Source organism: Nuphar pumila, chromosome 15, assembly GCF_984573655.1.
Source record: "Nuphar pumila chromosome 15, dmNupPumi1.hap1.1, whole genome shotgun sequence".
Classification (NCBI taxonomy): Eukaryota; Viridiplantae; Streptophyta; class Magnoliopsida; order Nymphaeales; family Nymphaeaceae; genus Nuphar; species Nuphar pumila.
The window spans coordinates 36,348,560-36,636,917 of NC_143263.1; the positions used below are offsets into that span (position 1 = coordinate 36,348,560).

The following is a 288,358-nucleotide window of genomic DNA, read 5'->3' on the forward strand; positions in this document are numbered from 1 at the left end:
AGGTTTTTTCACGTAAATCTGTGTTTCGTTGTGTTTTGTTTGATCATTCTTGTTTATTGTTTCCTTCGGTTGTTTCTTGCTCGCGGTTTTTGTAACACCCATTCCCGCCATTGGTATCATGAAACGAGAATTGTAGAAAAGGACAAAATTTCTTTTTTTCTGCTACGCAATTTATGAAAATCGCGTTGCGATTTGCCTTTTTTTCGCAATGTGATTTAGCGTTTTACGAACATCGCGTAGCGATTTGCAGGTTTTTTTTGCTACGCGATTTTCATAAATCGCTACTCAATTTAGTGTTTTTCTAATTTTTTTTCGCTACGTGGTTTTTGTAAATCGCTACTCGATTTAGCGATTTCCCATTTTTTTTTTCGCTACTTGATTTAGTGATTTTCCATTTTTTTTTGCTATGTGATTTTCGTAAATCGTTACTCGATTTAGCGATTTGCCATTTTTTTGCTACGCAATTTTCGTAAATCGCTACTCGATATAGCAATTTACGAAAATCGTGTAGCGATTTGCCATTTTATTTTATTTTTCGCTGTGTAATTTTCATAAATCGCTACTCAATTTAGCGATTTGCCATTTTTTTTCACTACGCGATTTTCGTAAATCGCTACTAGACATAGCGATTTACGTAAATCGCGTAGCGATTTGCCAATTTTTTTTGCTACTCGATTTAGCGATTTGTAATTTTTTTTTTGCTACGCGATTTTCATAAATCGCTACTCGATAGCAATTTGCCATTTTTTTCGCTATGTAATTTTTGTAATTCGCTACTGTGTGTAAATCGTAAATCGCGATGCCGAACTCTGCCCCCTTGAGCATGATCTTTGTCATGATCAGGCTGTAGTCGCCACTTATCTTGATGGCAGTCTTGAGGTCCATGATGGGGAAGCCAGAGAGGAACGTGTCATTCCCGACATTGGCGAGAAGGTGGGTCATGTCAGAGAGCACATCGCTGGAGGTCGAGATGAAGACCTTGTGGTGCCAGAACCCGACGAATGCCCACCATGACTTGAGGGTGTGAACACCCGTGTTGAGCAGCGTTAGGGTGTCTTGGAAGGAATAGCTCTGATCAGAAGTATTGCCAACGTAGGGGTAGATGGATTGTACTTTGAAAGACTCTGTTGTAGGTGTACTGGAGGAAAATTCTATTGTAGGTGCCCCTTGAAGGCGATGGAGGGGACGCCGCAGTCGGTTGCTCGTTGAATGAGGGCTGCATTCCGGCCACTGCTAGCAAGAAGAGGAGGATGATCGACATCGGATCACTGGCTCTTTGCCTCCGTTAATTTCTTCTTTAGAGAGAGAGAGAAAGAGTTTTATAGTGTTTTATGGAGAAGGAAGAAGAAGAAGATGATGACGGAAAGTTCAAACGGAAAAGAAAGAGAGAGTGCTTCAGGTTTGTTTCATTGTTTGGACTTTAAAGAGTTAACATCATCCTCGACTTTCTGGATGGAGGACATTTTTGTCCTTTTCTCAAACCGTCGTTTCCCTTTTTTTGAATGGAAGACATTTTTGTCATTTTCTTGAACCATCGTTTCATGCCGAGAATAGCAAGAAAGGGTACTTAAGTCTTTGGAACTGCACCAGACTCCGATGCTAAGTGATGCCGACACACACGGGAATATGAGACCACGTGCTTATATACGTGATGCTCATTCGGACCCCCAAACACGCACTGTAGCAAACAGTGCATCTTCGGGGGAGAACACACAACACCCTGTACATAAGGTTGAGCCAGCAGGGCTAGGTCTTTGTGCCTGAGGCAGTTTCTTTGAGTGAAAAAAATAAAAAGATACAAATTCCAGATGCAAGCGCATGCAAACATAAGGGCATGGCATTAAACGGCCACAACAACCAAGCTAACTCCATATACCATGCTTACATGCGAGTAAAATCTAATACATTGATAGGAAAGGCTAGGTGGGTGGGAGGGCTTGATGGTTATATGGTTTGAGATGGAGAATGGATGCAGGAGTGGGCCATCATGAGGAAGTTGGCTTGGGAAAAGTGGGAAACATTGCCCGCCACCAAGACCTCATCATCACGGCTTCCGACTTTCTTCTTTGCTGCTGCTAATCAACGAGCATGCTTAGTAACGACTGGGGCGCAATTGCTCTACGTGGCTTCCTCCTTCGCTTTACTCGTGGCAAACCAACATCCCAAAATCTTTAGTCAAGTTTCAGAGTTTTGAAAGCTGGGAGAAAGTTTTACCGGTACTTTCCATAGCACGCAACGAGAGTAAGCGTGTGTGTAGGTTCAAACCCAATGTGTATCGAACCAAGTACCCGAAAGGTCATGGAGATGTACGGGTACCTATTTTCTACCCCAACTTAATCAAAGCAGGTTATATGTCCCCCCCCGAAGATGCACTGTTTGCTACAGTGCGTGTTTGGGGGTCCCAATGAGCACCACGTATGTAAGCATGTGTGGCTCGTATCCCCATGTTTGTCAGCATCAGAGTCTGGTGCTGTTGCAAAGACTTAAGTACCCTTTCCGCCATTGGTGACATAAAACGACGATTCTAGAAAAGGAGCGGTTGCAAAGAGTTAAGTTCCCCGAAGATGGTTATTTAAGACTCAGTCCGTGCACTGCAGGATTATCCGAGAAAGGAATCCCCTCTGAAGAAGGCCATGAATATCAACCCTCTCTCTCTCTCTCCCTTCTCTTTCTGCCTCTGTGCACATCCAGCAGACGATCCTACACTGCTCCATCAAGCACCGACTGACCTGCACACTGAGTGTAGCATGGTTCAACTTGATGAATTGTGGAGCCTGATTCAGAGTTTTTGCCCTTATAGAAGGGGGGGGGGGGTCCGGGGGCTCCCCCGACGCAGGTCCCTCTTGTAACTGTCGAAAAAGAGCAATAAATTTATTCCTCTAGGCGGCCATGATTTTTTTACTCCCTCTCAAATTTGAGGGGAGGTTTTTCCACGTAAATTTGTGTGTCATTGTATTTTGTTTGATCATTCTTGTTTATTGTTTTCTTCAGTTGTTTCTTGCTCATGGTTTTTGTAACACCCTTTCCCGCCATTGGTGTCATGAAACAACGATTCTAGAAAAGGACAATTTTTTTTTGCTACGCGATTTACGAAAATTGCATTGCGATTTGCCTTTTTTTTCACAATGCGATTTAGCGATTTATGAACATCGCATAGCGATTTACGAGTTTTTTTTGCTACGCAATTTTCGTAAATCACTACTCAATTTAGCGATTTTCTGTTTTTTTTTTGCTACGCGATTTTTGTAAATATTTACTTGATTTAGCGATTTACAAAAATCATGTAGCGATTTGCCATTTTTTTGCTATGCGATTTTCATAAATTTGTACTCGATTTAGCGATTTGCTATTTTTTTTTGCTACGCAATTTTTGTAAATCGCTACTCAATTTAGCGATTTGCTATTTTTTTTTTCGCTACGTGATTTTCGTAAATCACTATTGTGTGTAAATCATAAATCATGATGTCAAACTCCGCCCCCTTAAGCACAATCTTCGTCGTGATTAGGCTGTAGTCTCCAGTCGTCCCAATGGCAGTCTTGAGGTTCGTGATGGGAAAACCGGAGAGGAACGTGCCATTTCCGACGTTGGTGGGGAGGTGGGTCCTGACAGAGAGCACGACGCCAGAGGTTGAGATGAGGACCTTGCGGTGTCAGAACCCGATGAATGCCCACCAGGACTTGAGGGTACGAACGTCCGTGTTGAGCAGCGTTAGGATGGCCTAGAAGGCATAGCCTTGATCAGAAGTATTGCTAATGTAGAGGTAGACAAATTGTACTTTGAAAGACTCCGTTGTAGGTGTATTGGAGGATGATTCCGTTATAGTTGTCCCTCAAAGGCGGCGGAGGGGCCACCGCAGTCGGTTGCCTGTTGGACGAGGGCAACATTCTGGCCACTGCTAGCAGAAAGAGGACGACGATCACCATCGGATCGTCGACTCTTTGCCTCCCTTAATTTCTTCTCTAGAGAAAGAGAGAGAGAGAGTTTTACAGTGTTTCACGGAGAAGGAAGAAGAAGAAGATGACGACGGAAAGTTCAAACAAAAAAGAAAGAGAGAGTGCTTCAGGTTCATTTCGTTGTTTGGACTTTGAAGAGTTAACATCATCCTCGATTTTCTGGATGAAAGATATTTTTGTCCTTTTCTCGAACCGTCGTTTTCCTTTTTTGAATGAAGGACATTTTTGTCATTTTCTTGAACCATCATTTAATGACGAGAATAGCAAGAAAGGGTACTTAAGTCTTTGCAACCATACCGGACTTCGATGCTAAGTGATGCCGACACACACGAGAATACGAGCCCCACATGCTTATATATGTGGTTCTCATTCGGACCCCTGAACACGACAGTGTGTCTTCAGAAGAGAACACACAACACCCTCCCGTTATAAAGGGGTAATGTTCGCTACCCTCGTAGAGGTGAGCCACGTAAGGTTGGGTGGTAGTGGGGTCCCACTCGGGGTTTTCTCTTGCTTCTGTGAGGGTTCCTCGTAAGAAAAAAAAAGATGTTCATTACCCTTGTGGGTAAGGGTAAGGAAACCCTAGTGATAAAAATGTAATATTTTCATTTTTTTCAGTTGTTTTGTACATCTGGCCTTTCAGAAGTGACTTACAAATTAAGTTTAGTAGAAACTGAACTTTGAATCACGTTTTTTTTTTTAAGTATATGCCAAATTCTATGAGTTGAAAAATCAACAGCTTTCAATATACCAAATTTTCAAACCTCAAAAAATAAAATTTTACATCGAAAAACTATGATCTAAAGGCCAATTCTTACTATTTTGATCATGCCGAACATATATCCATTAGGTCAGATTTGGTCAAAACAACTTTCCCCTATAAATTTCAACTAAGGGATTCCTTACCCATGACGGTACGGTACTGTCCGCGCTATAAATGTGTTTAGCCATTGCACTGCTTTTTGTATTATATTCCCAGCATTAATTTTCGTTGCTTTGACTTGTTTGGAACACGTCAAAGTTCAAAATGTGCACATTGCACCTGATCCTCCCTCAAGTTAAAAGGTCTTCATGGATGAAAAGCGAGTGAGTTCGAAACTTATCCAATCATTATCACTATATATATATATATATATATATATATATATATATATATATATATATATATATATATATATATATATATATATATATATATATATATATATAGAAAAACTAGTGCTTTAATATATTTATATTGGGGTAATGATGGCCTGTATTAAAATAAAATAAAATTAGATCTAGAAGGAAAAACTAATTAACCGCCCCCCCACCCCCAAAAAAAAAAATTGAAGTTGGCTTTTCCAACACAAAAACTATTTTTTTATGACGTGGAATCCTTGCGCAGAGGAAAACCACAGGTCAATAAGACTCCACGTGAAACGTTATGACACATGTTTGAGTCTATTTATCATTTTTATAATTTTGTATATTTTATTATCTATAAATATTTATATGTTAAAATTATTAAAATATGCTTTTATAAATTAAATACTTAAAAATATGTGTCATCATATCATAATATAATTTTCTTAAGGTCACGAATTCATCACTAGAATCCCTACTACATCCATGTTTGTATCTGGATCTATGTATTAAAATTAAAAAGAAAAAGTGAGTGATGGCGTATACATACCTAAACCAGTTTCAAACCAATACTACGAACCACGAAAATTTGATTTTAACATGTTAATGGATTTTGAGCATATATACCTGACCTTGTAGGGGTCAGTTCAAGATGGAGGTGATTGATGCTGTCCATTTTTCCTCTAACTCTCAATAAAATTTTGAATCTATAGAATGTGCTTACCACCTTTTCTAGCCACAAAGTGCTGGGTCTTTTTTGTTAAGCCAAGGAAAAAACCTCCAACTTCACATTTTTCAGACCCTCACTTGGTAAAACCCTTAAGTTCTTCCTGCCTCCTAGGGAGTAGACCCAGCTTCAATCTTGTGGTAAGGAATCCTCTCTGTGGGTGTCAAACTCATCGTGTGGTGATGCTCACAAATCACCCCTACTATATGGGGAATGCTCATAAGCTGACGGGCTGTACCCCAGAGATGGAGGGCAGTCAGCTGCAGCCGCACACTAAAAGTGTGCAATGTAATTGCACCTGATCCTCCCTTTTCAGATGCTTTAGTTGCCGGTTATCTAGAACAATGTTGTTAGAATTGGTATCAGGTCTGAATCAATTTTCAAAATGATTCAGATAATTGGTTGATTCACACTATGAACCGAATCTTGTTGAATTGGTCAACTTTTCACCATCAAATGGGTTCCACTCAACCCTATCTTTATACCCCTCAGGTCTGAATCAATTTTCAAAATGCTTCAGAGAATTGGTTGATTCACACTATGAACCGAATCTAGCTGAATTGGTCAACTTTTCAACATCAAATGGGTTTCATTCAACCCCAAAGTCAACCCTATCTTTATACCCCTCGGGATTTTATCAATGCAAGTTGTTTTTTATCAAATCGGACCAGATCAAACCTTTGGCTATTTTCAAAGTGGGAACACGTATCCAAACCCTCCTTTTTCTTTAAGTTTTTTTTAGATAACAAGCCAGCTCATATCCATGTCGCCGTGAACCCAAATCGGCCTTAATTAGTGGGGGAGAATCAGATGATGAAAACGCCATTTATGGAAATCCCCATTCATCTCAATCAGCGGGATGGTGAGAACTCTCTCTCTCTCTATAAAGATAGGTATGGTGTATCACGCATGAACATGATAAGGTGCGGCTATCTCAGCTGCATCCATTTTTGGGATTTATAATAAACATTAAAGTTAATACAGAAGAGATTATATGATCTCGGGTATGTCCAATTGTTGTGCAGTTTTGAGCCATTTGACAGCCATCGTATAATTTTTAAAAAAATAAAAGAATGCCGACCATTTTAAAGCTTTTGATTGTCATCTTCACATGAGAGAGAGAGAGAGAGTTCTTAGTCATGCTTTTGTCATCCAATACGTAACTAGAATGGAGGGCCCCGGCTGGTGGTTGAGAGAGAGAGAGAGAACATTCACCATTCAACATTACCAAAATACATCCAACAGAATATGAGAGAGAGAGAGTTTTGCAGCCTATAAATTGCTCCGAAAGGATGAAGGATGCATATCAGTAGCAAAACTCGAGGGCACACGGGGAGGCAGATTAGGATTAAACCTCGTGAATTCTGATACTCGAAATGATGAAGCTTTATGGTGTAGCGACCATATGCATGCTGCTGCTATTGTCGTTAGAAATTGGAGTGTCAGGGGATGTTGGCACGGCAGCGTCCTACAGTTCCCCTTACATACGTAAGTCACTCAACATTCTTCCTTCTTCTTCTACAGAACTTTCTGCATACCACACAATAGCATGTTCCAGTGATCTGTCCCGAGTACTTAGATGCCACCGAAACACATAGCAAGTTCCTTCTTCGTAATAGCAAGTTCCTTCTTCTACAGAACTTGCTGCGCATGTAGTGATTTTTTGTGTAAAAACACAGGAAATCGCTGCGTGCATTGGACAAAATTAGTGCATGTGCAGTGATTTTCTGTGTTTAAAGTACTCAGGCCCGACCACTGGGCCTGCTATGACAGCGAGCAGATTCAGTAGCCGAGTACCTTGCAAACTTACTCTGGCTTAGTGAACCCCCCGCCCCACCCCCCCCCCCCCCCCAAACTCAAGTACCTTGCAAGGTACACGATCCAACAATTGGATCTCCTCCTTAACACTTTAGACGGTGAAAGTCCAGTAACTGGAAGCATCAGTAGCTAACACTCTTGACCATCATGGTAGAGGAAGAGCAGATCAGGTCATATGATATATAACCGAGTTCTTCGTTTATATTCAATCCGCATCATCCATCTCACTTGAGGAAGATGTGCACGGACGCCACTCTTATCGTTCTCAACTGAGATGCATGGTCCCCAAGTGATGTGCGTATTGGAGTTGAATATAAACAACAACAATTAGTTATAATTCAATGCGATCTGATCTGATCTGATCTGATCTGCTCTTTGTTAAGGTGCATATGGTCCACTGTACTGTCATTGGTGCGGGAGTGAATGAACTTGTACTTGGTATTGAACAAGGTATTATATACAATATGACCTGATAAATAATGATTTTTTTTTGTGCTTTCTATGTTGGTTGGTGCAGCAACAAGGTGTTGGGGGAATGACCAATCAAAATTTCCAGCAAACAGCATGTTTGTTAGCGTGAGTGAGGTGGTGTGGGACAATGGTGCTGCATGTGGGAGGAGGTATAGGGTCAGGTGCGTTGGGGGAGGGTCCAGGCCTTGCAAGGATGGTTCCATAGACGTTGTGGTGGTTGATGCATGCCGAGTCGATCCATGCCCTTACACCCTCCTCCTTCCAAACAACGCGTTTGGTGCAATCTCCCGCTTCCCCAATGCCAGAATTAACGTCGAATACATCCAGTACTCTCTCTCTCTCTCTCTCTCTCTCAATTTCTGTTTTGCATTCTGCAGGATTTGAAGGTATATATATGGAGTTGTATCTCTGTAGCTTGGTAACCTTGATTTTTTGGATCGGAAGGCGGCAGCAGACTTGATTAGTTATAGCCATTGAGACTTCCTCTTGTACAGTTCTGAATTATTAACAACAAAAAAATATATAGATGTACCAAATAACAAAAAATGGGACTTACCATTGTAAGTAGTTGTTGGATCATTTTTCATATCACACAGTTTCCCAATCGTCATCATGATATAAAACACAAAATAAATCAAGAAATACAACAGTGTAATAACATGATTAACAGACGACCGAAACAATAACAGGGAGAAAGCATGGCATTTTCCGCATCAGACCAAAATCCAGACGACAGCATAAGATTAAACAGATGCATAGAACATAAAGAAAACAACAGGAACATGTTTAGTTTATGTAATAGGCTAAGGCGTACGAAGGTACTCCCCTTAGAGAAGATTCGCCCCCACATACTGTGCAAATCAGGGTCCGGCATCCTTCCCCCAGGATACAATAGCCACGACGAACCGAACGATGCACTCCGGCGGGTCGTCCTTCGAAAACAACCTCTTCGAACCAAAGTTGCAGAACAACCCTCTTCGGGATATCTCAGGAAAAGGAGAGAGAGAGAGTAACAGAGAGATGGGAAATCGCAGAGCTTCGGCCAGAAATCGCCTTTCTCAACCTCTTCGTAACCCCAGCCCTCACCACGCTTTTATAACCCAAGAACGGTTATGAAACGTGGAAGGACCCGTTACGGATTCTGAGGAGACGTGATCCGTTAACGGTCTTCGAAAGATCGAGACCCGTTACGGAATCCGAAGCGTCATAACAGGCACAGAATACGAGGAGTGGTGACCCGTTATCCATTCCCATAACCCGTTACCGAATCCAAAGAAACTTTGCGTAAAAAGATACTTGTCTTGATTGGATATGGCCCTAAAGGGCCAATTACCCGAACCCGAACCCGAGCCCGGCCCGGCACGACACGGCACGGCGGGCGGGCACGCGCGCGCGCGCGTGTGTGTGTGGTGGTCATCCCACTCCCTTGTTCTCAGGAACAAGTGTATGAGTTCACTAATTGCTTATAAAGCTCTCAAAAAACTCAAGCAAAAGCAATATGGGACTATTCCACCTCATCAAGACCTCTATCTTTAAACACCCCATTCCTTCTTTGAATTTCTCTCCCTTCTTTCTTACACCTAACATTCCCCCACAAGTTCAAAGAATGAAGCGGGAGGAAACCAAAGTGCTAAAAGAGACATTCTGCAACAAGACATATCATGCTTTCAACAATGGTACCTTCCGGTTTGAACCATTACCTTAGTTGACTAGCTTTACTCCCACAGGAACGAAGTGAACTGAAGTCTTGAACTTGAACCTTTGGTGTAGGAGTGTCCATCAGCAACAACATGATAAAGGTTCTGGTTGTAATCTTTAGGGGCGGCGCGTTAATGGCCATGCGCCCGAATCCTGTTTCATGAGTGACTTCAGGAATAACCCAATTCCTTGAACTGCGGCCACACAGTCACACTCACATAGGTGGGCTTCTCCAAAGATGCACTGCTAACATCTCGCCTTGAAGACTTTGAACCCATTCAGAGTTTTAACTCTTCCTTAACTTGCAGCTACAGCACCTTTCCAGAGTAAACAGGGGAACATACATAGATACAAAGTATCATCTTTAATAAGGTGCTATCCAGTTCACCCTACAGCTTGTTATTACCACATTGAACCTACTTTGTGGGATCTCCACTCAGATAGGTTGGGTTGCTACTGTAGATGAACTACTGATGGGTTTCAGTCCCATCCCCTCTCTGGATTTTAGGACTAAAGACTTATCTAGTCCTTTCGTTAATGGGTCAACTGTGTTTTCTTTGGATCCAACATAGTCCACAGCAACCACTAACTGAGACACCAGTTCCCTTACAGATTTTATTCTGACTTGGATGTGTCTCCTCTGCTTTTGGTTATATTTTATGCTTTTAATCTTTGCAATAGTGGCCATATTGTCACAATGCACAGATATCGCAGGAATTGGCTTGCACATTAAAGGAAGTTCCTCAAGAAGTCCCTTTAACCATTCAGCTTCCAATCCAGTGACATCTAAAGCACAGAGTTCAGCCTCAAAAGTAGACCGAGACAAGATGGTCTGCTTTACTGATCTCCAGGCGACTGTGCCGCCACCCAAGGTAAATACATACCCTGTCACGCCATAACTGCCAGAGTTCATGGCTATCCAGCTCGCATCACTATATCCTTCAAGAACTGCAGGGAATCTCTTGTAATGCAAACTCAAAGAAATGGTTCCTTTCAGGTATCTAAGTACCCTGTCCAATGCCTTCCAATGAGTGCGATTTGGACAACTTGTGTATCTACTTAATTTTGTCACGGAGAACGAAATATTCGGTCTTGTGCAATTTGCAAGATACATCAAACTTCCAATAATCTAGGAATACCTCAATTGAGACACAGGAACACCAGTCATATTCTTATGAAGAGGGATAGAAGGGTCATATGGAGTTGCTACAGATCTCCCTTGGTTATAACCAAATTTCATAAGTACTTTCTCGACAAAGTGAGATTGAGAAATGATTAACCCTTCAGCTGAACGAGTCAGCTTTAAGCCTAAGATCACGCTTGCAACACCCATATCCTTCATATCAAACTTACTACTAAGAAACGACTTTGTCTCATTAACAATTCCCATATTGGAACCAAACAGTAGAATATCATCTACATACAGACATAAAATAATACAACCATCACTTTTAACTTTACAATAAACACACTTATCAGATTCATTGACAACAAAGCCAAATGATAATATAATATTATCAAACTTCTCATGCCATTGTTTAGGGGCTTGTTTCAGTCCATATAATGACTTAACAAGTCTACAAACTTTATCTTCATTACCAGGAGCCACATAACCCTCAGATTGATCCATATAGATCTCTTCTTCAAGATCGCCATGCAAGAAAGCGGTCTTCACGTTCATTTGATGAACCGAGAGATCATAAATGGAAGCCAGTGCAATAAGCACCCTAATAGTGGTCATTCGGGTAACCGGAGAATAGGTATCAAAGTAATCTATTCCCTCCTTTTGTTTGAACCCCTTGGCAACCAGTCTCGCCTTGTACTTGTCAATAGATCCATCTGGTTTCAACTTCTTCTTAAAGATCCACTTGCACCCAATTGTGGAACTACCACGAGGGAGGTCAACCAGTTCCCAAGTACCATTAGAGATAATGGATTCCATTTCACTCTTGATGGCGTCTTTCCAATGCTTTGCTTCAGGTGAAGCCATTGCATCTCGGAAAGTAGGAGGATCATCTTCGATAAGGTAAGTGATAAAGTCACTTCCCAAATCCTTGGTAATCCTTGGTCGCTTGCTCCTTCTAGGTTCAACCACTTCCTCAGACTCATCGGGTCTAGGATGGGAACAAGATGGTTCTACCCCCACATCTGTCATCATTTTCACATGTTCGGGAATGGAACCAGAAGTTGAAGGTATATCTAAAGAAGACAGATTCTGAGGTACACCAACTTTCATGGGAAATACATCCTCAAAGAATGTAGCTTCTCGAAGCTCTACAATAGAGTTAACATCTATGCCAGATATCTCAGACTTAATTACTAAGAACTTGTAGGCATAACTGTTCTCTACATAACCCCAAAAGACAACATCTACTGTTTTAGGACCTAGCTTCTTCCTATTGTGTTCTGGGACAAGTACCTTAGCAAGGCACCCCCACACTTTAAGGTATTTCAAGCTAGCTTTCCTATTTCTCCAGAGTTCAAAAGGGCTACTATCCTTATGCTTCTGAGGTACTCTATTCAGAATATGGCAAGCCGTATTCAGAGCATCCCCCCACATATAGGTAGGTAATCCAGAACTCCCAAGTAGAGTATTTATCATGTCAGTTAGGGTTCTATTCTTTCTTTCTGCAATCCCATTGGATTGAGAAGAATATGGAGCAGTAAACTCATGAACTATTCCAACAGATTTGTAATATTCATCGAGTTTATTAGAGGTATATTCTCCTCCTCTATCAGACCTCAATCTCTTAAGTTTTCTACCAGTTTGTGTTTCTGCTTCATTCTTAAAGTTAAGAAACTTATCAAAAGCTTCATCTTTTGATTTTAGCAGATACACATAACAGTATTTAGTGCCATTATCTATAAAAGTGATAAAATACTTTTTTATGATTTCTAGTTAACACTCCATTAAACTCACAGATATCTGTATGCACCAGATCCAATATTTCAGAATCTCTAACAATCGTATGGAATGGTTTCCTACATTGTTTTGCTTGCACACAAATTTCACATTTTTTAGTTTTATCAATGGAATGTTCAGGAATCATTTTCAAGTTCATCATGCGTTTCACAGAGTTGAAATTCACATGACCTAATCTATTATGCCATAAGTCAGATGATTCTATGTTATAAGCAACATTAGACAATGAGTCAAAAGATACATCATTTTCTATTTTATCACTGCAAACATGTTCAACACGAATTTTAAATAAACCATCATCTAAATACCCCTTGCCAATAAAAGTTCCAGAATGTAAAATAACAACTTTATTACATTTAAAGTTAAATTCATAACCCTCTCTAACAAGACATGAACCACTAAGAATGTTCCTTCTAACTACAGGCACATGGTGCACTCTGTGTAAAGATGGAACTCGTCTTGAAGGAAACTTCAGATCCACGCGTCCAATTCCTAACACCTTTGCAGTCGTTGAATTGCCCATAGTCACGGATCTGCCTGCAGCAGCCTGGTATGAGACAAAGACAGACTTATCAGCACAGACGTGCACATTAGCCCCAGTGTCAACCAACCACTCAGTTGGCTCATAAACGTGATAGATTTGTGGGTTAACAGAAACATACCCAGTACTGATCCCAACGACCTCAGTCACCATATTGACTTGAGGCGTTCCTTCTGTGGTCCCATGAGCTTTGGCTTTCTTGGAAGGACATTCCTTAGCCCAGTGCTCAACCTGCCCACAGTTCCAGCACGGTTTGTTCTTTGCCTTTTTCTGGATTTTGGCCTTAGGTTTAAACTGGTTTTTCATTGCAGATTTCGATTTTTGTCCTTTGCCCTTAAAAGCTCCGGTCATCATGTTCACCTTAGGCGGTTCAGTTGGCATTACGATCTGTTTCTGGCTCCTATGCTCTTCTTCAATGGCAATGGCTACCATAAGATCATCTAGAGAAAATTTTCCTCTACGGTGCTTGAGAGACATACCGAAGTCTACCCAAGACTTAGGAAATTTCTCTACGATGGTCATAACCTGAAACTTCTCAAGAAGTTTCATTTCAGCCTCAGCCAAACTATGGAGCAGTAGCAGAAACTCGTGTGCCTGCTCAATGACCGACTTGCCTTCTACCATCTGATATTTCAGAAACTTGGCAACAGAGTACTTTTCAAGACCTTGGTCTTCGGTATTGTACTTCTTGTCAAGTTGATCCCATAAACCCTTAGCAGTGGTAGACGAAGAACAGTACACATCGAACAATGTGTTGGACAGAGTCAACAGTATGCAACCACGGCATATACTGTCCTTTTCTTTCCACTCTACAGCCGCAGTAACTGCAGCAGGGTCAGGGTTAGTATCAGACACCGAAGGGCAGTCGACTTCCAGAACATTCAACAACCCTATCGTAGTGAACCAGATCTTCATGGGTTGCTGCCAACGCTTGAAGTTCTGTCCGGAAAACTTTTCCGGCATACCGGACATGTCCACTTTTGGTACAAACGCAGAAGAAGACGACATGCTTAGAATCTTCTCTAAGACTGTTGGATCATTTTTCATATCACACAGTTTCCCAATCGTCATCATGATATAAAACACAAAATAAATCAAGAAATACAACAGTGTAAATAACATGATTAACAGATGACCGAAACAATAACAGGGAGCAAGCGTGGCATTTTCCGCATCAGACCAAAATCCAGACGACATCATAAGATTAAACAGATGCATAGAACATAAAGAAAACAACAGGAACATGTTTAGTTTATGTAATAGGCTAAGGCGTACGAAGGTACTCCCCTTAGAGAAGATTCGCCCCCACATACTGTGCAAATCAAGGTCCGGCGTCCTTCCTCCAGGATACAATAGCCACGACGAACCGAATGGTGCACTCCGGCGGGTCGTCCTTCGAAAACAACCTCTTCGAACCAAAGTTGCAGAACAACCCTCTTCGGGATATCTCAGGAAAAGGAGAGAGAGAGAGTAACAGAGAGATGGGAAATCGCAGAGCTTCGGCCAGAAATCGCCTTTCTCAACCTCTTCGTAACCCCAGCCCTCACCACGCTTTTATAACCCAAGAACGGTTATGAAACGTAGAAGGACCCGTTACGAATTCTGAGGAGACGTGATCCGTTAACGGTCTTCGAAAGATCGAGACCCGTTACGGAATCCGAAGCGTCATAACGGGCACAGAATACGAGGAGTCGTGACCCGTTATCCATTCCCATAACCCGTTACCGAATCCAAAGAAACTTTGGGTAAAATGATACTTGTCTTGATTGGATATGGCCCTAAAGGGCCAATTACCCGAACCTGAACCGGCCCGGCCCAACACGACACGACACGACACGACACGGCACGGCGGGCGGGCACGCGCGCGCGCGCGTGTGTGTGGTGGTCATCCCACTCCCTTGTTCTCAGGAACAAGTGTATGAGTTCACTAATTGCTTATAAAGCTCTCAGAAAACTCAAGCAAAAGCAATATGGGACTATTCCACCTCATTAAGACCTCTATCTTTAAACACCCCATTCCTTCTTTGAATTTCTCTCCCTTCTTTCTTACACCTAACAGTAGTTTCGTGTCGCCCTTATTAAAATGAATGTTGATTAAATTATGATCAAGATCTTTTTGTTATTTTTTTTTTAAATGATCAAGATCTTTCTTTTTTTTTCCTTTTTTCTTCCTTGCTTTCGGGAAGGTAGTGTTTTTTTCAGGAAAAAGAGTAATTCATTAAATCTGTGAAAGCGGAAAAGCCATTTTGCAGAAGTGATGAGATATCACTCTGCCACAGGAAGAAACAGAACAAACAGATAAAAACAGTAGAATAAAACAGCAATTGTTTCAAAGCGTTTCCAGCGAATGCCCTGTTTTTTCCAATTCAATGCAAGTCCTGGCCAGGCCATTTCTGTCGTGCTTTGTCAGCGACTTGCCATTTTAAATGGTCCAGCATACCAGTCATATCACTTTTGCAGCCTGTAAATATTGGTCGATTTCGTTCTAGCCACAATAGTCTCCATGTTGTAAGAAGTCAAACTCGCCAAATAAATTTCCATCTTGGTCCTTTTGAGAATGTATTATGAAAGGTAATGGTATTCATCTATTGTACAACTTTTAAGCAAATAAAAACAAAACGTGCATTGTAATAGAATGTGTGTGCGCCATATATATATATATATATATATATATATATATATATATATATATATATATATATATATATATATATATATATATATATATATATATATATATATATATATAGTAACCCGTATCTTCAAACAGGTAAAGTGTCCGCGATGAGAGGTGCAGTTCTTTTTTACTTTTAGCGGCTGTCTTGACCACTGCTAAAGTCCTGAATGAAAAACTGGGCTTTAGCGGCAGTCAAGAACTGCTGCCTAAGGTCCAAGCTGCGCATCCAAACCGAGTTTGACAAAAACCCGTTCAAAGATACAGGTTTCCTATATATATATATATATATATATATATATGAAAATGAAAACCTACAAAATAGGCACCATGCTAATGAATTTTCAGTATTTTTTTGAAATTCTGACCGAACAGATATGATCTATATGCTTGTTTTTATAGGAATCACTTCTTGGAGCATTTGATTCTGATGCATGAATAGGTTTTTATAAGGTTTTAAAAATCAACAGCCTACAATTTTATAATTTTTTTAAGGCTCCAAATACTATTTTTTTCATCCAAAATGCATGATCCAAGTGTCAACTTCTAATAAATCAATTATGCTGAACACATTTATGGGGTCAGAATTTCGAAAAAAAAAATCAAAAATCTATTAGCATGTCTCATTGCCCATTTTATAGGTTTTCATTTTCATATATATGCATATATACCCCATTTTTCATTAGGTCACATTAGGAACCTCTAAAAATCACAGTTGTAGTGGTTTTATGCTAAATCTAAACCATTAGATGTGTTTATCATTACTTATTTATTAAGAATCAAGCTTTGTTTTGATGTAAAAATATGAATATTTTATCATCAAAATTTCAATACAATATCAACCATTGATTTTTTTACCTCTTTAAAATAAACATTTGAGAATAAAAATGCCTAATAAAAAACATGTTTTGTATTGAATAAACAATGATAAACATACTTAATGGTTCAGATCCAACATAAAACACCTAAAACTATGATTTTTAGAGGGTCCTAGCATAATCTAACGAAAAAAAGGGCAGCACAATCCCCATATATATATATATATATATATATATATATATATATATATATATATATATATATATATATATATATATATATATATATATGTGTGTGTGTGTGTGTGTGTGTGTGAAAATTTTCAAATACCCTTCAAACATTTTAGTCTAATACATGCACACACCAAAAGATTAAGAGTTTGCAAATTTTCACCAAAGTTTTTACTTAGGTAAATCAAATATTACCAATCATAAATTAACTTGGGTTAACACAAACTCATGTTTTGAAGTTACTATTTTACACTTGTCAAGGGTGAGATATACAAAGTTACTCAAGGTCACCCCATCTTTCACGGTGTAACCACACATTAATGCAAAAGTATCTAGATACCCACATGGTACCCTAGGTCATTGCCTAACAAGCTACACAATGCAATTAATTAAGCAATATATATTTTAGTCATGCAAAAATCCTTATTGCACACATGAGATCACTCTCGTATCCCAACTTGCATCATGTCATGCATTCATCTATGCATTGCCCATCCTTGCAACACAAAACCAAATTTTTGTGCCCACATTAGCACCATAATTTCATATTACCACACTTGCAAAAACGAACCACAAACAAGCAAAACTATGCATGCTCAAACCATGTAATGCCACACTTGCACTACCGATATAACAACAACCTTTCATTAATAATACTGAAAGGAAAGTGCCTGAATACATTCATATGCATCACCCCATGCACACATACCTGCATATTCGAGCAATTCAACACAAATCAGGCCCTCTCTTGGACCACCAGACACATACCAATGCATCAAATCTAAAAATACAATAATTATAGTTCTCCCAACATGTTCCTAGGGTGATTCACTTGAATCCCAGGTTTAACAGCCCTTACCCAATCTCAAAACATCAAAAAATCATAATATGTAACACAGGAGTAGACTCTTAAGCCATACATAATTTAAACAATACATAAGAGTCGACTCTTCTGATCTAGGAGTCGAGTCTTAGGTCTAACAACACCTAAACAACTCACATGGGTCAACTTTTCTGAATTAGGAGACAACTCTTCACAAAGGAGTCGCCTCTTCTAAGTCAGGAGTTAACTTTTCTTAAAGGAGCCAACTCTTTCAAAACAAAGACTCAACACTCCAAAATAGGGGTTGACTCTTCTAAACTAGGAGTCCGCTGTCAGGGAACAAAAGCCGACTCTAAGAAAAAAAGAGTTGACCCTGACAGAACAAGATTCAACCAACTCCAACAAGAGTTGACACCCAAGAAGCAGGGTCAATCCTCGGGTCTTCTAAACATCTATAAAGCAGTAGGGGTCGACCCTCGGGTCTTCCAAATATCTGTAAAGCAATAGGGGTCAACTCCTGTGCTTTGCAGACTTAGGTAGCTCTGCCAAAACACCATTATGAACTACGAAACTCCACACAACAATAGTTCTACCCCATCAAACTCCAACACAACCTTATAGGGGTTAAAACGAACGAACCCAACATACATGATTCATAAAAAATTAAGGTATTGAATAATGCTTAGCAACCACAATCATGAATACAATTTCTAACTACCAAAGCTAAAATATATACATTTTGCAACACAAATTTCTACACTTTTCGAATTCTCACACAGATTTTATTTTCAAAACTCTACATATAAATTCTAACATGGCTTTTACTCGAAGAGCCAAAAGTCAATACAGTTTAAAGCATGTAAATTCAAGAAAACATGCACACATACTTTATTCGCATAGAATTTATTGTACATACAATTTTCAAAATACAAATCTTTAGACAATCAGATCTTAAGCATTCTTTGTAACAGAAAATAATACAGATTTGCGTGTACACGATTTACAACAATAACAAAAACACATTTTTGTTCTTAGAATTATTGTTAGCATAGAAACCAGAAAAAGAACATGGTTAAGTTTGAAAAGTTATAGAAATTGTGAGTACAATCAAAACAACAATAAACACTGGTCCAACTGACCTATGCACGACAGCTTTGGGCTGGTTCTACCAAATCACATGCTAGACAGTCCTTAATCACACAAAAATTCACTATATACATAACATAACCCACTTAGGAGTCATCTCTCCTACGTTCATGAGTCAACTCATGAGCCAAATAGAACAAAATAGCACATAAGAGTCTACTCTCTTAGTTCAAGAGTCAACCCTTGGGCTAAAAAGTACTTAAATAACATATAGGAGTCGACTTGCCTGTTTCTAGAGTAAACTCTTTTACTTCAAGAGTTGACTCATAGCCTGCAGGAGTCAACTCTCAGCTTGCAAGAGTCGACCCTCGAGTTGCCTAGAACATGAAAAGCACATAGGGGTCAACCCTTGTGATGTAGGAGTCAACCCTTGAGACACTTCCATTTAGTTTCACACTTCCAGAACACTAGAAGCTCATGGTTCGATGCATCCAACTTGAACAAAAATCAACCCCAACATTCTTAGGCCTGTCTCGAATCAATTAAACACATCATTCAACCCAAACATCACCCAAAATCAAACTTTCCAACATAAGAGAATATTTTTAGCATGCTATTTCACATAAAAATGCATCACAAACTACATGCAGTCCTACTATATATGATCACTATCTACAAAAAAGAAAACTGAACACCTACCTTGCTCGCTAAATCCGTAAAAAAGAACACCAACACATGCAACTCCCACAGATGAACTTAAGTTTGTGTTTCCTAATAGCTACACACAAATTAGGAAAGTCGTTCCTCCCAACTAAGGCCTATATGTGGGTTATGACACCTCCACAATGTTCTACTGGCTGCAACAAGGCTCCACGATGATACAGAATGGTGGTGGAGCAGGTAGGATGTCCACCAAGTGAGGAAGAAGAAAGTAAGAGTGAAGAGCGAAAGAGTTCAACCAAAAAGAGAGAAAATATGAGTTAGTGAGTATAGTAAGAAAAATGTTATATTTTTAAAATAGGTGATATTTTTTAAAATATCATATTTACAATATTATATTGGTTGCCAAAGTCATGGAAGAACATTTAGGTAAGGAAGGTCTGCCTTCACTGGAAAAGGTCAAATGAGCAAGGCATATGGACTTCAATAGTATGGACTTGTTGACTTAATCAAGCATTAATGGTTGTCATGAAGTTTGGATTTGGATCCAACCCACTTTGTTGAATCCTTTGGCAAACAAGAGATTTTGGGGCAATTACATCAAAAATTTTAGAAAAAGGGGAAAAAAGACTAGATTTTGATTCAAATGGAAATCTTGATATATCCATATAGGGTCCAGTAAGATCTAGATAGACATGGGCTCCTACTGCTGGAAAAGTCAACACAATCCATGTCAGCTAGTCAAACAGTGTTATCTTCTTTAAGTTTATCAGGTTTCCATCAAACAACATTTAATGTTTTGAAATTCAACTCATTGAAAAATCCACACAGTTGACCCCCTTGGTAAGTTGATGTTGATCTAGTGGTGAAGTCAAATGCAAAATATGAGTAGTAACCTGTGAACACCCCAATTTTTTCAAAAAATTGTAAAAATAACCTTTTTGCCCCTAACCCCATTTTCTGAGAAAATCAAAGCAATTTCAAAGCTAAATTTCAGTCATTCTTCAGATTTTCTGAATTAAATTCCATATTGATATATTCAAATTCAATTCCATATCCGAATCCAGTGTTTTAAATCCGCATTTCCTCAAAATTTGGATCCAAACGTATTTTCTAAAGAAATTTCCCCAAAAATAGCCTTGAATTTTCAAAAAAATCTCTTTTGTAAATACTTTGCGAAAATACAAAAAAAATAGTTTTTTTTATCTTTGTCTTCTCGTAAAAACTTTAGGATTTTATTCTAAAAAAAAAAAAAATTGAAAAATAACACAAGAAACCAAAAAAATTGAAAAAATTACGACAAAACAAATGAGTTTAAAAGCTTTTTAAAAAAATTAAAGTTTGCTAAAAGCCTCATGAGCCCCCTCTTTGCAAAATATCAAAAATTAGAGGGGCTCCTCTACAAAAACTCCTTTTAGAGTTTTAAAGCCCTTCGTAAGCGAAAAAGGGAGGGAGAGAAAGCTGAAACCCTCAGCTGCCTTCTCACTCTCCTTCTCTCCATTTCGGCTGGCTGGCGCCTCCTCCGCTCTCACCTCCCATCTAAGCCGCTCATCTTCAACGATCTTCCTTCCCGAACCTTCGTCCCCCTCCTTAAGAGGGGCACGATGAGGAAACCCTAATCCATAGCCTTCACCCCTCCACCCTTCTGTATATACGCATTGATCCTCTTCCATCTTCTGCGGTTTCTCCATCTTCTTCCTCTGCCTTCTTTCTTTTTCCTGCTTCTTCTCCCCTTCTTTTGTCCACAAAGTTCGATCGGGCCGATAGAGCATACAGAGGAGATCCCACTCCCTCTTGATCAACATCCGTATCCAGTGAAGGAGCTCACCAGGAAGACAAAAGGGAAGTTCCTCTAATCCCAATACAAAGCAAATCCGGTGAGCGTCCCCTCTCTCTTCTCTCTGTTGCTTTTCTTTTTATATGTATTTCTTTGAATTTTTTTAATTTTTTTTTTATGCTCCATCAACGCACCTGTTGTAGTATTGGTCTGCTTATCGCATCACCAACCTACACACTGCAATATCAATGGAGTTTTCACTCCAACATCTCCTTCCTCTTTGTTGATTCTCGATTGCTTGCCTTTTTTTTGGTTTTCGATCGGCATTTTTGATCTTCTGCTTTAATATCTGGCCATTCTTCTTGCTATTGTGTTTTATTTAACATTTTCGTAACCAAATCCGAGCCACCATCAGGTTTGATCCTGGATTTGAGTTCGATTCCTATAACTGGAGTCGATTAGGGTCATCATCGTTTGAATTTGTAATAAGCTGGGTTCACAGTTGATGCCCATAGCAACAGACCCTGATCTATGTTTAATCCCATGGTATTTTGGGGAATGGTAAGAGGCCCTTCTGGTTTCCTCTCAAGACATCGGTCATACGTTTTTTTCCTTTTCTCTTCTTATGAATCCAAAACTCCATTCACACCAGCTGGTCTTGAGTGTAGCCCTACTGGACCCATCGTGAATAAGGCTGAATCTGTGATAAATTCTGATTATGGGACAATATTGGGAGCATTACGGATCACCCAAAATTGGTTTGACCGAGGATCTCCGTATTCGGTTCCTGCAGTTTTACGTATAGCGTGTTGGCTATGGTTGTATTATCACTGCCCCCTTTGTCACATCACGCCTAGGCATTCAGAATATAGGTACATGCATTTCACAAGGATGAAAATCAGCAAATGTTATCAATATGGTGATGGGGCTCATGGATCGTTAGTAAATAACTTAATCTTGAGTTTGATATTCCTTTGGCTTGCGACTTAGCATCGTGGTCTGTGTTGTCCCAGGGATGGAGATCTGACCTTCAATTAGGATGTCTTGAACATGGGTGGTTTCATTCTGTCGAAATTGAGATATACCAATTTGTTTTTGAAATATAATTCGATCCTGTTCATTTGTATTCCGCTTTCATATAAGTATGTCTGCAATTAATAACTGTAGCATCAGATCACATCTGCATTTAGCCTCATGATCTAAAGTTTGATGAAGAATGACTGGTAGATTCCTCATTCATTTCATGGCATCATTCATAGTTTTGTTTGTTGATTCAGATTTCATCGCATCCACTTTTCAAAATCGCGATATTGTTGTCCTCATCACCCACCTAGAATGCCAGTCCTGCCTTTTGTCGCTAGTTTTAAACCTCTCCTACCTTGCCCCTTTCACCTATCACTATATCTGGTCATTTCATCCTTAATCACCCTGAAGGTTTCTGTATTATATAAGCATTGCAGAGAGGTTGAAGCGACCTTTAGCACATGGTAATGGGTGTTGTATTTGTTCTGTTATCATTTATATCAAGCATTCAACAATCAGTTTGATGGGGAATCTGGAAGAATCAGATACTTTTACTTTCATTGGAGAAGCCTTTGGCAGAGGGATAACAGTTGAATGGGGACGCAACAGTTAAAGAAGAAATTTCACATTTCACTAATCGAACTGCATTCTGGTTAAAAGGATGTACTTATCTAATGCTAACAGAGTCATTGAAACAGGTAGCTCGGGACAATTCTGATCTGTATATCTATCTCCCGTCGATGCCCACTAGCCACACATAGGCCAACTGGAGCGTTACAACTCATCAAGCATTGGATCCAGTAGCTTGTCATTACTAGGTATGTGTTACTTGTTCTGATGATATTACTACAACTCCTAAGACTGCCCACCAGTGAGTGGCTTTGTTTCGTTTAGATCAGTCTGCTGCAATGTGTAACAGGTGTTGCAACCTCAACATTTATTCTCTGTTTTATGATGTATTGTGTTGAATTTCCTCAGTTTATGCAAGGGAAAACACTTGTTTATGCTGTTTCAAGTTCGATACTCCCTTTTACAGTTCCCCGCGTCAGCTTATTTCTACTATCTGCCATTTACAAAAATGATTTTCCCAGACCCTTTTTCTGCCATTTAGCAGTATAATTCATTAGTTAGTTCATATTAATAAGTTTGTTTTCCTTTAAGTATGTCTTGCCTTGCCCATTAGCATGTTAGTCTTAGCCTAGATTTATGTTCAGCATGACATGTGCATTGTCTTAATAGAGCTCACAGTATATTGTATATGCCTTTGATGTGTTATACCAGCTATTAACCTAGCTGTTCTCATGCAATCAGTCTCATATGTCTTCAGCATCTCATATGTCTCGTTTGCCATGAATGACCTTCAATCAATCATTGAAGTGTTAAATTCATACGATTTGGTATGTGGTGACATAGCCTGTGCTATATCAATCTGTGTGGAAACAATCAGGACCGATCTATCATGCAGGAGTCACAGGTGAGTTCAACCTCTAGTGAACTGAAGTCAAACCCCAAAGGTATGGACATTCTCTATTAGTTTTAATTCTACCCTGAGCAACCACCTTATCTAATATACCGGGAGGTTTGAATGATTTCATCATGAAATACTGATGTAAGGCCTATCTTTTCATTGAATTTCCTAAATATCTTGTGTTAACCCTTGAATCTTAAAGCATCGTGTTATGTCTCATGATCATTTTGATTGCATGTGTGTCATGTTATCTGATTATGTATATTGAGTTATGAAATTAGAGGTATGCCCTATAACAGAGGGGATGTGTTGCAATTCGTTATTATAATGCTGAAGTCATTTGGTTTGGCATATGATGATATAGTAAGTGTTATAACAGTGCACCTATCAAGCATCCTGTCTGCAATATATTTACCATGCTTACTGTTACCCTCTACATTCACTACCATGCATTCACTCCCCACTGTTGTACACTCAGTAGCAGCATGGCCCCTTGTAGGTAACACCCCCCCATGTTCTCAGCTGCACCTTACAGTGGCACGAGCTTCACATCCACGACCCCCCTGCACCTCGCACTCATGTGCTTCATACTACTTCATCTCCAGCTACACTTTTGTCAATTCCCTGCACGTACATATAGCATCAATTCCCTGCACATGCATTATACCCAGTATTGCTGCAATTACAACAATATCACCATCTGTCAACTGCTGCATGAGTCCCACGATGATTCTAAGGATTTGGCCGCTTACCCTTCAATATGCCTCTATCTTATAGATGGTCATCTTCAACAAACTTTATCATAGTACATCCTGTACACACACAGGGAATCATCTTCAGCCCTTATCAGCGTTACTATTATAATATGTATGCATGTCTAGTTCCAGCATTAGGCACATCATATGCCTGTCAACTATTAGCCATCTCCTGCATCCAGTCTGATATTTTTCATCATACATTGATTATCAGCGAGCCCATCATCATTTAGTGCATATAAATATACTCTAGCTTGTGCTCTCCCACAAAGTCAAGACTTTGTACATATATTTTTAATCATTTCCTAAATCAAGTTTAAGGCATCATATCCACTTTCCCATATGTCTCTCATACATCTATCAGGAGTTTTTATTTTATGTTATTGATTATATGTTATTGATTATATGCTAACCATGCCCTTCTTTTGCAGGAAATGCATAGAAATGCTCATTTCTAATTTGAAACTCTTGTGCTCGTAAATTCAATTTCATGCATTGTAATAGTTAAGATTTTAATGAGAATTTACACTTCCTGTTTTAGACAGAATGAATGAGCATTGTAAATATCATGAATTGCTTGTTTTCATGCATTTTTTTCCTTTATTTCTCAAAATTCTCACAAATGGCAACACGAATGACACATGCACCATTTCGTAAGAGGTAATTAATCCTAAGTTGATGATTTACATCAATGGCCATAGTCAGGATGTAAACAAGACTTAGTGTTTGTATCTCTTATAAAATAACACTGGATCCACACTGGATCCCTTTTAAAAAATCATCATATTTTTTTATCAGAATTTAATTTGAAATTAATTCAATATATATACCAATGGCCATAGTCAGGGTATATTGAGAGTTAATTTCATTTTAAATTCTATAAAAGCACAAAAAAAAATGTATTTTATTCTCCACTTGAATTTAAATGTGGTTATCATATAATATATCCAATGACCATAGTCAGGGATATATTATATCTTCAACCTCATTTTTAATTCATTTAAAGAATGAAATAGCTTTTTCAAAAACCAATTTCAAATTCTTTAAATTCATTCATCATTCAGGATAGAATTACATCATATTTTCAAAATTCTTTTAAAAAACCTAAGTGATTTTGAACATCTTTTCTTCAATTTCTACTTCAAACTCATCAATTCTATCTCCTCTTCAAAGTCCAAATTTTGACTTTGAAAGCAAATTCAAAGTTCAATTTAACTTTGAAATTCTTGATTCATTTTCTAAATTCCAAATTCAAAGTCCAATTTGTCTTTGAAATGCATCCTCAAATCAATTTTGAAATTCCAAAATCCAAAGTTAGATCCTAATCTCAACTTGGATCCAGATTTCCAAGTATGAATCCAACTTCACTTTCGATCTCAGACTTCAGATCCAAAATCCATTCTTGGATCCAAATTTCCAAGTATGAATCCAACTTCACTTTGGATCTCAGACTTCAGATCCAAAATTCATTCTAGGATCCAGATCCCCATTCTACTTTGGATCTCAAATTACAGATCGAAATTCCATTTAGGATCCAGAACCCAATTCTACTTTGGATCTCAGACTTCAGATCCAAATCCATTCTAAGATCCAGAACCCAATTCTACTTTGGATCTCAGACTTTAGATCCAAATCCATTCTACAATCCAGAACCCAATTCCACTTTGAATCTCAGATCTTAGACCCAATTCCATTTAAAATTCAGAATCCAATTTCATCTTGGATTTCAGAGTTCAGATCCAATTCCATTTAGGATGTAGTATCCAATTCCATCTCAGATCTCAAATTTCAGATCAACTTCCATTTCGGATTCTAAATCCAGAAATTCAATTTTGATCTTAATTTAAAATTCAGGCTTCGAATTCAAATTCCATCTTGAATTCCAACTTTCAAATCAATTCTATTTCTCAACTCTATTTTAGATTTCCCACATTTTATTTCAAATTTCAAAAGTTAGAATTCAATTCCAATTCATCTCTATTCTGATTCAAAGTCCATTTATGACATTGAAATTTCCTTTCTTCTCCTTTTATTTCAACTTCAGAATCATTCCTTTCAAAGTCAAGATTTATTCTCAAACTCTGATTATTCCAAAAACTTAGAACTTTAAATCTCAAGTTCTAAGTTAGAAACCATTTCTTCATTCTATCATCAGATTCAAGAAACACTTGGTAAATTTTAAATCGTTTTCAAAAAGAGCATATATCTTTGCATTTCACAAGCATGATTCTTTGTGCATTTAGACTTAGAATAAATTCTTAGATAAATTTTTAGCAAAACAAAAGGCATGAATTCGACCCTTTGTTCGATTACCCCTGGTAAAGGCGCCAGAAACGGTCGAACCTCGTACCGACGAGCAGATCCCGTCTCCCAGTTTTCCCGCAAATATTTCAAAACGAAGGCGAGTTATATTTTTTAAAATACTTTTCAAATTAAGGTCAAGTGAGACCCCGCAAAAGAGTTCCTCTCTCTCTTTTTTCTCTCTTTCTTTTTGTCTTTTATTTTTCTCTCTTCAAAAATGAGGAAAATAGGGGCTGGAAAGGAAAAAAGAAGAAAGAGAGAGAATATTAAGAGAGGAAAAATTTTGCGATGATCACATAACCCAAATCTTATTTGGTCCCTGATCAATGCAATCTATCGTAGGTGATGGACAGTGCAGATGCACCTTGCACATGCACGCTAGCCACAATTGGCTGCAAACATTGTTGGGAGCTACTATGTGTGTGTGTGTGTGTGTGTATGTGTGTGTGTGTGTGTGTAACGCCCCAAAATTTTAACCCAAATTTAAGAGAATTTTTTTTTTTTACAGCAGAAACAAGAAATAATATAGGGTTAAGTATTTCGAGACATTACGGTGAAGAGAAAACCCAACACATTTATTTCATTTCAATATCAATGAAAATAATCAGAGTTAAAATCATAAAAGGAACCAAAGCGATCTCTGGAACAATAAATCGAAAAATCTCGATCCGATGCCTCATCCCGCAGCCGCTCATAAACCCTATTCTTTACCTGAAAAATAGTAAATTGATTGGAATTAGACCACCACGTCTAAGTAGGAAAACTGTAACTCTTAATGCAGGTATATCACGAAGCTCGCACGTGATGTGGGTGTCAAAGGGATTTTCAACATATATCTAAACAAGTAAGCAGATTATGCAACAAAAATCAACGATCATAAACCTGAGCATGTAAGCATATTCCATAACAATAACTAAGCAGGTGAAGCATATTACGCAACACTAATAAGCAAGTGAGGTAGGTTATGCAACAGCAACTAACAATAACCTACATAACTTTCATGTAATAGTTCAATCATCTCGTATCTACACATTTCAGGATGTCATTTCATCACAACTACTTCATATCCACACATTTCAGGATTTGAATTACATCACACGCTCAGAACATAAAGCATGCTAGAAAGAATATGAAATTGTCTCTTTAATGACTCCACTCACTGTGATACCCAACTGTTCTAAATAATGATTATTTTATCTTATCTTATACCGTGGGTACACACGGGCCAAGGCAACCATCACAGAAGAGAACGTTCGGGGGTATATTATTCAGAGTTGTTTTATTAACCCAAACATTCTAACTGTGACTGAAATCCCAAGGGAGCGGCCAGTGACCGAGAAAACCTCCCAAAGGCCAAAACCAAAACAGGATGCATCCCTAACTTCTGCAGAAGAACAAAGAGCTACCACCTAGGACATATTGGTAGTCCGGATCCCCTCAACTCCGAGGACTGGGGACCATCGAGTCACTTTAGCTCGAAACAGTTAAACACATGTCCCCGGAGTTTTGTACCACCTACCCTCTCCAAGGTAGGCCCGAAATCTGAGTGTGTTAATCTTTTCATTTAATTATGTTTCCGAAGTATGGGGCATTTCCCCAACTTCCTTCTACTATCATAGCAGTAGAATTTCCAACCTTAGTCATTTTACCAAGGTGTATAAAACAGTCCCAACCCTTTGTCACATTGATTGCATAAACCCACTCAAAGTGCTCCGGTGCCTTTAAACCAGTCAAGCACACAAGCCCCGATACCTTTAAACCAGTCAGGCCACAAAATTTAAATTTAAGTTTTTCATCAGTCTTATGGTTATTACCCACAGTGCTTCGGTACCTTTAAACCGGTAAGCACCGATGCCCCGGTACCTTTAAACCAGTCGGGCACACAACACTTAAGATTAAGTTTTTCATTTATTGCATTGCCATAGCACACAAGCTAACAGTCCAAGTACCCACATCGGGTATCCATTTAGTTATGCAGACCCAACTGATTCCTATAGGGACCATGCCATGTAATCTCAAAAGTGTTATAACTCATTTACATATATCAATTTCATATGCAGCTACATATCAACTCGACTAACAATTTAATATGCATCTAAAAAGGTACTAAGTATCAGCTTAGTAAGCAACTTCCTATGAAACAGAACATTATCATCAATTAGGCAGCTAACTAGGCAATGAGCATCAGGTTATTATGCAATTTCATATAAAACATAATAGCCTCATAATATGCAACTGAATTAATCATGGAGAAACTATTCAAAATATGCCACGATTTGAATATTACAATTTCATAATCTGTGGTATTTAAATAGAGAAATAATCGTACAAACTCTGAGTATTAACACTTTCAGAACAAGTGACAAGTATAAAATTTTAAGAAGTCAGAATAATGACATGTGTCATACCATATTAGGACCTGCACAATAGTTTTCATTCAGCCAACAGGGTCTACTATTCGTACCAATACTCAGATTATGTATATTGTAATCGGGTGCTTGACATTCTCTAACAGGGTCAGTCAAGACTGATTTTCAGAACTCAATTAAAAAAAAGGAAATCTTAATTAAGTCATAACATTGATACATCTATATATTGTCTACATTATCAAGAACCACATAGGATATAAATGCAACTATTTTCTTTGCTATTACAACATCCTGATATTGAGGGGATTGTGCCACTCCCTTTCCAGAACACACACCGCAACCGACATTTATTATAAATCTTACATGCACAACAAAGGACTTCTGACCTCTACATCTAAAACATCACTTCTTTACTAATGAGAAATTCAGAAATTCCATAGGAAAAACAGACACATAATTAATCAATGAGAACCAAGGATTTCCACTTAATCGAATGAGGAAGGAAACAATGTGAGGAGGCCATCCTATGAAATAATAGGTTTGCTAAAAACATTTAAAGAGACTGTATGGCCATTTAGCAACTAAGCCCAAGTTCTCACTCGTTATCCGAACATATTTGGTGCTTCATCAAATGCAGAAAAACTAAACATACCTAATGCCATTGAATACTTCAGATAATACCCTGTACATGTTTTTAAGTATGCAAGTTTACTGAGAATATGTATGTTAAAAATGAAGACAGACTTCTCATATTGCCAATCATTTATATAATCACCCATGAACAGAAATTGACATTATATTCAGTTAAGACCGTACCACATCTTTCTGGCTACTCACAATAATGCAGTGATTGATTTTTAACAAGAGGAACAACAACGGAATGGTAGCTGCCCTGTACCCAACAGAACAATACTTCTTGGATCTTGGAGTTCAAACAGAATTCGATTAGAATCAGTGCATACAAACTTCGTTGTCATCAAACCCCATCCATACCAGTTTCTGTCAAAATCCATACCTCCCACAATCCATGTTAATATCAAGCTAACACTGAATAAATGAATAAAAAAAATGTAATTTTTTTTTCAATGTCACTCTACAGATTCAACCTATGTGTATGAGGTAGATTTCGTACTATACGTGAGCAAGCATATCAGCAAGCCTTATGGTATGTTTTTTTTTTTTTTAGACTATTGTTCAAAACTCAGCCCACCCGAATGACTGAGTAATTTCCCATAAAGTACTTGAGAAAATCAATCTACTAAATCATGGAAACATCGACAGGAAAAATCGAGATCTCATAAAAAAACCTTTCACATCGCAATTCCGTGCATACAGAACATCCACACATGAAAAACACCAAAACCCTGTACCTAAATTCCAAGGGTTTGATTTCGGGGTTTTCCTTTTTGGTTTCCCACGCACACACCCGAGCATATGTATAGCTACAGAAAAAGCTACAGAGATCCTACCTGTTCCGGCGAGAGGGAGGAGGCTGCCACGATTGGGATGTCGTCGGTGTTCACTGCTCCACTACTGCGACACCGATCGAGAGAGAGAGAGAGAGTGAGTGAGAGTGAGATGAAAAGCTTGCCGGCGTGGGGTCTCCTCCGACGAGCCGAGGAGGTCGAGGGAGTACGAGAGGGAAGAAGGAACAACAGCATCGCTGCCGGCGGCTGCGCACCATCACTGCCTCCTCCTCTACATGATACAGCCTGCGTTAGGGTTCTGAGAGAACCCTAACGCCCCTTCTTATCGGGTAGGGCTTGTAGCAGCCCCACCCCCCTTTTAACTTAAAACCTTTTTTTTTCGTGATTTGGTTTTTAACGCACCGACGGGTGAAAGTTTGGTTCGACTGAACCCGAACCCGTGACCCGCCACAGTTGGATCCGATCGCGATTTGGATCCGTGACCCAACCATCGTTTGGGTCTGCAGGTTGGATCCATATGGATCTAACTGTGGATCCAAATATATTTTATTATTTATTATTTTATTTTATTTTATTTTCTAATACATATGTATGATATTATATATATGTACCCCCCAATTGATATGGATCCGTTTACGTTAATCAAAAATTGACATAACTTAATATGGATCCAGGATCCATTGTGCTTCGTAAATCTTTTTAATAAATTTGGATCCAGAAATCTAGAGTTTTAATTATATGATTTGGAACTATGGATCCAAATGAATTCTTATGGATCCAACTAAATATACATTGATCCTTACGGTTTTCATATAAGGATTCAGATTAATATTGAAGTTCCGACGAAGAACCAAATGAAATGTTATGGATCCGAACATCATCTAGGCTATACCAATCCCACTAAAGGGTTGTAGAACCAATATAGAAATTTTACCATTAAAATTTTGATTTAAACTTCGTTGATCCGCTTCATTCATCCTGGATCCAATATCAAATTTGATCCCGATAATGAGGATCCATTACCAGAAATCCAATCCATTTGACCGAAATCCATTATTAAATATTCAATTTAAGGTTCGTGGTCCGATATCTAAGATCCGAGTAGAATATCAGAGTTCTAAACAGGATATTTGGGATCCAACATTGAAGATCCAAATAGGTTATCCAAGATCCAATTACGAATAAATAATTAAAACAATAAAATATTCTTGTATCACCTTAATGACTTAAAATCTAAGTTTATTTATCTGATAAAAATCGCGGGTATTACATCCTTTCCCCCTAAAAAGAATTTCGTCCTCGAAATTTCATTGTAGGATTCCCGTAGAGATCGTAATCTGAGGGGATTGGTATCGACAAGGATGCACACCTGTGTGCGAGCTCCCAACGTATAAGGATCAGGACAACACACAATGAGTTACTAAGAGAAGTTTGGAGCAAAAAGTTGGTCTCGACAAAAATTCATACATGATTCCTTTGATGGCAAAATGTACTAAATCACAGAAAAGTCTTAACCTGAGACAGTTAGAGTGTATGTTCACTACTTTCTACTTGTTTAGTCAGGAATGATAGACAAGACCTGTTATTCCTTTAGCTTGTTCTAGATTATTGGATGGAATTTTCTTTATTTTATCATAAAGAAAGTCGTTTGTTGTCATCGCTATTTCTAACAAACTCTTTGTCCTGACTAACCTTCACTTATTCTTATTTCTCAAAATTTTGCATGGCTAGTTGTCACATGTCGTAACCTCGCTCAAGATGTTATTCTCAAAATGGCCTTATCTTTTCATATAAGACCCAAACCTATTCTCAAATCAAGGTCTAGAATCTCTCAAAGAGTGACTCTTCTATTCACAACAGACGTAAACATGTCGTTACATCAAGATTTAAAATCAATATTGATCCAGTTCTGCTATAACTAAAGCCAAATCTCTTGATCTCTAATAGGCTATATCAATTAATCTCAGCAAATTCTCTCAATTTGACATAACTCTTTATTAATTAAAGGTTAACAAGATCCACGTCGGATCACTTGGTCTAGAAAATGCACAACCTCACACAAAATTACCGCCCTAGATGGTATACCCGGTCTTGGACAATACACTTCCTCACAGGAATTTCCCGTCTTTGCAGCTGCCCGGTCTTAGACAATGTACTACCTCACGGAGATCTACCGCTCTAGACGGATTACCTGATCTTGGTCAAACATACCCTCACAGTTAATCCTTAATGGAAAAGGTCATCAATAGGTGCCAAAATAGTGATACTACAAATTACTGCTCTCAAGGTCGGTAGCCACCAATATTGGCACAAGCATATATATATCATCAATATGCATCATATCATTGCCACCAGGAACATGGCATTTTTCAAATCTAACCTCGAAGCATGCGTACCCAAAGCATGGGTTCTATACAATGGGATCATGTATATATCAAGAACCAACTAAACCTCAAGACACGTAACTTCTACGTAGTTCCAGTTATGCAGATAAGTTTTCAATCATATATGTATATGAGACATTCAGATCATTTCATCATATCATGCGAATTGATAATTATTATATCATATTATATTCGATTATTTCGACGTGAAATACATGCACATGTCTACTAAGAAATTTAATCAGATATCCATGACACAGACATCAATCATGTATGATAAATTCATTCAAACAATCATAATACAATCATCTACAGAGAAACTATGTAGTCGTGATAAGTAAACAACCTACAAGCTAATCATTTGTAAGCGTGAAGTATCATTCGTTAATAAGTCAAAATCAATCAATTATAGGGGTGAATTTACCTATATGGTAATATGAGAATCACCATAAAAGAACAAGTAATATAACCAATAACAAAACAAAATAAATTATATCCACAGAGCGATTGCAGGGTGTGGCACGACCGTGATCTTTGATTTATTGTTCCCAAGCTCTGATACCATTTGTAACGCCCCAAAATTTTAACCCAAATTTAAGAGGAATTTTTTTTTTATAGCAGAAACAAAAAATAATATAGGGTTAAGTATTTCGAGACATTACGGTGGAGAGAAAACCCAACACATTTATTTCATTTCAATATCAATGAAAATAATCAGAGTTAAAATCATAAAAGGAACCAAAGCGATCTCTGGAACAATAAATCCAAAAATCTCGATCCGATGCCTCATCCCGCAACCGCTCATAAACCCTATTCTTCACCTGAAAAATAGTAAATTGATTGGAATTAGACTACCATGTCTAAGTAGGAAAACTGTAACTCTTAATGCAGGTATATCATGAAGCTCGCACGTGATGTGGGTGTCAAAGGGATTTTCAACATATATCTAAACAAGTAAGCAGATTATGCAACAAAAATCAACGATCATAAACCTGAGCATGTAAGCATATTCCATAACAATAACTAAGCAGGTGAAGCATATTACGCAACACTAATAAGCAAGTGAGGTAGGTTATGCAACAGCAACTAACAATAACCTACATAACTTTCATGTAATAGTTCAATCATCTCGTATCTACACATTTCAGGATGTCATTTCATCACAACTACTTCATATCCACACATTTCAGGATTTGAATTACATCACACGCTCAGAACATAAAGCATGCTAGAAAGAATATGAAATTGTCTCTTTAATGACTCCACTCACTGTGATACCCAACTGTTCTAAATAATGATTATTTTATCTTATCTTATCCCGTGGGTACACACGGGCCAAGGCAACCATCACAGAAGAGAACGTTCGGGGGTATATTATTCAGAGTTGTTTTATTAACCCAAACATTCTAACTGTGACTGAAATCCCAAGGGAGCGGCCAGTGACCGAGAGAACCTCCCAAAGGCCAAAACCAAAACAGGATGCATCCCTAACTTCTGCAGAAGAACAAAGAGCTACCACCTAGGACATATTGGTAGTCCAGATCCCCTCAACTCCGAGGACTGGGGACCATCGAGTCACTTTAGCTCGAAACAATTAAACACATGTCCCCGGAGTTTTGTACCACCTACCCTCTCCAAGGTAGGCCCGAAATCTGAGTGGGTTAATCTTTTCATTTAATTATGTTTCTGAAGTATGGGGCATTTCCCCAACTTCCTTCTACTATCATAGCAGTAGAATTCCCAACCTTGGTCATTTTACCAAGGTGTATAAAACTGTCCCAACCCTTTGTCACATTGATTGCATAAACCCACTCAAAGTGCTCCGGTGCCTTTAAACCAGTCAAGCACACAAGCCCCGATACCTTTAAACCAGTTAGGCCACAAAATTTAAATTTAAGTTTTTCATCAGTCTTATGGTTATTACCCACAGTGCTTCGGTACCTTTAAACCGGTAAGCACCGATGCCTCAGTACCTTTAAACCAGTCGGGCACACAACACTTAAGATTAAGTTTTTCATTGATTGCATTGCCATAGCACACAAGCTAACAGTCCAAGTACCCACATCGGGTATCCATTTAGTTATGCAGACCCAACTGATTCCTATAGGGACCATGCCATGTAATCTCAAAAGTGTTATAACTCATTTACATATATCAATTTCATATGCAGCTACATATCAACTCGACTAACAATTTAATATGCATCTAAAAAGGTACTAAGTATCAGCTTAGTAAGCAACTTCCTATGAAACAGAACATTATCATCAATTAGGCAGCTAACTAGGCAATGAGCATCAGGTTATTATGCAATTTCATATAAAACATAATAGCCTCATAATATGCAACTGAATTAATCATGAAGAAACTAGTCAAAACATGCCACGATTTGAATATTACAATTTCATAATCTGTGGTATTTAAATAGAGAAATAATCGTACAAACTCTGAGTATTAACACTTTCAGAACAAGTGACAAGTATAAAATTTTAAGAAGTCGGAATAATGACCTGTGTCATACCATATTAGGACCTGCACAATAGTTTTCATTCAGCCAACGGGGTCTACTATTCGTACCAATACTCAGATTATGTATATTGTAATCGGGTGCTTGACATCCTCTAACAGGGTCAGTCAAGATTGATTTTCAGAACTCAATTAAAAAAAAGGAAATCTTAATTAAGTCATAACATTGATACATCTATATATTGTCTACATTATCAAGAACCACATAGGATATAAATGCAACTATTTTCTTTACTATTACAACATCCTGATATTGAGGGGATTGTGCCACCCCCTTTCCAGAACACGCACCGCAACCGACATTTATTATAAATCTTACATGCACAACAAAGGACTTCTGACGTGTGTGTGTGTGTGTGTGTGTGTGTGTGTGTGTGTGTGTGTGTGTGTGTGTGTGTTGGGATTGGAAACCTTGCCACTCAAGTTTCCTATGTCATTGTGAAGATCTAATTGTAGTACATGTCTATGTTCTTGTTAAGACCTAATTGGAGTAAGTGACCTTTTGTAAAGTCCTTTTCAAAGTACTTGTGTCCTTTTTTACCATTTTTTGTATTGAAAAGAGTCCTTATAGGAGAGATCCATACTTATGGGGTAAGAGAGAGTTGTAATGGAATTGATTATCTCATGTATATGAGGCTATAAAACAGAACCTCTAGTAGGGATGTGGTATCTTCTTTGGCTCTGGGTTTTGAGTGCCAAGGGTTAAAATATCTTGGTTCCTCTTATAATGACCCCAACTGACCCTCTTAAAAATAGTAGAATTTTTTTTAAACAATTGTGGAAGCTCATCCAAAGATCCAGGCATCACAAATTTAATATATCAAACCACAAACCATATTGTGCATTGAATTAACTAAAGAAACAAATCAAACTTTATTAATTTAATCAAATTGTCAAATAGTCTAAGACACAAAAATCATCTATATCCAAACATGCTATCCTGTCAGACACCAGAACATCAGTCACAACTCTCGCAGTCTCCAGCTAGTCGATCTAAGACATCACTAAGCATTTATACCTGTAAAATAATTTTAAGAAAGTGAGTAAGAACCAAAGTCCTTTATACAAAGTCCTCTAAAAATCCAAATAGTAAAAGAAATAGCATAAACCAATTCACGGATAAATTTTAGAGAAATCATAAATAATAACTTATCATAATTAATTTACCTTTCAAGTATTCAAATCGAATATCATGCATAACCAAATATTATGCAAAGCCAAATATGCAAAAATGCATGAACTAATGTTGAACAGTAAAATATGCATAATTCAATGCACATGCATGAATAACATATTAAGTTATTTATTAGAGTTGTTTTTGCATGCATGTTCCTATTAAATGCATACAAATTTAATTTTTATTTTTTCTTAAACCCACGAATACTCAAAACGAGCACAAATTTTTAAAGTTCAAGTTAGGTTCCCAGTTATAGCTTAACACACAATTTGTATTTTGTTATTGGCTTCCATGCTTGTTCCTCGACCAATATTAAGAATCAACACCATCCATCAGAACATTAAAAATCAACATCTAATGTCGAAATATCAAAAAAATCAACATCCACCAACGTCACTTTCTTGGTATATCAATAACTACAGTTGAGTCAATAACACCACCCCCAAGCAAAGTAGTTGAATCTCCCTAAATCTGTGGCCGAGAGGTAAACCACTATATTGGGTTCAGAAGAACAATCACACACGGAGTTTTAGTATCCTCACGGTCCTCCATAACTGTCATCTAAGATTCTCACACTATGGAAGAGACATCAAGGAGGAGATTAATTACACTGTTGGTCTCTTTTACCATTTCAAAATAATTTCAAGTTCTTTATGCAAGAACCGTTTTGCAAATCAACATGCAAAACCAACAAATTTTGGGCCCAGACCCTCATAATTTAATAGTGTAATTAAATTTGGAAAACCTATAATTTTTAAAAAATATTTTGCAATGCATAAATAAAATCAACAACATTTGGAGCAACACTTGCTCTTGGTCTACACTACACTGGTTCACATCTGACCACCATCACATCTTAAAAGTAATTTATGCAACTTGTAAAATTTCAATGCATATTCAAAACACAAAATATGAATGCATATTAAACCATGCACATACGCATGCGAATACAATGCTTGCATGACACACCATTCATGATCAATTCTATGCATAACAACTAAACATGCATATGATCATAGTCATGCAAACATCAAATAAATTTCAGACTCATGCGCATAATATGCACAATTTCAAATTGATCAAATCAGGATCAGGTTTATGTATTAATTCAAGAAATACATAATCGAATCACAAACATGCACTTGTATCTGCCAACATGAAACCACATACAACTAGTCCGATAATCAAGCCAATAGTTGGGGTTGATCCATGTACATGATCAAAATCATGTACATGGGTCGGCCAATGCTGAAAAATACATATTTCTAGCATGCTGGTTGATCCATGTACATGATCATAGTCATGTACATGGGTCGGCCAATGCTGAAAAATACATATTTCTAGCATGTTGGTTGATCCATGTACATGATCATAGTCATGTACATGGCTTGGCTATACCTCAACAAACATGTACCAACTCTGTTGGTTGATTTGTGTACATGTTCACGAACATGAATCGATCAGACCTGTAACACATGGGAAATATGTTGGCTGATCTATGTACATGATCGTAATCATGTACATGGGTCAGCCAGACATGTGTACTCACATGAACATCACACTGGATGTTCCATGTATATGATCACAATCATGACCATGGGTCGGCCAAACAAAAAAGAGTCATGTGCGCAACATGTACAAGATGTTGTTTGCACATATACGTGAGTACAAAGCTCAATAAAAATAAAATATACAAATATATTCAGGTGCATGAGCATGTAAACTTGATAAATCTGAATCAAGATAAAATATTCAGATGTATAAACATGCAACTTGACAGATTTGAACCAAAACAATATGTATAGTCAGATACATAAGCATGCAACCAAACATATCTGAATCAAAATGATATATGTACGTACATGACAGATTTGATCCAAATCGACATATATATACTAGATAGATCTGATCCAAATTAGCATGAGTATATATACTCGGTAGATCTGGTCTGAATCAGCATGAGTATATACTCGGCAGATCTAGTCCAAATCAGCATGTGCATATACTCGACACATCTGAACCAGATCAACATGAGCATATACTCGACAGATCTTATCCAAATTTGCATGAGCACATACTCGACAAATCAGATCCAAATCCACATGAGTATATACTTAGCAGATCTGAATCGACAAAAATGTATATATTCAAATGCAGATATATGAAACTCAACAAATCTGATTCAAGAATATATTTTCAGATGCATATTTTCAAGTGCATATGTATGCAATTTGTTAAGTCTGAAATAGTGAAACATATTCATATGCATATTTTCATATGCATGTGTATACAACTCGTTAAGTCAGAAACAATAAAACATATTCAGATGCTTGCATGCTAACTTGTTCAGTCTGATGTATATTCAGGTTTATAGAAGTCAACTAACCTGAAATATATATATATATATATATATATATATATATATATATATATATATATATATATATATATATATATATATATATATATATATATATATATCCAGGTTTGTGTGAATAAGAAAACTCATCACATTTGAATATATATATATATATATATATATATATATATATATATATATATATATATATATATATCCAGGTTTGTGTGAATAAGAAAACTCATCACATTTGAATATATATATATATATATATATATATATATATATTAAGATTTGTGTGAGCATGAGAAAATTGACAATATGAATTTAGATGTATGGTTTAAAAAAATTAATATGCATACTTTTAGCATAGAAGAACTAGAGAAATCATAAAAATACTAACTACACCTATATATATATATATTGACAACATATATACATATATAGCCTTAAAACAAATCAAAATTTTCTTTTTCTCCTTAAATTCATGCCCAAATCGGTTTATACCTATTCCTTTATGTAAGAAATTAGAGAGAAACCCGTACCTTAATTCGAAGTGCGAAGAAACTCGGAAAATCGATGGATGCTTAAGAAAAATATTTCATTCTTCTTTTTATTTTCGTCTTTTCTCTCTTTTTTTTTCTTCTCTAACCCTCACATGAGTTTTCTTGTTTTCTCACTTTTTTTTTTCTCGCTCTCACACACTACACAATTTTTTTTCTTCTTCGTTTTCTCTATCTACCACACTCTCTCTAGAACACAAATTCTAGAGAGAGAGGCTTTTATCCCTCATTTATATTTTGTTATGGGTTCTAGAATAGGGTGACGTCTCCTCTAGAATTATCTTTAGAGAGTCGAGTTCTACTTAATGTAGAACTCTACCTCTTCTAGATATTTTACTTTTTTATTTTATTAATCATATTTTTCCCTTTTTTTTAATATTCTAAAGAATATTCTAGAGGGTGTCACCCCCCTTTGGATGACTCTTTACAGGGGTAGAGTTCTACCCTAGTCATTCTATCTTTAATTTAAAAGTTGATTTTAAAGTTTTAAAATGGCCATAGATGGATTTCGAATCTAGATCTAGATTCAAGATCCAAATCCACATGGATCCTACATGAACCAGATCCTAAACTAGGTCCAAATTCATATTAACTTTGATTAAACAAAGCGGATCCAGTCTGATCCAATCTAAAAAAGTATAAAAAATAGAAGCTAGTTATTTTTTAAAAATGCATTTTTTGGGCCAAACGTAATATGATTTTGGAAAAATAGGTCACAAATGCAATCTACATTCTGAGGCAAATCTAATGGTGGTCATACTTGATTTTTGCCTTCGAATTTTGCCTGAATTTAACTGAATTTTGTTTGAATTTTGCTCGAATTTAAAGGTTAAAAATTAAAATTTTCTCAAATTATACTTAACTCAATTAGGTCTTGTCAATGGGCTTTGGGCCATGCCCAGACTCAATGGACATCACCTATAATTTAATATATTTTTACATAATTTTATCAATTTAAATATAATATATAATTTAAAATATATTTTTTTTTATTAAAAAAATATAAAAAAATACATGATATTACACCTCTTGTATTCTCTTTGACATAGTGAAGTTCTCATTGTTGTTTCCCTATGTACGTAGGCATATGTGTCAAACAACGTTAAATATCAGTGTGCTCTCTTTGTCTTGTGTGATCGATCTCGACATGTGTGTGTGTGCTTATATTCAATTCCAACATTTGGTATCAGAACCTTCGAGTTCATAAAGAGCTTCCAAGGTTTAAGATCATTGAGTTTATTGCCTATGCAAGGTGTCTTCCACCAAGTTTGAAATGTTGAAGTTCAACGAAACGAACTATGTCATGTAGAAGTTGAAGATGAATGTGGTGCTAGTGAAGGGTGATTGTGTTGTGGTAATCAAAGGTATTGAAAAGAAACCAACAAAGACGATTAATGTTCATTTTACTAAGATAAGTCAAATAGCAATGACAAATTTACTTCTTGTACTTGATGATTCGGTGTTATTCAATGTGTCCAATCAAACAAGTGATGAGGGTTTATGGGACAAATTGAGAAACATCTATGAAGAAAAGTCCATGTCCAACAAGATTTTTCTTCGTTGTCAACTCTGCAACTTGAGGGTGAAAGAGGGATCCTTGTTGCAACAACACATAAAGGACTTCAACAACTTAATTAGCCATTTGATTATTGTAGAAGTCAAGATTGAAGAAAAAAAATTTGTTGCATTATTATTGTGTTCAATGTTTGATTCATCGGATGAAATAATTATGAATCTCCAAAACACTAAAGATCTCAACATAAAGTCGATTGTCTCTACCTTGCTTGCTGAAGAAAGTCACCATAAATTAGGTATGAAATCCTCTATTGATGTGATGGTAGCGAGAGGTAGATTGATGAAACAAGAAACTAGTAAGAGAGATCAATCCATGTCGAAATCGAATTGCTACAAAATCATGAGGTGTTGAAAGTGTCAAAAGATTGGTCATGAGTAGAGATTGTAAAACATAAAAGAGAAGCCAATCAAATCAAGAAAATCTCAAACCTGAATCTAAAGAAGAAGAGTCAAGTTTGAAAGATTCTCAAAGAAACATAGCAGATGAGAATGCTTCATCTAAAGATGGAGAGGTGCTCTCTGGCATCACCAGTGATAGCCTAGAGCATGAGTGGATTATGAATTATGGTGTGTCCTTATATATGACTCCATGCAAAGACTACTTCTACATGTGTCGACCATGCAACAGAGGCACTATTTACATAAGAAATCATTACTTATGTAGAATAACTAGAATCAAAGATATCAAAATCAGGATGTTTGATGACATCATAAGGACACTTTCTAATGTGAGGCATATTCCAGATTTGCGAAAAAGTTTATTGTCTTTGGGAATGCTTAATGAAAGTGGTTTCAAATTTTTTGGAGAAAATGACCAATTGAATATTGTCAAAGGAGCACTAGTGGATGCAAAAAGAGAGTATAGGGCAAATTGTATAGGTTGATCAATGATACTTTAGTCGACGCTATTGTTGGCAACACAATGACAAATTTAGTGATGACATGCCATGGGCATTTGAATTACATGAGAGAGCAAGGACTAAAGGTACTTCTTGATCAAAATTCTGATGAAGAAATTATTATGGGTCAACTTGAAGGCTTCGTCGAAGAAAGAAGAATTTGATTTGCAAGGTAACCAAATCGATATATTGTTTGAAGCATGCACAAAGGTATTAGTATAAGTAGTTTGATTCCTTCATTATGAGCTTGGGATTTCATAGAAGTAATGCAGATCATTATGCATATTACTGGTCTTCAGGTAATAAAAGTTTTGTGATTTTGTTTCTCTATGTTGGTGATATGTTGAAAGCTTGGTTAGAGAATTTGACATGAAGGATTTGAGGGCAGCAAATCAAATACTTGAGATAATAATACTTACAAACAGAAATACCAGAGAAGTTTGGATAACTCAAAACAGTTATGTTGATAGGTTTTTAAAGCATTTTAAGATGTAGGATGCCAAACTTTTTTGTACCCCATTGTTTGTTGGTAAGTTATCTTCCAAGCAGTTCTGTAGCACAAGTATAGAAAAGGAAGACATATCTTAGGTATTGTATTCATATACAATAGGAAGCCTTATGTTTGTCTTGGTTTGCACTAGCCCAAACATTGCACAAGTAGCAGGAGTAGTCAATGATCAGGATAGGCGAAGGTTTACAACTGGTTATGTGTTTTCTTTAGCCGGTGGTATCGTTGGGTGGATGTTAAGGCTACAATCCATTGTAGCATTGTCGACTATTGAGGCAAAATACATGGCAATTACACATACTTGCAAAGAGGCAATTTGGTTAAAGCGATTGATTAAAGATCTGGGGCTACATCAAAAGGTCTTGTTGCATAAGGTTGACACCATGTTAAATCTCAGTGTATTTTCTTTGCCTTGTGTGATCGATCTCGATGTGTGTGCTCGTATTTATTACTCTTGTAGTTGTGGAACCCCCTAGTGGGAACTCATAGGGGGAGGTTGTTTACCAAATCTAACCTCATTGATGTGTTTATCATAGTAAAATAGTAAGGATCAACCATTGGATCACAGTTTTTCAACGTAATATATATTTTTTATGTTTGAAAATTTTATACATCGTAGGTCATTGATTTTCAATCCTCAAAAACTAACATATACATCAGAAAAACATGATCGGAACAGTTTCTACTAAACTTAATATGTAGATCACATTTGTACGATCATATATGGAAAATTACTGAAAAAATAAAAATATCACATTTTATCGTTAGGGGTTCCTTACCCATGAGGGTAGCAAACATTACCTCCTATATAAGTGGAATATATATAGGTAGGTGGGTGTGTTCGCATTCATCTTGTACCACCTGATTAAATGATTGGATGGTAAAAAAAACCATGCAACTGTAATCTACATGGATTTGTTTAGTAAAAAATATGCTTTGTCTCATGTCTCTAAGAAAGATGTTTAAAACTTCAAAAATCAACAACTCACAATGTACACAAATTTTATGACTCAAAAGATCATGGTTTACTTTATATATATATATATATATATATATATATATAGAGAGAGAGAGAGAGAGTAGTTGCATACACGGATCTGTGTCTACCGCTGCCTATGAGGCTTTGAAGGCTTCATTTCCATGCTTTTCTTGAATATGACCATACGTGTTGATTTAAAAAAATTGGACTCTTGCATCATTCAATTTTGATGCACAGGTAGGTTTTTATAAGGTTTGAAAATCGATGGTGTAAAATTTTTATAAATATCATAAATATTCAAGACTTAAAAAAATTATGTTTTTTATTGAAAAAACAGGATCTAAGTGTCATTTCCTAGCAAATCGACCATGTCGAATGCATCTGCATGGTCAGATTTGAGGAAAACAACTCAAAACCCCTTCTTTGCTTGTGTAGGCTATCATATTCAGCTACTCCCTTCTCATATATATATATATATATATATATATATATATATAGGTTCAATTGAGCTCATCTTAAAGCAGTAGGATAATTCATGCAAGTATGCTTATTTCAGGTGGCATCTCCTTGCAAGACTCTGATCCGGTCTTGATCCAAGTTTGTACCTATGTGAAAACTGAAGTATCATCATGTGATTTGCATCCTACTCAAGTTGGAAATAAGTACAAGTGCAATTACATTGCACCTTTTTTATATGCTATTGTACCTAACCACCCTCTATCTTTTCCATAGAGCCTGTCTGATGTGAGACCCAACAACAAATGTTAGCTATTTAAGTGGAGCGACACATGTAAATGTTGTGTTTTTTATAGAGTTAAATATATGCATGTTGGAGTTATAGAGGGTTGATTGTATGTGAATGTTGTGTTTATGTATGTGAATATTGTTGTGTTTTTTGCCGGGTTGAATGTCTATGAATCTTGTACTTATGCTTGGTTGAAGTTATGGAGGGTTAGAATTAGGTTGAATGCACATAAATGTTGTATTTTTTGCATGATTGAATATGTGAATGTTAAAGTTATGGAGGTTTAGAGTTGTGAAGGGTTGAATGTATGTAAATGTATGGGTAAATGCTATGTTTTTTGTAGGGTTAGATATATGAATGTTAGAGTTATGGAGGGTTAGAGTTATAAAAGGTTTAATGCAAGTAAATATATGTGTAAATGTTGTATTTTTTGCAGGGTTGAATATTTGAATGTTAGAGTTATAGAGGGTTGAATGAATGTGTAAATGTTGTATTTTTTACATAGTTGAATATCTGATTGTTGGAGTTAATGTTGAAGTTACGAAAGGTTGAATGTACGTGAATATTGTATTTATGCAATGTTGAATTATGTGAATGTTGTATTTTTAGTAATAGTCAAATGTACCTGAATGTTGTGCTTTTATAGGATTGCATAAATGTATGTGAATGCTATGCTTATGCAAGGTTGAATAATGTATATGATTGTCAGATTTTATAAAAGAAAAATATATTAATAAATATAATAAATATTAAAAATATAATAAGACATTTATTGGCACACTCAAGAAATGCACTGGTAAAAATAGTTTTACTAGCATTAAAATAGCAGCAATAAAAAAATTTTATTGTTGCTAAAATAATGCCAGTAAAAAGATCATTACCAGTAAAAGAAATTGCAGAGGCTTTGAAGAAAATGAAATCAAGAAGGGCAGTTGGCCCAGATGGTATACCTATCGAGGCTTGGAAATGCTTGGGGAAGAAAGGTTTAGAATGGTTGACAAATCTTTTTAACTTGATTTGGCGAACAAATAAGATGCCTAATGAGTGGAGGAAGAGTACTTTAGTGCCTTTATATAAGAATAAGGGTGATATACAAGATTGCACAAACTATCGTGGTATAAAACTCATGAGTCATACTATGAAACTTTGGGAGAGGGTGATTGAGTCTAGGTTGAGGAAGGTTGTCATGATATCGGAGAATCAATTTGGTTTTATGCCTGGAAGATCAACTATGGAAGCTATACATCTTCTTAGACAACTTATTGAAAGATATAGAGAGATGAACAAAGATTTGCATATGGTTTTTATTGATTTAGAGAAGGCATACGATAGAGTACCTAGGGACGTTCTCTGGTGAACAATGATGAAGAAAGGTGTTTCTCTCAAGTGCATTAGTATAATTAAGGATATGTATGAAGGAGTAGTAACCAATGTCCGCACTTGTGGAGGGGTGACAACCAATTTTCCGATAACGGTTGGGTTACATCAAGGATCTGCTTTAAGCCCTTTTCTATTTGTGATAGTGATGGATGAGCTTACGAGATCAATTCAAGAAAATGTACCGTGGTGTATGTTGTTTGCTGATGATATTGTTTTGATTGATGAGGCTAGAGCTGGGGTTAATGCTAAGTTAGAATTATGGAGAGAGACATTGGAAGCTAGAGGTTTTAAGTTGAGTAAGAGTAAGACTGAATATATGGAATGTCGGTTTAGTAAGCAACGAAGTAGTGATGGGAGTGTAGTGAAGCTTGGTGAGCAAGAAATACCGGTGAATGATTATTTCAAATATTTGGGATCCATCATTCAAAAGTATGGAGAAATTGATGGAGATGTAAATCATAGGATAAAGGTTGGGTGGATGAAATGGAAAAGTGCAACTGGAGTGATGTGCAATCGTAGAATGTCATTGCGGTTGAAGGGAAAGTTTTATAGGACGACTATTAGGCCTGCTTTACTATATGGTACGGAATGTTGGGCTGCCAAGAGACATCATATTCAAAAAATGAGTGTAGCTGAGATGCGGATGCTTAGATGGATGTGTGGAAATACAATAAAAGATAAGATTCAGAACGAAGAGATACGTAAGAAGGTAGGTGTTGCACCCATTGAAAATAAGATGCGAGAGAATCGTTTACGGTGGTTTGGGCATATTCGGCGAAGGCCTAATGATGCTCCAGTTAGAAGGTTGGAGAAATGGAAAAATATATTAGTTAAAAGAGGTCGGGGTAGGCCTAGGAAGACTTGGATGGAGATGATAGGAAAGGATATGAATGCTTTGAACCTCACCGAGGACATGGCATTGGATAGAAATGATTGGAGGAAAAGGATTCATGTGGAAGACCCAAAATGAATTTCTTTTTTTGGTTCATATCGCTGACCCCAATTGTTTTGGGATGAAGGCGTAGTTGTTGTTGTTGTTGTTGTTGTTGTAAAAAGATCATTACCGGTGCTAAAATAGTGCTACTAAAAAGTTTTTACTGGCACAAAAATAACACCACTAAAAACTTTTTTACCAACTAGTAAAGATCTTTAGTGGCGCATGGGCAGTTTTTACTGGCGCTAAAGTTGCACCAGTAAAAATCACATTTATTAACTCACTGCATCTGAGCCAATAAAATTTTTCATTAACGACATCTTTACTAGTGAAACTATTGGTGCTGTATGTGCGCAGTAAAGATGAGCACAAGCAGTTTTTACTGACGCTAAAAGTGTGCCAGTAAAAGTGTTTTTTTTTCTTGTAGTGAGCTCTGACAGTATATGTTGCTAAGATAAACGACACCCATCAAACAGAATAGGGCAGCTAATATTCATTTTATGCCACTCTAAATGTTGTCCATCTGGATCATGAACGACATTGGAAAAAAAGTGGGACCCATCCATGTGATGGCCATACCATTCATGGTTGTTTGAATGTTGTTCATTCCAAGGCAGCTATAGACCATACTCGGTATTGCTTCTGAGTTGATCCCGTCTCCAATTGAAATGTGCAATGTGATTGCATCTGATCTTTTTTCTTGTTTTTGATGTGATCGAATGGATATGATTTCAAATGAAGACACTGACATACAAATATATTTGTATATCGACAGAAATCTTATGCTATTAATCTCTAAAATTCTTTTAATGGACAGTTGGAACATCAATGTGCCAACCAATTTAGACCTATTCCATGTCAGGGTCAAATCGACCTTTAGGCTGCTTTTGACTCACTGGGGTGCGACTCACAGGTTCCGTCGCCTTCCTCTGAATTATTAAGCAGCATGAATAAAGCGATCCCCGCCAAATCAGCTAGTTCCCATGTTGCCCGTGTACCAAACGCAGGACTACACCTGGACGGGGACAAGTCAATCTCTCTTCTTGGTTGTGTCCCGCTTCCTTGGCTCCTCTAATTTTTTCAGTTCTCTTAGAACAGGAATCACTAGAATATGAGAACTGGAAATATGAGAACTACTTGTGAACCACTATTTTTATGGATTTTTTGTCCTTTTCTCTTGAATCTAATAGGATGTGATCTACATGCATAGATTTATAAGAACTCCCACTTGAATCATCCGATTTTGATGCATAAACATGCTTTTTTTTAAGGTTTTAAAATCAATAGCTCATAGTCTTCATAAATATTCCAGCATTCAAAAATAACAAATTTTCATCAAAAATACATGATCCAATGGTCGATTCCCAGCAAATTCACCATGCCAAGCACATCCACATGGTTGGATTTGTGAAAAAAGTATTGAAAATGCTCATATTCTTTATCACATTCTAATTACTCTTTTGAACAGTATATGTTCAAAGAGGTTTGTAAACATTTATTAAGAGAGAGAGAGAGAGAGAGAGAGAGAGGTGATCGGTTGACTCTTGACTCTTCCACATTCTTGTGACAAATAAATACAAGGAAAATTTTATTTGTAGGCCTACCTTTTGTCAGGTATTCCAAAACGAAATACTTTTTCAAATGATTCACTGGACCCAACTTTTTCCTAAAATCGTCATTTCATTTCATAGTTAAGATCCCTATAAAATATCAATTTAAACATTTGGTTTGAAATGGTGTTTTCTGTACTTTATTATGCAATTGGAGTTTTGAAATGTTCAGTCCTGACGTTTAATGCTGATCCGTGCACCTCTTGAGCAGCTCGCACCATCTTCAACTGCCCTGCAGGATCCGTCCCTCTCGTATACCTTGGGCTACCTCTTCATACCTCATTGATCAGGGCACCTTGTTAGCCTCCCAAAAGATAGAGGGGTCTTGGCATTCAAGACCTTTAAGTTGCAAACACTGCCTTTCTATCAAAACGGTAGTGGGAACTGTTCCACTCTGAATCTGAAAAGGACTAGATCACACTCATGAAAAAGTGAGAAGATAAATCAGATGGAGAAGACGATAAAATCTTATTGAGTCTTTCAGCAGAAAAAGAATCAGAAAAATATATAGGATATACAACCCCAATCATGGGCGTAGCTAGGATTCATGTGAGTGGGGGGGGGGGGGGGGGGCAAACAGGGGTGTAGAAAAAAAAAAAACTGGTTTGATAGTCGAGGGTTCGGGGGCAGCGGCCCCGAAATTTTTTTTTGAGATAAAATAAAAAAATGACTACAATTATTAATAAAAATCTATTTCGTATGGACAAATCAAACTATCTGTTGCAGTCTTTCTCAATCTCAACAGAAAGTTCTTAAACATTATCTAATGGCAATATATAACACTGGTGCGATAATTTGAAGTTCATAACAGTGCATAAATTTTATTTATGACAAAATAAATCAAAATAAGAAAGTACCAACTAAAATGGACCCCGACGGTTACCCGCAGCATAAAATTCATCTATAAGAGAATCTATAACTAAAGTCATAGTATATTCGCGTTCGATGTACAATGTCATACAGTCAACAAGAAAACCGTTGTCCATTTTGTTACGAATTTCTGTCTTCACATGCTTCATCACTGAAAATGCTCGTTTTGTAGTAGTCGTAGAAACTGGTAATGTCAATACAAGACAAAATAATCTAGTTAGCATGACATAACTTTTTGACCTTCCACTTGCAACCAACTTTTGATACAAATCAGGTAGAGTAGGTACTTGAAATCGAGGATCAAAAACCACATCAATCTGATAATGTTGTAACTCTGCTTTCAAGTAAAATATATCTTGTGGTGTAAAATCTTGAGGATAGAATTTCTCTGCAAGCTTACAAATATCAGTTATATTAAAGGATTCAAATGAGTTTCTAGGATCCAATGTCGCACTGAGAGAAAGAAGTTCGACTGATGTGTCATTAAATCTAGTATTTAACTCTACCAACAAGAAATCTATAGCTTTATTGAAAACATCAAAATGATAGTGATGCTCAACTGAGATATACTCATGACCACGGGATCAACCAACCATATATGAACCACTGAAGTCAGGTAGGCAAATATCATTTGTTGAACAAAATGATGTTACCTCTTGAAGGAATTTTTCCCAACCATCTTCTCTCAAAGCTTGAAGAACAGTCTTTGTAGTGTAGACAAATCTCATAGCAATCAAGATATCTTGATTTTTCTTCTGAAGGGTCTGACATAGAACATCAGTAACTGCAAATATTCAATTCATCAAATGCAAGACAAATAAAAATTCAAAACTTGTAATGCAAGTGTATGCACCATCAACTTCAGCCTGAGATCTAGCACTTGGAGAATTTTTAATCAGGCACTCAAATACTTTACATGTTGCAACGTACATATACATCAAGCTCTTTACAGATTCATAATAAGAACTCCAACGAGTAGCTCCAGCTCTATGCAAGTTCCCAATCTGATTAGCCCCACTTCCTGTTGACCGTTCTCCAGTTTCTAACAAATGCTCAATTTCTTTTCTATGTGCAGCTTTCAACTCACCAACACGCTTAAGCGAAGAAGTAATAATGTTAACAACATTATCCAGATGAGAAAAGAATTGTCAAATATCACGAACATCCTTAGCTGCAGACATCAATGTTGTGATTACTAAGAATATCAGAAATTTGATTTTTCAGATTCAATGAGGTAGTATCACTAACACTTTTAATTGCAAAAAAATGTTCTCTTAAAATTCCTTCTTCATTGACAAACCTCAATACAATGCACATTTGTTCTCGTTTAGATGCATCTCATGCTTCATCAACAAGGATACAATATGGTGCATCTCCAACTTCATTATGAATCATATCTTGTACTCGATTTTCCATAATGTGCAAAATCTCCCTCTGGATATCTGGAGAAGTGTATGTGGCATTTTTTGGAGCATTAGCCAAAACAACTTTACCAACATATGCATTCATTTTTCCAGAATAATCAACCAATTCAATAAAATTTCTACGATTCAATGAAGATAAAGATTCATCATAGCCCCTAAATGTGCAACCTTGGAGCGCTAACCACTGAAGAGCTAACATTGAGGTTCTTACTCTCAAACGAGCTTTCTGACATTCCTCTTGAGATACAACATTCATCACTTTGTCAATGTGATGACCCGGTCTCATCAAAATCTCTGTATTTCTTACACATACATTATGATATGAAGACGGTGAAGAACCGACATGGGTAAGAAAAACACATTTTTCTCCTTGACTAACCCTCTTCCAATTATTAAACCCAACAGTTGCCAATGCTGAGAGACTCGAAGAAGGGCTATTATCAAGAAAAAGAAAGCAATAAAAACAATATGCTTTATCTTCTGTTGGAGAATACTCTAGCCAACGAAACTTATCATACCAATTTTCTTGACATCGACGCACTTGTTTACCACATTGTCTACTTGGGTATTGTGCAAGTTTTGGTTGAAAAGGTCCTGCACTAAGATAAGTCCATCTAATTCGGTCTATTTCATTAACAGGGTGATCACACATACGCTTTCTCTTACCCGGATCTCTTTCAATATAAAAATCAGATTCGAAAGTTGGATTCGAAGATGGAATATGCTCAGGTGATGAAGGAATGGTTGGAGTAGGACTTGGAGTTTCCTCGACTTGTCCATCTAAAGAGTTGTCTAACTTCGAAAAAAATGATAACAAGTTTTTTCTTTTTTTAGTGCTCGAAGATTGTCCTCTTTCCATTTCAAATTCTACAAATAAATAAGATACTACATGAGCAATGAGTAAGTGTATGACATTTTATGACATTTAAGGAATGAATATTATTTCACACAAGAAGAAAAGACAAAGCATGACCATGGAAAAACAATGCTTCATTCTATACATGAAAAGTAGCTTGGACTTTCCCTTGCAAGTAAACATCAGGAAAAATAACTCCTAAAAAGGCCTTTCTTATTTATTCAGACAAATCCTTGTGGAGGAAGCAAAAAAAAGTGTCAACAACGATCATAAAGGCATTCAAATTGTACAAGGGGATAAAAGAAAAGTTGATACAGAACAAAGAATGACTCATGGTTACTATATATTCATTAATACAGAATGAACTAAGCATAATTTTGTTCTCTGAAAAGGCAATGCATTCAAATCATTGCTATGTATTCAGCCCGAGTACCAAAAGACATTGATTGTACAACTTGTGTGCAGTAATAGTAGTAGTAGTAGTAGCAGCAATAACAACAATAATTTTTCTTAACACAATGAGGGGGGATTAGTACTCATTTAAGTAAATTTGACCATGCAGATTTATCATGGTTCATTTATTTCAGGACATACTTCTTATTAGTAATATAAGAATATTTTTATGAAGGTTAAGAGTGAATGATCACCAAAATATAACTATCAAAAAATGGCTTTTGACATACTTCACATAAATAAAATTAAGTATCTACATACACTCTAAAGAAGGTTAAAAATGAATAATCTAGACTGCACCAAAATATAACCATAAAAGGCTTTTCACATCCAAAATGTGGATCAAAAACACATTTCTCTTTAACTAAATGAACCATGTTAAATCCATCTGTAGGGTCCGAACTACTTGGGAATGCATGAGTAGGTGAGATTCCAATGATTGATATGGTGATACATGGACATTAACAAGTTCACCCCTAATAAAATTTTAAAACAATATAGTAGTCTAATGAACTAATAGCAACTTCTGTGACAGCAATTTCAGTAATTTTAAGCAGAAAACACCTACAATTGTTTTGTGAATAAAATTATTGAAATGCCTATGACAGTACTTTGATAACTAAAGCATGTAATTCTACCTTGTTTTAAATTTAGTTATAAATTTGCAGTGAACTCATTAACATCCACACACATAAACCACCACCTCCTCCCCCTAACAAACATACCGAGAGAGAGAGAGAGAGAGAAGATCACTGACTGAGGCCTGCTGAGGAACTCTGCAACTCACCGAAAGCTGAGATTGAAGCCAACACTGAAAGGGAATAGAAGAAGCACTAGCGGCTACAACAATAGTATTAGAACAAGCAGAATAACACAAAAAAAAAGGAGAAAAATGACTCAAAAGCCCTACCGGGTTTCGGATCTGGGTCGGGTCTGACACGTGTCCGACCCGGCTTCTGAGGCAGGACTGGGCTACAGCCCAGTCCTGCCCCCCCCCCCCCCAGCTCCGCCTTTGACCCCAATAATGTTGTATCATTATCTTTTTTTTATTTAGCTCGTTCATTGATTCTAGCTAAATCAGATATAACAGTTTAGGAAAGTGGTTGGCTTTCTCGATTTACAATGATTTAACAAATATAAAAGAAAATAACAACAATATATAATAATTTTCAAGTAACTTCCAATATGCCCCCTCAAGTTGGAGCATTATAGCATGCCTAACTTGGTCTTCAACAAAGAAAATTGGTCACTGCCCAATGCCTTGGTAAATATGTTTGCACACTATGAGGCCATGAGAATAAACTTGGTATAGATCAAGCCGCTTTGGATTTTCTCGCAGATGAGGTGGCAATGTATTTCAATGTGTTTTGTGTGTTCATGATAAATCAGATTGGCGGCTATGTTCATAACTAGTTGATTGTCACAAAATAGTATAGTAGATTGAGGATGTTGAATTCTCAGATCCGCCAATAAATATTTGAACCAAATGAGCTCAGCTTATCAATGCCATCAAATGGTACTCATCCTCTACGGAGGAGCGAGATACTGTGGATTGTTTTTTTTATTTCCAAGATATTGGATTGTTCCCGATCATGATACAATATCTTGAAGTGGATCTTTAGGTCACTGGGCAAGAAGTCGGCCCAATCCAAATCACATTATCCAAAACTTCTAATTTACTAATCGACGACATGAGGACTCCTTGTCCATGAGTTCCTTTGAGATAATAGAGTATCCTTAGTGCTACCTCCATATGCAGTTGACTCAAGAATTGGCTCAAGATGTCTACAACAAATAGAATGTAAGGCCTTGCGATGGTTAGATAAATAAGTTGCCCAATTAGATGTTGGTATTTTGCTTGAATCTTCTAAAGTAACATCATCCTCATTGGCAAGTTTCAATTGTTCTTTCATAGGAAAATTGCATGGTTTGGATCCCAGATAACCCATGTCTTTCACAATGTAGAGGGCGTATTTTCTCTGAAATAAAAATATGACTTGTTTAGACTTGGCCACTTCGATTCTCAAAAAATATTTGAATTGACCAAGGTCTTTAAAATGAAACTAGTTGTTAATATTAGATTTGAGTTCTTCAATATAAGACTGATTATCCCTGACAATGATGATGTCATCAACATATACCAATATGCACATTCGATTTTGCTTCTTGATTTGAGAAAATAGGGAATAGTTTGCCTTTAATTGGATAAAACCAACTTGCTTCAAATAGGTGAAGAGTTTGGCAAACCAATTTTTTGAGGAATGCTTAAGTCCATATATAGGGAGACTTTTTTAAACTGCAAAGACGTTGTGCCCTTTTACTACAAAAATTGGGACGCATTTGCATGTAGACCTCCTCATCTAACTCTCCATGAAGAAAGGCATTGTTGATGTCAATTTGGAAGAGATGTCAATTATGTATGGCAACAATTGCAAGTAGGCAATAAACTATAACAAGTTTAGCTATGCGCACATCGGTTTCATTGTAATTGAGACCTTCAATCTAGGTATACCCCTTTGTGACCAATCACACTTTGTATCGTTTAGTTCTATATTTAATTTTGTAGAACCAATTACATCTAATTGATGGTTTCCCTTGTTAGGCTTCTTGGATAGGGTATTTGGTATTGACTGGGTTGGATCCACAATGTCCTGAATGGGATGAATAGACTACAAAATTGGGTCTTGGATGTGGGTGACGTTGTCATTCACCACAACAAAGCCGTGGATTAGCGATGACCACATTTCGTCGCTAACAGGCTTAGCGACGACTAGGCGACGGTATGCTTACGTCGCGAATTTTTCGACACTAACTGGCGATGGAATAAATTCGTTGCCAGGTCCGTCGCTAATTGCGACAGAATAATGAGCGATGTATTCTATCGCCAATCCGCCGATACTAAACGACGACCTTGGCTTGGCGACGGATTTACGTCTGTCGCTAGATTTAAATGCATAGCGACAGATGGTTCCGTCGCTAATCCGTCGCAAACACGAAAAAAAATAAAAAAAAATTATTTGAAAATTAAATACCAAGAACAGTACAATTTATATTTCTTGTATAATTTATATTTTCTGTAAATAAAAAACAAACTACACAAAAAATTTCATATAAAAGAAATCTACAACAATTAATCGTTTCACCTTAAAATTAACAAGTTCAATTAACTATAATTCAATAATTACATTTAAGAAACAAAAAAAAAAAGAACTTCAACACAGTTCTCTAATCATCGCCAAGATTTTGTGCGTCTTCTTCTTCATTGCCTTTATCTGTCCCTTCAGCTCCGCTACGCTGATTATCGCTAGTAGCCTACACAAGAAAAGAACAATCAGTATTGATAAACAAAATATAATGAAATAAATTACACACTATATTTGATTCTATCATGTGTTCTAAGGCAATAAAAAAATTTATATGTGATTCTATCATGCTCATATGTGCTCTAAGGTAGGCAAAAAAATATATATTTGATTCGATCATGCTCATATGTGTGTTAAGGCAGTCAAAAAATTGAATATGTGATTATAGCATGCTCACATGTGTTCTAAGGCAGACAAAAACTCTATATGTGATTCTATCATACTCATATGTGCTCTAAGGCAGACAAAGCAAAAAACTTTATATGTGAATATATCATGAATGATATATGTTCTAAGGTAGTCAAAAAATTCTATATGTGATTTTGGCATGCTCATATGTGTTCTTAGGCAGTCAAAAAACTGAATATGTGTTTATAGCATGCTCATATGTGTTCTAAGGCAGTCAAAAAAACTTTATATATGATTCTATCATGCTCATATATGCTCTAAGGCAGGCAAAAAACTTTATATGTGATTATAGCATGCTCATATGTGCTCTAAGGCAGGCAAAAAACTCTATATGTGATTCTATCATGCTCATATATGCTCTAAGGCAGTCAAAAAAACTTTATATGTGATTCTATCATGCTTATATGTGCTCTAAGGCAGGCAAAAAACTCTATATGTGATTTTGGCATGCTCATATGTGTTCATAGGTAGTCAAAAAATTGAATATGTGATTATAGCATGCTCATATGTGTTCTAAGGCAGTCAAAAAAACTTTATATATGATTCTATCATGCTCATATATGCTCTAAGGCAGGCAAAAAACTTTATATGTGATTATAGCATGCTCATATGTGCTCTAAGGCAGGCAAAAAACTCTATATGTGATTCTATCATGCTCATATATGCTCTAAGGCAGTCAAAAAAACTTTATATGTGATTCTATCATGCTTATATGTGCTCTAAGGCAGGCAAAAAACTTTATATATGATTATAGCATGCTCATATGTGCTCTAAGGCAGGCAAAAAACTCTAAATGTGATTCTATCATGCTCATATGTGCTCTAAGGCAGGCAAAAAGTTATATATGTGATTCGATTATGCTCATATGTGTTCTAATGCAGACAGACAAAAAACTGAATATGTGATTATATCTGAGAGGGACCTGCAATCGAAGATCCCCTATTCAGCACAAGATTGTTGATCTCATCTCGGAGAAAGGGGGCGACAGTGTCATGTAAGTAGTCATTTATTGTGTCCTTAATGATCTGGCGTACATCATCACCGGAAAGAATATGCTGCTGCTTGGAGCTTATGTCGACGGAAGAAGTCTGCGAGCCGTAACTGGAAGAAGCAATAACTGGTGAAGTGTTCAGATTACTCCCAAACTCGAACACACGACCTTTTTTGGGTTCACCTGCTGCAGTCACCCATGCTGCAGGATCAAATGATGGATGCTGAGTAGCGTCATTGCCATATCGCTCTACCATCTGTTGCTCATATGCCTCCTATAAAATAATGTTTAAAGTATGCATTAATAATTAATGATAACATTGTGATAACTTTCATATTGCAATGATTATTAATAGAATAAATACATATCGTTGTCGTTCTCGCCTTCTCTGATACGAAGACTCCCGTGGTCTTCCATTTATGTGTTTCAACAAACACATCCTTATATGGTACAGTGCCTCCTTTTTCTGTTTCCTGCGAAGTTAAAGGACAAAAGATTTAGTTCACAAGTTTGCAACAATACTTATAAAATTAATATGATATATTGACGAGTTACCGTTTTCTTCAGGTGGCTCCCAAATGTCTTAGATCCACCTGTGTGTAGATGGGCTTTGAGCATTTTCGCTCGATTTTGTGCAGCATTCACAGAGCGATTTCGAAATGCATCTCCCGCCCACTTATCGCACATTTCATCCCAATAATCTCTCCTGATAGTAATAGGGTCATGGCCCTTCCACTGTAGTGGATCATCTATTACGCCAGATGTTTTTTTTGTTGCAGTCTTCATATTGTACAACATATCTGCAAATCGATTGGCAGCCACCTTTTGCCACACCTTCCTTGCATCATTTTCTTCCACTGTAGTTGCGAAGCGATTCAAAGCCTACAAATATTTTCAGAAAGTTAGTAAACATTACTTAAATAAATTAAATATGAAACATTAACTATGAGAAACAACTGTATACCATGAATGAGGACCACAATCTGTCTAACACCTCCTTTGGGTACTCTTTCCATTGAGCCACCGGTCCTAGTAGATGTTGAAGAAGTGAATTCCTAATCTCCTGTACTACTTCTTGTGGCTCAAACCTCGTGCTGCACATGAATTGGTACATAGTAAATATCAATATAAAATTTTTATAAGATATGCAATAATTGAAAATGAAATAATTACGGTCGATTATCAATATACACTATTCGAATGAGTCTTCTTGTGCCAGACTGAGAAGACCCTGCTTCCTGTGTTGGCTCATGACTTGTGTGATCAACTGGTGTAGGTGCGTCGTGTACAAGCGAAACATCATCTGTAAAAAAATACATTAGACTTTCTCAAAATACACATTTGAACTAATCAAGCATCCAATTAGTTAAATGATATACCTATCACAGTAGCCCGTGAAGATGAAGGTTGGGCCTGGCTACTACTGGATGAGCGACCACTGTAACCTCCATGAACCATATTCTAACAAATAGCATATGTCATACAATACATTCAAATAATTCAAATCAAGTATTACAATACATTCAAGTCATTCGCATCAAGTATTACAATAATTCAAATCATTCACATCAAGTATTGCAATACATTCAAATGATTCACATCAAGTATTACAATATATTCAAATCATTCATATCAGGTACTGCAATGCATTCAAGTCATTCACATCAAGCATTGCAATGCATTCAAATCATTCGCATCAAGTATTACAATGCATTCAAATAATTCAAATCATTCACATCAAGTATTGCAATAATTCAAATCATTCATTGCATAAATTACAATACATTCAAATAATTCAAATCATTCACATCAAGTATTGCAATGCATTCAAATCATTTGTATCAAGTATTACAATACATTCAAATAATTCAAATCATTCACATCAAGTATTACAATGCATTCAAATAATTCATATCAAGTATTACAATACATTCAAATAAAAATTTTAATTATTCACATCAAGTATTGCAATACAACTCATTCATTCGCATCAAGTATTACAATACATTCAAATAATTTAAATCATTCACATCAAGTATTGCAATGCATTTAAATAGAGGTTTGTATTACAAGATTTTGCTCACTCACTAGCTTGAGAATTCTTCCTCGTCACTTGTTTGACTTTCTTCTTCTTCTTCTTCATTGTTTGCCCATCCACTTGGTACATCATTTTGATCACATTCCTCTATGAATGTTTCATCGACCAATGGAGATATGACATGCATATCATGTGCAACATCGGGACCATAAGCAAAGTCATAGACATCATCTGATTGATAGTAATCACTGTCTTCAGCTAACTCATCTTCCTGTAACTGATCATACTCAGAGTATAGTTTGAACTTCACCTTGCAAACTGCCCACCATTAATTTCTATCTGACTTTTTTATACTCGGATATAAAGTATAATAAACTTGTTGAGCTTGCAAGGCTAATATGAATGGTTCATATGTTCCAAACCTGGATTTATGATTCACCTCCACAATGCCTGAAGCTTTGTCGAGTCTTGTTGCAGTTGGATCAAACCAATGACACTTGAATAAAGTTACCCTGTTATTTATGCCTAAGTAAGTCAACTCCATTATTTTCTCTATAACACCGTAGTAATCATGTTCATTTTCACCGTAGTTGCTACCCTTGACACACACACCACTATTCATCGTTGATTTGTTTATATCGTAATCTTTTGTATGGAATCGATAATCATTTACGATGTACCCGTTGTAGCATTGCACAACTTTGGTCGGACCATTTTCTAAATCACATATTCCTTGATCTTTAACATCACCATGGCGAACCTACGCACAGACATAAACAATGATTGTGATCACGATCAATTAAGTAACTTAGTGTTGTTTATAAATACAAAATTTATGTTAGCTACTTTACCAACTGTTTCAACCACTCCACAAACTTAGTTTCACGTTCTTTTTGTACTTCTGCATTAGTGAGATATGAAACTTCTCTTTGCAACTCCAGATCAAATCGTCTGCAAACCACAAATACTTATATTACCGAGCCATGTATCCACATATAAAACATAAAAGGATTTATAATTGTGTTGCGTCTATATATACTTACTCAGTGTATGGGTCGATCGCTGAGCAATTAAAAAGAATATAGATGTGTGTTGCGTCTTGCTCTCGATCTGTCAAGAGCCTTGATCAGCAACTACCAAATGCATACCCAAGTGGTTGAAATATTGATAGCTTGTCAGCTACAGTTACATGTTCTCCATCATCGTTATGGGGCGGGCATGTGTAACGTGTTGGAATATGAGGGTCGAAGTACATAGATGAGAAATTTGAAATCTCTTCTAAAGTGTATGCCTCACAAATAGAGCCTTCTACTCTTGCTTTATTACGAACCTTTTTTTTGAGGTCGAACATGCATCTGGCAAAAATATACATTTTAAATTTTGAATATCTGTCATTAAAGAGACAAATATAAAAAAACATATACCTTTCAAATGGGTACATCCATCGATATTGCACAGGGCCACCAACCCTTAGTTCATATGAAAGATGTATGATCAAATGTTCCATAACATCGAAAAATGCTGGCGGAAATATCTTTTCTAGCAGACAAACTGTGGTGATGACAGAGTCCTCGAGATTCTTTACATCTGATACTACGACCTCTGATGCGCACAATGTTCTGAAAAATCCGTTCAATCAGACATTACCCCCTATATAGGTTTGTCTAACATATCATGGAATGCTAGGGATATCAATCGTTGCATAAAGATATGACAATCATGGCTCTTCAACCCATATAAATGTTCATCGTCAATCTTCACAGCCCGAGCAATGTTAGAGACATATCCATCTGGAAATCTCAATTGTCTCAACCATTGACATACATGTTTTATTTGATCAGGTCTAAGCATGTACTTTGCCTTTGGTTTCAGTACTTTGCCATTATACTCTTTAAGTTTCAATTCTGGTCTTTTATATATTAATTTTAAATCCATACGGGCCTTCGGATTATCCTTTGTTTTTCCTTTAACATTCATTACTGTATTGAACACATTATCAAACACATTTTTCTCCATATGCATCACATCCAAATTATGTCGTATCAATAGGGTCGGCCAATACGGTAGTTCCAAAAAAATAGATTTCTTTGTTCAATTGTGATCCTTCCCAAATCCACGAAAAGGTTTAGGACTGTGGGCATCTGTTAATACATCTGGAAAGTATCGCAATCTTCTTAGAATCTCTATGCCAGACAATCTTGAGGATGGACCTTCTGTTTCAGTTGTGCCTGCTTTAAACGCATTCTTTTGTCGTCGAAACGGATGGTCGCTGGGTAGAAATCGACGATGGCACTCAAACCAGCAAAGCTTCCTTCCATGCCTCAATCTAAAAGCTTTGGAATCCTCCATGCAGTACGGACATGCCAACCTCCCATGTGTGCTCCAACCAGATAGCATACCATATGCAGGAAAGTCACTGATTGTCCATAGAACAATGACCTTCATGTTGAAATTTTGTTTTTGGTGGGCATCATACGTGGTAACACCATCATCCCACAGTACTTTTAGTTCATTAATCAATGGCCTTAAATATACATCAAGATTTTGGCCATGTGAGGTTGGACCAGGGATCAACAGAGACAAGAAAATATTTGAATGTTTCATACACAAGCTTGGTGGAAGGTTGTATGGAGTTACAAATACTGGCCAGCATGAGTATGGAGTTGATCTACCGCCAAATGGATTAAATCCATCTGTACATAGACCGAGTTTAACATTTTGCACTTCCATTGCGAAGTTCTGATGAGTACGATCAAAGTGCTTCCAAGCTTCAGCGTCAACAGGATGCGTGATCTTGTTTTCATCGTGACGAACTTTATTTGCATGTCATCTCATGTGTTTAGCTGTCCTTGAAGACATATACAATCGCTGCAATCTAGGAGTGATAGGAAAGTAGCGGAGTGACTTCTATGAAACTTCCTTTGATCTCGTGCTACCATTGTCTCTTGTCTTTGGCTTGAACCGAGGATGCCCACATGACGGACATGATATGTTGTTTTCCTGCTCCTTGAAATACAACATGCAGTGATTTGGACAATCATCAATCTTTTTGTAACTCATACCTAGAGCGTTGACCATAACTTTCGCACGATAGAAATTTTGTGGTAATTTCTCATCTTTGGGCAACATACTCTTTACAATCATGCACAAACGGTCAAAACATGATTGACTCAAATTATACTCGCACTTCAAATTCATTAGTTGAAGAACTGCAGACAAGATAGTGTGACTCTCACAACTGTTCCAAAGTGGCTCATGAGCATCTCTAAGTAAATCATAAAATCTACTAGCTGTATCGTTTGGTGATTCTTCATCTACGACAGTTCTTATATCACTAGAACTCATAGCAGAACTCAGTTCTGTTCCTGCAGCATCAAATATCAAATCTGTATATGGATTATCGTGCACCACATTCACCCGTGCATCAAAATCGTTTCTAAATTCTTCTCCATGAAACATTTAATTCTGATAATCACTCACAAAACCCTTTCTGTATAGGTGATGTCTAACGCTATGAGGTTCTACAAATCGATTATTCTTACAAATCTTGCAGGGACACCTAATCTGACCTATGGGATTCACTGTACTGACACTTGCCGTTGCAAATTCTATAAAACTGTCAACACCATCCATATATTCATGCGATAACTCATTGTCCACTAACTTACGGTACATCCATTCACGATTTGCAATCATTTTCTTATGATGTTACAAATAATAGCCTAACGAATTAAAAGAGAATAATCAGAATGCTACGATGAAGAAAATATCAAATTTATCATGCAATATATGATGTCATGTAATAACAAGAATTTTGATGCATGCATTGATAACTTAATATTTTCATATGCAAACTATTAATGACACGATATAATCATTTGAAACATGCATTCATTATACAATTTCACATGGAAGTCATAATCAAATTGAAAGTAACTACATGCAAGCATGGATACAATTACATCAAACATTGCAATACATTGTAATCATTCATATCAAACAAATAACAAACATGTACCTGCAGCAAACACACTTCAATATCTCACTAACTACTACCATGCTTAGCATGGACTCCGTACTCCAAAAATAAGAACACTTCAATATTCATACATTAAAATCATGCTCAGCATCATCTCCAAACTCCAACAAAGCTACCTTAAATATCAACAACTAAGTGAGTGTGTGAACAATAAAGTGTTACATCTAATAAATTAAATAACATGTGATACGCTTGCATCACTTACCACGGGTATTTACCCGATTTGCATTGTTTTTGTCACTTACTTACCACAGGTGGCTGAGCACGAGCTGGTTCCGTTGAAAAATCAGCACAAAAAAACACAGTTTTAAAATGAAGTCACCACGAAAAAAAAAAGAGGTTGTTCAGGCAAGGGGTCGACTCCCCTGTTGTTCCGACAGGGGGTCGACCCCCAGCCTTTCCGCCAATGAGTCAACCCCCTGCCTGTTCCGACTGGGGGTTAAACCCATGCCGAAAAGGCAGGGGGTCGACCCCCTGCCGAAGTCGACCCCCTGCCTGTTCCGGCAGGGGGTTAACCCCCTGCTGTTTCGGCAGGGGGTGCCGGAAAGGCAGGGGATTAACCCCCTGTCGGGGTCGACCCCATGCCGCGATCGACCCCCTGCCGAAACAAGCAGGGGGTTAACCCCCTGCCGTTTCCGGTAGGGGGTTGACCCCCTCCATTTTCCGGTAGGGGGTCGACCCCCTGCCGTTTCCGGCAGGGGGTTAACCCCCACGTTTTCCGGCAGGGAGGGAGGGGGTGCCTTCTTTTACCTGTCTCCGACGAACGGTGGGAACCGGCGAACGACGAGAGTGGGACCGACGAACGACGAACGGTGGGAGCAACGAAAGAAGAAAAGGAAAAGCTATCTGGGATTAAGGTTATTCGAAAATTAGCGACGGATTCATTTCGTCGCTAAGTCAACGTAAATCAAATTTACGGAACGAGCGACGAACTATATTCCGTCACCATGTCTGTCGCTACTTAGCGACGGACTAGATTCGGTCGTCAACTTCGTCAGCAAATGGTGCAACCATACCAAAAAAACATTACGTCGCAAAATTCGTCGCTAAGTAGCGACGGACTGGGCGACAGACTATATTCTGTCGCTATTTTCGTAAACTTTATTAATTATAGCGACGGATGCTTGTCGTTCGTTAATCCGTCGCTAACTAGCGACGGAAAGATTCCATCGCTAAAGTCTGTCGCTAACAACGTATTTTTTTGTAGTGATTGACCAATACAAGTTAATGATTTTGATTTGGTTGTTCCATTTTTTGATGCTCAAGTATTGGTATAGGCAATATACTACCAACATCGTTGTCAGGAGTACTATGATCTTGAACTAGAAAAAAAAGTTTCATAGAATTTAGCATCTCTGCTAACAAAAGTTTTATGGGTTTAAAGATCATAGACTCGATAACAAACTTGACCATTGGAATATCCTAAAAAAAAATATTTTCAAGTGCAGTTGTCAAACTTGTGAGTGTGATGGATATTAAAAGCATAACAAAGACACCCAAAAATCCTAAGATGATTGCATTTGGCCTCTTTGTTGTAGAGTACCTCATATGGCGTCTGTCCCATCAAAGGTTTTAAGGAGAGGCGATTTATAAAATTTGTTGCAGTGAGAATACAATCACCCTCAAAAATTAATGGATAAGTTAGCCTGAAAAATGAAGAGCACAAGTGACATTTAATAAGTCCTTATGTTTGCTTTTGATGACCTCATGTTGTTGAGGGGTCATGACGCAACTGTTTTGGTGATTGAACCCTTTTCTTTAAGATATGATTTCATGTCATTAGAGAAAAATTAGTTACCATTATCAGATAAAATATTTAAAATATTGTTACTAAATTGGGTTTGAATCATCATAATAAAATTTTTAATAGGGTCATAAGTCTTGAACTTATATCACATAAGGTATACCCACGTGCATCAATTGTAATCATCGATTATGGTTAAGAAGTATTTTGCCCCTAACATCGATAGGGTTCAATATGCCCCATACGTCATAATGGATCAATTCAAATAACTTTAAAGATGATATAGATCTATTGAGAAATGGTAGTCTGGTTTGTTTGACCATATGGCAAATGATCATGAGATATACCATTCACTTTATTGGAATTAACAGTAATCTGAAGTCTGAAATTTGATAAATGATCAAGTCTAAAATGCCAAAGAAATTAGGGAGAAAAAATATTTAAGACACGCTTATCATTGATTTGAAGGATATAAAGGTTATCCTATAGCCTACCCGCTTCAATCTTCATCTAGTTCTAAAAAAATAATGATCTTCTTTAAATATAACATCACACTTTAAATTTTGAATCAATTTACTAAAAAAATGAGTTTGAATTGGAATTGAGAAACATATAAAATGTTAGACAATGTGATTTTTGGTGACAAGGTGATGTTGCCAACGTGTATAACATGAGTGGAAGAACCATATGGTAGGCCGATGAGATGGTATGGAACAATTACAGGAGAGGAGATATTATTTAAGGAATTTGTCATGCGATCAGTGGCTCCTGAATCAATGATCAAAACATGAGACATGGATAGACAACCAAAGGGTTTGGAGAGATTACCAACAAGGTTGGCCATGGTTGATGGGATTCAGTTACCTAAGTTGGCAATGACCATGATTTTTTCATATGACTCTTGAGTGAATTGATATACAACAGGGTTCAGGTTTAGCTTCTCTTGATCAGTTGTTGCATGGTTGGCGTTAGCTTGGCTGTCAGAACAAACATTGAAACAACTCCTTGGTCAGTTAGAAAAATCGTGAAGGTAATAACACTTCTTCATGTGACTTAATTTGCCATAGTGGTCGTAGTTTAGTCGTCTGTGGCCTTAAAATGACCTTAGTTGATCAGATTTTGTGATCTAATCGGTCATGTCCATGTCAGCAACCGTTGGTTCATGTGCAGGGGTAATACTAAGATTGCACTACATTGGCTAAGATACAATTGAAGTCCTGGGATTATCTAAATGATGGAGGAAGAATGAGTTCGTCATTGACTCTGGGTTGGACATCATATCATTAAAGATAGTATCATTGCTGCTATTGTGGAGGCCACGGATGAGGGCTTTCAGTTTAGATGCTCTGATACAATGTGAGAAGGTAAATCAGATGGAGAAGATGATAAAATCTTATTTAGTCTTCCACCATAAAAAGAATCTAGAAAATATACAGGACATACAACCCAATTCATTATCTCTTTTGATTTAGCTAGTTTCTTGATTCTAGCTAAATCAAATATGACAATTCAGGAATGTGGTTAGCTTTCCCGATTTACAATGATTTAGCAAATGTAACAAAAAATAATTTTCAACAGTAACTTTCAATAAAAAGAAATGTGATATTTCAAAAAACACATATGGCTGGTCTTCAGCTCACAATCGCGGTCGATCGTTCACTTGATTAGGGCCTTGAATCAAATTTCTTTAATTATGGTTTTTTATATTTAGTTTGATTAGGGCATTTTTTATTTTCTTTGATTTGGCTTTTTTTTATTTTCTTTGATTCAGTCTTTTTTATTCTCTTTGATTAGGACTTTGAATCAAATATCTTTAATTAGGGCTTTTGATATTTAATTTGATTAGAGTTTTTTTCTTTTGGTTTTCTTTGATTAGTACTTTGAATCAAATATCTTTAAATAGGGATTTTGATATTTAATTTGATGAGGGTTTTTTCTTTGATTTTCTTTGATTAGGGCTTTGAATCAAAATTTTTTATTTAGGGCTTTTCTTGTATTAGATTAGGGTTGTTTTTCTTTTATTTTCTTTTATTAGGATTTAATTTAGGGTTTTTTATATTTAATTTTATGGTTTAATTATGATTTCTTTGATTTTATTGGTTTATTTTTCTTGTAGTTTAAGGTTTTTTATTTTATTTATTATTTATTTTCTTGCATTTTAGGATTTTATGATTCATTTATAGATTTTGCATTTGTATATAAAAAATATAATTTCTTATTTTGTTCTCAAATTATCCTAAATTTAAACATTTTTTTGGTACTTGGATCCAATTTGAGATCAATATTCAAGGCTAAAATCCATAATTTTTTTATTAAGTTCTATAATTAAATCTAATATGACACTGATTAACGCATCTATATATCAAAAAATTATTAATTTTTATTTTTTCTTAAATTACTTAAATTCTAAATATTTTTTATATTTAAATCCAATCTAAGATCCATATCTGGGGCTAAAACCCAAAATAAACATGTTAAAACACTTATATGGTGGGGAAGATCGAGTCGTATGATCCAAAACGAAGTTATCCAACGCATTATCCATGTGTTGAAGTTGTTCACATAACATAAAAATCAAACACCAGATACAAGGAAACACAACTTCTTGTCCAGTCGAAACAAATGTTGGATGCAATTGTTACAGAATAGACAAAACATATGTTCTGTCTGTTACATTCTGTTGCTCCATTCAATATTGGACAAGCAATCAAACACACCCAAGAAAACCTTAACATGATGTGCCCTATTTTTTTCAATAACAAAGACCTATTCCTCCTCGATGCGGACCTTTCATCGGCTAACCTTGTCAATTGAGCTTCTTGTAACATCTATAATTTGATAATGCAATGCTTTCCTTACTCTCAAAAAAAAAATTTATTGTACATAACTCACTGTTAACCTGAGTTACCCCAACAGAGGTCCCTTTTTTACCGTTTTAGTGAAAAGTTGAGTTCTGATTAATCTTTTCAAAAATATGGTAAAAGGTGAGATAAATGAATATACATATAAGCCGGGAATGAGTATCCAATCCAATTGTTTCAAAAGATCAATATTCTAGATTTTGTCAATATGATTAAAGAAGTCTATTTGGCTTTATCCCTTCCAAGCATTTCCATAAAAGCAAGTGAGAATCGAATGCAGAAGAAATAGAAAAGGTTTCAAGATGCATAAAGGAAATCCAGTAACAACCAACAAACCAAGTGCTTAAAAATTAACATAAAAAATTAAGCAAAACTTGTGCCTTTACTTAAATGCAGTTTGTTAGTTATATATGTATATTTTTATAAATTTTTAGACAGATTTTTAAAAACAAGGTATATTTTTTCAAATATTAAAGTGCATTTTCAGCACCAATAATGTTGACTTTATAGTAAAAACTGACAGAGACATAGATAGCACTCACTTTTGAGACCATTCTATGTTGTGGTCGATAATGCTAAAATATGACAAACATAGGCAATTCGCGTTTGAAAATGTAATAAATCTTGAATTGTACGTGGATGAGAGACCTCCAGCGATAAAACCAGGCTCAGAGAGAGACAGAGATTTCAAAAAACACACCTAATTATTTAAAAATAATAAAAAACCTATGTTTTGTAAAATATAAAAAATATACCTAAATTAGTATTTCAGTGTACGTATTTGGTATAATTTTTAGATTTTGACATCACCTCCGTTCTTCTTTTTTTTTTTTAAGTTGGAGAAACCATCCCAGGCGCAGAGACCTAGACGCACTGGCTCGGGCGTAAAACTCCTAGGGCTTACTCCTTAACTCGCCAAGCTTTGACTTACCCTGGGGTGATGCCCATGAGATTTGAACCTCGACTGCTGTCACCTAGGGGTGGCAATCGGGTCGGGTTGGCGTGTCAGCATACCTTAACCTGAACCCGACCCGTTTATTAAACGGGTCGGCTGTGGCAAACACGAACCCGACCTGTTTAATAAACAGGTAACCCGACACGACCCGCCAACCCATTTAATAAATGGGTTGAGTCGGGTAAACGGGTTTTCAGGTTCGCGGGTCAGGTTGGCGGGTTGACGGATCAGGTTGGCAGGTTGGTGGGTCGGGTTGACAGGTCGGGTTGGCGGGTCGGGCAGACGGGTTGGCGGGTTGACCCACCCGCCTAACCCGTTTATTAAACGGGTCAGCCGGGTTGGCATACCCCCAACCTGAACCCGACCGGTTTAATAAACGGGTTATGCGGGTCGACCCATTTATTAAACGGGTTGGCTTAAGCCCAACCCGAACCCGCCTAAGAGGCGGGTTGGCGGGTCGTGTCAGAAATTGCCACCCCTACTGTCACCTGCGTTCTTGGCCTTAATCACTGCCATTATTGTATAAACTATGGGGCCCACCAATGATTTCAAATAAAATAATTAGATTTTGTTGGGTAGAGTTATTTGTGGGTCTCATGGTTTATATCAAAAGTTAAACTACTTAACCCTTAGTGTTAACCAATAATTTGCTTAATCAAATCATTTGACAATTAATCGTAACTCAGGCTTAAATTTGATAAGCACATCCAAGCTATTTGCAATAATAAGAAAAATGGTTAAGTTTAAGAAATGATAAAAAAACATATTGCCGACTTAATCGACTCTGGTTAAAAGTGCTGCCACCCAACACCCCCCCCCCCCCCCCCCCCCGACCTACAAAAATAAAAAAAAGGAAAAACACTCACCATTTGTCCAACACAAACGGATAATAATAAGTTCGCTCTAAATATGTGAAATCCCATATATATGCCATGTCACAAAGATACAGGTAGGACTCAGTAATGCAAAAATATGACAAACATAGGCAATTCGCGTTTGAAAATGTAATAAATCTTATCAATTGATTTGTTTTTCTAAATGGTTTTACCCTTTTGTCACTTGAAAAATTAAGCTCCTTGGTCAAACCACTTGTCTAAATTGTGGCCTGAAAAAAAGCAGGCAACATGATTTCCGCCAAACAAAAGAGTGAAACTGTCTAGAAAACAAGAGATTGGCCATGTTTATTATATTTTCTAGTTCGCTGTCAGTTATGGTATTGTGTTAAAAATTAGTACCATTTATTGCATTGCCCCTATAAAAAAAAATTATGTCATTGCCCGTATTAAAAGAAAAACAAGTTTTCCAGTTTTTTGAAAGTTTCTCATGTTTGAAAGCTATAGTTTCATGCTCAAAAGTGTGTTTCTTTGAAAAGCAACCATCAAGATTTTTAGTAACTAGGTGTAAAGCTCTGATTGGCAAATCAAATTGTGGTTGTGGGTTGTATACAGCTAAGCAGCTCTTTGTTGCAGTCAACCCCAGCCCGGGTCTCAAATCCACACTAGCATCATTATAAATGCGCAATTTCACATCAGGTTGCACCAAAATGGGCACTTATTAGACGGCAAGCCTCATGTCAGTGTCTAGGTCGGTGAAGTGACCTCAAGGCCGTGGCTTGTTATTGCCATGATCAACCAGCCAGAAATGTAGCTCCAAGGGGTTTGGTGCAGTGGAAGGGGTCTTACCCACTAGGGGTAGTGAGAGTTTTATTTTCATGTGCCAAACCCCTTGCATTAAAGAGGGCAAGGGATAAAAGTCAAGAGGTAAACCCTTGCTTATCATTTGCTTTGGAGGCAAGGTGTGCGCTATGAGTTTACACCGTCGTGAAAGCGACTGTAAGTATGGCAGGTTTATCCAGCGTGACTAGGTCTCTGATCCCAAGGGTGGTTTCCATATCCTTCATGAAAAAACCCAGCAAGAAATGGAATGAAATGAAAGCAACCTGATGTGCAGGTTTAGTGGATATATACTTGCTACAATTTCATTGTATTAACAAGCTAGTTGGAACCTTCGATGGGATTCATTTTAACACAATTTAACCTCATGAAATGGTGGATTTCATGGTTCGTGTTTTTTTTTTTTCAAATTTAAAGATGTGTTTTTTAGCCAACAAATTTTTGGTATATTTATACCAGGATAGAATTTACAACCCTCGTGGGTAAGAAACCCTCTATTTGGAACCCATTGGGGGAGATTTATTTGACCAAATCTGACATCATAGATGTATGGCCAAAATAGGTGGAATCTATCCTCGGATCATAGTTTTCTATATAAAAAATCTGTTTTATTTTAGGTTTGAAAACTTAGCACATTGTAAGCCATTGTTTTTTCAACCTTGTAAACTCTAACATATATGTCAGAAAAGCATTATTCAAAGCTCAGTTTCTACTAAACATGTAGATCACATCTGGAGAATCAGATGTTTAAAAAATTAAATAAAAATAAAATAAAAAGATTACATTTTTTCACCAAGGGATTCCTTACCCACGAGGGTGGCAAATATTACTCCGTTCACAGCCATCACTTTTTGCATCGCAGAAAAACCTGCAGAGCGTGTAGATCACACATATGTGGTTAAATTTACCCCAAAAAAAGGCCATGCTAGGTCGATTGTACAATTGTAGACAATATTAACCCACGTTTGATTATTTTGGTAAATCCAACCATACAACAGCGCTCAATGGCTCAGGTTTGTCTCCGATACACAATCTTATTTTTTTTTATATTTACACAGAGAAACCACCCCCAAAATCAGAGACCTAGCCACGTTGGCTGTCTGCCTTACTCACGGTCGTTGTCCTGGCAGTGTAAAACTTTGTGGGCTTACCCTTGCCTTCAAGGTCACCATGGTTCGGCTTGGGCAAGGAGTGATGCCCATGAGATTTGAACCTAGACTACCTGCCTAGCGGCCTAGGCCTCATCCCACTAGGCCAAACCCCTTTGGGGCTATGGAATCTTACTTGAACCCAGATATTCGGGTGTATGTGTAAAAAATGTCGACCAAAACGTTTTTTGGATCAACCTGAACACAACCCGAGTAAAATGTAGATTGAGTTCAGACTATAATTTTACTGGATATTCAACCCCTTTATATATTGTTTCTGTAAAATAAATATATTCTAAATACACTACATTATGTGGGTCAGGTTTGAGTGTTCATTTTTTTCAAACTAAAATAACTCAAACCCAACTGTTTTTTTTTCTCATGACGAGGAACCCTCGCAGAGAAGCAGGTCACTTAATGGGCCCACCTCCCCTGTGAGGTAAACCCCGGGTGGGGTCACCGACACCCAAGCTCTTATGAAACCCACTAGTTAAAGGCACCCGCACACCGGTGAGAGTCGAACCTGCCTTGTATTCACTTTGACAAGTCTAATACGGGACCCGTTAGCAGCCCTAATCATTATCACAAGAAAAGGTTATGACAAGTGATTACGTGATTAGAGGCAATCAACATTGATACGAACTCACAAGAAAAATAGGATCTAGCACGCACCAAAAGGTCGTGACATAAGGAGCACGTAAAGTGATACGTTGTATCTGCCACGTGTCCTACTCGTGTGAACTTCCACACGAGGAATTAAATTCAGAAATTGCTTTAAACCCTTACATAAATGCATCCACTAAGGTAGTGCAATTATCTTATCCAAGATGAAGTGAAAGTAAGATCTGTGCTCCAATGAAGAGAAACTTTGGGATCATATGTAATGATATTGGATCTTCACGAGGTTGTAATCTTTTTTTTTTTCTTATAGGCCAATGGCAATCTTCTAACGAGTGTCTTACCAATTATTAAAGGGTAAGTTGAATGGAATGATGAGCCTAAAGGAGGGGACTTTCTTGATAGCACATCAATTTCATGAGAACTACGGCAGCTGATGAGAAGAAAAACAAAGTTTGTGGCCGAGGATGATTTCCATGATCTGAGTTTGTGGTTGAGGAGCGAACTTATTGTGTGGGATAGGCCCCTTTGTTTCATGGGGTAGAAAGAAGTCTCGTTCTAATAAAAGGCACGTCCATCGAGAATAGGCATGTAAACGGTTAAGATTCAGGTCAAATATCCCATAAACTTGCTTACATTCACAAATCGCTCCTTCCAGATAAGCGGAGCCCTTGAAAACAAGAAGTTTCTTATTTAGTTTTGCACAACATGAGAGAGAGAGAGAGAGAACAAATCATCATGGAAAATTACAAATAAACTTTATCATAAACGATAACCCAACAGTAACAAGGGATGGTTAACTTAGGTACAAACTATTGATTTGAATATTGAATGAAAAATTAATATGGAAAGAGCACTCGAGGATTGAGCGAGAAATATGGATGGTGTCTAACTCCTTGGATGTATACAGGTGTCTGCATCTCTACCAACCGTGATATCTGCATTCAAATGTGGTCATCAGATTCCATTCCACTTACATAATGCCTTCTACCCAATAAAAATGCATACTTCCTACCCAATTTGGAAAAAGCAAACAAAGAACAAAATGGTAGCATCTGCAAATTTGAGGTGAATGATATAATGTCAGATTAAAAGTTTGAAAATTTACCCATCATGAGAGCAAATGAAATAGAAAATGGAAATACTACCTCAAATGTAAAACGGTACGTTTCAGTAAGCTCAGAAAAAACAAGCATGTGCAGGAAAGACACTAGCTTACCGCTCGTCGGAATGCAAACATCTCTTCTTGTCCAGATAAAAGTGATGCAATTCCCCTAGGAGCCAAGCTTCCACCTACACCCCCTTCTGCTAGCACATCCCTGCGGAGCTTTCCCCCTTCTGTCTCTGTCTCAAATTGGAAGCTGCACATAAACCAAATAATGCAAATCAATAACAGAAAGGAGCACAAATTTCTACACATCAACCAATTGCCCAACAGAAACAAAAAAGAACCGTGAACATCTAAATTTTCATTGGTTGCATGGTAAAGGACGCAATTACCAGAACATGAGAGAGAGAGAGAGTGTAAAGTATTTCATACCAGACACACGCACACAAAAGAGCTTTAATAGAGTAGAAACAACTACTTATAAAACCAATAAACACACTACAAGTACGTTTTGTGATGAAAATCAAGATTTTCTATGAATGGAAAAATCAATTTACTTACAAATAAAATGAACTCAAGATTCACGACAGATAGATAACAGGATTCATTAGGCTGTCTTACACTTTAGATCTAAAATCACAAGCACGATTGCTGCAAGGGGAGAAATTCATGGCCAAATGTGAAATGAAGATAAGGATTAAGCCTTCTAAACCATATACATGATGTAGAAAACTTACACATGATTAAGCTACCATTTTAAGAAATCATGTAGAAAAAAAAGATATAAACAGAAACCATATAGCATCTGGAAGTATCTCATAGTGTAGAAGACTATTTACGAGTTGTTTCACCATAAGCATAGTTTTAGAATGACATTTATGGGATCCGCGTAACGACCCCAACTGACCCTCAAAAATTTTGCAGAATTTTTTTTTTATAAATAAATAATTTTGAAACATTGCGAAAAATATCCCAGAGACCTGAGGCACATTACAGATTTAATATACACAACCCAACAATCATTTCAGACATTGAATAAATCAAACCATGAACTGAAATTGAATTTATTTTAATTGAATAGTCCCCATTTAAGGTTCACATATTTTTCCAAAACAAAAACTCCCTATCACAGTAAGAATTCGGGTCACCATATCATAACTCTCGCTCCCTCCAGCAAACTGGTGTCGCCATCACTGTGCCTCAGTATCTGAAAAAGATCAAAGTTCTCGTACGAGACCCTCTCGAAATCCAATAATAAGGATATTAGTATAAATCAAATCAAATATAAATTTAAGAGAGCTCAACAAACATTACATATTCATAACAGACTTTCAATATAAGCAGTTAAATTCAACATCTTATGCTAAATTAAACATTTAAGAATGCATGAATCAATGCAACATGCATAAATGACTTTTTAACTTTAATTATCAATATTGTTTTTGCAGGTATGTCTGTACTTAATGCACACAATTTAGTTCTCTCTTATATAAAACCCGCAAATACTCAAAACGGGCCAAATTCTCAAGGTTCAAGGCAATTCTCAGTTGTATCCTAACACAATTTGTATTTTATTTACTAGGTTCTCTACACTTATTCTTCGACCGACGTCAATAATCATCATCATCAATTGGAATATTAGGAATCATCACCTAATGCCGAAATGACAAGAAAATTAACATTCATTGACATTACTTTCTCGGTTACAAATAATTATAGTTGAGTCTAACAATACCACCCCTAATCAAAAGGGCAGGAGTTTTCTACAACCGTAGCTAGGAACACGAACCATACATCGGGTTCTTGAAAAAAATAATGCACATGACGTTTAGTATCCTCACGGTCTCCCATGACCGTCATCTGAGGTTTTCACCCTTTCAAAGGGATACCAAGGAAGAAAATTTATTACACTGTTTGGTCTCTTTTACCATTCTTAATTAATTAAAAGTTTTTTACACAATAACAGTTATGCAAATCATCATGCAATAACATATTTGAGCCCTTGTCTTGTCAAATCCAACAATATAATTAATTCAAAAGCAACACCAAAATAGTTTTGCAATGCTTCACAATTTACTACTGCATGAACAACGCATGCTCTTGGCCTCCAAAGGCCCAACAGTGGTCCTGTTATATAACCACTACATAATTTAATATAAATTAAATAGCATTGCAAATCTTACAGTAACAACAATCATCCACAAACGAATAAAATTTAGCATTCACAGTGCACAAGACATGACACTAAAGCATATTTACGGCTAGTGAATGAATGCAAACTTTATAAAGCACAATCAGATTTATCATATTGGCCTAGAATCCAAACTTTTTTAGACTGACCAATTTCAGCACTCATTAGGTTCATATTCAATTTAATAACTATGACCAACCAGATTTCATAGTTCCAAAAGAAATTACATTTTTAAGACAGCATAAGTAAAATTTCAGTTTTTCAAACAACCTTTTAAATCTGATTTCTAATCCATTTAACAAAGCAATTTACTCAAATTTAAAGAAGCAAGTCTCATACATAAAACCAACCTCATGTATGCAAAGTCACAACTACCATAATCAAATTTCTAAAGGCATGATTAGATTTGAAACATAGTAAGCACATAATTGAATTTGTGCATGCAACTTAGACTAAAACAGGAAATCAAGTATGGTATGCATGATCAACTCGTTGGATAAAGAATCAGATATCTTAAGATTTCATAATACATTGACAGCATCACTTGTGTAAAACCTGTAAAATTTTAAGAGAAAATAAATAAAGAAATTTCTTTATTTCGAGTTAAAAATATGTTTTTATCTTTTATTGTCAATTTTGTGTGTTTTATACACTTAATTATATCTTTCTGACAAAGAAGGGTAAAATGGTCATTTCAATCATTGTTGTAAATAAAATATTATTAAAATATTCAATTATCATGAAATTTAATCGTTTTAAAGAGTCACAAACTCATTTAAGCGTTTTTGAAGTGTTTCAAACGTAACAAGGCATATTTTGATGGTTCTCGGAATGATTTCGTAAAAAGGGTATTTTAGTAATAAAATTAGTTTCACAAATATTTTAATTTAATAGAGTATTATCTTTAAAACAAAAAAAATTGTCTAAAATAGGATTATTAGCCTCCAATTAAATTAATTATAGTGTTATTGTATTTTACTTGACCCATTTCATTATGAAAATTTCTAGTTTAATTTACAAACGATTTTTTGTGTTTTTCTTGTTTTCTTTTGTTCCTCGGGTTGGGCCCGAATCGGGTCCGATCCGGGCCCATGTTTCACCCCCGTAAATGCCCTAACACAAAGCCTCATTTCCATTTTCGTTATAACCCTTCACACGGTAAACAAACCCTAAACCCCTTCTCTCAATTCCTCTTCTCCATTTTTTCCAAAACCGTCGTTGACCCCTCTCCTCACCTTCTCTTCCCCACCGGTGCGCCGGCCAACAGCCAACCCTTTGTCGTCGTCGTGGCGCCTTCTCTCTCCTTTCCCCTTCCCTTCTTCTTCTTCTTCTTCTGGAGTTTACCGGAGGCCGACCACCATCTTTGCATCGTCGCCTGGATTCACCTATTTTTCCTCCTGGTTCGAGCACGACCCCCTGAGCTGTTACCTCTCATCCCCTCCACCTCTCTGCAACTTCCTGTTGGGTCGTCGGTGGTGGTGAGACCGTGTTCCAGCGCCGACCATCGTCTGTCATCCACCTTACACGCTGGGAGCCACACGGGCACCAGTCGCCGCCCTTCTTTTCTCTCCATCGGAGATCGACCTCATTACGACCAGCCAACGCCATTCACCGAGGTTTGTTACCTCCCCTTTTTCTACCTTAAGTGAGATAACGAGCCATGTCTTGTTCCCTTATTTCGATTGGGGAAAGCTTTTATTGTCGTGGGATGTTCGTTGTTGCTGTGCTATGGAAAAAAATTGGTAGAATGGTAGTCTGATTTGTATCTGATTAGTGATTTGGATTTTTTTTCTGTTGGAAGGTTCATTTGGGGTTTGCCGAGTTTTTCTCTGATTGATGAACTGAAATTTGAGGAGTGTTTGGTGCTCTGCACTATGTACCAAACTGGGAGCAGAATCGTATTTTTTTAAAAGAGATTTCCGTATGTTTTGAGCAAATCAAAAGTCTTGTTTATTGGGGTCGTTTGATATGCTTTGATCTATTTTTTTTGTTTTAGTTGATTTCTTTTAGTGCATCAAATTATTTTGGCAATGAGGAGAGTTTGATGTAACCTTGTTCTTAGGAAACTTACCTTTAGGCATTGTATGGGTTTAGCCCAAATGTGTCTGTCATCGTTCATTAGCCGATTCCTTTTTTCGTATTAGTTTCTTTTCCTATTTTTCTTTCTTCTGCGAAGGCATAAGTGTTCTCTATGAATTGGGTGTTTTTGCCTCAACCGAGTGACCCTAATTAGCGTCTCCTTGAAATTTTGCGTGATCTCTTGCCTAGAAATTCATGTCCAGCAGATCAGGATCGTTTTTCATGCTTAGGGGGCTGAGATACATATGGGCATCATATTCAATTTCAGTTGCTTATTATTTTTTTTTTTTAGCCGATTTTCATTTTTATTGTTGCCTCGTTTGCGTGCAGGATTCCCAAAAGAAATGGTATTTGATCTCAGCACTTGGTCGCGACGATCAACGATCTCCACAGGTCTTTCTTCGAATGTCAAGTCTCCTCGAATGTCGACATCATCGTAGTGAATGATGTGTGACGGATCGTGAACGTACTTCCTCAGCATAGACACGTGAAAAACATTATGCATTTGAGCGTACTGAGGAGGTAACGCCACACGATAAGCTGCTTCTCCAATTCGTTCCAAGATCTCGAACGGTCCAACGTATCTAGGACTTAGCTTCTCCTTTTCCCAAACCGAAATACACTCTTCGTCGAGGATACCTTAACGAAAACCATATCACCAATCACGAAGGTAAGCTCTCGGCGGCGTCTATCTACGTAGCTCTTCTGCCGACTCTGAGCGGTACAGAGTCATTCCCGAATCATTTGCACCTACTGAGTTTAGTGTTGCAGAACTATAGGTACCTCCAGCCTTCATTCACCGACCTCGTCCCAGTAGACAGGTGATTGGCAAGGCCTCCCGTACAAAGCTTTGTATGAAGTCATCTTGATGCTAGAGTGGTAATTATTGTTATATGCAAACTCCGCGAGACTGATGTGAGAATCCCATTCCCCCTTCCAGTCCATCATACAGGCTCGAATAATGTCTTCCAAGGTCTAAATCTTACGCTCAGACTGCCGTTAGTCTGAGGGTGAAATGCAGTACTAAACTTCAGCTTTGTACCCAAAGCTAGCCAAAGCTGCCCCCAAAACCTCAAAGTGAATCTCGGATCACGATCGGAGATAATCGATACCAGAACACCATGCAGTCTCACAATCTCTCTAATATAGAGATCTGCCAGACTGTCCAGTGACTGGCTGAGACGGATAGGCAGAAAGTGAGCAGATTTGGTGAGTCCATCGACGATCACCCAAATTGTGTCATGCTTCCTCTATGTCCTCGATAGACCGACTATAAAGTCCATGGTGATATCCTCCCACTTCCATAGTGGGATCTCCATCTGCTGCATGACTCCACCGAGTCTCTGGTGCTCGATCTTGATCTGCTGGCACATCAAACATTTCAAGACGTACTCAGCCACGTCTCGCTCTACCAATAACTCCATTGTAAGTCCTTGAATATCTTCGTGCTACTAGGATGAATAGTATACCTGGACTTGTGGGCTTCCGCAAGAATTTTGTCCCTCAAGACCGGGTCATCAGGAACCCAAAGGCGCTCCTTCAGCCATATACTTTCATTCTCCTTCAGACGAAAAGGTGTATCGGCCAACAGCGCTTGAGCCTTCAGCTTCTCGTAGCGTGCATCCATCTTCTGTCCACTGCTGATCCTAGCCAGTAGCTCAGGTTGAGCTACCAGATTGGATAAACCGATTGAACCTTGCGTGATCGCGAAGGGTTCCCAAGAGGCTAGGTCTTCGACCAACTTCCATTCAGCAAATAAAGCATTAATCGAAACTTCGGGTGCCTTGCGGCTGAGGGCGTCCGCCACAACATTCGCCCTTCCTAGGTGGTAGGAGAGGGTGAAATTGTAATCCTTAAGGAATTCGAGCCAACGTCGTTATCTCATGTTCAATTCTTTCAGCGAAAATAAATACTTGAGGCTCTTATGATCGATGAATGCCTCGAACTGCTCTCCATACAAGTAGTGTCGCCATATCCTCAATGCGAATACAACCGTAGCTAACTCCAAATCATGAGTCGGATAGTTCTTTTCATGAATTTTAAGTTGTCGCGAGGCTTAAACGATCACTTTCCCATTCTGCATCAGCATGGCCCCTAAGCCTAACCCAGAGGCATCGATATTGATCACGAATCCGCTTTTACTAGAAGGTAAGGCCAAAATCGGAGTAGTGGTAAGTTGCTCCTTCAGTAACTGGAAACTAGCCTCACACTTCTCGTCCTAAACAAATTTGGCTTCTTTCTTCAGCAACTTCGTCAAAGGTAACACAAACTTAGAAAAATCCTGGATAAATCTTCTTTAGTATCCAGCTAATCTGAGAAAACTCCTAATATCATGTGCGTTCTTCGGTTGCTGCCAACTGAGCACGACCTTCACCTTTGCAGGGTCCACTGACACTCCTTCCTTAGAAATAACGTGTCCCAAAAACATAACTTCTTCGAACTAGTATTCATATTTGGAGAACATGGCATACAAGCGTTCTTTTCGCAGGGTCTCCAACAGAATGATTAGGTGTTCTCGATGCTGCTCCTGGCTTTCTGAATACACCAGGACGTCGTCGATTAACACGATCACAAAGGTATCCAAAAATGGCTTGAACACCCTATTCATTAAGTTCATGAAAGCTGCTGGGGCATTTGTGAGTCCCGAAAGGCATAACTGTGAACTCATAATGCTCGTATTTGGTCCGAAAGGCCATCTTAGGAATATCATCTCCCCTAATTCTGAGTTGATGGTACCCAGACCTAAGGTCGATCTTTGAGAAAACTTTGGCCTTCTGTAACTGATCGAACAGATCCTCGATGCGCGGCAACGGGTACTTGTTCTTTATCGTGGCCTGGTTGAGCATTTGATAGTCGATGCACAATCGCAAGGACCTGTCGTTCTTCACGAATAGTACAAGAGCTCTCCAGGGAGACACTAGGGAGAATGAACCTCTGATCCATCAGCTCCTACAACTACTTTTTGAGCTCCTCGAGCTCGGTTGACGTCATTTTGTATGGCGCTTTGGAGATCGGCGTTGTACCCGATAGCAATTCAATGTTGAGTTCTACCTCACAAGGCAGCGAAAGTCCTAGTAGCTCCTTAGAAAACACGTCAGGATAGTCGGGAACCACATCCAGTTCACTGATGGGAATAGGCGTCAGATCCGATTGGATGACACTAACCAAAAAGGCAGTGCATCCCTTCTGTATGAAGTTTTGCGCCTTCAGCGTCAAGATCATCCGACTAACTTGAACAGGTCCAAGAATCCTAAATTCCACTCTTGGGAGACATAGAGGGGACAACACAATCTTGCCATCTCAACAAAAGACTTTGGCATTATACTTATGCAGTCAATCCATGCTTAGGATGACATCAAATTCCATCATATCAAGCAAGATGGCACAAGCAGGCAGGTGCCGATCTGTCACAACCACGTCCAAATCTGGTAAAAAAGTGGCGCAAACCGTGTTTTTCCCAATCGGGTTATACACATCCAAAGCATTATGAAGGGGTTTTACAATTATATGCAATTATTCTACAAACTTCATCGAAATAAACGAGTGCGTGGTACCACAATCAAAAAGTGCAAAAGTTGCTTGACCAGCCACTAGAATGGTACCTTGTACGAGATCTCCTTTTGTCAATTGCTCGACCGTGGCAGCATAAACTCGACCTGGCGCCTTCATGACACCGTTTGACTGCGCCTGCTGCTGCTGTGGTGGTGGTCGAGGGGGCTGGGGTACGTCGTCAGTTGCTTTCTTGCGGCAGTCGTGGATGTAGTGGCCCATCTTGCCACAATATAGACATCCACCAGTCTCCCGCGGACAGGGCTGCCCTCCATGGGGGCTCTCACACTTGGGGCAGCTATTTCTAGAAGGCTGTTTGGGCGATGGGTGGCCCTGCTGTCGTTGGCGCTTCGCTGGAGGAAATTGCTTCTTTCCTCCTTCGGTCTTCACAGGTAAGGGTGGCCGCTGCACTTGGTCACCGGAGTGGGCCCTCTTCTGATTACCACCTGTCGCAGGTGGCTTCTTCGCCTGAGCGCTCTTCGAACGCTCTCAATCCTCTTTCAGTAGGGTGGTTGCTGCTACAGCTGCAGAAAAAGCTGCGAGGACCCGGTGCCTGAGTCCATCCTTTAATCCAAGAATAAACTTCCCAGTCTATGTCATATGGGTGCGGGTGCGGGTGCGGGGATTCGGCACTTCCAAAAAACCCGGGTGCGGGGGTGCGGCAGGGGCAAAAATGTAATATATATATATATATATATATATATATATATATATATATATATATATATATATATATATATATATATATATATATATATATATATATATATATATATATCAAGGCGGTCTGGGGGTTGCCCCGGCGCGGGTCCATTTCATAGGGCACCCGCACTCTTCCCACATTCCCCCACCAAACAAAAATTCTTTGTCGAAGAATACTTTACTGATGCAATCTCCTCCCCACCCCTATTGCTTTACCTTACTACTATTATTATATTCTTTTTCCTTGTAATACTTTATACATAAAAGGTTAATGTTGGTCTTTCTATAACTACAGGAGAGGGCTAAGGGCTGTTTTGCATGTTTTTACGACAGTTTGCATCAAGTTGTGGAGGCGAAAGCGACCTTACAATGTGCTTGGGATGCCCGTCAATCATGAATGTGCCCTTGGGTCTCGGACCGTTCAAGTCAAATCCCTCATCCGTCCCACCTCCTCCTCGCCAACATAGAGCCCTTCACGGAAGGCCCTCGATTAAATGGTCACGTGAACATGATCGCTATTTTGAAGGGGCTTTTAGTTGCCCATGTGACTGGGGGCCCACACCTCTGCGGAAACCATTATTATAAAACTCCTTGGGGTTTCCCACGCACTTATTAGGGTGTCAGATTTATGTTGACGTATCTGCATTCGATTGAGAAGCTTGATGAAGAGTCGTCTTACGTGACGCGCATTGGTTCCGTTAAGAAAAAAAATTAAATTTCGCAGCCCATTTCACAGGGCAAAATTTAAAAAAAAATAAAAAAATAGACCAAAATCACCCTGGGTGCGTTGACCGCACCAAGGGTCGGGTTGACCGCACCGGGTGCAGCACCCGGAGCCGCACCCGCGTCGCGTCGCGTCGACGCGGGTGCGGCACATGTCTGGCCGAATCCCTGTGACATAGTTCCCAGCCCACTCGCGGTCATCCCCAAACAGGTTGAGACAATATCGCTCCAACCACTGAAATTTGGCGATGTACTCACCCAAACTCGAACTGCCCTAACATAGCTCCAGGAATTCCACCTTCTTTTCCCTCGTATGAGGGAAAAAGTTTCCTAGGAAGGCCCTCTTGAAGGACTCCCAAGGAATCACCTCGGCATCCGGGAATTGCACGTCCCGAATCGTGTCCCACCATTCGCCTGCATCGTCCTTCAGTCGGAAGGACCTAAACATGGTCTTCCTATCGTCAGGTACAAACAGAACTTGAAACACTCGCTCTACCTGTAACGACCCCAACTCCTACCTTTGAAAAATGCGGAATATATTTTTTTTTTAAGAGTCGCGGAAAACTTCCCAGAGACCTGGGGTCCCTACAGTTCCAATTTCAGTTGGATAACCACACACCACAAAGCAACTTACATTTATCAATCATAACCAATCCACTGAACTCTTTTATTAATGAATCAATAAGAGTAATATGTTCAATGTCAAAGGTGAAATATCAAATTGCAGGAAATTAGAAGAACTAAAAGAAAACACAGGTAGAGCCACTCTGTCCGTAAGTGAAGCCGTCTGAAACAAATGTGACCCTCGTATCCCTCAGATGCAAGTCGACTTCACTGATCACCTGTGCCTGGGAAAAACCAATAAAATAAGAGGGTCAGAAATCCAAAGAATTCTGCGTACAGGTTTCCCTAATGAATCAAATAAGAAAAAGAGCATAAATAAGATCCATGTAATATTTTGAGGAATACGATTATACTCAATTCCTAAGTCAATTAACCATTCATGCATAATTAAACATTTAACAGGAGAGAACACGAAATATGTAACATTGATCACAACTTAATCAATAAGGCAATTAAATGCAAAAGAGCTCAACATCATACAATGATCAACATAACCAACCAAGTGAACAGGTAAACATGCATGAACTAATGCATAGCAAGAATATGCATGATTTATGTACAATGCATGAACCATTTATTATCTTTCATTTAAGTTTTCCTCTTTCCATATACATGTCCTATTAAATGCACCCAATCCTTAAGTTCCTCTTTTTAATTTATCATTGCCCGCGGATACACCAAACGGGTACAATCCCCGAGGTCAAGTAGGGTTCCCGGGGTAGCTTCACACACAATTTGTATTTCATTACCGAGTTCCAAACTTAGCCCTCGACCGATATCAGGAAACAGCACCATCCATCGGAACCTTGGAAAACAGCATCCAAAGTCGGGGACACCATGGAAAACAACATCCACTGGCGCCACTTTCTTGGTATACCAAAACAAACTCACAGCTGTGACTAACACACCACTCCCGGGTAAAGTGGCGGATTCTCGCTAAAACCGTGGCCAGGAGAAGAACCTCAATATCGGGTTCAGGGGCAATAAAACGCACACGGAGTTTTTGTATCCTCACGGTTTCCCCTAAACCGCAATATCCAAGATTCCCACGCTAAAGCACGGACATCAAGGAGAAAGTGAATTACATTGTTCTTTATTTTCTTTTATCTGGTTATTAATTCATTTCTTTTACATTTGCGAATTTACATGCAGAATTAATAACATAATCTTGCACATCAGCATGCTAAGCTTTTCACGGGACCACAGCCCGTGACAACCTAGAACAGTGCGGTAAAACATCAATCTCACAATTGATTTGTTGCAATGCATCAAAATAACTAAAACAGAGAACGACTGGTTCTCGAGGCTCACCCAGCCCCTTATGATCCAATTGACCATCAATGCCTTCATAAGCAAAAATCATCAAAAGTATGTCACTTATGCATTCTTATCACACACTTTTCAATGCACATTCTTCTGCGACCAAAATCAATAATATTTTAATACATGAGCACGAGTTTCCACACCAACAATGCAATGCATACTTTCATTCATTGCACAATTCCTACCAAATGCATGATTTCATTAATGAATTATTTCAGTTAAAATGTACGAACACTCATGCTATTTTGATCTTGCAAAAGCACCTAAATTTCGTATATGTACCTGCACAAGTAAGCCTGCTTGCAACAACAATTTTGAATAAGTATCACACAACAAGTTCATTCACATAAGGAAAAGCACCCCTTTTGTATGCATATGATTAAGCCCAATACACTTAACATAATCTGAAATATTTGCAGGCATAGCCTAACCAATTCATTTTTCATAAACAGAGAATTTGGGTCTATCCAATACCAAACTGCATATATTATATATATATATATATATATGTATATATATATATATGTATATATATATATATGTATATATATATATATATATATATATGTTTTTTTTTTAAAAGGGAGATTGCTCCAGCACCCAGCTGACAAACAGTCGGCTGGGACTCGGCTCCAGCCCAGCTGACTCGGTCGGCTGAGCTTGGCAGTCACCATACACGCCCAGCTGGGCCAGTGAGCATCCTGCCAAGGCCTGGCAGAATGCTGCCCAGCTTACACCAGTCCAACCGGGCTGGACTAGGCCTGACAAGGCCTGGCATGCCCCAACCGACCCACTCGGCTGGGCTGCCAGGTGTCCAGCTGGTACGAAGATGGGTCTGGTTCAGCCTGACCAGCATCCATCCTATGATGTTCAAGGAAGGGATTTAAGTTAACAACGAATAAGTATGAACCATACAGAAAAAAAAATGCTATATGTCTAGGGAAATAATGCAACTTAGCCTTTAATATTAATGTACAAAACAAGTTCAAGAACAATAATGTGGCCCAACATATGTGTATGCCCAGTTTACATCCTAATCAAAATAGATCTCAGCAAAAGGAGAATGATTCTTGTAGATTCACAAACACTAGACTAAGTCCTTTGCCTATAGAATCTCATGAGAAAAATCATACAACATGCCCATTATGAAAATAATATAAATATATAATAAGACTCATCTTACAACAATTTCTAGCGTACACAAATGAGAAACGCAGTTCTTGAATCAAATACATATTTGCATCAGATTAAGCATGCTTTTGCCAGGAGAAAAGGAGTTTAAAATCTGAAATACACATGTCCCGCATATATCAATATTACATAGGTTGATTTTGGGAAACCTAAATCAAATTCGTTGTTTCCTTCTAACATATCATATAAATCAGATTTAGGCACTATTCAACATTTGAATCAAAAGAAAGAAAAACCCGTACGAGCTGAAATTCCCCTAGCTTACTGAACCCAAATCCCCCCTCAAGGAACAATGTGAAGATATGAGCATGGAAAAAAACTCACCATTTAACCCCCCCTGTGATTCGACCCACTTAAAGCCCAAAAGAGAAAAAAAACAGGAATTTCAAGATGGTTTTTTTTTCCCCCAAAAGATTACATTGAAATCCAGTTCATACCCATTTTCTCACCCGATTTCAAAAGAGAAAGAGCCTGTACCTTTTTCGCTGGTTTTTCGGCGATCTTTCCGACGATCGGAGGCTGGAGGCACGGTCGGTTGGGGCTGCTCCTTGTTGCTGCCGTGACGGGGAGATCGTTGGAGGTCGGCGATGGCTGCTAGTTGCCGCAGCTCGCCGGCGACCCCTACTTCTTCCGGCACACCGAACTCGACAGAGAGAGGGATAGAGGGAGAGAGAGAGATGAGGGAAAGGAGAAACGAGGGAGATGAGGGAAGAGGGTGAGACCCCCCTCTTCCACCTCCCATTTATTGCCGAACCCCCCCCCCCCTTCTTGCCGAGATGGGTGGGGTTTCGGTTACGCCTGTGTAAACCCCCCTCTTTCCTGATTTGCTAGGGTTTTATCGGGGCAACCCTTATCGGGTTGCCCCTTGCCTTTTTAAAAACTTACAGGGGCGCGGCTCGGGTCCGGACCCAAGGCCCGTAACCCGACCCCCAACTATATGGATCGATCAGTTGGATCCGAATGGATCCAACTGTGGATCCTCGGATAAATAAATAAATAAAAATTTAAATTTTATTTATATATTCTTCTTCTTATTATATTATTAGTTTTATTATGGATATGGATATAAAGACCATTTTATGGATCTTAGATCCACATGATGGATCCATTTGGATCCAAACACGGATCCAACCTTAAATACTTGGTTTTTCTTTTCTTTTTTTCTTTTCTTTTTTTATACTATTAATTATTTATTTAACTATTATAAGTATAGTTTTAATACCCCATGGTGGGTTATTTAGGCATTCATTTCTGGATCCGATAATGGATCCGAGGCCCAAGTTTAGAAAAGTACTCGTTATTTTCAAATGAATTTAAATAAATAAATTACAAAATTGAGGTTATTACACTACCTCCTTGCCCCAACTTTTCGCCATGTCTGGATCAACCTTGCCCGTGAAGGTTGGAGGATTGAGCTTCAGGAAGTTTTCATAAGTAGCAGTCGGTGTCCTCTCAGTAAGGGGAGTCTGGTCTCGCTGTGGGCGAACCTGGCTCCGAATCGCCTCCGCCAGGGTGTTAAGAAAATCCATCACGAATCCCCTCTGCTCGCACCATTCATTAGCCGTGTTGTTACTCGAGTTTCTCGTCATCCTTGAAAAGTAACCAAGTTTAAAGGTCACTATGCCGAAGGAACACAAGAAAAACATAAGTAGGAACACAAGAAAAACACAAGTCTTTATTAAGAAAGTCGTTCGTACAAAATCCAACAATGCTAGTACATAAGCAAAAATGTTTTATTCAGCAAAGATAAAGGAGTTCGCAGACTCCATCAAAACTTCGCAGATACTACCTCCCCTCAGGGATGGGTAGAGTACTGTATGAGATATTCTCTTTTATTGCCCGTGCGCCTGAATCTGCGCTTAAGGGTGTGGGGAGGTGACTCCTCGTAGGAGGCCTCATGCCCGTAGAGGGGCGTCGCCGGTGTATATTCTGGTGAGCCGGAACTATAACATGACGAGTCAGTTGCAGGCGTATATACAGGTGATACACTGCCCGCTAGGCCTACTGAAGGTGGTGACTGCTCGCCTGCAGGCGATATTGCGATCTCGCCATCGTACTCTGCCTTGAGGAGATAGGCATCCATGGTGTGCCTTGAGTTCCCGCAGAATACACACTTTTCTGTTACATCAGGGAGAATATGTTTTCCTGATGACTCTTGTGGTGCCTGTTGGTGAACCAGAACATGCGAAGGCGCGAATTCACATTCTCTGGCATAAACTTCAGCCCACGTTGTGGCCAAAGGTATCTGGTAGGCAGCCAGTAGTGGAAAACCCTGATCATCTGTAAAGGTGAGTAGGGGTAGACGGTTAGCCCAGTAACCAGCCCCGAACATCACATGTCCTCTCCTTTCCATGAAGGAGCCCCTACCCCTTACAGAAAGAATCCGCTCTCGGCTAAAGTCGCCCCCTTAGGAGAGGACTCAACTAGCTATTCGGGTTATTGAAAATACATAGAATAACAGACGCCTGAACTAGTCTCAGTTGTTTCTACGATTTGTCTACGCGCACCCGTAGGTCAGTAATATCAAAACATAAAGTCTGTTCACACTGGTTGATGGGTCATGAGACTTGCTTGTTGTGTGGTAGTTAATAGCTTACGATCAAATGAATCGGCATGTTGCGTTTTGACAATTGCACTGCTTTCCTGCTTTGAACTGCTTACCTGCTTTGAACTGCTTACATGTTTTGAACGACTTACATGTTTAACTGCATATCTGCTTTAAACCAGAGTTACCAGTCGAGGAAGCGGGAGCGGGAAGCGATACGAAAAGCGGGAGAGGGAAGCGAGGCACTTTCAAAAATTTAGGAAGCAGGGAAGCCTGGGACTACTTAGAAGAAAATTCTGAACCGTCTCGGAAGCGAACCGGAAGCGACCTAGGAAGCGAACCGGAAGCGAGGGGGAAGCAAAAAAATAGAAAAAATGGGGAAGCGAGGAGGAAGCATGGGGGAAGCGTGGGGGAAGCGCGCTTCCCATAAAAGGGAAGCGCGTTTCCCATAAAAGAAAAACACACTTCCCATAAAAGGGAAGCGCACTTCCCAAAAAAAGGGGGCGCTTCCCCTCACGCTTCGAAAGCGCAACGTTTCGCGCTTCCGAAGCGCGCTTCCCCTTTTACCTAGGCGCTTCCGGTAACTCTGCTTTAAACTGCTTAACAGGCTAAATTAAATGCTCTTAATTCAGTTTCTTGTAGTCTCTCTTGTGCACCTGCTAGCTTTTCGCGAAACTAACTCATTCTATGGGTACAGGTGATGATTACGTACACCACGGGCGATGGCAAGATAGCTTCAAGATTTCCTCTTACTGCTCTTAGCTCGCGTCCTGGATGTTTTTAGGTTTTGTAACGGATAATCCTTTGGATATCCAAATTTTGTACTATTTGGGAACTTCTTAAATGAAAGTGGCTTTTCCAAGTGTTTTTCAAGTATCATGTGTAGTGATTTTTTGTTCTTTTAGCTAACGTACCCAAAATTGTCAGCTTGCCTTTTTAAATTCAACAAAAGAATTATCTTCAGCTGATTTCATAAACAAACTCTGAAAGGAAAGAGATTTTCTTCTAGTCTCTTACCTGTTTTTTTAAAGTTTCGCAAGTTTGAAACTTTGGGGCATTATAGCTAGCTACATGAGTTTTAAGTTATACCAAATTGATATTAAGAGTGCATTTTTGAATGGATACATCAATGAAGAAGTTTATGTAGAACAACCACCTGGCTTTAAAGATGGGAAATATAGAAAGAGTAACCTGGTTGCTTGAGAATACTATATACTATATTAGATGATTTATATTCCAAGCCAAAAACAAAAACATGATTAAAAAGAAAAAGTATGCAAATTACTGAGGAAGATGCATGGAAACAACACTATGAATATCAAAAGTTGAAGATATAGATGAGTGACTAGAAAATAAATGTAACGCCCCGAAATTTTAACCCAAAATTTGAAGATTTTTTTTTTTTTAATTTTACTTAACGCACGGCGTGGTGCGGGGCATGGATCAACTGGATCCATGACCCGCGATCTCGCCACGGTTTGGATCTACGGCCCATCGATGGTAAGTATGCTGAGATAGTAATGCATCCATTTCTTCTTGCATAGCCCTCTTCCAGTGAGTATGAATCTCGGCCTGCTGATAGTTCCGAGGAATAACTTCAGCAGATAAAGCTGAAATAAAAGATTTCATCTGATTTCCAATTCGGGCTTCAGAGACAAAACGAGACATGGGATATAAAGTACATTGTCGTGTCCCCTTTCGTAGAGCAATCGGCCTGTTATCATCATCATGAAGATCATTATTGTTAGTAGAACTTACCTCAGGGGAAGAAGATGGAGGCACTTGAGAAGGTGGATCTCTACGCACATATACCAATGGAGGATTATGAAATCTGGAAGAAGATGAAGTGTGGTTCGGGAATGAGGGCACGGATTCCAAGGGAAAAGGGGGTATAGGTAATGGGCAAGACTTAGCTGGATCAACCTGCAGCGGGGAACCAGTATTAGAGTAATATGGAGTGGATTCCAAGAAAGACACATCCGCACTGACATACTCTCGGCGAGAAGTAGGATCATAACATCGATATCCCTTTTGATTTTTGGGATAACCTATAAATATGCACTTTGTAGCTTGAGCAGCTAATTTATCACGGTCAGGACCAAGTTTGTGTACAAAGCAAACACATCCAAACACTTTGGGAGAGAGGGAGAAAAGAGGGGTATTGGGTTTTAGGATATGAATTGGAATTTGATCACCCACGGAAGAGGAAGGCATGCGGTTGATCAGATAGCAAGCAGTTGTAATTGCATCTCCCCAGTATAACGCAGGAACATTTGATTGGATCATAATGGTCCTGGCAATATCAAGTAGGTGACGATGTTTTCGCTCATCCACCCCATTTTGTTGAGATGAATAGGCACAAGAAGTTTGGGGTTGGATGCCACTATCATGGTAAAATTGTAACAGATTTTTTGATTTAAACTCGAGAGCATTATCAGTGCGAACAATCTTGACACTCGATTCAAACTGAGTCTTTATTTCAAGAATTAAAGATTTGATAATATTTGGAACATCAGATCGTTCCTTTATTAAAAACACCCATCTTAGAGAAATCATCAACAATAACTAGATAGTATCGACATTGAGTCCTAGTAGGAATCTTACTAGGACCCCATACATCTGCATGAAGAAGTTCAAAGACTTTATTACTAGTCTGACTCTGACTCGAAGGGAATGAACTTCGATGATGCTTGCCCAGCTGACATGCTTCACACTGAAATGATGTGGTGGAGGGAATCTGAGGAAAGACCGAACGAAGCTTTGACAATGAAGGATGACCAAGACGACGATGCCACTGAACAGGACTAAATGAATGGTCCACTGCTGCATGCACAGTACCCATTGGATGATGTAAGTAGTAGATTCCATTTTCTTCATAGCCGCCACCAATCTTCTTCCCCGTCAGTAAATCCTGAACATGACAACCCATTGGATCAAATATTACTCTACAGTTTTTTTCTTTTACAAGACAACTCACAGAAAGTAAACTCTGAGGAAATTTTGGGGCATGAAGAGCATTTTTCAACTGTAATGAGGAGGATATAGAAATATTTCCCTGACCAACAACCGGGGAGGTACTCCCATCGGCTAATGAGACTCCAAGCTGAGCCTTAATATCCTTCAGATCTGAAAAAACAAGTGAATTTCCACACAAATGCCTGGATGCACCAGAATCAATAATCCACTTACTGTCAGTCGGATGAAGAAGATTTCCGGTTGAATAGGCAACACCAGCAACAGGAGAGGTAGAGCTCAAAGGACGAAGAGCTATCAGCTCATCATATTCAGCACGACTGAGGGTTATACTACTGTCACTTGCAGAAATATTGTCTTGTGCCTTTGTTGCCTCGAGAGAAGTAGTATTAGCCCTAGGAGTATATGACTTTGATGAAGATGAGGTTGGTCGGCCATGCTTATCCCAGCAACGATCTTCTAAATGTCCAGATTTTCCACAGAATGTACATTGAAGCTTTCCTCTGCCTCTCACACCTCGGCCGCGACCTCGTCCTCTGATGTTCTGAAGATTTCCACGTCCATAACCAGATGAGACAACTAAGGCAGAAGACTGAGTCACAGGCTGAGAATGTGGAAGAGATATAGCAAGTCTGCTTAGACGGTTATATGCCTCAGCAAGAGTAGGCACATCCGACCCAGTCAACATTTGGACTTTTGCAACAGAAAATTCTGAAGATAAACCTGTAAGAAACCTAGCAACCATAGTTTGTTCTTGATGATCCTTTTGTTTCGAACAACAGATAGGTCTGTGAGCATTAAGTCTTTCAAAAGCAGCTTTTACGGAGGCATAGTACTGGGCCAAGGTTTGATCTCCCTGCTGTAAATTGTATATTTCCTGTTCGACTTGTAGGATACGACTCACATTAGTTTCTTGTGAGTATGTATCTCGAAGATTGTCCCACATCTGTTTGGCGGTATTATAATAAATTAAACCATCTGCAATATGGGGTTCGACACTATTCATAATCCATGACATGACTATGTCATTATCTTCATCCCAAGTAACATATTTTCCCACCTTTTCAGTGGGTCCATCTTCCAACAAGATATGTTTTCTACGATGTCCAAATACCGACATCATAAATGTTCTGGACCACCTGGCATAGTTGGTTTCATTTAACCTCACAAACGAGCCGTACGAAAAGGGATTGGCAAATGCCTTATATTCTCCCATATGTTCCAATTTTGAATCACCTTTCGAAGTTTCAGCCATACTGCAAAAAAAAAACTGGACAGTCTCCACACTATCCAAAAAAAAACCCCCGCGTGTTACACCCACACGCCAACTGATATTCCAACCAGCAGTTGTTCACTTACGAACAACAAATAAAAAAAACCCACTACAGTAGTGAGCAGCAGCCCACAAGCAGACAAAAAATTCAGCACTTCAGTGATTCATAGCTAACACGACTTCTGCATATGCAGAAAAAACTTTCCATAACAGGGGCAGCTCCCCAGACATATACAGATTGACAATACGTCATTAATTTTTCCCGAGCAACACCACTAAGAGTTGGATTGCTGGAGAAAAAAAATAAGCAGGAAGTACCAGCACCAATCAAACTCCACACAGCCACGATATCACCAATCAAACTCCACACAGCCACGATATCAAGATACACAAAACATTTTCAGTGCAAAGAGTACCAGCACCAATCAAACTCCACACAGCCACGATACTCAAAACATTTTCAGTGCAAAGAGTACCAGCACCAATCAAACTCCACACAACCACGGTATCAAGATACACAAAACAGGCCCCCCCAACCATATGTAAAATCACCAACAGTAATCAGACTCCCAACAGGTAGCCACGAAACCGAGACAGTAGGCAGTCATGAAATGATAAAAACAAGAAGCTGCGAACTCACAGCAAGCATCCACGACAAGAAGCTGCGAACTCACAGCAAGCATCCACGACCAACTGCGTGATCAGATCTGTCAACAGATCCAGAAAAAAAAAATTTAACGCTGACCTGATTAGGTATTTTTCCTTTTACTCATTAGATCTGTTGACAGATCTGGTGGCCTCCACGATCTGATGGCCTCCACGATCGAGCCTTGATCAGACTCGATCGAGCCTTGATCAGACTCGATCACGCTCCCACGATCACGCTCGATCACGCTCCCACGATCGGTACAGCTCTGATACCATGTAGAAGATGGGCTGAACCCTAGAAATAGAGAAGAGAGAGAGAGAAGAGAGAGAGAGAGAAGAGAGAAAGAGAGAGAAGAGAGAGAGAGACGGCTGCAAAGAAAACCTCAGAACTCATAATTCGATTAGGGCCTCTCTCTATGTTAAATAGAGAGAGGCTTAAAGACTTAATTACAATACTGCCCCATTATAAAGAACTAAATTAAAAAAGCACCTTAATGAAAGATAACTCTACTTAAAACCACCTATTCTCAACAACCATGATGTCATGAAATCCAATCAGAAAAAAAATAAAATCCATTACAGCATGCCATGCAACCAAAACACAAGCTAAACACATTTTAATCTATGCAACCAAAAATGCAGATCCTAAGAAAACAAATTTTTTTTTAAACTTATGCTTGAATCGACTCATGCTCCCTTTCTAGCATATTGAATCATGTGAGGGCTCGTACCTTGACACGGTTGTTCGTAAGGAACCCAGTTCCTTATGCAGCGAAGAACCCTACCTGTTGGTTGGTCCTACCATCTCCTCCTTTCCTCATCTCTCAAAATGCAGCACTCTCTTCTCTCTCTTTCTTTCTCTAAATCACGATTGTAGAGAGAGGAGGGTTTTCAAGCCCTTTTTATAAAGGGGGTCTCACCTAGGTCGTGACTCCTAGGTGATGCCCCTCTTGGGAAGTCCTTAGGAAAAGGACTCTCAAAAAAAAAAAATTGTCCCACTTAAAAAAATCCTAATTATTATTTTTTATTTAGTAAGCTTCCTAATTAAATTTAATTTAGCTTTTAAACTAAGCAAATGTCTTAATTAGAATTAATTTCTTTAAATTTAAAACCTTTTGCCCTATGTGGACCGTGGATTTCATCCAAGGGTCCACAATCCACTTAAGGTCCAGCCCATATTCTAACCCCCTTGAACCCATTTAAAATAACATTAATTATTTTTTGAACCCATTTAAAAAAAAGTGAGGTATTATAGAGACAGACAAAAGATTTAGGTTTAACTTAAGAAAAACCTTTCGAAATATTCTCAAAATTTATGATTTTATTTATCTCAAGGCATCGTCCCATCAGCCGTAAAAACATTTGAGCAACTTGAGTTACGACATTCGGATAAGATATTACCATTTGGTGTCATATGAAATGAGGCACCTGAGTCAAGAAGCCAAAGAGTCTTACTGTGGTCAGAGATGATAAAAGAAGAGACCGCGGCTCCGGTTGATGAAACTCCTTTGAATAGAGGTTGGAGAGCTTCTACAAGTTGAGTCAAAGACGTAATCCCAATGTTGGATTCTTGTGTAGCATTGAGCTTACTTGACTCTTGTGCAACTGATGCTACCTTCTTTTCAAAGAGCCCCTTTAATTTAGGACAATATGTCTTGACATGTTCCAGTTCACGACAATAATAACAAATATTTCTTTCTTCTCAAACTCATTGCCTTATTTTCCATAGTTATCATTGTTTGGTCTCCCATAATGTGGTGGTTTGTAAGCAATGACATAGTTTATCGGTCTAGACATGGCTAGGATTGAATCATCATCTTCTTTAGATGTCTTCTTTTTTAGTCTATTTTTCTCCATACTTAGCTCTTCAATAGAGAGAACTTTTCCTCTATGAAGAAGAGCCAATTTGGTATACTCAAACTCCGGTCTTAGTCCATTAATGAATTGATAGAAATGTTCTGCATAAATTTGTCTTTGACGGAGTTCTACGTCTTCGGAACAATGCCATTGTGGCTCAAGAAGACCCAACTCATTCCAAAGGTCGGACAACTCATTAAAATATTCTCATTGAGTCACAGTGTGTACTTTGTCTTGTAAGTTGCAAATGTGAGCAATATCTTTAAGAGAATACATCCTCTTGAGATAGTCTTATGCTTTATTTACATGTTCAAACTTAGCTAGACTTGAGAACTTCTTGATATTAATACTACTAATGAGCCAAGACATAATCTTGGCATGCCCTATTCTCTATTCTTTCTATTTTTTTCTCATATATGGCTATAGCCTTGGTCTTTTCCGCCTATGTAAGAGGTACCCTTTTTCTCCTTCTATCTTAGTAAGAATGAGTTTGGGTTCTAAATCTGACATATACATTAATCCCCACAACCCTTTCCCCTATATGAAGTGCTTCATGATTGAAGCCCATGTTACAAAGTTTGTGTGTAACGCCCCAAAATTTCAAACTTGTGAACCTTTCAGAAAACAGGCAAGAGACTAGAAGAAAATCTCTTTCCTTTCAGAGTTTATTTATGTAATCAGCAGAAGACTATACTTTTGTTAAATTCAGAAAGGCAAGCTGACAACTTTGGGCACGTTAGCTAAAAGAACCAAAAAGTACAAAATTCGGATATCCAAAGGAAAACCCGTGACAAAACCCAAAAACGTCAAGGACACAAGCTAAGAGCAGGAAAAAGAAAATCTTAAAGCCATCTTGTCATCGCTCGTGGTGTACCTAATCATCACCTGTACCCATAAAATGGGTTAGTTTCGCGAAAAACTAGTAGGTGCACAAGAGAGACTACAAGAACTGAATTAAGTACATTTAATTCAGCATGCTAAGTAGTTTAAAGCAGATCAGCAGTTAAACAGGTAAGCAGTTTCAAACAAGCAATGCAACTGTCAAACGCAACATGACGATTCATTTGATCGTAAGCTATGAACTGCCATGCAACAAGCTTGTTTTCGTTCCTAGAACGGGGTCTCTGCACCATTATCAAGGCGTCGTTTGTCGCTCTCACTATTTCTAACAAACTTTTTGTCCTGAACAACCTTAATTTATTCCCATCTCTTAAGGCCTTACACGCCTAACTGTCACCTGTTATGACTCACTTAAGGCGTCATACTTTCACAGAAAAACTCACCCTTCCATAAAAGGTCCAAAACATGATCTAAAATCAATAAAGATCTGATTCTCACATCTGAGTCTTGAAAGTCAAATTTATAGATTCATAACTGGCTATCCTAATCAATCTCAGAAGATCATCACAGCTCACCATAACTTTTTATGCTAATATAAAATCACAAGTTCCACGTCGGATCGCTTGGTTTGGAAAATGTACGACCTTACAAGGAATTACCGCCCTAGATGGTATACCTGGTCTTGAATAATACACTTCCTCACAGAAGTTCACCGTCTTTGCGGCTACCCGCTCTTGGACAGTGTACCTCCTCACAGAGATTCTACCGCTCTAGCGGGATTACCAGATCTTGATCATACATACCCTCACAGAGAATCCTTTGGGAACCCGATCCTCGACAAATGCCAAATTCAATGAAAATCATTGCGATATATGCATCAATACAAATGACCGCTCTCAGGGTCGATAGCCACTATTATAATTAACAAGATCAACGTCAGATCACCTGGTCTAAGAAATGTACAACCTCACAAGGAATTACCGTCCTAGATGGTATACCTGGTCTTAGACCATACACTTCCTCACAAGAGTTCACCATCTTTGCGGCTACCCGCTCTTGGACAGTGTAGATCTTCACAGAGAATCTACCACCTTAGCCGGGTCACCTGGTCTTGATCATACACGCCCTTGCAGATAATCCTTTGGAGATCAGGTCCTCAACAGATATCATACTCAGTGATACATGCATCAATACAATCGACTGCTCTGAACAATTGATCGCTCTTGGGGTCAGTAACCACCAATATGGGCACAAGCATGAATACCAGCAATATGCATCGTATCACTTCATATGGTAAAACAAATCACAAGATCACACATTCCTCCAATAAGGTTCCATGAACCATGAACATTTATCGCATGCTTTCAACATTTCTTATCACGTGGCATTTCAATCACATTACACAGAAGCATATTATACTACACATTGTATCATTGCCACAAGAAACATTGCATTCCTCAAATAGGACCTCAAAGCATGCATACACATGAGAACACGCAGATTACATAATATGAATCAACTAAACATCAGCATAAGTAACTCCTACGTAGTTCAATAAAATCATAATTCCTATCTCAAAGCACATCGCATTCGACCTTTCTAGCGTGTAACTCATGCACATATCTTCAAGACATTTCAATCAAATTCAAGATACCTATCAATCATGTTATACAGGTATGCTATATTCATACAAGCAACCATAATGCAATTCTATGCAATAAAACTATGTAGGCGTGATGTATTATTCACCTAAATAGTCTAAATTAATCATTTGTCGGTGCGACATTTCATCCACCTATATGCTAACATAAGCATCATAATCATAAGAATCTCGGGGACACACAAAGTCATACGTAATTTCATCGATAAACTTTTACTTGACAAAAAATGTGTAGCCAAAGCACACGAAAGTCTTATGACCCATCAACCAGTGTGAACAGACTTATATTTCGATATTACTGGCCTGCGGGTACGCGCAGACAAAATGTAGAAACAACTGAGACTAGTTTGAGTGTCTGTTATTCTATATATTTTCAATAACCCAAATAGCTAGTTGAGTCTGCGCCTAAGGGGACGACGCCGAGAGAGAATTTCCCAAAGGCAGGTACTTGGCAATGGATGCATCCAACTTCTGCAGAAGTCCATGGAATCTACCACCTAGGATAATGTTTGGTAGTCCATTCTCCTAACTCCAATGACTGGGGAGGCCGGATCTTTGCCCGTGGGATGGTTGTTAACAACCTATCCATTGGAGTTTTGTACCGCTCTTTCCTCTCCCTTGACAGACAACAAGAAGCGAATGGGTGCATTAGGTGTTGCTTAACTAACGACTCATTCTATGTTGTGGTCTTTCAACCACTCGAGCATCTAGCCTATGAAAGCGATTAGTCACCATTTTATGTGATTACAGCATTGTGCATTTAGCACTATTCGAGGTCGCACGACCGTCTCATCCGATCATCGCAGTACTAGCGTGTAGTGCACGACTACAAGTACTCTACGATGAAAGGGGTGTAGTTCCTCAATAGGAACCTCAACAAAAGTGTTTCACAAAGATGTAATGTTTCTCAAACTTTACTTTTGACATTTTTTATCTTTAGAAACAACTAATTGCTTGTGCCAACATTTGTCATGTGATTTTCTAGAATCTCATCTGCTATCGAGGCCTCTACATGTCTCGCATGTCTCGATACCGACCTGGACAGACGGGATACAGGTTTCTCAACAGAACCCCAGCTAAGAAGTTCGCCCAAGCCCCAATTCGGGGTTACCCGAGATATGCCGAATAGGCGAACAGAACCAGCCAATCACATCCTTCCAAATATTTTGATTTGAGCAGTCTTCGATGCTTTTGTGCAGCTCCCTAAACTCTCAAGTCTACTATGCAGGACTGTTCACTCAAAAAGTCGGGATCCTTGTTAGGGATCTCTCTCCTTAGATGAGAATGTATCGCTAAGCTCTCGACTCAACTCTTGTCGCAAGAGGGAGAGTGGTAAATGCCCCTTGCATCCTCCACGAGGATGCCTTTATAGCATATGCAATGGGCGAAAACCTGAGCATCATCTGCAATGGCAAGGCAATAACAAAACATTTGCAAAAGCAAGAGCCTAGGCGCAAAGCGCAACGACAAAGTAAAGACATGACAGAAAGTAAAGGACAAGGATCGTGAAACCGAGTCCTTGAGTTAAATGCGTACTCGTATATATATATATATATATATTTATTTATTTATTTATTTATTTATTTATTTATTTATTTATTTATTTATTTATTTATTTAATTGTCTTTTTTTGTTAATTGAACTCAATTCAATTGTCCAAATCCTCCTTGCAATCTTCCCCTACCTTTTTGAGTTGCGAGCTTGTTGACGTCTGCAGGTGTAGGCGATTAACGGCTCGGGCCGCGGAGCGCGAGCAGGATCCGTCGTACGAGCTACAAAAGCGACGATCTTAGCAAGCTAATACCAAAAATAAAAGGTCGGGGATACTGCCCCTGACCTAACGTAAAGGAAACAGAGGCAGAGGCATCGTGCCCTTGCACACCTGCTATAAGCGCAAGAAGCAGGGGCAGGGGCTGCGAGCCCCTGCTAACCTGTTGTCAGCAAACTACGAGGAGGTAGGGGGTTGCACCCCTGCCCTCATAAAGTGAGGGCAGGCAGGGTTGCGCCCCTGCTTGACAAGGTAGAAGATAGGCAGGGGCAAAGCCCCTCTGCCTGTCAACAACGAAGGGGAGGCAGAGGTCTTCGCCCCTGTCTGCCGAAATTAGCGAAGGCAGGGGCGACACCCCTGCCTACTAGAAGGAGAAGGCGCAGGGAGGAGACTCGAACCCTCCCCTGACCAAAAGAGAGAGGAAGGGGGTCTCAGCCCCTTCCCAACGAAACACGAAAGCAGGGAGGGGGTCGACCCCCTTCCCTGCGCAACAGACAAGCAGAGAGACTGCAGGGGCTGGCCCCTGCCGACCCATCCGAACATAGGGAGGTGGCAGGGGCTCGACCCCCTGCCCACCCAACGAGAAAAAGAGAGGGAGACAGCGACAGGGCTCATCCCCTGCCGTCGTTCCCGAACTCAGGGAGGTGACAAGGGCTCGACCCTTGCCAACCTACCGAGAACCAGAAGAAAGGAGGTGGTAGGGGTTCGGCCCCTGCCGACCTGTCTGAACAAGAGGCAGACAGGGAGCCCTGCCAACCAAGGCACAAGGGTCACTTGAGAGCCCTCCCACGGGAGCCCTCTGCCAGAGAGGAGGCGATGCAGGCGGCAGCCCTGCCGCCTGCCGAGAAAGAGATTGGCGGCAGGGGCTTAGTCCCTGCCGGCTTGCTGGAGCAGGCTGACGACAGGGCCTCGCCCCTATCGTCCCTCCAAAGAGAAGACAGACCAGAAGGGGTGCTCGACACCACCCTCCTGGTAGACCCAGAGCGAGAGAGAGAGCTAGGGGAAGGCATGGCAGGGGCCACTGGCCTCCTGTCGGCCTTCCAGCGAACGCAGAGAAAGAGAGAGAGAGAGGGGCAGGGGTTGGAAACCCCTGCTAATCGAGCAAAAACAGGCGGCAAGGGGGGGTGTCGCCCCCTGCCAGCTCTCCGAAAGGTGAGAGACAGGGGCAAAAGCCCCTGCCAACCACTCGAACACAGGCGGCAGGGGGTGTCGCCCTTGCCAGCCTGCTGACTGAAAAAAAGGAGAAGAAAAGGAGAGGAGAGAAAACAGGAGAGAAGGAGCGTACCTAAAAGTCGCCGGCGTCGACGGCGGCGGAGGGAACGAAGGCAGGCGGCGGCGGCGAAGGGGGTCTACGACGAGCCGAGGAGAGAGAGTCAGGGGGAGAGAGCAGAGAGAGAGAGAGGAAAGAGCGAGAGGGGAAGAGGGGGGTTTCTATTTGAAACCCCTCCCCTGCCTCGCTGTCTTTAGAAGGCACGGGAGAGGCGGTGCCTCAGGTTGGGTCCAGGTCAGGTCCTGGTCCGGATCCGTCCCGAATCCAAGTTTTTTTTTTTGGGTTTTACATTGTGTCATTGAGTTTGATAGGTTCTAGGATGATATTATCATTGTCATCCATGTTTACAAAGGCTAAGAGAAAGAATAGAAGATAGAGAGGAGGAAGAAAGAGAAAAGATAGCAAAAGTATCACGAACACTCCACTACCAAGAGAGCACCTCCAATGAAGAACACACGAGCACTCCACCACCAAGAGAGCACCTCCAATGAAGAACACACGAGCACTCCTTTACCAAGAGAGCACAACAATACCACAAGCACTTAAATAAATTTTGCAAAAGAGTCTTCAAAATCTTGAGTGGCATACTTCCCAATGCACCAAAAAAATGAGCTTGATCTCCAAGCTCTGACACCATGAAAGAAAACAAGGTCCTCCAAAATATATTCACCAAAACAATAAAGTGGACACTCAAAGAGTTCTACCAAAGCACCAAAAGAACATTCACAAGCCACAAAATGGGCTCACACACAAAAACTCACTAAAGGGGCAAACACAAGAAATAAAAATAATATTTTATTGATTAAGACCATGCAAGAAGCATACATTGTAGAGGGGATTTGCCCCATATTTATACACAAAGAGGATCATACTCATAGAGTCGTTGGGAGACTCTCTATGTTGACTAGCTCAAAACCAAAAACCCAAAAACTAAAAAACCTAATCCTAGTTACTATCTAGTTATATTACATATGACTATATATATATATATATATGTACATTTATTTTTAAAAGGATGAACCCCGTTATCATATATATATATATATATAGAGAGAGAGAGAGAGATAACTGAAAAAACATATTTTATGTGTGTGTGCGTGTCAAAAACACATGTACTTGAGTTAGACTACTTGAAATGGGTAAGAAAGTGACCACCTTGTTTGCAGAAATGTAATTGCAATATGTACATTTATTTTTAAAAGGATGAACCCCGTTATCATATATATATATATATATAGAGAGAGAGAGAGATAACTGAAAAAACATATTTTATGTGTGTGTGCGTGTCAAAAACACATGTTGTACTTGAGTTAGACTACTTGAAATGGGTGAGAAAGTGACCACCTTGTTTGCAGAAATGTAATTGCAAACAATCATGTTTTTCCATCTTATGGAATTAACCGTTTCTAATTTTAGTCAATCAATTAATTCCAGAAGTTTCACACAAGATGTATTACTTCTAAATTCTATACTAATTGTCCAATCATAGGAATGATAGAAACATGCATAAAACAAAAGATATGGCCAATAGAAGATGTAAGTTCCAGTTAAGCCACAAAACTGAACATTCATATGATATGTGAGAAAATATGTATAACCTTTCTAAGTCAAACAGTGTTCCTTCATCAGTTCCTTGAAATAGATTATCAATTGAAGAAGCAGCAGCACAAATAAGGCAGCAATGGTGGTTGTATAGCTCATCAATGAGGGTGATAAATCTTCTTGCCTGCAGTGGAACTATAGCAGCTGAGGAGAATAATTTCAAAGATAAATAAGAAACAGAAAGTTGAAGAATATTACATAAGAGTACCACTTTTCACATAAAAAGTTGCTCATATTTTGACTAATCAGTACGTCTAGACATATCTTGCCTGGTGTATGATAGTAGCAACATGCGCTTACTCAACTCAGTTGCTATTACAACCATATGAGAAGCCAAATGATTAGCAATGAGCTTTCACAAGTCCTAGACAAGTATAATAATTCATAAACACATAAAATAAATGAATAATTGGCTGAAAGGTTAACTTAGAAAACATGGATATCATTGGATTTTAAGACAAGTTACTTTCTCAAAACTTCCACACAGCAGTGCATGGAAAGTCAAACACGCAGCATATAAATAGGATCCTGCAATAACCACTAAATTATCTACCTTGCAAACTCAAAATGTAGTGTGTGAATAACCTGAAACAAAAGGACAAAAAAAAAGAATAATGATCTAGAAGATAGACCTCATATATATAATTAAAACATAGTAGAATACACTAGGTACACTAAATACACTTTATATGTCAACAACCATTCTAAACATTAAGATGAAATGAGCTTGCTGAGAACCAAAAAGAGACAGACTGGTAGGTGTCCTTAAGAGGTTGGAAAAACACAGGCAAATTTCTAAAAAAGTAATTGCCAACAGCAATTACGCCCTTCAGGAAATATTCAATTATAGTGTAGCCTGTCTCAATATGATGTAACCTTTGATGAAAGGCACTAGTAAAAATAGATCACACCTTTATCTGTGAGATAGCCAGACAAGATCCAAAAGAAGTGACACTCAATTGATATCTTCAGAAAAAAAAGTCATCTTCCAAAATGTTTTATGTACCAATCTGAGCAACCACTAATTTCAGCAGGAAGATGCACATTTCTGGATTATGAATTAAGAATAGAATATGAATAACATATTCTACCTTTGATGCATATACTAGAGACAAGCAGCCAGGTTTTGATCTAATGGTATTTCTTCTCATGAGCAAATGATCATGCAACGTACATAAAGAAGTGACGTAATCATAGAAAATAAAAATGTCTCTGTTGACTGCAGTACCTTATCTCTGATACGCATACTCATCAAGGGAATGTCAGAGATAAAAACAGTGTGGTAGTTCTTCGCTATTGCTATGTAATCTGGTGCACCCACCTGAAATGATCATATGATGTGATATTACTTCAAAACGGTTTTATGAAGATCATGAAAGTGGAGAACTAAAACATTGCATTACAGACCACATTGAAGAAAAATGGAACATAAAAAGAGCAGCCTGAAAACACAAGGGGCTTATGCAGTTCATGTACAGGAATTTACCCATTATTGAGCAGAAATTAGACTGCAGAAAAATAGGTTCTCCAAAGCATCACAAAATTTGCTAAATACACATAAATACACGTGTATCACAATTGGAAAAAAAAAAGCAAATGTGAAGATTTTATGCCTTGGGTTATAATCTTTTCTTGTTAAAGAATGGGGCTGTATTGAAAACACAAACCACCGGACTGGCTTCCTAACTTGGAAGGTCTTTTGTAAATTTATTTTTATACAATGATATGGAGGGAGTGCAATCCTCCATCTTCCTTTCAAAAAAAATGTGATGATTTATTTGTAATAACCACCATGTGCTTGATCTTGTTGTTGATCTTGTCCAAATGAAGGATAAAGAATGTTCATAAAAGAATCAAAACTTTGATGCATGTCTAAAAACATAATTTGGCACTCATATCTAATGTGTTGAATGGCATGCAAACTACTAGTTCTTTCTTATATAACTTGGTACATCCAATTCTCTTTGGACTATTTAAGCCAACTCTACAATTGAAGCCTAAACATAAATTTTTCTTCAACATCTCCCAAATTAACTTCAGAAAAGAAGTGTCCAAATGTTGTATCATGTCGATACAGGATATGCATGCTAAGTGAAGCGTTCGTGTGACATAGCCCAAAGTAATATCTTACAAATAAAGACATAAAAAAGAACTGATAAAAGTTTCCTATTTCTACAAACTGTTAAATTGAGCTCTAAAACCAGGAGGATGTTCTAAGCGGGCTACTACAGCATTACAAAAGCCAACTATTAACATATGATTTGAACAGGAATGCAAGTTTACTACCGGCTGACCACAAAGATAGTCGAAGGTGAATCTTGCTACACCATGACAGCTCTCAGGAACAACCAAGGTTCTGCTCATAAGATAAAAGAAAAGTATTATTATATGCCTAAGCAAGAGAGTGCAATCTATCTTCCCATACCTTCCAAACATCACAGAAATTGTACAAGAGGTAGGTCTGCCTCCTACTTTGTTGATGACATCTTGCCACACTTTCTCAAATTCATTCAATGAATGACTTTCCAATGGCCAGAAATAGCGCACCTGAAGACAAACAGAACAGTTCTCAAGCAATACTTGCATTGGTAAATGTTGGAAGGTTCATACCAAAAAGGCTTCATTTCTTGTAGGATATTTTGATTCAATCAATTTCACAGGAGAGTAAATAATGTGTGAAACAAAGGAAAGGAAAGAAATCATCATGATTGGTAGACTTTGTTCATATCTATGTGGTGACTGATGGGAAACATGGTAGGTTAAGATACTAAAAATAACATACAAACTTTATAAAATTGAAATACTACAAAGAATATTATCAACCAAGTATGGCATATCCACATATGATTACAATTAAGTGTAGAATTTTATTACTTTGTTTTATGAGAAACAATCACATCTCCTTTTTAATTTCATGCATCTTTACCTGTTCTTTCATATATGATATATTGTTGTTGTATGATAATTGTTCTCTAATGCATGAATAGTTATTCGAATTATGAAATTGTTGTAGTTGTATTCCTCCAAAAATGTTACATAAATTTGATTTATATTTTTCTTGTCTAATTGAATTATTAAAGGAATTTGTATGCAGGATCTATGATTCTGACCCCGTATTCTTTATGTCTTTCACAGCCTCTGAAGCCTAGTGATGAGGCTGACTGCGATCAGGAGCCTACGAGGACTACGTGATTGCTTTGACATATTCTTTGGGACAGTGTGGCTCCATTTTTATTGACATTTATTTTATTATTGTTCTCTAACTTTAATTATTGATGATGAATAAAGTTATTTGGTTTGATTGATGGTTAATGTAAGATCCCTTGTGGCTTTGGAATGTGTTATGTATGTAAGACCTTGGATCTCGGTACAGATTAACACGTGAACATGGATTGCCCAATTTTCTGATTGGATTCTGGAATGAAACCAGACCCTGTCCCAATCAGGTTTGACGTCAGGAAGTGTTGAGAAAGAAAAAAGATTGTTCTAACCTTTGTGATGCGGAGACTCGTCTATATAAAAAAAATGAGTTTTTAATTTACGAAAACTGGTGTTCAATTTAACTAAATATGAGTTTGTCTTGCTTAACAAAACCATGCCATAAATTTAACAAATATGTGTTTTTGTTAAACATATAGGTTTGGGCTTTTCGATTTGCAAACAAAACCTCGGACCTTGTTAAAAAGAATCTGAATATTAGTGAGGCAGTTAAATCTGAGTACTCCTGATATAATTCAAATCTAGATTTGAATTTGAGACCTAATAAAAAACCTGTCTTTATTGGGATTAATTAAGAATCGACTTTAGAAAAGAAGGATCTGGGCTTTTAGTTGATTTCTAAACTCGACTTTAGCTTAAATGAAATTTTTGTTAACTCTGGTTTTGGACTAAATATAAATCGAAGTTTTATGAAATGATTTAGGTCTGACCTTATTTAAAGTAAAAAGCTAATTCCAATCTATTATAAAATGTGGCTTTCAGTCATGTTGTTAATCGGGTTTTTGGTTGGCTGATATGCCGGGATTGGAAATAACTCAAAAAAAAGATTGAATTAGGTCATTAAGGCCGATTTGATCAAAATCAAATGTTTATTGCCAAGCTCTTAACCGACCCTTGTGAGGGTCATGAGCAAGTTGCTCATGCTCAGTTTCGCCTATTGATATGACTGTCATGAAGTTGGTTGATGCTGCCATATGGGTTGGCAACTTGGCATCAGAACAACCTTTAAATTTCAATTTTTGGTCTATGTTAGTATTATGACAGAAAAGTTTATGTATGCTGCCATGATGAGACTGAATATTAATTCGTTTTCGTTGCTGCCATATAAGTTGTTACAATGTTGTTAAATATGTTTTGTTCATGATTAAATTTTATGTATGTCACCCAGCGTCCCCCTCTGGAGTGTTGTGCGATCGTAGAATGCCATTGCGGTTGAAGGGAAAGTTTTATAGGACGACTATTAGACCCGCTTTACTATATGGTACGGAATGTTGGGCTGCCAAGAGACATCATATTCAAAAAATGAGTGTAGCTGAGATGCGGATGCTTAGATGGATGTGTGGAAATACAATAAAAGATAAGATTCGGAACGAAGAGATACGTAAGAAGGTAGGTGTTGCACCCATTGAAAATAAGATGCGAGAGAATCGTTTACGGTGGTTTGGACATATTCGGCGAAGGCCTAATGATGCTCCAGTTAGAAGGTTGGAGAAATGGGAAAATATATTAGTTAAAAGAGGTCGGGGTAGGCCTAGGAAGACTTGGATGGAGATGATAGGAAAGGATATGAATGCTTTGAACCTCACCGAGGACATGGCGTTGGATAGAAATGATTGGAGGAAAAGGATTCATGTGGAAGACCCAAAATGAATTTCTTTTTTGGTTCATATCGCTGACCCCAATTGTTTTGGGATGAAGGCGTAGTTGTTGTTTGTTTGTTTTACCCAGCGTCCCCCTCTCCTCCCCCGTTGTCTCTCACCTTCCCAGAGTTTTTCCGCTACCGAGGCCCTCGTCGGCGACCTCCTATTGCTCCCTCTCCGACAGCCGCGCCAACGACCCCCGCCGGCCCTCTCAAGTACACCTCTCCCTCTCTCGCTCACCCTCATTGTCTCCTTCAACTTCTTCATTTTCTTTCTCGTTTGCGACAGAGGGGAGGGCGCCAGGCCCTCTTCCCTCTCTCGCCCAGGATATGGGTGATAGTGGATGGGGCTCGGCCTCTTCCCTGCACCCTCTGCTCGCAGAGGAGGGGCTCGGCCCCTCCTCGTTCTCCTATCTGTCAGGCGGGCGAGGCGAGGTTCCGGCCTGACCGCCATACCGCCTTTTCTTCTTCTTATTCTTCTCCTTCTTCATCTTCTCTGTCCTCTGTCTCTTCCTCTTCTTCTATCTGTCTTTCTTCCTCTTCGCATTCTCCGTCAGGCAGAGGCCTCGGTGTTAGAACATCAGTTTTCACCAAATCTGATCTGCAAAAGGAGAAAAAGTGAGAAGAAAAGATAGAAGAAAGAGAAGACGCCGAGTCGGTTTTGCTGCACACAGGCTTACATTTTTCATAAAGCATACGTGACCTGATACTTTGTATTTATGTATTAGGTTACAAGTAAACTTGATTATGGACATGACTGTCCTACAACAAAACACAATATTACAAACGTGCCCTAGGAGGCACGTCAATCACGCAATCCCAGTTTGGGTCTGGATCAGACCCAAACTGGTCCAATCCCTTTCATGATACTTAATACCTTCCCTCAAATTGTGCATGGTCTTGTACCATGGACAACTTGTTCTTCAAGAACCAAAATCTGTTGTTTGTCAAACCCTTTGTAAATAAATCTGTCACCTGGTCTTCCGTAGGTATGAAATGAGGTTCAATCTCTTTATCTTCAACCTTCTGTCGAATGAAGTGTTGATCTATCTCAATATGTTTTGTCTTACTGTGGAAAATGGGATTGAAAGATATTTTAATGGCACTTTGATTATCACACAGTAAGATAGATTTTGAGATCTGTTCCTCCAATTCATTCAGCAAGTGCCTTGTCCAAGTAGCTTCAGCAGTGGCAGCAGCCATTGATCGGTATTCAGCCTCAGTACTTGATCTAACTATTGTCTTTTGTTTTCTACTGCTCCAAGATACCAGATTTTCCCCAAGAAAGATGCAATACCCAGAAACCTGTTAAAATATACATGTAATCAATATATTTATATATATATATAAATATATATATATATAAATATATTCACCCATACCCGATAAGGGGTATTTCTGTAAAATCGCCCAATAGGGGCAGTATAGTCTTTTTCCTTTTTTTCCTTTTTCTTTTCTTTTTCCTTTTTCTCCTTTTTCCTTATTTTTTCTTTTTCTTTTTTGTGCATTAAATGCACCTTCATTGGGGGGCCCAACAAGGAGTCGTTGGGCCCCCAACGGTCCCAATGGTGCCTTTTCTTTCTTTTCTCTAAACCCTCTCTCACTCCTCTCTTGCCTATAAATAAGTGGGGTCTCCCCCTTTGTAAGGTGTGGCTTCTTCAAGCCCTTTAGTGCATTTATATGATTTTATGCTTTCTAGCCATTATTGGCTTTTGTGTATGTCCTCTTTTGGACTTGTTCTTTGATTTCTATGTGTGAATGTCCATTGTAGGACATACATTTCTTTTCCGCATATTTCATTACATGGTATCAGAGCCTTGGTTGTGCTCTTGATTCATATTGCTAGTTGTCTTGTTCTATCTCTCTTTGCTTGTCCTCCATTGTTGATTATATAATGGAAGGAGAACAAAAGATTGATCTCTCCTTCAAGCTCAATGGTACTAACTACATGATGTGGGCCACCGCCATGGAGAACAACCTCAAAGGTAAAAAGCTTTGGGGATACGTTATGGGCACCATTAGGGAACCTCAACTTCAACTTACGAAAATAGATGGTGATCAAGAAAAAGCCCTAGAAGGAAATGCTCGCATGAAGGCTATTGAAGATCACCAATCCAAGGTTGAAGATTGGGAAAGTAAGCATGCAAAAATTCTTGCATGGTTCATGAACAACGTGGAGCTAAAGATTTGCGCCAACATTGCTAAATTCCGCCTAGCAAATGAAGCATGGTTCTTTATGAAAGGTATGTATACCCAAAAAGACCTTGCTCGTCAATTCTTTATCCAAGAGAAAATTCGTACCATTAAGCAAGGTGAAATGAATGTAAGAGATTACTATAGCACTTTTGGCCCTTTGTGGGATGAGTTATCTCTTCTTGAACCTAAATGGGTATCAAGTGAAGATGTGGAAATGCGAAGAGAACAAATGGAGAAAGAACACTTTTTCCAATTTTTACATGGGCTTAGGCCCGAATATGAACAAGTGAGGTCCTCCCTCCTTCATAGATCCAAACCACTTCCTTTGGAAGATGCAATAGCCGAAATATGCCAAGAGGAAACACGTCTTGGTATGATTAAAGGAGGAGATGAAGTTCTTGCCGTAACTAAACCCGGCAATCATATGAAAACCTACAAACCTCCACACTTTGGGAGGCAAAATAACTATAATGGCAATTATAGGAAAGCCATTTGCCATCATTGCCAAGAACCGGGTCATATAAGACCTAATTGTCCAAAGATAAATGAACCTCCAAAAGGTAAATTTGCTATTATTGAAGAAATCCCGCAAAAGAAGGAGGAGCCAATGAAAGGGAAAGAGTCCTTCTCCCTTGCTCAACTATCCGAAGCACTTCAAATCCTACTCAAGTCACCATCAACTTCGGGAGCCGCCATTGCCTCTTCTTCTCCTCCAGGTATGCCTTCTTGGATTCTTGACTCTGGAGCATCTTTTCATATGACCCCTATTGAAAATGGACTATCCAATGTATGTAGCAACTCCAAAAATTCCTATGTTTCCACCGCCGATGGTACCTCTTTACAAGTTAAAAGTTTTGGAACCTTAGATTTTTCAAAAGATTTTTTTGTGCCAAATGTAAGAGTAGTACCTCAACTTAATTTAAATCTTTTATCTGTCTCTCAAATATGTGATCATGGATGTGAAATCTCCTTCTCAACCCAAGATTGCTCTATACAGGATCTCCAGTCCGGGAAGCGGATTGGGCAAGGCCATAGGAGGGGAGATCTCTACTACATGACCAATTTGAAACTTCCTACTAACTCATTTTGTAATCATGTCCAAGATAAAAATATAGAAACTTGGCATCAAAGACTTGGACATCCAAGCTTCTAAAAAATGTACTCCTTTCCTTTTGGAAAGAAATTTTGTAATGAGAAACATTTTGTTTGTAAGAGTTGTATTTTTGGAAAAATGAAATCCACCCCCTTTCCAAAGAGAACATTTGTGTCAAAAAGACCCTTTGAACTAGTTCATTCGGATGTTTGGGGTCCTTCTCCGGTCATATCAAAAGGAGGATACTCATATTATGTTACTTTCATTGATGATTTCACTCGATATGTGTGGATATATTTTCTCAATCTAAAATCCGAAGTCTTTAACTTTTTTAAAAAATTTCATATGATTGTCAAAAATCAATTTTCAACTAATATCTCCATTCTTCGATCCGATTCCGGTGGAGAATATCTATCAAATGAATTTCAAGAATATTTGGAAACCAATGGAATTTGTCATCAAAGGTCATGTCCTAGGACTCCCCAACAAAACGGTCTAGCCGAAAGAAAGCATAGACATATCTTGGAAACCTCTAGGACTCTTCTCATTTCCAAAGAAATTCCAAAATGCTATTGGGCCGAAGCCGCCTTAACCTCTACTTATTTGATAAATAGGATGATATCCTCATCTCTACAAAATATATCTCCATATGAAAAACTTTTTAAAAGAACACCCGATTTTAATAGATTAAGAATTTTTGGGTGTAAGTGTTTTGTCCTTACACATAAAAGAGATAAGTTATCTCCCAAAGCTATTGAATGTGTGTTCTTAGGATACGGAGAAAATCAAAAGGGTTTTAGGTGCTTCGATCCCAAAAGCAACAAACTATATGTATCCAAAGATGTTACCTTTTTAGAAAATGAGAACGGTTTTGAGAAAAATAAAGATATTGATGAAAGCGAATATGCTTTCTTATTTGATCTTCTCTCTCAAGAAGATGTGACTCCCCACGTTGAGGATGTTTCTAATGATTTAGAGGATACTCCTCTTAGTAATGTTGAAAGTGGAAGTAATGATGTTGAAAATAGGTCAATTCAAACCTATGCTAGGCGTGGTCAAGAAACTCCCATTAGTGCGTTAGAAAAATATTCTCAAAGTTCCAACATAGAAGAAACCTCTTTAAGGAGATCTAGCCGGATCTCCAATCCACCAAATAGGTTTGTTTCCTATGAGTCCCTAACTCCTAAATATAGGGCATGCCTAATTGCATTAGGCTCTTATCATGAACCATCACACTATAATGAAGCCAAAAACATTCCTCAATGGGTTGAAGTCATGAAACTAGAACTTAGTGCCCTTGAAAAGGCTAAAACTTGGGAAATAACTTCATTACCCACTGGAAAGAAGTCTATTGGATGTAGATGGGTCTTCAAAATTAAAACTAAAAGTGATGGGTCATTAGAACGTTATAAAGCTAGGTTGGTAGCCAAAGGGTATGCTCAAGAGTACGGAATAGATTATGAAGAAACCTTCGCTCCCGTAGCTAGAATGACTAGTGTTAGGACTCTTATTGCAGTTGCATCCGTTAAAAAATGGCCTATCTATCAATTGGATGTTAAGAACGCATTTCTTAATGGCGAATTAAGTGAAGAGGTCTATATGGATCATCCACCGGGAGTATCTATTGGTGAAAACAAAATTCTTAAACTAAAAAAGGCACTATATGGGTTAAAACAAGCTCCGAAAGCTTGGCATGACAGATTTAGCAGTGTAATGACTAGTTTGAATTTTCGTTCATGTTATACTGACACTGCGTTGTTTGTGAAAAGTGCAGGATCTTCAGTAGTGATTCTACTACTATATGTTGATGATATGATCATCACTGGAAGTGATGAACAAGGAATCCATGATATTAAGAAAGTTTTAAAAGAAAATTTTGATATGTCTGACCTTGGTTTCTTAAGATATTTTTTAGGTATTGAAGTTGCCTACTCTCCTAGAGAGTATATTCTCTCTCAGATGAAACTTGCTGCTGACATTTGTTCCAAATCTGGAATTTCCGATGATAAGAAGGCAGACACCCCTGAGGTCATCAATGCAAAGTTAAGGTTGGAAGATGGAACACTTCTCGAGAATCCTACTCCCTACCGGCAACTTGTTGGGGCCCTGACCTACTTATCCATCTCTCGGCCAGACATAGCTCATGCAGTTCACTCAGTCAGTCAGTTTCAACATGCACCTACATCTGTGCACATGAGTGCAGTCTTAAGAATAGTCAGATACATTAAAAACACCATAACTAAGGGAGTTTTTCTTTCCTCTTCATCATCTCTTGATTTAATTGCTTATACTGATGCTGATTGGGGAGGAAACCCTAATGATAGAGTCTCAACTACAGGTTTTTGTGTTTTCCTAGGTGACTCTATGATCTCTTGGAGATGCAAGAAGCAGCAAAAGGTGTCATTATCCTCAACTGAAGCGGAATATCGTGCAATGGCCACTACAACCATGGAGCTTGTATGGCTTAGAAGTCTCCTCAATGATATGGGCGTAATCATCTTCACTCCTTCGAAGATGTGTTGTGATAACAAAAGCGCCATTTACATTGCAAGCAATCACACCTTCCATGAGCGGACTAAACACATAGAGATGGACTGCCACTATGTTCGAGATGAATACTTAAAAGGAACCATAGCACTGCCCTACGTCACATCCGAGTACCAGTTGGCGGACTTCTTCACTAAAGCTCTTGCTACTCCTCGTTTCATGTTTCTTCTCAACAAGCTTTCGGTTGTATCCCCGTAAAGCTTGAGGGGGGTGTTAAAATATACATGTAATCAATATATTTATATATATATATATATATATAAATATATATATATATATAAATATATTCACCCATACCCGATAAGGGGTATTTCTGTAAAATCGCCCAATAGGGGCAGTATAGTCTTTTTCCTTTTTTTACTTTTTCTTTTCTTTTTCCTTTTTCTCCTTTTTCCTTATTTTTTCTTTTTCTTTTTTGTGCATTAAATGCACCTTCATTGGGGGCCCCAACAAGGAGTCGTTGGGCCCCCAACGGTCACAATTGTGACCGTTGGGAGCCCAACGACACCTTGTTGGGTCTCCCAATGGTGCCTTTTCTCTCTTTTCTCTAAACCCTCTCTCACTCCTCTCTTGCCTATAAATAAGTGGGGTCTCCCCCTTTGTAAGGTGTGGCTTCTTCAAGCCCTTTAGTGCATTTATATGATTTTATGCTTTCTAGCCATTATTGGCTTTTGTGTATGTCCTCTTTTGGACTTGTTCTTTGATTTCTATGTGTGAATGTCCATTGTAGGACATACATTTCTTTTCCGCACATTTCATTACAAAACCGACCTCCTTTCATCAGGATCTCCTTCCCAGTCCGCATCACTGTAGACCGTTACATCATGCATGTCCCCTCTTTTCCAACTTTTCTTATATACCAACCCATCTCCGATTGTACCTTTTAAATATCTCAACACTCTCTTGACAGCATCCATGTGTCATATTCTTGGCTCATGCAGGAACTGCGACACTTGATTGACAGAATAAACAATGTCAGGACGAGTAAATGTAAGATATTGAAGCATACCGACTACACTTCGATATCTTGTAGGATCTGGGTACAAATGTTCATCTTGTGAACTAAGCTTTTGATGTAAGGCACTCGGTGTAGACAAAGGTTCGCAATCTTGCATACCAAATTTCTTCAATAAATCTAGTGTGTATTTATGTTGTGTCAATGTCAGGCAACCATCCTTTCTCTCTACCTCGACTCCAAGGAAATAACGTAAATCTCCTAAGTCTTTCATCTTAAACCCTTGACTTAAGAGTCTCTTTATTTCTTCAATGTGGCTCATTGAGTTCCCTGTAACGATAATATCATCAACATATATCAACAACATGGTGGTGATGCCTTTACCCTTGAATATAAACAATGAGTGGTCCAAGAGAGATCGACAAAACTGAGAGAAAACGAGAGGGGTTTTTCCACAGCTCAGCCTTCACAGGAAACATAGAAAAAGAAGAGAGAGGGAGATGCACAATGGCTAGGGAGGCTGAACATTAACCCACCACTGAGCCCTAATATCTTTTTTATCAAACGACTTTACAGTGGTGACTAAAATATAAGACCACAACAAACATATTACAAAAATGCCATTAAAGAAAAGGGCGTCAACTTCATAGTTAAAAAGGATTGACGTGTGTATGGATCTGGATCCATATCCATACATGCTCTATTTTAACACCCTTCCTCAAGTTGTACATGGTTTTGGAGCATGTACAACTTGCTCTTCAATAGCCAAAATTGACGCGATGTTAACCCTTTGGTAAACAAGTCTGTCACTTGATCTTCTGTTCGAACATGACGTAGTTCTATCTCTTTCATCTCGAATGTCTGTCGTATAAAATGTTAATCAATCTCAATATGCTTTGTTTTGCTATGTTGAATAGGGTTACACGCAATGTTTATTGCGCTTTGATTGTCGCATAAAAGAAATGATCGAATAATTGTCTCTCCAAGATCACTCAATAAGTGTCTAATCCATGTAACTTCTGTCGTGCCTGCAGCCATCGACCTGTATTCAGCCTCTGTACTCGATCGTGCCACTGCCTTTTGCTTTCTACTGCTCCAAGACACTAAATTGTGTCCAATATATACACAATATCCAGAGACAGATCGTCTCTCATCTGGATTCTCTGCCCAGTCTGCGTCTGTATAAGTGATGAGTTCATGTCCTTTATGTAGGTTATCATTCTTGCAATAAACAAGCCCGTCTCCTATAGTTCCTTTTAAATAGCGTAGAATGCGCTTCACAGCTTCCATACGACCTTCTGTTGGAGCATGCATAAACTGGGATACCTGATTGACAACATAAATTATATCAGGTATGGTAAAAGTCAAATACTGCAGCATCCCTACAAGGCTTCTATACGTTGTAGGGTTGACACAACGGTGACCATCTATAGAACTCAGCCTTTGATGTAATACACTCGGAGTGTTGACTGGTTTGTAATTCGTCATCCCGGCTCTTTCTAGAAGATCAAGAGTGTATTTATGTTGCATGAGTGTCAATGTATCTTTTTGTCTGTCAACTTCCACACCAAGGAAGTACCTCAACTCCCCTAAATCTTTCATCTTGAAAGTTTTCATTAAAAACCGCTTCACGTCTTGCACATGACTATCTGAACTCCCAGTGATCACAATGTCATCAACATATATAAGAAGAAGTGTAACGATGTGTGACTTCTGGTAAATAAAGAGCGAGTGATCCAAGGAGCATCTTTTAAAACCATAGCCGTGAATTTGCATAGAGAAACTTTCAAACCAAGAACGGGACGCCTGCTTCAACCCATACAGAGATTTTCTTAGTTTGCACACCCAGGCAATAGGATTCTTCTCGGCATACCCAAGAGGTTGCTTCATATATACTTCCTCTAAAATTCCATGCAAGAATGCATTTTTAATATCCATATGGCTAAGCCTCCATCCTTGGTCGACTGCTAAGGATATAATGACACGAATTGTGCCCATTTTGACTACCGAACTAAAAGTTTCATCGTAATCTTCACCATATTGTTGTGTGAATCCCCGAGCAACAAGTCGCGCCTTATATCTGTCAATACTTCCTTTGGGCTTATACTTTGTTTTATAAACCCATTTTGAGCCAACTACATTCTTTCCTTCTGGCCGAGGTACTATTTCCCAAGTCTGGCACTCATGAAGTGCTTCCATTTCTTCATTCATAGCCTTAATCCAATGACGGGATTAAAGAGCTTGATTAAAACAAGTGGGTTCATCCTGTTTGGTGAGCTAAGACATAAACAACTGAAAATCAAGAGAAATGGTCTCATAACTCACCCATCGCTGAATAGGATGCCTAATGCGTAACGGCCTTTGAGGCAGATCATTAGAGATGTTTTTCACATTCCTCGGCCCTGTATTTTTGTTCCTTCTAGTGTATAGCTGTTTAGATAAGCGTTCAACTGGAAGTGGCTCAACTGAAGATGGCTCAACATGCATCTGTGAGTCATCCAACTCCCTATTCAAGTCGAAGGAAGGACAATTGGCCTGACATGTGTCTCCTGTATTAGCAAAAAGATCTACACTCATCCATGGATCATATACCTCTACTTCTCGAGATGGCAACTCTTCGGAGTCATTGATCTGAAAATTTTGCTCATCAAAAACAACATTCCTAGAGCTCCTAATGCGTTTTGTAGTAGGGTTATAACATCGATAGTCTTTGTATTCATCTTCATACCTAACAAATCTGTACTTAACGACCTTGTCCTGAAACTTATTTCGCAAAGATGAATCAATATGCACATAACATTCACAACCAAAAACACGCAGCTCATCATAAGAGGGATGTTGCCCAAATAAAGTATAATAAGGAGATTTTCGATGCAAAAGTGCCATAGGAAGACGATTTATGACATGAACAGATGTGTGAAAAACTTTTGTCCAGAGACTAACGGGCACATTGCTATCATGTAACATGCTCATCGCACTTTCGACAATATGCCTGTGTTTCCTCTCCGCAACTCTATTTTGTTGAGCGGTATGGGGGCAAGAAACCTACCGACTTATTCCTTTATCCCGAAGAAAGGCAATAAACTCGTTCGATGAATACTCTCCTCCACCATCACATTGTAAATGCACAATATCACAGGAAAACTTTGTTTTGAACATCGAATGGAATTGCCGAAATATTTGAAAAACTTCATGCTTATGTTTCAAGAAATATATCCAAGTATAGCGGGAATAAGAATCAATAAAGACAACATAGTAACAACTGCCAGAGAGAGAAGGAATAGGTGCGGGTCCCCAAACATCGAAACAAATAATCTCAAATGGCTCTGAAGCTCTTTTATTAATAATATAAAACGGAAGAACATGACTTTTGCAGAGTTCACAAGAGGAACATTTTTTATTCTCTAAAAATGAACATAAACTAGACTCTAGAAGAAGACCATCAGATATAAGATTTTCAACGAAACCCCGACTACAATGTCCCAAGCGACTGTGCCAGATATCTGGCTTATTACAATGAGATGAATTAAAAACTTCCAATGGAAAGAAAGACAAAGACTCTCAAGGCGAAGACACTGAAAAATGCTTACACGGCTTCAACTGAAGAATTGGGACTGAAGGCAAAGACACTGAGGGAATCTCCTTGAAAACGTACATGTTTCCTCGTCTCTCCCCCTTAGTGAATGTCTCTTTTGTTCGTAGATCCTTAACATAAACAGAGGAAGGAGTAAATTTGACTAAAGAATTCATATCGTCAACAAGTTTAGCTACAGAGATAATGTTCTTTTTAATATTAGGAGTAAGGAGGACATTGGACAAGTGAACTGAGGACTTTGACATAGAGATATGTGCATTGCCAGTATGACTAATAGAGTAATAAGTTTCATCTCCCGTAACTATACTACCTTTTTCAAAATAAGGCAATAAGTGAGATAACTTACCCGCATTACCCGTGACATGGGTGGCAACACCGGAATCAACATACCATTCGCCTTGTTCATTTTGCTTGATTGTCATCTGTGACAATGCTGATAACAAAAGTTGTTGCACATCTGTAGATGGCGCTTTCGTGTCCACAGTAGTAGCTGACTTATTCTAAATTTTGTTTATTTTTCCTCTATTCTGCAGATCAAACCAACAATCGGCTTTTACATGTCCTCTTTTGTTACATAAGAAACAAGTAGGCACTCTCCTCTGATTTCCTACATTAAAAACACCTGAAATATTAGGTGTAGGCAAGATACCATGTCCTCCCTACCCAAAACAACTTCGATCTCTGCCTCCTTGATGTCCTCCATTCCCTCGTCCAAAACCTATAGAAGTGTCCATGGCCAAAACTGAATGGGAACGAGCTGATTCATTTCCTTCTGCCCTTTGTTTTATAATTATCTCATGCTGGAGAAGTTTCGCTTGAAGGTCGTTAAAGTTAGGCAAATGAGGAAGACATGTCAAAGTTGTGGTAAACATGTCAAAATCAGGGCCCAACCCATTGAGGAGTTGTACTTTATCTTTATCTGAAATAGCACTTCCAATAACAGACAATTGGTCAGTAATACTCTTCAAGCGGCCTATGTATTCCATAACTGTCATAGAGCTTTTCTTCAAACTTTGAAACTCATTTTTCAAGTACACAACTCAAGCTTCTGATAACTGAGAGTATGTCTGAGAGAGCTTACTCCATAGATTTGTCGCACTGCAATCATCTGAAAGAGTAGCCAACACTTCTTGAGAGAGTGTTGACGTAATATAAGCAACCAAAGACTGATCCCGCTTTCTCCAAGTTGTATACTCTGGGTACTTAACAGATTTAGTAATTGCGTCACCCTTCTCATCCTTGGTTTCCTGCAAAATAAGCCGTGGTGTTACCGGAACAGAACCATCCAAATGTTCATCGAGATCCTGACTCCGTATAAACGGAAGTATTTGTCTCTTCCATGTTAAGAAATTAGAATGAGTAAGTTTTTCTGTAACGAGCTGATTTAAGAAATTTGCAGAGGGACCGGAAGACGAGTATGAATCCATATCAATGAAACAATAAATATGCGAACAAAACGGATTGAAAGAAACAAACTGATTTGAGACCACTTAATTAATCAACAGAGCTTCAATAAAACATGTACTTGTGCAACCAATAACTTGAAAGAAAATTCCTTCTTTTTTTTTTAGGTGAGAATGTGAATTGTTACCGTCTGCCTATAGACATTACTCAGAAAACACTAATTTCACTGCTAATTGAAAAAGAGGAAGAACAATAATACAAGTTTGAGAAAATCTATATAATGATGAATGCTAGACTATGACAGCAATATTTAGAACAAAATGATATGAATCGTCCAGCAATACAAGGAGTATTCACGGCACACAGACTTAGGAAAGAATCAAAATCAGAATGGAGTTTAAGAAATTGAGTGGCAGAAAGAATCAAAATCAGAATTGAAGAGTAGTTGACGTTGATGAAGATTACGAAGAAAATGCAGCCGTTGACGTCGATGGTGAAGGAGAGTCTGAGGCAGTGATGTTGATGTTGAAGAAGAAGAAAATGCAGTCGGCAGAAAGAAAACCACAGAAAGTGCAGTTGATGTTGATGAAGATTACGAAGAATATGCAGCCAAAAAATAAATGGCAGACGATGATGTTGAAGAAGAAGATGCCGAAGAACAAATGACAGACGTTGATGTTGAAGAAGAAGATGTAGTCTCTTATGGTAAAGAAGATTACGAAGAAGAAGGACCAAGGAGTCTTCACGACTGCTTCTTCAGATCTCATTGAACATGCTTCTGGCAGGGTTCCGCAACCGTAGCTCTGATACCATGAGAGAAAACGAGAGGGGTTTTTCCACAGCTCAGCCTTCACAGAAAACAGAGAAAAAGAAGAGAGAGGGAGATGCACAATGGCTAGGGCGGCTGGACATTAACCCACCACCGAGCCCTAATACTTTTTTATCAAACGACTTTACAGTGGTGACTAAAATATGAGACCACAACAAACATATTACAAAAATGCCATTAATGAAAAGGGCGTCAACTTCATAGTTAAAAAGGATTGACGTGCGTATGGATCTGGATCTGGATCCAGATCCATACGCATGCTCTATTTTAACAAGAACCCATGTTTTTTGTATTTCTAAGGAGAAACTTTCAAACCACAAGCGTGAGGCCTGCTTCAAACCATATATGGCTCTTTTTAGTCTACGTACATGTGTGCTTGGATCTCCTTCAGCATACCCTGGAAGTTGTTCCATGTAAACTTCTTTCTTCAAGTCCCCATGAAGGAAGGCATTTTTGACATCTAACTAACTTAGTGTCCATTCATGTTTGACAGCTAAAGACAATATAATTCTTATTGTCCCCATTTTGACCACAGAACTAAAGGTCTCATCATAATCCTGGCCATATTCTTGTGTAATAATTTTATAAATCCACTTGGAATCAACAACATTTTTGTTAGAAGGTCTGGAAACGATTTCCCACGTCTGGCATTCATGAAGCGCTTCCACTTCTTCATTCATTGCCTCAATCCACTTCTTTGATTTCACGGTTTGATGAAACCCTGCGGGTTCATCATGCTTATCAACCTGGGATAAAAAGAGTTGAAGATCCATAGAAAAATTGTTATAGCTGACCCATCTGATTCTATTTGAACTCCTCAGATTTCCAATAGGCACATAATCATCTGGTTCAATGTGAGGAGCAGGAGGAGCACCTTTTTCTCTTCGTGCATACACATACCCTTTAAATTTATCAATAGGATCCCGTTATGGGCCTGCCTCTTCTTCAGCATATGAAGCTCCACCAACCTGATCATCAGATTGAGGTAAGCATGCTTGCCCTGAGTCAATGTCATCTTCGACAGCCGACTGTGTTTCCTGAGAACACTAAGGTGAGCAATCATCATAAGCATGTGCAAATAATTTTGCACTCATCCATGGATGATATACCTCTTCTCTAAGAATCCTTTGACAGGTATCAAACGATACATCTTCAAGGTTATTCTCATCAAACACAATATTCCTAGAAATTTTAACACGTTTAGTCATAGGGTCATAACACCGATAACCTTTATAATCATCAGCATATCCCACGAATCTGCACTTGGAAGCCTTTGATTGAAATTTATTCCTGAGAGAATCATCAATGTGAACGTAGCAAGTGCATCCAAACACACGCAGAACATTATAATCAGGTTGAATGCCGAAAAGAGAAAAGTATGGTGAACTATTTTGTAAAACTGTCATAGGCACACAATTTATAATATAGACTGCTGAATGGAATGCTTTCGTCCACAGACTAATGAGAAGATTACTATCATGCATCATGCTCATGGCCTTTTCAACAATATGTTGATGCTTTCTCTCAGCAATCCCATTTTGTTGTGGCATATGCGGACAAGACACTCTACGCTTTATTCCATTACTTTGGAGAAAATCAGTAAAATCCTTTGATGTATACTCACCACCTCCATCACAATGAAAATGCAGAATATTGGTAGAGAAATGGTTTCGAACAAAGGCATGAAAGTTACGAAATATGTGAAAAGTTTCGGACTTATGCTTCATAAAGAATATCCAAGTATAACGAGAATAGCTGTCAATAAAAATGAGGTAATATCTGCTGCCAAAAGAAGAACAGATAGGCGCAGGGCCCCTAACATCTGAATAAACAATTTCAAAAGGTCTTGAAGTTCTTTTATTTATAGAATCAAAATGAAGTACATGACTCTTACGCATTTGACAACTGGAGCATTTTTTATTATTTTCCTCAAGAGTCAAACTTGATTTAGGGATTTATATGCTTGATACAAGTTTCTCAAGAAAAGAATAACTGCAATGACCAAGACGATCATGCCAAAGACTTAGCTTATTACATTTAGAAAAACTAAAAACAGACTCAGAACCTGACATAGATGACTCAGACTGAAAAGACTTGGACTTCAATAAGGGCTTCAGGACGGAACTAGTATGCGTAAATGGATCTTCCTTGAAGATGTACATATTTTCTTTTCGCTCCCCTTTAGCGAATGTCTCCTTCGTTTGAAGATCCTTGACATACACAGAAGAGGGAGTGAATTCAACATAAGAATGTGTATCATCAACAAGTTTGGACACAAAAATAATGTTCTTTTTTATGTTAGGAGCATGAATGGCGTTTGACAAATTAAGAGATGATCTTGACGAATGAATGATTACATTACCAATGTGAGAAATATGATGGTGAGATCCATCTCTAGTAACAATACTATTTTTGTCAAAGTAAGGAACCAAGTTCGAGAGCTTACCAACATCCCCCATAACATGGGTCGCTGCTCCTGAATCAACATACCATAATCCTTGATCATTCTGCTTCAAGTGCAACCCAGACAATGTTGTCAGCAAAAGTTGTGTCGCCTCTCCATCAGTTTTGGTAACATTATCCGCCTTCTTGCTTTCAGTGTTTGGCAACTTTCCTTTATTTTGATGATTAAACCAACAGTTTGCCTTAATATGCCCCTTTTTATTGCATAGGTAATATGTCAGGACAGCTCTTTGATTTTGGTTCTTCGCATTGTAGTTGAACGGTATATTGGGTGTGGAAAGCAAACCTGGACCTGCAAATCTACCACGACCTCTTCCTCCTCTGAAGCTATTTCCTCCACAACCACGACTGAATGAGAACCCAATAGCTAAAACATCTTGAGAATCAGATTGATCACCAGAATCTTCAGCAATGCCTTTCAACGACATTTCGTATTATATAAGTTTTGCCTGGAGGTCCTCAAATGTGAGAAGCATGGGCAAGCACAATAATGATGTCACCAAAACATGATAATCTGGGCCCAAACCATTCAATGTCTTGCACTTTTTCCTTGTCTGGCACTTCATATCCAACAATGACTAGTTGATCTGTAATAGTTTTCATCTTATTCAAATAATCCATGATAGACAAACTTCCCTTTCTGAGAAGTTGAAATTCACGCTTGAGGAACAAAACCCTGGCTTCAGATATCTGAGAGTATGTTTGTGTCAACCTGTTCCACAATTCCATCGTTGTGCAGTCGTCGAGAATAGCAACTAGTACTTCCTGAGACAAGGTAGACGTAATGTAGGCAATTAATGCCTGATCTTTTCTCATCCAAGAGACATAATCTGGGTTGCGAACAAGGTGGGTAGATGCAGCCCCATGAGTGTATGTTTCCTCCTTTGCAATGAACTTTGGTGGGACTGGAATTGATCCATCAAGATGACCAAAGAGATCTTGGCTCCTGATAAAAGGAACCATCTGTCTCTTCCAAGTCAGGAAATTGGAATTATTTAATTTTTCAGAAACAAGTTGGCTAAGGAAGTTTGATGACAAACCAGACTAGGTTGAAGAAGAATCCATGGTTATGAGATACGAGAATATAAAATGGAAAACACTCTAAGAAGGAAGCAATCGAATGACTACTTAAACTTCAAGATAGTGTGACTGTTTAAATTCAGTCCAGAAAGGAACTGGTTATAACAGAATTCGGATCTGCCTTTTTTTTTCTTTTCTAGATCACGAGAGTATTCAAATTATCAATTCAATATTTATGAATCAAGCCAAAGCACAATTAATCAATGTTGTGAGTATTCAAGTTATCGGATCACATGAATAGGTGTCAAATCACGTTGATTAATCGAGTTTTCAGATTAATCAACGATAAGTATTCAGATAAAGGAATGAGAAAACAGATTCAAGAGAAAGAAAAGAAAAGAAAGTATGAGTCTTTGCTTGAAATATAGCAGCGATTCAAGAGACGTTGATTAATCGTGTTTTCAGATTAATCAACAATCAATTTTCAGATGAAGGAATAAGAAAACAGATTCTAGAGAAAGAAGAAAGAAGAAATCACGAGTTTCAAGAAAGGATTTCAAGGAAAGTATGCAGTAGATAACAACCCTTTAAGAGGAAAAGGCGTGTTTCAGATGAAAACACGAAAGTGCTTTCAAGAAAGAATCTGGATGAGAAGAGATCGTACCTTTGAGAGTAAATACGATAACACAGATTGCGAAAGAGGGAAAGAGTATTTTTCCTGACCGAAATCAGATATTCTCTATGGTCATACCTTTTGGAATCAATACCGAGCCTTAAGTCCAACCGTGCTTTGATACCATGTTAGAACAACAGTTTTCACCAAATCTGATTTGTAAAAGGAGAAAAAGTGAGAAGAAAAGATAGAAGAAAGAGGAGACGCTGAGTCGGTTTTGCTGCACACAGGCTTACATTTTTCATAAAGCATACGTGACCTGATACTTTGTATTTATGTATTAGGTTACAAGTAAACTTGATTATGGACATGACTGTCCTACAACAAAACACGATATTACAAACGTGCCCTAGGAGGCACGTCAATCAAGCAATCCTAGTTTGGGTCTGGATCAGACCCAAACTAATCCAATCCCTTTCACGATACTTAATACTCGGCCCCTGCCGCTCGAACTTTCCGGCAGGCAGAGCGAGACCCTGCCTCCTCCTGCCTGGTAGGGGCCTCGGCCCTTGCTGCTCGGGTTTTTCGGTAGGCAGGGAGAGGCCCTGCCACCTCTCGTCGGGCAGGGGCCCCATCCCCTGCCGCCCGAGGTTTTCTACCAGGGGGCGGAGCCCCCTACCTCTGCGATCTTTGGCAGACAGGGGGGGGGGGCTCCGCCGCCTATCTCTCTCTATTTCTACGACTGACAGGGGGAGGAGCCCCTTGCCTCTGTATCTCTGGCGGACAGGGTGGGGCTCCACCTCCTGCCTCTGCGATGTTCAAGAAACAGAGGGAGGCTCCACCCCCGTCTCCTGGTTTCTGGCATGCAGGGGGCAGGGCCCCCTACCACTGCCCCTTTTTGTTCGCTTGCTCAATATAAATTGCAATTCCAACTATGTGACTCTTCGTAGTTTTTGCAACAGAGCCTACGCGTGTCCCGTGGCCCGAGACCGTCGTTACGTATGCTCGCAGGTGCACGTAGCCTTGCAACTCCCCAAGGTAGGGGAAAGTTGCGCAAGGGACAATGGATGAACTTAAATTAAGCAATTAAACCTTAAAATGAGAAAATAAAAGACTAAGGATAATATGTATACGTATATCTATATATGTACGTATTTAACTCAAGGATGCAGTTTCGCGATCCTTATCTATTTGCTTTCGCGCATTTACTTTTCTGTTGTCGCCGCGCTTTATGTGCCCAGACTTATTATTCTTTGCACTTACTTTCTGTCGCCATCGCGCTTTCACGTGCAGACTCTTTTTCGCATTTAAATTCCTGTCTTTAAATTTTTGTCATTACTTTTCTGTCTTTACTTGCTTTACTACTTTCTGTTGTCGTCACGCTTATTGTGCACAGGCTTGCTTTCACATTTACTTTTTGTATGTATTATTTTTGTCCTTACTTTGTTGTTGCACTTCGCGCATATGCTTTGCTCTTGCATGTATTGTTTCTTACTTTGTTGTCGCACTTTGTGCATATGTTTTGCTTTTGCATGTGTTGTTCTGTTCCTACTTTGTCGCTGCGCTTCGTGCACAAACTTTGCTTACGCATCTGTTTGTTAGAAACTGGTACTCTACTGTAAATCACAAGAGGGAGAGAGGGCAGAAAACCCAAATTAGGGTATGCGGTTTCTTTTCATTCAATATATACACGTACAGTATAATTAGGGTATTACATAAAGTGTGTAAATTACAACACAGGCCATTAATGAGCATGTGTTAAAATAAAACTAAACAGATGGGGTCGTGACTCGTGACATCTTTTCACCCTCCCTCAAGTTGTACATGGTTTTGAACCATGAACAACTTGCATTTTAACATCCAAAATTTGTCCTTGATAAGTCCTTTTGTAAACAAGTCAGCAAGCAGTCCCAACGTATTCTGGTTCAATTTCCTTTTCTTAGATCTTATGTCTTATAAAATGTTGATCAATTTCAATATGCTTGGCACGACTGTGGTAGATAGGATTAAATGACATGTTGATAGCACTTTGATTATCACACAAGAGAATGCTTTTAGAAATTGATTCTCCAACTTCTGTCAAGAGGTGTCTGACCCATGTTACTTCGGTTGTAGCAGCTGCCATTGATCTATATTCAACTTCTGTGCTCGACCTGGTTATGACCTTTTGTTTCCTACTGCTCCAGGAGACGAGATTTAGACCAATGAAAACACAGTATCCTGAGATTGATCTACGCTCATCTGGATCTCCTACCCAATTTGCATCTGTGTAAGTAAGAAGTTCATGCATGTGATAGCTATGCATACCCTTTCTGTATAGAAGTCCATCTCCAATAGTTCCCTTCAAATAGCGAAGAATGTGTTTAACAACTTTCATATGTCCAATATGTGGTTCATGCATGAACTGAGACACCTGATTGACCGAATAGACAATGTCAGGCCGAGTGAAGGTAAGATACTGAAGCATTCCTACTACCCTGCGATATCCTGTAGGGTTCTCATACAAATCTCCATCTTGGGAACTGAGTTTCTAATGAAGTACACTGGGTGTGCTTAGAGGCTTGCAATCTGTCATACCTGCCTTGCTAAGAACATCAACAGTATACTTATGTTGAGTGAGTGTCATGCCTTCAGGAGTCCTATCAACTTCTACTCCAAAAAAGTATCGCAGTTTACCAAGATCCTTCATCTTAAATCTACGGTTCAAAAGTTCTTTGACCTGTTCAATATGTTCATTAGAGTTACCTATAATGATAATGTCATCACATATATCAATAACAGGGTAACTTTATCTTTGCATTTGAATATGAAGAGAGAATGATCAAGAAGAGACCGATTAAAGCCATATTTTTCTACTTCAAGGGAGAAAATGTCAAACCAAGATCGAGATACCTGCTTCAGACCATATATAGCTCTCTTTAACTTGCACACGTATTCTTTGGAATTCCCTTTGGCATACCCAGTGGGTTGCTCCATGTATACTTCCTCCTTTAGAGTTCTATGGAGAAATGCATTTTTTACATCCAGTTGACTAAGAGTCCACTGGTGCTCAACAACCAATGATAATATGATGCGGATAGTGCCCATTTTCACAACTGGACTGAAGGTCTCATCATAGTCTTGTCCTTGCTCCTGTGTGAAGCCATTGGCAACCAGTCTAGCCTTGTATCGCTCGATAGTACCATCCGGCTTATACTTTATCTTATACACCCACTTTGAACCAACCACATTTTGATTGTGTGGTCTGGAAACGATATCCCAAGTGCCACACTCATGAAGAGCCTCCATTTCTTCGTTCATAGCTTCAATCCATCTTTTAGAATTTATTGCTTGATGAAACATGGTGGGTTGATCTTCCTTGCCCAAAGAGGTTAAGAAAAGTTGAAAATCCATTGTGAAGTTCTCATAACTAATCCACCTATCAATAGGATGTCAAGGTCGGGTAGACCTTATGTGAACAGATGATTGAATGGAAATAGAAGGAAAATTCGGCACTTGATTAGAGCTGGGGGATATCTTTGTCTCACGTCGAGAGTAAACAATGCCTTTATACCTTGCGGGGGCCAATGATGGCTCAAAGATCACACTTTCCTGAGCTCTTTGCGCAGCAATAGTCACGTTTCCCTCATCTCTTTGATTACAATCTGAAGAACAAACCAAGGTTTTAAAACTTGCCGAGTCAACTCGGTGACTCGGCTCGGCTCGGCCCTCCAGCGAGTCAACCCGGCAAGGCAAACTTGGTTTGCCAAGAGTCGGGCCTGACTCGGGCGAGTGCTAGGCCTTAGATCATACTGAAGAAAAAACTTCTAGTGCATATGAAAATTATCTCACATTTAGTGCATATGAAAATTATCAGATGTGTTTATTATATTTGCTAAGAAGCACACAACATTAGAATGAATAAAAAACTTCATTGGAAACATATAAGATTGAAATTCTTCTTTTTTTTAGTTTTTTACCCAAAGTTATGCTCTTAAAATCTATCAATTATATTCATAATTTCAAATTTCATCAGCCTGGTATCTATGTTAAGACAATATTCTAAAGGCTAATTCATATAGATGCAGTAAGGCTTGGCGATTTATTAGGGGCATATTCCTATAATTTCGAATGGCTGGGAAGGCATTTTTTTAGATAGATGCTAAGTGGTTAAGATGATCTAGGTCATATTTTCTGTTGTTTGATGTTTTATCCAAACATATATGATTATCCACAGATGTGATTTGCATGATATTGTGCTTTTAACAGTTAATTTTTGTGATGCTCTACTATGAGCATGCAAATTTCAGTTACCAATAATGTGGATAATGAATTTGAACATATGTGTGTATGTGCATGTGTGTTTGCATGCCTGCATGCCCGTGGCCAACACTGCATTGAAGATACCAACCATTATGATTAACAATTCCAGATACATAATGTATCATATAGATCAAAGCATTGGTCTGGAGAAGTACCTACCCATATTCGGTGGGGTGGATTTGTTTGTATGTGGTACCGACTACCAATCATCCCTAACATGTCTTTGTCTGTGTTGCAAATGTCATTTTAAGAAATAGGTTTTGGTGTTATAGGGACTTCTCGGCATTTGTTATGATCAATTAAACTAGTAATTAAGTCATTCTACAAACCTTTATATGTTTAAATGACAATTTATATATTGTTTTCTTTTAAAATCAAAAGTTAACAAAACCCGGTCCGAGTCACCGAGTTGACCCGCCGAGTCACGAGTCAATAAAAAATGAGTCGAGTCCCGAGTCACTGGGTTTCAAAACCTTGGAACAAACACCGTCAATACTAGAAAAGAGATCTGAGTTCAACCAGGGATAATAAACTTCAATTTCAGGAGGAGTGCCAACTTTATGACCAAAATTTGATTCATCAAACACAATATTTATGGATATCTTGATGCGCCTGCTCACGGGATCATAGCATCTGTATCCTTTGTAATCATCAGTATATCCCACAAATTTGCACTGTAAGGCCTTATCCTGACACTTGTGTCGCATTGAACTGTCAACATGAACATGACATACACACCCGAATACGCGCAAATCATGATAATTTGGATGCACACCATATAAAGAGAAATAGGGTGATTTGTTTTCCAATATATTCATGGGCAATCAATTTATGACATAGACTGTTGTATGAAAGGCCTCTGCCCAGAAGGTAACTGAAAGATTACTATCACGCATCATGCTCATTGCACTTTCCACAATATGGCGATGCTTCCGTTCAGCAACTCCATTTTGTTGAGATGTATAGGGACAAGACACCTGCCTACTTATTCCATTTGTCTGAAGGAAATTAATAAAGTCATTTGAAGAGAACTCACCCCCTCCATCACATTGGAAACAAGTAATATTTTCAGAGAATTTATTTTGAACAAAGGAATGAAATATCTGAAACAATTTGAAGGTTTCAGATTTACTTTTCATAAAGAAGATCCATGTATATCGAGAATAGCTATCAACAAAAATGAGATAATATCTAGTCTCAAACATGGAATGAACTGGAGCCGGACCCCAAACATCAGAACATATAATTTCAAATGGTCATGAAGCTCTTTTATTAATGGAATGAAATGGAAGAACATGACTCTTACACTGAAGACAACTAGAACATTTCTTATTATCGATGCTTAAATTCAAACTTGACTTGGGAATAAGACTGCTTGATACAAGCTTATCAATAAAACGGCTACTGCAATGACCCAGACGACCATGCCAAAGATTCGGCTCAATACAATCAGAAATATTAAGGACACTCTCATAAGGAATTGAAGATGATGATGTGAGATTCAAGATGGAATCAACTGGTTAAACACGAGAGGAAGGATTCTCTTGGAACACGTACATATTCCCTTGTCGTTTTCCTTCAACGAACATTTCTCTCGTGAGAAGGTCCTTAACATGAACAAAAAGAGTAAATTCAACTGAAGCATTAATGTCATCGACAAGCTTAGAGACTGAAATAATATTTTTCTTAATATCAGAAGCATGAATGACATTTGAAAGAGCAAGGAAAGAATTGGACATAGGAATTACAGAATTTCCAATGTGTGAAATATGGTGATGAGACCAATCTCCAGTGACAATGCTATTTCTACCAACATAAGGAACATGGTTTAGGAGCTTACCAGCATCGCTAGTGACATGAGTGGCTACACCAGAATCAACATACCAAGTACCTTGATCATTCTGTTTGATGTTCAATTCAGCCAAGGCAGATAATAACAACTCTTTGACTTCTCCAGTATTCTTCAATGTATTTGTACATTTTCTTGTCTCCAATTGTTTTCCTTTATTTTGCGGGTTATGCCAGCAATTTGCTTTTATGTGCCCCCTTTTGTTACAGAGAAAACAAGTAGGTATTGTCCTTTGCCTTTGCGGATTAGGAGACATACTGGGAGTAGGTAATATTCCACGAGCTCCTTGTCCAGTCTTCTCTTGACCTCCCCTTTTCCGAGATTCATACTTGCCACGTCCTCGATCATAACTCCTGTGGCAAGAACATTGTGTGCTTCAATGAGGAAGTGAATACCTTCGGAGAATCCCTTCAAGGTCATCTCATACTGTAAGAGCTTAGCACGTAGATCTTCAAATGTAGGTAAGTCTGGTAAACACAACAAAGAAGTAACCATCATGTAATAATCGGGTCCCAACCCACTCAAAGTCTGTTGCACCATATCTTTGTCACTGACCACGCAACCCACAATGGCCAACTGATCCGTGATAGTCTTCATTTTGTTTAAGTACTCCATGACAGTCATGAAGTCCTTCCTCAGCATTTGAAACTTTCTTTAAAAATAATATTCTAGCATGAGAAACTTGTGAATATGTCTGAACAAGACGATGCCATAACTGCATAGCTGAGCAGTCATCTGGGATTGCCACAAGCACCTGTGACAGAGTGGAAGTGATGTAGGCAACCAAAGCCTGGTCTCGCTTCATTCAGGATACATACTTTGGATTTCTAACAAAAGTAATTGAAGTTTCACCCTCCCCACTCTTGCCTTCTTGTGATATGAACTCTGGAGGAATAGGAACAAAGTCATCCAAATGTTCAGAAAGATCCTGACTCCTTATGAATGGGATGATTTGTCTCTTCCAGGTTAAAAATTTGGAATTGCTCAGTTTCTCAGACACGAGCTGACTGAGAAAGTTGGAAGAAAAACCAGATTGTGAAGAAGAGAATGAATCCATAGACAATGGGAAGCGAAAACAAGGAGAATTAAGAGACCAGAAAATAAGAATTAAGAATTTAGAACAGATAACTGAATTTCAGAAAAACTCGGCTGCCCCTTTTTTTTTTGTTTTTTTGTTTTTTTGTTTTTCTGTTTTTCTGTTTTAAATCCTACAGACCCGAGACAGAAAAAAAATAGAATACGCAGTAAAGAAGAACTACTCTAAATAAAATGAGTATTCAGTCGGCAAGAAAACACATTAATATGAAAACAACGTGTTTTCTTTAATGTGGTTTCTTTCTAAATGGAAGAAAATTCAAGGTAGAGAGGAAGATAAAGTGTTGTCAACCAATCAAGGCAGAATGCAGATTCAGTTCAGATCAGATTCAGTTCTGACCTCTTTAGGCAAGAAAGGAAGGAACAAGTTTGACGTGATTTCAATCATTGAAATCACGCAAACATGGGTTTTGATATTACGTGGGTAAATAAACAGGAGAAGAAAATAGATGCAGCAGTATGAAATAAGGAAGGAACAACAAGAAGAGAAATAAAACGGAGGAGAAGAAATGAATATTATGGATTGGCTGGGAAGAAAGGAACGATCTTCAAGGAAGAGAAAAATACCTTAGAAGAGGATGAAGGGGCTGAAACGATCTTCAAGGAAGGATCTGATGCTCTGATACCATGTTAGAAACGGGTACTCCACTGTAAATCACAAGAGGGAGAGAGGCGCTAATGGCTACAGAAAACCCAAATTAGGGTTTGTGTTTTCTTTTCATTCAATATATACACGTACAGTGTAATTAGGGTATTACATAAAGTGTATAAATTACAACACATGCCATTAATGAGCATGTGTTAAAATAAAACTAAACAGATTTGGTCTGGATCCTAAGATCCAGGCCCAGTCGTGACATCTTTTCACTGTTTAGCCGAGGTACGACTTTGTACCTCGTGCATTGCCTTATGCATTTACTTGCTTGCGTATTTACTTGGTTGAGGTACAGTTTCGTACCTCATGCACTGCTTTCGAGGTTTTGCACTCAATATGCAGTTCTTCACTTTAGAGATCAATTGCACCACTATTGGTATCGCAAGGCATGTGTGTCATGTTGATGTTGTGTTTTGTTGCTGCTACTATTTCTGACTGAGCCACCACTTCCAGAGCAAGGCCTTGCCTCAAGTGACCCTGCTATTGCAGACCTCGCAGGGTGTGCAGGTGTGCGTACCGATTCTCGCTCTTTTTGAAAGACGCAGAATCGTATACCGGCACTTCAGTTTCAAATAGGGGATTTCTTCTATGAAAAATCCCACCTTTTTGAGTTGGCTAAGCTAGTCTTTCTCTGTGCATTGCTAGATGCAGTAAGTTTTACCCTGAGTTGAGACACTTGGGAGATGCATGAGGATCCACGAAGATCCTAAGCTTTGTATGATTCTATTGTGCATTCTAAGCATGTAATAAATTACTCTGGCAAATGATGAGTTGGGTTATCCTTTGAGATACACTTGCCTATGTTAAAACATATGTAATAATACCATAATACCTAATAGGGGTATTATGGTCATTTCACAAAGTACCCCATAGGGGTACTTATTTTGTTTCTCGTATTTCACTATTTTTTATTTTTATTTTTACTTTTAATTTTGTATTTTTTGGATACCGAAAAGGGGCCCCACAATGGAGTCGTTGGGGCCCCCAACAGTCACATATGTGACCGTTGGGGGCTCCCAACGACTCTAATGGAGCCCCTTTGGTCTCCTTTTCTTATAAATAGGGGGAACCCCCCATGTATGTGGTATTGCTCTTGAGAGCTCCTCTTCAATAATAGTGATATTATTTTTCATGTGTGTAGCCTTTTTATAAGGCCCTTTGTATATCCCTTAGTGGATTTCCTCTCCTGTGCTTGTTGCAATTGTCCGTGTGGGACATAGTGAATGCTTTAGCATTCTTGGTTTCTTCCGCTTATTTCATCACATGGTATCAAAGCCATAAGATCTACTAAAGGTAAAATCTTGTCTCTCTCTACTTCCTTTCTTTCTCACATCTTCATTGTGTAGCAATGGAAGTCAAGATCGATCTATCATTCAAACTCAATGGAAAAAATTACATGATGTGGGCATCCGCAATGGAAAATAATCTCAAAGGCAAGAAGCTTTGGGGTTATGTAATGGGAACCGTTCCGGAACCCCAACTTAAGCACACAAAGATGGAAGGAGATCAAGAGAAAGCACTTGAAGGCGATGCTCGTCTCAAGGCCATTGAAGATTATAATCATCAAATGGAAGATTGGGAGAGCAACCATGCAAAAATCCTAGCATGGTTTATGAATAATGTCGAACTTAAGGTATGTGCAAATATTGCTAAATTCCGTCGGGCAAATGAAGCTTGGTTTTTTATGAAGGGTATGTTTACCCAAAAGGATCTTGCAAGAGCTTATTTCTTGCAAGAAAAAGTAAGAACCACAAAACAAGGAGACATGAGCATACAAGATTACTATAGTGCTCTAAATCCTTTGTGGGATGAATTGGCTCTTTTAGAGCCTAAATGGGTATCTATGGAGGATGTGGTTCTAAGACAAAAACAAATGGAACAAGATAGATTGTTTCAATTTTTATTTGGGCTTCGTCCCGAATTTGAACAAGTGAGATCCTCACTTCTCCATAGATCCACGTTTCCTCCCTTAGAAGAAGCTATTGCCGAGATTACTCAAGAAGAGACAAGGCATAGCATGGGTAAAAGCATAGAGGAAGTTCTTGCCGTATCTAAACCCGGCAATCATGTTAAAACATACAAACCACCTCATTTTGGTAAGCAAGGGATCGGTGGAAGAAAAATGATTATATGTCACCATTGTTATGAGCCGGGACATATTAAACCCGTTTGCCCAAAGCTAAATGGGGCATTCAAGCCAAAGGTGGCTTCTGTTGAAGAATCCACCACCAAAGAAGATGACGGCAAGAACGGGGATCTCAAAGACACTCTTGGACAAATCTCCTTGGCTCTTCAACAAATTTTAAAGGTCACTTCTTCCACCTCCGGTGCCGCCATTGCATCACCTCCCGGTACGTACTCTTGGATTTTAGATTCCGGAGCTTCTTTTCACATGACCCCTCATGAAAATGCATTAACCAATGTGCACACCAATTCAAAAATGTCTTGTGTCTCTACTGCCGATGGAACTTTTCTCAAAATAAATGGTGTTGGAACTCTTGATTCTAAAAATGTTCAAAATTTCCTTGTTCCAAAAGTTAGAATAGTTCCAAAATTAAATCTTAACCTCTTTTCCGTTTCTCAAATAGCCGACCATGGATGTGAAATATCTTTCTCATCCCAAGGGTGCTTTGTGCAGGATCTCCGGTCCGGGAAGCGGATTGGGCAAGGCCATAGGAAGGGAGACCTTTATTTTATGGATAATTTAATGCTTCCAAATACCTCATTTTGTACTTATGTCCAAGACAAAAATATTGAAACTTGGCATAAAAGGCTTGGACATCCAAGTTACTCTAAAATGTATCTTTTTCCTTTTGGACACAAATTTTGTAAAGAAAAAGATCTCAATTGCGAAGATTGCATTTTTGGCAAAATGAAGTCTACTCCTTTTCCTATTAGATCCTTTGTGACAACAAGACCTTTTGAATTGGTGCATTCCGATGTTTGGGGGCCATCTCCGGTTCTATCTAAAGGTGGTTATTCATATTATGTTACTTTTATTGATGATTATACTGTAATGAAATAAGCGGAAGAAACCAAGAATGCTAAAGCATTCACTATGTCCCACACGGACAATTGCAACAAGCACAAGAGAGGAAATCCACTAAGGGATATACAAAGGGCCTTATAAAAAGGCTACACACGTGAAAAATAATATCACTATTATTGAAGAGGAGCTCTCAAGAGCAATACCACATACATGGGGGGTTCCCCCTATTTATAAGAAAAGGAGACCAAAGGGGCTCCCAATAGAGTCGTTGGGAGCCCCCAACGGTCACATATGTGACCGTTGGGGGCCCCAACGACTCCATTGTGGGGCCCCTTTTCGGTATCCAAAAAATACAAAAATAAAATTAAAAAGAAAAATAAAAAATAGTGAAATACGAGAAACAAAATAAGTACCCCTATGGGGTACTTTGTGAAATGACCATAATACCCCTATCGGGTATTATGGTATTATTACATATGTTTTAACACCACCCCTCAAACTTTACGGGGGAATGACCAAAAGTTTGCCAAGGAGGAACAAGAAGTGAGGAGCAGGCAGGGCTTTGGTGAAGAAATCGGCAAGTTGATATTCTGAAGTGACATATGGCAGTGTTACTGTCCCACAAAGATATTCATCACGTACATAATGACAGTCCATTTCAATATGTTTCGTCCTCTCATGGAAAGTGTGGTTGCTGGCAATGTAGATAGCACTTTTGTTGTCGCAACAAAGCTTCGAAGCCCCGGTAATTTCGACTCCCATATCTTGAAGAAGACTTCGAAGCCACACCAGCTCCATTGTAGTGGTTGCCATAGCCCTGTATTCTGCTTCAGTAGAAGACAATGAGACTTTCTGTTGTTTTTTGCACCTCCAAGCAATTAGCGAATCTCCTAGGAACACACAAAAGCCAGTAGTTGAGATTCGATCATTTGGGTTTCCTCCCCAGTCAGCATCAGTATAAGCTAGTAAATCTAAGGAAGAGATTGAGGATAGGAATAGCCCTTTAGTCAAAGTATTTTTAATATAACGTATGATCCGGAGCACAGCACTCATATGCACAGATGTAGGAGCATGTTGAAATTGGCTTGCAGAGTGCACAGCATGAGCAATATCGGGCCTGGTGATAGTCAGATAGGTGAGGGAGCCTATGAGTTGCCTGTAGGGCGTAGGATCGTCCAGCAGAACTCCATCCTCCAGTCGTAGTTTAGCATTGATAACCTCGGGAGTCTCCACCTTTTTATCATCTGAAATCCCAGATTTGGAACATATGTCTGCAGCAAGCTTCATCTGTGACAGTATATACCCTCGAGGAGAGTATGCAACTTCTATACCAAGAAAGTACCTGAGGAAACCCAGATCAGACATATCAAAATTATGTTTTAACATATTTTTAACTTTAAGAATACCACTTTCATCATTGCCAGTGATGATCATATCATCAACATAAAGCAGAAGGATGATGATACTATTACCTGCATTTTTAACAAAAAGAGTAGTGTCAGTATAACATGAGCGAAATCCCAATTGTAACATGATAGCACTAAATCTATCATACCAAGCCTTAGGGGCTTGTTTAAGACCATATAAGGCTTTTAATAACCGAAGGGTTTGACCTTGGTTAACACTGATTCCCGGCGGAGGGTCCATATATACTTCTTCATTCAACTGACCATTAAGAAAGGCATTTTTAACATCTAATTGGAATATAGGCCATTTCTTAGATGATGCTACCGCAATTAAAGTTCTAACGTTTGTCATGCGAGCCACGGGAGCAAAAGTCTCCTCATAATCGATGCCATATTCTTGTGAGTATCCCTTAGCAACTAATCTAGCTTTATAGCGCTCTAGGGAACCATCACTTTTTGTTTTGACTTTGTAGACCCATCGACATCCTATAGCTTTCTTATTTGGAGGAATGTGAACTATTTCCCAAGTTTTAGCTTTATTTAGAGCATCTAGTTCAACTTTCATTGCTTCAACCCAATGAGGTATACTTTTTGCTTGATTATAATGAGAGGGTTCATAGTAAGAATGCAAGGCTATTAGACAAGCTCTATATTTAGGTGAAAGAGTTTCATATGAGACAAACCTATTAGGTGGAATTGATTCTCTAGAAGAACGCCTAAGGGAGGTTTCTTCTACGGGTTCATTAAGCCGCAAGAATTTTTCTAAAGCACTAATAGGTTGGGCTTCCTCACGCCGAGTGTATACTTGGAGATTGTTACCATTAGTTGGTGATACATCATTATCATGAGAATCATGAGTATTTTCTAAAACTTCCGGATGACTCAAAGAGTCATCATTTGAATCTTCTAAAAGATCATTGATAAACATATAATCAATTTGATTTGATTTTTCCAATATGTCAAATCCATTTTCATCTTCTAAAAAGGTTACATCTTTGGGGACAAATAACTTATTGTTTTTATGATCAAAGCATCTATAGCCTTTTTGATTTTCACCATATCCTAAAAATACACATTCTATTGCTTTAGGTGACAATTTATCTCTTTTATGTAAAAGAACAAAGCATTTACACCCAAAAATCCGAAGACGATTGTAGTCGGGTGTCATATTAAAAAGTTTTTCATAAGGAGAGATATTATTCAATTTTGAAGATGGCATCCTATTGATTAAATAGGTGGAGGCTAACACGGCTTCGGCCCAAAAATTTTTAGGAATATTTTTAGAAATAAGTAAGGATCTAGTGGTTTCTAAAATATGCCTATGTTTTCTTTCCGCTAGACCGTTTTGTTGAGGAGTTCTTAGGCAAGATTTTTTATGACAAATGCCATGTTGTTTTAGATATGCTTGAAAATCATTTGATAAGTACTCTCCACCCGAATCGGATCTAAGAATGGATATTTGACTTTGAAATTGACTTTGAATTTTTGCATGGAATTTTTTAAAGAAGTTAAAAACTTCCGATTTAAAGTTAAGAAAATAAATCCTTACATATCTAGTATAATCATCAATAAAAGTAACATAATATGAATAACCACCTTTAGATAGAACCGGAGATGGCCCCCAAACATCGGAATGCACCAATTCAAAAGGTCTTGTTGTCACAAAGGATCTAATAGGAAAAGGAGTAGACTTCATTTTGCCAAAAATGCAATCTTTGCAATTGATATCTTTTTCTTTACAAAACTTGTGTCCAAAAGGAAAAAGATACATTTTAGAGTAACTTGGATGTCCAAGCCTTTTATGCCAAGTTTCAATATTTTTGTCTTGGACATAAGTACAAAATGAGGTATTTGGAAGCATTAAATTATCCATAAAATAAAGGTCTCCCTTCCTATGGCCTTGCCCAATCCGCTTCCCGGACCGGAGATCCTGCACAAAGCACCCGTGGGATGAGAAAGATATTTCACATCCATGGTCGGCTATTTGAGAAACGGAAAAGAGGTTAAGATTTAATTTTGGAACTATTCTAACTTTTGGAACAAGAAAATTTTGAACATTTTTAGAATCAAGAGTTCCAACACCATTTATTTTGAGAAAAGTTCCATCGGCCGTAGAGACACAAGACATTTTTTAATTGGTGTGCACATTGGTTAATGCATTTTCATGAGGGGTCATGTGAAAAGAAGCTCCGGAATCTAAAATCCAAGAGTACGTACCGGGAGGTGATGATGAGGCAATGGCGGCACCGGAGGTGGAAGAAGTGACCTTTAAGATTTGTTGAAGAGCCAAGGAGATTTGTCCAAGAGTGTCTTTGAGATCCCCGTTCTTGCCGTCATCTTCTTTGGTGGTGGATTCTTCAACGGAAGCCACCTTTGGCTTGAATGCCCCATTTAGCTTTGGGCAAACGGGTTTAATATGTCCCGGCTCATAACAATGGTGACATATAATCATTTTTCTTCCACCACTCCCTTGCTTACCAAAATGAGGTGGTTTGTATGTTTTAACATGATTGCCGGGTTTAGATACGGCAAGAACTTCCTCTATGCTTTTACCCATGCTATGCCTAGTCTATTCTTGAGTAATCTCGGCAATAGCTTCTTCTAAGGGAGGAAACGTGGATCTATGGAGAAGTGAGGATCTCACTTGTTCAAATTCGGGACGAAGCCCAAATAAAAATTGAAACAATCTATCTTGTTCCATTTGTTTTTGTCTTAAAACCACATCCTCCATAGATACCCATTTAGGCTCTAAAAGAGTCAATTCATCCCACAAAGGATTTAGAGCACTATAGTAATCTTGTATGCTCATGTCACCTTGTTTTGTGGTTCTTACTTTTTCTTGCAAGAAATAAGCTCTTGCAAGATCCTTTTGGGTAAACATACCCTTCATAAAAAACCAAGCTTCATTTGCCCGGCGGAATTTGGCAATATTTGCACATACCTTAAGTTCGACATTATTCATAAACCATGCTAGGATTTTTGCATGGTTGCTCTCCCAATCTTCCATTTGATGATTATAATCTTCAATGGCCTTGAGACGAGCATCGCCTTCAAGTGCTTTCTCTTAATCTCCTTCAATCTTTGTGAGCTTAAGTTGAGGTTCCGGAACGGTTCCCATTACATAACCCCAAAGCTTCTTGCCTTTGAGATTATTCTCCATTGCGGATGCCCACATCATGTAATTTTTTCCATTGAGTTTGAATGATAGATCGATCTTGACTTCCATTGCTACACAATGAAGATGTGAGAAAGAAAGGAAGTAGAGAGAGACAAGATTTTACCTTTAGAAGATCTTATGGCTCTGATACCATGTAATGAAATAAGCGGAAGAAACCAAGAATGCTAAAGCATTCACTATGTCCCACACGGACAAGTGCAACAAGCACAAGAGAGAAAATCCACTAAGGGATATACAAAGGGCCTTATAAAAAGGCTACACACATGAAAAATAATATCACTATTATTGAAGAGGAGCTCTCAAGAGCAATACAACATACATGGGGGGTTCCCCCTATTTATAAGAAGAGGAGACCAAAAGGGCTCCCAATAGAGTCGTTGGGAGCCCCCAACGGTCACATATGTGACCGTTGGGGGCCCCAACGACTCCATTGTGGGGCCCCTTTTCGGTATCCAAAAAATAGAAAAATAAAATTAAAAAGAAAAATAAAAAATAGTGAAATACGAGAAATAAAATAAGAACCCCTATGGGGTACTTTGTGAAATGACCATAATACCCCTATCAGGTATTATGGTATTATTACATATGTTTTAACATATACTAGATATGTATGGATTTATTTTCTTAACTTTAAATCGAAAGTTTTTAACTTCTTTAAAGAATTCCATGCAAAAATTCAAAATCAATTTCAAAGTCAAATATCCATTCTTAGATCCGATTCGGGTGGAGAGTACTTATCAAATGATTTTCAATCATATCTAAAACAACATGGCATTTGTCATCAAAAATCTTGCCCAAGAACTCCTCAACAAAACGGTCTAGCGGAAAGAAAACATAGGCATATTTTAGAAACCACTAGATCCTTACTCATTTCTAAAAATATTCCTAAAAATTTTTGGGCCGAAGCCGTGTTAGCCTCCACCTATTTAATCAATAGGATGCCATCTTCAAAATTGAATAATATCTCTCCTTATGAAAAACTTTTTAATATGACACCCGACTACAATCGTCTTCGGATTTTTGGGTGTAAATGCTTTGTTCTTTTACATAAAAGAGATAAATTGTCACCTAAAGCAATAGAATGTGTATTTTTAGGATATGGTGAAAATCAAAAAGGCTATAGATGCTTTGATCATAAAAACAATAAGTTATTTGTCCCCAAAGATGTAACCTTTTTAGAAGATGAAAATGGATTTGACATATTGGAAAAATCAAATCAAATTGATTATATGTTTATCAATGATCTTTTAGAAGATTCAAATGATGACTCTTTGAGTCATCCGGAAGTTTTAGAAAATACTCATGATTCTCATGATAATGATGTATCACCAACTAATGGTAACAATCTCCAAGTATACACTCGGCGTGAGGAAGCCCAACCTATTAGTGCTTTAGAAAAATTCTTGCGGCTTAATGAACCCCTAGAAGAAACCTCCCTTAGGCGTTCTTCTAGAGAATCAATTCCACCTAATAGGTTTGTCTCATATGAAACTCTTTCACCTAAATATAGAGCTTGTCTAATAGCCTTGCATTCTTACTATGAACCCTCTCATTATAATCAAGCAAAAAGTATACCTCATTGGGTTGAAGCAATGAAAGTTGAACTAGATGCTCTAAATAAAGCTAAAACTTGGGAAATAGTTCACATTCCTCCAAATAAGAAAGCTATAGGATGTCGATGGGTCTACAAAGTCAAAACAAAAAGTGATGGTTCCCTAGAGCGCTATAAAGCTAGATTAGTTGCTAAGGGATACTCACAAGAATATGGCATCGATTATGAGGAGACTTTTGCTCCCGTGGCTCGCATGACAAACGTTAGAACTTTAATTGCGGTAGCATCATCTAAGAAATGGCCTATATTCCAATTAGATGTTAAAAATGCCTTTCTTAATGGTCAGTTGAATGAAGAAGTATATATGGACCCTCCGCCGGGAATCAGTGTTAACCAAGGTCAAACCCTTCGGTTATTAAAAGCCTTATATGGTCTTAAACAAGCCCCTAAGGCTTGGTATGATAGATTTAGTGCTATCATGTTACAATTGGGATTTCGCTCATGTTATACTGACACTACTCTTTTTGTTAAAAATGCAGGTAATAGTATCATCATCCTTCTGCTTTATGTTGATGATATGATCATCACTGGCAATGATGAAAGTGGTATTCTTAAAGTTAAAAATATGTTAAAACATAATTTTGATATGTCTGATCTGGGTTTCCTCAGGTACTTTCTTGGTATAGAAGTTGCATACTCTCCTCGAGGGTATATACTGTCACAGATGAAGCTTGCTGCAGACATATGTTCCAAATCTGGGATTTCAGATGATAAAAAGGTGGAGACTCCCGAGGTTATCAATGCTAAACTACGACTGGAGGATGGAGTTCTGCTGGACGATCCTACGCCCTACAGGCAACTCATAGGCTCCCTCACCTATCTGACTATCACCAGGCCCGATATTGCTCATGTTGTGCACTCTGCAAGCCAATTTCAACATGCTCCTACATCTGTGCATATGAGTGCTGTGCTCCGGATCATTCGTTATATTAAAAATACTTTGACTAAAGGGTTATTCCTATCCTCAATCTCTTCCTTAGATTTACTAGCTTATATTGATGCTGACTGGGGAGGAAACCCAAATGATCGAATCTCAACTACTGGCTTTTGTGTGTTCCTAGGAGATTCGCTAATTGCTTGGAGGTGCAAAAAACAACAGAAAGTCTCATTGTCTTCTACTGAAGCAGAATACAGGGCTATGGCAACCACTACAATGGAGCTTGTGTGGCTTCGAAGTCTTCTTCAAGATATGGGAGTCGAAATTACCGGTGCTTCGAAGCTTTGTTGCGACAACGAAAGTGCTATCTACATTGCCAGCAACCACACTTTCCATGAGAGGACGAAACATATTGAAATGGACTGTCATTATGTACGTGATGAATATCTTTGTGGGACAGTAACACTGCCATATGTCACTTCAGAATATCAACTTGCCGATTTCTTCACCAAAGCCCTGCCTGCTCCTCACTTCTTGTTCCTCCTTGGCAAACTTTTGGTCATTCCCCCGTAAAGTTTGAGGGGTGGTGTTAAAACATATGTAATAATACCATAATACCCGATAGGGGTATTATGGTCATTTCACAAAGTACCCCATAGGGGTACTTATTTTGTTTCTCGTATTTCACTATTTTTTATTTTTCTTTTTAATTTTATTTTTGTATTTTTTGGATACCGAAAAGGGGCCCCACAATGGAGTCGTTGGGGCCCCCAACGGTCACATATGTGACCGTTGGGGGCTCCCAACGACTCTATTGGGAGCCCCTTTGGTCTCCTTTTCTTATAAATAGGGGGAACCCCCCATGTATGTGGTATTGCTCTTGAGAGCTCCTCTTCAATAATAGTGATATTATTTTTCACGTGTGTAGCCTTTTTATAAGGCCCTTTGTATATCCCTTAGTGGATTTCCTCTCTTGTGCTTGTTGCAATTGTCCGTGTGGGACATAGTGAATGCTTTAGCATTCTTGGTTTCTTCCGCTTATTTCATTACAGCCTACTATCGTAGTCGTGCCTTTAGAGAATGATGGAATATTGCATTACGATGGGTAGTACGAGAGGTCAATGAAACCTCGAATCGTGCAATGAGCACATTTTTCTGGAACCACATAAAATGTGATGATGCGCCTTCACAGGCTAGATGCTCATGTGGGTCTAACAGACCAGAGCATATAGAATGAGGCGGTGGTTAAGAAACCCCCGTCGTGCTCATTCGTCTCTCACGGTTCATTAAGAGAGATGATGGATGGTACAATACTCTAATGGACAGGTCGTTAACGATTACCCCAAGGGCAAAAGACCCAGCTTCCCCAGTTATCAGAGTTAGGGGAAATGGGCTACAAAAGGTAGCTTACTGGCACTTCTGCATAAGTTTGATGCATCTATAGGCCACACATGCCTTTAGGGACTTTCTCTCTCGGCCACTGGCCGTGCACTTAGGAGTGGACTCAATCAACTATCCGGGTTATCATAAAACACATAGCAAAATAAACCCCCGAACCGGTCTCGGTTATTTCTATGTTTCGTGCCATGTGCGTACCCGCATGGCCAGTTAATATCGAAACTAAAAATAACTTGCTCACACTTCAAGTTAGTTGTAGACTTTTGAGGGATTGACTGTTACTGTACATGGTCACTCTGTGTATTTAGTTACTTGTCTGAATTTATTGATAATTGCATGCATTGTGAGCTCTACTATGAATGCTTAACTTATTCAGTTACTCTGCTTAGTATGATGGACTGCTTTGTTGAGTTAGTTTATGTATTTAGTTACTCTCTACCTGTAGAGTCAGTGGGATTGCTATAGTTGCTTATCCTATTTTGCTTTAGCACTTTGTTCTTTACTGTCTTTCTTTGCACGCCTAATAGTTTTTAGTGAAACTGACCCATTTTATGGGCAGGTGACGAGTAGGTGCCTCTGTCAGCCGATGACGCAATTTAGGATGGCTCGAGATCTCACCTCTTTCTGCGTACATCCTGGTTACCTGCTTTTGTTTGCCTTTTTGTACTTTTGCTCACGGGTGGGGGGGGGGGGTAAACCCCCAAAGTTGTACAAACTAAATTTTGACATATATATATACACACACATTTTTGGTCCTCCAACTTTCAAAGGAAAATATGCTTTCGCTGACTTTCAAAACCAAAACTCTGAATTTTGAAAGGTTTTCTAAATATCTTTCAAAAGTTAACAAGTCAAGATTTTGGGGTGTTACATATTGCACCTTTTTGTGCAGCATTGACTGCTGCCCAACATTGTTTGGCTGCATGTTCATGAATGAGAAACATGCTGCCAATAGTATCATAATGTTGTCCCGTGAATGGGGGGCATCATAGCTTGGGCTCGGTACTTATGTTTTGTAACCCGAGCATGCCTGAATTGGTAAAGATGTTTATTGGTTATGTATGCTCGAGAAATTGAATATCATGTTAGCATAGATGTGCATATCATGAACACGTGAATTTTGAAGTTAGTTCAATGTTGCATCAACATGATCATGTGCATGTTTGAATGATATACATGAGATGAATCATGAAAGCAAAATGTATATTGCAAGCATGTGTTTATATGTATATGTAAATGGTTTTATATGTACATTCGTATTGTGCGTAAATGAATGTGCATTTGTGGACATGTTTGGATAATTGTGTGGTTATATGTTCACAGAGGATTTTAGCATAAGATGTATCGGTGGTCAGATGTGAACGACTGTAGGCATGTGGGCCAGGATCCTTTGTTGCTCCAAGGTTTGTTTTATGCATTGCAAAATCCATTATGAAATTATTGGCTTTTTAAACTAATTGCACCATTAAATATTGTAACAGGCCAAGGTCCCATGTTGTGTTTTGCATGTTGATTTACAAAACGATTATTTTGGTAAAGAATTTGCTTATTGTTAAAAAGATAAAAGAGATAAATAATGTAATTAATGTTTTTCTTCTTGGATGTCCCTTCCACAGTGTGGGAATCCTGGATGGCGGTTTTGGAGAAAACGTGAGGATATTAAAACTCCATGTGAATTGTGCCCCTTAACCTAATATGGTGGTTCGCCTCCTAGCCACAGTTTTAGGGAGTTTTCAGCCACTTTACCTGGGAGTGGTGTTGTAGATACAACTGTTGTTATTGATATACCAAGAAACTGGCATCAGTGGATGTTGATTTCCCTAGTGTCCCGACATTAGATGTTGATTTCTAATGTTTCAATGGATAGTGTTGATTCCTGATATCGGTCGATGAACAAGTGTGGAACCCAGTAATAAAATACAATTTGTGTATTAAGCTACAACTGGAAACCTATCTTGAACTTCGGGAATTTGTTGTGCCCGTTTTGAGTATCCATGGGTTTTAATGAAAAGTAGAACTAAACTTGTGTACATTTAATAGGAACACGCATGCAAAAGAGAACTCTGATAATAACTTAATAAGTCGTTCATGCATATGCATTGAAATCATGCATATTTACTGTTTTGCATTAGTTCATGCATTTTTACTTGTTTCGTTTCATGTGAGATATTATTTATACATGATAATTACTTTTAAATGCTTGAATGGTAATTGAAGTATATGATTATTGTAGTTATATTTCCTCTGAAAACTTGCATGAATCTGATTTATGTTCTTTCTTGCTTATTTGGATTTTTAGAGGAATTCGTACAAGAATCTTTGATTCTTATCAAGTACTATTTATGTTTTTAACAGAATCCGATTCTCAGTGATGAGGACGTCTGCCATATGGAGCCTACAAGACTGCGTGACTATTTCTGATATTATTTTTTGGGCAGTGTGGCTTTATGATTTTAGACATGAATTTAATTATGTTCTTAAACTTTGATTATTGATTAATAAAGTTAGTTACTTTATTGTTGGTTCAATGTAAGATCCCTTGTAGTTTTGAATGTGTTAAGGATGTGAGGCCCCAGATCATTGGGTGTTGGTTTCCGCAATTGTTTAAAAAAAATCACTTTTCAACGGGGATGAGTTGGGGTTGTTACACTACCTCCTCTTTAAATTTGATTGCATATACTAGTTATGATTGGGGGGTTATCCAAATAACCATCGTTCAACCACTGGTTTTTGTGTCTTTGTAGGTGGCTCCTCAGTTTCATGGAAGTGTAAAAAAACAATAAAAGATGTCCCTATCATCAATAGAAGCAAAATATTGTTCTATGGCTTCTACCACTTCGAAGCTCGTGTGGTTGAGACAACGATTGGAGGACATGGGAGTCCATTTGATGGAACCTTCCAAGTTGTGCTATGACAACAAGAGCGCAATCTATATTGCGTGAAATCATATATTTCATGAAAGAACAAAACATATAGAGATGAATTGTCATTATGTACATGAAGAGTTCTTGAAGAAGACTCTTTCTCTAATGTATGTGAATTCGAAGCATCAATTGGTGGACTTCTTCAACAAAGTTCTTCCTTCTCCTAGATTTCATTTTATCCTTAGCAAACTTTTGCTAGTGACACTGAAAGTTTGAGGGAGAATATTAAAGTGTGTGTGTGTGTATATATATATATATATATATGTATGTATATATATATATGTATGTATATATATATGTATGTATATGTATGTATATATATATATATGTATGTATGTATATATATATATATGTATGTATTTTGTTAGTAGCCTACATTGAGGATTTAATGTATTTTTTCTCATTCTTTGTTTTTCTGATTTGTGTATCTTTTGTTTTTGGATCAGCTAGGCTGAACTAGCCATTAGAATAGTCTAACAGCTAGTCAAACTAGCCATTAGACTAGTCTAACAGCTAGTCTTAGGCTCACTGTATATATAATGGGATCTCCCCATTCTCAATTGTATGCATTCTTATTGATGCATTTCAAGTTAATAAAATAATTATTTTTTAAGTGCTCCCTCTCTCTTTTGTGTGATTCTTGTGAGTGCTTTGTTGCAATTGTATTCTCGCCCATAAGAGGCATTTGAGCTCCTCTCTTTGTATACCATTTCATTACATAAAGTAAATATCACACATAACAAAAGAGGAAAAAAGGAAACCATCACGTTAAGGATTCAAACAATTTTCATGAACAATAAACAAAAGAGAACACAAGCAGCCAATTAATTCATATTCCAATTCTCCAACCTGATTGTCAGTTTCTTTTGCAAGAAGAACATAACGATAATCAATCTCGCTGCCAACCAAGATGTTTTGGCAATGTTCCTCCATCTTGGATATAAACTTTGAGAAAATCTCTTTCTGCATGCCATCCTACATTGCAAAATATCATTTTTTTAGAGAGAGAAATTTTGATAAAACAATGTATATAAATGCTAACAACAATGCAATTGTTTCCTTAAAATGAGCCATTTTGCATGGTCTGTTGTCCAATATATATAGAAATTGGTAGGTCTGCATCAGTTCTTGGTTTGCCCCTATGTGCACCCATCTTAGACCTTTCAATCAAATGATGGAGACTGTCCAAAGAGCCCAATAGATATGGTCTACATGATTTCGTAGTTATAAAAAAAAACAATTTCGATCATGTGATGAAAATGTGTAATAAGGATTTTTAAGGGCTACAAAAATCAATTTACCAAAATTTCACAATTTAAAAATTATGATTTTACTTCAAAAAATAGGATCCAAAGTGTGACACTTAGCAAACAAACTATGCTGAAAACATCTATGGTGTCCAATTGAGTGATAGAGAGGTTATATATTTTTCACAAAATTGGACACTATATATATTGAAAACAAATCTGTGTGTATATAACCTCTCTATCACTCAATTGGACACTATATATATTTTTCACTCAATTGGAAACATCTACGGTCAGATATAAGGATAACATGGAAATCCCCTTCAAAAACTCGGTAGGATGGCTGTAGGCCAGAAATGTGGTAGGCAGCTACCACTTTTATATATATTTGATATTGCTGATATTTTGAAAATATTGCGATATTATTGGCTATTTCAAGGTAGCCGATAATATCTGGAATATATCGTGATATTTTCAAAATACCATCAGAAACAAAATATCGTGATAATAGCGCAATATTTTTTGAGAAAATTCCTTTTTTATTTTAAGTATGCATTTCCTATTTTTTATTTCTTTTATATTTTAAAAGATTTAAAACATGTTTATTTATATTTTTGAAAGAAAAATAATGCAAAACTTATTATTTTCTTAGCTTTTTGTTGCTATTTATATTTTTTCAATTTTTTAAACTCTCGAGATATTCCTAAGATTTATCAACTTTTGAAAATCTCTCCCAGAAATACCCTCACCGAGAAATTACCTTTAACGATACAGGTGACTATGCTATATATATAGGGTAACAGAAATATGTTTACCAACCAAATATGTTTACTGGCATGAACCAAGATTTTTATAGGTTTTTTTTTACTTTTCAAAAATTTCACCATATGGATGTGATCTAGACGCTTGGTTTTATAAAAATAGACTGTATGGATGTGATATAGAAGCTTGGTTTTATAAAAACAGACTTTTGGATCATCCAATTACGATGTATAAAGAAGGATCTTTTAAGCATTCAAAATCAATGGCTTAGAATTTTCATAAATATTCAAGCATAAAAAAATGCATTTCTTGATCCGATTATGATGATCCAACAGTCAATTCCTAGCAAATGGACCACGCCGAATGTATCGGCAGGGTTAGATTTGCAAAAAAAAAACTATGAAAATCCCGATTCATACCAGCAAACATATTTGGTTAGTAAACATATTCCAGTTTCCCTATATATATATATATATATATATATATATATATATATATATATATATATATATATATATATCCAACAGGTGTGAAACAATGTTTTACATATGATAAGCATGTTTACCTGGTTTAGATCCTTTGGTGCTCTATTACTAGTGGCAACAAGAATAGTTCCAGTACTTAGCAATCTGCTCATAATTCCAGATAAAGCCACAATAGCGAATACATCAACTGTCTGAAGAAAAAAATATTATTTAACCCAGACAAGTAGAAATTGACATTGAAAAAATTTAAGAGAATGGTACAAAATCAGCTTGTATCTCCAATTATGCACAAGATATCTAACAGTTCCTGATAATGAAGATCTTAAGGATATAAAAGAATGTGACACAAAGTATCCATGCAAGTCTATACACACTAAGAAACTTCCTGTTCAATAGGTTAGAAAACCAATTTCCTGTTCATATCTAGAATAATTTCAACAGGTTTTCTTAAGAAATTAACATTGTAGCTATTTTCGTCTGGAACTTAGAATGTATAGCTATGTATAAGAACGGACAGAAAGGGAAAAAAATTTATTAACAGAAGCTGGTAGACAATAAATTCCAGAAGACCATAAGACATAACAAAGCTTGTAAAGCAATCAATGTGTTCCAGGGAGAGGGAGGCATGATAAGGGAAAGCAAGGACCATGACAATGAAAAATTCTCACACACGAAATGCAAAATGCTACTGCTGAGACATCAGCCAATTCCACATGTAAGATCAGAGAAAGCTACGTGCCAGAAAGAAACAAATCAAGAGATCATGAGGCAGGAAATTCATATCTTATATTACATCTTTGGACCCTGAGCAACCCATGTTTTTCCAATACAACAAACAACAAAAACAACTACGCCTTCATCCCAAAACAATTGGGGTCAGCGATATGAACCAAAAAAAAGAAATTCATTTTGGGTCTTCCACATGAATCCTTTTCCTCCAATCATTTCTATCCAATGCCATGTCCTCGGTGAGGTTCAAAGCATTCATATCATTTCCTATCATCTCCATCCAAGTCTTCCTAGGCCTACCCCGACCTCTTTTAACTAATATATTTTCCCATTTCTCCAACCTTCTAATTGGAGCATCATTAGGCCTTCACCGAATATGCCCAAACCACCGTAAACGATTCTCTCGCATCTTATTTTCAATGGGTGCAACACCTACCTTCTTACGTATCTCTTCGTTCCGAATCTTATCTTTTATTGTATTTCCACACATCCATCTAAGCATCCGCATCTCAGCTACACTCATTTTTTGAATATGATGTCTCTTGGCAGCCCAACATTCCATACCATATAGTAAAGCGGGCCTAATAGTCGTCCTATAAAACTTTTCCTTCAACCGCAATGGCATTCTACGATCGCACAGCACTCCAGTTGCACTTTTCCATTTCATCCACCCAACCTTTATCCTATGATTTACATCTCCATCAATTTCTCTATACTTTTGAATGATGGATCCCAAATATTTGAAATAATCATTCACCGGTATTTCTTGCTCACCAAGCTTCACTACACTCCCATCACTACTTCGTTGTTTACTAAACCGACATTCCATATATTCAGTCTTACTCTTACTCAACTTAAAACCTCTAGCTTCCAATGTCTGTCTCCATAATTCTAACTTAGCATTAACCCCAGCTCTAGACTCATCAATCAAAACAATATCATCAGCAAACAACATACACCACGGCACATTTTCTTGAATTGATCTCGTAAGCTCATCCATCACTATCGCAAATAGAAAAGGGCTTAAAGCAGATCCTTGATGTAACCCAACCGTTATCGGAAAATTGGTTGTCACCCCTCCACAAGTGCAGACATTGGTTACTACTCCTTCATACATATCTTTAATTATACTAATGTACTTGAGAGAAACACCTTTCTTCATCATTGTCCACCAGAGAACGTCCCTAGGTACTCTATCGTATGCCTTCTCTAAATCAATAAAAACCATATGCAAATCTTTGTTCCTCACTCTATATCTTTCAATAAGTTGTCTAAGAAGATGTATAGCTTCCATAGTTGATCTTCCAGGCATAAAACCAAATTGATTCTCCAATATCATGACAACCTTCCTCAGCCTAGACTCAATCACCCTCTCCCAAAGTTTCATAGTATGACTAATGAGTTTTATACCACGATAGTTTGTGCAATCTTGTATATCACCCTTATTCTTATATAAAGGCACCAAAGTACTCTTCCTCCACTCATTAGGCATCTTATTTGTTCGCCAAATCAAGTTAAAAAGATTTGTCAACCATTTTAAACCTTTCTCTCCCAAGCATTTCCAAGCCTCGATAGGTATACCATCTGGGCCAACTGCCCTTCTTGATTTCATTTTCTTCAAAGCCTCTGCAATTTCTTTCTTTTGAATCTTGCGCATGAAGTCACGATTTATCTCATGAAAAGGAATGGAGAAGTCTCCAAGATCTTGAGCATGACTATCATTAAATAGCTTATCAAAATAATCTTTTCATCTCTCCTTAATCTCCTCATCTTTGACTAAAACCCTTTGCGTTTCATCTTTGATACATCTAACCATACCCAAATCCCTCGATTTCCTATCTCTCATCTTTGGAAGCCTATAAATATCCTTCTCGCCTTCTTTGGTATCCAACTTGTCATAAACCTCCTTATATACCTTAGCCCTCGCGTTTCGAACTACTTTTTTTAGCTTCCTTCTTTGCTATCATATACTTCTCCAAATTCTCATTATCACGACTCTTACTTAGATTTCTATAACACTCTCTTTTAACCTTAATAGCTAATTTGACATCCTCGTTCCACCATGATGTATACTTACCTAGTGGTGCACCGCCTTTAGACTCACCCAATACCTCCTTAGCCACTTTTCTCATGCCACCCGCTATCTTATTCCACATTGATTATGAATCCTCCTCGAGACACCAATCAACTTCCTTAACTACCTGCTCTACAAACATTCCTTGTTTAGCTCCTTTCAGTGCCCACCACTTAATTCTAGGATCTATCCTATGTCTATCCCTTTTGCGGCATTGTCTAATTCTAAGATCTAAAATTAAGACTCTATGTTGTGTAGCTACACTTTCTCCCGGTATAACCTTACAATCGATGCAACAACCCCTATCTCTCTTTCTAAGTAGGAAAAAATCTATCTGACTCGTATTAACCCCACTTTTAAATGTTACTAGGTGAGACTCCCTCTTCCTAAACCAAGTGTTTGCTAAGATCATATCATAGGACAAACAAAAATCTAAAATCCTTTCTCCACTTTCATTTCTTTCTCCTATACCATAGCCTCCATGGATACTCTCAAATCCATCCCTACTAATGCCTACATGTCCATTAAGGTCACCGCCGATGAAAAGCTTTTCTCTATAAGATATCCCTTGTACTACTCCATCTAAATCTTCCCAAAATTCATGCTTAATGGAATCATCTAAACCTACTTGAGGTGCATAAACACTAATAATATTAATAATATCCGTACCAAATACTAATTTAATAAGTAAAATTCTATCACCCTGCCTACGGACCTCAACTACATTATCTATAAACTGACGACTCATAACAATCCCTACTCCATTCCTATTCCTATTTATTCCTGTATACCAAATCTTATATCCCCAAGGTTCTATCACTTTTGCTTTCTCACCTACCCATTTGGTCTCTTGTAGACATAAAATATCAATCTTTCTCCTACACATAACATCTACTAACTCTACCAACTTACCAGTTAAAGACCCTATGTTCCAAGTGGCTAACCTAATTTTATGGTCTTGGACTAACTACTTTACCCCCACCCGTCCAACAAAGTGAGGGAACCCTTGCCTATTTGACACCACACCCGGGCGCCGGTGTGACGCGTCGCTTCTGGGCGACGACCTAGCAACCCTTGCCCATTTATCACTGCCTCCGGGCCTAGAGAGTGCAGCGCGTCGCTCAGTAGGGAACGCCCCAACGAAATTCTCATATTGGTTCATTTTCATAGGGTATGACTAAGTTTTTATGCTGGCTGTCACAGGCCTACCGCAACCCTCCTCCTTTATCCGGGCTTGGGACCGGCAGTGTTTTTCCAATGATATCTAAAATCTAAGCACATGGATACAAGTTACAAGTCAAACTTTATACTGATAATAAATGAAGTACTGAAGAAACCATTTCATCTCTATGGTATTCCTAAATGCCGAATATTAAATGTCAAGTTCCTCTTTTTTAATCCACTAAGAGCATGAACCGTTTATTTTTCCATTCTTATCTGGATTTGACTTTTTCATATTGTTGATACTAAGAAGCTAAGCAATTTTTTCTTTCAAAGTCAACTAATGTATGAAGTAGATCTCAAATTAATTTTCTGTTAGAAATTATTTATTGGATTTAAGTTTTATTTTCTGTTATGAGAAGCCTGAACATGTTATGTCTGCAAGGAACAAAAAGAAATGTGGGATTATTAAATGCAGAGTGATAACAAGATGGCTATGTGTTTCTTGGGCAAAACAATGACACCAGGTGTCACAAAGATCCGTTTTTGCCCACTAGAAGAATGAAGAAAAAGATAAGTTATTTAATCATAGGTAGCATCAGTTCTTGAAATCGTAATCTCCAGTATGCACTTTTTATAGGGGCACTGAGAAAATGCAGTTGACTGAAATATAGAAATCGTTATTATTATTGTCGGTTTTATTTTGAAACCTATTATCAATCATTTATTTATAATACTCATAACAAAAATCATATATTTATTACCTAAATAAATTAATTGGATATGTGTGTTTACAGTAAAAGCTATTCAAGAAATATGGACAGACAAAGAGAAGAATATAAAGAGAATAGGAGGTTTCCAACGGGAGAAGTTCGCTACAATACGCTACCTTTGAGAGTTGCAAGCTTGCTGGCGTCTGCGAGTGTAAGCGATGGATGGCTCGGGTCGCAGAGCGCGAGCAGGATCCGTCGTACGAGCTGCAAAAGTGACGATCTTAGCAAGCTAGCACCAAAATAGAAGGTCAGGGGCATCGTCGTCGTCCTGACGTAAGGGAAACAGAGGCAGGGGCATCGTGCCCTTGCGCACCTGCCATAAGCGCAAGAAGCAGGGGCAGGGGTAGCGAGCCCCTGCTGACCTGCTGTCAGCGGACTACGAGGAGGCAGGGGGTCACGCCCTTGCCCGAAGAAGACAACGAGGGAGGCTTCGCCCTGCCTGCCAAGAGAGCAAGGAGGCGAGGCCCTTCCCTGCAAGCCACTAAGGGGGAGGCAGGAGGCCGCACCCTGCCTGCCGAATATGCAAAGAGGGCTAGGGGACTCTGTCCTCTGCCATCTCTGCAAAAGGACAGTGGCGACGACCCTGTTCTGTCCTGCAAAAAGAAACAAAGATAGGGGATGAGCCCCTGTTTGCCAAGCAGAAACAAAACACAGGGAGGGCTCGGCCCCCCCCTGAACAATAAAGGGAGGAAGGGGGTCTCGGCCCCTTCCCAGTGAAACACGGAAACAGAGAGGGGATTGACCCCTTCCCTACGCAATAAACAAGCAGGTAGGGGCTCGACCCCTCCCCCTGTATAAAAGACAAGCAGGGAGGGGCTCGACCCCTCCCCTAACATCAAGGGACCGAGGAGGGGGCTCGACCCCTCCTCCTGCATATTACGAAAGCAGGGGGATGAACCCTCCCTTGCATAACACGTAGGCAGGGAGGGCTCGAACCCTTCCCCGTAACAAACAGAGGCAGGGAGGGTCGAACCCTCCCCTGCACGACAAAAGGAGACAGGGAGGGGTCTCGGCCCTCCCTGTGAACACAAATGGGCAGGCAGAGGCCCCGAAACCCCCTGCCAGAACCCTTCTCATAGGTGGCAGGGGTTTTACCCCTGCCGACCTGTCGGCTAAGTGGCAAGGGCTCGGCCCCTGCCGACTTACCTGAATAAGAGGCAGGTAGGGGAGGCGGGGCTTGCCACCCTGCCGTCCAAGGCACGAGCAGCCCCTCCCCTGAAGCCCTATACCCAAAAGAAGAGGCGATGCAGGCGGCAGCCCTGCCGCTTGCCGAAAAGAAGAGGGGGAAAAATGAAGGGAGCCTGGTAGACCCAGAGCGAGAGGAAAGGGGAGAGTCCCCCTGCCGACGAGTGGCGACGACAGGGGGCTCAGCCCCCCTGTCGGTCGATCCCAAAAAGGAGAAGCAGGGGGGAAGTCCCCCTGCCGACAACAGGCGATGACAGGGGGCTCAGCCCCCCTGTCGGTCGATCCTGAGAAAGAGAGAAATTGTAACACTCGTGAAAAAAAAATCGTGTCGGACACGAGTCAGGGTCTGAACCCCTGTGTCGGGCCCGGATCCGGGCTGAACCCGAGCTGGACCCGAGCCCGAGCCGCGCCCCAGCTTCTCGAATTCTCGAGAAGTCGGTGTCCTTAAAAGGACACAGCGTCTCGGGCGAGGGGCAGAACCCCTCGCCCCTTCTGTCTCAGCTGCTCCGTCCCTCACGCTGCCGCCGGCGATTGGAGAAGCCGGCGAGCGATTCCGTCTGAACGCCTCCACCTTGTTGTCTCTTGTGTCTCGTGACGCCGGCGACTCAGCCGCCGACCAACGTTTCTCCCCCCTTCTGCTGCCGACCTCCCTGTCGTCGGTGGCCTCTGCCGACAGCGGCCTTCGAGCATCGCCGACTCTCCTGTCGACGACCATCTTCACCCCTCTGCCTCCCCGTCGCTAGCGATCGCGATCGTCGAACCTTCCCCCTTCATTAGAGGCTGCGCCAGGGACCCCGAGCACCGACGACTCGCTGTCAGCCACGCCCTCCGTCCTAGGTGCTGCAACCGCCGGCGATAGTCGCCACCACCATCGCTGCTCATCTCCTCTCTTCTCCGGCTCCCTCTGCTTGTCCGAGGACGCGCGCCGGTGACCCCGAGAACCTCCTTTCCTTCCTTCGTCCCCTTTTTGCTTGACGAAGGAGGTCTTGATGTTGTCGCCATCATCTTCCTCGATCTCCTTGGAGCCTGTGCCGACGACCTTCCAACCCCTTCGACTTCCCCGTGGTTGTGGTCTCTGCGGTATAACCCTCCCCTCTCCTCCTTTGTGCAGGGTAGGTCGACAGGGGGGCTGAGCCCCCTGTCACCTCTTGTCGGCAGGGGGTCAACCCCCTGCCTTTTTGCAGTGGGTCGACAGAGGGACTGGGCCCCCTTGTTGTTTTTTCGGCAGGGGTTTCACCCCTACCTCTTGGGGTCGTTTGTCAGAGGGCTCTGCCCCCTACCTCCATTCTGTGTGCGGTAGGGGACTAGGCCCCTACCTTCTTTTTGGTTTCCCGGCAGGGGGCAAGGCCCCCCTGTCGTTGCTCTTGTTTTTCAGCAAGGGGTTTCGCCCCCTGCCTTATGTTGTTGTCTCGGCAGGGGGCGGAGCCCCCCTGCTCACTTGTTGTTTCTTGGTAGGGGGAGGGGTCCCCCTGCCTTTGTGTTGCTTCTCGGCAATGGGCTTCGCCCCCGTGCCTTCTGTTGTTTCCCCTGCAGGGGGCGGAGCCCCCCTGCACCCTCTGTTGTTCCTCAGCAGGGGGTTCTGCGCCCTGTTTCCTACGTTTTGCCTGCAGGGGCTTGCACCCTGCACCCCGATTGTTCTCCGGCAAGGGGCTTTGCCCCCTTGCCTTGTTCTTGCTGCCGGCAGGGGGTTGTGCCCCTGTCTCGTGTTCTGACAGGGGGTGCCCCCACCTTTGCCTTGTTTTTGTTGCCGGCAGGGGTAGAGCCCCTGCCTGTTTCGTTCCCAGCAGGGGGCTGCGCCCGTGTCTCGTGTTCTGACAGGGGGTGTTCCCCCCTGCCTTGTTGTGGCAGGTTTGGTAGGGAGCTCCTGCTCCCTCTCCTGCCTTTCTTTGTGCTAGCAGACAGGGAGCTCCTGCTCCCTGCCTCTGTTGTTGTTGCCAAGCAAGGCTAAGGCCCCTGCCTCTGGCACCCTTGTCTACAAGATGCAGAGTTCCTGCATCTGCCTCCTGCAGGCAGGAGGCCTTGATATGTTTGTTGCTTGTTTATTTTATGGCATATACTAATGATCTAAGCTCTCAAGGTTGAATGGTGGATCTAGCTCGCCCTCTGTGGCTCGAGCTCTTGCTTGCCTACGCTGCGTGCGTACGAGGACCCGTAACCCCTTAAGGTAGGGGATTCTTGCGTGAAAGGACAATGAACTGATAAATGCTAAAATAAGAAAGATAACTAAAAGAGAATGATATATGTATACATATACTATATATACGTATGTCTTTACCTTCAAGGACGCGGTTTCGCGATCCTTGTCCTCTTTACTTTCTCGCACTTTCCTTTCTGTCGCCGCCGCGCTATATGTGCCTAGGCTTTTCATTCCTGTCTTTATATTTCCTGTCTTTTAACTCAAGGACGCGGTTTCGCGATCCTTGTCCTCTTTACTTTCTCGCACTTTACTTTCCTGTTGCCCCACGCTTTGCGCCCTCGCGTTTACTTGTACATGTCTGTCTTTTACTCCAGGACATCCTGGTCCTTTATGTTCATGCACTTTACCTTCTTGCATTTACTTGTTGCCCCGCGCTTTATGCGCCATGGCCTTGTTTCTTGCTTTACTCTTCGTACTTTGCTTTCTGTGCTGTCGTGCTTGCTCTTGTACTTATCTTTTGTATGTGTTCGTCTTTACCTTGTTGCCGCACTTCGTGCATATGCCTTGCTCATCCATGTATTCTATCTTTGTCGTATGCTTCTTTACTTGTTTACGCTTATCGTTTAATCGAGGTGCAACCCCATGCCTCGTGAGTCGTCCTTTACACTTGCGTAGTCAGTATAGGATCTCATACCTCACGAGTTGCTTGCGTAGTTGCCTGCTTGTGTGTTACGATGATCGAGGTATGATCTCATACCTCGTGTGGAGCTTTAGCGTTCTACCCTCGCGATGTGGCTTCGCCCATCGAGTCTTGCCCCTCGATTTGCCTTTGTATTAGTTTGTACACGGGTTTGCCCCTTGTCAGCTTGCACTCCCTGAATGCAGCTTCGAGTGTATAGTGTATATCGTTTCACTTGTCTTACAGGTCACGACACACACTTATGCACTTCGGTTCTCCAAAGACATCGTCTTAGGTGCAAACCTATTTTCAGGATGTATAGCTATGTAAAGCAGTGATAGCGGCCGGATCTCCCAAATAGATGTATTTGGGAAAGGCGTGTTACAACCTCAGCTCTCCTATCTGATACAACTCAGATAACCTTGTTTAGGAGCTTGTGCATGAGTAGGGCGGGAATCCTTTCGAGGTACTTGGGTCATCGCTAGATCAGCGTTGCATCACTTCTGATGCAAGACCTAGTTCTAGTCTTTCTGGCCAAACCCAGATGGTAGCGCCTTCCTTCCTTTGCGAAGGTATTGTTGGATCTCTTACGAGGGATCCATGTTCCTCCTCTTGTAGTTGTACCCTTAGTCACGTACGATATATTTGAACTACGAAGAGCAGGATGAAAGGTCTGTAGTAACCTCTAAGCGTGTATTGACACATTAAGCTAATCCTGTTATGTTGATTTCGCCTAATAGGCAGATTGCTTGGGATTGTCTAAAGGACCCGAGCACGATCAGTTGGAACTGGAATGAGTTCACTGTAGGCTTCTGTAAAGTAGAAGCATTGGGATTTCCTGCGAGAGATCCGTACCCCTCTCATCGTGGTTATACTTTTGAACAGGTACGTTGCGTACTACGATGAGTAGGATGAGAGGTCTATGTCTGCCTCGAACATGCAATGGCATTGTTTGAGATCACAAGAGTGATGTTTCTACCCTCACTATGGATTGACCACTTTCATCGTGGTTGTGCATTTGAATAGGTATGATGCGTACTGCGGTGAGTAGGATGTGAATTGTATGGTTGCCTCGAACTCGCAATGGCGCGTATAACTCACCTAAATAATAATCATGCGCCTTCACAGGCAAGATGCTCGATTGGGTTGAAAGACCAGAGCATGTAGAATGGGACGGCGGTTAAGAAACCCTCCGTCATGCTCATTCGGGACGATTCATCAAGAGAGAGAATGGATGGTACAAAACTCTGATGGACAGTCATTAATGGCAATCTCGAGCAAAGATCCGACCTTCCCCAATCATCGGAGGTTAGGGGAAATCCTTTAGGCCACTTCTGCAGAAGTTCAGATGCGCATCCATTAGGCCTTTGTTTGCCTTTGGGGATTTACTCTCTTGGTCACTGGCCGTCCCCTTAGGAAGCGGACTCAGTCAGTCATTCGGGGTATAATAAAATACATAGCATAATGGACTCCCGAATCGATCTCGGCTGTTTCTACGTTTTGCCTTTTGCGTACCCACAACGGCCTGCTCAATATTGAGACAAGATATAACTTATTCACATGATCATGAGATACGCATGTTGTGACGTGCATTGCTTGCTTGCTTGTTAGCTCGGTAGTTCGGTATGCTACTCGTTGAGCTATGTACGCCTGTCGAGGCGTTACCCTTGTTGGTTAAACTGCTTACGCAGTTCCTTGCTTGGAAATAACTAGCTTCTCATACTAGTTGATTGCTTATCCTATGTAGCTTATGTATTGCTTGTGATACAATAGCATGGGCCTTACGATTAATGTCGTTACTTGCCGATGGACTGAGCCATCCAATGGTACTTATATATGTATTACGAGTGTTGTTATGAATACTTGTCTTATGCAATTGCTTTGCTTGGCTGGTGGATAGAATTAGTTACTCTTCACCTATTATATCCGTGGGATTGCTATAGTTGTTTGTTTAACACTGTAATCCTTATTGCTCTTGTACGTAGTTGTTTGCCTTACTAGAGCCTTGCTTACTCTACAACACATTTGGTTAGATTTGCTAGTCTTGCTTGTTACGACTTGAGCTAGCGTTTATCTTGCTTATTGCAGCCTTTGTTCTTTCTTGTCCTTTGCACTCCTACTAGTCTGTTTTGAGACTGACCCATTTTCATGGGCAGGTGAACAGGTTGAGACAGCTTGTGATGGCAGGATAATGCGATGCATTCAAGGCAATGCCCTTTCCTGACGTTGCGCTCCTGGGGACTCTTTTGATAGATGTGGTACAAGGTTTCTTTGAAAGCATCTCTTTTGATTAGAACTCTGCATTTCTAAAACTGTATTACCAAAACGTGGTTCTTCTTTTCATTTCAATAAAATATCTACTTGAATTGCAAATCGGTTTATAAAGGACGTCTGCATTTGGTTGTAATGCGCCCAAGGTCTAGGGACTTGCTGTTTTGAACCTGATCTTCCGCTGAACTTCTGTTTTAAACTCTGATAAATGATTGATTTCAAAGCTTTCAACCTTTTCCATAAAAGGTGTCAAGTCCACGATGTTGGGGACTTACAGAAACAGGGGCGGCGGAAGGAAAAGAAAAGAAGAAGGGAGGTGGGTGCGTACCTGGGGGTCGCCGGAGCGAAAGGCGGTGGCAGTGGGTCGTCGGCGCTTCGCTGCAGAGAGAAGAAAGGAGGTGGCCGGCAACTAGGCGAGATTGAGGGTGTCGGCCAAGAGGCCATCGACGAGCCCTCGAGAACATGGGCGGCAAAGGTTGGCGAGGCGCAGCCGACAGCGAGTCTGGGGGGTCGTCGGGTAGAGAGGCATCGCCGGCGAGGTCGCAGAGGGGAGGCTATCGCCGACGAGGGTGGGCCCCCAACGGTCACACATTTGTGACCGTTGGGGTTCCAACGACTCTTAGTTGGGACCCAATGCAATGCATTTAATGCATTTACAATCAAGAAAAAGAAAAAGGAAAATAAGAAAAGAAAAAAGAAAAAGAAAAATAAAGGAAAAGTAAAAAGACTAAAATGCCCCCTATTGGGCAGAATTACAGAAATACCCTTTATCGGGTATGATGTGATATATATATATATATATATATATATATATATATATATATATATATATATATATACATGATTACATATATTTTAACATGTCCATGTGTACTTCATGTAAAATTGTCCTTGAAGAGACAATACTCATACAATCACAAATATTCAAAAAAGAAGTGCATGAAAGCACTCTCACAACACTTGAACAAAATATGCAAAAAGCATATAAATAATAAACATACAATAATGCATGTATTTCATAAATAAAAGCAAATGCTTAAGACTCTCAAGCTTAAAGAATTACAAGGGAGAACACCCCTATTTATACAAGAAATGAGAGGTGCAAGGGGGCTCCCCAACGACTCTATTGGGGAGACCCCCAAGGCACCTTTTTGTAATTACAAAAAGGAAAAATATAAAAATAAAAGAAATTAAAAAATAAAGAAAAAGGTACAACATATTCCGAATGGAATATGCGCAAAAGTGTAAAAAGACTAAAATACCCTTTTCGGGTAAAAAGGGAAAAATGTATAAATATATATACTTATATATAGAGATACGTATACATATAACATATGTATACGTATCTCTATGTATATAAGTATATATATTTATACTTACAATAATGTTTTTTAGTGTACATTTTAACACCCCCCCTCAAACTTACGGTGTGATAACCGCAAGTTTGTCAAGAAGGAAATGAAATCTAGGCGAACAAAGTGCTTTTGTGAAGAAGTCCGCAAGTTGATACTCAGACGTCACGTATGGTAGATCAATGACCTTCTTCAAGTATTCTTCCCTGACATAATGGCAGTCCATCTCTATATGCTTTGTTCGCTCGTGAAATGTGTGGTTCTTGGCAATGTAGATTGCACTTTTATTGTCACAGCAAAGCTTTGTTGGTTCTTTGACAACTACTCCCATATCTTCCAAAAGACGTCTAATCCATACTATTTCCATGGTGGTAGATGTCATGGCTCTGTATTCGGCTTCAGTGGATGATAAGGAGACCTTCTGTTGTTTTTTACATCGCCATAAGATCAAAGATTCTCCTAAGAAAATACAAAAACCAGTGGTGAGTGACGGTTACTAAGGTCACCTCCCCAATCTGAGTCAGTATAAGCAAGCAATTTTAATTCAAAAGAAGAGGATAGGAATACTCCCTTATTTACCGTTCCCTTCAAATATCTGATGATGCGAAGCACAGCACCCATATGAACGGTTGTAGGAGCATGCTGAAACTGGCTGGCTATGTGTATAGCATGTGACAAATAGGGCCGAGTAATGCTGAGATACATTAAAGAACCTACCAACTGTCTGTAAGGAGTAGGATCGATTAGAGGAACACCGTCGTCAATCTTCATTTTTGCTCCCACGACTTCAGGGGTTTCGCATACTTTGTCATCAGAGATTCCTGATCTGTCAATAATCTCACAAGCAAGCTTAGACTGAGATAAAAAATAACCACGTTGCGAATAGGCAACCGCAATTCCAAGAAAATATGTCAGAAAACCCAAGTCTGACATCTCAAATTTTGAAGTCAAGACGGACTTAATACCCTTGACTCCTTGAACATCATCACCTGTAATTAATATGTCATCAACATATAGTAATAATATCACAATCCCTGCCTTAGATTTTCTAGTAAATAGAGCAGTGTCAGTATAACAGGAGGAGAAAGTTAGAAACCATTTTCCAGCATTACACTGGTAAATCTGTCATACCAGGCTTTGGGGGCCTGTTTCAAACCATAAAGGGCCTTTCGAAGACAAAGGACTTTATCTTTAGGGATCTCCATGCCAGGTGGAGCATCCATATACACTTCTTCATTAAGATCACCATTTAAAAAAGCATTTTTCACATCCATTTGAAAGATATTCCAATTTTTAATAGATGCAATAGTGATAAGACATCTAACTGTAACCATTCGGGCTACAGGAGCAAAAGTTTCTTCATAATCAATCCCATACTCTTGCCCATACCCTTTTGCAACTAAGCGAGCCTTATACCTTTCAAGGGATCCGTCACTCTTAGTTTTAACCTTAAAAACCCATCGACAACCTATAGTTTTCTTTCCTATAGGTAGAGTTTGAAAATCCCAAGTTTCAGCCCTTTTAAGAGCATTAAGTTCATTTTGCATAGCTTCTTGTCATTCTATACATTTCTTTGCTTCTTCAAAGTTTCTTGGTTCAAAATAAGAATGAATGGCACTAAGACAAGCCCTATATCGGGGTGAAAAGGAATCAAAGGAGACAAAACGAGTGGGAGGTCTCCTATTCCTTTCAGACCTTCGGTGATCGAGAACAGGAACAAGTTCACTATATTGGTCAATAGCACTTCTAAAGGTGTCTTGGTTTCTACGAGAGTATGTTATAGGATCATTTGAAATCCTGCCTTCTTGTTGGTTATGCTCTTCGACATTATTCTCAATGTTCTCATCATGGTTTGATGATATATCATCATCACTAGATGTATCATCATTACTAGACAATAAGTCAAAAAGGAAGGAATAATCAAAGTTTTCTTGTTGAGAAACATTTTTTTCAAATCCACTTTCATTTTCCAAAAAAGTTACATTTCTAGAAACATATAATTTATCTTCTCGAATATCATAGCATCGAAATCCCTTTTGAGTTTCGGAATATCCAAGAAAAGCACAGGGGATAGCCTTGGGAGAGAGTTTGTCATTCTTATCCGTAAATATGAAACACTTACACCCGAAGACTCGTAACCTATTATAATTCGGTTTGGTTTTATACAAAATCTCAAAAGGGGATATTTTTCCTAATATTCTAGAAGGCAAACGATTTATCAGATAAACAGAAGCAAGAGCTGCTTCAGCCCAAAAAAATTTTGGGATGTTTTGGGAAATAAGAAGGGTTCTAGTGGTCTCAATGATATGTTTATGTTTTCTTTCGGCCAACCCATTCTGTTGAGGGGTTTTGAGACAAGATCTTTGGTGAATGATTCCTTTATCTTCAAGATATATTTTAAATTGGTTGGAGAGATATTCTCCTCCAGAATCACTTCTAAAAATCTTTATGTTACTATTAAATTGATTCTTGATCATTGAATGGAAGGTTCTAAAGCACGAAAAAACTTCATGTTTGAATTTAAGAAAAAGATCCATGAATATCTAGAGAAATCATCCACAAAAATAACATAATAAGAGAAGCCTCCTTTTGAGACAACAGGTGCCGGTCCCCAAACATCGGAATGAACAATTTCAAAGGTTTTTGATGAGAACATAGTTCTTTGCTCAAAAGGTAAACTTTGCATTTTTCCGAGAATACAGTCATTACAAGAAAAAGAACTTTTACATAGGTCTTTTGCAAAATGTAAGTAAGATAACTTGGTGATATTAGGATGACCAAGTCTTTTGTGCCACATGTTTATATCTTTGTTTCGGGCAACATTACAAAAAGATTTTGGAACTTGAAGAGATTTCATGTAGTATAAATCGCCTTTTCTAAAGCCTTCCCCAATCAATTTCCCGGACAGGCGATCCTGTATTAAACATTTATCACATGAAAATTTAATATCACAACCATGATCCGTGGGAGAGGGTGATTGAGTCATACTATCGTGGTATAAAACTCATGAGTCATACTATGAAACTTTGGGAGAGGGTGATTGAGTCTAGGTTGAGGAAGGTTGTCATGATATCGGAGAATCAATTTGGTTTTATGCCTAGAAGATCAACTATGGAAGCTATACATCTTCTTAGACAACTTATTGAAAGATATAGAGAGAGGAACAAAGATTTGCATATGGTTTTTATTGATTTAGAGAAGGCATACGATAGAGTACCTAGGTACGTTCTCTGGTGGACAATGATGAAGAAAGGTGTTTCTCTCAAGTACATTAGTATAATTAAAGATATGTATGAAGGAGTAGTAACCAATGTCCGCACTTGTGGAGGGGTGACAACCAATTTTCCGATAACGGTTGGGTTACATCAAGGATCTGCTTTAAGCCCTTTCCTATTTGCGATAGTGATGGATGAGCTTACGAGATCAATTCAAGAAAATGTACCGTGGTGTATGTTGTTTGCTGATGATATTGTTTTGATTGATGAGTCTAGAGCTGGGGTTAATGCTAAGTTAGAATTATGGAGACAGACATTGGAAGCTAGAGGTTTTAAGTTGAGTAAGAGTAAGACTGAATATATGGAATGTCGGTTTAGTAAGCAACAAAGTAGTGATGGGAGTGTAGTGAAGCTTGGTGAGTAAGATATACCGGTGAATGATTATTTCAAATATTTGGGATCCATCATTCAAAAGTATGGAGAAATTGATGGAGATGTAAATCATAGGATAAAGGTTGGGTGGATGAAATGGAAAAGTGCTACTGGAGTGTTGTGCAATCGTAGAATGCCATTGCGGTTGAAGGGAAAGTTTTATAGGACGACTATTAGACCCGCTTTACTATATGGTACGGAATGTTGAGCTGCCAAGAGACATCATATTCAAAAAATGAGTGTAGCTGAGATGCGGATGCTTAGATGGATATGTGGAAATACAATAAAAGATAAGATTCGGAACGAAGAGATACGTAAGAAGGTAGGTGTTGCACCCATTGAAAATAAGATGCGAGAGAATCGTTTACGGTGGTTTGGACATATTCGGCGAAGGCCTAATGATGCTCCAGTTAGAAGGTTGGAGAAATGGGAAAATATATTAGTTAAAAGAGGTCGGGGTAGGCCTAGGAAGACTTGGATGGAGATGATAGGAAAGGATATGAATGCTTTGAACCTCACCGAGGACATGGCGTTTGATAGAAATGATTGGAGGAAAAGGATTCATGTGGAAGACCCAAAATGAATTTCTTTTTTGGTTCATATCGCTGACCCCAATTGTTTTGGGATGAAGGCGTAGTTGTTGTTGTTGTTGTTGTTGTTGTTGTAACCATGATCCGAGAGTTGAGAAACAGAGAGAAGATTTAAGTTAAGTTTAGGTATAAATCTAATTTTAGGTAAAAAAAAAAATCTGAGTTTCAAAATTGCCTATTCCTTTAATTTCAAGAGAGGTTCCATCCGCAGTGGAAACAAAGGATGGAGAAGCATTTTTTGAATAATCGGAAAGTGAAAACATGTTTGGGGACATGTGAAAAGATGCACCTGAGTCCAAAAGCCAAGAGACTTTACCTGGAATGGAAGAAGTAGATACGGCGGCACCGGATGTAGCTCCCTTGAGAAGAGGTTGAAGGGCTTCCATTATTTGGTTCAACGAGAGTGATCCACTTGATGATGCCTCTTCCTTTTGTGGTGCACCGGTGGTGGCCATAGCGAGAAGCTTCTTCTATTTGGGACATACGGGCTTGATATGTCCTGGTTCTTTACAAAAATGACATATAGTCTTGCTATAGTCCCTCTTTCCTCTTTGTCCACTATCTCCTCCTTGATTTTGGAATTTAAAATGAGGGGGACGATAGGTCTTTACATTATTTCTGGGTCTTGATACGGCATTAACCTCATTGTTTTCTTCATGATTACAAGGAACCATAAGAACACTTGGTCCTTGTTTGCATAAACTCATACGAGTCTCCTCACCACTTAATTTGGTGAGAACATCTTCAAGAGAGGGAGGAGAAAATGAGGATAGAAGTGATGACCTTATTTGCTCAAATTCCGGTCTCAACCCATTCAAAAAATTGAAGAAACGATCTTCTTCAAGTTGCTTGTGGCGAAGTTCAATTGCCTCTCCACTCCATTTTGGTTCGAGCATAGAGAGCTCATCCCAAATAGAGGAAAGGTCGGCAAAATATTCCCTAATCGACATTTCACCTTGAGTAAGGGAGAGGGCCTTCTTTTGAAGGTAATACTTGTGAGATAGATCTCTTGATGTATACATCTTCTCGAGATAATGCCAAGCTTCCGATGCTCTTTTGAATTTGATAATGTTGGCATTTATCTTTGTTTCGACGGATGCGAAGAACCAAGAAAGAATCTTGAAGTTCTTCATTTCCCATTCGTCGTGTTTCTTGGAGTATTCCTCAAGAGCTTTGATTCTTTCCTCTCCCTCAAGAACCTTGATTTCGCTTCCGTTCATTACGGTTATCTTGGGTTCCGGTTCCGGAATCGTTCCTTGCACATAACCCCACAATCCTTTTCCTTTTATGTGGGCCTCTATATTCCCGGCCCAAATATGATAGTTGGACCCATTCAACTTGAAGCCAAGGGCAAAGTGAGACTCTTTCTCACCCATTAAGGCGTAAATAGAAGGAGAAAAAGAACGTACCAATACAATGTTTCAACTTCTACTTTGCACAAGATCCTTCTAAAATATTTGAGAAGCAAGATCCACCACTTCAATCTCTAAAGATCCGAAGGCACGGTTTTTGAGGCACTCGAACAAAAGAGGATCCCACGATCTTCAATCACCAACCGAGCTCTGATACCATGTAAAATTGTCCTTGAAGAGACAATACTCATACAATCACAAATATTCAAAAAAGAAGTGCACGAAAGCACTCTCACAACACTTGAACAAAATATGCAAAAAGCATATAAATAATAAACATGCAATAATGCATGTATTTCATAAATAAAAGCAAATGCTTGAGACTCTCAAGCTTAAATAATTACAAGGGGGAACACCCCTATTTATACAAGAAATGAGAGGTGCAAGGGGGCTCCCCAAAGGAGTCGTTGGGGAGCTCCCAACGGTCACAATTGTGACCGTTGGGGGCTCCCCAACGACTCTATTGGGGAGACCCCCAAGGCACCTTTTTGTAATTACAAAAAGGAAAAATATAAAAATAAAAGAAATTAAAAAATAAAGAAAAAGGTACAACATATTCCAAATGGAATATGCGCAAAAGTGTAAAAAGACTAAAATACCCTTTTCGGGTAAAAAGGGAAAAATGTATAAATATATATACTTATATATAGAGATACGTATACATATAACATATGTATACGTATCTCTATGTATATAAGTATATATATTTATACTTACAATAATGTTTTTGAGTGTACATTTTAACACTTCATACACATTGCTTGTACTTCTTTATTTATTACATCTATCCACCTTTGTTCTTTTACTGTTTCCTTATATTAAGGGTTCTCTGATTTAAGAAATTTCATGGAAGAAAACTCAACAGTTATGGTTGAAGGCTTCATAAGACACAAATCTTTCAACTGGATGTTTTTCTATTGTAGACCTTCTCATTTGCATTTGTTTAGAAGCATGAGATAAAATGGTACACGTTTGTTTTTGCTCCCTCAAAAAGACACATTTAGGTTAAGTTCGGCTGCTCCTTTCAGAAAACATGATTCAGAATCACTTTCTAATTTGCTTCGGATTCAGAATCACATGGGGTCTCATGTGATTTTGAATCGCGAGCAAATTAGAAAGTGAATCTCATTTGCGCAAATTAGAAAGTGACTCTCATTTGCAAAGGCAAATGAGATTCACTTTCTCACAGCTTAACTTCTTATGTTTGGCTGCTTATACAAATCAGATTCACTTTCTCATTCAAATGAGAAAGTAAATCAGAATGATCCAACCGAACGTGCCCTTAATTTCAAGTCACTCCATTATATGATTTGCAGCATTCTTATCTTCTTTGAATTTATCACCACCATGTAAACTTTTCAAAGGAAGCTCATCAATAATTGGTGCATTAGTTGCTTCATCTTTAGAAGATTGTTCAATTGATTCTGAATGTTATTGTAATCTCCATCACTTTCATAAAACTGCACAAAATTTTCTCTATGGTGAGCTCAGATTATGTGCCCTTCATCTTGATTCTTAGATGCACTTGTACTTGACTGACTTTCAATGAAAAAGTATCCATGGCATTCAGATTCCTCCACCACTTGCATGCAGTATTTTGTGCACAATGGCCACTATTGCAGAATGGCACATATTCTGCCCATCAAAAGTTATTGTGTCTTGAGATATCTTGCAAGTCACTGGATAATAACATCTATTGTCAGTCCAAATAATAAACAAACAATAACATCTTGTCGCTAATATTAGCACATTGCAACTCAGAATCAAGAGATAATAGAGCAGCCATACAAATTGCCTTGGATCAAAATAACTAAATTAAAAACACTCAGTCTGACTCGTGCTTCTAAATAGAAAACTAATTTTTCAAGCAAAAACCATCATCTAATCGTTATCAATTGCACTGCCTACTTGAAAGAAATGGATCGGAGAGAATGGTTTCATAACCGCGCAGAGAGAGAATCATTAAATGAGGAAGAGAGAGAAAAGCAAAAAAAAAACAAAATAGGAGAGGGAAATATGTGTTTAGGGAGAGAAGATGACTTAGCGATAGTGGAGTTGTGACATTTGTGATTATTGCTTTTATTAAACTTTATAATTGCATTAATGCTCAGAAACTGTTGAACTATGTTAACTATGATTCATGCAAAAATAAGTTTATAATCGAACATGTAATTTGAGTGGACCATAGTGATGACTTGTGAACATGGGTTATGCCCTTATATGTAAACATATGTCATGGTTGATGCTGGCACATGAGTTGCAAAACCAGAGAATTGAGGGTTCTGCATTGGCCCTTTGAGTTTATAAAAGTTAATGCACGAAAAAATTTAAATATTATATTTTTGCCTGATTGGTTTAAAGATATCGGGGCATTTGTGCTCGCCCGGTTTGAAGGTATCGGAGCACATTGAGTGGGATTGAATAAATAACTTAATAATTGGCAACCTACCTACTTAAGGTAGAAACCTCTGGGCTTATGATACCACGATGGTATGATTCATCTGTGTGAGTACCTGTGATATTAAATTTTTGGGTTCAAATCAAGAGAAACCCTGAAAAGTCAGGTAACAAAAATAATAAGTTAAGCAAACCACTCAGACTCGGGCTTACTTTGGAGAGGGTAGGTGGTACACCACTCCGGGGACATATGCTATTTAGATTCGAGCGGCAATGGCCCATTAGTCCCCAGTCCTCGGAGTTAGGGAACCTGGACTACCAAATCGTCCTAGGTGGTGATGAGTTGTGGAGCCTGATTCAGAGTTTTTGCCCTTACAGGAGGGGGTACGGAGGGTTCCCCCCCCCGGCGCGGCTCCCTTATGATTGTAGTTTCAATTAGACGTTCAGGTTAATAAAACACTAAGCATAATAAACTCCCGAATGTTCTCTTCTGTTACGGTTGTCTTGGCCAGCGAGTACCCACGGGATAATTAAGGAGAAACTTAATTAAGCATTGTATGTTCCTCATTTATGTGAAAATTTATGAGATTTTGTGCTTAAACCTATTATTATTTATTTATGTTTATTGACGTAATCAGAAATAAGATATGCAATTAAAAGATCCTCTAATATTCATTTAATTATTCCATGTTATATAATAGCTTCACTTTTCATTGAATATTCAATCACATTGCACATTCTTGTTACAATGTACATCTGCATAATTATAGTATCCTACTGTTCAAACCGGTTGTAGTCTGATCCAATTACTTTATCAGTTTCAGGTGAAGAATAGAGGAACCAGAGAAGCGGGATGATGTTGCAAAAGTATCTTTAACAAGATACTATAGTCGATGGAACGGTATAAATGTGTGAACATACACACACCAAGAACACTTGGAACACTTGTGCACAAAAAGCACAAAACATGAAATCACAAATGTGCAAATGCACTCATAAGTTTCATAAATAATAAAAAGGTTGGGCAATAAACCCCAACACCCTTTAGAGAAATACAAGAGGGAGTGCCCATCTTTATAGGGCTTTAGGAGACCTTGGAGGGGGCTCCACATAGTCGTTGGAGCCCCTCCAACGGTCACAAATGTGACCGTTGGAGGGGTCCAACGACTAGTGTGTTGGGCCCCTCCCAATGTGAGTACAATGCATTAAATTAAAAGAAAAAGAAAAATACAAAACATATTCTTGAAAAAGAATGTGTAAAATGCCTAAACTACCCCTAATAGGAATATATATATTTTATATATATAATTGGTAAATACATATACATATATTATATATATGTATATGTATTACCTTATATATATAAAATATATACGAAATTACAAGTTTGATTACATAATTTAACACCCCTCCTCAAACTTAGGGCAAGATGACCGATAGTTTGCCAAGAAGAAAGTTGAACAGCGGAGCGCACAAGGCTTTAGTAAAGAAATCTGCCAACTGATATTCGGACGTGACATAAGGGAGATCAATAACTCCTCGGAGATATGCTTCACGAACATAGTAACAGTCCATTTCGATGTGTTTAGTCCGCTCATGAAAGGTGTGATTCTTTGCAATGTAGATTGCACTCTTGTTGTCGCAGCATAGCTTGGTGGGTCCTTCAATTTTGATCTCCATGTCTTCTAGCAGTTGGTGAATCCAAACAATCTCCATGGTAGTAGTTGTCATGGCCCGGTATTCAGCTTCAGTTGAGGAGAGCGACACCTTTTGTTGTTTCTTGCATCTCCACGAGATTAGTGAGTCTCCTAAGAACACACAAAAACCAGTGGTGGAGTGACGGTTATTTGGGTCACCTCCCCAATCAGAGTCAGTATAAGCAATCAATTTTAAATCGGATGAAGAGGACAGAAAAACTCCCTTATTTAGAGTACCCTTTATGTATCTTACGACTCGCAAGATGGCACTCATGTGAACTGATGTAGGCGCATGCTGAAACTGACTTGCAGTATGGACTGCATGGGATATATCTGGTCTGGTAATACTCAGATTCATTAAAGATCCTACAAGCTGTCTGTAGGGTGTAGGATCCGAAAGAAGAACCCCATCATCAATTTTCATTTTTGCCCCTACTACTGCAGGAGTTTCGCAAAGCTTCTCATCTGTAATACCTACTGCAGGAGTTTCGCAAAGCTTCCCATCTGTAATACCTGACCTGTCAATGATCTCAGAAGCAAGCTTAGTTTGAGATAAGAAGTAACCTCTAGGAGAGTATGCTACTTCAATCCCCAAAAAGTAAGTTAGAAAACCCAAATCAGACATTTCAAATTTATCTTTCAAGATAGATTTTATATTTTTAACCCCGTTAGAATCACTCCCAGTGATGAGCATGTCATCAACATATAATAATAAAATCACAATCCCTGCATTGGATTTTCTAACAAATAGAGCAGTGTCTGTAAAGCAAGAAACAAATCCATTTTTTATCATTACAGAGTTAAACCTATCATACCAGGCATTGGGAGCTTGTTTTAGGCCATAAAGTGCTTTTTGAAGACGAAGCACTTTTCCATTGAGAGTCTTCATCCCAGGTGGAGCATCCATATAAACTTCTTCGTTTAAATCACCATTTAAAAAAGCATTTTTAACATCCATTTGATAGATGTTCCATTTGTTGATAGAAGCAACAGTTATAAGACATCGGATAGTGACCATACGAGCTACAGGAGCAAAAGTTTCTTCATAGTCAATACCATACTCTTGACTATATTCTTTTGCAACCAAACGAGCTTTATATCTTTCAAGGGATCCGTCATTTTTAGTCTTTACCCTGAAGACCCATCTGCACCCGATTGTTTTCTTACCTTTAGGATGATTTTGAAACTCCCAAGTTTTAGCTTTTCTCAGAGCTTCAAGTTCATTGTTCATTGCACTAATTCATTCAGGATACTTTTGTGCTTCTTTAAAATTTCTAGGTTTTATATAAGAATGAATGGCACTAAGACATGCTCTATATTTAGGTGAAAAAGAGTCATAGGAAATAAACCTAGAAGGAGTCTTTCTACTTCTTTCGGTTCTACAAGGAATTACTTCGTTCTGAGAAGCACTTGGACCAGTATCATCATATCTTTCAAGAGCACTTCTAAAGTCATTTCGATCTCTATGAGTATAAGTGATAGGGTCTCTAGGTAACCCTTCATCAGTATGTTGATGTGATGAAGGGAGCAAAGGGACGTTTTCCTCAGTTTCAAATTCATTTAAGTTACCTTGATCTGACTCATCATCACTAGAGTCATCATCTTTATTCAGTAAATCAAATAGAAAAGAATAGTCCATATTCTCATTATGAGATTCACCACGTTCGAATCCACTAAGATTTTTCAAAAAACTCACATTTCTGGAAACATATAGTTTATCACTTTTGACATCATAACAACGAAAACCCTTTTGGGTTTCAGAATAGCCAAGAAAGGCACAAGCAATGTCCTTAGGAAAAAGTTTGTCATTTTTATCAGTAAGAACAAAACATTTACATCCAAAGACCCTCAACCTGCTATAATCAGGTTCCTTCTCGTACAATTTAACAAGGAAAAATTTTGCCTAAATTTTTTGATAGAAGTTTGTTTATCAGATAGACAGAGGTAAGGGTTGGCTCAGCCCAAAGGTTCTTTGGAATGTTTTGTGAAATTAGTAAAGTCCTAGTTGTTTCAATGATGTGCCTATGCTTTCGTTCGGCTAACCCATTTTGTTGGAGGGTTTTCGGACAAGATTTTTGGTGAAGAAAAACAAAATTTTCAAGATAACTTTTGAATTCATTTGAGAGGTATTCTCCTCCAGAGTCGGACCTAAGGATTTTTAGGGATCCATTGAATTGATTTAGAATCATCATATGAAAGTTTTTAAAAGTTGAGAAAACTTCATGTTTATGTTTAAGAAAATAAATCCAACAAAACCTAGTATAGTCATCCACAAAAATCACATAGTATGAAAATCCTCCTTTTGACATTACAGGAGTCGGACCCCATACATGAGAATGAACAATTTCAAAAGGTTTTGTCGTAAACATGGATCTTTGAGAAAAAGGCAAACACTTCATTTTCCCAAGAATACATTCATTACACAAAAAATCACTTTTACAAAGATGTTTAACAAAAGGCAAATAGAAGATTTTAACTATATTGGGATGACCCAATCTCTTATGCCATACATGAATATCTTTGTTTTGGACGACGTTGCAAAATTGACTCTTGGGAACTTGAAGAAAATCAACGTAGTAGAGGTCTCCTCTTCTAGAGCCTTCCCCAATCAATCTCCCGGACTGGCGATCCTGTATCCAACACTTATTAGAAGAAAATTTTATATCGCAACCATGGTCCGAGAGTTGGGAAACGGAAAGAAGATTTAGGTTAAGGTTTGGGATAAAACGAATTTTTGGAACAAAGAAGTCTTGTTTTTCAAAATTACTTATTCCTTTAATCTCAAGAGATGTTCCGTCCGCGGTTGATACAAAGGATGGAAAAGAGTTTTTAGAAAAGTTTGAAAGAGAGCAAGTACTTGGGGTCATGTGAAAGGATGCCCGGGAATCTAAAAGCCAAGATGTCTTACCGGGGGAAGAAGATGACATAGTGGCTCCAGAAATGCCTCCCTTGAGAAGAGGTTGCAAAGCATCTACGATTTGTTGAAGAGAAAGAGGCTCACTTGATGAAGGTCGTTCTTCCGTTTGGGATGCCATAGCCGTTGCAATAAATTTCTTTCATTTAGGACATATAGGTTTGATATGTCCCGGTTCTTTACAAAAGTGGCAAGTCAACTTGCTATAGTCCCTCTTGCCATATCGATCATTTCCTCCTTGGTTCTTGAAATGAGGAGGTCTATAGGTCTTCACATTATTCCCCGGTCTTGACACGGCATTAACCAATTCACCATCTTCTTGAGTGGAAGAGGTAACAAGAATGCTAGGATTATTCTTGCTAATCCCCATACTGGTTTCTTCACCATTTAGCTTGGTGATAACATCTTCAAGGGAGGGAGATGCAAAAGCGGAGAGAAGAGAGGACCGAACTTGTTCAAATTCGGGTCTAAGGCCGTTTAGAAAATTGAAGAATCGGTCTTCCTCAAGTTGTTTGTGCCTTAACTCGATAGCTTCTCCACTCCATTTTGGTTCAAGGATGGCAAGCTCGTCCCAAATAGAGGATAATTCGGCAAAGTACTCCCGAATGGTCATATCATTTTGTTGGAGGGTTAAAGCCCTCTTTTGGAGAAAGTACTTGTGAGATAAGTCTCTTGAAGTGTACATTTTCTCAAGATACAACCAAGCTTCGGAAGCTTTTTTAAATTTGATGATATTGGCGTTAATCTTGGTCTCAACGGATGAAAAAAACCAAGATAAGATCTTGAAGTTCTTCATTTTCCAATCATCATGCTTTTTTGAATATTCTTCAAGAGCCTTTAGTCTCTCATCCCCTTCAAGGATCTTAATATCCCCTCCTTCAATGATGGTGATTTTGGGTTCCGGTTCCGGTATTGAACCATGAATGTAACCCGAAAGCCCATTTCCTTTAATATGGGCTTCCATATTACCGGCCCAAATATGATAGTTTGAGCCATTAAGCTTAAACCCAAGAGAGAAATGGGAGTCTTTTTCGCCCATTAGAGAGGAAAGAAGACAAGAAATAATACGTACCTTAAGTATTTTTCGCGTCTTTCTTGATAAAAGAGGCTTCTAAAATATTGCCCAAAGAAGATGATCCACTTCAATCTCAAAAAGCTTGAGGGCACGCTTTTCAAGATACTCAAATGGAGGAAAATCGCAATTACTTCTTCTTCAACGAGGCTCTGATACCATGTAAAAGTATCTTTAACAAGATACTATAGTCGATGGAACGATATAAATGTGTGAACATACACACACCAAGAACACTTGGAACACTTGTGCACAAAACACGAAATCACAAATGTGCAAATGCACTCATAATTTTCATAAACAATAAAAAGGTTGGGCAATAAACCCCAACACCCTTTAGAGAAATACAAGAGGGAGTGCCCATCTTTATAGGGCTTTAGGAGACCTTGGAGGGGGCTCCACATAGTCGTTGGAGCCCCTCCAACGGTCACAAATGTGACCGTTGGAGGGGTCCAACGACTAGTGTGTTGGGCACCTCCCAAGGTGAGTACAATGCATTAAATTAAAAGAAAAAGAAATAAAGAAAAAGGAAAATATAAAACATATTCTTGAAAAAGAATATGTGTAAAATGCCTAAACTACCCCTAATAGGAATATATATATTTTATATGTATAATTGGTAAATACATATACATATATTATATATATGTATATGTATTACATATATATATATATATATAATATATACGAAATTACAAGTTTGATTACATAATTTAACAGATGTACGGGCCGTGATGCATGATTTCTTGATGTTCACGGGATATTTAGAAATAGATTAGTTATTTTCATTTTTGTTATTATAATGTTCAAAATATTTGGTTTATTATTAAATTTCATTAGAAATGGAATGAATTGTGTTGCTTTGGTTTCCCTGTGACACGCCCGAGATGCTTATAAAAAAAAAATCCTCGAAATTCGGGTTAAATTTCGGGTCGTTACAGTCAAACCCATGATTATATGAAATATGGTTCCAATCAAAGGTCAGGTTTGTCTATGGAATTACCAGCAGAATTTTACTTGACCTGAATTGGGCCAGGCTGGACTTTTGTACTGACAAGCAAAGTCAACCCAGGACGATCTTAATCAATGTGATCCATTGAACTTGACATAGGGCCTAACTAGGTTTAATCTGAGTCCAAGGTATTGAACCATGATTAATATTATGTTATTACAAATGATTGAAGTCCTGAAAGCTTTAACACAAAAATTCAAAAAGGCCAATGTACCAAATCTGATTTATGAGCAAGTTGTTCTTTACCTGTATTTCATCAAAGCAAAGAATACTCGCACCTCCTTGGCCAGCTTCCCTATCTACAAGAAATTTGTCTGCTACAGCTGGAAGAATACTCTGCAGTTGCAATTCTTTTCGATATCTTTCTTCAGCAGCCAACCATTCTTTTACTCCAGCGTCAAAGGGCAAATTTTTTATCCAACTGGAAAAACCAGACCACATTGAACCCTCTTGTTCTTTCTTTTTCCAAACTTTGTGCATTTGTTGATGTATTTCAAGCATGGCCTACAAAAAAAGTGATGCAGAAGCTGGCATTAGTGCAACTAAGAGATTAAAGTGTATTAAGAGTGTAACTGATAAATAATCCACTTTAAACCAACCTAAAAACCTAATTAAATGCAGTCATCACTTGTGAGAAAAATATCTTGAAGGCATCATTCCATTACTATACATTTCCGCCAAGCACCAGCTTTCGGATTTCTTCGCTAAGTTATTATCAACTGAGAACAAACTTTTGGATCATAAGTTTGACAGGGAGTGTAGTTGTATGCGTGAATATTTGAGTAATTATACATAGACAGCTTATGACACATAAGGCATTTCTTGTTTTCTTTTTGAATTTTTGTAACCTGTTCCACAGAAGGCAATTCAATCTTTTGTATTATACTTATTATTGATGTAATATTGGTCTATCCACATGCTCTATGGTCAAAGGATAGTGTATGAATAAAATACCTTCTATCGTATTTTTCAGAAACTTAATCCTTTGGTGATATTTTTGAGCTAAGATGCTTCAAACCCTACTAAAACCATTAGTGGTACAAGTTTGATTTAAGACACAAACAGCAATATGCATTTATAACAATACATCCATCAAATACATCCCACCAAACATTTCTAAAAAGTAAAACTACTAGACAAGTTGTCTAACCTCCAAATGTAATAAAAGCAACTGTGAAACCATATAAATTTGAAATAAATCAGATACACTTGGATATAATCTGCCATTCAATTTCCTCACGTGTAATATTCCAGAACTGCTTTGAAAACCACTTTGTGCTACCTATGAATTTTATCATGCTCAATTAGCTTGGACCCTAAATGAGGTGAAATATTGAATGGTAACCTCCAGAAATAAAAGGTTGCTGGATTTCCCCATGGGATTGAGTAATTATTTTATTTTTTTACCCATATATCTTGCATTGATCTAGGCCATAATTACCACAAGCTTCTTAGTATACAAGGTGTGTTTCGGAAGTAAGAAACTTCTCACTTCCTCAAAAAGAAAAGGAAGCTTGTGAAAGTTCTTTTGGTGTTTTGGTGGAACTCTTTGAGTGTTCACCATGTTGTTTTGTTGAATACAATTTGGAGGATCTTGTTTTTTTTACACATACTACATAACACTCGCTTCCCTGCTTCTGCTGCACACATCACTTGTCATATCCATTTTGTTTTCTGGTAACTATGATCCAGACCATTTCCCAGGCAGACATCCACAAAAAAAAACAGATAAAAAATTAACTAGGGAAGCTAGGATCCCCAAAACCAACTGCTCGTAAATGAATAAAAGGGGAAAAGAAGAAACAAGAGGTAGAGACAGAGCCATTTTTGCTCCCAAGAAAGGTGCAGAGTAAGAATCAAATCAGTTAAAAACATTAAGCAATTAACTCCCATTTGTCATGAAGAAAATTGTACTATACACAAAAACTTACACTGCATGCCTAAGATTGTCAACAGATATTCAAATCAAGAATGAATATGAGAAAACACATTTTTAATGGAATCCAAGCACTATTTTATGTACTGCCACTAAAAGTCATTAAAGTGGCGTCAACTAAACACATGATTAATCTGATTAAATTTGGTCCATAAAACAGGCTTATGTTTAAGCTGAAACCAATTAGGAAGCTTTTAATAAAACCAAAATAATATGCAATGGATCCCTGTGCTTAACAAAAAATATGCAGCTAATATATTTGGTTGGTGCAATTTGAGTCAACCTGCCAGACACCTCCAGTCTAAGAGTAGATTGGAGCCTGGATCAGGTCACTTTTTACCTAATGCAATAATTAGACAGAACATATAAAGGAAAACATAGTCAAAATCCTGCAACCAAATGGTTTTCAGAAATATAAACAATAATAATACTAGAGTACAATGAGGAACCGCAGATTTCCTAAAACTTCATTTGATAGAGCTTCCACCTATTGACTCAATGGCTAGTCTAGCATACAATGCTATAAGCAGGCAGGCCGTATGTAATACCTGAAAATTTCAATGTTTAATAAATTCTGAAAATTCAAGTAATGATGAATTTTGAACCAGTTTGGATATGAGTTAAAGTCTAAAAACCCTGATTTCTGAGTAATTGTTGAATCAAAACAAAGATCTAAACTTATATTTGAAACCTTTATGGATTCAAACAAAGAATTGCTCAAAAACTGGAATTTGGGGACATTTTCATAATTAATTAAATTGCCAAGAGCAAAATGGTAATTCACCAATCCAGTGGCATCTTTCGATAAAATCTCCAACTATATAAGGGTAAAAAGATAATTTTTCTTCTACAAATATTTTCATAAAATTAATAAATTTGTTAGCAGCAAAACGGTAATTTGCCACCCCCGATGGCAAGTCGAGCAGTTTTCTGAACTATCCAAGGGTAAAAGAGTAACTTCTTAATTCCCTATGGCATCTTTGAAAGATGGATTTTGATCAGCGGCAAACCTGGTATAAAAAATAGAAATTAAAATATAATATAATATAATATTAAAATTTTATATTATTTTAATAAAAAAATCATGGTTTTGAGAAAACCACTGACCCAAAACCATGGGCACTAGGTGTCACCCCACAGATAAGAGGTGACACCAAGCTCACCTCTCTTTTTGACAAGTGTTAGAAAAAGGGATGAGTCAGCATATTTTTTCAGAAAACTGACATTTGTCAGCTTGTGGAGCCCAGAGGGGGGCAACACCTCCTCTCTCCCCTATAAATACCCCCTCTCTCTCTTCCCAATTCCAACTCAAGCCCTTCTCTCTCTCATGTTTCTCTCTCTAGAATTCTAACCCAGACCTCTGATAAAACCAAAACTTTTTTCGACAAACCCCTTCTAGTCTCTTCCCTCTTTCTATTAGCGATCTTTGTTCCTTCGTAAGAGCTCTCACAGACGAGGATCAGCCTCTGAAGCGCTGCCAGCATGAATTTTGCCCAAAGTAGTAGAAATTGTAAAAGTATCTTTAGCAAGATACTATGATTAAGACCTTAATATTCTTGATGATAAACACGTGCACACATACACAATAAGAACTCTTAGAGCACTTGTGCACAAAAACACAACCCACTAAATCTCACAAAAGCACAAAGGCATAAAAAGAATAAAAAAACACTTTATTAATCACTTGGGCTTTGACCCAAAGCATACACCAATATAATAGAGGGAGGCCCTTTATATAAGACAAGGGAAGGCCCTTGGAGGGGCTCCCACATAGTCGTTGGAGCCCCTCCAACGATCACAAATGTGACCGTTGGAGGGGCCCAACGACTAGTGGTGGGCCCCCAAGGTATTTGCGTACATTGAAAAGAAAAAAAGAAAAATGGGAAAAATAAAGAAAAAAAAAGGAGATTACAAAAAGCATATTCAAGAATTGAATATGCGTAAAATGTGTGAAAAGATTGAACTACCCCTACGGATAATAATAAATATATATTTTATATATATATAATAGGTAGATACATATCCATATATTATATATATGTATATGTATTACCTTATATATATAATATATATTGGATTACAAGATTCAATTAAATAATTTAACACCCCCCCTCAAACTTAGAGCAAGATGCCGAAAGTTTGCCAAGCAGAAAATTGAACCGCGGAGCACACAAAGCTTTGGTGAAGAAATCTGCCAACTGATATTCTGAAGTTACATATGGAAGATCTATAACTCCTTTCAGATACGCTTTCCGAACATAGTGACAGTTCATCTCAATGTGTTTAGTCCGCTCATAAAAAGTATGATTTTTGGCAATGTATATTGCACTCTTGTTATCACAGCATAGTTTGGTGAGCCCTTCTATTGTGATCCCCATGTTTTCTAATAGTTGATGAATCCATACAATTTTCATGGTAGTAGTCGTCATGGTACGATATTCAGCTTTTGTTGAGAATAGAGACACTTTTTGTTGCTTTTTACATCTCCATGAGATCAGCGAGTCTCCTAAAAACACACAAAAAACAGTGGTGGAGTAACGGTTATTTGGGTCACCTCTCCGGTCAGAGTCAGTATAAGCAATTAATTTTAATTTAGAAGAAGAGGATAAGAATACTCCCTTGTTTAGTGTACCATTTATGTATCTCACAATCCACAAGATGACACTCATGTGAACTGATGTTGGTGCATGATGGAACTGACTTGCAGTATGAACTGCATAAGAAATATCTGGTCTAGTAATACTCAGATACATTAATGATCCCACAAGCTGCCTGTAGGGGGGGATCGGAGAGAGGAATGCCATCATCAATCTTCGTTTTAGCTCCTACTATAGCAGAAGTTTCACAAACTTTATCATCCGTAACACCTGACCTGTCAATAACCTCAGATGCAAGCTTAGTTTGAGACAAAAAATACCCTCTATGAGAGTATGTCACTTCAATACCCAAAAAATAAGTTAGGAATTTCAAATCAGACATTTTGAATCTATCCTTTAAAATTGATTTTATGCTTTTAACTCCTTTAGTATCACTTTCGGTTATTAGCATATCATCTACGTACAAAAGCAGAATGACAATCCCTGCATTGATTTTTCTAACGAACAAAGCAGTGTCAGTGAAACAGTTAAACCTATCATACCAAGCCTTGGGGGCTTGTTTTAAACCATAAAGGGTTTTTCGATGGCGAAGCACTTTCACTTTGGGAGTCTCCATTCCTGGTGGAACATCCATATATACCTCTTCATTTAAATCGCCATTTAGGAAGGTATAACATTCATTTGATAGATGTTTCATTTGTTAATTGAAGCAACGGTGATGAGGCATCAGACAGTGATCATTAGGGCTACAGGGGCAAACGTTTGTTCATAGTCAATCATGTATTCTTAACTATATCCATTTGCAAGTAACCGAGCTTTATATCTCTCAAGAGATCCATCGTTCTTAGTCTTTACCTTAAATACCCATATGCACCCTATTGCTTTCTTACCCTTAGGAAGAACTTGAAATTCCCAAGTTTTTGCCCTGTTGAGAGCTGAAAGCTCCACTCATCATTCCTTTTGGCTTCTTCAAAATTCCTAGGTTCTACATAGGAATGAATGGCGCTAAGACAGGCTCTATGTTTAGGAGTAAAGGAACCATATGAGATGAACCTAGAAGGTATCATTCTATTTCTCTCAGTTCTTCATAGATTTTCATCATTTGTTGGATTGGAACCACTAGGTTCACTGTATTTTTCAATCGCACTCCTAAAACTATTTCTGTCTCTATGGGTATATGTTATAGAGTCTCTCGATGCCCCTTCGTCACTATGTTAGGAGATAGGAGGGTGAAAGGGAATATCTTCTTCGTCTTCTTTATCATTGGCCTCATTGGGAGTGAGTTCATCATCACTATCATCATCATAAGCTAATAATTCAAATAAAAAGGAGTAATCCATGTTTTATTTAAAAGGTTCATTTCTTTCAAAACCATTAACATTTTCCAGAAAACTCATATTTCTAGAAACGTATAATTTATCATTCTTAATATCATAACAACGAAACCCATTTTAGGTTTCGAAATATTCAAGAAAGGCGTAGGCAATGGCTTTCGGTGAAAGCTGTGAAAGTATCTTCAACAAGATACTTTAGTCGATAACGCAATAACCTTAAGAATAAATGTGTGAACATACACACCCAAGAACACTTGTGCACAACAAACACAACACACCGAATCACAAATGTGCACTTGCACCCATAAGTTTCATAAACAACTAAAGAGGTTGGGCTATAATCCCAAATCCCTTGAGAGAATACAAGAGGAGCTGCCCATATATATAGGGCTTTGAGGAAGCCTTGGGAGGGGCTCCACATAGTCGTTGGAGCCCCTCCAACGGTCACAAATGTGACCGTTGGAGGGGTCCAACGACTAGTGGGTTGGTGGGCCCCTCCCAATGCAAGTACAAGCATTAAATGCAAAAAAGAAAAAGAAATAAAGAAAAAGAAAAGGAAAATAAATACAAAAACATATTCTCGAAAAAGAATGTGTAAAATTCCTAAACTACCCTTACTAGGAATATATATATTTTATATATATAATTGGTAAATACATATACATATATTATATATATGTATATGTATTACCTTATATATATAAAATATATATGCGAAATTACAAGTTTGATTACATAATTTAACACACCCCCCTCAAACTTAGGGCAAGATGACCGAAAGTTTGCCAAGAAGGAAGTTGAACCGTGGGGCGCACAGGGCTTTAGTAAAGAAATCTGCCAACTGATATTCGGATGTGACATAAGGGAGATCAATAACTCCTCGGAGATATGCTTCACGAACATAGTGACAGTCCATTTCAATGTGTTTAGTCCGCTCATGAAAGGTGTGATTCTTTGCAATGTAGATTGCACTCTTGTTGTCGCAGCATAGCTTGGTGGGTCCTTCAATTTTGATCTCCATGTCTTCTAGCAGTTGGTGAATCCAAACAATCTCCATGGTAGTAGTTGTCATGGCCCGGTATTCAGCTTCAGTTGAGGAGAGCGACACCTTTTGTTGTTTCTTGCATCTCCACGAGATTAGTGAGTCTCCTAAGAACACACAAAAACCAGTGGTGGAGTGACGGTTATTTGGGTCACCTCCCCAATCTGAGTCAGTATAAGCAATCAATTTTAAGTCAGAAGAAGAGGACAGAAAAACTCCCTTATTTATAGTACCCTTTATGTATCTTACGACCCGTAAGATGGCACTCATGTGAACGGATGTAGGCGTATGCTAGAACTGACTTGCAGTATGGACTGCATGGGATATATCTGGTCGGGTAATACTCAGATACATCAGAGATCCTACAAGCTGTCTGTAGGGTGTCGGATCCAAAAGGGGAACCCCATCATCAATTTTCATCTTTGCTCCTACAACCGCAGGAGTTTTACAAAGCTTTTCATCTGTAATACCTGTCCTGTCAATGATCTCAGAAGCAAGCTTAGTTTGAGATAAGAAATATCCTCTAAGAGAGTACGCTACTTCAATTCCCAAAAAATAAGTTAGAAAACCAAAGTCAGACATTTCAAATTTATCTTTTAAAATAGATTTTATACTCTTAACCCCGTTAGAATCACTCCCAGTGATGAGCATGTCATCAACATACAGAAGTAAAATTACAATCCCTGCATTGGATTTTCTAACAAATAGAGTAGTGTCAGTAAAGCAAGAGGAAAAACCATTTTCAATCATAACAGAGTTAAATCTATCATACCAAGCCTTGGGGGCTTGTTTTAGGCCATAGAGTGCTTTCTGAAGACGAAGCACCTTTCCCTTAGGAGTCTCCATTCCAGGAGGAGCATCCATGTAAACTTCTTCGCTTAAGTCGCCATTTAAAAAGACATTTTTCACATCCATTTGATAGATGTTCCATTTGTTGATAGAGGCAACGGTTATAAGACATCGAACAGTGACCATACGAGCTACGAGAGCAAAAGTTTCTTCATAGTCAATACCATATTCTTGACTATATCCTTTTGCAACCAAGCGAGCTTTATACCTTTCAAGGGATCCATCACTTTTAGTTTTTACTTTGAAAACACATCGGCACCCTATTGTTTTCTTGCCTTCAGGAAGATTTTGAAATTCCCAGGTTTTGGCTCTTCTTAGGGCCTCAAGTTCATTGTCCATGGCATTAATCCATTCAGGGGACTTTCGTGCTTCTTCAAAATTTCTAGGTTTTGTATAAGAGTGGATGGCACTAAGGCAGGCTCTATATCTTGGTGAAAAAGAGTCATAGAAAATGAACCTAGAAGGAGGCCTTCTACTTCTCTCAGTTCTACGAGGAATCACTTCATTCTGAGAGGTACTGGAATTGGCATCATTATATCTGTCAAGAGCACTCCTAAAGTTGTTTTGATCTCTATGAGAGTAGGTGATAGGGTCTCTAGGTAATTCAATAGGTTGATGTGACGAAGGTGGTAAGGAGATGTTTTCCTCGGTTTCAAATTCATTTGGGTTACTTTGATCTGACTCATTATCACTAGTGTCATCGTCCTTGTTTAGTAAATCAAATAAAAAAGAATAATCCATATTTTCATTATGGGGGTCACAACGTTCAAATCCACTAATATTTTCCAAAAAACTCACGTTTCTGGAAACATACAATTTATCACTTTTGATATCATAACAACGAAACCCTTTTTGGGTTTCAGAATAGCCAAGAAAGGCACAAGGAATGGCTTTAGGAGAAAGTTTGTCATTCTTATCAGTGAGAACAAAACATTTACACCCAAAGACCCTTAACCTGCTATAATCAGGTTCCTTATCATACAGTTTTTCAAAAGGGGAAATTTTGTTTAAATTTTTCGATGGGAGTCGGTTTATGAGATAGACAGAAGTAAGGGTTGCCTCAGCCCAAAGATTTTTTGGAATGTTTTGAGAAATGAGCAAAGTCCTAGTTGTTTCAATGATGTGCCTGTTCTTTCGTTCGGCTAACCCATTTTGTTGAGGGGTTTTCGGACAAGATTTTTGGTGAAGAATACCAAAATTTTCAAGATAACTCTTGAATTCATTTGAGAGGTATTCTCCTCCAGAGTCAGACCTAAAGATTTTTAAACATCCATTGAATTGATTTGAAATCATCATGTGAAAACTTTTAAAGGTTGAAAAAACTTCATGTTTATGTTTAAGAAAATAGATCCAACAAAACCTAGTATAGTCATCCACAAAGATCACATAATATGAAAATCCTCCTTTTGACATTACCGGAGCCGGTCCCCATACATCGGAAAGGACAATTTCAAATGGTTTTGTCGTAAACATGGATCTTTGAGGAAAAGGCAAACATTTCATTTTCCCAAGAATACATTCATTACACAAAAAATCACTTTTACAAAGATGTTTAACAAAAGGCAAATAGGAGATTTTAACTATATTGGGATGACCCAATCTCTTATGCCATACATGAATATCTTTGTTTTGGACGACGTTGCAAAATTGACTCTTGGGAACTTGAAGAAAATCAACGTAGTAGAGGTCTCCTCTTCTAGAGCCTTCCCCAATCAATCTCCCGGACTGGCGATCCTGTATCCAACACTTATTAGAAGAAAATTTTATATCGCAACCATGGTCCGAGAGTTGGGAAACGGAAAGAAGATTTAGGTTAAGGTTTGGGATAAAACGAATTTTTGGAACAAAGAAGTCTTGTTTTTCAAAATTACTTATTCCTTTAATCTCAAGAGATGTTCCGTCCGCGGTTGATACAAAGGATGGAAAAGAGTTTTTAGAAAAGTTTGAAAGAGAGCAATAGCTAGGGGTCATGTGAAAGGATGCCCCGGAATCTAAAAGCCAAGATGACTTACCGGGGGAAGGGGATGACATAGCGGCTCCGGAAGTGCCTCCCTTGAGAAGAGGTTGTAGAGCTTCTACGATTTGTTGAAGAGAAAAAGACTCACTTGATGAAGAAGGTCGTTCTTCAACTTGAGATGCCATAGCCGTTGCAATCAATTTCTTTCATTTAGGACACAAAGGTTTTGATATGTCCGGGTTCTTTACAATGATAGCAAGTCACTTTGCTATAGTCTCTTTTACCATACCGATCATTTCCTCCTTGACCTTGATTCTTGAAATGAGGAGGTCTATAGGTCCTCATGTTATTTCCCGGTCTTGACACGGCATTAGCCATTTCACCATCTTCTTGAGTAGAGGAAGTAACAAGAATGCTAGGATTATTTTTGCCAATCCCCATACGGGTTTCTTCACCACTTAGCTTGGTGATAACATCTTCAAGTGAGGGGGATGTGAAGGCGGAGAGAAGAGAGGACCGAACTTGTTCAAATTCGGGTCTAAGGCCATTTAAAAAATTAAAGAACCGGTCTTCTTCAAGTTGTTTGTGCCTTAATTCGATTGCCTCACCACTCCATTTAGGTTCAAGGATTGCAAGCTCGTCCTAGATAGAGGATAATTCGGCAAAGTACTCCCGAATGGTCATGTCATTTTGTTGGAGAGTCAAAGCCCACTTTTGGAGAAAGTACTTGTGGGATAGATCTCTTGAGGTGTACATTTTCTCAAGATATATCCAAGCTTCGGAGGCCCTTTTAAATTTGATGATATTGGCGTTTATCTTGGTCTCAACGGATGAAAACATCCAAGATAAGATCTTGAAGTTCTTCATTTCCCAATCATCATGTTTCTTAGAATACTCTCCAAGAGCCTTTTGTCTTTCATCCCCTTCAAGGATCTTAATATCCGCTCCTTCAATAATGGTAATTTTGGGTTCCGGTTCCGGTTCTGGTTCTGGTTCCGGTTCCGGTATGGATCCATGAACGTAACCCCGAAGCCCCTTTCCTTTAATATGGGCTTCCATATTACCGGCCCAAACATGATAGTTTGAGTCATTAAGCTTAAACCCAAGGGAGAAATGGGAGTCTTTTTCGCCCATTAGAGAGGAAAGAATGCAAGGGATAGTACGTACCTTAATTACTTTTTGCGTCTTTCTTGACAAGAGAGGCTCCTAAAATATTGCTCGAAGAAGGTGATCCCCTTTGATTTCAAAAAACTTGAAGGCACGCTTTTCGAGGAATGCAAGAGGAGGCGAATCGCAATTCTTCTTCTTCAACGAGGCTCTGATACCATGTGAAAGTATCTTCAACAAGATACTTTAGTCGATAACACAATAACCTTAAGAATAAATGTGTGAACATACACACCCAAGAACACTTATGCACAACAAACACAACACACCGAATCACAAATGTGCACTTGCACCCATAAGTTTCATAAACAACTGAAGAGGTTGGGCTATAATCCCAAATCCCTTGAGAGAATACAAGAGGAGCTGCCCATATATATAGGGCTTTGAGGAAGCCTTGGGAGGGGCTCCACATAGTCGTTGGAGCCCCTCCAACGGTCACAAATGTGACCGTTGGAGGGGTCCAACGACTAGTGGGTTGGGCCCCTCCCAATGCAAGTACAAGCATTAAATGCAAAAAAGAAAAAGAAATAAAGAAAAAGAAAAGGAAAATAAATACAAAAACATATTCTCGAATAAAATTCCTAAACTACCCTTACTAGGAATATATATATTTTATATATATAATTGGTAAATACATATACATATATTATATATATGTATATGTATTACCTTATATATATAAAATATATATGCGAAATTACAAGTTTGATTACATAATTTAACAAAAGCTTGTAGTTCTTGTCCGTAAGAACAAAGCATTTGCAACCGAAAATTCTCAATCGACTATAGTCGGGTTCTTTGGTATACAATATTTCAAAAGGCGAGATATTGTTCAAGTTTTTCGAAAGTAGTTGATTTATTAGATAGACAGACGCTAAAGCAACTTCAGCCCAAAAACCTTTTGGAATTTTTTGAGAAATAAGTAGAGTTTGAGTTGTCTCTATTATGTGTCTATGCTTTCTTTCGGCTAATCCATTTTGTTGAGGGGTTTTCGGACAAGATCTTTGGTGAAGAATACCATGACTTTCAAGATAATTTTTGAATTCACCTGAAAGGTATTCTCCACCAGAGTCAGTTCTAAAAATTTTTAGATCCCCATTGAATTGATTTTTAATTATCATATGATAGGTTTTAAAAGTCGAAAAAACTTCATATTTGTGTTTAAGAAAATAAATCCAACAATATCTCGTGTAGTCGTCAACAAAAATGACAATATGCAAAACCTCCTTTTGACAAAACAGGTGTCGGTCCCCATACATCCGGATGGACAATTTCAAAAGGTCTTGTTGTAAACATAGATCTTTGACAAAAAGGTCATTTTTTCATTTTCCCAAGTATACAATCGTTACAATTGAAATCACTTTTACATAGACTTTTAACAAAAGGTAAATGAACATTTTTTACAATATTTGGATGTCCATGTCTCTTGTGCCACACATTAATATCTTTTTGTTAGACAACATTATAAAATGGGTTCTTTGGAATTTGAAGAGAATCGACGTAGTAAAGATCCCCCTTCCTAGAGTCGTCCCCAATTAACTTCCCGGACCGGCGATCCTGTATCCAATATTTGTTAGATGAAAATTTTATATCACACCCATGATCCGAGAGTTGAGAATCCGAAAGTAAATTTAAGTTTAATTTAGGTATAAATCTAATTTTTGGAATAAAAAACCCTTGTTTTTCAAATTTTTCAATTCCTTTTACTTCAAGAGATGTTTCATCCGCGGTTGAAACAAATGATGGAGAGCGATTATTTGAGTAATCGGAAAAAGAAGTCATACTTGGGGTCATGTGAAATGAAGCACCCGAATCTAAAAGCCACGATTGTCTTACCAGGAGAAGAGGTTGACATGGCGGCTCCGGAAATAGCCCCTTTGAGAAAAGGTTGAATAGCATCCACAATGTGTTGCAATGAGAGCTTCATTTGAAGATGATGAGCACTCTTCCTTTTGGGGTTGGGATGTGGTAGCCATGGCTAGCAACTTCTTCCATTTTGAACATATTGGCTTGATGTGCCCTGGTTTCTTACAAAAGTGGCACAAGAGCTTACTATAATCCCTCTTTCTTCCTTGACTGCTTGAACTTTGGTTTTGATTCTTGAAATGAGGAGCCTTGTAGGTCCTTAAATTACTCTCTGGTCTTGAAACGACATTAACACCTTCATTTTCTTCATTATTGGAAGGTGTTGCTAGAACACTTGGGTTATTCTTACTTATACCCATACGTGTCTCTTCCCCACTTAGTTTAGTAATTATATCTTCAAGAGAGGGGGAAGTGAAGGCGGATTGGAGAGATGATCGGATTTGTTCAAATTTGAGCCTAAGCCCATTCAAAAAATTTTAAAAACGATCTTCTAATTGCTTGTGCCTAAGCTCAAAAGCCTCTCCGCTCCATTTGGGTTCAAGCATGGCAAGCTCATCCCAAATGGAAGACAACTCTGCAAAATACTCTCTAATAGTCATTTCGTTTTGTTGAAGGGTCAAGGTCCTTTTTTGAAGATAGTATTTGTGGGTCAAATCCCTTGAAGTGTGCATTTTTTCAAGGTATTCCCACGCTTGAGAAGCTTTCTTGAACTTAATAATGTTGGCATTGATGCTTGTCTCCACAAACGAGAAAATCTATGAGAGGATTTTGAAGTTCCTCATCTCTCATTCTTCATGTTTTTTGCTATAATCTTCAAGAGCCTTGGCTTTTTCTTTTCCTTCAAGAATTTTTATTTATCCTCTCTCCATCAAGGTGATCTTGGGCTCCAGTTCGAGAATCGAGTCTTGGACATAGCGCCAAAGCCCTTTTCCTTTAATATGTGCTTCCATATTTCCGGCCCAAACGTGATAATTGGAGTAAGTTTAAAACCGAGAGAGAAATGAGAGTCTTTTTCGCCTATTGGAGAGGAGAAATGAGGAAAAAATATAAGTACTTCAAGAGATTTTTAGATCTTTCTTGGTGGAAGAATCTTCTAAAGTATTGGATGAACGAAAGGATCCACCCCAATCACCAAATATTTGAGGGCACGTTTTTCGAGGCGCCGGAAAAATATGAGAATCCACATGATCTTTCTTTCTCCAACCTCGCTTTGATACCATGTAAAAGTATCTTTAACAAGATACTATGATCAAGACCTTAATATTCTTGATGATAAACACGTGCACACATGCACAAAAAGAACTCTTAGAGCACTTGTGCACAAAAGCACAACCCACTAAATCCCACAAATGCACAAAGGCATAAAAAGAATAAAAAAACACTTTATTAATCACTTGGGCTTTGACCCAAAGCATACACCAATATAATAGAGGGAGGTCCTTTGTATAAGGCAAGGGAAGACCCTTGGAGGGTCTCCCACATAGTCGTAGGAGCCAAATGTAACCGTTATAGGTGTTAAAATACAGTTTGCATATGGATCTGGATCCAGATCCATACGCATGTTAAATGAAACACATGCTCATATAACCTCATTAATGGCATATTTGCAATATCATTGTATACCTTTTACTTTATAATGTTTAGGGTTTTGGAGGTCGTGTGATTGAGTGTTGCCCCAGCCATTGTGCATTTCTCTCTCTCTCTCTCTCTCTCTCTCTCTCTCTCTCTCTCTCTCTCTCTCTCTCTCTCTCTCTCTCTCTCTCCTTGTTTCCTGTGTAAGCTGAACCAGATTCATATGAAAGCAAATCTGATATGGTATCAGAGCTACTGCGTGAACAGCCTCTTGCGTGAACAGCGTGAACAGCCCCTGATCAGCGTGCCTTCCTTTTTATCTTCTGAAGGTCCCAGCGTGGACAGATCATCGAGAACAGCAACCTTCCTTCAGCGTGAACAGCAGATCTGAACAGCCCCGGCGTGAACAGCGTGCCTTGCGTGAACAGCGTGAAACCCCTGATCAGCGTAACAACAGCCTTCTGAAATCTTCTCATCTGAAATCTCATCTTCAGCGTAAAGCTACTGCGTGAACAGCCCCTGCGTGAACAGCGTGCCTTGCGTGAACAGCGTGAAACCCCTGATCAGCATAACAGCAGCCTTCTGAAATCTTCTCATTTGAAATCTCATCTTCTGAAATCTCATCTTCTGAAAGTTGGTACCTTTCTCTTATCCTTTCAGCGTGCTCATCGATCATTTCTTTTCTGTTACTCATTTTTTGTTGTTCTCGTTCATTGGTATCTGTTTATCTTCTTCATTCCATCGTCTGTCTTGGTTCCATCTTTTCCTAAACATCAACGACTGCATCCTTTAAACCAGCTTTTTGATTCCACTAGTTTTTTTTTTCTTTCCTTTATTGCTGCTTTAGTGTTCTTTGTGCAACACTTTTGGTAGTACAAGTATATGCCTTATTAAAGTTTTACTGATTGATTAAGTGATCTCAAATCTGTTTCTTTCTTTTCATTCATCTTGTTTGCTTATTCATTGTTCCACTGATATGGACTACTCTTCATCATCCGGTCCCTCTGCCAATTTCTTGAGTCAGCTCGTTACAGAAAAACTTACTCATTCTAATTTTTTGACCTGGAAGAGGCAAATCCTTTCTTTTATACGGAGTCAGGATCTCGATGAACATTTGGATGGTTTAGTTCCTATACCACCACGGCTTATTTTGCAGGAAACCAAGGATGAGAAGGGTGACACAATTACCATTTCTATTAAGAATCCAGAGTATACAGCTTGGAGGAAGCTGTTAGAAAGTGACTTGGAATACATTGGGTTCAATAATGAACCCATACTTATGCACGTGGAGTGCAAATATACCCATTAAAGGGAAACAACATAAGCACATAATGTGCTAACACATAAAACCCATAAAAAGGGAAAAATATGACATAAAGTCATAAGTTGCATATCATTGAAGAATAATGGAGAAGGGGTAAAAACCCCATTACAATGGAGCATAAGCTCCCTCAAGGATTAAGAAATACAAAGGGGAGAGCCCCTATTTATAACAACAAAAAGGAGCCTTGGAGGGGCTCGACTCATAGACGTTGGAGCCCCTCCAACGGTCACAAATGTGACCGTTGGAAGGGGCCCAACGTCTATTTGAGTGGGCCCCCCAAGGTACCTTTTGGTACTTGAGAAAAAAGAAATAAAAAATAAAAGAAAAATAAAAATAAAATAAATTACAATCACATTCATAAAGTGAATGTGCGTAAAACAGAGGAAAAGACTAAAATACCCCTACGGCTAAACAAAAGGAAAATATATATTTTATATATATAAATAGGAGGATACATATACATATATACCATATATGTATATGTATCATCTTTTATATATATAAAATATGTCTAATTACAACAATTGATGGGTACATTTTAACACCCCCCCTCAAGCTTTGCAGGGAAACGAAAAGATTGAAAAAAAAGGGCAAAACTCCACGAGGCTTCGGCGACTCCAAGAGGCTTCGGCAAGGATGCAATGAAACTTGAAATAGCCTTCCTCCAATTGTCTTCAAATGATGAACCCATTTCCCGAACCATCCAGGGTACTTCCCTTTGTCCTATCTCCAAGATCCTGAGAAAAGAAAACAACAAAGAACAAGTAAACAATATCTTTGCACTTTACTAAAAAATGAACATTCCTAACAAGGTGCAAAATTTATGCATAATATGATAGTTACTTTAGTATGAAACAAAAATTTTAGAAAACCAAAGTTTCTAAATCATACATTATATTAAAACAAAATGAGCGGAAGCAAATTATGCAAAAATTGCAAGAATGCATAATGCATTCATAAGGTCCACCACTGGACAAATATAACCCCATAATGGGGAATAACAAAATGATCCACTAAGGGATACCACAAGAAGCCTACGAAGAGGCATAACATACATATGCTTTATTGAATGAGAGCCCAAAAAAGGCCATAAAGAGCATATGCATATACGAATCATAATATGAATTGATACTCAAAGAACTAAAACATGCTTCAAACATGTAGTGAAGTTCTAAAAAAGAGAAACGAAGTCTCCAAGCATACTTTAGGCAAAATAAACCCAAGAGTTCACAAGGTTTTTAAAAACATTTATGAAAGTCACACTTATAAAAAAAAACATTTTACATATAAGGGTGGCAAAAACCATAAGCACTTAATATATAGATTAAATGCTAAGAAATCAATCAAAAAGATGATTTACTTGAAAAACACAAGTCATAAATGAAATTTTGCCAATTTCAACAATAGTTTATCCATTACAAACATCTTCCTCATTAGTCCTCCAAAACCCATAAATCAAGTGTATAAGCTACTAGATCAAGAATATAAAGTCATTAAAGGCCAAGGACACACACAAAGGTGTGTAAAAGAACCTCTTGTCTACATATAATAATACTTGAAATAAGTGCATCTACGACAAGAACAAGAGAATACATGCCAACATGGACTAAAATGTATCTCTTGTCTACGTAAAAAATACACTTAAAACCAAGTATGTTCAGCTACTAGAACAAGAGTAATAAGCCAACCATGGGTTAAAACATAATACATCTCTTGTCTACATATGATAGCACTTGAAATGAATGAAATAAGCCAACCATGGGCATACATCTTAAGCGACTAAAACAAGGACACAAACGCCAACATAGGCTAAAAATCACACACCATGGTGTGAATCAACGTGCCTTGTCTACATATAAAAACACTCAAGACAAGTGTGTTCAGCTACTAGACCAAGAGAGCAAAAGCCAACAAAGGGCTAAAAACACACGAAGGTGTAATAAAATTCTTGTCTACATATGATGACACTTAGATAATGGGCATAAAAGGAAAGGACTTTTGAGGCAATAAAGCTTGTAATGACAACATATAAATAAAACCTCGAATGAAACAATACTCCTTTTAAAATGAATTCTCATAACAATAACATGCATGTAAAAGATATCTTCAACAAGATACTATAATCGATAAAATAAAATTCTTGAGAACAAATGTGTGAACATACACACACCAAGAACACTTAGAATACTTGTGCAAAATCACAAGAACACATGTGCACAACGAACACAACATACGGAATCACAAATGTGCAAATGCACTCATAAGATTCATAAACAAATAAAAGGTTGGGCTATAATCCCAAAACATCTTGATTTTAAATGTACCTTAAAACATTTAAGGTTTCAAATACCATATGTCCATCACATTTACTTAGAAGCATCCATAATATCAATGGCACAAGAACAAACTAGTGACACACTCATATATCAAATCATTCTAGAGTCCCAAGGTGCCCATAACTCACCTCAACCACCATCTATAATATGGTAAGTGGACAATCTAAAAAGACATAACAACGAGTGTCACACTCATAATTAGAGATCATATACCAAATCATTCTAGAGTCCCAAGGTGCCCATAACTCACCTCAACCACCATCTATAATATGGCAATTTGGACAATCTAAAATGATATAACACGAGGTGCCCATAACTCACCTCAACAAACATCTCTAATAAAACAATAATAAGGCCAAAACAATGATGCATTAAATAACATGTGATGGACAAACATAAATGCCACAAAAGGGCAATAAACACAAGGAATCATTTTCCAAATAAAAAAATTTTACAAAGAGGACCGATTAACAAATTGAATCAAAGGTCCAATATAATCCATCAAAATAATTTTGCATAACCACGAATTATGCTTAATCTTCAAAAGAAGTCTTGTACACCAAAAAAGGCTTACTATGCAACATAACATGAAATATTAAGCAACATCATGTGTATGAACCGATTTGGAACAAACAAGCCTTAACTATGAAAGACATAAGGTGCAATTAAACGGTGAAGTTGGTGAAGTTCAAAAATAACAAACTTAGGCCAATATAGGCATTCATAAAGATGGTGAATTTCGAAAAACTTATGAAATCTACTATTTCAACTTAAAAATGATAAACAATCATGAAATCTTCATAAAAGAGTATATACTCACAAGAAGATTATAAGGACCGAAAGGCTCCTTAAGGAGAGTTTGAACAAACAAACATATACAACTCCCAAAGAAGGATAGAACTCCATTAAAGTGGAAGAAATCCCAACAAAATAGATTCATTAACAAAACCTTATGATAAATAAGATTGTACTATGGCTTAAATAAAAAGTAAACATTTATTGAGGAAAAATTTAACACTCTTAAGTTTTATCGAAAAACATGACTTAATAGATTATTACCTACTCCTAATGAAATAAGTACACAATAAACATTAGTGAAGACCATAACTTTTGTAATGAAATATGCGGAAAAGCAAAAGAGTGCATTAAGCACTTACAACATTCACTAATGAACAAACAAAAGGGCAAACACCAAAACCCACAAGAGACAATCACAACATAAAAATATAAATGTCTCTTATTGAAAAGAGAGAGAACTCTCTAAATGTTGAAAACATCCTTAAGAGTGTAAAGATGGAAAGAAAATCACCATATTCCATAAGATCATTTTAAAACTTAATTCAACCGGTATTAAAAAAAAAACTTTCTTAATTAAATGTTGCTCATATAAAACGGACACATAATATGGAATTTTTCATGTATGCCAAACATTTTTCAAAAAACCATATTTCACAAGCATTTTAATCTTAACATACCTTTCTTTAAAGACTAAACATTCATATAAAGGTATTTTCATAAACAAGGTTAGGTTTAAAATGTAAATTCAAAGTTCCAACGGTCATAAATTTTTACCGACCCATTAAAGCAAGTTTTGAGCAATCATATATCTAATTTTTCGCCAAACAAGTTATCATTTAAAGTTTTTCAAAGAAAAACATACGAAAACGATTCAATGGAGTAGCAAGAAACTCAAAAAAAACATAATGACAAAAATCACACATAAAGAAAAGAACATATTTCATTCTTCATACAATACTCAAAGAAATAGAATGCATACCGAATAACTATAAGAAAGACAATAGAGAGAAATGAATACTTCACCATTTTTCTTTAACAAATTCTTGAATACAACGCTTCTCGATGCACCAAAGAGCAACTCGATCTCAACCTTGCTCTGATACCATGTTAGAAAGTGACTTGGAATACATTGGGTTCAATAATGAACCCATACTTATGCACGTGGAGTGCAAATATACCCATTAAAGGGAAACAACATAAGCACATAATGTGCTAACACATAAAACCCATAAAAAGGGAAAAATATGACATAAAGTCATAAGTTGCATATCATTGAAGAATAATGGAGAAGGGGTAAAAACCCCATTACAATGGAGCATAAGCTCCCTCAAGGATTAAGAAATACAAAGGGGAGAGCCCCTATTTATAACAACAAAAAGGAGCCTTGGAGGGGCTCGACTCATAGACGCTGGAGCCCCTCCAACGGTCACAAATGTGACCGTTGGAAGGGGCCCAACGTCTATTTGAGTGGGCCCCCCAAGGTACCTTTTGGTACTTGAGAAAAAAGAAATAAAAAATAAAAGAAAAAGAAAAATAAAATAAATTACAATCACATTCATAAAGTGAATGTGCGTAAAACAGAGGAAAAGACTAAAATACCCCTACGGCTAAACAAAAGGAAAATATATATTTTATATATATAAATAAGAGGATACATATACATATATACCATATATGTATATGTATCATCTTTTATATATATAAAATATGTCTAATTACAACAATTGATGGGTACATTTTAACAGAAGCGGGATCAGTCTTTGGTTGCTTATATTACGTCAACACTTTCTCAAGAAGTGTTGGTTGCCAACTTGAATCTAGAACAGAGTGATGATGGAATATGGTATGTTGACTCTGGGGCAGCCGCTCATGTCACTGGCAATGCAGGTAAGTTCTCTACCTTGACTCCTTATCTTGGTAAATCTAATATTGTAACTAGAGATGGGACTCACCACCCTATTTCAAACATTGACAATGTCCTCATTCCTTTGTCTGAGTCATCTATTTCTTTATCTGATGTTGTTCATGCGCCAAATATAAAGAAAAATATTATCTCTGTTTCTAAGCTTGTTGACTCTGCCAATTCATCTGTGGAATTTACTCCTACTTCTGTCTTTGCCAAGGATCTTCAAACGAAGGAGATGTTCGCTAAAGGAGAGCGACGTGAAAACATGTATGTCTTCAATGAAGATTCAACCTCCAGTGTCCTGAAGCCCAAGTCTGATCATGTCTCCAAAAGCGTCTTAAGTATATCCAAATGTAATAAGCCAGATCTCTGGCATTCTCGTCTTGGTCATTGTAGTCAAGTCTATTGAAAAGTTAGTGTCCAATGGTTTTCTGTCAGAGTATGTTTCATCTTCATTGAAGGATAAAATGTGTCCCAGTTGTCAGGTCTGCAAAAAGTCATGTACTTCCTTTTCATCAAATAAATAAAAGAGCCTCCATGCCCTTTGAAATAATATGTTCTGATGTTTGGGGCCCAGCCCCCAATCCTTCCTCTTCTGGAAGCAAATATTATGTATCTTTTATTGATAGTTTCTCTCGTTTTACCTGGATATTCTTTATGAAACACAAATCAGAGGTTTTTTCCATCTTCCGTCATTTTCATGCCTATGTTAAAACTCAATTCTCCCAAAACATTCAAATTCTCCAATGTGATGGAGGTGGTGAGTATTCCTCCAAAGAATTTTTAGATTTTCTCCAAGATAATGGGATACATTGTAGAGTTTCTTGCCCGTACACTCCACAACAAAATGGAATTGCTGAACGTAAACATAGACATATTGTGGAAAGTGCAATGAGTATGATGCATGATTGTAACTTGCCCATTAGTCTTTGGACAGAAGCTTTTCACATCGTCACTCATGTGATAAATCGTCTTCCTCTGTCTATCCTTGAAAATCAGTCTCCCTATTACGTTCTCTTTGGTGCACATCCTGATTATGATGAGTTACGAGTTTTTGGATGCACATGTTATGTACACATTGATAAATCCATGAGAACTAAATTTCAGGACAAAGCCTCCATATGTCTATTTGTTGGTTATGCAGATGAACATAAGGGCTACAGGTGTTATGACCCTGCCAATAAGAAGGTTAGGATTTCCAGAAATGTTGTTTTTAATGAAAATAGTTTTCTGAAAAGTAAAGCAAATCACAATCGAGAACACGGTGACGCAACTGGAAATTGGTATGATCCATGGCTTAATGTTGAACTTATTTCACATACTGCCGAACATAATATTTTGATCCCTGAAGACATACATGGTGAGACAGTTTCAGATGATGCATCACAAACAGCATGTCTGAGATACAAAGGTAATGTGTATACCAGGAGACCCAAAGAGCAAACAAATGTACCTGCTGAAGAACACGTTGCTTTGCCTGATAACAAAGAAGCACTAAGAAGATCAGGTAGGATAAGACATCCTATTGAAAAATGGGTTAGTTATGACAACTTTTCTATGGACTTTCAAATTTTTCTATCCAAGATTGAGAAACATGATGAACCACTTGGTTTTCATCAAGCTGTCCAATCCAACAAATGGATTGAAGCGATGAATGAGGAGATCGAGGCACTTCATGAGTGTCAAACATGAGAGATAGTTGGGCGTCCTCTAGATAAGAATGTTGTTGGTTCCAAATGGGTATATAAAATTAAATATAAACCGGATGGTAGCATTGAACGGTACAAGGCACGTCTCGTAGCCAAGGGTTTCACTCAAGAATATGGTCAGGATTACGATAAGACATTCAGCCAAGTGGTGAAAATGGGAACTATTCGCATCATACTTGGCTTGGCCATTGAACATGGTTGGATCCTTAGTCAACTTGATGTTAAAAATGCATTTCTTCATGGAAATTTAAAGGAAGAGGTCTACATGGAGCAGCCTCAAGGTTATACAGAGGGAGACCCAAAAGAGTATGCATGCAAGTTAACCAGAGCCTTGTATGGTTTGAAGCAAGCTTCCAGGTCATGGTTCGAAAGCTTCTCCTTAGAAATTCAGAAACATGGTTTCTTTCGTTCCCAACTAGATCATTCTCTGTTCATATACAAGAATGATACCACCCTGGTTTTCTTACTCATATATGTTGATGACATTGTGATCATTAGTAATGCTCCAGACCACATTCAACGAATTAAAGTTTTATTGAGTATGCAGTTCAAAATGAAAGACCTTGGGGAACTGAGATACTTTCTTGGTGTAGAGGTGGACAGACAAGATAACAAAATGTCATTAACTCATCACAAATACACTCTTGATCTTCTGGCTAAAGCAGGAAAGACAGATTGTAAACCTCTGCCTACACCCATTGTTGTCAACCAAAAGCTCAGTATTTGTGATGGTGAGTTATATCCTGATGCAGTCAAGTATCGCAGTTTAGTGGGTATGTTGCAATATCTTACCTTTACTAGACCAGACATTGTATATTCTGTTAATCAAGTATCTCAGTTCATGCATAAACCAAAGACTGGTCACATGGATGCTGTCAAACGCATCCATCGCTATCTAAAAGGAACAGTAGGCGATGGACTTACGTATATTCAATCTTCATGGAAGTCCCCAAAACATAACATACTGTCCTATACAGATGCAGACTGGGCAGGGGATCCACATGAGAGGAGGTCTGTTTCAGGATATTGTGTTTTCATTGGAAGAAATCTTGTCTCATGGAGTAGCAGAAAACAGAAAGTTGTGGCAAGGTCTAGCACAGAGGCAGAGTATAGATCTATGGCAGCCACCACTGCAGAAGTGACCTGGATTAGGCATCTACTTACAGAAATGGGGGAGGATATTTCAAATTCGACACTTATGTGTGATAATAAAAGTGCTATACAAATTGCATTCAATCTCATTCATCACAGCCGAACTAAGCATATTGAGATTGATCAACATTTCATCAGACAAAAGATAGCAGACAAAGAGATTGAACCAGTTTATGTGCCTTCAGAAGACCAAATTGCTGATATGTTTACCAAAGGTCTTACAAGTCAACGTTTCTGGTATCTGAAGAACAAGTTGCACATGGTTCACTCCCATGCACAACTTGAGGGAGGGTATTAGAATATGGGCTGGATATGGATCCATTTAATAAATGATCCATATCCATTCTCAGGCTTTGTATTTTAATGTAATGAGTTACTAATACAAGGGCATTTTTGTCCACGTGTGAATTATTGTAACCCTATTAAGCTAATGACTGGTAAAGGAAACAGGCTGCCGATTCTCAACAACAATATCAGAGCTCTCTCTCTCTCTCTCTCTCTCTCTCTCTCTCTCTCTCTCTCTCCTTGTTTCCTCTGTAAGCTGAACCAGATTCATATGAAAGCAAATCTGATAATAGGGGCCCAACGACTAGTGGTGGGCCCCCCAAGGTACTTGAGTACATTGAAAAGAAAAATGGGAAAAGTAAAGAAAATAAAAAGGAGATTACAAAAAGCATATTCAAGAATTGAATATGCGTAAAATGTGTGAAAAGATAGAACTACCCCTATGGCTAATAATAAATAAATATATATTTTATATATATAATAGGTAGATATATATACATATATTATATATATGTATATGTATTACCTTATATATATATATATATATAATATATATTGGATTACAAGATTCGATTATATAATTTAACACAAATTTCAAAGTAGGATCGCAGAAGCGCTGCCCAAAGTCTCTAAACAAGGTTAGTACTCACATCTCTCCTTTAGAACCAAATCTAGGCTTGTAGGACCTCCTATTCTTCCTCTGAACCCTTAGGACTTCTCTCTGAATTTAAATTTTGGCAATTTTGCAAAAATTTAATCCAACCCTTCATCTACGCAAGAGAGGTTCTGTTAAAATTTTTATAAATATTTTTAAGTATTCAGAATTACTATATCAGGTTGTAACGACCCCAACTCATACCCGTTAAAAAGTGGATTTTAAAAAAAAAATATTTGCGAAAACATTTCCAGAGACCCAAGGCCTTTACCGTCATAACCAATCCACAACCACAAGGGATCTTACATTACCATCAACGAAAATAAATCAACTTCATTAATAAAATCATAGAGTCCAAGAACAATGTGCAAATGAAAATAAATAGACCAAAAATGTGGAGTCACTCTATCCCTAAGTAAAACTGTTGAGCAGTCATGTAGCCCTCATAGCTTCTCGTTGTAAGATTAAGTATCACCACCAAATAAGACTACAAATAGTCTTAAAAAGATTACACAAAAACAACCACAAAAGTTCAACTCCAATACCCGAAAAAGGCTATGCAATAAGGAAGAAAAATTATATTAAATAGTTGGGAAAACCCCACACTTGAATAATACATTGTAAGGCGAACTTGCCCCATATTTATACATGAAATAAGAGCTAAGGGGAGGGAGTCGTTGGGCTCCCAACGGCTCTAAATAGAGCAGTTGGGAGTTTAACGTCTCTCTACTTTTTTGACTTAAGTCAAAAGTTGACTTAGTTAAAAAGGTTTACAAGTGTCAAAAATGAAAAATAAAAAGTAGAAAAAGTTATCCTAACTAAAATAAAAGAAAGACTAATTCCTAGTTAGTCTCGGAGATTAACACTCATAGTCGCAGATCCTCTCACTGGGCTTCAGAGGCTATGAAAACATAAAAATAAAAGTATCATAATTATAGATCTTGTGTACAAGTCCTTCTAATGAATCAAATAAGTAATAAGAACCTAAATAAGATTCATGCAACATTTCAGAGAGATACAATTACAACAAAAATCATTATTCAAGTAATCACTCATGCAATAGAAAACAATTATAAAACAATAGAGAACAACTATTAAGCAGTAGGAAACATTTATCATACATTAGGGAGCAATTATCATGCAACTATTAATATAACACAAATAAGGGAACAAGAAAATATGCATGATCCAATACGTAACAAGAATATGCATGATATCAATGCACATGCATAACTAACTTATTATCTTTTATCAAAGTTTTATTTTATATGCATATCTTTATTAAATGCACACAAATCTAGTTCTTTTTATTATCATAACCCGCGGATACTCAAAACGAGTACAACAATTTCTGAGGTCAAGTTAGGTTCTCAGTTGTAGCTTAGCACATAATTTGTCTTTTATTACTGAGTTTCACACTTAGCCCTCGATCAATATCTAGGTTCCACACTTAGCCCTTGACCAATATCAGGAATCAACACCATCCATCGGAACATTAAAAATCAACATTTAATGACGGGACATTAGGGAAATCAACATCCACTAATGTCACTTTCTTGGTATACCAATAACAACAGTTGTGTCTAAACACCACTCCCAGGTAAAGTGATAGAATCTCCCTAAAACCGTGGCAAAGAGATAAAGCACCTAATTGACTTCAGGGGCACAAATGCACACGAAGTTTCAGTATCATCACGATTCCCCAAAATCGCAGTCCAGGATTCCCACACTAAAGAAGGGACATCCAGAAAAAACGTAAATTGCATTGTTCTCTTCTTTTTATCTTTTTTTATTATTAAAAGAATAATTTATTTCAATCCTTTACTTTGCAAATCAACATGAAAAACACCACAACATGCATTTCGCAAATCAACATGTGAAACTCATCACGGGACCACAGCTCGTGGCACATGAAACAGTATAATTAATTCAAGGATCATTACGTTGATTTTTGCGATGCATAAGAAAACTAAACATGGAGCAACAACTGCTCAAGGACCACACGGCCTATGATGATTCACTTTTGACCACCGATGCATCTAAATGCAAAAACCATTATGAGCATGACACTTATGCATTTATTTAACATGCTTTTAAATGCACATTCCTACGTACTAAACATGAATGAACATGAATAACAAATTGCACATGCATGTATTCACATGATTGTACCAAAAATACATGTTTCTTTACATGAATCATCTCATGCTCAATATGTAAACATCATGCAAATATGCATATGTAGAACAATATAAATTTCAGGATTTGCATGTGCCCACTACATGCATATGTAAGTAACATTGCCTTAAAAATATTATTACCATGCATCATCAATAATTCTTTTTAGCATCTTCGGCGCGTCGGGGTACAATTCCCATATCCACCGAGTCTAACCTATGCTGCCCGCATGTAGGACAACATTGGTAGGCGCTGAAACAAACTTAATTAATTCTATGAAAGCATGTCTAACAGTCCAAAAATAACCATGCACATTCTGTATAAGTGCAGTCATGAAAATCTGCATTCAACGCATGTATAATTTCATTTTTCTGCATGCATAAAACCCAAACTTTTAACATGTACAAATCTGGAATTAACATGGGCATTTTACATGTGAAAAAATCTGCCATAACTAGTGTATTTGTCATGCTAAATCTGATTCCACTCAAATCATTCAACACTTGTGATTTTAGTCTAAATCATGGCAATCAATATGCAATGTTCTTGAGCAAGTTAATCTGAAAGTAAATGTAAATCCATACATGTGATCAAAACTGGGCATAGACGTAAATCTGCAAATATCACATACTTACATATATCTATATATTACTTTTTTATAGCAATCTGGCCAACTAGACCCAGCTGACCCAGTCAGCTGGGGCTCAGGCCCTGTCGGGTCTGATCCACTGCCTAGCCAATCCAGAGAGTTGGCTGGGCCCAGTAAAATATTTATTTTTAAATATATTATTGTTCTTTCTTTTCTTTTTTTTTGCAGACACCTGGGTCTGTGCACTACAGAACCACACCTAGCCGACTGGGTCGGCTGGGGGCCAAACCGAGCCACCTGCCCAGCCGAACCAGGGGCTCGACAGGGCCGACTGACAGCAAAATAAAATAATTATTTTATTTATTCTTTTTGTTGTATATATATGATTTTTTTTTCTTTTATCAGGGACCCAATCCCAGCCTGAACAGTCGGCTGGTACTGGACAACTGTCCGTCCTGTCCAGGACAGCTATCGCGTCAAGTCTGATTTTTTTTCCTTATATATATATATATATATATATATATATTGTGATGGTTCAGATTTCGATTCCAAGAATCACGGTCCCTTGCTAACCTGTCTGGATCCGTCCACTAGTCCAGTGGACAAATCTGTCCAGAACGGACAGAACAAACAAGGGTGCGGATCTGTCCAGATCTGCCCATCATCACGATGATCAGATTTGTCCAGATCTGTCTGCTCAATTCATGGGACAAATCTATCCAAATATATAACTATATACATATGTTCTACAAATGCATATACATATATATAAATATACATAAATATATGCATGTAACTAGCGTAGGAATTAAAGATACCTATTCTAAGCATGCATACATCAATTTCCATGGATCAAAGCATGTAAATCTGAAATAAATCCATGGTTTTTCCAAAAAATATTGCCTAAAGCTTATTTAGGCTCTTTTTCTTATCCAGATAAAAAGAAAACACCCGTACCCTATGTCACACGGACTCGGCTAGGGAGGTGCCGCACCCGAGTCGACACGCCCCGACACGGGTGCGGACACGGGTGCGGCCTCGGACACGGCCTGGACTCGGTCAACGCCGAGTCGGACTCGGTCAACGAGTCCAGGCCGAGTCCGTCTTAATTTTGGACTCGGTCAACGTTGACCGAGTCCAAAAATGTCCATTTTTAGTACAAAAAAAATAAAAAAAAAAAGATCTTTTTATATATTTTTTAAATATATATATATATATATAGCATGAGTCTTAAACATTAGGCCCAGAAAAAAAATTATTCTTAAATATTATCATTTAATTCTCTCTCTCAATCTTAAAAGCTAATAAATTCTCATCCACGAGTACCAACACTTTTCATCCACCAAGTTCTCTCTCTTATAAAAGCTAATAAATTCTCATCCACGAGTAGCAACACTTTCTCATCCACCGAGATCTCTCTCTCTCTCTCTCTTTTTCAAATCTAGCTTTGAAAAATTAAAAGCTTTTAATGCTTTTAATTAATGTTATGAATTTTAGCAAAAGATATTTAATGCATTTACCAGAACATGCTTTTAGTTAATGCTTTTAATTAATACCTTGATGATGTTTTATTCCCATGGTAGCTAAGACTCGGCTGAGTCAATGATAAACTCAGCCTAGCTTGGTTCTAACACAGTTATACTACTATTTTAACTCAGTTAGTTCAGGATCTGAGACAACTTGGAAGAGTCACGAGCCGAGTCCAAAATTTATATAGACATATGCACACACTGGATATATATATATATATATTTTTTTTTAAAATATATATATATATATAGCCGAGTCCCCGTGTCCAAAATTTTTAAAATTGCGCCGCACCCGTGTCGCACCCGCACCCGCACCCGCACCCATGTGACATAGCCCGTACCTTGTTTGGAGTTTGAAAAATGACCGGAAGAATCAACGGATGATTAGAAAGTAAGAGGATTTCCTCTTCTTCCTTCTTCTTTTCCTTCTTCCTTTTTCTCTTTTTCTCTCTTTCTCTTTCTTTCTTCTCTTTCTTTTTTTTTTTTTGAGCTTATATAGATGGGATAGGGGGTGATGCCTCCCGTTCTTTCCCAGCATCTTCTAATAGTGACTGGAGATTGGACTTCCCATGTGGGAGTCCATCTCCAACCTTACTTTCCAAATTCCATAAAACTCTAACTTTTTCAAACCTTTCCTTTTTCCAATTTTTTTGTTACTCCTCTTTATTTATTCTTGTCTTTTGGCAAGTGTGGACTCCTCTAGAGTCCCACCATTAGCAACTTTTGAAATTCGGAATTAATTATAATTTAATAATTAATTATTTATTTATTAATTATTTATTACTAATTAAATACACAAAAGCTTCCAGAGGGTACCTTATCCCTCTAAGAATCTTTTTAACTTTAAATAACTTCAATTTAAACCTATCTATTGAATTTAAAGTTATATTTTCATTGGGTATGAATTTTGGATATGGATCCAGATCCAATATCCAAATCCATATTTAAAATCCATTTGGATCCTAAGCTGGATCAATTCATAATTAAAATGGATCCTGAACAGAATCCAGATCCAAATTAATTGGGATTATATGCACTGGATCCAATACGATCCAAATCTAGACCTGGCCCGTCGAAGCGATCCTTTCTTGAAAAAATATGATTTTCGGGTCAACCCTAGCCCGAATTCAGAAAAGTAAAATACTGTTGAACTCAGATTTTTGAAGCGCATCTAACGGTATATAATTCGAATTTTGCCTCAGAAATTTGCCCGAATTTATCCCGAATTTCGCTTGAATTTAAAGGTCAAAAATGAAACTTTTTATTACCTTTTTTGTTGGCTCATTTAGACCTTGTCGATGAGACCTAAGTCAGGCCGAGACTCCAATATCATATCCCTAATATCGAAGGTTTATCGATTTTTCCTCAACACTTAGACAAATTTTCAGAAGTTCTAAATTCGAGCAAGTATAAAAATGCATGATATTACAGCAGTAGTTCTGGCAAAAAATTTCTAAGAATTTTTGAAAAATAAAGTTATTATAGTAGAGGTTCTAGCAAAATTTTTCTAAGAATTTTTGAAGAGTAGAGCTATTACAGCAGAAGCTCTGCCAAAATTCTTCTACAGTTTTTTGAAAAATAGAATTAGTATAGCAGTACTTCTAGCCAAATTTCTTTAAATAATTTTTAAAATTTTGAATTATTTTAATCAAAACCTTGGCAAAGTTTCTAGACATTTCATAAATTTTGAATTTTATTTAATAGAAATTATGTCAAAAATCTTATAAGTATTTTAGAAAAAAACGATTTTTATAAAGGGGATTCTGTCAAAAAATTTCAAACCCCTTTTTAAATACCTGAGTCAAATTTTTTGAAAAAACTCTATAAAAATATTTGTGACGCAAAGTCATGTCAGAATTTTCACAACTCGAATTTAAGTCTGAACCTTTTTTCGAATATTTGAGTTATTACAGAGGAAACTCTGTGAAATTTTCTATAAAAATTTTTAAGATTATTTTTAAATAATTTTTAGATTTTTAATAATTCCTTAAAAAGGACTTCCTTTAGTTTTACAGGGTTGATACTGCTCGAAATTCGGTAGAAAAATATAATCTAATATAATAATATTTTTACCAGAATAAATCAAGGTACCAGTGATCTATTATGTTCTACTCAAAAATTTTCAGAAATCAAGGTAAGTTATTATACCAAAAACTTGTGCTTTAAAATGTTAAATATATTTTGGATACCTGCATTAGAATTGTAAATGCAAATTATGTAAGTCTTTGCATACCCTAATCCATGTTCACATACTTTGAACTATGTTTATATACATTAAATCCTGTTTGCATGCATTAATTCAGGTTAGTATGCTTTGAATGCCTGTTATAAAGATTTTGTTTCAATAATGAGATTAGGGTTTTGTAATATCGCGTATTTTCACAGGGAGCGAGAGGGAAAACTCACCTGAGGTGGGTTGACTGGAGGTCGCCGGCGATGGGTGGCCGAAAAAAGAGAAGGGAGGAGCGGGGGTAGAGCAAGAGAGATTATCGGGGAGAGAGAAGAGTGCGGGGGGGGGGGGGGGGGGGAGGGATCCTCTTTTGCGTAAAAGGAACCCCCCATCCTGGCATGCTTATTTATAAGCACCCGAGGGGGGGACTGATTTTTTTTTACGACCAGGTTTTACATTAGTGGCCTGTGTGTACCCACAGGATTAATAAATATAGAAACAAAAACTCTAATAATGAATAACTACTTTCAAAACAGTGGATAATATCATTATTTGCTTTAAATACATGAATTGTTATTTGTTTTAAATGAATGAGTAGTTACTTGCTTGATACTGAATACATTTGTGCTTATTTTATTTATGATCAAAATTTGAATTGCATAATTAGAGTTAAATCATGATTCCTGAATATAATTTGATATTTTAAAGTTACCTGTAACTGGTATTTACTTACCAAGCTATCATAAGTCTGACCCTATTTTATTGAGAATACAGGTTCAGGTATGGAGTAGATTACAAAACAGTAGATGTTGGACAGGAGAGGCATTGGAGAATCCAGATTTCCAAGATCCCGAGATTAATTGAGGATTTGTTTTAGATTTTAATCATAAATGTTTTAATTGTTTGTACCTTGTGTAAAGGACTGTGTAAATTATGCTTGTTTAAATTTAATTATGTTTTTCCTTACATTGTGGTTTATAAAGTGTAACCTGCCTGAGGTTTTAAACCGAAAGCTAAAAATCGTTTCCGATGTTTATTTTAAAAGAAAAAGAAAGTTTTTAATTTTTATACATTTTTAAAGGTTTTTAAATCTCGAGGTTACAATTGGTATCAGAGCGGAGTTTTGAAAATCTGATTTGAGATCTATCGTGCTTCCAACATCACACTGTAAGTATTTATTCTTTATACTTTCATTTTGTAGAATTATTAAACTATTTCTTTCCTTATAGATGACTCTAGAAAAGATGGCTAGGACTATTGAAGAATTAAATACAACTATCTTAGCACAACATGGAATGATAGAGAATATGGGGATGCAGACCCAATGGCTCATAGCAAACCAAAAACTAGAAGAATGTTTATTTTGTGGGGAAATCGGACATATGGTCCGAGAATGTCAAATAAGGCAAGGAAGTATCAAGAGACAACTAGTGGCACAAAATTGTAATGAAGTGCCAAATGAGTGGGGTGATATCTATAAGAGCAAGTACGAAAGTACGCACATACACAAGAAGCCACTAATGGGCAAGATTGCAACAAACCACAAAAAGTGGTAAAACACACAAAATAAGGTGAAAAAATATATTTCACTCACATAAGGCTTCACAAGAAGCTTGAAGAATACATAGGGCCAAGCCCCTTATTTATACACACCAAGGGACCCAAGGAGGGGCTCCCATAGAGTCGTTGGATATTTTAACACCCCCCTCACACTGAGAGTTTGCTACGGAAAAAGTAGAAACGAGGCGATGGCAAAGCTTTGGTGAAGAACTCCGTCAACTGATACTCGGTAGGAACATATGGCAGTTGAATGGTGCCTCGTAAGAACTCATCACGAACATAATGACAGTCCATCTCGATGTGCTTTGTTCGTTCATGAAAGGTGTGATTGCTGGAAATGTAGATAAAACTCTTGTTGTCGCAGCACAACTTCGAAGGAGTTGAGAATAAGACGCCCATATCTTTAAGCAAACTTTTTAACTATACAATGTCAATGGTGGTAGTGGTAATGGTCATCGCACGATACTCTGCTTTTGTAGAAGAGAGAGAAACTTTTTGTTGCTTCTTACACCTTCATGAAATAAGTGACTCTCCAAGAAACACACAATAACATGAAATAAGTCATCGGGGTTACCCCCCAATCAGAGTCAGTATAGACAAGTAAAGTAAGAGATGAAGAAGAGGGTAAGAATAATTATTTAGTTATGGTGTTTTTAAATATCTGATAATCCTCATGACTACGGTCATATAAATGGTAGAAGGAGAAGTCTGAAATTGGCTTGCACTATGAACCGCATGAGAAATATCGAGCCTGGTGATAGATAAATATGTTAGTGACTCAATCAATTGACGATAAGGCGTGGGATCTGCTAAAGGAGTGTCATCACTGGCTCTCACCTTGGCGTTGATCACTTCTGGAGTCTCCACCTTCTTGTCATCTGTCAGCCCAGATCGGGCAATGATGTCGGAGGCAAGCTTCATCTGAGAGAGAACATACCCCTTAGGGGAGTATGCAACTTCAATTCCTAAAAAATACCTTAGAAAACCAATGTCAGACATATCAAAATTATCTTTGAGAATATTTTTAATAAGGTCAATACCCTTTTTATCATTACCTGTAATAATCAGGTCATCAACATACAACAAACAACAACAACTACGCCTTCCTCCCAAAACAATTGGGGTCGGCGATATGAACCAAAAAAAAAATCATTCTGGGTCTTTCACATGAATCCTTCTCCTCCAATCATTTCTATCCAATGCCATGTCCTCGGTGAGCTTCAAAGCATTCATATCCTTTCCTATCACCTCCATCCATGTCTTCCTAGGCCTACCCCGACCTCTTTTAACTAATATATTTTCCCATTTCTCCATCCTTCTAACTGAAGCATCATTAGGCCTTCGCCGAATATGTCCAAACCACCGTAAACGATTCTCTCTCATCTTATTTTCAATGGGTGCAACGCCTACCTTCTTACGTATCTCCTCGTTCTGAATCTTATCTTTTATTGTATTTCCACACATCCATCTCGGCATACGCATCTCAGCTACACTCATTTTTTGAATATGATATCTCTTGGCAGCCCAACATTCCGTACCATATAGTAAAGTGGGCCTAATAGTCGTCCTATAAAACTTTCCCTTCAACCGCAATGGCATTCTACGATTGCACAATACTCCAGTTGCACTTTTCCATTTCATCCACCCAACCTTTATCCTATGATTTACATCTCCATCAATTTCTCCATACTTTTGAATGATAGATCCCAAATATTTGAAACAATCATCCACCGGTATTTCTTGCTCACCAAGCTTCACTACACTCCCATCACTACTTCGTTGCTTACTAAACCGACATTCCATATATTCTGTCTTACTCTTACTCGGCTTAAAACCTCTTGCTTCTAATGTCTGTCTCCATAATTCTAACTTAGCATTAACCCCGACTCTAGACTCATCAATCAAAACAATATCATCAGCAAACAACATACACCATGGCACATTTTCTTGAATTGATCTCGTAAGCTCATCCATCACTATAGCAAATAGGAAATGGCTTAAAGCAGATCCTTGATGTAACCCAATTGTTATAGGAAAATTGGTTGTCACCCCTCCACAAGTGCGGACATTGGTTACTACTCCTTCATACATATCTTTAATTATACTAATGTACTTAGAGAGAAACACCTTTCTTCATCATTGTCCACCAGAGAACATCCCTATGTACTTTATCGTATGCCTTCTCCAAATGAATAAAAACCATATGCAAATCTTTGTTCCTCTCTCTATTTCTCTCAATAAGTTGTCTAAGAAGATGTATAGCTTCCATAGTTGATCTTCCAGGCATAAAACCAAATTGATTCTCCGATATCATGACAACCTTTCTCAACCTAGACTCAATCACCCTCTCTCAAAGTTTCATAGTATGACTCATGAGTTTTATATCATGATAGTTTGTGCAATCTTGTATATCACCCTTATTCTTATATAGAGGCACCAAAGTACTCTTCCTTCACTCATTAGGCATCTTATTTGTCCGCCAAATCTTGTTAAAAAGATTTGTCAACCATTCTAAACCTTTCTCTCTCAAGCATTTCCAAGCCTCGATAGGTATACCATCTGGGCCAACTGCCCTTCTTGATTTTATTTTCTTCAAAGCCTCTACAATTTCTTTCTTTTGAATCTTGCGCATGAAGTCACGATTCATCTCATGAAAAGGAATGGAGAAGTCTCCAAGATCTTGAGCATGACTTTCATTAAATAGCTTATCAAAATAATCTTTTCATCTCTCCTTAATCTCCTCATCTTTGACTAAAACCCTTTGCATTTCATCTTTGATACATCTAACCATACCGAGATCCCTCGATTTCCTATCTCTCATGTGATAATCATGTCATCAACATATAGCAACAAAATTGTTATGTATTTAATAGAAGTTTTAACAAACAAAGCAGTATCTGTATAACATGAGGAAAAACCATTATCAAGAACTACTTTGCTAAAAAGATCATACCAAGCTTTTGGTGCTTGTTTAAGACCATAGAGAGCTTTATTTAACTTTAGAATATTTTCTTCAATTTCAAGACCTAGCGAAGGATCCATAAGAACTTCTTCACATAGAGTTCCATTTAAAAACACATTTTTAACATCAAATTGATATATCGGCCATTGCTTAATGGAAGCTAAGGCAATTAATGTTTGCACACTAGTCATTCTAGCTATTGGAGCAAAGGTTTCTTCATAATCAATCTTATATTCTTGGGTGTAGCCTTTTGCAACCAAACGAGCTTTGTATCTTTCTAGGGATCCATCACATTTGGTTTTAACTTTATATACCCATCTACACCCAATTACCTTTTTTCCTAATGGTTGACGAATAATGCTCCAAGTTTGGGCTTTGTTAAGAGCCTCTAATTAAATTTTCATGGCTTTAATCTAATATGGATGATCTTTAGCTTCTTTAAACGAAGTAAGCTCATAATATGAATGTACCAACATGAGATAAGTCCTATAATTAGGTGAAAAAGATTCAGAAGACACAAATTTTTGTGGTGGCCTACTATTACGAGAAGATCTCCTAGGTTGATTGTCATCAATAGGTTCTTTTAAAGAGAAGACTTGAGAATATCTTTCAAGGGCAGGTTGATGTTCATTTCCTAACTGTCGAGCATATACATTTATATCATTAAGGTTCTCATTTTGAGAAACATTACCATGTTGTGGTATATCATTATGATGTGAAATGCCATCACAAGTATTATCGCAAATAATTGCATTTGGGGACTCAATTCTAGGAGCTAAGTCAAATAAGAAGGAATAATCAATGTCTTCTCTAGATGTGTGGATATCAAAACCATTTTGTTCTTCATGAAAGTTTATATTTCTTGACACATAGAGTTTATTGTTTCGAATATCATAGCATCTATAGCCTTTTTTATTTTCACCACAGCCAATGAACACATTCAAGAGCTTTGGGTGATAATTTATCTTGTCCTTGAACAAGCACAAAGCATTTACATCCAAAGATCCTTAGTCTATTGAAATCTGGAGTAATTTTAAATAATTTTTCAAAAGGTGATACATTTTTTAAAGAAGAAGAGGGCATGCGATTGATAAGATATGTTGTGGTAAGTAGAGCTTCGGCCCAAAAGTTTTTAGGAACATTTTTAGAGACAAGAAGTGTTCTTGTAGTTTCAATTAAATGTCTATGTTTCCTTTCCACAAGACCATTTTGTTGTGGAGTTTTAGGACAAGATCGTTGGTGCAAAATTCCATTTATTTTAAAATAATTTTGAAAATCTTTAGACATGTACTCACCTCCAGAATCGGATCTAAATATAGCTATATTGTTTTGAAATTGGTTTTGAATAAGAACATGAAATTCTTTAAAGTTAGTGAAGACATCGGATTTGTTTTTAATAATGTATACCCATGTATATCTAGTAAAGTCATCAATAAAACTAACATAGTAGGAATATCCTTCTTTGGACATAACGGGTGTCGGCCCCCATACATCAGAATGCATAAGTTCAAAAGGTCTTTTTGACATAAAATTACCATGCAAATATGGAAGCGAATGAATTTTTCCAAGAATACAATCATTGCATGTAAATGTACTTGTATTACAATTTTTTTCCAAAAAAGGAAAGAGATACAACTTGGAAATACTAGGATGTCCAAGCCTCTTATGCCAAGTCTCAATATCTTTGGATTGAACATGATTAAAAAATGATTTGAATGGCAAAGACAAAAAATCCATATAATAAAGATCCCCTCTTTTATGGCCTTGCCCAATCCGCTTCCCGGACAGAAGATCCTACACATAGCAATGGGTAGGTGAAAAAGTGATATCACATGCAAAATCAGTAATTTGAGAAACAGAAAAAAGATTTAAATTAAGTTTTGGAATAATTCAGATTTTGGAAACAAAAAAATCTTTGTTTTGGTCATAAGTTTTCTCAAGGTTTTCAATGCATTCAACATCCAAGGATGTTCCATCGGCGGTGGAAACATATGATTTGAATTTATTGAGACTTGGTTTTGACAAAAGTGATGCATTTAGAGTCATATGAAAGAAGGCACCCGAGTCAAAAATCCAAGAGGTCATACCTGGAAAAGAGGAGATAGCGGCACCGGAAGTGGAGGGTGAGGAGGAGGATGCAGAGGAATTCATCTTTATAAATTGTTCAAGAGTTTCAGTAAGATGAGCAATGGACTCCTTTATGTCTTCATTCTTCTTTAAATCTTCATTAGGAGTTGGAGGAATTTCACCAACGGAAGCCACCTTCTTCTTGAATTTGGGGCAATCCGGACGAATATGGACTGGTTCATTACAATTATGACAAATAATTTTTCTTCCTCCACCACCATCATTCTTTCAAAAATGGAGTGGTTTATATGATCTTACATTGTTGGCGGGTCTAGACACGACATGAACTTTGTCAACATCTCTTTTCAAGGCCAAACGAGTTTCTTCTTGACATAAGTCGGCCAAAATGTTACTTAGAGGAGTAAAAGCCCTATGAAGAAGGGATCCTCTAAGTTGCTCAAATTCGGGACGAAGACCATGAATAAATTGAAAAAACCTCTTTTTTTTCCATTTGCTCTTGCCTTATGCCAATAGCATTATCTTCCCATTGAGGTTCGAGAAGAACAAGTTTATCTCATAAAGAAGATAGGGCACTATAATAGTCCTTAATACTCATATCACCTTGCTTGGTAGCTCTTACTGTTTCTTGTAGAAAGAAATGCCTAGCAAGGTCTCTTTTAGTGTACATGCTTTTCATAAAGAACCAAGTTTCATTAGCCTTCTTGAACTTTGCAAGATTTGCACAAATCTTTAATTCGACATTATTCATGAACCATGCTAGAATTTTAGTATGCTCACTTTCCCAATCTTCCATTTTTTAAGAGAAGTCAAGAATAGTCTTCTCTTTTTTTTTCTTTGTTTAAAGCTTTTTCCTCATTTCCTTCAAACTTAGTTAACTTCAATTGTGGTTCCGGAATGGTTCCACACACATAACCCCAAAGTTTTTTACCTTTGAGGTTATTTTCCATAGCGGCCGCCCACATTCGGTAATTGGTCCCATCCAATTTGAATGAGAGATCGATTTTTGCATCCTTGTTGGCCATTTAGAGAAAAAGAGTTTGAAAGCAAGAAAGAGGAGTGATATTACTTGTCAAAAGAGGATCCGATGAAGCTTTCTCAACCAAGGCTCTGATACCATGTAATGAAGTGCCAAATGAGTGGGGTGATATCTCCAAGAGCAAGCACGAAAGCACGCACATACACAAGAAGCCACTAATGGGCAAGATTGCAACAAACCACAAAAAGTGGTAAAACACACAAAATAAGGTGAAAAAATATAATTTACTCACATAAAGCTTCACAAGAAGCTTGAAGAATACATGGGGCCAAGCCCCTTATTTATACACACCCAGGGACCCAAGGAGGGGCTCCCATAGAGTCGTTGGAGCGGTCCAACGACTCTATGTGGACCCCTCTCAACCAATAAAGAAAGAAAAGAAAAAAGGAAAAAGAGAAAAAGGAGCATATCTTTTAGGATATGTGTGTACAATGTGAAAAGACTAATTTGCCCTTATTGGGTATTTACAAAAGAAATATATATTTACATATGTAGATAGACACATAGACATATATATGTAATATATATATATATATATATATATATGTATAACATATTTTAACAAAAACATCCCAAATCAACAATCATACGAAAGAAATCATCTTTCTAAAATTACTCTAATAATCATTTTAGCATATTCATCTAACCCAAATACAATTGTAATCTATGTTCAGGGACTCCTATTGGAAAAGTTTGTCCTTAAGAGCATGACAATCCAAAGACTTTTCACCGACCAAGGAGGACTGGAAATAAGAAAGAATACCTACGTCAATTCCTCAAACTTCCATAGGAGCTCTTTTTGTTAGTCACTTATGGATACATAAATTTTGTATATATAGACCTTACTGTATATTTGTGTATATGAATAAATGTTATTTTTATCATAATTCTAGTATGATTACTTTTATTTATTTAATGATTGATTAAAAGATGTCTCATCAAATACAAAAGAAGCGATCAAACGAGAAGAATGATCAACAAAAGTTTGTTATGAAAACTCTTAATAATTTAGTAACCACCATAAGAGACGAGACCCAGAACAGGCAAGTTTCAGCCATACCTTCGAAAGCTTGCCATAATCATAATGAAGTCTCATACGAGAAATTTCTTCAACTGAATCCACCCACATTCTCAGAGAAGATGGATTCAGAAGCTGCGGAAGTTTGGATCAGAGAAATAGAAAAGATTTTTCGTATTTTGGCAGTGCCCGAGAATCATAAAGTTGATTTTGGAGCATACTGATTGAAAGAGGATGCTGAAAGATGGTGGGCATCCACCTTAGAAATTAAATTTAATAATGAACTTATTGCTTGGGAGCAGTTTGTTGAAGTCTTCTGCCTATTTCCCCAAGCATGAAAGAAGTCGAAAGATGAAAGAATTCCTTAAATTACAACATGGAGGACTCCCCTTACCGGAATATATTACTAAATTTAGAAGCTTTAAAAAATACTGCCCACACGTCTATGATACTGAAGACGAGAGAGCAATGAAATTTATCAGAGGATTGAAGCCAACTTTACGAACCAAGATTCTTATAAGTAGGCTAGAAACTTTGGATAAGGCGGTGGAAGTAGCTACATTACTATAAGAGGATTGGGAGGAAATAAAAAAATATCAGTCGAACAAAGTACCACATTCCAGAGGCCATAAGAGTTGGCCAAACAACAAGTTTAAAAAAGAGAGGCTTGACCTATAGGCCAAGAAGCAGAAGATACCAAAAGAAGCCTTGCCCCAACAATCAAATACAAGATGTCAACGATGTAACCATTTTCACAATGGTCAGTCATGCCCTTGCAACACTGGAGGATGTTTAAATTGTGGTAAAATGGGACAATATGCTAAGTATTGTCGCAAAAAGATGGCAGATTGGTAGAGGCAGAATGCTGAAAGATATCAACAATAGAAATAGCGGCTTGAGGGGGATTGTAGACTATACTAAATTTTTGAACTCAATGTAAATTACTTTGATCATTAACATGAGCTTGTCAAATTTGAACTGTATATGTATGATCTGTGTTGATGTTACCCCAACAAAACCAATAGATGATAACAAGTGGGTACAAGATACATGTTTATTTTTTTTATTTGGAAGTATATTGATTAGATTTTATGATATCAGTGATTAATGACAAGGAATTTAGAGGATACCTAGTTAGTCTTAGGTTAAAGATTGTGATATCTTTGTCTGATAAATGAAGAACTGAATTGAGATATGTGTGAATAAGATGAAATCATACAACAAAGTATTAACAATACATAATGGATTATTAACATTGATGAACATGATCGACTCGCATATGATCTATAGTACCGGTCAGGTATTTTTGAGTTAACTCTTGTGTTGACTATCGTCGTGTGTATCATATTTTGCCCCAAACCCAAGTACTGGTATGATACTTGGTTGCCCATACTTATAAGTACGTGGACGTGATGTGATTGTGACGCATACCTAAGGGGTATTGGAGTTTTGGCCGTAAGAGCTAGTACCGAGAGGGTACAATGTATGATATTGTATGCCATGTATTTTGTGACGGTGGTTGTGTCTTGGCCAAAATAATGGTACGATACGTGAAACATTAACTTGCGGTACCTTGACCATGAAATAATGCATGTTGTAAACCTGTGTCAATTGATTTACATCATCGGATACAATGAACCCTTATAAATTTATTTTCTCTTAAATTGGGATGAATTTTTACTCACCTTTATGATCTAAATTCAAATTGAGACAATCTTGGAGTTAGCAGAATCAAAGTGGCGCAGTGGAAGAGTGATTATTGTTTTGAAAATTTTGGCGCCATGGTGAGAATTTGAGGTCTCCTCTGATAATAAGAATTTCAAATTTATATTTTCTCAAAGGGAATTAAGATTGAGACAAAAAATATAGTGAAATTTTTAAAGGATTATGATACAAAAAATACAGAAAAGAATACCCCTATCTTTTAGATTGAGTATATAACTAAATTTCGAGGACGAAATTTTCTTTAAGGGGGATAGAATGTAATACCTGAAAATTTCAATGTTTAACAAATTCTAAAAAATCAAGTCTTAATGAATTCTGAACCAGTTTGGATATGAGTTAGAGTATAAAAACCTTGATTTCTGAGTAATTGTTGAATCCAAACAAAGATCTAAACTTATATTTGAAACCTTTATGGATTCGAACAGAGAATTTCCCAAAAATCGGAATTCAAGGACATTTTCATAATTAATTAAATTGTCAAGGGCAAAATGGTAATTCACCAATCCAATGGCATCCTTCGATAAAATCCCCAACTATATAGGGGTAAAAAGGTATTTTTTTCTTCTGGTGGATATTTTTAGAAAATTAATAAATTTGTTAGGGGAAAAACGGTAATTTTCCACCCCCAATGGCAAGTCTAGCAGTTTTCTAAACTATCCAAGGGTAAAAGAGTAACTTCTTAATTCCCTATGGCATCTTTGAAAGATGGATTTTGATCAAGGGAAAACCTGGTATAAAAAGTAGAAATTAAAATATAATATAATATTGAAATTTTATATTATTTTAATCAGAAATCCATGGTTTTGGGAAAACCACTGGCCCAAAACCATGGGCAGCTATGTTTTTCTAAAACCATGGGTGCTAGGTGTCATCCCACAGAGAGGAGGTGACACCAAGCTCACCTCTCTTTCTGACAAGTGTCAGAAAAAGGGGTGAGTCAGCATATTTTTTCAGAAAACTGACATTTGTCAGCTTATGGGGCCCACAGGGGGGCGACACCCCTTCTCTCCCCTATAAATACCCCCTCTCTCTCCCTAGTTCTAGCTCAAGCCCTTCTCTCTATGATCTCTCTCTCTTGTTTCTCGCTCTAACCCCAAGCCTTCTCTCAATAGAATTTTAACTCAGCCCTCCGACAAAACCAAAATTTTTTTTGACAAACCCCTTTTAGTCTCTTCCCTCTTTCTATGAGTGATCTTCGTTCTTTCGTAGGAGCTCTGACGGACGAGGATCAGCCTCTAAAGCGCTGCTAGCAGGAGTTCTGTTCAAAGTAGCAGAAATTTTGAAGTAGGATCGCGGAAGAGCTGCCCGAAGTCTCTAAATGAGTTTAGTACTCACATATGTCCTTTAGAACCAAATCTGGGCTTGTAGGACCTCCTATTCTTCTTCTAAACCCCTAGGACGTTTCTCTGAATTTAAATTTTGATAATATTGTCAAAATTTAATCCAGCCCAACCTCTACGTAAGGGAGGTTCTGTTAAATTTTTTATAAATATTTGTAAGTATTCAGAACTACTATAGTAGTAGTTCTGGCAAATTTTTTAAAGAATTTTTGAAAAATAAAGTTATTATAATAGAGGTTCTAGAAAAATATTTCTAAGAATTTTTAAAGAGTAGAGCTATTACAACAGAAGCTCTGCCAAAATTCTTTTACAAATTTTTGAAAAATAGAATTAGTATAGCAGTAGTTCTGGCCAAATTTCTTTAAATAATTTTTAAACCTTTGAATTATTTTAATCAGAACCTTGGCAAACTTTTTAGACATTTCAAAATTTTCAAATTTTATTTAATAGAAATTATGTCAAAAATCTCATAAGTATTTCAAAAAAATCAATTTTTATAAAGGGGATTCTGTCAAAAAAATTTAAAACCCTTTCTAAATACCTGAGTCAATTTTTTTGAAAAACCTCTATAAAAATATTTGTGACGCAAAGTCATGTCAGAATTTTCACAACTCAAATTTAAGTCTAAACCCTTTTTTCGAATATTTGAGTTATTATAGAGGAAACTCTGTAAAAATTTCTATAAAAAAATTTATGATTATTTTTATATAATTTTTAGATTTTTAATATTTTCTTAAAAAGGACTTCTTTTAGTTGTACATGACAGATACTGCTTGAAATTCAGTAGAAAAATATAATCTCATATAATAAAAAATTTACCAAAATAAATCAAAGTACCAGTGATCTATTCCGTTCTACCCCAAATTTCCAGAAATCAAGGTAAGTTATTATACCAAAAACTTGTACTTTAAAATGTTAAATATATTCTAGATACTTGCATCAGAATTGTAAATGTAAATTATGTCAGTCTTTGCATACCCTAATCTATGTTCACATGCTTTGAACTATGTTTATATACATTAAATCCTGTTTGTATACATTAATTCAGGCTAGTATGCTTTGAATGCCTGGTATAAAGATTTTGTTTCAATAATGAGATTAGGGTTTAATGAACCCTACAGGCCTTAAATTAAAATGACTGAAGTTGTTGTTTATGAAATGAATTATTTTGGCTAGGCTATGGCCAAGGTTCAAGTAACATTTATTGCCATAGAACGTGTTAATGAATCATGATTACACATAAACTTAAAGTGATTTTCTGCCTTCATAGGCAAAATGCTTGGATATACAAAGTAACATTGAATGAGTTGAAAACCTAATGGAAAAATATAACATAATACAGTTCAGGCTTACCTTAGAGAGAGTAGGTGGTACAAGCCTCGAGTGACATGTGAATTTGTTTTTGGGAGCAATAGATTCTCATGGGTCTCCCGTCACTCGCAGGTTTTTAGAGACCGAGGTAAGTGACTGCCCCAACTTCTGCAGAAGCTTCAGAATACATCCGTAGCAAAGTGTTCAGTGGCCAGTTGTCCTTGGGATCCGTACACTAGTCATCTGAGGTAATAAAAATACGAATTGGCATAATAAACCCGCAGATGGTCTCGGTTGTACAACGATTAGTGACCTGTGCGTACTTACAAGATTAATAAATATCGAAACAAAAACTCTAATAATGAATAACTATTTCCAAAACAATGGATACTGTCATTATTTGCTTTAAATAGATGAATTGTTATTTGTTTTAAATGCATGAGTGGTTACTTGCTTGATACCGAATACATTTGTGCTTATTTTTATGATCAAAATTTGAATTGCATAATTAGAATTAAATCACGATTCCTGAATATGATTTGATATTTTAAAGTTACCTGCAATTGGTATTTACTTACGAGGCTGTCATAAGTCTGACCCCGTTTTATGGGGAATAAAGGTTCAGGTATGGAGTGGATTACAAAGCAGTGGATGTTGAACAGGAGCGGTATCGAAGAATCCAGATTTCCAAGATTTCGCGATTAATTTAGGATTTGTTTTAGATTTTAATCCTAAATGTTTTAATTGTCTCGACCTTGTGTAAAGGACTGCGTAAATTATCCTTGTTTAAATTTAATTATGTCTTTTCTTACATTGTGGTTTGTGAAGTGTAACCCGCCCGAGGTTTTAAACCGAAAGCTAAAAATTGTTTCTGTTGTTTATTTTAAAAGAAAAAGAAAGTTTTTAATTTTTACACATTTTTAAAGGTTTTTAAATCTTGGGGTGTTACACCGTATAAAGCTAAACACGATCAAATCCTGCAAACAAATGTTTTCTAGGAATATAAATGTAAAAATTCTAGAATACAATAAGGAACCGCAGATTTCCTAAAAGTTGGTTTAATGGACCTTCCTCATGTTGTCTCAATGGCTTTGCTAGACATATACAGTGTCCATGGTGCACAATAGTCATTATGCTATAGGGTTCATTTCTGATAACCAACAAGCAAGAATCCAGGTCCCATATTCTAAAACTTGTGAACCTCATATTGATTAAGATGTAGATGTAATATCTCGCAATTTTTCTTCTATTTTTAGAGTTAATAAATATAATTTTTTAAAAAAAAAATTATATTTTCGATGTCTGAATTAATATAATATATATATATATATATTGTAATATATAGTGGTTGACATTAAAGTGGATCCCGATATGGATTTTGGACCCGTTGCTAAGACCCATGATCCATTTATGAAGAGAAAAATTAAAAATTTTAAAACTAAATTATATTAGTGATAAAATAATAACAAGATAATATATGTATATATATAATACATACATATATATAAGAGTTGGGTTTAGGAGAGACTTTTATTTCCATAAGGAAATGGAAGACTATTTCTAAAACGAAAAGGGACGTCCTTCCATAAGGAGTCCCAGTTTTTGTTTTTAAATAGGCGTGAGCCTCTCTCTCTATCACGACTTTGAGAGAGAGGGGGCTGAAGAGAGAAGGTTGTATAGAGGAGACAGAACCAAGAGAGAAAGAGTGAGAGCAACGAGTGGGAGGGAATAAGCTGCAGTCCGGCGTGCTCTTCTCCCTTCTTCAACGTCTCCTATATTTTTTTTTCGTGAATCTGTAGCAAGGTACGGGACTTTTCCTCTTGGGATTCGATAGGAAGGGATTTAGTTTAGGTTGAATCAAGCATAGGTTAAAGAGAGATCAAATGTTTTCATGCAAAGATTTTTTTATTTTCTAAATCTTGATCTCTTGGTTGTGTCAAATATCGATCTGGATTAGACTTTTGATGGGCTCAAACGGTCAAATCTATGGTCATTTTAATATTAAATAGGTTGTTGCATGTCTTGATCTATCAAACTTTGATTTCTTGACTGTCTTGATCATCTATCTTGATTGGGTTTGATGAATCTAAAAAGATTTAATTGCTATTGTTGTGATTAAATCTGTTTAGAATTTAAATTGGGTATACATATATGTGTTGGCCTGCGTGTTTCTTGGACTGAGTTCCCGTTGGATTTATAGAATATAATCTATGTCTTCTTCCTTGAATAAAGTTCACGCAGAGTGAAGCCTGGTCTGTTGGATCGATGCTTTTGTTCATAAAACAGATTTTGTTAATCAATACATATTTTGTGGTTAAAATTGTGTTTTTCATTAATCTGAATTCATGATATGTATTTTACTTTGAAAATCCTGTATCTGATGTTCCATCAGGGACAAATATACCTATTGCTTGGATTATGTTGATTCAGAATTTTTGTACTAATTTTTGTTGTCATGTTTTTACCCTCTTATTCGATCATGATCGGATCGTAGTGTTCAATCTGGAAATTTTTCTGTGTTTGTGAATCAGTTTGCTTAACCAAATCAGTTTGACATTGATCTGATCATAGACAGAATGCTTTTCCTGTGCTTAGATTAGCATATACACCTTGAGTTATCACATGTTTTGAACCTTTTCCAATTTCAGTCTATCATGTGGTCAGAAAACTAAGTTTAGCATGTGTTGTTCTGAGAAATAAGTAGAGATGCATAGGTTGACCATGTACAAATTTAGTTTTTCCTGAAATCTGTCTTCTTTACTTGGATTCAGATTAAACCCTATATGACTAAACATTACACATACTGTACCATGCTTTGAGGTCATGGGGGCTGACACTGAACCATGCTGGTCAACATATCATATCTTGGTTATATATATATATATATATATATATATATATATATATATATATATATATATCGGCGTACACTGTTAAAATCATTAAATCTGGTTTGTTAAAGGTATTAAAAATCTGGTTTGGAAATTGAATTGGAATCTGAATTTTTCTTAAGTTGCCTAAAAACTCTAATTTCCATTAAAAAAGGGTTTAATGCTGATCTGTTTTGAATATTTAGTCAAATTTGAAATCTATAGAGGCTAAATTTGGTCGGTTAGAATAAAATTTGATTTTTTTTTGCTATTATGATAAATCTAAATTGTGTCTTACAATATGCAGTGGTTCATGTGTTGTGTTCTGATTACGTGTTGATGTGATATCGTGAACACAAATTTGAATATTTATGTATAATTGTTGTTCACTGAAAATTTTGCAATGCTATTAAATTATAAAGTGGTTATGTATGAACCACAGATAGGCCAGGTGCATATATTGATCATAAAATAGCAAGCTCTAAATGCATTGTAAAATTGTTTTATACTGCTTTTGAAGTAATTACACTGTTAAAATTAATAGGGCAAAGACCCGAATTTGTTAATACATACTGATTTACATAATTGTTCTTATGTAAAGAACCCTCAAATGAATTCAAAATGGTAAAAGAGACCAAACATTGTAATAAATTTTCTTCCTTTGTGACCCTCTGAAAGGGTGAGAACCTGAGATGGTGATCGTGGGGGACTGTGAGGATGTTAAACGTCGTGTGCACTGTCTTCCTCAAGAACCCGATGTGTGGTTCATGTTCTTGGCCACGGTTGTAAGGAACTCCCTCAACTTTGCCTAGGAGTGGTGTTGTTAGACTCAGCTGCAATTATTGATAGGCGTCAATGAATGTTGATTTTCTTGCCATCCCGACATTAGGTGTTGATTCCTAATATTTCAATTAATGGTATTGATTTCTGATGTTGATCGAAGAATATATGTAGGATCCATTTAGTAAAATACAAATTGTATGATTAAGATACAAACTGAGAACTGCCTTAGATGTCAAAAATTTGGCCCATTTTGAGCATCTGCGGGTTTTATACAAGTGAAAACTTAATTGGGTGCATTAGGTAGGGACATGCATTAAAAAGCAATAATGATAATTAAAGTTAAAAAAATCATTAATGCATCCCTAAATGTTAAATTTAGCATGAGATGATTGATTCTTTTTAATTGAACTGCTTATATTGCAAGCATGTTCTGAATAATGTGATGTTTGTTGAGCCCTCTTAAACTTATGTTTGGTATGATTTATGATAATTTTCTTATAATTGGATTTCGAGAAGGTCTCGTATGAGAACTTTGGCTCTTACCCTATTTTTAAAAACTTTTTCATGTACTGAGGCTCAGTGATGAAGGGACCGGCTTGCTGCATGGAGTGAGAGTTATGATAAGGTGGCCCAGATTGTGACCAAGTTGGGAGTTTTTGTTTTAGAAGAACATAGTGAACCCTAAATGAGGATTATTTTATTAAATTCAATTCAATATAAATTCATGGTTTGATTTATCCTGTGTGTGAAATGATTGTTGGATTGTGTATATTAAATTTGTAACGTGCCTCGAGTCCCTCAGATATATTTTCGCAATGTTTTAAAATTATTTATTCGTTTAAAAAAAATATGCACAATTTTTTATGGTCAGTTTGAGGTCGTTACAGTAGATGCAAGCGAAAACAAATTCAGGCAAGCGAAAACAAATTCAGGCAATTCGACTTTGATTAAGGTGAACCCCCTCAACATAACTCAAAACAACTTTGCTGATAGCTAATAGTATCATTCAGAAATGACAATTTTCCAAAAAAAAAGACATTTATAACCAAACATAAGGTCCTATAAGCTAAAGCTAACCGGTCCTCGAAGGAAGCAGCCCCAAAATAGGCTCTGGGTGGAGAAAGGTAGATCAACCTCCATACTTAGTTCACAACTCTTAGTGATATAAGATCCTCATATTTTAAAAAAGGAAGCATGAAGACATAAAAAACATTTGTATATAGAAATAACCTAAATGTGCACGTAAAAGAAAAGCTTTTATATACAAAATAGAAGAGCAACAATTACCTCATGGAAGTGAAATCTTCTCCGATGTTCAATAATGCCTTTGGTGGCATTGTAGAACATGTCCATTAGCATTGTCTTTCCTATACCATTCAGAAGATGTTATTGTAAGTCCAAGAAAAGAAAAAAAAGAACAGAAGATCAGGAAATTTTGAAAAAAAAAATCATTGAATTTATATCTTCACAAGGCTTCTCGATAGATAGTTTTAGTAGACAATAAATGCAGTGGAGCATATGGAAAACGTTTAACAGAAAAAACATACATAATAAAATAAATGAGAAGGAGAGACATCTTCATATAAAAACTACTTGCTAAATTTCAATTTTCTACAGTGAATTACCAATTCCAACATTTCCATATATGTATATGCCCTTTGGAGCTGGTGGTGCAATCGGACGACGCCCAACTAGTGAATTCAATTTTTTTTCTCTGTTAAGGTAAGAGACCATTTTCCCTGCTCCTGGTTCCACATCTTCTTTTCTCCTGTATCAAAAGGTAAAACAAATGCTTAGAAAGGTATTGCTTTGCTAAGTAGCTGCACATTGTGTTTATTAACCCAGACGATTTGTTATTGATATTGATAGGTAAAGCCAGTGTCAAGCATATGAAAGTTAATAAGATTAGTTCTGTATTGCAATGAGAAAACATGTGGCTTTCCATTTGTGTTTTTTTATTTGAACACTTGAAAACAAAACAAGCCTCAAGGTGGAACAGAATCTTTTTGCTTAGAGTGATGGGACAAAAAAGAAAAAGAGAGAGAGAGGATGTGAAAAGGAGAGGAGCATACAAAATGAAAAAAATCACATCAGTTTTGAGGTCATGTAACTTAGTTTTGAAGACCTTTGAAAAAAAATCATGTCACACTATACACTAGGGAAATTTCTGTAAAGATATATGTATTGTCGGGTATGTATACCAAAGTATACATAGGTATACTTGGTATACCTTTTGTACTTCCTTTTGTATGCCCTTTTTACTTCTATTTTGTTTTTATTTTTTTTTATATTCAAGGTATATCTTTGGTATACCTGTTGGATATTTAATATTTAGTTTAGGTAGACTAAGTATACTTAGCCTATATTTTTAGGCCTCGTTTGTTTCATTCCCATGACAAGGAAAGGCTTTACATGGGAATGGGCCCGGATTGCTAAAAAGTGCTGGCAGCTCAGCCCATGTGAAAGCTTTCATGGGTGGGAGGTATGACTGGATTTACGTATAAAAAGTGGTAGGTGGTGGGAAAAACTAGGGCCCACTTGTGCCAGCATGGCACTTTCCCACCATGATGATTCAATGTTTGTTTCATTCATGATGGGAAAGGATTACATCAGGGTTGCCCGTTCAACACTTTCCCATGTAAGTTGCATGAAACAAACGAGGCATTAGGGATAGAATAGGTATTTTTATTTCTTTATTTTGTAATTTTTGTACAATTTTGTGATTAATAAAATTCTTTATTTTATTCCTTGTTGCTCTTATGAATGCATGAGTTTATTGTTTATTGTGTTTAAATAAGTGCATTATGCTAAATGCATTTAGTATTTTGTTTATTTTCAATCTTTGTTGGTGTCTCAAGTCTGTGCCATTTCGTGACAATTTCCAGATACGGACATCTTTTTGTGAATTATAGAAGAAGAATAAGAATAAGAAGGGCAACAACATCTCCACTAAGAGGATGATCCCCGCTGATGTTGTGCTCATCTATTCCATTAATATAATAAGGATACCCAAAGTCCATTAGATATGCACTACATTTATGCCATAATGCAAGAATATTACAGAAACAGATATTTCATTGTGAATAACCACAAATTTGCCTTTTATCACCAATCCAATAGCCTCCCTCAAATTGTACAAGGATAGAAACCATCAACAGCTCTCCAATAATTTTCAATGTCAGAAAAGGGTGAAGCCTTGGTGTTTACCAAATATAAATCTCATCTCTAATTCCTCAACCTCTCCTTTTTTTTGTAGGGAACTAATTGTAACATCCGAGAATTTTATCAGATAAATAAACTTGAAATTTATATCCTTAAGCTAGTATAATGATAATTCTATTGTTTTAATTGGTAAATCATATTTGGATCTCAGATATTATGTTTGGATCTTCGATATTGGATCCCAACGAACATCTAATAATAGAGGTTGAAATTCTGTTTGGATCTTTGATATCGGATCCTCGATGTCATGTCTAGATTTGTTCTAAACAGTATTTGGTGGATCCGCGAGTTTAAATTGGATCTTTAATGAGAGAAATCTTATATAGAGTCTATAATAGTTTATTGGGATCCATAGTACTTTATTAAAAAATGTACCAAAAATTTTATAGTGTTTCGGATCCTTGGGTGGATCCAGATTTTTTTTGTTGGATCCATAAATATATTGGGTCATGGACCCACATCATCCATTAGGACATGGTCCAAATCAACAAATTCAGATCCTTAGATCCGGTTGGTTTTAGTTTGGACCCAAAGTTTAAACGGGTCACCATGAGGGGCGACCACATTGAAAAAATAAATAAATTTTTAGAAGATCCGGATCCACGGATGGATCCGGATAGGCCCAAAAGTGGACCCAACGAAGGTGGGGGGGGTCGTGGGTCATGAGTCTGGTCGACCTAGACCCACACCCGTATGTGTTAAAAAAAGAACAACAACAACAACTATGTCTTCATCCCAAAACAATTGGGGTCGGCGATATGAACCAAAAAAGAAAATCATTCTGGGTCTTCCACATGAATCCTTCTCCTCCAATCATTTCTATCCAATGTCATGTACTCGGAGGTTCAAAGCATTCATATCCTTTCCTATCATCTCCATCCATGTCTTCCTAGGCCTACCCCGACCTCTTTTAACTAATATATTTTCTTATTTCTCCATCCTTCTAACTGGAGCATCATTAGGCCTTCGCCGAATATGTCCAAACCACCGTAAACGATTCTCTCTCATCTTATTTTCAATGGGTGCAACGCCTACCTTCTTACGTATCTCCTCATTCTGAATCTTATCTTTTATTGTATTTCCACACATCCATCTCAGCATACGCATCTCAGCTACACTCATTTTTTGAATATGATGTCTCTTGGCAGCCCAACATTCCGTACCATATAGTAAAGTGGGCATAATAGTCGTCCTATAAAACTTTCCCTTCAACCGCAATGGCATTCTACGATCGCACAACATTCCAGTTGCACTTTTCCATTTCATCCACCCAACCTTTATCCTATGATTTACATCTCCATCAATTTCTCCATACTTTTGAATGATAGATCTCAAATATTTGAAACAATCAGCCACCGGTATTTCTTGCTCACCAAGCTTCACTACACTCCCATCACTACTTCGTTGCTTACTAAACCGACATTCCATATATTCTGTCTTACTCTTACTCGGCTTAAAACCTCTTGCTTCTAATGTCTGTCTCCATAATTCTAACTTAGCATTAACCCCGACTCTAGACTCATCAATCAAAACAATATCATCAGCAAACAACATACACCATGGCACATTTTCTTGAATTGATCTCGTAAGCTCATCCATCACTATAGCAAATAGGAAAGGGCTTAAAGCAGATCCTTGATGTAACCCAATTGTTATAGGAAAATTGATTGTCACCCCTCCACAAGTGCGGACATTGGTTACTACTCCTTCATACATATCTTTAATTATACTAATGTACTTAGAGAGAAACACCTTTCTTCATCATTGTCCACCAGAGAACATCCCTATGTACTTTATCGTATGCCTTCTCCAAATGAATAAAAACCATATGCAAATCTTTGTTCCTCTCTCTATTTCTCTCAATAAGTTGTCTAAGAAGATGTATAGCTTCCATAGTTGATCTTTCAGGCATAAAACCAAATTGATTCTCCGATATCATGACAATCTTTCTCAACCTAGACTCAATCACCCTCTCTCAAAGTTTCATAGTATGACTCATGAGTTTTATATCACGATAGTTTGTGCAATCTTGTATATTACCCTTATTCTTATATAGAGGCACCAAAGTACTCTTCCTCCACTCATTAGGCATCTTATTTGTCCGCCAAATCTTGTTAAAAAGATTTGTCAACCATTCTAAACCTTTTTCTCCCAAGCATTTCCAAACCTCGATAGGTATACCATCTGGGTCAACTGTCCTTCTTGATTTCATTTCCTTCAAAGCCTCTGCAATTTCTTTCTTTTGAATCTTGCGCATGAAGTCACGATTCATCTCATGAAAAGGAATGGACAAGTCTCCAAGATCGTGAGCATGACTTTCATTAAATAGTTTATCAAAATAATCTTTTCATCTCTCCTTAATCTCCTCATCTTTAACTAAAACCTTTTGCATTTCATCTTTGATACATCTAACCATACTCAGATCCCTCGATTTCCTATCTCTCATCTTTGCAAGCCTATAAATATCCTGCTTGCCCTCTTTAGTATCCAACTTGTCATAAACCTCCTTATATACCTTATCCCTCGCGTTTCAAACTATTTTTTTAGCTTTCTTCTTTGCTATCATATACTTCTCCAAATTCTCATTATGTGTTAAAAAAAGAAATCACATTAAAAAAAAACACGCAAATCCTAAAAAGGGTTTGCGTTTGAAATAAAAAGGAAAGAGGGGGGACTGCGGTTTCAAGCAGCCGCTGGTGAGAAAGGGGGGTAACCGACCCCTTTCCCACCCACGATCTTCCCCACTCCCCCACGATCTCCTTTGTTTCCCCTTCTCCACCAACTCTCGCTCCTTCACCTCTTTAAATCCCCCACTCTCTCATTCCACATCTCTCACTCGTTGCCTTCCTCCTCTCTCTGTCGCACGACTTGAGGAAGAGCGCACGGCGGCAGGGGAACTCGGCAATAGGGGGAAAACTGCGAATAAAGTAGGTTTTTACAGTGTTTTCGCATAATTACTAAGTCTTCAAGCATGCTTTGAATTTGTTGTAACTCCCCACTTGAAAAATTGGGGTTTTGGGTATGCCGTGAATTCCCAAATCGAAATTTTAGGGATTTAGGGCTGCCGTAATCCCAAATCAGAAATAAAATTGGAGATTTCGGTAACAGACGTCTAAGTATGCCTATGTTTTGTTTTCTTTTCGTTTGTTGTTCATTTGAATGAATTTCGGCATTTTTAATAGCCATCGGCATGATCTGAGCTTGTTTAGATGTTCGTAATGGTCTGAAAATGTTGTGGCTGCCAAGAAGAGATCTTTGTAACTTGTGCACTTCGTGTTTATTTTGTCTTGTGCATACTTTTGTTATGCTATAAAAAAAAATAATAATAATAAAGGGGTTTTCCTAAATGATTAGATTGTCGTGCTTTGTGAACGAAGATTGTGGATCAAAGCATAGTCTGTAGTTTTGAACATGTAGTTATCATTGTATCATTTGTGAAAAAAAAATGTCTGTTATGAATGTCTGTAGGATTACACTGATGAATTTGTATAATTGTGCTTTAACCTAAAAATGCAACTATATGTGTTTTTGCATTAATAAGGCTGCGTGTTTTTATCCCAAACTATGTTTGCATATGACTGCTTAGATTTGGGCAAATTATAATTTGTTTTACATACCTTCGCCATGAAAAAAAAGAGAGAAAAATTTGTAGTGCGTATTAGATTTCCTGAAATTGCTACCTGAAAATATTGCGGTGAAATTTGATGTACTACAGTTTGATACGCTACATTACACTCAATGACCAATAGGTACAAGTTAGACTGATAATTACTTATTCTGAGTTTTGAACAGTGTTGAGATTAAGAGGTTTTAAGTTTAGGTTTTCTTAAAAGTAGGTTATTTGATATTTCTTGTTTAATAAGGGACTCGTATGTAATTTTTTATATTGGCCTCTCTCTATTTAATATAGAGATTAGCCCTAATCAAAACGTAACGAGTTCTCTCTCTCTCTCTCTCTCTCTCTCTCTCTCTCTCTCTCTCTCTCTCTCTCTCTCTCTCTCTCTCTCTTTTCTGCCTCGGTTCTCGTGTTCCTCCTTCTAGTCGCTACATGGTATCAGAGTTGCTGGATCTCTGGAGCCTGATAACGTAAACAGGTGGCGTAAACAGGAGCCTCATAGCGTGAACAGGTGGCGTAAACAGGTGTGGCCACATTTTTTTTTCTATCTATTTACGTGCATAGATCTGATCACAGATATGATGTCTGACTAAAGTCATGACATAGATATATAATCAGATCTACAGATCGACTGCAGCGTGGTTGGGTGTTACGACAGAGTGGTTCCTCTTATTGTCATGCGAGAAAAAAATTATTCTTCGTGGGAGCGGCTGTAAATATTCTGTTTCGTTAAAGCAATTTTCTTTGCGGGAATATGTATAGAGTGCAGTTGCCGAAATCTGATCATGAAAAGGAAGTCGTATTTGACGTTGTTCTGCTTTTCTCGAATTTAAATCTGATCATGAACAAGAAGTCGTGTTTGACGTGTTTTGGTTTACTCAAATGTATGTTTCTGATCTGATTTTCCCATTGTGTCTGATGTGGGTTAAATAGTCGTGTGTGGTCGTGGAATTTGCTGAGACATGATTGTGAAACATGTTGTTTTTTGAATCAGCTATTGTGATTTGGGTTGAAAAGTCGTGTGTGGTCATGGAATTTGTTGACGCATGATCGTGAAACATGCTATCTTTGTCAGCTATCTTGAATTTATGCCTGATATGGTGAAACAGTCGTGTGTTGTCGTGATCGTGGTTGACAAAGACAGCATGTTTCACAATCATGCGTCAACAAATTCCACGACCACACACGACTTTTCAACCCAAATCATAATAGCTGATTCAGAAAACAGCATGTTTCACGATCATGTCTCAGCAAATTCCACGACCACACACGACTATTTAACCCACATCAGACACAATGGGAAAATCAGATCAGAAACATACATTTGAGTAAACCAAAACACGTCAAACACGACTTCTTGTTCATGATTAGATTTAAATTCGAGAAAAGCAGAACAACGTCAAATACGACTTCCTTTTCATGATCAGATTTCGGCAACTGCACTCTATACATATTCCCGCAAAGAAAATTGCTTTAACGAAACAGAATATTTACAACCGCTCCCACGAAGAATAATTTTTTTCTCGCATGACAATAAGAGGAACCACTCTGTCGTAACACCCAACCACGCTGCAGTCGATCTGTAGATCTGATTATATATCTATGTCATGACTTTAGTCAGACATCATATCTGTGATCAGATCTATGCACGTAAATAGATAGAAAAAAAAATGTGGCCACACCTGTTTACGCCACCTGTTCACGCTATGAGGCTCCTGTTTACGCCACCTGTTTACGTTATCAGGCTCCAGAGATCCAGCAACTCTGATACCATGTAGCGACTAGAAGGAGGAACACGAGAACCGAGGCAGAAAAGAGAGAGAGAGAGAGTAAAGGAGAACTCGTTACATTTTGATTAGTGCTAATCTCTATATTAAATAGAGAGAGGCCAATATAAAAAATTACATACAAGTCCCTTATTAAACAAGAAATATCAAATAAACTACTTTTAAGAAAACTTAAACTTAAAACCTCTTAATCTCAACAAAGAACTCTATAAATAAAGGGTTTTTGTTATCATCATCATCCTCATCTTTAGATTTGCTTACTTATACTGATGCTGATTGGGGAGGAAATCCAAATGATAGGATCTCAACTACTGGTTTTTGTGTTTTTTTAGGGGATTCTCTGATTTCATGGCAGTGGAAGAACTAACATAAAGTTTCACTGTCATCTACTGAAGCTGAATATAAGGCTATAGCTACAACTATGAAACTTGTATGGCTAAGGAATCTTCTTAAAGATATGGGGATAGACATCTTCAGACCTTCAAAGATATGTTGCAACAACAAAAGTGCCATCTATATTGCCAATAATCACACCTTCCATAAGCGCACCAAGCATATCGAAATGGATTGTCATTATGTACGAGATGAATATTTGAAAGAATCATCGAGCTTCCATATGCTAATTTTGAGTATCAACTTGTTGACTTCTTCACCAAAGCTCTTGCAACACCTTGTTTCATATTCTTACTTAACAAACTTTCAGTGTATATACTGTAAGTTTGAGGAGGGGTGTTAAAATATGAACGTTTTAAATATATATTTATATATATTTTTAAATATAAAAGAATATATATAATGCCTAATGAGGGCATTTTGTTCATTTCACATTATGTAACTAGGTTAGGAATAAGTTAGTTAGATAGTTTTTTGTTTTTTTATTAAATGTAATTTATATATAATATAAGGGGCTCTATGGGGATTACCCATAGAGACGTTGGAACTGCTCCCAACAACTACAAATATAGTCGTTGGGAGCTCCCAACGTATATTTTTTTACATTATGTTGCAAGCCCTAGTTGGCTTATTGTGTTATCCTTAAGTGGATTTGTGGTTGTGCACATTGTATTGTGTGTTTGCATGCCTTTAGTTGGCTTGTATTTGTTTTCCGCTCATTTCATTACAACCTGATTAACAACAAACACAATGTTAAGTAAAAGACATGCAATAAAGCACCAACAATATTTTGATATCGTTTTCGAAATAAAATGGACCCGTTAAATTAAATGCTTATTTAGATATATGTTTCCAAATAGGTTTGCATTTTGACATTCCAAATTTGCGCAAGAAGTCTTGAGGCAAACGTATATGGAGAAGGCACCGTGCAGTTATTGCAAAGGAAAAACTTCTTTATCGAAAATATATTATGTAAAGGTTGGTTTACTTGTCAAATGTGATTATGAACTCAGTAACCACACCATTGTCCACATATCAGAAAGCAATAGTCATATGTGATCCTATTTTGTAAAGAAATAAAAGATTATCTAACTTTAGCAAAATTCATATGCATGAATTACCTGTTAAAAGATCATATTTCAAGGTGTATTTACTACACATAAATTGATGCCATAATACAAGAATCATACAGAACTTCATTTTTTAATGTGCATAGCCGCAAGTGTACCATCATCATGGTGCAGCAATTTTAACTTATATTCCCAAAACAGACAACCTTTCTAGAAAATGTGTTTTACGACCCTATGTTTTGCTGAAAGCTAGATAAAGTGGGACCAATTGTTAGGTCCATTAACTTAGGCCAGATTTGTTTAACCTAACATGATATCAAAAGTACTTTTCAAAGAGCTGGATAATTATTTTTGAAATACAAGGCAAAAGACTTGTTATACAGCAATATCATTCTTTCAGATAATATAGACTGACATAATTATTGAAAATCCATCGCCTTTATCAAAGAGAAACAGATGCAGAGGGATGTGAAACTCTATTATGACCAAAAGAAAGTTTTGTTCATACCACTCATAAATTCTACACTTTGGTTCATCAGTTTTTTTCAGTCAAAATATGTGGATTACATAGTTTTCATGGAGATCAAACAGTTTTTCATGTACCTTTGTCTTTGGAAGTTCATCGTAAAAGGTATTTGCCTTTATATATGTGACAAAGAACACAGGTCCATAGTTTAGCTATTTATGTTAATAATAACACCCTCAGTTCTTTGGAAGAAAATGATTCAGGGTGACAATAACTTGTGCTCCACAGGTGAAAACATATGATGAATGGACCATTCTTAATGCTTATAAAGATCCAGTAAATTTATCCCACTAATACACAATGTCAACTTAAAGATTTTTATTATGTGCCACATTTTGATCTTGGAAAATGTAGCAAGTTGAATATTTTAAGGAAATAATACCAACCGTAAAAGCCACTTGTTAATGGTTGCAGTTCGTTTGGTACTCCATATACCACCTTGTTGTTTAGCTTCAGCTTCTTTCATTAACAACTTGCACCGCTCCTCATCTCTTTGCCTCTCCCAGTTTGCCAGTTCTACCTAAAAGTTGTTTGAAAATTCAAAAGTGAAGAGTTCTCTAATTTTTAATAACTTGCATTCAGGCTAATTATAAAGTTTGCATACATGATATGCTCTCATGTACTTCTCATATCGTTCCAACTTCCTAAGTAACTCGTCCAGTTGTGCTGCTACTGATTCCTGGTTAGAATCATACTGTAACTTCCCCTCTTTGACCAATGTCCTGTAGAGAACAAGTGGACCTATAGCAGTTTGAAATAAAAACCATAAGAAAAGATAAATATCTTGCTGGAATTGATGTTTCATGACCATACATACACACATATACATACAAATACATGCATACATATATACATATGCACATACATACAGTCTATTGTAAATACAATCGACCTAGCAAATTGGCAGAACCCCTTTTTCTGGTGTTTTTTCTTACATTTAACACCATAGATGTGATCTACATGTTTTATGTAGTGGGAACCAGTTTGTGGATCGCCGGAATCCAGCCTGTATACAAGTTTTCTGGCAATTTAAAATTCAACAGCTATGAATGCATAGATTTTTCCCATTCTTTAGTCGAAAAAACATGATCCTCAATTCCTACTAAAAATCGAGCATGATGAGCACATCTATGAGTTTAGATTGAGTCAAGACAACTCATATCATGAGATCCCAAATCTATTGTAGGTGCAATCAATTGTAGCAAATATAAATCATATATATATAGAGAGAGTGGTAGTTGCTTAATCCATAGGTGCCTAAACGAAACACACTCGCGTTGAGCGTCCATCGTGCACGCGTTATGGACGCTCAGCTTAGAAATGCTGAAAAGACCTTTTAGAGGCGCTCAAAAGTGCCTCTAAAACACTTTTCTTTAATACAGAGTGTGTCCTAGCTGTAAAAACCTGGAAAAAAAATCGTTTTGGATCCGACGCTTGTTCCCTGCCCCTTCCTTCCCTTTCAGCAAGCCGGCGGGCAGGGGCATGCCCCTGCCCCTGCTTCTTGTACGGGCCAGACAGCGGGCAGGGCCTGCGCCCCTGCCCTGTCTCAGATCTGCAGGCAGGGGCTGCGCCCCTTCCTCCCTTCTTCTGTTGATCGGCAGGTAGGGACGCAACCCTACCCTATTCGGGGTCTCGACCCCTTTTTGTTCCAAGCATTTGAGTTTAGCAAGTTAAGTTCTCAACTTTTTCTTTTCGCAGCTTGCGCAACGGATCCCGCTCGCACCCCGAGACCCAAGCCTTTTGTCACTTACACTCGAAGACGGCTGCAACCCCGAAACCCCCCAAGGTAGGAGAAAGTTGCGCAAGGGACAATGAACGAACTAAATTAAGCAATTAACACTAAAATGGAAAAATGACAAAAATATATATGTATACATATATACATATGTACGCTTTTAACTCAAAGATGCAGTTTTTTGGTCTTTGTCCTTTCTTTTCTGTCATTTACTACTTTCTGACTTTACTTTGCCACCTCGCTTTAGTACACAGGCTTTTGCTTTCGTATTTACTGTTTTCTATCTTTACTTTGCCGTTGCACTTTAGTGCACAGGCTTTTGCTTTCGCATTTACTGCTTTCTGTCTTTTCTTTGCCACCGCGTTGTGTACAAGCTTGCATGTTGATAAATGTGATTACATAAATGCAACCTCGCAGAACGTGCAAGAGCATATACTATTTTCGCTCTTTTTGAAAAAATGTGAGTTTACGTATGTTCTTGAGAGAGGGATTCTTTGCATGGATCAAGCTTCTCGAACATGCAGTATTGCAAAGCAAAGTTTAAAAACCTTGTAAGTTGCAAAATAGCAACTAAGTTTTCCCAAGTCGGTGCATTTGGGAGAAGTGTTTCAGATCTGTGGCAATCTTATATCATGCAAGTTGTATTTTTGTTTCAAAAGACTAAACATGTCAAAATAAGTTATTTGATTACATCATGTCTTTGCGAACCAATGAGTTGGGTTTTCTTTTGAGAAACCCATACCCATCTCATCATAGTCGTACTTTTAGATAGGTACGGTATGTTTTTACTATGATGATTGGATGAGAGGTTCGTGTAACCTCGAAGCGTGCGAATGGCACATTGTGAAAATCATTTATATAGTGATGTTTCGCCTTCATATGCAAGATGCTCAAGTTGGTTTGAAATATCAGAGCATGTCAAGTCAAACTAAATATTTGTTGCATCGTTTCTTTCATAACACATTAAAGTTGGGGTTTCTTTCTGAGAAACCTATACCCCTCTCATCGTAGGGGTACTTTCAGACATGCACGGCATGTTAGTACTACGATGATTTGATGAGAGGTTTATAGTAACCTCGCAACGTGCAAAGGCACAATGATGAAATGAAAATCACATAAACGGTGATGATTCGCCTTCACGGACAAGATGCTTGAGTTGGTTTGAAAGACCAGAGCATGCAAAATGGGTCTTCAGTTAAATAAAACCTAATGCACCTATTCGCCATGTTGTTTTCCATCAAGGGAGAGGATGGGATGATACAAAAACTCCGATGGACAGGCTGTTAACAACCAACCCTCGGCAAATTACTCGGTGTCCCCAATCATCGCAGTTAGGGGACAGGACTACCAAAAGCTATTTTAGGTGGTAGATCTTATGGACTTCTGCAGAAGTTGAATGCATCCCTTAAACGAGTGGCCTTTGGAGAAGTCTATCTCAGTCATTGGTTGTCCCCTTAAGAGCGAACTCAACTAACTATTCAGGGTATTGAAAATACATGACATAATAAACCCCCGAATTAGTCTCAGTTGTTTCTACGTTTCGCGCTTGTGCGTACCCATAGGTCAGCTAATATCGAAACAAAAGTTACCATGCTCATATTACTTGTTGAATTGTGCATCATGTATTAAGTAACTGCTTATACTAGATTTGTCGTATTACTTGTTGAATTGTGTTTCATGTACGAATTTGATGCATATGTTAAATTTGCCCACATTACTTGCTGAATTGTGTGTCATACATGAATCTGATGCATATGTTAATTTTATTTACAATAATTGATGAATTGTGTATCATGTATGAATTAAATATTTTTGCTACATTTGTTATTTATTATCTTACTTGTACACATACCAGTTTTTCATGAAACTGACCCATTTTATGGGTACAGGTGATGATTAGGTTTACGAGACGAGCGATGGTGCGATTGCAAGATGGCTTCAAGATCCCACTGTTTTTTCTAGCATTCCGCGTTCAGGATACATTTTGAAGTTTTGCATTTTGTGTAAGGGTTTCCTCAGGAAATCACATTTTGTATAAACTTGTTATTTCCTTTTAACGCATATGGGGTTTTTTTAAATGCTTTGCGAGCAGTCAATCTATTGTGAAATGGAGGTTATTACGCTAACGCACCCAAGGTTGTCGACTTGTCTCTTTTCTTTTCGAAAAATCGTTTTTGCTGATTTACTAAAACAAAAACTCTGAAAAATCAAAGATTTTCTAGTCTCTTTCAAATATTTTGAAAGGTTTACAAGTTTGAAATTTTGGGGTGTTACACTAGCAAGGGCCTTTAGCGGCATTTTGAAATGCTGATAAAGGGTTTTTTCAGCATTTTTAAGTGTTGTGCATCCATCACGCATATGTGATGGATGCTCAACAAGAGTGTGTTTCGTTTAGGCACCTATGGATTAAGCAGCTCTCTCTCTCTCTCTCTCTCTCTCTCTCTCTCTCTCTCTCTCTCTCTATATATATATATATATATATATATATATATATATATATATATATATATATATTTCATACAGGTACAATCTAGTTCGAATCTCACAATGCAAGTTGTTTTGACTCAATCTAACCTTGTAGATATGTTCAGCATGCTCAATTTAGTGGGAAATGACCCTTGGATCATGTTTTCTTGATGAAAAAACATGTTTTTTGAGTCAGAAAAAAATTGGTGCATTTACAACTGCCCATTTTTGCAACACCAGAAAAACCTATACACAGGTCGGATTTCAGCGATTCAAAAGCTGGTTCCCACTAAAAACAGCATGTAGATCACATCCATGGGGCCATTTGGACAAAAACTAAAAAGAAAATAAAAAAAAAAACAAGTGTGATGTCATTTGCACATACAACGATTGTAGCAAAATTAACGCTATATATATATATATAGAGAGAGAGAGAGAACATCTAACTATTAAATGCACAAACAGATGTGGAACAAGTCCATGAAAACTTTTTCTTTTGATGCAAGATGGGCAAGGTAGGGGAAGAGACTTAGTGGGATCTGAACCAGAGGCCCCTTGGTCAAGATAGTATGTCCATACCAATCCAGCTATCATACTTGATCCTTATGAGAAGATGATGAACAATAAGCTTATTTATTCTAGTATAGATTGGTAATAGATAGAGGACAAATCTGATGTCGTGTACACACTAAATCATATTAGAGACAAATAGAAACTGAAGAAAAAGAAGTTTAAAGGAATAAATCAGCGAAGCCAGTACCAAAGAAGTTCGATGGAGTAGATCAGTGAAGTCTGGCACCGAAAAAAAATAACATGTCAATCTCTTTCAAGGAGACTGTTACATAAACACAGAAACCTACATCAGGAATATTAACATTTCTCTGTAATTTCTTTTACATTGTTGATATGCATTACAACTATTCCTGATTACAGCGACAATGGCATTGCTCAGCACCAAGATCAATAAAAAGGGCTAAAGAGGCAATATGTACAATCCACAATACAGACCAATAGATGCAGGAGACAATATGGAGTAGCTGGCTGAACTAAATTTAAGGATACATAAGGCAGGGAAATAACCTCACCAAAGAAAGGGACCCAAAACAATGAGAAACCAACAAACAATGTCAAAGAACCTGAACACGCATGGAAGTTTCTTACAAGTTATGTTGTTAAAATAACACATTACTAAACTTCGTCGTGGACAAAGAAGCTTCCCTATTGAATGTACACAACCATGAAAAGAAGCACGTCAGCTGAAGATCAGTAAGAAAGGCATGCTTGATCCTCTTGTGGAATGTACTGCTACAAGCTCCACAAAGTAATTCTTACGTGATCACCAAATTGACCAAAATTTATATCGAAAAGAATAATTCAAGTCATGAGGTGAGGTTCAACAGCCTTTATAAAACCATTTGGCATTTATCCCTATGTCACGAACATTGTCTAGTTTTATCGCGATTTTTTCAAAGGCCAACGCATTCCCCCAAAAAAGGTGATATTTTCAAAATATCATCCATTTTGTCAATATCAGGCTTTTATCCTGATATTTAACACGATAAAAACGTTCTTAGAATTTTTTCGTATTCAGTATTTTCTTCACAATTTTACATATTTTATATTTTATACACCAAACCCCAATAACTAAAAGCAAGTAATCTGCACAAGATTTTCCTCGCTGTGACTTTTCACGAACAATATTTGAGAATTGAGACCCCAATCTAAGTAACCTCAAGAAGAAGCCAGTTTTCCTTCTCCCTTTTCTAGTAAAGTGAACGAGTCATTAGAGAAGGCGGTCGAAACTCTCATCTCCAACATCCATAGACGGTCAAAACAGTAATCATCCAAAGAAAACAGAAGCCAATAACTGATTAGGATCCAACAAGACGGAAAAACACACACACACACTATTGCAGAAACGGACCAAAATAGGCAATTTAATACCAAACTTCTCAGGATCCAAAACACAATGTCGATTCCCTCTAAAAGATAAGCCATCATCACGCAAGATCACCATCAAATCATCGTGAAAAAAAAAAGAAAAACTCATATGATCTACTCAGCAGCCCCTCATCAATTGCTGGTATCTTACTCCTGATCGAGAGAGAGAACACAAAAAATTGATTTAAAGATCTTCGAACGTTCCCTACTTTGCGCCAAATAGTACAACAGCGGCTCTACCAAGATTGTAAACCACCAAGAACGTCATTCAAAAAAGGCTTTCGGGTTTTCCAAGACTAGAAGGAAGAACCGATTGGGGACGAGATTAACCGACGATCGACAAAGACTTCAGAAAAGAAGAAGAAGGATGAAGGACAAAGGATGAAAATTGATAGTTCATCCGAATAAATCGAAACTCTTGATCGGATGATGGCGATACTTGGCAAAGATCGAAATTCTCGATCGGAAGAGGAAGAATATCAGCATTTTCCGTTCAATAAGATACCAAAGCGATCGCATACCGGGTGATTGAGCAGGTTGCGTGCAGAAGGAAGCCCCAACTCTCCTTGACAACATTGCCCGCCACCAAGACCTCATCATCACGGCTTCCAGCTTTCTTCTTTGCTGCTGCTAATCAACAAGCATGCTTAGTAACGACTGGGGCGCAGCTGCTCTACGTGGCTTCCTCCTTCGCTTTACTCGTGGCAAACCAACGTCCCGAAATCTTTAGTCAAGTTTCAGAGTTTTGAAAAGCCGGGAGAAAGTTTTACCGGTTCTTTCCTTAGCAAGCAGTGAGAGTAAGCCCAATGCGTATCGAACCAGGTACCCGAAAGGTCGTCGAGACGGGTACCTAGTATTAGGGGTGGCAATCGGGTCGGGTTGGCGGGTTGGCGTGTCAGCATACCTCAACCCGAACCCGACCCGTTTATTAAACGGGTCGGCTGTGGCAAACACGAACCCGACACGACCCGCCAACCCATTTAATAAATGGGTTGGGTCGGGTAAACAGGTTTTCAGGTTCGCGGGTCAGGTTGGCGGGTCGGGTTGGCGGGTTGGGAGCCGGGTTGGCGGGTCGGGTTGGCGGGTCGACCCACCCGCCTAACCCGTTTATTAAACGGGTTGGCGGGTTGGCATACCCCCAACCCGAACCCGACCTGTTTAATAAACGGGTTACACGGGTCGACCCGTTTATTAAACGGGTTGGCTTAAGCCCAACCCGAACCCGCCTAAGAGGCGGGTTGGCGGGTTGGGTTGGCGGGTCGTGTCAGAAATTGCCACCCCTACCTAGTATCTACCCCAACTTAATTAATATCACGTAACGTAATGTAAAATAAACAATTAAAATAACCTAATGTAATATTATTCCTCATCCATGGATAGGGGTGTCAACGGGTCGGGTTTAACCAGACCTGACCCGTACCAAACCCAAAAGGGTCCGGGTATGGTGATAAATAAGATCTGATTACGACTTGGGTCTGGACCCAAAGATCCGATTAATACATAGATCCAGATATAGTTTATGAAATTTTATACCAAACCCAGGCCCGACTCCAGTTCAGCAAATTTTTATTGTAAAATTGATAAAAATATTATTTTATCGGGTATAACCCGGGTATGGTTCATGTAGTTCTTATCAGGTCCATATATGATTACTCTTATAGTGGGTCCAGTTATACCTTGGTCCGGACCTGATACTATACCGAAAATCAGGAATGGATCTGGTTTCACATGGGTCCAAACCAAACCAGACCTGTTGATACCCCTATATCTAGCAGTGTCAATGGGTCTGGTTTAACCGGACTCGACCCAAACCAAACCCTATAGGGTCTGGATATGGTGATAAATAAGAAGATCCAATTAAGACCTGGGTCCTGACCTGAAGGTCCAATTAATACATGGATGTAGATAAAGTTTGTGAAATTTCATACCAAACCCTTACCCAGCCCAATTTCTGATTAAGACCCACAATTTTTCAGTGTAAAAATGATAAAAAATGTGGTTTTACAAAGTATGGTTCGGGTTTTGTTCATGTAGTTCTTATTGGATTTGAGTATGGTTTTTCTTATAGTGGACTCAATTAAACCCAAATCTGGACCAGATGCCATACCCAAAAAATCTGGTCCAAGTCTAGTTTCGCCTGTGTCTGAACCAAACCCGACCTGTTGACATCCCTACCTATATCCATGGCTCTCACAAGTCACCAGGAACCAAATCCATACACACTCAAGTTGTCCGGTCTTCCAGTTCATCTGGAACAAAACATTTTGTTAAAAGGAGGGGGGCCTATTAGGGGTGTTAACGTGTCAGATTTAGTTCAAACCCAGGTAGAACCAAACCTGGGCTCAATTTTTAGGTATGGAATCAGATCTTGACCAGAGTCTAATCAAACCCACCATAAGAGAAGCCATACCCGGACCCGATAAAAACTACATGAACCAGACCTGGGTCATACTTGGTAAAACAATACTTTTTATTATTTTTATATTGAAATTTTGGGAGCCTTAATCGGAACTTGGGTCAGGACCGTGTCTGGTATAAAATTTCACAAACTATACCGGGGTCCATGTATTAATCAGACCTTCAGGTCTGGACACGAGTCTTAATTGGGTCTTCTAATTTATCACCATACCCAGACCCTATAGTGTTTGGTTAGGGTTGGGTTGTTGACACCCCTAGGCCTTATTCTCCCAGATCTATGGAGAAAACAAGTTCACCCTTGAACTAATATATTTTTTATGTAAATCAATCACCATGAACTTATCTTTAGATGTCAAATCCTATTACTTATAGCTTTGAACTATTTTTTTTTTAAATAAACCAACTCAAACTTGGCTCTTTTAGCCTGTGCTCCTCAAGAGTTCGAAATTGGTTCGACTCGGCATGAAAAAGAGCCAAGCTTGAACTGTTGGGAAACAAGGTGCCCCTTCGTAAGTGCCTCTTCCCATACATCATACCTTTTGGTATGATGCATGGTGACCCTTCAGAAGTGCCTCTTCTCATACATCATACCTTTTGGTATGATGCATGGTGACCCTTCGGAAGTATCCTTTGGATACCTACATATACACCACATGATGGGCAGTGGTTGTGTGTGAAATTGAATGCTTACAGAGATCGGTCCCTGCTCACCCATTGCTTGAAGGCCTGTACTCATCCACAGGAGCAGTTCGGCTGAGGAGATCGCCCGTCTCTCGCATAAACACCATGGCAGGGACAGGTATGTGACGATATCTCTTCACCAACGTGTTATACACAATGTGTTTCGCCTATGATTCTCCACATTGTGGTATCAGCGCCACAGTTATAAGTCTTGTTCGTCCCTGTACGATCCATGTTTTTTCTTCTCTCTGTATTTCTGTTAAAACAGAAAAGAGGGAAAACAGGAACCGGCGTTTTTTCTTAGGGCTGGGTCCATTTTTGGAACCAGTTCTGACTCATTTTGGATCTGAGTCAGATCCAGTTGGACCTGACACGTAGAGAGACCCGATTTTATTAAACCGGGTCGAATCATTCATCTCGGGAATCGAACTGTTTCGGTTCGAGACCCAACTCAGTGACTCAGCTATGCCATTTTTCTCTTCTCTCGTGTCTCGGTCGACGACATCTGTCATCGGGATATTGCTAAAAAAAAACTAGAGAAGGGAAGGGCCTTACCGCCGGGACAGCCGGATCCGGGGTTGCTGCGGGCTGAAGCGCCGGAGGGGAGGGGGTTTATCACCGGGAAAACCTTTTCCCGACGTTGTTCTGCTCCTTGCTGCCGGAGACGCCGGTCGCTGGAGGACCGACATCCGCTCATCGTTGCCTCGACTTTACCCCCCTTTTTGCTTTTGGGACGAGCCTCAACGTCGGAAAGCGACGATGCTTTGTGCTCCTTCAGAGGTTGTGGTATCAGAGTCGGTTCTAGGCATTTGAGGGTCGGTTCAATGTTTTATAGAACCGATTTTAACTGTTCTAGTCTGTTTTAGTACTTTTTTGATCGGTTTAAAGCTTTTTGAAATCGATTTGGGGGTTTTCTGGACCGTTTCACTGCTTTATGACCAGTTTAGAAGCCATTTTCACTGTTTCTTTATTTTTTTTGAATATTTATGTATAAAATGATCAGTTTGAATGGTTATGGTGTCAGTTCAATATTTTTGGGGCTCTTTTGGACCATTTTGGAGTATGGTTGTGATTGATTCATTCAGTTTAGAATCAATTAAGAAGTTTTAAGCACTTTACATGTATAAAACTTAGTTTATTTCTCACATTATTTTATGATGCATGATGTTTTCATTAATGTCTTAGAAATATGTATTTTTGTGCATCATATGGACAATATTGACATAAAGAATGGTATTTGAATTGTGATTAAAATGCATTTGTAATCACCAAAGTGATCAAATGTATGCTTAATTAAGTTAGTCTGTACTAATAATGGGATGAGTCAATATTAGAATTGTGTTAGACTTGATGAAATGATGGACTGCCCAAAGGCAGTGATGTCATGTTCAGAGTCTAGCGGGATAAAATGAAAGGAATGTATCCCAGTACATGAAACATGTAGCACCCAAAGGTGCCATGTCGACTTGTCTCTAGCTACAAGTCTTTTTCAGTTTTATAAAATTGTGAGAGGCGAAGTGCATTTGCGTGTTATGGGTACTCACCAAAGTGGGACCATAATGACCCCTAGCACTTGCCTAGAAAAGTGTAAATGATAAAAAGGTCTTATTATTGCATTTACCTTTTCAAATCTTGAATGTGCTTGAATATTTATTAATGTTCCTTTTGTCATTACAGTGTCCAATTTTGTGGTTTCTGATGGTCTAAGTCATATTCCTTTTCTAGACGACTCGAATTTTAATGATTGGAAGGAAACTGTATAATTCACATTAGGTTATATGGATCTAGATTTAGCCCTGCGCAAGCCTGAGCCTGCACCTTTAACTGACAATAGTACAGCTGAATAGAAAATTGATTTTGATAAGTGGGAGCGCTCAAATAGACTTAGTCTACTGCTTTTGCAGTATCGTGTGGCTAAGAATATCAAAAGCGCCATACCCACATGCAGAACATTAAAAGAATTTCTGGAAGCTATAGAGGCGCAGTTTGTCAGTTCACATAAAGCAAGGGCTAACACCTTGATGACAAGGTTAATATCTATGAAATATACCGGTGGGGGGTACATCTAACAACACATTCTAGAAATGAGAAATATGGCAACTCAATTGAATGACATGAAAGTCAGCATATCTGATTCCTTCCTGGTCCACTTAGTAATGACTTCTCTGCCTAGTGAATATGGACCTTTCAAGATCTCCTACAACACTCATAATGATGAATAAACATTCAATGACTTGATGTCCAAGTGTGTTGAGGAATAAGAGAGACTGAACGGAAAGAAGATACATAGTGCTCACGTATCTTCTCATAAAGGTCACAAAAGGCATGGACCAAAGAAGAATGTCTTTAAGAAAAAGGCAAAGAGGAACTCAGATGCATCTGTGTCCAATGGGTCAGTCCCCAAGTCCCATAAAGAATCTTCTATCAAGTGCTTCTTTTGCAAGAAGAATGGATATTTAAAGGCAAACTGCATGAGCCAAAGAAATGGCTGGCAAAGAAAGGTAATTTGTCATTCGTCTCTCATGAATGTAATTTAATCAACATTCCAACTAATAGCTGGTGGATTGATTCGGGTGCCACTGTACATATTGCCAATACCTTGCAGATCTTCCTGAACAGAAGAAACCCATCGAATCATGAAAGGAGCATCTTCTCAGGAAATAAGATGCACTCACATGTTAAGGCCGTTGGAACTTGCAGACTAACTTTGGGAAATGGTTTTATTTTGGACTTATTTGATACATTTTATGTACCTACATACAGCAGAAACCTCATTTCTGTGTCAAAACTGGATTCCATTGGATATTGTTTTGAATTTGAAAATTCAAAATGATTATCTATAAGAATTCAGTTCTTGTTAGTTCTGCGAATGTATGTGATGGATTGTATCGTCTGGAAACTAATGTCCAATTTTATAAAACCCTTTCCTCAGAAAATGTGTTGATTGGCAATAAACGTGGCTTATTAGATAAGCAATCATATATGCTCTAGCATCATCGTCTCGGTCATATCTCTAAAGATAGGATCCAATGACTTGTGAAAGAAGGGATTCTTAAATCCATTGATTTCATAGTTAAGGAACCGTGTTTGGATTGCATAAAGGCCAAGCAAACCAACACATACAAGAAAGGTTCCAAAAGGGCAACCACAAGTTAGAAATTGTTCATACGGATGTATGTGGACCCTTCTCTCCTTGTTATACAGGAGAAAGATACTTTGTCACCTTCATTGATGATTACTCCCAATACATGTATCTCTACTTATTATTTGAAAAGTCTGAAGTCTATAATGTTTTCATAGACTTCAAGAAAGAAGTAGAGAAACAAACAAGGGACATAATAAAAATAGTTAGATCAGATCGAGGTGGCGAGTACTATGGGTGTTTCACTGAAATGGGTCAACGGGAAGGACCATTAGCATGATTTCTTAAGGAAGAAGGAATAGTCCCTCAGTACACCATGCCATGAAGTGCATACTAGAATGATGTAGCTGAAAGAAGAAATCGTACGCTTAAAGAAATGATACGTGCAATGCTAAATTATTCAACCCTTCCCATCACCCTGTGGGGTGAAGCTCTACGAACAACTGTACATGTCTTAAACAAGGTCCTACTACGGTTGTCTCAACAATAGCTTATGAGTTGTAGACAGGTATGAAATCATGTCTAAGTTACATGCACATATGGGGTTGTCTTGCAGAAGCAAAATTATATAATCCCCACATTAAAGCTTTTGACCCCAGGACAATCAGTGGTTTCTTGATTGGTTATCCAGAAAGGTCAAAATGTTTCAGGTTTTATTGTCCCTCTTATACACCACAAATAGTAGAAACGGATAAAGCTAGATTTTTAGAAGATGGTTTTGTTGGTATAAATGCATTGCAAAACCTCTCTTTTGAGGAAATTCAGGATAAAGTTACTCCACCTGAAAATTTAAAATTTCCTTTCATTATTCATTCAAATGATGAAACAGAAGTTGATTTTGTTAATAATACACCAACTTAAGAAGAACCATTTATGGATCATGTTGAAGAGCATCCACAGGTTGATCAAGTTAGTTCACCTGTCAGGAGATCCATAAGAATTAAAAGATCTGCTATTCATCTAGATTATGTGGTGTATCTACAGGAGCCCAATGATTTCATAGATATTGAAGATCCATCTTCTTTTAAGGAAGCTGTTGAGTGTGAGCAATCTTCATCTTGGATAGAGGCCATGAAAGAAGAGCTAGACTCTATGGCCAAAAAACAAGTATGGGACCTTATCAAATTTCCTAGAGGAGTCAAGCCCGTAGGGTGCAAGTGAGTCTTCAAGGCCAAAAGAGACTCTAAAGGCAACATCGAAAAGTATAAGGCAAGGCTAGTTGCTAAAGATTTCACTCAAATGGAGGGCATTGACTACAACGAGACATTTTCTCCTGTCTTGACTAAAGAGTCAATGAGGATTCTTTTTGCCCTAGTAGCTCATTTTGATCTTAAGTTACACCAAATGGATGTAAAAACAACTTTTCTAAATAGTGAATTAAGTGAAGAGGTATACATGGAACAACCTCTAGGTTTCTACAAAAATAAGTCAGATCGTTTGGTTTGCAAGTTAAAAAAGTCAATATATGAACTTAAACGGACCTCCCGTAAATGGTATATGAAGTTCACCAAAGTCATCTTGACCTTTGGATTCACAGAAAACATCGTTGATCGATGTGTATACCTCAAGACAAGTGAGAGTAAGTTCATAATTCTGGTACTTGATGTGGATGATATCTTACTTGCAACCAACAATAAGAATATGCTGACAGAAACCAAGAAATTTCTATCCTTCCATTTTGAAATGAAAGATCTGGGAGAGGCTGCATATGTTCTCAGCATTGAGATCCGTCGAGATAGGTCTAAAGGTGTACTAGGCATCTCTCAAAAAGCTTATATTGATAAAATTCTCAAAAGATATGGGATGGAACATTGTGCTCCTACTATGGCACCCATATCAAAAGGAGATAAATTGAGCCTTAAAGACTGCCCACAAACTCAAGAAGAAAAAGGACATATGACTATGATACCATATGCATCAGTGGTCGGCAGCTTGCAGTACGCTCAGACATGCACTCGCCTTGACATATCATTTGCAGTCGTGGTCCTTGGCAGATTTCAGTCGAATCCTGGTCTTGCTCACAGGAAGGCTGCTAAGAAAGTCATGCGCTATCTGCAAGGGACAAAGAGTTATATGTTAACCTACAGAAAGGCAGACCACCTTGAGGTTATTGGTTATTCAGATGCAGATCTGGGAGGTTGTCCTGACAGTAGAAAGTCTACCACAGGATACATTTTTCTGCTAGCCAGTGGTGCAATTTCTTGGAGGAGTGAGAAGCAGTTCACTACTGCTGCCCACACCATGGAGGTTGAGTTCATAGCTCTATTCGAGACAACTTCACATGCCATTTGGTTGCGAAACTTCAACTCAGGACTTCAGATGGTTGAATTCATTGAGAGACCACTGAAAGTATTCTGTGATAATGAAGTCGTTGTATCCTTCTCCAATAACAACAAAAGTACTACATCTTGTAAGCATATATAGTTGAAGAATTTTGTTGTAAAGGAGAGGACATAGAATCTTTTGGTGTATATTGATAACATTGGGACTAAGGAAATGATAGTTGATCCTCTTACTAAGGGTTTGGCCCCGATATTATATGCCGAACATGTTAAGTGGATGGGCTTGTTTGAAATCCTGCAACCATGTACACTGACTTTTATGTGATCACATTTTTTGGTAATAAAGATATGATTCTCTTTTTCTTTCTTTTGTTGGTTATGAATCAAGTTTGCTCTTAAAATTTAAGAGTTTAGCATGACAACAAAATTTGGACTGATAAAGTAGACTTAAGACCTATCCACATGAACTTTCACATACTCGGGTCAAGTGGGAGAATGTTGGGAAACAAGGTGCCCCTTCGTAAGTGCATCTTCCCATACATCATACCTTTTGGTATGATGCATGGTGACCCTTCGGAAGTGCCTCTTCTCATACATCATACCTTTTGGTATGATGCATGGTGACCCTTCGAAAGTATCCTTTGGATACCTACATATACACCACATGATGGGCAGTGGCTGTGTGTAAAATTGAAGGCTTACAGAGATCGGTCCCTGCTCACCCACTGCTTGAAGGCATGTACTCATCGACAGGAGCAGTTCAGCTGAGTAGATCGCTCGTCTCTCGCATAAACGCCATGGCAGGGACAGGTATGTGACGATATCTCTTCACCAATGTGTTATACATAATGTGTTTCTCCTATGATTCTCCACATGAACATCTTATGTTTTGCTAAAGTACTGGCCCCGAGTACTGCATCGGCTCTCACATCACCACTTGGGGGTGCAAACAGGTCGAATTTGAGTTGGATTCTGATAAATTTGAATCTGAATCCAAAATGCAAACAGTAGATCCGAATCAAAGTTGAGATCCAAACCAGATGGGAGGAGGTTAGATTGAATATGAGATAAATGTGGTAATATTGGATTCATAAAAAAATAGAACAAAACAAGCTATTTACCTGTAAAAAAATGCATTTGGGTTGGCTTTTTTGGGTCAGACTTAAAATGTAGATAGAATAAATCATTTACATACCAGAATTATTTTTATTCTAATATAAACATGCACATGATACATAGCATGCAATACAAATTTAGAGGGAGGGAGGAGATCAAATTTAATGCCAAATAACTACGATATCAGTAACATACATGAATAAGCCCTTGGAGTTTTACGCCCCGACATGGACAAAGACAGTAGTACATAAGGCTGAGCCAGCGCGGCTAGGTCTTTGTGCCTGAGGCGGTTTCTCCGAGTATAAAAAATAGAAAATATACAGATTGCAAATGCAAGTGCATGCAAACATAAAGGCATGGCATTAAACGGCCACAACAACCAAGCTAACTCCGCATACCATGCTTATATGAGAGTAAAATCTAATACACTGGTAGGAAAGGCTTGGAATGGGTGGGAGGGCTTGATTGTTATATGGTTTGAGATGGAGAATGGATGCAGGAGTGGGCCATCATGGGGAAGTTGGCTTGGGAAAAGTGGGAAATTTTGGCAAGGTTGGCTTTGGAATAGTGGGGAACTCTGGGAAAGTTGGTTTTAACAAGGTGGAAATGTCTGGGAGTGTTGGCTTAGGAATTGAAGGGAAGTATGGGAAAGTTGGCTTAGGCAATGTGGGAAAGTCTGGAAGAGTTGGCTTTGGGATCTTAGGAAATGTTGGCACGTGAATACTGGGGGTGGTTGGTAAAGGCGGCAGTTCAGGCTTGAGAAGAGTGGGAATGGAAGGAAAAGTTGGTTCTTGTGGAGTCCAATCTGGTTCCTCTACTTCCAATAGATAACGACCACCTTGACAAAGTTCACTGCTTAGCATTGATACAATGAAGAGGAGTGCTAAAAAGAGAAAGCCTTGAGAAGGCATGGCAGGATGCTATATGCCTTCAAGCTTAAAGCTAGAGCTTGAGCAGTGGGTGTGATGCTTTAAGTGGTGTTGAGCACAGAAGCAGCTTAGGCAGGGAATTTAAAGAAGAAAGATTGCAATGTTACATAGTGATGGTTAAGGCACCTTAGTTTGGTTTGAATTTGCATGAGGTTGGCCAACAATCTTTTTAGTAGCTAGAATCCTTTATGGTCCGAAGAACTTCAAGATTTCTAAAGTGAAAGACCTCAACAAACCCAACTATCGCATGGATAAGCTCTCAATAGGCAGGATTTTTTATGTGGTATGATCCAATAAGTCGTGGCCCGATTCACTAGTTGGTCCAATGTGACTTTGGGGGCCATGCTGGATTTGTAGGACATGGAGCATATTATGTCATATTTTGTTCCACTACAAATCAAATATGTCTCCCACAACATACCCCATATTTTTCAATGAGAACTCTACCATATTAGGCCTACTAATACTGGTCATGCCTAGAAGGATCTGGATCTGGGTTCATGTAAGATGCAAAAAGTGCATCAAAACTGGGCCTGACTGAACTAACTGAAAATTCTTGCCAACTACTGCAAGGTTATATTTATGTTGTCAAGCAGTCTCAGTACCATCTTGATGACGAAGTCTTTTTTAGTTGGTCTAGGGCAATGAAAACAACTCTTTTCAGAGAATCAGCCGATTCAGAACCTAACCGAATCGATCAGAATTGATCAATTTTTAACCATCAAATGACACGATTCACAACCATTCTTACAACAATGGTCTAGAGTTCTTAGGGAAGAAGTTTGGGTCCAAAAACAGATCTTACTAGTCTTTGAACTAAAACCGCAAGTTTGGCCAACCAGGTGGTTGTACTTTCCAACGTCAAGAACTAAAACTATGAAATTAGAGAATGGGAAACAAAAGCGAAAGACGAGGTTTTTCAGGTACATGTGAAATGGGAAACTGAAAACAAATTGGAAAATGAACCGAGAAACTAATTGGAAATGAATTAAAATACAAAAAAAAACACTTGAAAACTCGCAAGGAACGTGTGTGAAATGCATGGAAAATGAGTTTCTAAATATGGGAAACATGTTTTCCTACATTTGGAAGAAAAAATATCATAGAAAAATAAAAGTTGGTCTATGAGAAATTTTGATATGATAACTTTTCCAAATGAATTTTTTTCATTTGTTTGTGTAGCATGAGAATAACTTGGTGGAAAATGTGAGAAAAATGTGTGTATGTGTGAGAGAGAAAAAAGAGGTGGGTCAATCACACACGTCTCGCCAGGGTACATCATAGACAGTGTCGTCTTCCTCTCGGTGCAGAGCTTTCAATTTGCCACCTTTGCGGCTAAAGCAAGGTTGACCCCCTTGGCCTGCGGGGCGTCTCTCCCATCGTACCCACCATCATCTCCTACCTCATTCTTTGCATCCTCCTTATCTGCTTTTGCATAGTGGAAAGTGCAGTGCACGACGTGGCGGAGGTCCACCGAGCAGTGGGGGTGACCAGCACGTGGAAGGCCATGTTCTCAAGGCAGAGGGAGGGTGTTGTGTGTTCTCCCCCGAAGATGCACTATTTGCTACAGTGCATGTTCGGGGATCCGAATGAGTGCCACATATATAAGCATGTGGGGCTCGTATTCTCGTGTGTGTCGGCATCACTTAGCATTGGAGTCCGGTGTAGTTGCAAAGACTTAAGTACCCTTTCTTGCAATTCTCGCCATGAAACGGCGGTTTGAGAAAATGACAAAAATGTCCTTCATTCAAAAAATAGGGAAACAACGGTTCGAGAAAAGGATAAAAATGTCCTCCATCCAGAAAGTCGAGGATGATGTTAACTCTTCAAAGTCCAAACGTTTCATTTTTGCCCTAAGCAGTAAAATTTTGCACCATCTGCTATAATGAGAGCTCTCTTTGACGACGCACCCTTTACTGTCGTTTGCTGCTGCCGGAGCAGCCTTTACCGTTGTCTCGAGTCCAGGTTCCTGCCTTGCTTTTTAGCTTGTGTTACAACACATTGTCATATTCTTGTTCTTGCCTTGTGTTAAAAAACATTCTTGGGTTTGCGATCGACTGGTTCGATGATTGGTAGGCGTCATAGGGGCATTTGTCGGCCATCTCTTTTTACAGTCTTCTCTTCTTTTTCGTTGTCGTTATGCAGTATGGAAGAAAGCAATGATGCACAAATATTTCAACAAGTGTCATTAAGGCATCGTGAGTACCTTTCCATGTCATCATGCTATTGTTGAAAAATGTATGTCGTCGTGAGTGTCATTAAAGTGTTGTTTTGTTATTGCAGGTGGATCTTGTCCTTTCGACAGTTGGAAACTTAATGATATTTGTAAGACGCTGGGACCTGTTGACAAGAATGCTTGTTTACAGATGCGAGGAAGGGCCTCTACGCCACCCGGTATCATCCATTCACTCAGTATATGCAATGTATCACAAATCATAGTTTTAGTAACATACTACCAATTTGTGAGATATTGTTTTGTTTGTTAATATCGATTTGTAAGCTATTATGCTAAATTTTTGTATCAATTTATAATATATTTTGTGATATGTATATCGATTTGTAAGATATTATGTATTTTATAGTGTCGATTTGTAAGCTATTATGTTGAATTATCGTATCGATTTGTAATATATTATGCGATATGTATATCGATTTGTAAGATATTATGTATTTTCTAGTATTGATTTGTAATCCGTTTAACGCAAAATGGTATCTTACTTATGATAGTGGTGAGCTTATCACCTGGTTGCAATGAAGATGGTCTATCTTAATCATTGAAAAGTTATGGAGAAGTGAACATGTGCACTAATGATGCACATGATAAGAAGGGTGAAGGCATTGGATTCACTCTTGACTTGAATGTTCCAGCAGAAGAAATGCAATTCGATAATGAAGTAGACGATCATGAAGTACACTTGATAAAGGTGCAAACATTGGGAATGAACATGATACTACAGTTGACTCTGTTTCTATAGAAGGAACACAATTTAATAATGAGGAAGCTACATATAAATTTTACAATGATTATGCCTTAAAACTTGGCTTCAGTGTTAGAAGATATTCTTGGTCAAAAAATTCACAGGGTGTCGTGGTGAGAAAGGCATATGTTTGTTTTAAGGAAGGTTGGAAGAAGTCGAGTGAAAATCTAACAAAGAGCAAGCCATATTCAAGATGTGGATGTCCAATAAGAATGGTGTTAAGAAGTCTTTCAAATGGAAAATATGTAGCTCATACTTTAATCAGTGATCATAACCATGATTTAGCAGCTTCATTTATGACTCCTATGTTAAGGTCACATCGTAAAGTAACTGAAGCACATGCCGCAATTGCTGAAATAGATGATAGCAGCAACATTGCACCAAGAAAGACATATAATTTGTGCGCGCACATAGATGGTGGTCGTGAGAATATGTCATTCACACCTATGGATCTAAGAAACCACTTGAGAAGGAAGAAGACATATAACATGAAGAATGAAGAAATATGTTCTTTGGTTTATTACTTACAGAAGAAATCAAGCATTGACCCTGGTTTCTTTAGTGCAATGCAACTAGATGATGATGGATATGCTGTGAATATGTTTTGGGTAGATTCAAACTCAAGAGTAGATTATGAATGCTTCAAAGATGTGCTTGTTTTTTATACGATAGTGAAGATTAATACTAAACAATGCCCATTTGTGCAGTTTGTCAGAGTGAACCATCACTCATAGAGTTGTATATTAGGCTACGCTTTTTTGTATGACCAGACCAAGAAAAGCTTTGAGTGGTTGTTCAAAGTATTTACACAGGCAATGAATGGGAAGCAACCTGAAGTTGTACTTATAGATGGTGATCATGCAATTATGGCTGCAGTGTCTCATCTATGGCCAAATACACATCATCGCCTATGTTTGTGGCATATCTTTTAAAATACAGTAAAGAACATGGGATACATATTTAATCAAAAGACAAAGTTTGACAAAAAGTTTACAAGGTGTGTACTTAAGAGCGTAGACGAGGTCACCTTTATGTCTGATTGAGAGAAAATGATTCAGATGTACGACCTTGAAGACTGTGTGTGGTTATAAAATTTATATGCAGAAAAAGAGAAGTGGGCATTAACATATGGAGGACAATACTTTTGTGCAAGTATGATAAGCACACAAAGAGCTGAATCTATGCATGCCACACTAAAGAAAACCTTGTATTCATGTTTAACAATGTTTCACTTCATGGAACAATATGAGTTATTTGTAGACGGTCTTAGACAGAATGAACTTGAACAAGATGTGAAATGCTTCAATACACGCCCTGTAACTTTGGGCATAAAAATATTGATGCGACCTGCAGATCTGTATACACTAACTGTATTTGAATGAATTAAGAAGGAGGTTATATAGGTCATGAATTGCAACATAGAAGGATGCATGCAAACTGAGAATATGCACAAATACCATATTATATGGGAGGGTGAAGAACATCAAAAAAGGCAAGAAGCACATATCACGTATAATGATAACAACAAGATAGTTAAATATACAAGCAAAAAGTATGAATTCAATGGTATTTTATGTCATCATGCATTAAAGGCACTTAATCAAGAGAAGATACAAGAAATATCTGAGTCATATTTAATGCGAAGATGGACGAGACAAGCAAAGATTAAACTATTGGATATAGATAATGTTAGTCAATCTGGTGTTGATGAGAAGTGTCACATAGCCTCCCGTTACCAACAACTATGTAGGTCACTTATGCATGTTGTAGATTTGGCATCAAAAAGTGAAGAAGCCTATGTATGCATGAGAAAAGTGTCAAGAGAGTTACTTAAAAACGTGCAATTAATTCATCATCTGTCTGTTGTAGCTTATAAAGATTAGTCTAAAAAAATAGGAGCGAACAACAGAGGTGAAAATCATGCTTCCCTTGATACTCACGAGAAGTTGCGCCGAAGCATAAACATCATCTTCAACAAGTCAGAAGTCAACATTGTAGATTATGAAGAAAAAATTCACCTAGCGAAAGGTATCAAAAGAAAACCTGCCTCTGATCACAGTCGTCAGAGGACAAAGGGTGCACTAGAATTGGTTGGCAAAAAAAGGTCTAAGAAACAACCAACATCTAAGCAAAAGCAACCAAACCCTTCACATGAACATGTATGTAATATAATATATTATTTTTCATGTAAATTGCATTACGTGCATCTTATAAATATCTAACTTGTGTAATTTTCAACATACAACAATACCCTACAGATGTGCACTACAACGTTGAAATCTTCAATCCTTCCAACCAATGTTTTTGGAACGATAGCTTCAGTTTTACAAGTCTTTTGGTATGTAATCAATGTTGGGAGGATGTTTGCATTTCTTGTGGAGCTTAATATAGTGTCTTATATTGTTCTATTTCATGACAAGCTCATATCAATTCGAAAGTAAGCTATAGAACACAGGAATCACATGTGAATTCTGTTTAACTCTTACCATAAAGTTAGTTGTTATGCATCTTTGCATGACCTAATTTCCATATTGTCGGATTTGTTAAGAGTTTAACAAAACAGAAGGTGAATATGCTTATACACTGGATGCTCTTATTAAGAAAGAGTTTTTGGATGAAGCTATTTTCATGAATCGTGAGCCACAAAAATAGAATTGTTAATATTTTTGTGGATCACCGTTCATGAAAATGGCTTCATCCAAAAAGCTATGGAACAGGTATATAATACATTATATTGCTTTTCATCTAAATTGCATTATGTGCAGCTTATCAATATCTAACTTGTGTAATTTCCAACATGCAGCATTACCCTACAGACGTGCACTACAACATTGAAACCTTCAATCCTCCCGACCAATTTTTCTGGAACGATAGCTTCAGTTTTACAAGTCTTTTGGTATGTAATCAATGTTGAGAGGATGTTTGCATTTCTTGTGAAACTTAATGTAGTGTCTTATATTGTTCTATTTCATGACAAGCTCAGATCAATATGAAAGCGAGCTATGGAACACAGGAATCACATGTGAATTCTGTTTAAGTCTTACCATAAAGTTAGATGTTATGCCTCTTTGCATGACCCAATTTCCACATTGTCGGATTTGTTAAGAGTTTAACAAAACAGGAGGTGAATATGCTTATACACTGGATGCTCTTATTAAGAAAGAGTTTTTGGATGAAGCTATTTTTATGAATCTTGAGCCATAAAAATATAATTGTCAATATTTTTGTGAATCACCATTCATGAAAATGGCTTCATCCAAAAAGCTATAGAACACAGGAATCGTGTGTGACTTCTGTTTAATAATGTATCTTTCACATGTATAAATCATTGTAATATGTATCATTCACGTGTATAAATTGGTGTCTCATCTTGCCTTCACATATACTGTATCGTCCAGTATATACAATGTATCGTAAATCGCGGTTATAGTAACATAATACTGATTTGTGAGATATTGTATTGTTTGTTAATATCGATTTTTAAGTTATTATGTTGCATTTCTGTATCGATTTGTAATATATTTTTCAATGTGTGTATTGATTTGTACAACTGGATGAAAATCGAAATGTGCATGAGTACAAATTGCAATAAAAGTGCAAGGACAATTCGTTGTCTCGTCTATAAATCGAAATGAAATTCAACGAAAAAAATCAAGGTAAATTCGATGTGATTTACAACATGATATCGATTTACGTTATATACAGAAATAATATTTTAGTAACAATTACAAATTGACGAGTAAATCACAATATTATATATCGATATCGTTCACAAAGACAAACAAAGATATATCATTGTCGCATAGCTTCTTAAATACAAATCAATGTTATTTACAACCATATTCATTTATCAAAAATATTAGTATCTAGTTACAATATATCATGACCAATGGCCAAAATGACTGATTAATAAATGGCGGAAAAGAAAAACAATAAACAAAGCCACACTATGTATAGACTTAATAAATAACAAATCGAGAATAATTCAACAATACAAATCAAGGTAACTTTATAAATACAAATCGATTTCGTTCACAAAGACTAACAAAAGATATATCATTGTCGTGGTAACTTCATAAATACAATTCAATTTTGTTCACAAAGACATACTGTTGTCGTGGTAACTTTAAAACTACAAATTGATGTGATTTACAACCGCCATCATTTACAAAAAAACCTAGTCCTTTTTACTTGACCATAATGGTTTGGCTTAGATAAAATATATGACCATCATCATAAAAAAAAAAACAAATATTATCACCAGTAGGTAATTATCGGCACGTCTAATTATATTTATGAAGTAACTGCGACAACAATATGTCTTTGTTTGTCTATGTGAACGATATCGATATGTAATATCGTGATTTACTCATAACATTTTTCAATTGTTACGTAAATTGATTTATACTTTACTAAGTCTAAACATCATGTCGATTTGTGTACACGTGCGTAAAATCCTGCAAAATGTAAAACTCTAATATAGATCTATATATAAAATCCTATATGACCTGACCTGACTCGTTGTTCAGGTCTAAAACCCTAATCTATTTAACCTTTCTTCCTCTTTCTTTTCTGCGGCAACACAACTTCTTCTTTTTTCTTTTCTGCCTTATCTTCTTCTTCCTTGTATTTTTCTTTCTTCTTTGTTTTACTGTGTTTCTTCTACCTCTGCTTGATAGATGGGGTTTGATGCTGATAACGTAGTTGTTTCATGCCGTGAGGAAAGATTTGTATAACGACCATAATCATTTTTAATTGTTGCCACCATACCGATGCATGCACAGATATTCTGCATGATACGGGTGATGGTGATGTCCATCTATTTGATTTATTCCAACTGTTGGACCCTCCATTGTTCGCAAACTATCCTTCACAGTTGAAAAAATATTTGCCTACTCTTCGATATACTTCAGAACAAATATAGTACAATGCCTAAGCTGAAGTTTGTGAAGCATATTCTCAAGAGTGCATCATTGCTAGAGTCTCTAAGAATCAACCTCAGTCCGAGAAAAATTATACACTAGGCTGCCATTACTAATGAGCTCATTTTCTTGGAGAGAATGTATCCTCAGTTGCACATAGAATCACTTTGCAGCAGGAAATGAACTCAATGATGAACGAAATGGATGTTTTGGTGATCTCTTCTATAAAAATGGGAGCCTCTAAAGATAGATATGTGTTTGACAAAAATGTCCTTTCATAGATATTATAACTAAATACTAATATTTTTTGTATATGAATGTGGTTGTAAATCATGCAGATTCGTAGTTACGAAGTTACGATGAGAATGATATATCATTGTTTATTTTTTTGAACGAAATCGATTTATATTTAAGAAGTTAACTCATTTTATATCGTTGAAGTAAAACCCAAAATCCTCAAACCTAAAACCTAAACCCCAAATCCCAAAACCTAAACCCTCAACCCCAATCGCCCGTAAAAGCGATTAGGAAATATCGTTGACATAGACGTAGCCTTCATACGTCATTGTGTAAATTACGATGGTACAACTGGATGAAAATCGCACTATGCAAGAGTACAAATCGTTGTAAAAGTGCACTGTCAATGTTTGTGCAAATCGTTTCAGTCATTTATCAATGTTTGTGCAAATCATTTCAGACTTATATAAACGCTTATTCGATTTTAATTTACGAAGGCCGATCATTAGAACAATTTGTTCAGTGACATTTGTGTGCTACACTTATAGAATGTTACATTACAGAAAACAACTCATTTTCAATATACACAACTCTAATCGCTTTTACGATTTTTATTTACGAATGGCGAACATAACAACGATTTGCCTTTACTACAAATAATAATCCAACTTATTGGCGTGTTTAGTAAAATCAAAATTTTATTTATTTCAACTCAGAGAGATTTACATAATTTGTATACACAGTCTTACAAAATTTGGTTTTACAGTCTATAAAATCTGTTAGAAGTCAATGTACATCATATTACTCCTGGGGGGGTTGCGTCTTTTATTGCCTTCTAGATATTCTTGCCGGTTGAGTTTTTTTCTCTTCCGCAATTAGAAAGTTCATCAATTTTTCGCATAGTTTTGTGCGGAATCCAGGTATATCATCCTGCAACAAAAATGTAATGTGACACCAATATATAAATTGAGTCCCTAATAATAGAGGATAATAAAGAGCATACGACATCGAAATCAGGATCTCGCCCATTGTATATTGCTTCAATATACTACATTACAAATATACTACAATCGATGCCATTATTTTATAAATGAGCATCGTGTGTTGAGCAAAACCTCCACTCGCCAATGTCGACACCCAAAACATCTTTGACGAATCTCATTTGTGGTTCATGTAGAAGCAAGTAAATTCTTGACCACTGTACATGATACAATACACTTATAGATGAAAACTTACCAAATGCAAAATGTCAGGATGTACACCAGTGTGAAAGTCCAATGAGTTGTAGCACCATATTCGTTTTTTCTATAAATCCATCATGTATAAGACCCAATGTTGAGCAGTTTGCCAGGGTGTAGGAATCAATATCTGTAAATCAATAAAATATCTTACAAATCGATAGTACAAATCATGTTAAGACTGTTATGCCTAAACCTTAGATAAGAGGTTTCTTAACTTACCTTTTCACTTGACCAAAAGTCTCCGCAGTGATCATCGTTACCTCAGTATGGTAGTCCATCTTGAAATCCAATGGAGTATGACAATCGGCGGACGAAACTCTATTGAACGAAACAATGATAATAGTAAGGTTAAAACACGAAGCAACAAGAGTAAATCAAAAAAGAAAATAAACATGTAAGAGAACCGATATACCATGAAATAAGGGGTGATGATGCGTTTAGTATTGAATGTTGCGTTGCTTTGAATATACATGATGAAATCGGATATAGTCTGTTTGCAACAAATATGCACGTGTTGACATACATACCCATAGCATACGTAATACATAATTAATAGTGATTTCATACGTACAAAATTATTGATAGTGTTTTCATCTGCAAATTCATTTTGCAGCTGTTTGATGTTATCTTGGAGCTCTTTGCTGAGTTTTCGGGCACTGCTTTTTGTGGATGTTCCACTGATATTAGAAAAATATTTAAGAAATGATATTGAAATTCCTTTCTATAGTACACAACACAAATCAAATATACATCATAATAGAGACAATTTTTGAAGAAACTCGTCACGAGGTTTAGAAAATATATGCTTGATTCGCCATCACTGGTCGTGTAGCTATCATCTTCTCCTTCCTCGACATCGATATCCTATTTGCGATGAAGTAGGTTATATATTTGATTCATGAACAAGTCATTTATAAAGGAAACATTGGTTCATTTGTTCCTTGTTCACGAAGCAAAGCAAAGCGACACCGTCCTGAACTTGTGCGATGTGTCATTCATATATAAAGGAAACGTCATTTCACATACCACGATATGTTAGAAAATACTGTCAGTTTTTAAAAAGCATGAGCAAATAAATTGCAATACTTATTAATTAAATAAAAAAATGTCATTTCATCTGCCTTTTACAAAATTAGTCAACGCAATAGGACGTATCAAGAAAATCGTGATAGCGCGTATTGTTATAGTGAAATCAATTTGCAACTAAGTCTTGATTTGTAGTTTACTAAGTCTAAACATCGTGTCGATTTATTTATTATTTTTCTTGACATATCGTTCACATTGACAAAGCGCGATAGAAAAATCGTTCACATTACCAATAAACATCATGTCGATTTATTTTTTCATCCTCTTTTTTATCTTTTAGCAATAATTGTATAAATCGTGATAGGACAAATCGTTAACATAGACAAAACTCATCAAAGCAAATCGTGATAGGACAAATCATTGCAGTAAAATCGATTTTTAACTGTGACTTAAATCGGTATCAAGTTGTAAATTGATTTGTATTTAAGAACCTCGATTTTTACTTTATCTATTTTAAACATTTTCTCGATTTTTTTATTGTTTTAGTTTTCTGCCTTTTATTAATCAGTCATTGTGTAAATCGCGATAGGATATATCATTCACATAGACAAAGCTTGTCAACCCTAAACCCTAAACCCCAAACCCTACAACCTAAACCTAAACCCTAAACCCTAAACCCAAACCCTAAACCCTATAACCTAAACCCTACAACTTAAACCCTAAACCTAAATCCTAAAACCTAAACCCTAAACCCTAAACCATAAACCCTAAACTCTACAACCTAAACCCTAAACCCTAAATCCTAAATGCTAAACCCTAATACCCTAAACCTAAAACCTAAACCCTAAGCCTAAACCCTAAACCCTAAACCCTAAACTCTAAACCCTGAACCCTAAACCCTACAACCTAAACCCTTAAACCCTAAACCCCTAAACCCCATTCCCTAAAACATAAAACCCAAAACTCTAAACCCTAAACTCGTAAATCGCGATAGGACATCATTCACATAGATAAAGCTCATAAACACAAATCACTATAGGATAAATCAGTTTCGCTTTATGTTCGTTGTTGTACAGATCGTGATAGATTTATAGAACAATGATAGCGATTTGCAACTTTTACTTATATATTTATATCAAGTTGTAAATTGATTTGTACTTTACTAAGTCTAAACGTCGTGTCAATTTGTGTACACATGGGTAATACCCTAATATACATCTGTGTAAAATCTTATTCTATGTAAAACCCTACCCGACCTGACCTGACCCATTGTCCAGGTCTAAAACCCTAATCTATTTAACCTCTCTTCCTCTTTTCTGCGGCAGTGCATCTTCTTTTTCTTCTTTTTTCTCCTCCGCCTTGGTCTTCTTCTTCTTCTTTTTACTTGTATTTTTCTTTCTTTTTTGTTCTTCTGTGTTCCTTCTACCTGTGCTTGATAGATGAGGTTTGATGCTGATGACACACTTATTTCACGTCGTGAGGAAAGATCTATATAATCTTCGATGATGATTATGGTTGTTATCTTCTATGTATACATTGATATATTCATGACACATACGACTGTGACGTATTTGTCATAAAGTATATCGAAGCTTACACAAAATATAACAACCATAATCATCTTCAATCATTGTCACCATACCGGAGCAAGCACAAATATTATGCATGATAGATAGGGGGTGATGCTGATGTCCATCGTTGCCGCCATACCAGAGCAAGCACAAATATTCTACATAATAGACAGTTGCACATAGAATCATTTTGAGCTCATTTTCTTAAAGAGGATGTATCCGTAGTTGCACATAATGGTAATTTAGATTTTGATGTTAAGATGTTTGGTAGAAGTGGATGTCAAAGGGCAGCTGCATATCTTGGTAAAAGTCTGTGCATGGGAAAAGTCAAGCAACTCTTATACGTTAGGAGGAACACATGTGAACAAGTCTATGCATAATCAAGAGGTATAAATGTTCTGCAAAAAAAACTTGCAAAGAGATAAGGATCTTCATTGGTAGATAGATTTGCCTTCTATCATTCCCAGTGACTATCAAAGGTCATGTATTGTAACTAAATACTCATATAGTTTGTAAATAAATGTGGTTGTAATGTATTGTTGAAGTTAACTCGATTTGTTTATTGTTTTTCTTCGCCACCTTTTATGAATCAGTCATTGTGTAAATCGCAATGGACATATCGTTCACATAGACATAGCTCATAAAAGCAAATCGCTAGAGAAAAAATATTATTATATTATGATACTTAAAGAATTATGGTTCTAAGTAGATTTGTATTTATTCGCTTTTTATCAGTTAGTGTAAATCTTGATTTATTCTTTACTAAGTCTAAACATTATGTTGATTTATGTAAATTTCTATGGAACGTATCATTCACTTAGACAAAGCTCGTAAAGGCAAATCGCAATAGGATATTTAAACAGATTTGGTTTGATTATTTGATGGGTTTTGGTGGCATGGCTGTACAGATCATGATATAGCAAATCATGATAGTACGTAGTCTTTATACGTACAAATTGTTTCATCATTTTATCAATGTTTGTATAAATCGCGATATGAAGAATGCTCGTAAAAGCAATTTATAATTTGTGCAGTACACAATGCTAAACGCTTCTTTATTTTTTTTTAATGAAGACCGAACATTACAACAATTTGTTCGGTGGCACTTGTATGTTACACTTATTAAAAATTTTTTATACATTTATAGAATGTCACTTTACAAAAAAGAATTATGGAATTACAACAAAGAATTATAGAATTACAACAAATAAATATCGGGATTAAAAAATCATATAATGTTTATTCAGTGTCACTTGACGACTGAGATGAACTTTGACATACAAATCGTCTCTTTCTTTTTCTTGGTGGTCTCTCTTTCCTCGGTGGCCTCTTGGTTCCCATGATCTTATTAAAACCAGTGGTAATCAGCTCTACCAGTGATCGTATTTGTCTCCCCAAATTCCTCACTTGCTTTTGTAACTCCTTATTGTCCCTCTCCAGCATCTCAAACCTTGTGGCAGAGACTACATTCTTTTTTATGGGCTGTGTTCACTCCTTATCGTGTACTGCAACTATGAGAATCGTTGTTATAGCCGGAGGGACATGATGAATGTATTTTCTTTGCTGGGAGATGACATGACAGGGGACAGGAGGGATGCATGGGTTCCCAACATTTTCATGTTTCTTATTCTCAATCTTCAGATTTTGACGCATGGGTTCCCAATATTTTTTGAAATAGTTGGGGTCATATTGTCATTCTTTATAATCATACACTATGGCACAAACACCTCGTTTGTTCCAGCTATCCAATTGTTCCCTGAAGCAAACATGTCAATTCACGTTTCTGGCCCCCACCACTTTTCATCTTCCTTCTCACTTCCATAGGCTGCTTTGGGCTAGACTGTCCCAAGCCATCTTGTAAGAGAACTCGACTGCCACTTTGCAACTCGGCTTCATAATTGCTAAACAACCAAATATCGCAGGCAGCCAGTCTCGTAGCCTCATCAACAACCTCTTGGTCCTCGTTCTCCACATCTCCATACGGTCTCCACACAACCTTTACATTGGAGATTATGGTTTAGGTATAGACATAATTATTCATGCTAATGAATGTTAAATATTAAAATGATTTATAATAATGAGTGCTAAATATATTGTGACTGTTACTAATAAGAGCTTTATATTAAAATGATTTACACTAATGAATGCTACATATTACAATGATTTATAATAATGAATGCTAAAAAGATAGCGCTTTGTACTAACGAAAAAAATAATCCTACAATGATCATTACTTTAGAAAGCTAACGATTACAATGATTTACACACGATAATGATTTGTACTAAGGAATACAAAATCCTGCAATGATCATTACTTAAGAATGCTAACGATTATAATGATTTACACTAATGAAAGTTAAATGCTAATGTGATAACGATTTATACTAAGGAATACAAAATCCTGCAACGATCATTACTAAAGAATGCTAACGATTACAATAATTTATACTAACAAAGGTTAAATGCTAAAGCGATAACGATTTGTACTAAGGAATACAAAATCCTGCAATGATCATTATTTAAGAATGTTAAACATTAGAACAATTTGTACTAACGAAGTGAAAATCCTGCAGTCATGATTACTTAAGAATGTTAAATATTTCAACGATTTATACTAATAAATGATAAATGTTGAAATGATTATAAACGATTTTAAACCATTTACCTCATTTAATTGCAGACCATCTAAAATGAACTTAGCATTATCTTGTTTTACATTTATTCTCGCCCACCGACCGATCTTTGAAAAACCACAAATCGCAGGGCCACACTAAGGATGCAAGGCGACAATATGCTCCCACAACCAGGCCTAAAAAATCATATATATTAGTAAGAATATAACCTTCAATTATCTTAGTCTACAATTACAAAATATGTAATAAACAATTACCTGAACAAATGGCCAAAACCCTACAACGGTTTTTGTACCATTACTCACACGGTAAAGTTGATTGTACAAATGTGCGAGCAAAGCAACACCCCATGCATAGTAAACAACCATAGGTAACTTATTCTCAAACTAAACAAATTAGAAAATAAAGTAAGTCCAAAAAAATAAAGAAGGAAGCCGCACAAATCTTGGTCAGCTCTTTCAGATGCACATGTAGCGGACCGACCTTCCTTTTTATTATGGAAAGGATAAACTTTCATCGATGTGGAATTGCTTCCACCAAAAATACATTGTCTCCAGTCCTCCATCGACATTCCTAGAAGGGCCATGCACTTGTCCCTTGCGGTATAGTTTGAATCTCGTAATAGGACAACACTTTCATGGCACCTAAGGCCTATAATCCGCGTCACATCATCTAGGTTTATGGTGATCTCAAAAGAATCAAACTGGAATGTGTTCATTTTATTATTCCATTTATTTACTAGGTGGGTCATGGTGTTCCAACATATTTCAAAAGAATGCTGGTCCAGAAGGTCGCCGAAATGCATATTTTGCAATCGATCCTTTTGATATTCACTCAGTTGTCCATACTATGACAGAATTATAGGCCATTGACATCGTCCTCTGAGCTTTTCACCTGGTGCTCTACTTCTCTTGTGACCTCCCTGTAACACAAAATAGTATATTATTTGTATCAAATCAAAATTAGTCCTATTTATACTCCTACATGTTGTTGTACATAGTAATCACTATAAATAATAATCGTTGCACACTCGCAATACATAGTAATCACTATCACAATAATCACTATACATAATCATATCTATAATAGTAAATCGTTCACAATAATTGCTATCACAATAATTGTTATACATAGTAATCGCTATCACCATAAATCGTTCATAGTAATCGCTATCACAGTAATCGCTATCACATTAATCGTTATATATAGTAATAACTATCACAGTAAATCGTGACAGACATGGTCGATTTACGTACCTTAGTTATACTTTTCTCCTCATCATCCCCTCCCTCCATCCTCTGACTTTCTTCTACCTTACTTCGCTCCTTCGGCTCCCTACTATGCTTCTCAATTACTTCCTTCCTTTCTATTTCCTTCTCTTCATTCTTCTGTTTTTTCCTTTCCCTTTCCTTCTCTTCATCCTCCTGTTTCTTCCTTTCCCTTTCCTTCTCTTCCTCCTCCTGCTTTTTCCGTTCCCTTTCTTTCTTTTTCTCCTCCTGCTTTTTTCTTTTCCTTTTCTTTTCTTCCTTCTCCTGCTTCTTCCTTTCTCTTTCCTTGTCTTCCTCATCCTCCTTCTCCTTCTTTTGCCTTTCCTTCTCTTTCTCGTCCTTTTTCTCCTTCCTTTGCCTTTCCTTCTCTTCCACATTCTGATGCTTCTTCCTTTGCCTTTTCTCTTCAATCTTCATCATTTGTCTTTCCTTCTCTTCCTCCTCCTTCTTCTTCTTCAATTGCCTTTCCTTCTCTTCTTCCTCCTCATTATTTCTTTGCCTTTCCCTCTTCTCCTCCTCCTTCTTCCTTTGCCTTTCCCTCTCCTCCTCCTTCCTTTGCCTTTCCCTCTTCTCCTTCTCCTCCTTCTTCCTTTGTCTTTCCCTCTCCCTCTCCTCCTTCATTTGCCTTTGCTTTTCATTCTCTTCCTCCTTCCTTTGCTTTTCCTTTTCTTCGTCATCCTTTTTCTTCTTCATCTTTAGTTCTTCCTCATGCTTCCTTTGATCTTCAACCTCAATATCTGATGGATATTGCTTCGCATAATATAATTTCAACGCTTTGTCCCTTTCTTTATCATTCTCAATCTTCATTATAGTTTGATACCCTTCATAATGCTCATATAGATGGGAATGGCAGATCATTTCATTAAGTCTCATGAAATCGAATGGCAGGGGATTTCTTGTTTGACGAACTTTAGACATTGCTAACCTGCACAACAAATAAATTTAACCGCATCATTATATGTTACAATCGCCTCCCCAAGAATATAATATTACAAATTATCCCGTTCGTTAAACAATCAATCACCAACATTAAAAATTGTCGCAATATTTGGCTTTATAAGTAAACATCGTTGTAAGATTTAACAAACATAAGTACAAATTGAGGTAACTTCATAAATACACATCGCTACTGCTTCAAACTTACAAATCGTTGTAGCAGTCACAAACTTCATAAGTACATATCGTTGTAACGTTTGAGCTTCATGCGTAAACATTGATGTACGATTTATCAAACTTAAGTACAAATCATGGTAATTTTATTAAATCATTACTGCTTCAAAAGTATAAATCGTTGTAGAAATCACAACCTTCATAAGTACATATTGTTGTAACATTTGGGCTTCATACGTAAACATTGTTGTACGATTTATCAAACTTAAGTACAAATCGGGGTAATTTCATTAAATCATTACTGCTTTAAACGTATAAATCATTGTTGCTTTATAAGAACAAATCGTGCTAACTGTTTTTTGATGCTCAGAAGGTGGATAGGTGCAAATTGATTTGTTTCAATATGAAAATAGGTGTTATTTAGCATGAATAGAAAAACCAGTTGTAAGATTTAGCATCCAGATTTATAAATCAATTTGTTTGCATAACAAAACCTTACATGAAACTCACCAAAACTCGTATTGTTTTGGTAATCCGACAGTGGAGGAGAAACACTTAGAAGGTAGATGCAGCCGATGGTGGCAACGATGCTGCCACTACGCAGACGACGACAAAGGATGCTCCGACGACAACAGACGATGACAAAGGGTGCTCTGACGGTAGCAGACGAAGGCAAAGGTTGCTCTGACGGCAGCAGACGACAACAAAGAGTACTGTGACGGTAGTAGATGAAGGTAAAGGAGGGTCTGGTAGCAACAAACAACGGCAAAGGGAGCTCTTGTTACAGCAGATGGTGCAAAACTTTACTGCTTAGGGCTAAAATGAAACGTTTGGACTTTGAAGAGTTAACATCATTCTAGAACTGACATTTTCACTTTTCTAGATGGAGGATCTCAAACCGTCGTTTCACTTTTTTTTAATGGAGGACATTTTTGTCCTTTTCTTGAACCATCGTTTCTTAGCGGGAAATGGTACTTAAGTCTTTGCAACTGCACCAGACTTTGATGCTAAGTGATGCCAACATATATGGGGATACGAGCTCCACGAGCTTATATATGTGGCACTCATTGAGACCTCTGAACATGCACTGTAGCAAACAATGCATCTTCGGGGCAGGGGAGGGAATATAACCTGCTTCGCAAGGTAGGAGGGGTACTAGAGGACAGAGAGGGTCTCAGTGGCAGAGCCATAAAGGTAGGTGACATCAAAGGTTTTGGTGACGTGGATGGTGTCATTGAGATCATGGTCGATATCATTTCAGAAACCATGGCCCTCATGGAAGGTCGACAATGGCCATTGTTGCTGCTGATTTTGCTTCTCTTGTGTCATCGGCTTGGCCGATGCGAAATGCAAGAGGAGGTCAGTGGTGGCGATGAGAAGGAGGTGGTGGTGGCAGTTAAGACGTATTGTCATCGATGTTGCCAGGGGAAGGTGGTAGGGAGGAGAGGCCTGAGAGAGAGAGAGAGAGAGAGAGAGAGAGAGAGAGAGAGAGAGAGAGAGAGAGAGAGAGAGAGAGAGAGAGAGAGAGAGAGAGAGTTGTGTCTTTGGAAGTCAGAAAAATAGTAGGAAAAGTGAAAGTATTAAAGAAAAAAGTATATATTTTTCAACCGTTCCAAAAGAGAGAAATTCTTTAAAAAAAAAGTTTTTCTAAAAAGTATAACTTTTATAGGGAAATTCCTCTACTTGGGAGCAGAGGAATCTCTCTCTCTCTCAATGGTATGACTCAAACCTTGTTGAGGGCATCACCAGTTCCTTCGCCTCCACCATCTCCTTCCTCGGCAACCCGCTCACCCTCACCAACTTGCCTCTCTATTTATCCATCACTAGCGATGATGACAATATTGGTGACAACAATAACCCTCTCCCCCATCACCCACACCACCACCACCCTGCGCAAACCCACTCAAAACCCCTGAGAAACCCTTCCCTCATACGTCTCCTCTCAAGCAAAAATGATTGTATTATACGACAAAAATAATGTGTTTTCTTAAAAACACTATAATTTGCAAAAATTTGCCCGATGACCAAAACCATAAATAGCCAACTTTGTCAGGACCTTTTCACCCTTCACATGTGTGAAACTCATGAAGTTCACACAATATATTGCTCTGCTTGTCAAATTTTAAAAACCCCAACTTAAAAGGAGGTTCAAACAATTTTTGTTTTTGCAGATATCACGAAGTTCACATATTAATATTTGCGAACATCCTTTTAAGCCCAAACCTTGAAACTTAGAAAATACCTAACTAAGTTTATATATATATCCTCCTAATATGCAAAGTTCCTTAAAATAGGCAAAGTTTCTCTAATATATGTGAAGTTCCTCTCAAATATGCAAATTTTCTCCTACATATGCAAATTTTCTCCCAAGAGATTCACAAATATATATAGATTTACACATTTTTTTGGCATGTGAACCTATATAATTTTTCATGCTCTGCGTTACTTTGTGGTGAAGTTTACTTAGTTTCCCGCAAAGCTAAAGAAGAAGTGGAGAATGTGCACCTATCTAAGGCACCATCTACTTAGTTCAATACTTTGGCGATCATCTAACTGTCCCCAAATAGTGAGCGATATTAACATCTTAAACATTTGGCTAGGGCATGCAGTTGCCCGAACCGATTAGGGACATAGATGTTCGACGTGCAAGCAATAATTAACGAACAATTGATGTTGTACATGATCAAATGATCATTGTAGAGGATGTGAAACTACGTGGGCAAACCAGTGTCATTGATCTTCATCGCAGTAATTTGAATGGCATTCAGCCTTCTTGAGTAAATGATAAAGCTAGGTACAAGTTGTTAGACTTTGTAATTTATGTAGTAACTTCAATGGTCTTTATAACACTCTGAGTATGTGCTAGTGAAATTTATTTGGTTAATCTTAAATGTTCGAAATACAGGAACATTGAATACAAAGAAGTAAAGGAAATGGTAGATACAATAAATTTTAATTTAGTTTGTGGAATTGAACAATCAATTAGTGATAGCAACTATCATGTTGACAATGAAAAATCGGATGATATCGATAATAATGGTTATTTTATGTTAATTGAAGAGAAATAATACAATGATGACATAAGATAAATGGCATTTAAAAAGTAAAACCCTTGGTATGGTGTATAAGCTATATGGACATTTGTTGAGTAATATAAATGTTTTATATTATTACACTAATGAGACATAGTTGAATAGATTCTTGTTCGATGAATTCTCTTATAAAGAAGATCAATTATAAATCATTAAAGCAGAGTCATCTCGTTTGTATGATGACTTGCGTAACGAACAACTTAATGGTTGTGAACAATTCTAGTGGCTACACATAGGCTCAAACGATCAAAAAATTACTTTTAGCAAAAGGTTGAATGATCTCCATCACTGTCATGGGTTTTTGAAAGATCATGCGATAAGAAATAACTATAAAGTAAATTTCCTAAAGAGCTACAAAAGGTTTCATCTTATATTGATAAAACTTTTAAAAAAAAAAGAAATACCAAGCAGTATATGCCAAGTGTTATGGTGTTGAAGGTAAAAGAAAAGGTAGAGAAACTGAAGAGAAAGGCATAAAAACTACATATGCAAGTAGTGCATTATCACCCATATCGGTACAAAACCTACGACTGATCGCATAGTTACAGTTTTGATCTTAACAAACAAATCTGCTCTTGTGAAGAGTGATTGGTTAGTGGTATTCTGTGCGAATATTCGATCACATGCATTTTGTATGTGGGTAAGCTACCAGAGGATTACTATGACAAGTTTTTCATAATTGAATCTTATCAAATAGCATATAATATATATTCATTCCTTCTGATAGTGGATAATATCTCACACATCACTCCATTGACTCTTATACGTATCTATCCACCAAAAATATTTTGTAAAGCAAAGTGGCCTAAGGTAAAGAGACAGAACATAACACAAGGATGTTGTGCCAAACAAGTGCAATGTATATGGTGAGGTTGGTCACGATTAGGGATGCACAACTAGTCGAACTAACTCGAGCTTGACTCATTTAAACCTGACTCAAATTTGTTCGAGTAAGTAAACAAGTCAAGCTTGATCAGGCATTCAAGCTTGATTAAACTCGATTAGCTCGATTCAGCTCATCTAATTGTGTCATATGGCAACTAATTTTGGGATATGTATTATTTTTGTTTTTTAATCACAAAACCTGCTTTTAGCTAAGTGGGTAACATGGATATTGTGTATGTGTGAGGTCTTGGGCTCAAATCCCTCCCTCGATGCAATTGTTTTTTTTTTTAATGTAAGTTAATATGGCTCGAGCCGAGTAGAGCCAGACTCAAGCTCGAACTCGAGCCAAGTTTGTACACAACTTTTCAAGCTCGGCTCAATTTGAGCATAGTTTTTTTAGCCTGAGTTCAAGCTTGTGTGCACCCCTAGTCACAATAAGTGGAAGCACGAATAACAGTATGTTAGAGTGCATATGCTTTGTAAAATATAAGATTTGTTAAGAGTTGTTTAATGAATTATTTTTTTGTATTTATTAAGCATTTTTTAATAAATTGTTCTAATGACTTATGTGATTTTATATATACGTTAGATATGTCTTGACTTGGTATATGATTGTTACATGAATGGTTGTGGTATATTTGTTATAGGAAAGTTGGAGTTCGATCATATGATATGGGTGTGATAGAAAAGCAATGGACAACTAATAATTACAGTTGATCAATTAGTAGTTGTAGTTGCTCACAAGGAAGGCCGATGTTGTTGATCCTGGTCTATGGATTCATGCAAGACGTCAAGGAAGTCAAAGTTCAATCATATGGTATGGATGAGATAGGAAAGCGATGAATGACTAAAAATTGCAGTTGATCAGTTAGTAGTTACAGTTGCTCACAAGGAAGGTCAACAATGTGGATCCATGTCTATAGATTCATGCAAGACATCTTAAAAGTTAGAGTTCGATCATATGGTATGGGTGAGATAAGAATTCAATGGATGACTAATAATTATAGTTGATCAGTTAGTAGTTGTAGTTTCTTGCAAGGAAATCCAGTGTTGTGGATCCTCTATGGATTCACGCAGGACGTCTAGGAAGTCAAAGTTTGATCATATGGTATGTAGGAATGCACACGAGCTGAGTTCGAGCGAAGTATGGGTTGTTCAAACTTGACTCACTTTAAAATGCTTGTGTTCAAGCTCAACTCAAGCTCGGAGTCAAGCTTGAACAACATTGTCCAGGCTCAGCTCGGTTTCGAGCTCAAGCCGAGCCTAGCTTGACTGTTATTAAAAAAAAAATTGCTTGAAAAGATGGGTTCTGAACCCCAATGTCTTCAGAAAGAGCATAACTGACCCACCATTATGCCAGTCTCTCTTTTGAGATTAATATGACCTAGAAAATTTACATATAGTAAAAACCTTCCAAGTTATTGATCATAGAAAAAATTCAAACATAAAATTCGAAGTCAACACCTCTTGGGATAGAGACCAACATCCTAACCACTATAGAGACACTGACTTTCATGTTTTATTTTATAAATATAGTATATATATACTCTTATGTGAGCCTTATCGAGCATAAGAACTTGATCAAGCTCGACTCATTTATCCAGACCAAGCTTGGACTTTTGTTCAAGCTCAAGTCATTTATCTTTTTGAATGAGTTTGAGCCGAGCGTAAATGGGTCAAGCACGATCCATGCCCAAGCTAGCTCAGCTAGTTATGCATCCATAATGGTATGGGTGAGATAGGAAAGTAATGAAGGGTCAGCATGTTCATATATTTGAGCTGGTTAATTTTTTTGAAAGAATAATGAATACAATGTATAAGCATGTTCAATTTTAAATGAATGAAAATAATGAATGAGAAGGTTCATTTTTTAAATGAATGGAGTGAAGGCAATGTATAAGCATGTTTAGTTGTGAATGAATGAATGCAACGTATGAGCAAGTTCATTTTTTGAATGAATGAAATGAATGCAATATATGAGCATATTCATTTTTAAATAACTATAATGAATGCAATGTACGAGCATATTCATGTTTTGAATGAATAAAATGAATGCAATGTATAAGCATGTTCAATTTTGAATGAATGAATACAATGTATGAGCAGGTTCATTTTTTTAAATAAATAGAATAAATACAATGTATGAGCAAGTCCAGTTTTGAATGAATGAATGATTATATGGGTATATTCATTTTTTTAATGAATGAAATGAATACAATGTATGAGTAGTTAACAAGGTTCAACAACTCTAAATAAGAATATTGTAAACACATGAATTGTATAATGGTAAACTGGTGAATTATATAAATGTTGTAAATTAAATAGGCAAAATTGTAAACTTGCAAGGATGAGAAAATCCACATAAAATAGAGGCAAATAATGATAAATATTTGTGATTGAAGTCTATATAAAATATAGGCGAATAATGACCAATATTTATGAGAATAAGGAACTTTGTGAGGTATATGCAAACTTAGTCCAATACTCGCGAAGTTACGTGGTTCAATTTAACTTCACATATATTTTCACAAAATTCGCATATATAGAACGAAGTTCACACAAGTATATATGTAACGACCCCAACCCATACCACTGAAAAGTACAATTTTTTTTTAAAGAACCATTGCAAAAATATTCGCAGAGACCCAGGGCCTTTACAGTTCAACTCATCATTGGATAACTCAACCAACCACAATGGATCTTACACTTATCCTTCAAACCATAACCAACCAAATTTTATTAATTAAGAAATAATAATCATGAGACAATTGCATTAGAAATCAGAGTGCATAGACAATTAAAAGTAAAGAAAAGCAATGCCATGTTGTCCATATGTGGAGTTGTCTAACAAACATGTAGCACTCGTAACTCTCTCAAAAGTGAGTCGCTTCACTGATCCCCTATGGCTACGAAAATCACAAAAGTAGGCCTGTCAAAAATGTAAGGTATTCTTTGTACGAATCCATCTAATAAAATAAATGAGCATAAAAAATACAAATAAGAATTCATGCAATATTATGGAGGAAATGCATTTATGATAGATCTATAATTTAGGCAAGCATGTAATTAACATGAAGCAATTGCTAAACAAGACAAAATATCTTATATCAATAGAGAACATTAACCAAGCATTAAAGACATGCTATTATGCGAAAGAAAACACATATCATGCATTCCTCCATATATCATAAGTAAATATGTAAGATCTAGTGCACAGTATGAATATGCATGACTTGACTGCAATGCATGAGTAAATTATTACCTTTTATTAAAGTTTTTTTTTCATATGCATGTCCTTATTAAATGCACATAATTAAGTTCTTCTTTTAATTATCGTTGCTAGCGAATACACCAAACTGGTAAAATCTCCAATGTCAAGTTAGGTTCTTAGGGTAACTTAGCACACAAGATGTATTTTATCACTCGGTTCTAAACTTAGTCCTTGATCGAAACAACCTTCAAAACAGTAAACCACTCATCTAATGTCGGGAACACCAAGGATCACCCATCTACAAGTGTCACTTTTCTTGGTATACCAAAACAACAACTATATATGTACACCACCCCCAGGCAAAGTGGTGGACTCTCCTTAAAACTGTGGTCAGGAGAAAGAACCTTAATTTCGGGTTCAGGAGTAACAATAGCGTATACAGAGTTTTTGTATCCTCGTGGTCCCCCAAAACTGAAACTCTAACATTCTTATTCTAACGATGGAAGATCTCAGAACGTATATTATACTGTTCTTTTATCTTTATTTGATTATGATTAACCCATTTCTTTAATTTGAAATTCAGCATGCAAACAAAGGCAAAAGCTCGCATATTCCTCTGCGAGAACTATCACGTGACCACCGCCCACTAAAAAGCATAGAACAATGTAATACAGTGCAAATTATTTATTTGATTTTTGTGATGTATTTAAAATAAATAAAGAGGAGCAAAACCAAAGCTCGAGGCCCATCAGGCTTTCAATGATTCATTCTGATCATCGATGCACCATATGCAAAAATCATAATAACGTGCATTATATGCAATGATGTCAACATGGCTTCAAATGCACATTAATATATACCAATTTAGCCAATTAACTATGTACATGAGATGTAATATTCAGATGCATGTGTTCACCATGTAAGTACATGTGCTTTTATGAAACCATTCCATAAACATGCTTTCATTCACGAATCACCTCAACCTGGATAAGTGAACACTCATGCATTTAGGTATAATGCACAACACACATCAATTTCATGTATGCACATGCACTTGAAACAAACTTCATAAAGTATAATAACTATGCATGTCATATCAGTTTAAGCATATAAAACTTTTTATTCATAACATGCATTAACATTAACATACATGTATATAGCCCAAGTCTGAAAATTTAAATTACACGGCTGCACATGTTCATATCATGTAAATTTTCACTATGCGCATGACCAAGATATTTATAAGCATGTTTTTATTTCATTCGTATGATAGTATCAAGTGCATGCTTTCATTTTAATGCACATAATTGAGCCAGCTGCATACTTCCATTTAGTACATACACTCATGACAAATGCATTCGCCCCTTCACGATTCACACAGGTGATTGTTCAAGCAACTGCACACATAACAAGGTCTGAAAAAAAGATTTGTATACATGTTCAACTCCAATAACCAATTTAAACCACCCCCAGGCTTTAAAACATGTACACACACACATATATATATATATATATATATATATATATATATATATATATATATATATATATATATATATATATATATATATTTGAAAGGTTTATACCCACTTGACATAAATCAGAAAGTCTCTTTTTTCTTAATACACGTGACCTAGTCGACCGAGTCAGCTGGGTCTGGCACACAGCCAAACACACCTAACCGACCCAGTCGGCTGGGAATGACTGCCCACGGCTCAGTCAACTACAGGTTGGCTAGGTCCAACAGTTTAACAACTATTTTTTTTAATATAAAAATACTGTATGGCTTGGCAGACACTACACAGGTCCAACCGGGCCTGTGGGCATGCTGCTAAGGCCTGGCAGCCAACGGAGTACCACTAGGATGGGCTACCAGTCGGCCCAGACCATAGAAACTTAACTATTTTAATGTTTCAAAAGGTGTGTGCAATTGTCATCTCTTGCACAAATGATTCATAATCACCAACTTCAAAAGAGGAACATACATAAATAGATTTTTATTTGCCCATGCTTTCACTAAACCAATAATCAAAAAATTCAGAAGATTTCCTGTAACACATTTCCATTTAAGCATGAATGACCATGTGTTTCTTAACTTAATACATATATGTAAAGAGTGTGAAACAATAAACAATTCATATGGACATCATGCATACATATTACAAACAACATTGATTCAACATCAATGCAACCAAACATACCCTAAGTTTGTACAGTAACAAGCCAAAAGTTCAATGACACGGAAATTGCCTCGGTGCCACTAACAGCATAGATCATGTAACACTGTTATCAAGTATTCTCACATGAAATGCCCAAACACAAAACAGTGCAGCACCACACACACGCACACGTGCAAACAGGCACACTGTTGAATTTTTACAAATTTTTTTGTCCAGTCCATAAATTGATTCATGGCAAAATCAAGGTTCAGAGATTAAGAACATGAATCGGTAGTGTCCACAACTAGTTGGCTACCCCAAATGGATCAGTCCGTGGCATAAACCAATTTTTTGTACTTTCTATTTTCACTTGTACAAATCCTTTTCCTGATAAGGTTGGGGTATCCAATGGGCATGTTCAGTTTAGGCATAGGACAAAGGCTGACATGCAAAGTAGCAAGTTCGAACCCAACAAACACACACACCACACCACACCACACACACACCATGAAACTGACCACCACCATTTTCAAACCCAACAAAACCCCCTGAGAAACCCTTCCCTCTGAACTCTCCTCCCAAGCAAAACAAACCCTTCTCCTCCCTAACCATCTCTGTTTCCTCAACCCTCCGCCCTAAGGGACGTTTAGCTCTTTGTTGGTGTCGAACAGGCACTTCCAGACACTCTATGAGCCGTTGAGCTCGGCCAGAGCAGGGATGGTGCAGGAGGCAATGAAGAGGCCAGAGAACGGGTGGAGTTGCCGGAATACTCGGAGAGGGTGGTGGGGAATGCCAGAGTGGAGTTTCCCGGCGGCAGTGGGTAGGGTCTCTTGGGGGATTCCGGTTGTTGGGTACGCAGCAATTGGCCATGTAAATGCCTGGTTCTAGCTTTCAGTGAATCTCTCTCTCACACATTTTCCATTTAGTTTTTCTCATGCTACACAAACAAGTGAAGAATTTTCATTTAGAAAAATTATCATATCAAAAGTTCAGGCAAATTTTTCTTTTTCTGTGAGAAATTTTCTTGCTTCCAAACGATCGTGGGAAACATGTCCCATTTTTTTTGGTGTTTTCCACATGTTTTGGGAACGCAGTGTTTCCCATTTCGGAAACGGTTTCCCAGGAAACGCATTTTCCATGCTCCTATAGTGTTTCCAGTAACCCTCGTACGCACCACTGACTATATTGTGAGGCTTCCCTTGTATGCCGTTCATTCAATTGATGAACGACATCCAACCACCACGGCTGCAGCTTATGCTCTCAGTTAATAAAATTGCAAACTGGATCAACCATGTATTGTTAATTGTCTCTCAACATTGTAAGCTCCACCCCACAGTGCTACCTTTTTGTAAGTTGTTATCAATATTTTAAAGTCCACTCCACAAGTTGGTCACTTTTACAAGCATGCCCAAAAAATTAAAGCTGTAGCGTGTATGAGACAAACTGATCATTGTACTTCTCAAATTCTACTTTTAAGTATAATCTCTCAAAAACTCACATAAGAATGCTTTCTGTATCTCCAGATTCCAAGTATCTCATCTCTAGGGATAAGTTCTGTACAATCTCAACTATCTCCTCTGCCCTTGGGTGTTGTCTTTCATATCCACCCAACTGTAACCAAACTCCTTCTTCACCCCTTTTGCTCTCATCACCCTCCTCACTCTTGCAGCCTCCTCCCACCTCTCATCTGCTGCATATATATTCGACAGCAAAACATAAGTAGCAGAGTCCTCTGGGTCCAACATCATCAATGCAACAGCTACCCTGCTCCCCACCTCCATGTTTCCATACTTCCTACATGCTCCAAGCAAGCTCTGCCATGCTGTGATGCTTGTCTCCAATGCCATCTCCCTAATAAATTCTTCAGCCTCAGAGACTCTCCCTGCTCGTCCAAGCATATCAACCATGCTTGACAGGTGCTCGCTTGTTGCATCAATCCCATAATCGTTTTTCATCGATTTGAAATGCCGGCGACCTTCTTCGACAAGGCCTGCTCGCCCACATGCAGAAAACAGAGCAAGGAATGCCACTGGATCGGGCTTCACCCCCTCATCTTCCATTCGGTTAAACAGTTGCAACACTTTATGGCAATTGCCATGTTGTGCTTGGCCAGAGATCATCACTGTCCAAGAGACCACACTTCTTTCATGCATCTCATCGAAAAATTGTTGTGCATCATCGATGCATCCACATTTTGCATACATGTCGACAAGTGCACTTCCCACGTACATGTCCAAATCAAGTCCAAGTTTGATTATCCAGCAATGGAATTGACACCCATTGCCTAGTGATATCAAGTCAGCAGAGGCACTAAGAACACTGCCACATGTGAACTGGTTGGGCTGCTCATCCATAAGAGAACCACTCAAGAGCTTCGTGATAGAGCTCATTTTGAGCATGCCCTGCAATCAAAGCATTCCATGAGACAACCTCCCTATACTTCATTTGTTCAAAGACTCTTGCAGAAGCTTCCATGTCTTTGCTTCTAGCATACATGGTGATGAGACTATTGGCTACATTGACATCTAAAGAGAAGCCGATACTGAAAGCAAGACTGAACCATCTGAATCTCTCGGATAGAGCAACAAGCATTGATCAACCCCACAAATGTTACTTGATTCGGTCGAGTGTCTGCCATCCTCATCTCCCTAAACAAGTTGAACCCCTCCATCTCATGCAATGTGATCATACACGTCCATGAAACCACATTACGATTAGTCATGCAACTAAACACTCTGTTCACTTCCTCCATCTTTCCACACTTTGCATAGAGAGACATCAAACTGTTGCACACATTCACAAAACCATTGCATCCCCTCTTAATGATCGAAGCATGGCATTGCCGCCCGAGCTCCACATTCTGTTCATGGCTGCAAGCAGATACCATGCTAGCATAGGAGATGTCATCCAATCTAACATCCTCCCCACAATTCGCCATCTCTAGGAAGATGTGGATCACTTTTTGACTATGGTCACCTTGTTGGGCATACCCAGAAATCATGGCATTCCAAGAAACAATATCACGAGCAACCATTTGATCGAAGATGTGCCTCGATTCATCTACATTGTTGCACCTCGCATACATTGTGATCAACGAATTGCACACGAACACATCTAGCTCAAGCCTGAACTGCACCACGAGCGCATGAATTTGCCTTCCAAAGCGAATCTCTTGAAGGTCAGAGCATGCGCTGAGGATGCTCGTGATTGTCACTTGGTCGAAACTGAAGCCTGAACTCTGCATTTGAAGCAAGAGCTGCAGAGCTTCCTCATTGTATTCATTCCTAGAATACACAGAAATGGCCGTGTTCCAAGAGACTAAATCTCTCAATGGCATCACTTCGAAAACTCTCTTGAATTCTTCAAATAGTTGCGATCTCGCATACATGGTCATAAGACGATTGCAGACTGTAACATCAGAATCAAAACCAGAAGCAATCGTAAAGGCATGGATTTGAGGTCCGGCTCCAAGGAGAGATGGGCTCCTATGGCACGCAGTGAGGACAATGGCGAGGGTGACGAAGTCAAAGAAGGCAGACGAGCGGCTTCTGAGAGTTCTTCTTGTGCGAATGAACGAGTCCATCACGCTGCGGAAATTGCCATCCCAGTTGAAGGCAGCCATGGTGCAATTGATTTCCGAAGGAGAGGTTTGATGGGGAATTTCGTCGAACGGTTGGTGGGCAAGCACGAGGCTTGCGAAAAAACTGTGCCATCCACGAAAATAACTGCTTCCCCTTCGCGTGATATGGAATCTGAACATGTTTGCATTGTAATTTCATACTAGATCTGGGTCCGACCAAGTTTCGATTAAGATCCGCAAATTTTCAAAGCGAACAAACTTAAAAAGGATGGTATTTATTATGTATGGTCTGGTTTTGGTTTATGGGGTCCTCATAAGAGCTGGGTATGGTATTTTTTTTTATCGTAGGTCTGGTAAGATCCGGGCTTCAGCCTGGTACCAGCATCTCAAAGTTGGATCTGGCTTGTTCCTGGGGTTTCCACACGTTGGGACTTTATGTTCATAATGACACGATGCTTGCTTTTGGTATTAGAGAAAAAAACAGAGATAGATTCCAATCCACCAGAGTTTAGTGAAATTATAATCCATTGACCTGTCACAGGGATTCTTCAACTTGCCCTCTTGTCGTGTTCCTTATGTATACTATTTTTAATAGGAAATTGCACAAAAATGGTGTCTCGTATCCTTTTACCCGTGTATTTGTGACAGCCATTGACACCCCTTGCCATGTGATTTGTCCAAGATATAACTAATGAGTTAAGACATCACCAGTAGTGGTAAACTAGCCGAGTTGGAGCTGTTCAGGCTTGACTCGTGAGCTAATTACCAGCCGATTGCGAGCTTTTTATTTTGTTTTTGAATGTTTTTAATATTTGATTTTATATAGAATCAAATTGGGTGCTGATTTTTTGAAAAAAAAAAGGGAGTAACATGTGCTTTTATATAGAATCCATGTTGAAATCTGGTTCTCAGGTAAATCTCAATGAAGGGAAATCTTGCAGTATTTTTGAAATATATTAAAAACTATACATATAATATGAAAGAGTACAAAAATCTCTTTTGGGTGATAAAAATACAATATTGGAAAATAAATGACATTTTAAACACTACAAAATCAATTTCCAATAAAAGAAGGCTATGCACGAGTTTCCACATAAAGCCTTCTTAGTAGGATGCAAATGCCCCATAGAGCCTAATGAATTTGTCAAGTACTATATTTGAGATGTGCCACGTGTGGTAGGAGTCGCTAGAATATGAGAACTGAAATATGAAAACTAGAGTATGAGAACCAGAAGTATGAGCATTTCCAATACTTTTTGCAAATTCAACAATGCAGATGTATTCTAGATGGTGAATTTGCTAGCAATCAACTCTTGGATAGTGTATTTTTGATGAAAAAAATATGATTTTTGGATGCTTGAATACTTGTGAAGATTATAAGTCATTGATTTTAAAGTCCTAAAAAATCTTGTTCATGCATTATAATCGGATGATTTAAGAGCTACACCTTATAAAAATCCATAAAAATCATGGTTCACACAGTAGTTCTCACATTTTCAGTTCTCATATTCTAGTGACTCGTGTGGTTGTATAGTAAAAGAAGTATCTCATATATTGTTTAAGGGTTGCAACCATTCTCATCAATCACAGAGTTCACTTTTCGAGGAAAACATGTAAATGCATGGAATGATGTCAAGGTTTCTTTAAAGTTCTACTTGAAACCTGAACAGTTGAAGGGAATCTATGTATTAGGAAAATTGGCAGCTGCCACATCCTATCTAGGGGTGTTAACCGGTTGGGTATGGTTAGGACCCAGGTGAAACCAGACTTGGATCAGATTTTTGGGTATGGTATCTGGTTCAGACCCGGATTTAATCGGGTCTACTATAAGAGAAACCATACCCGGACTCGATACATGAACCAAACCCAGACCATACCCGGTAAAATAATAATTTTTATCATTTTTACATTGAAAATTTGTGAGACCTAATAAGAACTTGGGTCGGCCCAGGTCTGGTATAAAATTTCACACACTATACACAGGTCCATATATTAATCGACCTTCAGGTCCAGACCCGGGTCTTAATCAGGTCTTCTTATTTGTCACCATACCCGGATCCTATAGGGTTTGGTTCGGGTCAAGTCCGGCTAAACTCTACCCATTGACACCCCTAATCCTATCCCAGTTTTTATTGTAAATATTAAAAAAATACATCATACTCTGTTTTTTTCAAATGACAAACTACCTCATCTCCCAAACAGCTTCCACCAAGATGGTTTGACTAAGTTTTTACCAAATGCATAGACTCCCCCCCCCCCAAGTACCAGTTCTCAACCAGAGCTTGAGAGCATGTGTCTGGCTCGAAAATGGCCGGCCAGCCATTCTGCCTTTTTTTTTCGTTTTTCAGAAAGAAATGGCTGGCCAGCCATTTTTCGGCTAGCCATTGGTCGGAAAATTGCCAACCTGAGGTCTCCCAGCATAGGCAACCCCAGGCCAGCCATTTTCCTTTTAAATTTTTTTTTCATAGTTAATGGCCGACCAGCCACCGGTGAGACCATTTCCTGGCCAATGGATGGCCCGAAAATGGATAGCTTTTTTTTTCAGTTTTTGGTGACCAAAACCCTGAAAACCAGGTTTTTGGTCACTTAGCCTTTTTTGTTTGGATTTTGGCAAAGACCTGTTTTCAAGCAAAACCTGGTTTTGGCAAACCAGGTTTTGCCCCTTATCATCCAAACATGACCTAAATCTAGATTTTTGGGGTTGACAAAAAACCTAAATTTTTCGATTTTTGGTAACCAAAACCTTCGAAAAAAAAAGAGGCTGTTTATTTCTCAGACATTCACCGATCAAAAAATAGCCAAGATGGTGCCGCCAAGGATGGACAGCAGTATCTCTGACATTTTTCGGCCGGCGGTGGGAAGAAAATTATTGAAACGTAGACTATTTTGCGTCCAACGGATAGCCAAAAAAATGGCTGGAGAACACCAAATAAAAAAAAAAGGAAAACTCTGGCTAGCCATTTTCCGACTAGCCATTGGTTGGATGGCCAAAAAACTTGATAAAAAAAAAGTGTTTAGATGCTGGTCATTTGCGTACCACCAACAATTGGAAAAAATGACTGAACTAGTATCGCCTTCATTAGACTGCAACAATCTAACCGTTTCTTGTGCGATGCATAGAATAAAGAACGACAGGAGAAGGTGGTCAAGACAGTGGAAAGAGAGAGGTGGTGGTAGGAGTTGGAAACACTTCCTCCCAATAAACTAGGTTGAAAAGAGAGGGGAGGAGTCGATTTGCAAAACGTAGGTAGCATCCAAACAACTGCCAAATAATGTTTTCTTAGGGCATGCTAAAGCCAGAAAAACTCTCGGAAAGGAAAGTTTTGACTATGAGAAGTTTTTCAAAAGAAAATTTTTGCTTGCTTGTGTAGCATGAGAAAAACAAAGTGAAAAAATATGAAAAAATTTGTGAGATGGGTGGTGGTGATGTTGAGATGCGATGAGATGGGGGTGGTGGGGAGTGTAAAAATAATTTTTCTTGGAAGAAAACATTCTTCCACCTCCCTCATAAAAGAATGTTTTCTATTATCAAAAAGTGTATTTTTTAGAAAAACTTTCTCATCGAACAAATCTATTTCCTTTAAAAGGATTAAAAAATCTGTTGGAATTTTTCATTTTGCATCATTTTTTTAATAGAAAAAGCTGGAGTTAAACAGACCCCTACCCGTTATACAACTAATATCATTGAGATTCGAATTTGCAACGACCCAACACAAGGTGACTAGGGATGGCAGTAGACCAGGGGACAATGGGGCTCCACCCCGCCTTGCCCCGTTTGGACCGGGGATGAATTGCATGAAACAGGGATGGACTTAGGCTTTTCCCCGCCACGCCATGTCCCCGTCCCTGTCCCAATCCCCGCTCCGCCCCGCCCCCAATCCTTTAAGGGATGATTATAGACTAAGGGGAAACAGGCCCCGCCCCGCCTCGCCTCAGTTTGGACCGGGGATGGAGGCAGGGGTAGAGGTTGAAATCCATCACCGTGCGGGGATTTTGAAACAGGGCGGGGTCGAGACCTTGTCCCCCACCCCGGTCCAGTGCCATCCCTAAAGGTGACGTACACTAACTGCTCCAAGCAGCGCCCCTGTTGGTCATTTTGCATCACTTTTCCTGCATCTTTCTCGCTTTCAAAAGTGCTTTTAGTAAAATCTGGTTTGGCATAAAAACCAGATTTTTCACAGTGGTTTTGGTTGTCATCTTGGCTTGATTCGTCAAGATTAGACCAACTGGACTTCAACAAAATACTATTAGATAGTCACTATTATTTAGCAGGGTTCTCCTATGGATCCAAATCAATGTCACAGGTACGAAACCGGGGAATCGCTCAGTAATATAAAAAGTCAGGCACAAATGAAAATTCATCAAGTTCCCGGCAACAGAAATTATATGTGAAAAAAATAACAAACATTTGGTGTGCATAAAAAGACAGCTACCAATGGGGTCTCAGCTTGTATGGCAGGAGTAGTTTCTGCACGTCACCTTGTGTTGGGACGGTTGCAAGTTCGAATCCCTATGGTATAGTTATATAACTGGTAGGGGTCTGCCTAACCCCAGCTTTTTCTGTCAAAAAGAAAGAAAGAAAGAGAAACAACCGTTGTCCCTGAAAAAATATTGATTGAATGGCTTTATTAGACGTTAGACTACATGAAAAGTGAAATTTATAGACCAAATTAAACAGATTGATTTATTTTCTAAATTAATCGATATTTCACGGCAGATTTTGATGAATCTTTTCAATGAGCATATGGGTAGGGATGGCAGTGGACCGGGGGAAAGAGGGGCCCCGCCCCCCTCGCCCCTTTTGGACCGGGGATGGAGGGCATGAAACAAGGATGGAGGCGGGGATGAAGGTTAAAATTCATCCCCTTGCGGGGATGGAGGCGGGGATGGACTGGCCCGTTCCCCCGCCCCATCCCCGTCCCGGCCCAGCCCCGCCCCATCCCTGCCCTGTTCCCGCCCCATCCCTGGCCCTGCCCCGCCCCGCCCCATCCCCGCCCCCAACCCTTTATATTTTTCTCTTACTGTTTACTAACCCTAACTCCCTAAGTTCCTAACCCTAGAGCCGTCGAGCTGGGCCTTCGCCTCTTCCCCTTCCCCATCTCATCTGCATTATCGTTGGAGCCGGGCCGTCGTCGACCACCGTTTGCCGACACCGACCACCGTTGGCCGACACCATCTCTCCCTCCTTCCATCTCTGCCGCTGCCTTGTGCCACTGCCGTGAGCCTCCTCTGTGGTGCCATCTCCTCCCTCTTTTCTTTTTTCTTTCCTGCTTTGATGATTTAAACGCTTTGCGCGTTCGCTCTCTTTGCCCTATTGCAACTGTTTCATTGAGCCCTTTTGAGAAGAAGTCAGACGAGGTTGATAATCTTTCAGAGCTTTCCAATCTTGTTGGTGCTGGGTTCCATGCTTATGAAGAATCCATTCTATAGAAGCTTAAGAAGGTTTGCACTTTGAATTGATTTCTTTTTTTATTTTTGTTTACTGTGCTTTAGGATATCTTCTTTACTCAGCATCGAACTTTTGTCCCTTGCATCCATGGGCATTGTCTTGGTCAAATTGAAAACTGTTCTTTAATAGATTGGACGGGGACGGGAGCGGGGGTGGGGACGGGGATTAGAATGTTGAGACGGGGCGGGGGTGGAGGTCCAAAGTCTCCCCCGTCACGGGGGTGGACCGGGGATGAAGGTTACATTTTAGAGATGGGGCGGGAGTGAAGACCTTGTCCCCCGCCCTGCCTCCGTCCACTGCCATCCCTACATATGGGGATATTACCGGCCCATCTTTACTCATGTGATTTCTCGTGATAAAACACCGAGTAATTGGCAATTTGTTACTTAGCTACAAATTTTCAGATCATGGTAAATCCAATTTATTAATATCACAAACTTATGTGATTTTAATCAAACAATTTATTGTTATATGTTGATTCTTTCTATTGTTTTCTTATTTACATCAAGAAAAACAATCATTTTTGAAACGCCAGGCACTTCTGAGTGAGATTTGTGAAAATGAATTGATTTTGATTAACTAATTATTTGGATTAGTAAGTCAAAAAGTTAAAGCATTGGTTTAAGTGGAACATAACAAATATTTATGAGGTTGTATGAGTCTTACTACAACTATTGGGTTATCAAAACTCAAATAGGACTAGAATAGGTGTCAATTTCCTGCCTAAGTTCATCTGCATGTGCTAATGCAAAGGGAAAACTGTTAAGTTCTGTTTGGGAGCCGGTGTTGGAGTGAAGATGAGAGGGGTGACGGAAGGTGAGATGAAAATGGGAGATGAGGCTCGAGTTGTCAACATTCTTGTGAGGATGTAGTTGAAAATAGTCCATCTCTACTCTCAACACCGTTCTGATCTCCCAAAACAGTATTCTCAAACACATGTGAGGATATAGGTGGTATTAATTACATCCTCATTAGATGCCATCTTCACTCTCATCTCCTTCCATATCTAGCTCCCGGGGATCTGGTACAATATGATTGCACAAAAATTGTACAATAAGCATACAATCGCAATGCATCAGATCTTGGGCCCCACACCTGGCCTGTCCCCAAGATGGAGGGTGATGAGGTCTTAATGCATAAATATCTGTGCAATCATATTGCACCTGATCTTTTCACCCCAAAGAGAGCCTAAATTAACTTAATGATTTTTTTTATGATAAGGAAACCCTAGCTGAAGCGAGGAAAACCACAGGTGGGGCTCCATGACCACACTGCCTTACGTGACCCACCTCTAAAAGCTCCGGACATATAGCACCAATGGGGTTTGATCTGGTGCCTTCATCTCAACACCCTCACAACCACCCCACTGGCCATGCCGGCGACCCCCATGGTGGTAAATTAACTTAATGATTTTGTATTTTCACTTGAGTGAGACCTGCCAACTAAGGTTACACCTTCCTGGTTATGGCGACTGTGATTTGTCATTTGGCATGGGTCATGAAGGGTTTTTCACTTGCTCTAGTTTTTAAAATAATAAGAGCTACCTACATCCCTACCATGTTTGGTTGAAAGATTCATAATACCAACTTGTAAGATGCCCAAGAATATCCAAGAAATGGGTCTCTCAGTATTCTCCAATACACAAATTTATACAAGTTTAAAGTAGTTATGGGCTAAAAAATTGCTTAATGAAACTGTCTTAATTATATGCACCCTGACGTCTAGTTCATCAATCTTGATTATTTTGATAATTTGCTCCCCATGCAGCGGTCAAACTTATGCTGTAAAAGTAAAGTCTTGAAAGCTCATCATCTACTACTGGTTTCATTATGGAGCATCTTTCTACATCTGGGTCAGTTTTTAGAGGATCTAAGTCTGGATCCCTGTCTTAGGTACAGACCTGGGTGTGGATCTAAATCTTAGTCTAGCGATGCAAGACACATGCTTTTTTCTCTTTTTTTTTTGAGATATTTGAGATTTAAAACGTCTTAGTGCTCATGGTTAATTAATATAGATCTATATTCTGCTCTTCTTGCATGCTTCAACCAGTCTTGCTTGCCCATCCAGTTGGTTTAATCGTTGTTCAAATCAAACTCCATAATTTACATTATATGATCAAGCATTGTCGATGCATAGGATTTGGGTTGGATATTTGGGCAAATCCATTTAGCCAGAGTTGGTACCATAAAGAGCATGCAATTTACAACCAAATTTGTATTCATCATGAAGTTTTGCATCCCAATCCAAATCCAAGACCGAACCAAATCTAAATCCGTGGATACCCAAATCTGGTCATGCATAAAAATACATCTGATTAGACATTGTAAATTTAGTCTTATCAAGATGTGAAACTATCCTTTTTTATTCAAAATCCAAATCCAACCCTGAATCAGATTAGTCAGCATAAGGAATCAGCAAAGCCTAAATCCAAACCGAATATGACCCAATTACATATTTGATCTGACACAGGAAATGGTTGAAACAGGGCAGGGATGAAAATAGTTCAAATCTAGAACAGCTAAATACATGGGGATTCGGACTGAAATCAGATCCAAAACAGCTAAAAAATGCAAAAAAACCATCCTGAATCTGACCCATTTGCATCCATAAAATAGGATTGGATCCAGGTCCAAACCTATTGACACCTAAGAGTCTTAAAATGGATCTGAACCATACGTTCAACTTTAAAGACTGATGATGAAAGTGGTAGCCTGGTAGGTAAGCATGTTCAGGGACACCAACATGTCCTGCCGAACAACCTTTGGGCCCTGTTTGGCAATTAGTAGCTGGCATGGGAAGTGGAATTTCAGGAAGTGACAGCGGACAAATCCTCCACCTCCTAAAGGTAGGGGTGGCAATTTCTGACACGACCCGCCAACCCGACCCGCCAACCCGCCTCTTAGGCAGGTTCGGGTTGGGCTTAAGCCAACCCGTTTAATAAACGGGTCGACCCGCGTAACCCGTTTATTAAACAGGTCGGGTTCGGGTTGGGGGTATGCCAACCCGGCTGACCCGTTTAATAAACGGGTTAGGCGGGTGGGTCAACCGCCAACCCGACCCGTCAACCCGACCCGTCAACCCGACCCGCCAACCTGACTACCAGCCAACCCGATCCGTCAACC

General features: G+C 37.9%; 1 protein-coding gene, 1 long non-coding RNA gene and 1 pseudogene across 5 annotated transcripts; 1 reads left to right on the forward strand and 2 right to left on the reverse strand.

Moving 5' to 3' along the window:
* Positions 1–7,110: 7,110 nt before the first annotated feature.
* Positions 7,111–8,662, forward strand: LOC149815138 (uncharacterized). The gene is made up of 3 exons (XR_016428023.1): positions 7,111–7,294; positions 8,142–8,421; positions 8,473–8,662. It is a non-coding gene; the product is annotated as an uncharacterized LOC149815138 (long non-coding RNA).
* A 63,603-nt stretch (positions 8,663–72,265) lies between these two features.
* Positions 72,266–240,026, reverse strand: LOC149815139 (AFG1-like ATPase family protein). 4 transcript variants are annotated; one of them, XR_016427823.1, is made up of 15 exons: positions 239,828–239,981; positions 233,769–233,905; positions 233,551–233,684; positions 224,176–224,318; positions 223,838–223,917; positions 175,153–175,410; positions 147,885–147,995; positions 146,160–146,285; positions 103,878–103,999; positions 103,739–103,808; positions 102,681–102,773; positions 101,449–101,576; positions 72,675–72,887; positions 72,542–72,581; positions 72,266–72,464 (listed from the first exon to the last, which is right to left on the reverse strand). XR_016427823.1 is itself a non-coding variant. In XM_089988374.1 (14 exons), exons 2-14 carry the CDS (start codon positions 233,781–233,783, stop codon positions 72,366–72,368), a joined length of 1,521 nt encoding a protein of 506 aa, XP_089844500.1. In that variant the 5' UTR covers positions 233,784–233,886; positions 239,828–240,026; the 3' UTR covers positions 72,266–72,365. The 4 variants fall into 4 exon arrangements, 2 of the variants coding, with proteins under 2 accessions (XP_089844500.1, XP_089844499.1); XR_016427822.1 differs by lacking the exon at positions 72,542–72,581; XM_089988374.1 differs by lacking the exon at positions 72,542–72,581 and having other exon boundaries at positions 72,746–72,887; positions 233,769–233,886; positions 239,828–240,026.
* Positions 240,027–277,775: 37,749 nt separating this feature from the next.
* LOC149815140 (pentatricopeptide repeat-containing protein At4g32430, mitochondrial pseudogene) lies at positions 277,776–279,829 on the reverse strand (annotated as a pseudogene).
* Between the last annotated feature and the right edge of the window lie 8,529 nt (positions 279,830–288,358).

Excerpts from the sequence above, each read along its gene's own strand:
- LOC149815139 (XM_089988373.1), bottom strand. The coding sequence starts at position 239,906 with ATGATGAGGTCTTGGTGGCGGGCAATGTTGTCAAGGAGAGTTGGGGCT. Across the intron at positions 224,319-233,550 it reads ATTAACAAGTGGCTTTTACG|GAGAAAAGAAGATGTGGAAC; the intron begins GTTGGTATTATT and ends CTTTTGATACAG. Across the intron at positions 101,577-102,680 it reads GTATGCGTATCAGAGATAAG|GCAAGAAGATTTATCACCCT; the intron begins GTACTGCAGTCA and ends GTTCCACTGCAG.